This window comes from Plectrocnemia conspersa, unplaced genomic scaffold (genome assembly GCF_051122295.1).
Source record: "Plectrocnemia conspersa isolate PC_06_02 unplaced genomic scaffold, ASM5112229v1 ptg000008l, whole genome shotgun sequence".
NCBI lineage: Eukaryota > Metazoa > Arthropoda > Insecta > Trichoptera > Polycentropodidae > Plectrocnemia > Plectrocnemia conspersa.
Genome location: NW_028277172.1, coordinates 4,543,091 through 4,831,448, shown reverse-complemented (window position 1 = coordinate 4,831,448; position 288,358 = coordinate 4,543,091). Strand labels below are relative to the sequence as shown.

The 288,358-nt window shown below is 29.5% G+C and overlaps 20 protein-coding genes and 1 pseudogene across 32 annotated transcripts in view; 13 read left to right on the top strand and 8 right to left on the bottom strand.

Moving 5' to 3' along the window:
* The window catches only part of LOC148232783 (multiple PDZ domain protein-like), a 243,705-nt gene extending 232,399 nt beyond the window's left edge, over positions 1-11,306 (top strand). Inside the window, exons 27-34 of the mRNA XM_088191080.1 lie at positions 5,347-5,403; positions 6,021-6,122; positions 7,602-7,673; positions 7,746-8,007; positions 8,077-8,201; positions 9,077-9,235; positions 9,312-9,449; positions 11,053-11,306. Of these exons, the coding sequence (XP_088047206.1) occupies positions 5,347-5,403; positions 6,021-6,122; positions 7,602-7,673; positions 7,746-8,007; positions 8,077-8,201; positions 9,077-9,235; positions 9,312-9,449; positions 11,053-11,223 (1,086 nt within the window). The 3' untranslated portion in view covers positions 11,224-11,306. The remainder of the gene's footprint in view (positions 1-5,346; positions 5,404-6,020; positions 6,123-7,601; positions 7,674-7,745; positions 8,008-8,076; positions 8,202-9,076; positions 9,236-9,311; positions 9,450-11,052) is intronic.
* A 3,849-nt stretch (positions 11,307-15,155) lies between these two features.
* On the bottom strand, positions 15,156-35,941 carry LOC148232782 (uncharacterized). Of its 4 annotated transcripts, none has more exons than XM_088191081.1 (4): positions 35,703-35,941; positions 25,099-25,178; positions 17,185-17,416; positions 15,156-16,360 (listed from the first exon to the last, which is right to left on the bottom strand). In XM_088191081.1, exons 2-4 carry the CDS (start codon positions 25,116-25,118, stop codon positions 15,287-15,289), a joined length of 1,326 nt encoding a protein of 441 aa, XP_088047207.1. In that variant the 5' UTR covers positions 25,119-25,178; positions 35,703-35,941; the 3' UTR covers positions 15,156-15,286. The 4 variants fall into 4 exon arrangements, with proteins under 4 accessions (XP_088047207.1, XP_088047210.1, XP_088047209.1 ...); XM_088191084.1 differs by having other exon boundaries at positions 35,829-35,935; XM_088191083.1 differs by lacking the exon at positions 35,703-35,941 and adding an exon at positions 32,034-32,171.
* A 5,121-nt stretch (positions 35,942-41,062) lies between these two features.
* Positions 41,063-42,849, bottom strand: LOC148232781 (uncharacterized). The gene is made up of 3 exons (XM_088190360.1): positions 42,567-42,849; positions 41,786-41,938; positions 41,063-41,230 (listed from the first exon to the last, which is right to left on the bottom strand). The coding sequence occupies exons 1-3, from the start codon at positions 42,682-42,684 to the stop codon at positions 41,169-41,171; spliced, it is 333 nt and encodes a 110-aa protein (XP_088046486.1). The 5' UTR covers positions 42,685-42,849; the 3' UTR covers positions 41,063-41,168.
* Positions 42,850-48,400: 5,551 nt separating this feature from the next.
* On the bottom strand, positions 48,401-59,625 carry ago (F-box and WD-40 domain protein 7). Of its 3 annotated transcripts, none has more exons than XM_088190358.1 (3): positions 59,469-59,625; positions 51,853-51,948; positions 48,401-50,950 (listed from the first exon to the last, which is right to left on the bottom strand). In XM_088190358.1, exon 3 carries the CDS (start codon positions 50,938-50,940, stop codon positions 49,186-49,188), a length of 1,755 nt encoding a protein of 584 aa, XP_088046484.1. In that variant the 5' UTR covers positions 50,941-50,950; positions 51,853-51,948; positions 59,469-59,625; the 3' UTR covers positions 48,401-49,185. The 3 variants fall into 3 exon arrangements, with proteins under 3 accessions (XP_088046484.1, XP_088046485.1, XP_088046483.1); XM_088190359.1 differs by lacking the exon at positions 59,469-59,625 and adding an exon at positions 52,175-52,198; XM_088190357.1 differs by lacking the exon at positions 51,853-51,948 and having other exon boundaries at positions 59,469-59,623.
* Positions 59,626-64,123: 4,498 nt separating this feature from the next.
* Positions 64,124-70,817, bottom strand: Herp (Homocysteine-induced endoplasmic reticulum protein). The gene is made up of 5 exons (XM_088190007.1): positions 70,587-70,817; positions 66,232-66,749; positions 66,120-66,162; positions 64,754-64,995; positions 64,124-64,686 (listed from the first exon to the last, which is right to left on the bottom strand). Exons 1-5 carry the CDS (start codon positions 70,734-70,736, stop codon positions 64,428-64,430), a joined length of 1,212 nt encoding a protein of 403 aa, XP_088046133.1. The 5' UTR covers positions 70,737-70,817; the 3' UTR covers positions 64,124-64,427.
* Positions 70,818-71,851: 1,034 nt separating this feature from the next.
* MED20 (Mediator complex subunit 20) lies at positions 71,852-72,884 on the top strand. The gene is made up of 4 exons (XM_088189664.1): positions 71,852-71,956; positions 72,082-72,224; positions 72,286-72,545; positions 72,615-72,884. Exons 1-4 carry the CDS (start codon positions 71,943-71,945, stop codon positions 72,825-72,827), a joined length of 630 nt encoding a protein of 209 aa, XP_088045790.1. The 5' UTR covers positions 71,852-71,942; the 3' UTR covers positions 72,828-72,884.
* Positions 72,885-76,563: 3,679 nt separating this feature from the next.
* LOC148232777 (facilitated trehalose transporter Tret1-like) lies at positions 76,564-115,627 on the bottom strand. Its single transcript, XM_088189476.1, has 5 exons — positions 115,257-115,627; positions 85,458-86,564; positions 83,851-84,034; positions 81,575-81,762; positions 76,564-79,670 (listed from the first exon to the last, which is right to left on the bottom strand). The coding sequence occupies exons 2-5, from the start codon at positions 86,523-86,525 to the stop codon at positions 78,606-78,608; spliced, it is 2,505 nt and encodes an 834-aa protein (XP_088045602.1). The 5' UTR covers positions 86,526-86,564; positions 115,257-115,627; the 3' UTR covers positions 76,564-78,605.
* A 36,293-nt stretch (positions 115,628-151,920) lies between these two features.
* Positions 151,921-233,197, bottom strand: LOC148232775 (facilitated trehalose transporter Tret1-like). 7 transcript variants are annotated; one of them, XR_015810554.1, is made up of 7 exons: positions 232,658-232,779; positions 227,966-228,128; positions 226,452-226,698; positions 226,082-226,222; positions 223,433-223,567; positions 175,695-175,857; positions 172,288-172,424 (listed from the first exon to the last, which is right to left on the bottom strand). XR_015810554.1 is itself a non-coding variant. In XM_088191154.1 (6 exons), exons 3-6 carry the CDS (start codon positions 175,758-175,760, stop codon positions 152,546-152,548), a joined length of 1,449 nt encoding a protein of 482 aa, XP_088047280.1. In that variant the 5' UTR covers positions 175,761-175,857; positions 227,966-228,128; positions 233,086-233,197; the 3' UTR covers positions 151,921-152,545. The 7 variants fall into 7 exon arrangements, 6 of the variants coding, with proteins under 6 accessions (XP_088047280.1, XP_088047276.1, XP_088047278.1 ...); XM_088191154.1 differs by lacking the exons at positions 223,433-223,567; positions 226,082-226,222; positions 226,452-226,698; positions 232,658-232,779 and adding exons at positions 151,921-153,565; positions 153,631-153,818; positions 233,086-233,197 and having other exon boundaries at positions 172,250-172,424; XM_088191150.1 differs by lacking the exons at positions 223,433-223,567; positions 226,082-226,222; positions 226,452-226,698 and adding exons at positions 151,921-153,565; positions 153,631-153,818 and having other exon boundaries at positions 172,250-172,424; positions 232,760-232,804.
* On the top strand, positions 153,888-157,277 carry LOC148232776 (enkurin). The gene is made up of 3 exons (XM_088191156.1): positions 153,888-154,257; positions 154,325-154,820; positions 156,943-157,277. Exons 1-3 carry the CDS (start codon positions 154,172-154,174, stop codon positions 157,117-157,119), a joined length of 759 nt encoding a protein of 252 aa, XP_088047282.1. The 5' UTR covers positions 153,888-154,171; the 3' UTR covers positions 157,120-157,277.
* Positions 233,198-234,745: 1,548 nt separating the features above from the next.
* Positions 234,746-236,592, top strand: LOC148232774 (chymotrypsin-2-like). Its single transcript, XM_088190686.1, has 5 exons — positions 234,746-234,794; positions 234,860-235,013; positions 235,725-235,971; positions 236,213-236,350; positions 236,415-236,592. The coding sequence occupies exons 1-5, from the start codon at positions 234,746-234,748 to the stop codon at positions 236,553-236,555; spliced, it is 729 nt and encodes a 242-aa protein (XP_088046812.1). The 3' UTR covers positions 236,556-236,592.
* A 1,597-nt stretch (positions 236,593-238,189) lies between these two features.
* Positions 238,190-247,570, top strand: LOC148232773 (transmembrane protease serine 9-like). The gene is made up of 16 exons (XM_088190669.1): positions 238,190-238,288; positions 238,355-238,514; positions 239,683-239,929; positions 240,005-240,142; positions 240,210-240,347; positions 240,560-240,658; positions 242,600-242,639; positions 242,705-242,864; positions 244,017-244,263; positions 244,338-244,475; positions 244,543-244,649; positions 246,527-246,588; positions 246,670-246,832; positions 246,899-247,145; positions 247,214-247,351; positions 247,430-247,570. The coding sequence occupies exons 1-16, from the start codon at positions 238,240-238,242 to the stop codon at positions 247,568-247,570; spliced, it is 2,274 nt and encodes a 757-aa protein (XP_088046795.1). The 5' UTR covers positions 238,190-238,239.
* A 570-nt stretch (positions 247,571-248,140) lies between these two features.
* Positions 248,141-249,344, top strand: LOC148232772 (chymotrypsin-2-like). The gene is made up of 4 exons (XM_088191147.1): positions 248,141-248,229; positions 248,298-248,490; positions 248,555-248,807; positions 248,869-249,344. The coding sequence occupies exons 1-4, from the start codon at positions 248,163-248,165 to the stop codon at positions 249,025-249,027; spliced, it is 672 nt and encodes a 223-aa protein (XP_088047273.1). The 5' UTR covers positions 248,141-248,162; the 3' UTR covers positions 249,028-249,344.
* A 2,790-nt stretch (positions 249,345-252,134) lies between these two features.
* LOC148232763 (chymotrypsin-1-like) lies at positions 252,135-286,956 on the bottom strand. Its single transcript, XM_088191148.1, has 4 exons — positions 286,600-286,956; positions 252,831-253,086; positions 252,628-252,762; positions 252,135-252,554 (listed from the first exon to the last, which is right to left on the bottom strand). The coding sequence occupies exons 1-4, from the start codon at positions 286,611-286,613 to the stop codon at positions 252,399-252,401; spliced, it is 561 nt and encodes a 186-aa protein (XP_088047274.1). The 5' UTR covers positions 286,614-286,956; the 3' UTR covers positions 252,135-252,398.
* On the top strand, positions 256,053-263,466 carry LOC148232770 (uncharacterized; annotated as a pseudogene). The gene is made up of 11 exons (XR_015810501.1): positions 256,053-256,228; positions 256,302-256,497; positions 256,559-256,811; positions 256,886-257,041; positions 257,114-257,248; positions 257,479-257,509; positions 259,726-259,837; positions 259,898-260,147; positions 260,217-260,357; positions 260,421-260,550; positions 263,405-263,466. The product of XR_015810501.1 is annotated as an uncharacterized LOC148232770 (transcript).
* LOC148232771 (chymotrypsin-1-like) lies at positions 261,699-262,794 on the top strand. The gene is made up of 4 exons (XM_088190642.1): positions 261,699-261,907; positions 261,970-262,219; positions 262,280-262,408; positions 262,654-262,794. The coding sequence occupies exons 1-4, from the start codon at positions 261,699-261,701 to the stop codon at positions 262,792-262,794; spliced, it is 729 nt and encodes a 242-aa protein (XP_088046768.1).
* LOC148232769 (chymotrypsin-1-like) lies at positions 265,284-266,165 on the top strand. The gene is made up of 4 exons (XM_088190641.1): positions 265,284-265,402; positions 265,471-265,720; positions 265,800-265,940; positions 266,001-266,165. The coding sequence occupies exons 1-4, from the start codon at positions 265,284-265,286 to the stop codon at positions 266,163-266,165; spliced, it is 675 nt and encodes a 224-aa protein (XP_088046767.1).
* Positions 267,364-268,405, top strand: LOC148232768 (chymotrypsin-2-like). The gene is made up of 5 exons (XM_088190639.1): positions 267,364-267,418; positions 267,479-267,638; positions 267,711-267,960; positions 268,040-268,180; positions 268,241-268,405. Exons 1-5 carry the CDS (start codon positions 267,364-267,366, stop codon positions 268,403-268,405), a joined length of 771 nt encoding a protein of 256 aa, XP_088046765.1.
* On the top strand, positions 270,522-271,565 carry LOC148232767 (chymotrypsin-2-like). Its single transcript, XM_088190636.1, has 5 exons — positions 270,522-270,576; positions 270,636-270,795; positions 270,874-271,123; positions 271,203-271,343; positions 271,404-271,565. Exons 1-5 carry the CDS (start codon positions 270,522-270,524, stop codon positions 271,563-271,565), a joined length of 768 nt encoding a protein of 255 aa, XP_088046762.1.
* LOC148232766 (chymotrypsin-1-like) lies at positions 274,586-275,263 on the top strand. Its single transcript, XM_088190635.1, has 3 exons — positions 274,586-274,819; positions 274,898-275,038; positions 275,099-275,263. The coding sequence occupies exons 1-3, from the start codon at positions 274,586-274,588 to the stop codon at positions 275,261-275,263; spliced, it is 540 nt and encodes a 179-aa protein (XP_088046761.1).
* On the bottom strand, positions 276,673-278,811 carry LOC148232765 (chymotrypsin-1-like). Its single transcript, XM_088190634.1, has 6 exons — positions 278,790-278,811; positions 277,651-277,810; positions 277,249-277,349; positions 277,108-277,205; positions 276,892-277,032; positions 276,673-276,831 (listed from the first exon to the last, which is right to left on the bottom strand). Exons 1-6 carry the CDS (start codon positions 278,809-278,811, stop codon positions 276,673-276,675), a joined length of 681 nt encoding a protein of 226 aa, XP_088046760.1.
* Positions 280,011-284,453, top strand: LOC148232764 (uncharacterized). Its single transcript, XM_088189569.1, has 10 exons — positions 280,011-280,065; positions 280,251-280,419; positions 280,499-280,757; positions 280,820-280,966; positions 281,028-281,166; positions 283,205-283,294; positions 283,503-283,671; positions 283,744-283,999; positions 284,065-284,211; positions 284,288-284,453. The coding sequence occupies exons 1-10, from the start codon at positions 280,011-280,013 to the stop codon at positions 284,426-284,428; spliced, it is 1,572 nt and encodes a 523-aa protein (XP_088045695.1). The 3' UTR covers positions 284,429-284,453.
* Positions 286,957-288,358: the final 1,402 nt, after the last annotated feature.

Genomic DNA, 288,358 nt, shown 5'->3' with positions numbered 1-288,358 from the left:
CCGTAATAATAACATTTATCAGAAATTAGCACATCCAATCTAGTCTCTAAAGTAAAATACGTATTCATATGCATATGCTTGGGAACGAGTATTAAACGGGAGCACGTATCGTGCAATCAAATTTGCACCGGTCACGTTGAGGTCTAGAGCACTTTGCCAAAACCGCGAGTCTCTCATTTCGACGACCCTGGCCAGCTTTGGCGTTATCTCTTATCTAGTCGTAAAGTTTACCGTCTGCGGCGATATCGCCAAACAAATAGCAGCTTACACAACTACAACTCTGTCTAGGAATTAACCGAATTAAAGCGGCTTTTCATCTCAGTATATGGTCGGGATATTCTATTCCCACTCTCACTTTTACTTCCACTTAAGATTAGGTTTACCTAGATTTCCTAATCCTGAGGATATCGAGGTTGATTTACTGATTTCTAGCTAGGGCCCTATGATCTTTAACTTGCGAATTAATCTGTTTTTATAAAATACAACAATATTCAAGCGGATGAGATTTTCAATGGCAATGTTAAATAAATAATGTTTCCCTTATCTGATAATAAATTAAAATAATTTTTAAATCGACAATAAAATACTGGTTATATCTGAATTCCACTATTTATTTCTTACTTCAAACACGCGCTCAAATATTGCTATAAAAATACTTGAAAAATAGCACACACTTTTCAGAGTGTAATATGTATCAAAACATATTGTCTACTTACGTTAAAGCCTCTCTTGTTTATCTGATATTTTATATAATCGCTCCTTGAGTTAAGATTATGCAAATGTGTGTATAATGTTGACGTAAACACGCATACACAAATCTTATTGGACAGAGCTACAGTTCAATCACAAACTGTCACAAACAGGCGCCCAACAGAGTGAGCTAATTACTCAGCTAATCATGATTTGAATGTACGAGTTCGAATACTAAATAATAATAATAAAGCCTAGTCATGTTTTCAGACATATATTATATAAATAATAACTTAAATTGTTTTGCTATATTTCAATTATAGATTGATTTATTTTAACCCAATGTATGTGTATTACCTGTGTAACTATTTTTTCAGTGAAATTATATCCGAATAGATTTTTAACGCTAGAAAAAATATTATACCAGCGAAAATATAATTTAACTGATAGGCGCTAGTGAAAATATATACTGCTCTTAACTATCGTTGAAACTCAATTTGCTGTTTATATCCAAAACTAATAAATGTATTAACTAAAACATGTTCTAAAACTATAGTTAGTTTTAGAACATGTTTTTAAATAATGAATATTTTTTGAAGCTATTTAATTTTGATTAAAAAAATAAATATATATTTACACTATTAATTGAATAGTTTCTGCTATACATTTGATACTTTGCATTTCAATACAAGTCACTGCAAATTTATTTTTTTAGAGTTTGACTAATTCGTTTTGGTTAGGTTTTGGTTTTAACAGAAAATATATGTTTCAACAGATTTAAAGGTTGCAAACTATTAAATATTAAATTGAGTCAATCCGTTTTGATTTGCTTTGAGTTTGGTTCAACTAATTTTAAATATTGTAGTATTTTGTCGAAATATCTAAAGCTTCAATTCTGGAAATCTCTTGTGGGGTTGTTTATTTCTGTGAGCAAAATGATCATCCATCAACAATGGCCGTCTATTTAACTAGAATAAAATTATTTTCCTAAACAAATCAAGTGAAATTGCTTTGTAAGAGCACACAAGAATCAGCTCAAAAAAACCATTCTGCAGACTTTCTAAAGCCATCATTTATCATCATTTACCACAACATAACGCATTCTTTATAAGCTTCGAGACACGCATTAATTGTTGTATATATCCAAGGATGGCTATCTGGAAGTTACAGTTTCACTAATGAATGTATTGAAAGCGGAGCTAAATGATAATTTTATTGCTCCTAAATTGGTCTTCTCTCCCAATCAGCATACTAGCTGTGTGCACAAGGAAGCATGACTACTCTGACGTTGTTTAAAAGATATAAATTATACTCCGTCACGACTCCTATATTTAACCCTTACAAACCAATCTAATTTAATGATAAAAATATGTCGTTCGAGGGTTAATCCAGCAATACAAACATCACTAACGATCGATATCATTATTCAACTGGCATACATAGAGCATTAGTATTTGCGATGTTACGATGCAACAGCCTGAATAGAGCGGAAATGAAATTACATCAAAATTCAGCGCGCGTCCTCTATCTGCGGTTCATGTGAGAGAATCGCACAAAAGAGGAGAAAGACAGCCCCGAGGGGGTAGATGCCCAAAAGCGAACCTAACCGCGCACATCGTGTTAACCCGTTAAATTTAACGGGTTAACGTGTACATGACAAAATGGCGCACACGTGTGTTTGCGCAAGTGTTATTGTCGCCTGTGCGAAAATAAAATGTTTCGAATTGTTGAGCTGTGTTTGCGTTGAGTATACACATATATATTGTGCCAAAAAAGCAACTGATTAAGCCGTTTCAATGAGAAACGTGCAGATTTCTGAGAAGCGATAGTCAAGTTGCGGAGTTTATTTATTGTTGGTATCGTTAAACGCGTTCCAGTATATACGACATTCTAGTTTTTGACAGCAATAACTAGCATTACAGTAATTGCGCGATCGCGATCGTAAGTGTTTTGGGTTCTTCAATCATGATATTGCGACATAAAATTGCTTATAAAAGAAACAGTCAATTACTATTACTGCATTGCATAGGCAAGGTGAATTATTCTGCTCAAAGCAAAAACAAAAAAATTAAATGGGATTCTGGAAATAAACATATCGCCTTCAAATGATCATGATCGGTGCGTGTTCAATGCTTTGATTAGCAACCGCATTTTATTTCTCAGTTTTAGCGAAATGCAAGAGCTTCATTATAAAGCATTCTTGAGGGTTAGTTCGTGTTGTATTAATCCACCTTAATTCGGATGAAATGAGAGCTTTTTTCTCATCCGTAACATTCTCAATTAGTAAAATAAACATGCTATAACTAGCATCTCGCTCTCCTTCTTCAACTTGTCAAGTATAAAATCACTCATTGTAAAAAACATGTGTGTGTGTGTGTGTTTGGAAACATATTATTAAATTTATATAGAACACAAGCACAAGCTAAAATATAGCTAGTATAAGTCGGTAACTGTTACCAGAAAGACCTGGGTTCGAATCATATCATAGTTGATACATTTTTTACTAGCACGTTCTGTATGTTTTGTAGAAACTGTTTTATTTTTCTTATTTTTTTATTGACCAAACCCAGAAATGTCTTTGCCAAAGACCGTTATGGACCGGATAGCATCCATCCGTATTTAATTTTTTTAAGTTCTTAACTCTGCGGCTTAAGCTATAAATTATTTACATTACAAGAGCTAGAATTTTGGCAGTAAAAAATTGTACAATAAATTTATATTTGGGTATAGATACGTGATGGATCATTCGTGACAGAAACTCTTGATAAAAATATGTTTTATTGTCTCTAGACAAAAAGTGTGTGCTCGTACTAGGTCGTCCGTGTAAATTTTCTGTGAGCTTCGCTGGTGGCTTATAATAAAATCGAAAAATGATTCATTCATAATGGATCAAACTCAGAAACGTCTGAGCTAGAGACCGTTATGGGCCGAATAGCATACGTAGAGGCTGCGGCGTTCTTAATGTTTTCAAGTTCCAATCTGCAGCTTAAGTTATAAATTATTTACATTATAAATAAATAATAATAACAGAAACTCTTGATTAAAAATCTGTTTTTTTCTCCAGACAAAAATTGTGTGTACGTACTAGGTTGTCTGTATACATTTTCTGTGAACTCCACTGGTGGTGAGCACAGGGCTAAACTAAATATGTATTTTTAAATCAGAATTATTTTTTCTATGGCCGAACCAATAAAAATAATAGCGTTGGGCAAAACAGTGAACACCCCATGAATAACTCTCTGCAACATATCTACGTAAAAAAATGATTATATAAATTGACATTATTATTTATTTTACATAATTGGTTTAAAATATCTATTAAATATATAAATGATTTAATTCAGAATACTTAGACAAACATTGAACAGCGAGAGCATACTATTATTAGTTACATTGTTCCTAAATTATTTTGTGTGTACTGTAGCTGGAGTAACATTCAATACATTGCCTAGTTAATGTATGCATTTTTTAAATTAACACTTTGCCTGTTACATTATGTAGGTATATCTACGCATATTTTAGGCAAGTTCACTTGAAAGTAAAGATAACATGAATTATTGTTAACAGTTACTAAATAACACTTTGCATAGATAAAGCTGATAAACAATATTATATGTGCAAATAAACTGCTTGTTGTCACACTTATCACATGTGCCATTTTTATTTTATTTTTTCCGTAAGAGAGAAAGAAAAAGTACATTAATTTTCATATAAAATATTATTTTATATATTTTCCTTCTAAGTGCATAATTTTTTTATGGTGAAGTATTAATTGAATATGTTGTTTTTCATGTGATATGTCTGCCATCAACTATTTGTTAATATAGTGAGTGATATGAACATAAGAATATGACTTTATAATTTAAAATTAAAGCTTTGCATATATTGATGTTAAAGAAGTTGTAGATAACTTTAATATTAAATTAAGTATAATAGAAAGAAATAAAATAATCGATGATAATGATACAAACAGTATCTGTATCAGATAGTATTATATTAATAAAATAGATAAAATAAAATCGATTTTTTGCATCTATAAAATCTATAAAGAAAAAATATTAAAATATTTTGTAAATTTATTCGGATTAAAAGTTTAAAACCATAACTACCTGCCATGTTTATTATCCATGATTTTTCTTTCCAAAATGATCATTATTTTTTTTTAACACTTCCCGACTCACATTTATTCCCTAACAATATATTTTTAATCACTGAAACGTATCCATACTTTAAAAAAATGCTTTTATCCTCAAAGTACTGCACATAAACCGCGCAAAGGTATATCCTGGCACTAAAATCTCTCTTTACGACACATTTATCAACTTTATTACAATTTCATATTCTCCGAATGCGCATCAACCTTTACTATCGTGTTAATTTCACGTTTCTCCCCTAAAGCGTGCGAAGCGAAGGTTCATTTATATACATTCTAATTGTAACATCCACATTATTACTACTACATGGCTATCAGTATAAATTGGAAATGAAAGGTTTCTTCCTTTATTTCTATCTGATACTGCCGCTCGTTTGCCGCCATCTATCACTGAGACTAGTGGCCAATTTATTTTTATATTTAATAACAGTAACAACTGAAATTATAATTATAACTAATAATATTTTTATAATTATTAATATATGTCTATTTAATTTTTTCAGACTGACGAAAATCGGTATGCTTCGTACAAGAACGTTAAGAGCGTCACCATCAAAAAGGTAAATTATACAATTCCATATATACATATGAGTGTGTATTTTTTAAATTCGAACATAACACTCAAACGTACGGGCATGTCCAAATAAATTAACAAGGCGCGCCTTCCTCCGATATATAGAGTGAAGCAATTTAATTATAATTGCATCCGTTTCATCCACATTGTATTAAATTTTTGATGGACATCGGTATCATTTAATTAGATTATTGGGGTCAAAGTGGGGGGAGGGTTTTATATAATACATATAATTTAATGGGTCACAATAAACTTCGACCCCATTTTGTGATTAAAAGTGGATGACTATGAACCGTTTAATAAATTGGGTCAAGTATTAAGATATACATTTCCCCCCTAGTTCTTTTGGGGATTACTTGAAAGAATAAATGTTGGCATTTATGCTTTCGTTTAAATGTAGGAGTTTAAATAAACTCGTGCATGTGCCGCTTTGTTTAATTGCCGGTTGCTCGTAACCTACGGACGATTCATGCGCACGAAAATTTAGAGCAAAATGCCTCTCATATGCACGTAAATTTAAAGCATTTTAACGCAGCGCCGTAAACTCGCGCAATAACATAGTACTCATCCTAATATATAATTGAACGTTGGTATATTTTTCAGGGTTCCCAGAGCCTCGGGATTATGATAATAGAAGGTCGGCATGCAGAAGTTGGGCAGGGAATCTTTATATCCGACATCCAAGAGGGAAGCGCAGCTGAACAGGTGATTATAATTTACACTTAATGGCTTCATAGCCTAATGTAAAATGCATACATGGTTGTTAAAAAAGGCGTTAAGACCCGTGACTGATGCACGTTGGCCGTAAGCGCGCGCATCACGCTCAACTAATTAGAACGATTATGTTAAATTAGCAGTAATTACAAAGGTATATTTGTTGACTCTAATAAAAAAACAGCCGAAGAAGACTAAAAATGTATACTTACGTATTTATTATATTTATGGTCAAATTTTGGCCATAAATATAAAAGTGGAGAGTTTGCATTTTATTATTTAAGGAACAAATGCTTATATTTAGTAACACTTTAATAATTATTTTAAAGTATAAAATAAATGTAAAATATCATAAAATAACCTATACATATTAGCAAAAAATTAATGACAGAAATATTACTATTTATAAAATTACGTAGGTAATTCAAATGGAAATCTTAAAAGTGCGATATAAACATTTAGAACACTGCTCTACTAAATTGTTAATTTTTCAGTAGTGATACAAGTAGTTTAAAAGGTGATCGATGGGTGAAGAACTAGCTTATATGTCGGGATTTAGGGATTTTATCCGAGATTGTGTCTCTTCATACATAACATAACCAAACGGACCCTGTACATAATATTTATCCGAGGTCCCGCAAGAACCCCAGCCGGCCCTGAATGGGTAGTAGTACAGATCAGATTTGAACATAAAGGAAAATCAATACCTTAAAATAACCGCTGCACTTACAACATTGTAAATAAGGTAACAAGATTTTGAAGTCAAAAATTCACGTCAAAAGCAATAAAATAGTACCGGCGCCGTCGCAGTGGGAACGCTCGGTAACGAGCATTTTTTTACAATCAGTTGTAGGCACTGAAGGAAACTCGCCGAATTACAGTATATGAAATAGCCTCACTTATAGAGATAAATATGCAGATCTACCAAAGTTAGGTGGGTGCCACATATACCGACTTAAGAATTAAAACAATGACATATTGATGCCTGTCAGGCAGAAACAGGAAAGTTGTTACTGGTGATGAAATCTTCAATAAACCAATATCTCAATAAAACCATAAAAAATCCGCAAAATATTATACTGATCTTTTGTAATAAACGAAAGGTAACTTTAATGAACTATATACACATGGTGAACACGGTTGTCAGTAAGACATACGTAGATTTTCTCAAGAATATTTGACCTGCAATAAAATCACGAATTTCTAAGTTGTAGTATATTTTTTTTGTGATTGGAGAAAAGAGGTTTAGGTCTGATGAAAAGGTGCAACAGGCGGTGCACGAGCAGCTGCGCGCTCAAACTTTTTTTCACTTTATAATAACTGGAAAAATTATAATAATATACATAATTTTGTGAAAAATATATTTTTATAGTAGTTTTTATAAAAAAGGTTCACTTTCACTATAATTTTAATGAAAGTTGTAATACTTTAATTATTTGTTATATTTATAAATTAAATTTATATTTTCAGGCCGGCCTTGCCATCGGTGATATGATACTAGCTGTTAATAAAGATTCCCTCTTAGGATCCAACTATGATACCGTAAGCCTATTTAATCATCATAGAATATTATGAACTTCTAAATCATATTAACAATACATTGTATAATTTTAGGCCGCTTCCATGCTTAAAAAGACAGAAGGGGTAGTCGTTTTGATGGTGTGCAATCCGAACAAGAAAGACGAAAGCGGGGCATCGGTAGTGCTCGAAGAACCTCTTCCACCGGGCACGCCAGCGAGACCAACTTCTGCAACGTCTCTCAAACCAGGATCGACCACTCCGGCTAAGTCGGACTCCACCAACCTCAAAGGACCAGCTCATATATCTAGGCCTAATACACCGGCTGGCAAACTTTCACTGGCGTCACCGGCAAAATGTTAATATTAATTAACTAATGAGTTATTAATAATTATTTTTTTATATAATATGTCTGTTAATGTTCCAGGTGAACCACCTCCAGATCCTGCAACAGCTCCAATCATACCGGGAAGAGAAAGTCAAATTGATATAACCACTGATGGAAAACCACTCGGAATCAACGTCGTCGGAGGACAAGATACTCTATTACCTGTAAATATACAATATTATTAATAACAACTGTTTTTTCTTACATTTAATCATAAAAAAATGTAAATTTGTTAAGATAATACTAAAACCACTACTGAATTAAAACAAACTAAGCTCTACTGTTGAGCAAGTTCATAGATTCGCCTTATGGAATTTATATATTTAATAGAGTTTTTACCTATAATACAGAATCATTGCCTTAATCACATACATATGTATTCAATGCTTTTACAACTAATCGTGTTTCATTTCAGTTTTAATGAATCTATATTCCTTATCAGCATAATAGGGACAACAACCTTAGAGATTAGTTTGTGCTGTGTTAATTTTCATTAATTCTATAAATTATTAATTTAACTGGATATTTAGTTACTTTTACTTTGTACATTATATTGTCAATTAATTAAAAAGAGCATGCTACAACTGTCATCGTCTCTCGAACCGAGAAACTTTTTCTTAATAATTTTTTAAGTACTCGTCAGAAAACGCTCATCTTAGTACTTGAATAATTATTTAAATTATGTTCCGAAAAAAAATATTAAAATCAGGTGTGTTTGAAAAGCTTGTTATTTAATCTGTACTACTATAAGTAGCTACCTATATAATATTTTAAAAATAATTGCGTTACGCTAGAAATTAGCAACATAATATGCTGTGAAAATTTCATGCTACTAGAGTGCTTCATTTACGAATTCGACTGAGACAAATAAACAAAAGGACAAACTTTTTATATATAGTACAAAAAAAATATATTTTATTTATTTAAATTTTAAAACAGGTTACCCCAATGCGTCACGATGGTCGAAAAACAATATGTGTAATAATATATATATAGATATGGTTGTATTTTTTTAAACGACGATTAAATTGAATTACAGGGCGGAGTCGTGCTTCTTGAAGTGTACCCAGACGGAAAAGCTGCTAAAGATGGTCGCTTACAACCTGGAGATCAAATTTTAGATTGCAACGGGGTCAAAATCGCACGTGAAATGAAACATGAAAAGGCCTTATCTTTAATCAAACAAACCATTCCAAAGGTATTGCCATTTATAATTTATGTGTATTTGTATTATTGTATTTTAATAACGCCATTGCCTTTTGAATCCATTTCAGATGAAGATGACAGTTTTGAGGCCAGAGACGGTAACGTTTAACGAATTTGAAGTGGATCTGATGAAAAAGCCTGGCAAAGGTCTCGGACTAGCGGTTATGGCTAAAAAACCACCGCCTGGTGTATTCATTTCTGATTTAGTAAGTGAAATAAGTTTTCTTTTATAAATATTTTTTATTTTTTTTTTACATAATAAATTAGTTAATTAGTCAATAAAGGTGAATTAGGTAAATGTGACCTTTTTTGCTTAATGATTTTTTAAAATCCTTTAATTTTTTTTATAATTTGTAAATCATTGACATTATTTTTATTGCTATCAATTATATACTGGCAAAAATAAATTGATAAAATCGGAGCCGGAGTCGGTAAAATTTTAAACGACTCCACAGCTCTGTTTATAACTCAAATATATAAAAGCTTTAGAGACAGACATATCAAGATGATATTTATTAATAAACATATTAAGAGACATATTTATGCCTAATATCTAATAGCTTGGTGCATTACATCAAAAGTCTACTGATCAAAACTTGAAAATATATCTACATGCCGTACCAACAGTAGCAGTGTTTCTCCCAAACATGTAATGCTTCATAATTACAGCTCGTTAATCTGGGGTGGCCAAACGTCCTCCTTTGAGCAGAATTGTCCTTCTCAAAAATGTCCTCCTTGAACAAAAATTTCCTGAAAGACCTTTTTTGCGCCCCCACAGCAATTTCTTCTCCTCAAAAATATTTCGGGGGTGGCCTTTGAACAAAATTTTTGAATTGACCTTTTTTTCTTTAGCTATAAATATTTATATATCTACATAAGTATGTTTTAAGGTGTGCTTACAATAAGGTCTTTTTAAAGTGGAATTCCATGGATATTAGTGATATTACTCTGAGGGTCCCAAATAATAAGCAAAACTTTATATTTAAAACTGAAACTATAGATACAAATCTTTCATAAAGAGTTAAAAAATTATTGTATATATAAAAACGCCATTTTATCAATTTTTTGCAAGTATTTCAAAAACAAAATTAAAGATTAAAAACCATTACAAAATCTAAAAATCTGATCATCTGGAGCAAGGGATAACTGACCTCAACACTTCTGATAAATGCTAGTGTCTAATCCAGCCCCGGTTCCCGTAGAAAGTTTTACATTGCAAAGCAATGTAAAACTTTCTACAGCTCTTGAGTTCCTAAAGATATTTGAGCAACATGTAAAAGCTAACTATTCATGCCAGTTTCTACAAAGATATCCATAATTGTGAACTCGCTTATGAGAGTAACTACCCAGCTTCTTAATACGCTGTCACTGTACTATTTTTTTTTTTATTAATTAAATTTATGTTCTCGACCATTGTTAAGTCATAATAATTATATTTTAATATATTATTTTATTTTTTATTCCAAAGCTAGCATGTGTGGCACCCATCTAGCTTTTGTGTAGTTTCAAAACTTCATATGATGTGCTGATCCATAACTTAAATCATGCATTTAACTGCTAAAATAGCCAGTTCGAAAAGGATCTGTTTTAAAACTTCTCCTTTCCAAGTCCACTCGTACACTTGCAGGAGTAACAGACGTGCATTACCATTCTAAATATTATTACGCTGCTCCAATTGGTGTGCGTCAACTATTTTAAGCTACAGATGCACACAAAGACATACTAAAGCTCGTTTAGTGTTTCTGGATAGTATTAAGTATCCTTTTAAGTTTTGTATGACATTAATATTTAATTTTATCTGATCATTAGGTGCACGGTGGAATAGCTGAAGTAGATGGCAGGCTACAACGCGGTGACATTATTTTGTCAGTCAGTGGCCAACCGTTGAAAGATGCCACGTCCGAAGAAGCTGCAGCTGCTCTCAAATGTGCTCAGGCCAAAGTCACCATAAAAGTGGCCCGACACAAACTGGTTCGATAAGCGTAGCAAACCCCAAAGCAATTCAATCATTGTGCCAGACATTACTGATGTATTTATTAAATTAATATTTAAAAAAGAGAAAATGATGAATTAATATAATTATATTAGATAATTTTACATAAGCTAAGCTAAATATATACACATATATATGAAAGAGATTTGCATGAATTCGATTCAACATATGAAAAATATATAAATATATTATATACACACATATGTATACAACTTACTCGGTTACATAATTATGATATATATATATATATGAAAAATACCTTAAACACATTTTGATGTTGTTCGATGTGATGATTTTTATCGGTTTGTATGTAACATGTATTGTACATTAATCGGGGCTTGTATTGTCTTTTACTTTGCCATTTCATTTGAACGTTTGATGTGATTATTGTAAAAGTGTAAACATGTAATGTAAAACTAACAATTGTTTGTGATTATATGTGTTGAAATTATACATAATGTAGGTTACGGGACCTATGAAAAAATTGTACATAGATATATATAAAATATACAACACAAGACGTTTGTAATTTTATGATTTTACCGATCCCAGCGTTGTTTAGTATATTTTCGGTGTTCTAATGTGATAAAAACATATTTTCAAGCTTCAATTTATCCTAACCTATATAATACTGTATATAAAGAATGAATTTGATTCGAATCATTAGTAAAATATGCACGAATGCGTAGAATGTGTGTATGTAAATTATATCACAAGAATGTGCCAAAATTGTGATCCTTCTAAAGTAACTAAAGATTTTTTTTAAACTCACTAAGCCAAAATGTCTAGTGTTTAACTTTAATAGATCATAAACCAGTTGAATAAACAAAAAAGGAATTGTTTAATTGTAATTGCTTTGTAACTATCTTGTAACTTTGGTGTTGATAATAAAACTATATGTATTTATAAACTTAATGTCGAATTATCTAAAAATATGTAAACATACATGATTTAAATGCATATGAAGTGGCGCACTTAAAGTTAACTTTATGTATCAGATTTGTATTGAGTTTTAATTTATCTTGAAATAACCTTTACATTAGTATTTAACCCAAGTGCATTCTTTGACTTACAATTTTCAGGAATAAATAATACAATTCCTACCGCGGGTCATGTCAAATCGTTACAAATTCTTGCCTTATAGCATTTTCTTCAAATATTATCATGAGAAAATTTAAAAAATATTCTTAAACCATTATGTAACTTTTAGTTTTATTTCATAAATTTCTCACTACCAAAACCTGCCGAGCCAATTGAAGTTTCCTTTTATATTTTATATTACATCCATTTCTTATATAATTTTAAAATATCAGTTCCTATCTATATGTTCTTTATATTATTAATAATATATAACAATAAAAAAAATTAAGTGCGCCATCTCGTATAAATATAAAACATGTATTCGCAATTGTGATTAAAGATATGAACGTCTTGATATTTTATTGAATATATAGAAGTTTTCTAAACGTTTAATTTCTATCATTGTTTGCTCACACCTTTTATATATTCATATATAATATGATCGAGGTGAATTGTGAAATTCTAAAATATATATGGATATTTTATTAATTATATGGCGACGTTACTAAAAAATATACTATCAGAGAAAAATATAGACGAATAGCTAAAACGTAACCGTGTCTCTCTCATTGATTCGGATAAAAATACTTGCGTCCGTATACAAAAATGTCCAATACACACAATCGGTCAATTAAAATTATTCGTTATTATCATTGATTGACTTTGCTTATTGGTAAAGAAAAAGAGAAGCGCAATGAGACGAAAAACAATCTAAACGGGTTTAGCAAAATCTAATTTTTATCTAGTTTTCAAAAAGTTTTTACCTAGATGTAAATGTTTAAAGTTAAATTTATATATATATAAAATATTAATATTATTAGCGTAATGAAAATATATTTATTTATAGTAAAATTTAGCCTTCATTCACGTCATAGTTGTTTCACCCTTACTGATTATATAGTCGCATTATATATTTGATTACATACCGTATATTAATCGCCATAGTTTAACTATAATCATAAACAAGTACCAAAATTATTAATTTAAAAAACAGACACTTTGTAGCGATGACTGTTTTATTATTCACACAGTTTTATGTACAGTTATAGTTTGATAAAATAAAAATACAGACAGTGTTTTTTGCCACATAAGTTGTTATAATGAAAATAAAAATATTTTAATTCCAATTATTTCAAGACTTTTATTTTAGAATAATAAATTAATTCATCATATTGTGAAATATATATTGACCGCAATTTCAGTCCAAAATATTACACTGTACAGAGTGCCACAAGTATACAGTAACTTAATTGAGTATTTTTTAACTTTTGGATTAACGATACGTAGAAAAATCACTTTTAATTTTATTTCTATAATTTAATACATTACAATTACAGTAAAGAATGTAATATATAATAATACATATTTAATCGATAAAAAAAATTTTACGCTTCAGGTTTTAATTATCGATTTTTAAAGTAGAAAAAGTGAAATTCTTAGTATAAAAATCATTCCAAAAGTGCTCAGAATTTTTTGCAAAATTATCGTTTTTCTTATTGTAGCAATAATCTATCGTCTTAATCAGTTTTTTCTAGCATATGTAGATTAATTTTTATAGTCATTTTAATATTTTTTACGGCTACTTGTAACGTGTAGTTTTGTATATTATAACGCTAAGATACAATTCTTAACATTTTTTTCTACAAATATTTAATTAGCTTCCGTTATTTTTCGTTAAGAATGTATATTTATTCGCACCCTACTTGTAAAAATGATTAAATTGGCTATTAACACAAGAACTATACTTGTTAGAGAAAAACTAATGACATGGACCAAATGTCACTTACCTATTTAAATATCAAATTACTTTATTTATTTCAATTATTTTATTTACTTAATCTATACATGATATTAAACATAATAAGGAAATATATTTAATGTATACATGACAAATAATATATTAGTTAAGTGTTTATAAAACACCCGTTTCTATAACACTTCATAAATACGTGCAAAACCTGTCTCTTATCGCTCAATAATTTATCCACAAATTTTGCTCTTCAAGTCAAAAAGAGATCGAGCAGAATTGCGAAGCACTATTTTAACTACTTATACTCCAGTGACTTATTAGTGAGTCGCCTTTGATTAAGTATATATCTTTCTTATTTTTTTTATAAACAAAACTTGGTAAAACTCCGACAAATGTCACTAGTACAATATTATTTATTTTCTTTGAGAAAGCAGTGCGACTCACTGATGGAACACTGACATGTGGAGTGAATTAACAAGCGACTCACTAATGAATCACTGGAGTGTTAGTGGTAAAATATATCAAAAAAATACTTCTGGAGCCTCACGGCTCCGGTAGTATTTTTATCATAGAATCTACATTCTGTACTTCCTTCGGTATAGACAAGTGCACTCTCTTGAGATCAAGGGAATGAACTATAAGCATTTCCCAGATGAGTATGGCTTTCACTTTGTAGGAAATCCTTGCTCCTAGAAACGCCGAATCAAGTCAATTGCAATATCGCTACTTTTGAAGTAGAAATTCTTTGATCAAAAAGTGACAAAATAAAATTTAATTATCTTTACAGGCTATACCATCAGTAATTTGATAATTATATATTTCTTAAGCTTCTATTTCTATAATTTAAAATAAATGTAAAATCAATATAGACCTTTAATTTTAATTTAATTTTTAAATAGTAAAGTGACTTTTGGTCCATCCCCTAATATCACATGCTATAAAAAAACTAGATATAAAAACAAAACATTTGGGTCATTTTGTATAAAAAATTATTGAGTAGTTATTTTTGTAATATATAATATCTTATCTTTGTGGCAAATTATTTTTGTACATTGTAATCAATATCATTAAAATATAATACATTAGCAATTTATAATACTCTCAGGAACATGTCAATCATTTAATATCTTCATAATAAATTAATAATACTGTATTCATAAATATAATATAAATTAGGTTAGGTGCCTATTTTTGACTACCATAATTCAAGTAAAGTAAAACTATATCTGCGGGTGGTGCTTTGTCGAATCGTCATGCTTCTTTATAATCAATGGCTTTAATTTGCTGCCCAATTTGCTCAGTCTCTTGCTGACTTTATCACCGCTAGCTTCGTGCAAGTCGGGTAACGATTTACTATTGCTGGCTAGATCTTCCAAGTTGATTGTTGCAATCGTTTTTGCTCTTCCGTAATATCTTGGCATGCTATAATCAGACTCTTGGAACAATACTTTAGGAGTCAGTGAGTTGATTTCTGCTTTATATTCTCCTATAACAGGCGTTTCCGCAAAGAACTTAGGAAACTTGCCACCGATAATCACAGGAGTATCCGGCATCCTGCTTATCTGAGAATGCTCTTCTGTTCTTCTTAAATCGACCGATGAAGAAATCGTTTTTAATGTACCTTCTTTTTTATCTTTGTTCTCTTGCTCTTGCAACAAATCGGGTATGCACAAGAATGAAGCGCTCTTCTGAGGCACTCTTGCTAAAACATTCTTAAAATTCTTATTCTCTAGTGCCTTCATACTATCAACTCTCTTTAACAAATCTTGTTTTGAATTAACCCTCGTGAAACTCGCCGCACTATCCGTTCTTGGAAGACTTTTAATAACCGGTGATGCTCTTAAACTATTGGCTCTACATATACTCTTAGAACTTTCGGCTCTAATCAAATGTTTGCTCATCTCAAATGGTTTTTCAATAGGTTTATCTATCGCACTCGATATTGAAACTGTAGGTGTAATTGTATCTTCAGATTCTATCGCCGATTTCATCATGATGCCTGCGTCTGGTGATTTTGCCGAACCACTGTCCTCTTCCTCCTCCTCTTCAATCTTGAAAATCGCATGATCCATGTGATCTTTATACAATTCATCCTGGAACATGATCTCAAAATCTGAATACTTGTGTTCTTCATTCTCGTCTTCTTCTGATTCTTTTTCTTCCACAACTTTTTTTAACTGTTCGATCTTTCCGATGTGCCCGTTGTAAGTTATCTTGCTATGTATCTTCTCTTCGTTTTTGTTGTACTTTTGAACTTCTTCATCATCTTTGAATATCATTGACTTTGAGAACACCTGAAAATTTAATAATAAAATATTTAGTCTCAACCAAAACAAATATTTGTGGTGTTTATAAATAATATAAATTGCTGCTTGCTCTATAGATTATTTTTGCTCTTATCTAAGTAATAATAAATATATCTAGAGTGACATGATAAAGCATAAAGATTTACTTTATCTCCTGCATTGTAAAGAAATGATCATTATTTACTGATAATAATATGTGCGTCTATAATATATTATACTTTAACATGTGAAGAGAATCTCGTGATTGTTTTAATCTTGAGATTTAATAACATAACCTACTGGTATTGCGACATGAAATTAATAATGAGAAAAGCATTTACCTTTTAAGTTAATTCCTGTCATACAGCGAAGGTAAGCCAAATTTAATATTATAGCCGGTAAAAGCAAATAAGCAAATCTCCATGAATATATGTCAATTTGCCACAATAATATATAGTATGTTCAATGCCTTTACTAACCTTGGGGGTTAATTTCTAATGTTAACATATAAGACAAAAATGATTGATTGGCAATATTTCTGGATGAAACACAAGTCATTAATTGTGTTTGATTGAACAAAAATTGACACATTCATTTCAGTTTTGAGTTGGTATGCCACGTAGTAGTGTTTTAGAACCTATATTGCTTCTTTTAATACACTCAAGACTTATGAAAGGCAAAGAAACAGAAATGATTGCCGGTACTATTCAAGAGAAAAGTGCAGAGATATTTTTTTTATAACATACTTTTAATTACAAATGTCAACACATAAACTTCTTCAAATAAACATACTGCTCAGAATAAATGCAAAAGTGAAATGTAAATAATCAAACCTTATATATATCTGGAGCTAGAATTGGCAGCTCTGTCAACACAGCTCGGTTTGAATCCAATGGCAGATGGTTGTTATTGGTCGGTTGGTGAGTGATGGGCTCCACATTGTCGAAGTTGCCATTGTAGTTTGTGTAGCACTTCTTCTCCCACTCTTCATCGCCGTATCTGGCTATCGACTCATCGAAAAGGAAACGCTTCTCCACACAGTTCCAATAGAGGGACTCAAAACACCTGTAACAGAAATATGTAAATAAATAGATGCTGACGATACATGTTAACAATAAAATGTACATTATTGATAGCGCAAATAAATCAAAAATTAGACGAGCAACCATTGATTAATGCAACGTGCTTTAAATGAAGGTTGAGATGTGATTATATAATCAATTGTTTAAAATGAATCATTGTTACTATATTTGTAAAACATTTATAAATTCAGGTATGCTTGCTCTTAAATGCAAATGTCACTGATTAAATTCGTTTCTCATCTTTCTTCTATTGCTTCTTATTCGTATCGATGGTAAATTGATTCCAATTAAATTTAATATTCTGCATCTATATGATTCTCGCAGTATGATAAATGTTTAAATTGATTACTTATATGATGACAGCTATAATAAGGTCATCAAAGGATGAAAATTTTTGTTCAAATGTCTGAGGTGACCTTTTTTCCTACCAGCGCTTATCGCAACGGCCGGGATCAATGTGTGAAACCATGCCACATGGCCGGGACACCGGGACACAGAAACACCGAGACCAATGGTGTGAAACCGGGACGTTGTTAAGCCTATATTTTTCAAAGTAATTTCACCGTACTTTTTTTATATTCATTATATATAGACTAGTGCAACGTGATGTTTATTACGACAAACTATGAAATTGCTTATTGCGTGAAATGGGCAAAAAATTACCTAATTCATGAAAAGTGCAAGCCCTATGCTTTATTCTGGAATTAGACAATTTATCTGCAGAGTGTATGCGTTAAGCCAATGAGATAGCACTCGGATAGTGTTTTTTGGAAATAAGTCAAATGTCACGTTTATTAAAGGGTCCCATTGCTCATGTAAAGTGTATGAATAATAATGGCATTTTAAATAGTGGTCCATGTATTTAACTTTATCTGGTCGTATAACTGATGCCGGGAGATTGACAGATATATTGCAATTTAATGAAATATAAAAGATATTATCTATAACAAGTTTTTCATGTAACTGTTGGATAGGTTAGATCAGCGTTGGTCAGAACAGTGAATACCCCATGAATAACTCTGCAACGAATTATAGGGTGTTCACTGTTCTGACTAACGCTCGCTCGTGCCTAACCTGTCCAAAATAATTGTACGTCGTTTTATTTATAGTTCTAGACTTTTTTGGCATTCTGAATGAAGATGAACATCACTTTTCTCGTCTTTCAATGTTTTTGGTGCCTTTTAATATGGTGATTTTTTAAGGTCCTCCTCAAAAACATTGTTTTCTTTTTGTACTTCTTTGTCCCCGTCTTCCTTTTAAAAATGTCCCTTTTTTTAGGTCTCACAGGATCCCTGAATGAACAAAAGTCTTCGAAACAACTCTTTTAATATTTTTAAAATCTGAACCCCTTACTTTTATCAATAATATTACTATAAAAAGTTTGTTTCTGAAAGGGAACTTAAGTTAAGGTGAACATATTTCTAAACTCAATATGTATCAATGAAACCATTTGTTTTAGAATATGTTTAGTATCAATAACATATTTATAAACATCCTGTACATATGATTTTTTAAAAGAATATCAAAATTAACTAGTCACGCGTACGTGAGTACTAAAAGCAAATCCAACCTTATTCTAAAAAAAGTCATTTCAAATCTCAGATGATGATTTACGAAGACCTTGAGTGACACTTGTCATGCAAACAAACGTATTATAATACAACCAAAGGTATTCCTAATCTGGTGACAACGTTGTATTTTTTCCAGTCTGTGTGTCAAATCTACACTTGACCGTGGCTCGGTTTCATAATCGTTAAACAAACAGGCATGCATAAATCATTTGCGAAGGTATCCCAGGTGGAAGAACCGCGATTGAAGGTCTGCGACCGTGGTTTCCGGTGTCTGTACCAAAATTGGCTGGAATTTCACAAACTCACCTTCGTTTGCCATATTGTTGATATGATAATTGATATGCAGCGGCTGATACAATTGCATATCATTACCTGACTAAATAGAGGGACCGAAGGGTAAGCTGCGGATGGATTGTTGCTGATTAGACCTTTCATAATCATGTATTAGGTCGATTGCATAACATATGTATCAATGGTATAAGTCAGCGATTAATATCTGAGTTCTAATCCTTATGGACCATTTGGAATTCGTGATTACTATTTAATTATTATTTCGGTCGATCATCACAGGTTAAGTTTTCCTAGATTTTCCTAATCTTACGGATGAATAATTTAAATTATAATCGCATTTGATCATGACTAGCTACATATATTAGTAATTGTAAGCTGTAATAATTGCCTATAATTAATAAAATGGATCGCTGATTTACAGACTTTGATTTCAGTCTGGTGTTTCGCTACTTACTTAGTAGTTGTTGATGGGCTTTACCACATTGTAACACATGTTGCTACAAGAGATCTACAATAAATAGATAAATGTTTGTTATGCTGACAAAAATCTTAGTAAGAATATGATTAATATATATAAGTATATATTGGTTCCATTCTATTTAACAACTAATTTCTACGGAACTGTTATGGGTGATCCCGACAATATTACAACATCGCTTTATATCGATGTACCACACGCAAACCCGGCGATTTGATTTTCACTTTAAAAATATATTTTTTATTTTTTTTTAAATATTAAATCAAACATGTCAAAAATACCGCTTTATTGCTTATACTACAATGGCGACAATTGCATATTACGATTTCTAAAAAATACATCAAAACCAAAATTTGGACCAATACAAGAGCGCGAAAAACAACTATCACTTCTCAAAAGTTAAAAAAATTCCACGTCAAAAGCAATAAAAACGTGCCGTCACCGAAAGAAAACGTTCCCAAGACTAGACCCTAAAGAATCGCAGTATGAGGTACATCAGTGGATAGTCCAGCATCATCACAATATACAGCCGACACTCCAGAGACGTCATTTCAGATTTTTGATGTAGGGGACAAAAGTTGGCCAGCCCATGGTCGTTTTTTTTAATAATTCGATTTTAATAATAATAATGGTATTTCAATAAGTAACATGCATTTTTCTGGCCAAATTCTAGGGAAGGAAAATTCCCCCACCTGCCCCCAATTTATTCTGCATATCAAAATTGCATTGGAGTAATAAAAAAAATCAACCGATGGATAACAAGACTCGTATCAAAACGATTATAAATCACTGACAGTAAATATTAATATTTATATTGATAATAATATACTTGTACAACCGTCCCCCGAGTATGCCGTGTATATTTTAAGCAAATATTCCCATTTTTTTTTTTGCTTGAACGGATAATGTTTGAGGATGCCGAAACAAAATGTGTGATAAAACTTACATTGTGAAACAATTCGATAAATCGCGCGGGTAACCAGCTACCCGGGTCCCAGGTTTCTTATCGCCGGCCTTGACTACACGTATCAAAGTTGCCACGTATTACATTGCCCATCGATTATTCTCAATTACCATTGAATCGAATAATGCACTTTTAATATTTGCCTTCGATTCATCGTTACCATCTGTGTGTTGCGTTGTTTGCTTTTAAAATTCTGCGGGAAATGCTAATTAGAACGATAACCGCAGCTACGTCACTAGCGACTCGCCAATTGTGACAGTTTTCAGTATTTTTTTCAGCTTATTAAATATGTAAATAAAACTAATCAAGCGTCTTTATAAACAATTTTTCGGTCTAATACGGCGTTCGATGATGAAACGAAAATGGCACCTAATTTAGAGTTTATTTTTTGACAAATGTTTGTCATTGACTATGGTTAAAAAATCATAAATTATAATTCTTTCTAACATTACTTCGTTATGTACAGGTTGTTTTTAAAGTGACTATATCTGATGTTAAAATTGTACGGATTTGATAATATATACTATCAAAATTGATAATATTCTTATTGATACATAATTGGCAATATTTTTATTTAATTATGCACTCATTAAATGATTGGTCTGTATATAAATATATACTAAGTTCCTTAAAAATATTGCCATATTTATTTTTTAATTTAGAGCTAGTAGATTTTGAGTTGAGAAAAACATTGAGTTGCGGATCTTAAAAAAAATCAAAATAAACTTAACGAAGATAACAATATATTATATCTTCTGATATTAAGATAAAATACAAATATGTCTGTTACAAAGAACTTAATTAGTTTATTGCTAGATCAGATGGCCTAATTCTAGTGTAAAATAACTAATGTAAATGTTGCATCATAACTTATATGTAATCAAATTACCGCCTTTTTTAGAACATGGAACTTTAGACTCAATCACAAAGTCGTTAAAATATAATTAGCTATTAGACAGGTAATATATCACATAACTTAACCACACACAGAGAAATAATTAGACTAGTTTATAATATTTTATTTGATAAAAAAAATTAAAAACAGCACTACAGCAATTTTAATTTATGGTTTTTTAATTAAAAAAATATAAACATAGCTACTAGGATATAATAATAATAATAATAAAAACTATTGTATATAATAAATATATAAAATAAAATAAAATATTGAGTAATTGATGTTCAGATAAATCTTTTTATATATATTTATTATATATATATTTTTTTAAATATGTTATTACGTAGTTGTCACATTTAATATGAAACTAATATTTAAATTTAAATTAAATAAAATTCAAGATTCAAGGAAGCTCTGTGGAATTACAGGTAAAGACCTTTACGAACGATTGCATCGCTTCTTGAAAACACCTTCAAAATGTGTTCACGCCTTAAGAAAAAACACGGCCCAAATTACTATTTGGGCGATCGAAAACCAGGTAGCTCAAAGAATAAGAGTCGAACGTATTGTCTGGTGGGCGTCTTTTCATACAAAGGATAGTTTTTATTGACAGTGATATTATATGATTAGCGTCTCAAGACGAATTGTGCAATTAAGTGGTCTGTGTAATAAATCAGTTAAGGCTTTTCTTTTATGGTAAAAAGGTCTATCTCCTATTGTGTGATGTGTGATTGATATAGTGTTTAATATTTATTTTTTCGTTGTTCAAGTGGTCGTTATGGTGACTTTTAAATTGTGACCAATGGCGCAAATGGTTTTAATGTGTATACTAGACTCAAAAATGTTCAATCATAATTAGTACTAATTAGTTACATAACATAACAACTATTTAGTTTAAAGACTGGTTATAAAAAAATTATTGATAATACGCATTTTATCTCGAATGATTCGCCACGTGATTTCGAAATTTAATTATTACAATTTAGTTGTAAGCAGTTCTACATTTAGCGCTTGTCTAAATTAGTAAGTCTTGTTTAGGCCCCTTAAAAAACATATACAATACTTCAATTGGATATTTGGGTCATCGGAATAATTTTAGACACTGTCACAACCAAGATTTGAGCTATTATAACAAGCAACCATCTGACAATTAGCACAATATCATCTAGTTCTCATCCAATCACTAAACGATATCATCACGCAATTTTGACGTGCTTTCTAGATACACAATGATAATGCAGAAATGTATATACGTGATAATGTGACTTAGTTCAATTATTAACACGCTACAAAGATATCTACAAGTTTTAGATTATAAACGACACGTTTAAAAATTTAAAGTTTTAATTTTAGTCAAAAAGATCAGATAAAAATTAATTTATATAGGTTTGTAGAAAGTTTCTTGAGCTATATTTTAAATTGATACTATTTTTAAGGCAATTCTGAATCGAATAGTTCATCGTGTTCATCCTTGATATCGTGTTTCTTGTTGGATACAAACTTCTTTGAAGCGGAATACTGGTTTTTATTTCAAAAATCTTTGCTCATTTGCTTATTTTTCGATCTCTTGAAAAACTACGTAAATCAGGGGGGTAAATTAATTTTAAGTACGCATATCGCCGAAATTTACAATTATGTATCAAAAATGCTCGTTTTCGTTATGCGGAGCGCGTATGTATGAGACCCTAGGGGTGATTGGACCCGTAGCCAGTGAGACTCAATGTGGAATCTAGTAAGACTTTTTATCGCAATATTTATATGAGTGCCACGACGATTATCGGCGAGATGCTTCCTCCAAGCGGTGGTTAAGTTGACGCAGGTGGTGATGCCCGTGGATGATCCTTAGGGTTCTTGTGGGGTAGTTCTTCTTGCGGCGATGATCGTTCGGTAGTTCCAGGTCATGTCTTCGCATCTGTCGGTGGGGGCGCGTCTGCTGGTCTCTTCGGGTGACTGCTGGAGACTCTGACTGGGTGACTGTTTCATCCTCCGACGCTCTACCTCTTCTCATGAAGTCCGGGCTTAAATATCCAGGGCTATAAGGCTTACTGGCCAATCGCATATGTACAGCAATCTTCCAGCCAATCACTGCAGTTGCTTCGTAAAACAGCAAAATAAGTCTACGCCTTTAGAAAGCAACGTCGTATTGCATTTTCACAAATATCACCGTGGTGATTTATGATATCCGTGACCGTTTTGCCACAAAACGATTCTCTTAACGACGGAAAATATTTACTGTGAACTCGTGTTCTGTGTGGTCCAGCAAATCCTTTACGCTATTATGTTTATCTCCATTGTTAATAAATAATCGTTTTTGATTACAGTCATGAACGCGAGTTTAAGGTTTGAGACAATGACCCTTTTGAACGTAGTCATCTGTGTGTGATCGCTACATAAGCTAATATATATGTGTATGTGTATTATTTTATACAAAATTCTTTTTTTATATTTTACCAGAAATTATGTATTTAAGCAATAATTTTTATTACTGCATTTGTGATTTATCACTAAGCCCAATAATTCATTATGAAAAAAGTAATTCTTGACAGACCAATTCTACAGAGGCTTAATTAAAAAAAATAGAATTAAGTAATGAAACGAAAAATTAGAGCTGGAGTCCCACATAAAAGTGTTCTAGGGCCAACACTATCGATACACATGTGATTTACCACAATTTACAAATAGAGAAAGTCACGATTGCAACAATCGTAGATGATATAGCAGTTGAAGAAAAAATAGAGAATACTACTGAAAATGAGATCATTACATTGAAATAAACTAAAATCGGTTCATTGCAAATTCACTAATAAAAATAAAACTAATTAATCACAATTTGTTATAAATAGTCGCACCATCTTATATGCAAATTAGTGTGACTTTGGTATGAACCTGGGCACCAAAGAACTGAAAGGAAAATATAAAAAAGAAACACTTTAAATAAAATTTGTGAGAAAAAAAAGAAATCAAAATAAAGTGCTACTAAACGTTGTAAATAATCCGTTGTATGTCTGCAATAAAGACGTATGTCGAGATATAGGTGTCACATGAAACGTTTGACAGCACGTCAACATCAAGACAGTAATCTCTTTAATGTAGACAATTTTAAATCGTGCCTAAGAAAATCAATAGATTATCACTAAATATATTTGCCTATATATTCTTAATATTGCGGAGAAATATCGATATGAATAATTAAAATAAAATTAAGATATCACATGGATATTTATTGTAAGATAAATAAAAATATAGAATATAAGTCACTGATTTACAAGCGTTGATATCAGTCTGGTGTCTCACTTTAAACTTAGTAGTTATTAATCGTGAACTTTGCATTAATAACTTTGAATTGGTACTGTTCAATATTAATAAATATTATTTTTCATACCTCTGTCTATAACATGTTATTGTTAATGTTGAAATTTACCGATGAATGTAATAAATTTTAACAGAAATAACTTGTACTTACGATTGCAAACATCTGCACATTGTTCTTGTCGTTTTTGGCTTCTTCGGTCATGTCAAAACAGATTTTCGCCAGTTTACACCCTGAAAGTAAAATATTTCAGTATTTGATATTCGATTTAATACATTTGTAACTTAACATAATTAAACAAACACTCGTGACCTGTCATATTAGAAAATATAATACTAAGAATTAGGTGACACCATTATAATGTCTATTTAACACCTGTAAAATCTGTTTTGTGTTTACAATACTTTTAAGTGTACAATAAATTACTCTTGATTGAAAATGTTCACAATAATGAATCAATACGTATTCTAAAAATAGCTTATAGTTCAATACCGATTAGATTCAAAATATTGTAACTTCCATGAAAACCAAATCTGAGAAAATCGTTATGCAACAATGGGTACTGTTTGTGTTTTTCTAGTTATTTTTGCGGTTATGCACAGTGATTTTTTTAATCTACGTGATAACTTGCACGAAGATTCGTAAAGCATTCATATTAATCTTTGAGTTGTTATTTTTATGTAAAGTTACTTTAAAACATCAAAGAACGACCTTCACATTGACATATAAAACTCGGATATTAATGTTCAATATTATTATTAAAATGATAAAATTCTACGAAATAGCATGATGCAGTTAATCCGCTCCAGTGGCGCGCAACATTTTTTATGCTGTAAACAACTCGTTGCCTCCCTACATAATTTTTAATAAATTTAACCTTGCAAAAAAAACATAATCGCTAATGCAAATTATTTACGTATGTATGTATGTATCAGTGGCAGAAAAAAATCATACACAGATATGTAATGAACACGCACAATACAACACGTATGAACCTTTTAATTAAACACCTAAATAAGAAACAATCAAAATCTCTATATATATATTATAAAAATAACAATAACATTTATGTGAAATCAAAAGAGCGTCAATATATTGTATTATATTTTGTATAGCTTTTAAGCATTTAGGCAATGGATGGTAAATAGTATTAATATATTTTGCTTATTAATTATTCTTCAAGTTAACGTAACATATTATGCCTGCACTACACTCTCTGTAAGTTGTCCGAACCGAAGTTACAACTGAAGTCGGCCGAGACCTACGACTTCGAGTAAGCGACCACACTGTCGCAAATTTCATATGCCGTCCGGACGGCAGGCGTGAATGACGTCCGGACGGCGGCTTTTGTCACGTACAGCCGGCATATTTTTTGGATCGAAAAATGTGGCAAATAATCGCAATTTTTAAATTGTCATATTATTAAAATTACGCTACTGATAATTATAAAAGTTTGTGTGTGCAAATATTCAAGTTACGCAATATCTTTGTCGGTTTTTGCAAAATGCCATAAGGCATAAAAATGAACTTCAGAATACGAATACCACATCTGTGACTATCTTAGAATTTTCCGCCATCAATTCTAAATAAGAATTCGTTATGGTGTGACATTTATATAAACCGATCTAGGAAAATACATAAGGATATTCGAAACGATTTTTTTTAACAAAATCAAGTACCACTAATTATTTTTTAATTATTTAATTTTATATGAAAAAAATATAATAACGATATCTGTTAGAAGAATATACTATCAAAATTATAATTAATCCCTTTTGGTGCCCTAAAATATTTAAAGATGTTAGTAAGAGTCTTTTGAAGTCCCCGATAAGCTAGTGGTAATATAACTTGACCACGTGACTACGATGCAGCGCTCGACATGCGTGTTAACCATAAGACGCCTACGCGCATACTGAAATTGAACCGAGTTACTCGTTCTATCTCAGTTTGCGAAACAACATATTATCTCTCTCACTCTCGTCGCTTAACACGCGAAAGAGCGAAAGGGGAAGTATCTCACCGCTCGCGCTCGAAAGAGCAGCTCCGACTTCGGTCTTTTTGACTCCGGTCCTTTTGCCGACAATGTTCGGAAGTGCTCGAAGTTGGCCAAGTCGACTGAATTGCCCCTACTTTACCTCCCGTTCTCGGTAACTTCGGACAACTTCCGAGAGAGTGTAGTGCAAGCATTACATATTGACACTCAACCAAAAAGGACCAATACAAATGTTCACAAAGTATGAGCTTTGTTAAGAATTGTATAAGCTGTTTAAATATTAGTCCTAAACAAAAAAGCACTCTTATAAAAAAATAACAATTTTCTTTCCGCCTCTAAGTATCACATTGGCTAAATGATCAAGAGTAAGAAAGAGCAAAGCACCTCCCCTGAACTCTAAAATTGTATATAATCGCTTACATAGCGTATTCAATTCAGTTCCATCTAGAACTCTTACCAGGAACTTTATTTAACAAACACGACAAGCTTGTACCAGCTATGAATTTCATAATCCCAAGAGTGCAAACCAATCTTTGAAGACGATTTGAAGACTACGTGATGCTGAATAGACTACAAGAACAACACATTTTAAACAAATCAAACGTGATGACAAAACAATTGTGAAAATAATAGTTATTTATGAATTAAACATGCAATTGCAAGGTTCTTACAAAATAATATTTTTATTGGCTCACTCTCTCATATTGATGGCTTAAACTCCATATTCAACAACTTTACAGAAAAAAAAAAAAAAAAAATAGACAACTTGAAAATAGGAAAATAAAATAATATCTTGATATGAAATATTAGTATTTAATTGGAGATTTTGAAGATAGGCTATTTTGAGCATTTTTATTTCGATTAAATGTACAAGATGACATTGTTAAGTCATTTTTACAGAAAAGTGGAGCTTGCAGCATATATAAATTAGGCTTTACGCGAAATATATACCCTACTGTTGCGCTGGAGCAAGGTCCTTAGCTCGCATTTTTGCATAAGATAAGAGCAAAATATCTACGAAACGTAGATCTTATTTATTATAAAAAAATAAAATAATAACATTAAAATATTGTATGATAACTTATATTGTTTATATTTGCATTCACTGAATCATGGTGTTCTTAAATCGGTGCTCTATTTCAAAAGCAAACGAAACAAAGTTTTTTGCTTATAAACTAGCTTGTGGTTTGTAAAATAAATCCGTTGTATTTTTTATAAATTAAATAAAATAGTATCTTTAAATCTATAATTTAAAATTAACAGCAGATGAAGATCTTCCACGGGGTTTATTTTTAATTCATTCATTCTGAACCAACATCGTACAGTTCTCTGACTAACAGTACCCTTGCCAGATCCCAAATTGATATTTCTCGTGGCCTTCGCCACTTTCTATCTCAGTTTATCGTACAAAAAATAATACGTTAATCTTTTGTGTAAGTATATTATTATTGTTCCTACTTAATTTAAATATTTAAATATTACCCTATATGTCTAACAAAAAATATTAGTAATTAACATAAAATATTCTTAAATATAATCAAGGCAAGAAATAATCTAATCATATTCAGAGCTACACACTATTGTTGTTCATTATCAGTTTTTATCTACACTTTTTGAATACATCTAATAATTTGTGATTTAATGACGATACTAAGTGATCATATGTCATTATTAAAAATTACACATCACCGACAATAAATATGAATCCTAATCACTATAATCAAATTTGTCCTAGCTCCAATTTTCATATCGCAATTAAAAAAAACCATCGTCAGGAACCGTTTCATTCATAAATCACAACTCGATAATACGCTCCGGTGACTCACGCGTTCAACAACACCAAAATCACAAGTTGATTATTGCCTTCACGAGAGGTCACTGCCTATAGCAAGGCAAATCCTCGACCTTCACGTGTGACTCAGAAAAAAATATTAATCACATAAGACATACCACAATAAATGGAAGATTAGTAATACTGTATAAACTTATATTAATAGTATAGCAGCTCTTTAACTAATTTAATAAAAGTTGAAAATATTTTTAAAAATGAAAAATAATGTAAGAAAAAACCAACAACTTTACAAAGATTAATAAATGCAATCACTACATCAAAAATACACATATTAGTCGGTTTTCAGACTTAAATATAGTTGAAGAATATTTAAATGTAATGAGAAAAAAAATAGGCTGTTATTTTTAGTGTAGAAAACATAAATATCGAAGTGCTATTTTTTTTAAAAGCGCAGTGCAAAATATTAGATTTTTTTTATAATAAACAGATTTTCTTTAAATAAGCTTTTATTTACGTGGATATAGATATTTTAATTTTTTTATTTTAAAACATTTTTGCGCTCTTAACTTTTTGCTGTAAAATCTGTAAAATTTACAATTGCATTCAGGGCAGGTAGTTATAAAAGGGACAAGGATTTCTGATCAACACACCAAACAATTGTTTGCCAATATAAGTTATATGAATTGCGTTTATCAAATATTTCTTTTCAACGAAAAAAATAACAATGCAAGGATCAATAATTATATTATTAATATTTAACAAAAAATTGTTTACCGGCAAAATAAAATAATATGTACTGTTTTAATGTAAATCCTGTATTAAACATACGATAGGATGTTGGCATTTTTTGCAAAATGCTGATGCTGTTAAATATGCAGCAAATATTTTAGTCAGACTTACAATAATTTATCATAAATTAATGATGTAATATTTACGTACTCGTGTGCTTTTTTGTTGTAAAAAGATTTTATACAATAAAAAATAGATACTGTAATAATATAAATACAAATATTTTTTATTAAGATTCTCAAAAAATTTAGATTCATTTTTCATTCCTAGATAAATAGCAGTACATTTTACAATGTTCAAATTTTATTAATTTGAAATTATTGTACGATGTGAGTTAGATATGCAAAATAAAACAGTGAAATCTCAGTATAGCGAAGCTCACGGGTCCGAATAATAAATTAAGTTATACTGAAAATGTAATTGAATGTAAGGAAGATGATAATTTTTTTTTAATGACCATATTACTACAGCATAAAAATAACCTCTTTCAAGTTTGACAGTACGTTTTATGTCCATTTTTAATAATACTGTAATGAGCACAATAGAAATTGTTAAAAAAAATGTTTTATAAAAAAAGTTTGAGGGTCGGTGAAATACTTTGAATGTCGCTTGTGAACATACCCATCACACGCCAAGTCAAGGACTGACTGAATTCAGAGAAATATTGTGTTTAGTTGTAACGTAATTTTTTAATTCGGAGCAAAATATTTCGTTATACTGAGATCAGTCTTCGTTACAATGAAAATATTTTGTATGAAATTTTGAAATATCAAACAATAACTAGTTACATTGTTCATAAACTATTTTGTGTGTACTGTAACTGAAGTGATTTGGCAATGCATACATTGCCTAGTTAATGTATGTATTTTCTAAATTCACGTCATAGGTACATACGTATAATAAATCTGATATTTTGAATATTAATTAGATAATTATAAATAGTCATTTTCGGGAATAGATCTCTATTACATTCAATCAACAATCATATCCGTTCAATACAAAAAGCAGTCGATGGTACTGTTTTTTTTCAGTCGCGCCATTTAGATAATTAGTTTAAAAAAAGTGTGTCAAGGAAATATTCAGATATATTCCATAAAATGGACCAAAAACAAAACGAATGATCACTTGCATCTGTCATTGTTTACTAATTGAAATATTTAGGATGAAATACATTTTTTTTAAGATCGAAATTATTAATAATAATAACTATTAAAAAAAATATTTTAATCATCATCATAGATTATATTTTCTTATATATCCTGAAAAAACAGCTACATATATTGCATTTGCATTGCTAATAAAAAGTATAATCTACTATAAACTATCTTTAATATATATATCAAATCATGTTTTTCATTACATTTATTCCATCTACACTTATAGAATGATAACGTCACCGTCAAATTTCTAGATCTCGATATAATTTCATACAAATCAAACTTAAAACCGCAATATTTTTCAAGAACGTGGTTAGCGTGGGATTGCTTTAATGTATTATATATGTTTTTTTAACTAAAAAAAAAACTAATATAATTGCAGCCATTTTCTTTAGAATCAGAGCTAGGTCAATCTAAATAAAAAATAGACACACATTGGATCGATTCTGTATTTGTAACCTTATCATTTATGCTACTGTATGATTAAGATATAAAATTTTAATGAAGACAGTCTGGTATTGATTCGAAGTTTATGTTCACTCTGGGTTACTTTTACTAATAAAAAAAAACTTATCCTTATATTTATGAATGATAAAACCTTCGTTCAAATTGCGAATTTTATATGTTAAATATAACTTGGGTTTATTAGATATTATAATTAATGTTTCCTTATATTTTGAGCAAAGCACAATACGGAAAATACTTGCATTAGCGCAGGGAAATATTTAACGATTATCATGATATGGATGACTCAGGTAATTTTTGAGAACGCTCTTTCTCAATAATCCGCTTTACGTCATTATGATATCTAATGTAAGCGATGCAACGTTGTTATTATTTATGCAGTATATTCAGAATTGAGTTAAATTATATATCTAAACACAAAATCATAAGTATATAAATGCATAATGACATTGAATTCACTCGTCAGATTTATTCATTAGTCATATTCGAATGAAAGTTGATGAAGCTAATCATAAAAAATGAGACATTCCAAGGCTAAGATCTTTTGTTAAATAATTTAAAAAGAAACACATACAGAGAGATGTGTATATTAGAAGTAATCGATTGCGAGACGACGCTAGTGATAGAACCAAATTGCCAATTTTCTAACGATAACGACAATCGAAATTGATCGTTTGCTATACAACAAGATTGGAACATTGAGGCAATGACGTCATTAATAAATGTATCAAAAAAAAATGGGGAACGCAGAAAAATATATGTATTATACAAACATGCATCGGTATTTGCTTTTAGTATATTTTAAGTAACTATAGATATCATTTATATATAGATTAGGTAATGTATGTGATAAGGTTGCCTAGATAGAAGCAATGAAAGCATTTTTACTAACCTTACAAATATAAGGGGTGGTTTGAAATCGCAGGTAAAAATGACATCATCCTACACCAAACACCTTTACAGGTTTCATCTTGTCGGCATACGGGTGGTTAAAAACACTTTATCGCTCATCCGTTCTAGGTATTCATATTCAAACATATTTTTGTCATTGTCTTCTTCTATAAAATTAATATAATAAGATTAACAATTGTCACTTGATAACATATAGGAATCCATATAGGTACTATATTATCATACATACTCAAAGTTTATGAAACATTGTCAAAAACAGTCACATTTGCTCACTTTGTATATGCTTTTTTTAAATCTGTATAGTTGCATATTAGTACTAAAACTGACACATTTTATATTTTTCCGTTTGTTGGTTACTAAGGGTTTGTTTGTTAACAAGTGCATTTATTTTCGAATTGCTTTGTTTAAAAGAATTTTAAATTGTTGTTTAGTGCTTTTTTTTTATAATTTCGATGTTAATTGCTTTTCTATGCTTGTTTACAATTGGGTTCTCAATTCTGCCGTAAGTTTTAATTTATATGATGATTTTCATTAAAGGTATGGTTTGCCAAATTTTTCATCAAAGCGTTGTATCGCGTTTTTATGTTCAATCTTTTTTTGTGAAATCCTACGGTTTGTCTGACCAATGTAAATGTTGCCACAATTAATGAAAATTAATGCACTTGTTGTTCCCATGATAACAAACAAATAATGAAACACAATATCGAATCAAATACAACGCAGCTGCGACGGCTGATAAGGTCAAATTTACGCACAAGATGATGACCCCAACATCAATGGTCGAAACGTGATGCGAGTAAGAAAAGGCGCGGTACGAAAGCCCTCACATCTCAAAGCTAAGTAATATTTCGGGAATCTCGGGATTCATCGCGATTTTCACTTAGCCACGGTCACGAATTTCTTAGACAACGAGATGATAGTAGCATATTAGCAAAGTCTTGGCTTCCGGCTTTGCGAAAAAATCACATAAAATTGTCACCGGCCCAATTGTCTCATAATTACACAAACAAACTAGCACAGACACAAATGACGCGTTCCGGGCAAATGGACCAGAAAATCCGTGACCGTGGCTGAAGCATCACAGCCGAAATATAAAAATAAAGTAAGTGAAAATCGCGATGAATCCCGATATATATATATATATATATATATATATATATATATATATATATATATATATATATATATATATATATATATATATATATATACATATATATATATACCACATATACATATATATATATATATATATATATATATATATATATATATATATATATATATATATATATATATATGGTTAATATTTCTAGGAGTCGGATTACTCCGCGTACTTTTTTGATTCCGTGTGGAATCATGGTCCCTACGTTTCGGCCAGATTCGCCCAGCCATCCTCAGGGGAAAATTGAGAATATGAACATCCGGTGTGGGCAAAGCATGTGGTTGTTCAGATCTGAACAACCACATGCTGGGCTTTGCCCACACAAATTGCCAATTTTCTAACGATAACGACAATCGAAATTGATCGTTTGCTATACAACAAGATTGGAACATTGAGGCAATGACGTCATTAATAAATGTATCAAAAAAAAATGGGGAACGCAGAAAAATATATGTATTATACAAACATGCATCGGTATTTGCTTTTAGTATATTTTAAGTAACTATAGATATCATTTATATATAGATTAGGTAATGTATGAGATAAGGTTGCCTAGATAGAAGCAATGAAAGCATTTTTACTAACCTTACAAATATAAGGGGTGGTTTGAAATCGCAGGTAAAAATGAAATATAAAAATAAAGCAAGTGAAAATCGCGATGAATCCCGATATATATATATATATATATATATATATATATATATATATATATATATATACATATATATATATACCACATATACATATATATATATATAAATATATATATATATATATATATATATATATATATATATATATATATATATATATATACATATATATATATACCACATATACATATATATATATATAAATATATATATATATATATATATATATATATATATATATATATATATATATATATATATATATGGTTAATATTTCTAGGAGTCGGATTACTCCGCGTACTTTTTTGATTCCGTGTGGAATCATGGTCCCTACGTTTCGGCCAGATTCGCCCAGCCATCCTCAGGGGAAAATTGAGAATATGAACATCCGGTGTGGGCAAAGCATGTGGTTGTTCAGATCTGAACAACCACATGCTGGGCTTTGCCCACACCGGATGTTCATATTCTCAATTTTCCCCTGAGGATGGCTGGGCGAATCTGGCCGAAACGTAGGGACCATGATTCCACACGGAATCAAAAAAGTACACGGAGTAATCCGACTCCTAGAAATATTAACCAAATATTTCTCCGCGAAAACGCATTCAACCACATATATATATATATATATATATATATATATATATATATATATATATATATATATATATATATATATATATATATATATATATATATATATATATATATATATATATATATATATATATATATGGTTAATATTTCTAGGAGTCGGATTACTTTTATATATATATATATATATATATATATATATATATATATATATATATATATATATATATATATATATATATATATATATATATATATATATATATATATATGTACTATATATTCGTTTAATATTTATAAAATAATTACTAATTTCGATCTCCTAAGCACGATAGAAAAATTGAAAAATATGTAGGTTCATATTGGATTCGAACCCATGTCTTTCAGGTATTAGTCATCCACCTTTAACATACCATATTTTCACTCGTAATTTAAATCTAGTACAACATTTAAAGAAATAATCAAAATAATAGTATTTTAAGCATTTTTAAATGTAATACAGGTACGCCCGTTTTTGCATCTATTTTTAAAATAAACTTTTTTTGTGTATATTGATCATAGGTATTGAAATCGTAATATGTACGTCTCTAAGCTTTTAGAACAGATATTCATACACCTATGTACAATACATTAAAAAAATATACTGACATAGTACTTTTTATATATATAGAATCACCTAAGTTTTGCATATCAAAATCGAATCACACAAATTTTATTCCAACACATTTTTACTCTCGATCGCAATCATGATGCATTTACTGCAATGCTCATTATTGTCGCCAAAAATAAATACATTTTGATTATAGTATGTTTATGGAATTCGCTAAAGCATCTTTTTAGACTTGTGTCAACTAATTGAAGCTATGTGAAACGACTGAATGATTCATCATTTCTGACACTAAACTTTAGCGGAAATACTTTGTTTGCCAAAACTATAATTATGAAGAAAATGAGGTGAAGAACACTTTTTTAAAGTGTCACAGAAAGATCTGAATTAGTTAAAGAGTGCCTTAAAAATAATATTTAAAGAAAAACATAGGCTACACTAAATAGTCTTTAACATAAAAAATCCATTATTATTATTGTTATAACAATATTATATTCAATTACAAAGTCATTGCATGATCATACACAACGATAATAATCATAATCACACACGCGATACTTGATTTATATTTTATATACCGTTATTTTAAATCAAGACAATTAAATCATCCAATGTTAAATTATGCACAATTACCTCAATGTGTTATAAAAATACAATAATAATAAATTGAATGGCGGTCACTCGCGTTTTTATGAGCCACACGTTGATAATGATAATTAGAAATATCACTTTGATTAATTATATCACGTTTATAATCACATTTTTTCACTGATGTATGTATGTGGTTAAATATCAAAATGCGTCTGCGGTACTTTCGGAACGCACTGTATTAAAATAACGCGTCTACCTCGAACGGTGTGTGGAATATAACTGAGGAGTTTGTTACTGAATAACAGTCGCTTTCTATGCGCGTCTTTGGAGAAGCTCTAGATTTTTTCGATATGTGCCTATGTCTGGATTTATAATGCATATGTTACGTCTATGCGTACGTGACATTTTGATAAACGCGTGTTTTATATATTTGTGGTATCTTACCCTTTAAAAATTCAACGAAAAATGCTTCATTATTTTACTTTGTATCGTACGTGAAGATAAGGAAATTTCGTATTATGTGATTTTTTATGTTTATAATCCTCTTTCCAGGTATCTAACATATTAACTATAATTAGTTATAGAACTTTTATTAGTTTAGGTTTGGGTTTGAACAGCAAATGTACATTTCGCAACTGGCAAACTAAATTTTATGTACATTATAAAGCACCATATAATTTCACTAGCGCATATCAGTTACATAATATTTTTTCTAGTGAAAATATAATATATCTACTGCTGAAACTGTATTTGGATTTCACTAGTGAAAATATAACTTTATCGAAAAATAGATATTAATTGTAACAATGTAAATAAATAATGATAAGTATGTAAACATCGTATGGAAAAGTTGAAATCAAATCATTTTGCTAGCACCATCCAGATAAATTATATTTTCACTAGTAAAAATATATATCTGCCGGTGAAAATGTATTCCAATATAATTTTACTTAAACAATATTTTCGAGATAAATTCGAGACTGTTTTTTTTTATTTTATTTTATGCATAACCCGAGAATTTCTGATTAGGCCATTTCAAATTTTTTTAATATTTATATTTCATTAAGATTCATAATATTCGATTAAATGACATGCATTTTTCTGGCCTAATTTCCTTACCTGCTCCTATCAAGTGACGTCCCTGAAACAACAAATGATAACTTTGTAGCTGATAATTTTTAGTGGCCCGCGGATGATTTTATATATATCAAAACGGCCATTGGCGTAAAATAGATACCCCGCCCCTAACGTAGCGTCTACTCAATGAAGCACTTGAAATTTCTATGGAGCGATGTCGACAATCCGACTCTGCTCGGCGCCTTTCAGTTGCGAGATGTAGTGCCTTAGAGAGTCGCGATCGCGTCCTTTATTCTTGAACGCCGTGCACGAGCACGGCGTTCTAGCTTCTCAATGACATCACCAAACACAAGGATGTTTTCAACGATAACCTTTATTGTTTTATATATTTTATGATATAATTATTGTTTGTATAATGACCATCGTGGCGCATAAAGAAAACCTGTCATTATTGTCAGATTTGTAATAAAAAACAAATAAAACAATCATAATACTTAATGAGCTTGCTTTTAGTGCGTGTCTTTATTTATTAAAGGTTAAATAGCTCCTTGCGTTAAGTAATTCCTAATTTTACTTACACATTTATATTGACCTTTGACATTTCAATTAATTTTTAGCATTTTTATTGACTTACACATTTTATATAGATGTATATATTTAAAATATGTCTTGTGTATTTTTTTTACATCTTTCATATTAATATATCAAAAAAAATAAAGTTCACTTAATATTTAGAAGAAAAAAAAATTATATTTAGTAAATACTCAGTGATTTTTGTGTTTACATTTATGTTGTTTTAAATTAATCGTTGACTGATACCTGAATAACCTGGGTTCTAATCCTATATTGGCTTAAAGTGTAAAATTTCTAATTTTCAAAACTCCACTTTTGGGTGAAAAATTTGCTATCTTCAATATCAATAAATAAACACTAGAAATTCGCGATATTGTTTAATTTTCCTATTTTCAAGTTGTCTATTTAGTTTTTTCTCCTGTAAACTTTAAGCCATCAATATTATCCTTAGTGTTTTTAAATCATAATTAGTGACTATTATATAATTAAAATTCCGATCTATTGTCACAAATAAGACTTTCTTTGACTCTAAATCTCACAGATGAATATATAAACGTTGTGTATAGATACATTTAATGATTTTAAGCTGTAATAAAAGATATGTCAATGGTTTTAGTCCGGTATTTCACTGCTGACTTTTTGGTGTTGATTGTGTTTACCCCATCTCACCTTTAATGTTATTATTTTACATATTTTATATGTACTGTTTTTATGCATACTTCATTGAAATAAACCTGTTATTTCCTCCGCATATATTTAAATATATGTATATATGCCAAAACAATAACTCAATTTTGTATAAATTGATTTTTACTTTCTATCAAGTAAATATTTTCTAAACACTTAATCTATATAAATATATTTATTTTGCAACAATATATTTTATATCTATCGATTGTTTCAAATGCCATTTTAAAATCTAAAAACAGCAATATAATATACAAATAGAATTTCTAAAAATGTTGATAATAAAAATTGTATTAGTATTCTTAAAGCAGTTAACAAAAATAGTGCTTCTAAACACTTAACGATACACAAACATTTTGTTAATCAATTCTTGGTGATAATTATAAGTAGTTTAAAACCAGATATAATATGGATTTTACAATAAAAATACGATATGAAGCATTGAGGTGTATTACTGTCAGTAAATGGGTTGGATGCAAAACGATTTTTTTATCAAATATAATTTAATTATAACTGATCGTGGAACAATATTAAAAGATGGCCCTGTACAAACCTGTTTTATGTTTAGTTTTATTAAATTATAACGTTAAAATAAATATTTTTTACACGCTTGAACTTATTTATTTCAAATTAAACTAACTAATCAATAATTTAACATAGTTCTCTATTAAGTTTAATTTTGCAAATTCTCAATTTTCTTTTATTAAAATATACAGTTGTTTATATTAAATTGCTTGTTTATATTTTTCTTTATTTACTATTGTATATTATAGGATATTCTTTAATTTTGTATCAATATAAAATAGGTTATATTTGTTACAAAGAAACGTGAAATTCGATCAAATTAATTTAAAAAAATGTAATTCCTAATCGTAAACTATATAACAATGCAAAAAATATGGTATATAAATAAGAACAAATAATATTACAATAGTAAATAATATAATTAAAATAAATACAAAATTAAATATTGAGCTAAAAATAAGATTACGTTTTATAAATATCATATAATAATAACAAAGTACAGTAAAAATATAAAATAATCCAATTTAAATGATTAATCTATACGTATATAGAAGTCTCATGTTTGCTCTTTTTCTTAAATTTTCTATAACCTAATCTTACAGTAACCATTTTGTTAATCGCCCATGAAAAATAGTTTTCTTTGATGATAAATTCGTCAGTGACAACGGATGGCAATCATCTTCTATATTCTAATAAATTATTGGTCCAACTCTTGGAGATATAGGGTAACAGCTTGCCTGAACCAGATCAGACAAATGAAATAAAAGTGGCTGTTTCTATACTTCAAAATTGTCTGGTTCGATTCAGCGTAAGTTCTGATTCATGCTAAACTCTCGTACATACCAAGTCAGAAGCGAAGTGGTAGGTCCAATGGAAGATTTTGCCGGAACTGTAATTTATCTAATACACATAATAAATTTCGTCTTGAATTCTGGTATATTTTAAGTCAGAAGTGAAGTGAAAGTTCAGAAGTCAAATTCCAAATGAAAATTCTAGTAAAAATTAAGAAATATGGCAGCGATCTAGAAAAGAGAAAAGTCAAGTGTTTCTTCAAAACATGATTTTTTGATCAACCCATATGATTCTAGACGAAACTTTGCTTTTTTATCTAAAAAACGTTAAAGGTTCGTGCTGAACTCTAGTATGTATATTCCAAGTCGGAAGCGAAGTGAAAGTTCGAATGTTAACATTCAATGAAGAAGCATAGCAGTATTCAGGCATTGAAAAAATAGGGAAGCTCAAAATCCCCTAATACACTTAGATCCTATGACTAATGCAGGTGATTTAGGGGTGAACTAAAATGTTTGTTTCTGTCTAATACACATCCTAATTTGATTTCTCGTCTATTTGTAGCAGATAGATTTCGTTCGAGTTTGTTTTAATCAGGCAACAATTGTGACAATATCCGAGGCTGACCGTTTTATGTTATGTTTCAATTAAGCCATTTTAGGTGCACATTCTTTCATTATTTGCGTCAGCACTATTGATTTCGTTATTTGGCTGAAAAACAGAAAGTTGATAGGTATTTTTCATAGTTCTTTTAATAATTGAGTACATACAAACAAAAGTGGAACTTAATTATTATTCATAAAAAGAAAAAAAAAAAGATCATATACATATCATTCAATTATAAAAATATTCATCGTTTCACCGTTTTACTGTTCAATTTTAAAGCCGTGCGCTAACGGTTAATTCAGATAGATATACATAAATGATGACCATTTTGTATGCATCTACTTAATATGTCTTTAAAAAGGAGAATACAAATATTTCATTCCATACAGAAGTTTTGGTGATGAAATCTTAAAATAAGGTGTAATACAAAAGGATTAAGCATTAAAATAATGTGATTTTTAGATTATACCATTGATTATCAATTGTACATACAAAAATCCAGAAATTTTCTATACAATGTTACGATAGCACATTATATAAAAACTAGATATAAAAAAATAATATGTTGATATTAGGTACTAAATATTCTATGTTGGAATTTAGCAATTAGCTATAAAACTACACATATAAAAAATAAATAAATATTTAGCGAAGACTTAAACCAATTAAATAATAATCACATATAGTGTCACTACAATATTAAGAAAATGGGTTGAGTCTTGACTAATTTTTATTTTTAAATATAAAATAGTATATAAATATAATTGTATCTAATATAAACTATCGGATTAATTAAACGTAGGAGACTGGTTAGTAATATTTGTGTCGTTAAGATGAAGAAAAAGTTCCCATAAACTTATTTCAAACTTAACAATTAAGTATAAAAATCATAAAAATTACTAATTTCTTTAGTCTTCCCGTCAGAGATATAAGCGACTTTATTCACTATTTATGTTATCAACAAATAATTTATAAAACAGCAATACAATTGCTTTAACTCTCAAATGAAGATTTACTGTTTTATTATAAAGTTTGTACGTTACTTTTTATTATTACATAATTGATTATGTGAATTTTGAGATAGTGTTGCTACAAAATCTTTTACGTATTTATTAAATGACACAAAACAAGAATAATACTTTATGTACAAGAAAAATAAAACTTTAATTTTTATTTAATTAAATATTGTAGAAGATCATATGAAAATCTCGAATTTTATATAATAATATCAAATCATGCTTCATTAAATAATTACACTCGTACCACTTCTTGTCTCATGGCTTCGGTGTAAGATGGTGGAGGAGCAACAGTTACTGTAAAGCAAAAAGTAACATAAATAACAAAAATATTCTTATTAATTTATTTAATTTAAAACTAATGGGTTTTTAACATACTTTAAGTTTAGTTTTATATATTTATTAAACTTTAGTTTCATCTTTAATATACATTTTTTAGTTTTTGTTATAAGATAACTGCACTTAGCTCCATAACAATATTTTAATCATTGCGTTAAATAATTGGTATTTGAGCAATTTCTCAAATTAAAAAAAATATAGTTAATAAAAATAGCTAATTACGTAAATAAAATCGTGTCTTACACATATTCCTTCGGAAGTACTTTTTGCAAGAAACTACAGAACCAATAATCGAAATATATTTATAGCAAAAATATGTTATGCTTGCAGTTTAACATATTCTTGCTTTATAATTATATATTTGACTCCATGGAAAAGTAGTAGTTAGTTAGAATGTTCTACATCTCATATGAGTACTCATTTGAAAGATATTAAAAACTGATTTTCGAATAATTTGTCAGTTAATACGTTAATGCTTTGGAGTATTTATATATTATATTATACACTACCAACCTTTAGCAACATCGGTGTAAGGAGGGGGCAAAGGACCGATAGTCTCTTCATTTTCTGGCTGTGGTACGATTACAAAATCAGAATCTCTGACAACATTCCTTGTTCCATTTGCAGACGAAGAAACAACAAACACCCTCTGGACTTGTCTTGGTCCTAAAAGAACAAGAAGTTAAATCAAAGATCATTGTTGACAAATATTAGCAATTATATAAATATTTTATGGTTACCAAAGTAAAAAAGTTCACAATTTCATTATTTAACTTATTTTTATCTCTCCAGATAATACTGATAAAACGTTCAACTTAAGTGTCTATTTCCTATTTATAAATTATTTCCTTAAATACTTAAATGTGTAATTAATTCTATTCATGTTTTATGTTTATATTACCTGTATTTTGGTAGAAGAAAAGCTATCAATCAATATTTAAATTATGTTTTAGTTCAGTTCACATTAACAATATTTTAATTACGATCAAAGTTGCTAACTAAATAAATCTAAGACAGTAACCGTAGGTTTGCCATTAATAAAACACGTCAAAACATTTTTACTTTTTACCACAAAGATCCCATAGCTCAATTTAGATGTATATGTAAAATTCAACGCTGACTTAAATATATATAATATTCATCTTATAGATACTCTTAAATCGCTTATAATGTATTATGATACATAGTATATATTGCAATGTTTTAAAACTGAGCTTTGGGTACCGCGTCTTAACATTATTATTTTTTAATTAGAAAATGAAATGTATAAAAAACAGTTATGCCTAAAGCTTACGTGTTTGAATCTGTTGTGGAGTGTTGTTGTATTTCATATAGTTGGATGTTTGGATGCAACAAGCAACCATCATAAACAGAAACACGAAGAACACTATGATTACAAAAGAAGCCCACATTTTTTAAGAGCACTTTCAGCGGTCTTGCAAATCACATAATGACGTTATGCTATCGCCGGTTTCTAGATATTTATCCGCCTCCGTGATAAGATTACTATTGTATCGACTGTTTCGCTTGTTGTAATCACATAATCTATATGACGGATGATAGATTGCAAAAACCGTTCATCACATAGGAATGTATTACAAAAAGTATCGCTATTTAGACGAATCCAATATATCCCACGAATACGAATATAACTATACTTTTTTAAGCAATCACAATCAGTAGGCAGTATTCACAAAATACAAAAAATATTTACAAATATGCCTGTCATATACTTTTCAACTATTTCATTGACATATTTCTAAAAATGTGCATATTTGAAAATACAAGTTGACTTAGCAATGTATAGTTTTCAGATGTCATTTTTTTTAAAACAGATTGTATGGGTACTAATGAACCAGGTAGAAAAAACTAATTACAAATACGCATAGAAAGACTTTCCTAAATATGCGTTAAAAGCGTAATAAACCAAAATTATTTAATCTTTACGACTTGCCGACCAATGCTTTTTTGTTATGCTGACAAAGATTCCAAAGTATGAGCATCACTGAATAGACCTTAAACAACGGCCGTTCTGTGACTTCACACGAAATAAGAATATTATTTTGAAAAATGCCGACAGCCGGTGGAATGCAGAATGACAAATACACTGTTGCAAAATTTCCACCTGTTCAAAATTTAACAATTTGGCAAAAGAATATTCTTACAAGAAAGTCAGAAGAAAAATTAATCCAATTCCACCTCCAAATGGTCGCAATGTGCACGCGTCGATAGTGGGCCGAGTAAAATAGCTTACATTATTCACTTCCATTCGGAATTCACTTCTGACGGGAACATTTATCAAGAACTTTCCAAAATTACTCCTGATTCGGAACATTCTTTTGAACTCACACCAAGATGAGCTATGCCAAAGCATCGACCGAGGAAGCAGCTGCTTCCATTTACACAAACAAGGCTACAAAAACATCACTTATTTATAGCAATTACGCAAATTGTTCGTGATTCAAAAATTTTTGTACATTTAATAATACATATTCACTAATTAGCTTTGCCTTATGCACAAATAAACGCGTGACCGCGAGATTCAAATAGTATATATGCTTTAAACGTTATTTTTCACACCTTTATGATATAATAGTTTGTATAAAATTGGCATTGATTATTGTTTTTGAAACTTTATTATGCACACAAGGGACAACCGATGTCAAAACAAACAATAATGATACCGACGAAATCAGTAGAATGTGTCTAAAACAGGTACACAAATTACAAGAGCCCAGTAATAGCGTTGCCAAATCTCCAGCTGTTTCAGTTATGATCGTTACACAAAAGGGCATTATTATAAAAAAAGTAACAAATAATAAAATAGTTTATTTCGCCCCAAATCGTCACAACCCAAACGGTCGAATGTAGGAAAGAGTGAAGCACATTATTGATTGAAAATTTAAGATCGAGGATAAAACATTTAAGTTGCAAAAATACAAGTGAAATCAAATATATATATTTAGTCAGTTTTATGCTAATTGTGAGCCTTGTTGCTTTTCAATATTTAGCATTGTCAACAGGAGAACAATTTTTAGATATAGATAAAGCGTTTGATAGAGTTTACTACCATTGGATATTTTTTAAACTCGTTGAATTTTAATTTCCACGGGAAATAGTAAAAAATATATTTCTCTCTCGGAATCTGAAGATCAATTCTAATATCTTTTTTATTTGCTATTTTCCCAGCGATTTACAAAAAGATCAATATTATTATTTATATTAAAAATAATTTAAATTTGTATCAATTTTGAATCCTGTAGATTTTATGTAATTACTAATAAATTCGTAATACACTTATAGCTTTATCTGCGTCTTTTAAAATCCAGTCATCCCTGAAGATCATGTTAAATAACAGACATCGTAGCTGGACCACCATTGACATGAAGCGGCTGCTTCCTTGGTCCTTTAAAACTCGTCGATGCTTAGCTTATTTCAAGTTTGGATCAATTCGTGTAAGTAAATTAAAGTTATTAATGGAAGTTCTTGGCAGTTTCTGATGTATGTTATATACGCTTCTTGACGCGTGCACAAATTTATGGGGTGAAATTTTTTATTTTTTATTTTTTACGTAACAGCTGGAGATTCTAGAATACTGTAGTAGCACGTGTAATCCTGGGTAGCGCAAATTTTACTGACGTGTCAGCATTTTATGGGCACAGAACTAACTTTGTTTATGATTCGTTTAATTACATATTTACATAATCCGTTCGAATCTCCGATCGTCACGTACGTCAGAATAACAAAATGCACTACACTTTTAACACATATTTTAATATAAGTTTCACGGTTCATAACATGCATAATATGCTCCTACAAAATTTCTCACCGAACAGTATTACACCTTCCAAAATTGGGCTTGGAAAAACCTGTTAAGTCATAATGGTAATTTTTGATAAAAAACTGATTAGAATTAGTTGAGCAATACTTTCGTTAGGCGAAAAGCATTATGTTATTGCTTGTAATATCATATATAATATGTATTACAATGATTGAAATTTTCATAAAAAAACTATATACATACATACATATTTAAAATCAACGTCTAGTTTTACACGTAGATGTAATTATCTGATCTTTATTACAATAGAATATAAAACATGATTAGAGCTTACGTGTTTGTTGGTTGTTCATCCTCATTCTGTTGGCCCTTTGGACGAACCCAGCAATGAACATGAACAGAAAAATGAATATCAATACGATAACGAAAAAGGATATCATTTTTTCATCGAAGAGCACTTCCAACAGTTTCAACAAATCACATAATGATGTTACATTATCGCATATTTTCAAATATTTATATGTCTCTGCGATATGATTATCTCCGTACTATCAATTATTTTGCTAGTTGTAATCAAATAATCTATATTACGACTGTTGATAAGTTGAGAAAAATTCCCAAATCGTAAAAAAACCAAAGAGATTTTTCCAATATTTAAAACAATTATTAAAAAAAATAAATGGTACACGAAACAATAATTATTATGTGCTCATTAAAAGTAATTTAAAAATTAAAAAAATTAGTTTAATCAATTGTGTATTTCTTTCAGTTCCTAATATATTTAAATATTTTTAATGCTGGAAATTATACATTTATTTTTTTAAATGAGTTGTATTAAAACTTTGACTATGTATTTAAAGAATATATTTTCAAGAGGCATTATGAATATAAACATTTTTTTTTAAGTTTAAAGGATACAACGAAAGATACGCAAAGACATACTAGATCTACTTAAAAGAACAAAAATATATTTTAATCAGCTTTACCTGTTGTGCTCAAGTTGTGATGCTTATGATTATATTCTCCGTCGTACAAAGAACGACGATTGTTACATCCATTATGTTAGGATCGCATGCCGCATGAGGGGCCTTTTAAAATAAATTACAAATTTATTCTGGCTTCACCCGCTTAGTGGATGAAAACAACAAATATTGAACGACTCAGATTGGGATTACATATATAGGTACTATTCGAGATGCCCCTTACGATAACGACGAGCGTTGATTGTACAGAAGTTAAATATTATCAAAGTTCTGTTGCTTCTATGATTCTCCAGTGTTATCTTTTTCATAAAACACTAAAATTTTCCCAATATTTATTTTACTAGTAAGATTACGAGCGCGAAGCTTGAAAGTATCAACGCGATGCGCTAATGCGATGCGAATCTAGCAATATCGATACTCGGCGAAGTCTCGTTTGATGCAAGTTTTGCTGAATTCTCGTTTATTCCAAGTCGGAAACGAAGTGTTAGTTCTGGATAGTCCGTGAAGGAAGTGTTTTTATGGTTAAAATATACGTCTCTTCCAGTTTTTAATAGTCAAATATTATAATTTGGGCGAGGGGCATGTGAAGGCATGCCATTTAATGAAATACTATGAATCTTAACGAAATCGAAATATTAAAAAAATGACCACCGACACAAACTTTTGTCCCCTCCCCCTTCCTGGAAAAACCTAAAAAACGTCCCTGGAGTGGAAACAGACTTTTGTTATTGTCCGATAAAATGGTTAGAAAATGAGTAAGATCAGCAAGATATAATTCTATGGAATGCAAACCAAGAACATGTTCGGGGTGATAATTATGCACCGACCGTATCCTTTGTATTTGTCATCTACTTTTGCACTATGACAGTAGTCTTCTTCTTTTTTGCAAGTTCTTACCAGTTTAATGTATATCCGCTCAGATACGCAACATTTGTATTATATAACGCCGACTAGGAAAACATCGTTATTCGAGTCCAAAGTAATTAGTTTTATAAGCTTTTAGCAAGTCCTTGCGACTTACATTATCTCAACTGTCAAGGATAATACCAATAAGCAATTAAATAAAATAAAATTGATTAAAACTTTATCTACATACAAAACAAAAAAAAACAAGCACGTTCATCATAAAAATATATCTATTACTATTGTTCTTCTAAATAGTTGATCAAAAATACAGATCAATTTACGAATGTTATATATCATGAAACTACATCTATGTCAGTTCTGACAAATTCCTGAAATTTGTAACTATGTAAGATGCTATTCTTAAATAAATACAGTATTTTTAAAATCAAGAAATGATCTTGGAGATTAAATTTGTATGTGTTATTCCAATTTCTTTGCTACTGTATATAACTGATGAAAACATGAGTAGGATTGCAATAAAAAACTATACATGTACACTTCGTCAACAGGTCTTTATTATTATTATTATTTTGTCGGGTTCATTATAAAATCATCACATTATTATTATTATAATATATATGAATTAGTTAATTCATATTTTTTATATAATATATTCAATGGCAAAGGCAGTCGTATGACTGCGACTGGATTGAGTGATTGACGGTGAATCTTAACAAATTCGTATTGCACCCACAGCTAACTAAAAATAAAAGAACGCAGGGTACTTTTCGCTTAATAAACTACATTTTTACAAGGAATCCCAATCCTGAAAAATTATTACTCATCACGACGTCTCAAATGATAACATAAATAACCGAAGGTCGTAATAATTATCAGACATTACAAATAACATGGCAATAAAGACTTACATATTAAATTTTAAAAATATATAATTTCTAGTCATAAATCATTGACTTTGAAAAAATAGTACAAACAAGAAATTAAAAAATTAAAAAACAATTAATTTTTAACCATTCAACATTGAATAAAGAACCAAAAAAAATATGCTTATTATTCAATTAACAATTCGACGTTTTAAACACCACTGGTAATTATTAAAATCAAAAAATCATAGATCAACTAATTAGTTTTTTTTTCTTCGACACAATGATGATGATGATAATAATAATAATATAAATATGAAGATTCATCACATTTTATGTAAAATAATTGAACAAACCTAATACATGATAGATTTTAAAATATTTATAAAACAAATCAATTAATATACAGATATATATATATATATATATAAATATTTTTAACAATAGTTGGCAAACATTTTTTTTAAAGGCTTCCTTTAATACTAATTGTTCGAACGTCTAAATGATAATAAAATAATTTAATATGCAATGAATGAAATGACAATGATTGATATCTATACGTACTAAAAAATAAAAATAATAATAAAATACTAATAAAGGTTTTGAAATTCATATTTTAAATAATAACATCGTCCACTGATACTACATCGCGTATTTATTAAATTTAGAATATCAAGGAATTTTTTTAGGAACATAAGTCACATTGGATAAAAGATCAGTGGAGAAGATTGCTAGACGTACTTTATACAGAACTTAGTGTTTTAATTGACAAGAGTAATATTTAGCGTTACAATACTGATTGTAGAGTGACTCGTATCAAAACTGGACGACATAACAATTAAAGCAATCGTTAGTTAACCAAAGTGCGACAAATAAACATCTTAAAATATTCATATGACGAAACAAACTATAAGAATCAGTACCCATCAATGACGTTACACAAAGTGTAATAAATGCTTAACATAAATAAAACATACTAAGGAAATGTGCTTCGAACTAAAAAAAGTTTGGTTTCAATTGAGAATAAATCTAACACATCATCTAAAAAAGTTTTCTTGAATAGTGTTTTCGAATTATTTGTTATTTTCTGTTTTTTTTTAATATATATATATACATATACATTTAATAAAAACAAATAAAAAACATATTACCTAAGACTATACTTAATAAATCAGTCTTGACAATGCAGAAACGGTGCATATAAGCACGTATTTAATTGTTCACATTTACATATGACCTGAATATCAATTTTAAATAAAATGAAGAGAAATAAAAAATATAGGAAGACGATACATCATATCAGACGCATGCAAGAAAATAATAAAAATCGTAGACGTCTAACGATGACATGTCTGGGTGGCGTGTGAACACATTTCAGTAAAATTAGATCGGATTTTAAGGTCGTACATTTTTTTATAATTAATCTTCGCACTTTTGACAAGCGCCTGGCACGTCAAAGTCCAACACCATCAGTTTTGTTTCTTCGGTGCCGTTCCGGGACCCTACGGCGCAGACGAGCTTCGTCGCGGAAGCTCTGATCCGCCACACCACACCGCCGGATCCTCCGGAACTGAGCGTGACTAGGTTACGTATGAATTCACCAGTTTTCAAGTCCCACAATTTGACCGTTCCGTCGTCCGACGACGTGATCACAAAACGACTGTTGGATTGGAGCGATGTGACTGCCGACTGGTGCTTATCGAGACCGGCCAAAGTGTGCAGGCACTGACCCGTGTTTATGTCCCAAACTTTGACAGTGCTGTCTGCGTTCCCTGATACTAATATATTCGATCTCAACTCCATGCCGGATATCAACGAACGGTGGCCGCTCAACGTGTGCTTCAGCCCGCCCGTCTCCACATCCCAGACCTTGATGGAAGTGTCCAGAGAGCCGCTTATCACATGCACGCCGTCGAATTGTAAACTATATATCCTATTGGTGTGAGCGGTGAGCGTATGAATGCACTCCCCGGAGTTCGGATTCCATACTTTAACAAAATAGTCATAAGCTCCGCTTACCACTAATCGGCCGTCATATTGAACGCACCTCACGGCCGCTAAATGTCCCACTAAAACTTTTAAACAACGTCCTTCAGAGACGGACCACACACGGAGAGTAGCGTCTCTTGATCCCGACACCACTCTATCTTTGAACAGTCGCATGCATCGGACGGTGGACGTGTGTCCGGCGAGCGTTTTCAAACACAGTCCCGTGTGAGCGTCCCATACTCGGAGAGTTCTATCCGTTGATCCACTAATTATTATCCTGCCTACCATCTGCGACGACCACACGCCTCCCGTGTGCCCGACTAACGTTAACAAACATTTTCCAGTGTTAGCCGACCATACTTTCAGCGTGGTATCGTCGGATCCGCTCAAGATTTTATTGCCGTAAAATTGCAGACATGTTATTACGTGATCGTCGTGACCTTTAAGAAACTTGGCAAAGTCGACATTGTTCTTAAAGCGCCAGTTGTTATCTATCACTTTATGTCGCATATAAGCGGCTTTCCACGAACAAGATGTCTCCGGCATAGAAATGGGTCGCTTCCGCATCGGACCGATGCCCTTGCGCTTGCATTTTTCTTTCCACAGCAATTTGTCGTCGGTTAAAAATCTCCAATAGCGACAGGTTTGTGCGGCGCGGAAGAGGTCTCTCGGCTCCAAGTAGCGCAAGACCGTTAAAGCTAACTCCCTAGGCAACAACGATATGAAATCGCGCTGGAACAGCGGCTCGATGGCTTGCATCATGTGCCGCACTTCGTTGGGCGCGGACCGGTTTATAAGGCTACTGATGGCCTGTAAGCGCTCGGCTACAGACCAAGACGTGAAACGGTTCAGCCAAAGTCGCAATTCCGGCGGACTGTTTTGCTGCTGAATATTGCATCGGGCCAGATCCAAGCCGTTCTCGCAGAACGGCTTTTTGACAGTCGCATCGGCCGCAGACGGACTGTCGTCGATCTTGCGCTTCCTGACAAGTCTATCGGCCTTCTCGTTCTCGTCACCGGTGTCGATAGTGTCGTCGAACGAAATATCGCAGTTCGAACGACTAGATTCTGCGATTTCGACGTCTTCGTTCTGCTCTCCATCTTCGATAGTGACTTCGTTTTCGGACTCATGATTGGGTACACAAGTACAGACCGCTTCATCTTTCTCGTCGTCCAAAATCAGCATTCTCGCTTTTCTGAAAGTAAAAATACAAATAAGAATACATAAATTTCTAATTAATTCTAGAATATTGAAATAGCCAATATCATTATCAAGGTTTTTAACAGATTGTTTACCGTTTATCTACCATTATAAAATCACAAGTAACCTTTCTACTAATCACTAGTTTTATGCATTATTATTCCTCTTTAAATAATTAGCATGGCCTTGATATTGTTATTATAAATTAATAAAAATACATATGACTTTCACAAAATCAAACCAAACAAATTAGTTTTATCGTCAACTCGCTCAGTGAAAAATATTATTATATGAAAATAAATAATAGAAGATAAGAAAAATTATATTTACAGTGCACAAAAACTCAAACAGTATTTTTATGACTTCAATCAATATAAGATTAACAAAAAGAAAGCCTTTTCCATAGGTAAAAATTTAACATTCTTTTTATAGCATATTTTAGGGTCAGTAACGCTATTAAATAGCTATGTTTACTTCCAATACAGTATATACATTTACTCTTATTCAAAAGATAGAGCTATCAATTGTATGTGAAATAAATGATGCAACATTATTTTGAAATGTGATATTATTGGGTTGATGAAATTAGGGTCAGCGACAAACCATTATTGATAGAAATAATGCATGTGATAATCTAATTAACCGCGTAAATCAACTCGATAACTTATAACCATATTTTTATAATCAACATAAGCAACAACGGATTGCGAACTCGACATATACATTTTAATCACAACCGGATTTTTGTTATCTATTGTTGTTGGTCCACTTTTTAGTTCATCTTTGATATGGCCTCTCCACAACTGTATTAATCCTCAATTCTATAACTTAATTACACAAACATGGCACCTACTAAACCTAACAAGACAACAATGTTGACCCGACATCAAAACGTACCTTTCTATAGGGACCGACTGTCGATTTACATGATTTATAGAGGAGGACCTTCACGAATTTGAATGAGTCGCGGGAGCACTAGTCTGGTGCGACAATCTGAAAAATATAAACAGAACGACGATGATTCTAAGGTCAAGCATTCGAAAATCACTTCGTAAGCAATTGTCTGAAGGTGTTCTATGATCTAAGTGAACATCTCAAAGATGCACAACTAACTATGAATAACTAATGATGTTTGAGAATTAATTACTGAGTAAAATCACAAACGCAATGCGTGAAACTGAAGTATGGCAAATAACGTCTATTAGGAAAAAACCTCAACTTCAATCAAATCAACAAGGATGTTCTTTCGCCGATGCTATTTACCATACTGACAAAAACATCATAATAATAAAAATAAATAATTATTTAGATAAACAATATACAACAGGATTTTTGCAACAAGGATAAGATAACTTTATTTATATTTAAATTTACAAATTCAGTTTTATCAATAGTTTCATGGTACTTATTTATTATCACGGTTAAACAGTTGCGAAATGTCCATTTACTGTTCAAATCCAAACCTAATGTAAACAACTATTACTATATTCATTTAGATTAGGTTTGGGTTTGAACAGCAAACGGACGTTTCGCAACTGTAAAATTTGAACGTAGCGCCATGATAATTAACAAATACCGTATTTTTATATTTATTTAGGTATTCTAAAAGTGTGAAAAAATTGTAAATGAGTAATGATATTTTAATAAATAGACACAACACACACATAAAGGATGAGTATGACAAATAAATGAGCACTACTTCGACCAATGAAAAGATCTATACCGTTTTGAGTAAATTAAAACCATACTAAATTTTAGATGTGTGACAATATTTAATACAAAGATTATTCTGATATTTTTAAATATTTAACCAAAAAAGAAAATGTTATGTAATATTAAGTGTATTACATACATCCTACCAAATTATATAAATTTTTATTTGGGCTTATTAGACCTGATGAATAGAAAATACGAAGATCCCAGAACAACTCGGTTATACAACGTAGTATGCATGCTAGGTTAGACAGCAAAAATGAGCACTCAAAAATATACTCCAGTTCTTTGGACTCATTGCTAGGGAGGAAGTCAATTTATAACGATTTTTTAAAATCATATAATTAATTATAAGCTATTATATATTATATTTTACAAGGCAGCAAGGATTGGTTTTTAAACGATTCATCACTGTTCTTGATAACATTAAATAAATGTTAAGGACATTCATCGTTGATGTTATGATGGTCGAAAAGGAAAATGAGTTTGGGAACTTGTTACTTCGTTAATGTTTCAATGGCATGAAATATTGTTTCAATATATTTAATGAGATTGTTAAGTAGCATCAATTGATGATTTTTAAAAGCACCTTAACACCATAAATAATTTTAAATTATAAATAAAGAACTAGTACAACAACTTGTAGAAACGTCAAGGAATACACTGGAAGAGAAAGAACAAGATCGACTGACCAAATGTTCGCAACTTTACAGAAAAACAACAGACAAAAAATAGGGTAAATCGCAATTAGGATTACCAGGCGTACTATTTTTTATACACTTTTATTTTCATCTAGCACTGTTCGCTACTCAGCAGAGTGAACGACACTCAATGACTCGCGAGAATAATATATGAGGGTCAATCAAATGAAAACCTCACGAGAAAAATATATCTCGCAATTTACTGAACGAAAAATATACAATAATGATATAATTGATGACATGTCTAAATTGTAATGCTTTGTTCAAAAAATTTTGAAACGCCAAATAAGTGGATGAAGATATTGAGGCATCTCATAAGTATGTTAGCAAGTTAAAAAATATCGAAAAAGAAGAATAAAATGCATTTAATAAATAGCACACAATCTAATGTACCCAATAATAAAGTCATATTTGCAGAACCTTTTAATTGCACGGTGCACTAAACACAATCACAAAAATAAGTGTATTGACTAGCTAAAAGCTAACGTCTAAATTACATAAAGCATTTGGCATACGTAGCAAGAAGAAGTCGCCAACCAGAAAAATACAATGCCACACGAAAAATTTCAAACATACTTTGAATTAAATTGTTTTATGTTGGGTTATAACATTATATTTATTATATTTTATGTTAGATAATAAGAGAACGAGCTCAAGATTTATGTCATTTTGTAAACACATCAATCAGTGAAATGAAAATTTACTTTTTATTTAATATTTTCCTTAGCATTATGATTATTTTATAAACCTAGGATAATATTTTTCAATAAAAATACAAAAAAGTGGGCAAAAAAGCTTTTAAAAAAACCATACACATTGAAAATTCAAAGGGCACTACTTAATACCCAGCAATAATTGTTAGCTTTGACAAGTGGAGTTGAAGGGATTCGCGTTAGCTGTTCTAATGCCACAAGCCACATACGGGGCTCAGTTGTTGTATGACCATAATGCCAAGAGCCACATACGGGGCATTTACAGAATCTGCTACTTACGCTACAAAACAATATTACAAGACTATTTAGGTATATTTTATAATTATTACCCTTTGAATAGCTGTCTTAAAAATGGCTAAAATTAATGTTCTTCTTTTCAACGTCACCAGGGTGCGCCTTTGTAATATATGAAATGTAACTTTTAATAACAAATGATAATTGGTGTACAACTTGACTACAAATATTTTTGTTTATTAAAGATTCAGTTAGGAGTATCCCTTCTATGATACTTTTCGACCAAATTTAACGCGTTAGATGATGGGGTGACATGCAAAGAAATGCCAAAAATATTTTGTATTGTTGTTATATTGCTGGTTTATATTTTATACAAAATATGTATTTTTTACTTTGTATAAATATGTTGTTTGTGACAACCCTATAATTGTACATGTATAAATATTGTTTTGTTGTGACAACCCTAGCATTTCGATTTTTAGCGGCTGCAAATAGTTTTCAAATACACTGGAAATTGCACACAGAGGCTCCTTTTGGATTTTAATATTCCTTGACAGGTCTCACTTTAACATATATTTTTTTATTCCAAAAAAATATACCATGACACAAAAACGGTTAATAAAAGAATGCCACTACAAGCAGCAAGAGATAGGCGTTCTTCGAGCAGGTACCAAACCCCTAATTAAGCTTTCTATCAACAATAGTACTGTGGACTTTTGTCACAGTAAACAATTACGAAAATCGCATGTAGAAAAACTTTTGGCAGAGCTGTTGTAATATTGATTGACATAAAAGGATCAATAGCAAAACTTTCACCTTCCAGTGGATATTTTTTAAATAAACGCCTAGAATTTAGGCTTCAAGATTTGAGATGATCAGCCCTTTTCGATTCGGACCAGCACAAAAAGAATAAACCAAATATGCTTTGCTGATCCAGAAATAGCTTTCTAACGCTTATATAATTTTCTCTGGTATTCAATTTGTATACATATACACTACTGGTCAAAAGTTTAGGAACAAAACCTGTAACAATGTTCACAGGGACGTCATTTCAGGTTTTTACTGGGCGGGGAAAAAATTTGCCAGTCAGTGGTCGTTTTTTAATATTTCGATTTCAATAAGATTCGTAATATTTAGAATTCACGTCAAAAGCAATAAAATCGTGCCGTCGCCGTCACAGTGGAAACGCTCATTACCGAGCGTTCCCACTGCAACGGCGCCGACACGATTTTATTGCTTTTGACGTGAATATTTGACTTCAGAGAACTGATAATTGTTTTTGCGCTCTCATATTGACCAAAATTCGGTTTGAATATACTTGAAGCAATATTTTCATATCAAAAGTCAGTAGTAATATCAGTAAGAATAGCTATCATATTTTAAAAACATATTTCAATATCTAAGTACAGACTAACTATGGAGCAATTTGCAAGATGCGACATCTGTCTATGCTTCTTATAAATTACATTATATTTTCGCAAGTAGAAATGTATTTGGACTCGACAAGTGAAAATATAGCTTCATTGATAAATCATATATTCACTGTAACATTTATACATTGCATGAAAATAATATAAGATAATGATAAGAATGTAAATGTAAACTAATGTTTCTTCTCGAGAAAAATGCCAAATCCAGAATTCTAATTCCTTGAGAAATTTTATCAAGAAACATTTAAGCAAATCGGTCATTTAATTAGACAAGCATTATCTGATAGAGGACATAAACTACCCCAAAACCTCACAGATATTATGAAACTAATGATGGATTTTTACATTGATAAAAAACGAGAGGTTATTGACCTAAATTATAGTTTAGTGTCTCTATTCACGAATGGATAGGTACAAATAGTATATACATGGATGTCCAAATTTATTATTAAAAGAAGACCTTGGAATGATACCGATACAAGGAAGTTGCAGTGCAGAAAATATTTTAAAGTTAATGAGTGAAAAATTATCTTTGTTTGGAATTGGTATTAAAGATGATGTCATGGCTTTCATTAGTGATGTTAAAATTTGGTCCACTCTCCCAAACTTATCAACAACTATGCATAACCACAGGCTTAAAAAAATAGTATAAAAATCGATGAATGAGGGTTTCGATATAGATTCAGATGCGAACGAGTTTTAATAAATCACTAGCATAAAACTTACACCAACGAAGAAACGATAAATGGCATTAGAAACATTTTGAAGACATTTAAATATTCTCCAGTACGAAATTTTACAAAAGAATGTACAAAAAAGTTTAACATAATTTTAGATATGAAAACCAGATGGAACATAATGGAGGCGATGCTAGACCGCTTTTTACGAATTAGGCAACAAGTTAAAAATGCACTGAGTGACCTTAATTTTAGTGATCTGTGGAACGAAGAGTATTTAATTATTGCTAAAGGGATACTGAAGACTTTCCAGTCAATAAAAATCACTGTCGAGTAGTTTAGTAGAGAAGAGGTTACATTATTAACGGCTGAAGGGATCTTAAATTTTTTGTTTAAACAATTGGAAAGTATTAATTCTGAGCTAAGCTCGAAATTTCAACGGGCAATTAAAGAGAAATTAAATAATCGAAGAAACCAGACACTGATGTCATTAATTAAATATTTGCAAAATCCAGAATCTTTCACCAATCAAAAAACGAATGACTTATTCTTCAAATACCCCCCTTGAATTTGGCCAGAAAAATCGTAGATTTTGATTTCATTAAAATTCATAGTATTTCATTCACTGAAGCATTTTTCTGAGCAAATCCCCCCCCCCCCCCCGCCTTAAATGACGTCTCTGGAAGTTCATAGTTACGAATCCATCCAATTATTCAAAATATTGTTACCCAATTAAAAATAAAAATCCCTTGCTATAATGGGGAAGAAAAGAGTTGCAATTGTCACTATTCATCAGGACAACAGAACTCGGCGATATATTGCCTAAAAATTAAATATTTCAAAGACCACAATGCAGAAAGTTATTAAAATATTTAAAGATAAAGGACTAAATTGTGATAAACCTCAATCTGGAAGCCCTAAAATTACATCAAAACAACGGGATCAGCGAACAGTTTCAAATAAAAGAAAGTGACCGTTTACAGCAACGGAAATTTACTTCCAAGTAAAAAAAGAGCGGTGTTGAAAAAATATCAGTGTTAACCTATCAACGTCGATTAAGGGTAGCAAAAGTTGGGGACGCATTGTTGCCAAAAAGCCTTTTCTATGAGTAAATGAAAAGAAGATGTATGACTGAGATATAGAAATTGGATCGGTGCTAAGTTTTATGGTCTAAAGCAGGAGTGGCCTACCCAAATGACCTTGTGGGCCACATATAAAATTATATATTTGCATATTAAATTTAGATACACTATAAACATTTTTTGGAGTGAAAAATTATCTATAGTGTATTGGCCATTATAAAATAAATATATTTTGTAAAAGTGTGATGAATCTCGCGAGCCGGAAAAATGTTCAAGGCCGCGAGTTGGCTACCCCTGGTCTAACGAATCAAAATTTGAAACATTTTAATCAAATCGGAAAGTATTTGTTAGACAAAGAGTCAAGGAAAAAATGAATCCTCACTATATTGAATCAACTATAATGCAAAGTGAAGTTCTCAACAGTGGAAGTAAAAAACCTTATAAAAATACAGGATTTTCAATTACAAAAAAATTAAAACTATTTTAGAATAGCAAGTGCTACTATGGGCAGACGTATAAATAGAACAGACTTTATTTTCCAACAGGACAACGTTCCCACACAATTTTCTAAATTGTGTCAAGGGTATTAGATAAAAAAAGAAGAAAATATATTTGGCCACACAAATCGCCAGATTTATATCTAATTTAGCTTTTTGATATCAGAAAATTCGCCAGGAATCATTGGATTCCCAAAAAGCCTTATGGAAACGCCTACAGAACGAGTGGGCTAACATATTAACCACTAAACTAACCACTAAATTTAGTTATTAGAATGCTAAGAATAATTACAACCGTGTTATCCAATAAGGGTACATTTTTTTGATGAAAAAGCAATTAAATGACATTTTTATTTCAAAAATACTATTTAAAATTGTAATTTTAACCATTTTAGTGAGTTAATTTAAAACACATTTGTTAATTTTACGTATTTTTCCTTAATTGTCTGTTATTTATTTATACTATTTTATATTGCATTTCTAGTAAATAAAATTATATTTAAATGAATTAAATTATAGTAATAGTTTTATTGCTTTGATTTAATTGACTACTTTTTTGATATTATTTTCTATAAAAATAATTTATATTAAATCAAATTAAAAATACATTGATTTTTATTTATTATTTCTTCACTTATATCAAGGATATCGCAAAATAGTGAAATATACCGCTCAAATGTATCTATCATATGTTTTTTTATAACTTATATTAAGAATATTAACAAAAAATATTTTGGAACACTTTGTAAGTCCATCACTAACATTGTTTTTCAACTATTTTTTAGCATTTAAATGGACATTGTAAATATTTAAAATGGACACAAGCACTGCTCTAGGTTAGGACAATATCTGCAAGCTTTCGTACGTTAAGCTATGTTTTAGTACAGTACTTGTCGTCGTCAATAAAATACTGCAACGCTATGTGGTCCAGGTTAAAGCGAGTTGGAGAATAACCACACTGTATCGCTTCAATGATGATGACTTATTATTCACAAATTTTAAGAAACATTTTGATTGACAATATTTAAAAATCTGCTTTGACTTCAAACTAAAATGCTTCCTTTCTTAATTTCCTTTCCCAAACAAATTTGATGGTTTCCATTTGCATGTTTAAAAAAATAATTTTGATTGTATGTTTTTACGATATTTGATTGATCTTTGTGATATCCGAGGGACGAAACGTTCTATTTCATTTTCAACGTGTTCTTTATCCTTGACAAGTGACAAGCGTTAAATTATTTAATTGTTATTTATTCTATATCCATCTGCCAACGATTAAATCGAGCTGATCTGGTAACCCGAATTAATTATCGCAAAAGAGCCGCAATATCTGATCGACGATGCTGTTCGGAAACTTTTTCGGGAAGCGGACTCGGCTCGGCGGCCATTTGCAAACGAAGGTCGAAGGATGAAATTGAGGTTATGGCGAAGGGCGGAGGCGCCGAAGGTCATAGGCGAAGGCTCACCTAAGGCAGCAGCCGCCGTCGCAGGCCTGCCCGCAGGACGACACCGCGGTCCGCATCACCCCCGGCGCGACGCCCTACCAGCCCCAGCACGTCGCAGCGCTTCGGCCACGGCGAACACCTGCCCCGGCCATACCCAGGCAGGGTTATCAGCGGCAAAAACAATTAGCTAACAATCAGTGTGCGGCGACGTGCATGGCAACATCGCAGATTAATACCTATTATGCTACACATATTTCTCTGTACGTCAATTAAAATATTTTTAAAAACTTATTAAATTGCATTTTTAATTTCATTAAAAACATATTCCCTATAAATTGGCATACATTCCTATTTGACTGTATCAATTAAATTATTGGTTTTGAGGCTCAGACAGGTAAGTAATGCTTTGTAGTCAGTGATATAGTGCTAGGGCGCTATTTATTTTAATTGACTCTATAGGGACCTGTAAATTACGTACACTTAAATAAACAATACTGCAACGGCTCGATATGTGTCTAATTGCCAACTGTCAGCCAACTTCCCCCAGATTCACAAATATTCACTTTCAAACAATTCCAAAAAAACATAAAAATATTTTTAATATTTAATTCTTAAGGACTTTGCTGCACAATTTTTTTCTGAATATGATGATGGGTTGACTAATTTGGAAAGTATCAAAAGAGGACACTAAAAATAAAATGGTCATCTCGGATTTTTTGTTCGAGCAGGATAAATTGCTGCGGTGCTAAAAATATAATTTGTGTTCAATCAGGATAAAGAAGGACATATTGGTGCAGGAGCTGAAAAAAGGGAATTTTAGATTTTTTTATTTATTTAAGGATATCGCGGGAGTTAAAAAAAAGTAATCTCAAACATTTTTATTCAAGAAGGGCAAAATGAGGACTACGTTTTTCAAAAAGACAAGCCTCCTCAAAGGAAAAGAAGAACGGGAAATAGTTTTGTGCAATATTTTCATTCTGTTTTCGAGAAATCTTTTTCGTCTTCCACTCAGTCACTTTCTTCGTCTTGTTATTAATCTTCAGTACTGACCATCAAGGAAATTGAGTGCTCAGATCTTAAATACGGCTTTCAGAAGGTGAAGACTTCTTCTAGGCCTGATTTGATTTAATTTCAAGAAGTCATCATTTCCTGATTTTTTGAAATGTACAAAAGTCACCCCTATTCATAAAATTTGTGCATAAAGAACTATAGACCAGTTTCAGTGTTGTCAGCTCTTGCTAACTTGTTCGAAATAATTATCCATAGATTAGTCTTTAAGCACTTTCGAAAAGTTTTGTTGGACCAACAACATGGGTTTCGTCCCACCCGTTCCACTGTTACTAACCTTCTGTCTTTCACCAAAACGGTGAAAAAAATTCTTGATGCGGGAATTCAAGTAGACGTCGTATATACAGATTTTGAAAAGACCTTCAATTAGGCTTGTCATGGGTTATTATTTAACTCAGCTATTCTCGAGTTATTTGAGCAATTGTCGACAGTTTGTAGCCTATGGCGGCTGATTATCGAAAGAGTATTTCACTCCTTCGGGGGTTCCCTAAGGGTCCAACCTGGGCCCTCTGCTCTTTATGTTATTTATTAATGACATAAATACTTCAGTTAAAAATTCAAGATTTTGTCTGTATGTAGATGATTTAAAATGATATAAAGACATTTGATCTGTTGCGAACTCCTTTTCTTTACAGAGTGATTTAAATTCTCTATGAAGACGGGCATCCGTTAACCGTTTGCCTTTTAGTGTCGGAAAGTGCCATACTGTGTCATTTTCTCGATCCCGTTCCCTATCAGTTAATTCTTACGATATCGGTGGGAACATTTTGACTAGAGAAACTTCCACCAAAAATCTCGGAATCACTTTTGAGAGCAAGTAGAAGTTCTCTCTATACATACATACGTCGTCGATGATAAATTTCCCAACATGCTCGGCTTTGTTTCACTTTGACGATCTGTCAGTTATTCGCTTCCTCTATAACACCTTAGTTCGTAGAGTTGGGGCCTAGTTATATTTAAATATAGATTTTCATTATGGCCAAAACTTGGCGGCGCTATGGTAACACTGGCGTGACGGTTTTTCTCTCTACTGACAATCTTCGATGCGTTTATTTACTAACATGTAACAATTTCATATCGCAATAGATTACTATTGCAGCGGCCTAATCTGTATCTAATTGTCACCCATCTCGTCGCCAAAGTAGTATTCATGAATCTGGATCTATTTCGAAGATGACCTTTCTATTTTTAATAATGTCCTCTGTGGGGCCTATTTATATATAGATTTTATTATGGCCAAAATTTGGCGGCACTCTAGTAACACGGGCGTGACTGTTTTTCTCTTCTCTCGAGTGGCAACCTTGGTGGGACTCGCAACGGCCGGTTGGGGGTCCGGCCAGCTGATACACGCACCGTTTATATAAACATGGAAAAATCTTTAATCATCAATAAAAAAGATTATTGCAGTGGCTCAATCTGTGTTTATTTGCCACCCGTCACCAATTCCGTCCCAATCCTCCTTTGATATTTTCAAAATCTAGTAGTATTCGCGAATCGGGATCTATCCCGAGATGGCCTTTCTATTTATAATTATGTCCTTTGATATTTTCAAAATCTGGTCACCTTACTTATACGTTAGCGCTGTGAAGATGGTGGAGTCTATTACTTTCGACACTAGTCCACTTTGTGCGGTTGACATGCCTCGCTCCGCTGCTGTACAAAGACACCCCTCACTACTGTTTTGCAACGATAGATACGCCCACTGCAACCAATGATAGTTACAGCGTCATGAAAAAAGCGCAGACGCAAAAGCGTTCTGTTGGAACGCTGAAGGCATATTTGAGCGCTTCACCGTCTATTTCAAGCCTTTTTTTATCGCCTCTAGCGTTGAGCGATTCTCTTCGTCGTCGACGCTCATGTTCTTCTTTAATCTTCATTACACCATCCATACCACCCACGCTTCCGGGCTTCTAAGCATGGATGGGATCATGCGCTTTGGTGACACTTCAGATTCGTCACCGAGAGCTTCTTTTAGCACAGTCCTGTGCAGAGTCCTGAGAATTTTCTAATTTTTATAGTCTCGACTTCAGAGATTCACATTTTAAAAACCGGGACGATAACATATAAAAATGTTAAAAATGATTTTTTTAGCTTTCATCACCTTTTTTTAGTGTCCCTTGTTGATATTTTCAATATCTGAAAATTCCGGGATTCTACGAATTTTCATTCCCAACTCATGGAATTGAAAAAATCCTCAGAAACAGCACCCATTAATAAACAACTTACAAAAAGTTAAGCTTCTGTTTTCACGCGACAAGCGGGCTAAGATCACTCTTCGCGTGATGTGCGATCTCAATACAAGTAATGCACCGTGGTTAATCGTACATTTTAAAATATTTTTACTAGCTGTTTACATACGCTCTTTCTTTTTTTTTCTCAGTCAATATACTTTGAGAAAGCCATTGAAAAAGTATACCATAAGAAATTTATGAACATATTTAAATCCACCGAAATATTTATTGCGTGTTCGTATTAGCGACGAACACCTTTTTCTTTTTTTATTAAATATTGAAAATATGCATTTGTAATGAACATTTTATTTGGTAGAGCAAAAAAGCTGACAGAAGGTATGGACTTGAAAATTGTTATTCCCTATCTTATTAACGAATATTGAGAATTAAAAAAAGGTAACTTCATACATTCGGCAAATTTAATATTACATATGCGTAAAACATACTACAAAAACTAAACTATATAATCATTACAATAAATGTTCTTTTTAGTTTAAAAAAAATGTTTTAGAATCAAGTTTCAAGAAAAACATGTAGAAACGATATAACATAATAATTGTGAAGCAAAGAAATTATTGTCCCAAACCTGAGCTTTAACTATATAAATTGATCTTCATCACAGAAAATTAATTACCAGGAATAAAGCGTTGTTACCTAATTAAATCACAAAATAAAACGAGTAATTGTGATTTCAATTATATTTTGATATTATTATTTTACATTTATACAATAAATTTATAATTAAATAATATGTGTATATTTCTTTTCAAAGAAAAACTTTTTGAGATAGAATATCTGTTATAACTACTAAAACTCAAATAAATTTTATTAATTCTCTTACAAACAATCACTCGTAAGATTATTTATTACAATTTACATTTAGAATATTGATATTTAATATACGAAAGGATGTTTCGATAAATGCAAACGAGTGATAAATGAAACAAATTTTTAATGTACATTTATATCCATATAATAAAGCAAAAATCATATACAGCGACAATATATATATATATAAAGTAATAATAGTGTATAAATATTATTTTTGTACAAACAAAGCATATATGATAGGTATGCTACAAATTAAAAGACAGTTATTCATCAAAAAATTTATGTTTAAATACCTACTATATAAAAATATTTTTTTTGTGATTTAATCAACACTTTCTTTTATATACAAATATAAAATTTAGACGAATGGATTCTAATATGTACCTTTGTAGAAAAAGGAGACAATATCTAAAAAGGGAGATTTTTTGTTATATGCTGTATAGATTTCTTGGATATGGCTGTTTTTCTACAAAGATACAGCTATAGCAATAAATATAAAATGTTTCACGATATGCACAGTTAAAATAAAATTACTACAAACATGACTAGGCAATAATAATGTTTGATTTTATATTTGTTTTTACCTTTGCAGTGAAAATATATATAACTCGATCGTAAAACAAAATTCACCCATTCAAAACAGTAACTACCATAAAGATTTTCAATCGACAGTAATTCTCGAATATTAACAAACACCAGATAAATTTTAAATATCAAATAAAAGGGAACAAACTACAATCACAGCAGATCTAACAATATAGTGACGGATACTTCTCTTCCGTCTTATATAAAACAAAAATTGCCAATCAATTCCTATTGAGGTTATATGTATTTTTTTAAACGAAAATGATTAGTTTCTAGCGTTGGGAACTTCGGGGATAAGCGATGAAAAGAACGACGTGAACGCCGTCCACGTGATCGAAAGGTATGAATCTTCGTTATCCCCCTCGTTATTTGGTGTTCGATTTCCTCCTTCAGTTTCCTCTTCGTTAGCGTTCTCGCCCTCCGCTCTCACCGCCTGATCGTTGTTATTAGCCTGCGGCTGATAATTATTGTTGATGTTGTCTATGATGATGTTCCTACGTCTTTCATTGCGAGCTTCGTGAAAGCTAAAACATAAAATTAAGCTTTAGTTTGATTCATCTACAGGACCCTTTATATAGAAATCATACTGACAAGTATATAGTGGTGCCCAAGATTAAAACTGTGAAGAATCTAATCGGGTTGGAGTAGAAGTATAAGATCGAGAACATCAACAGCCACCGGCTAAAATTGTAAAACCAATCTAGCCAATCTTGGTGGTTGTTCTCGTCTTCCCCGTTGTCTGCGTTAGCGTTGACTGCTTCTTGACGGACCGGTTGAACGTTTTCTTGGACATTTTGGTTGTTTGCACTGTTATCCGGATTTGTGTTAGCGACCTGCAATTAAAATTTCATTCATTTCAACTATCGAATTGGGTTCTGAACAAATTTTAAATGTTCGATATGCCTGCACTTGTCACATGCGGGATAGCCGGATGCTCACAGGTAATAAATAACTAATAAAAATATATTTTTCAACTTCAGTTACCAGATTCGTTGGCAGTGGATTCCCAAGTTGGGACCATCCATAATTGTTGCACCGAAATTAGTTACGCAAAACCCGCTAAAAGGGTTTTAGAAATAATAGATTTGTGTCCTTTAAATTTATTAAGATCAGAGCGGTTTTCGGCTTTCAATGAAAACAACTTAGAGATTAATAGTGACGAAGCATAATGTGCATTATGCAAAAATGTCAGCCAAGGACATTAGAAGTTAGTGAATTAACTGTATTATTTACAATTTCAAATCAACCATTCCAATGGACCAAAAAAAATAAAGACGTCTAAGTAGGAATGCTGCACACTTCTATTTCCTAAGCTTCACATTAAGCAGAGCTACCCTGAATCGGTCAAGAGGACCCATAGAAACCAGAGAGCGTTATTCGGCAGCTGTTTTCACTTGGACTGTGATTCAAAAATAATTTATTAAAAAAACTGTAATTAAAAATAGGTGTACCATCCAGGTACTATACTATACTATTCCAAAATCTGGTTCAATAAATGCTTTTACAAAAATGTAATATCTCAATAGGAAACTAAGCATCGTAATTATTTTTGGACGTTTGACAAATTGAAAGTTTGTCAATCTGCCAACTCAATTATTCGAAATTGCGTACTGTTTCTCCAAAGTAGTGATATTAGAGTCAATAATATTCTTGATATTGTACGAGAGGTTTTAGGTTTGATTCTCTCTTCCCTAACAATTAAAACATTAATTACTGCCTGTATAAATATATGCGTATTATTTCAACTTCAATCAAATTTTTTTTTAGCCCTTTAAAGATGTTAATCCAATCTTATTTTAAAAGCAATTTTTATTTTTATTTTATTAGTAAGAGATCCATAGTTTGACGTTTACTGATTTTATAATTGCGAATACAAAAAAGTTGCGGAATTGAATGTGTTATAAATTAACGTAACTAACATAAGTACGTGGAAAAATAATATATGGTAATTATTTACCTGTTGATTCATCATAAAGCCTGCTGGTTGTGGAAAACCACTCCTGAAATAATACATGGATATGAATAAAATATTTAGAATATCGAGAACATTGTATTTCATAAATACTCACATATTGAAATATTGCTGCATTTGGTGCATCCAAGCCATTTGAGCGGCATACATCATAGGATCTATAGTAGGCGGCACTGGCGCATTGGCGAAAGTTGGATAATTCACAGCTCCTTGCGGGTGCGTGTTGTAAGCGGCCGATATCCATTGATTGTAGTGACTGCTCCACGCAGCCAACTGATCCTGGTTCATGTAATGTGGGTGGAAGCCGTACATATTGGGTTGAGGCACATTGTTATTGCTGACTGGGGGTGGGGCGCTAGGCGCCGTCGGTGGACTGACGTTTCTCTGTCTAAGTCCGTCGCCATTAGCGGTGGAGGTAGTTTCCGGTCTGGGTTGTTGAGCAGGCGGCGGAGTTGGTTTGGGGGGCGGCGAGCGTTGATACTTTGCATGAGGTGGCGTGCACACCAAGTGAACGGTGTGGGTGTCTTGGCCTTCGTATCTCCTCAACACGTCTTTTAGCACAATGTTGTCAGACAGTAAACGACCGGAATATATCAGCTTTTGCTCTTCATATTTCTGAAAAGAGAATTGTACATTGAGACGGAGTCAAATCAAGTTACAAAATTGAACTATAAAAGATCTTTAAATGATGCTCTATTATTTTATATGTTTTGTAACAGTTTCCATATAATTGTCCGTAGCACATAAGCATTCGAAAAAATGTAAAGGTCAAACTCTTGGACGTGAGCAATAGTATTTTATTTTTTATATATTTCAAACTAGTATTTATGCATATTTTTAAATAGTAAAATATATTGATAGAAAATATTATTAGCTATTAGAATTAAAAATTGTGAATATTTAAAAAAAGATAACAGTTTTCTATAATAGTTTCTTTGGAAAGTTAACGATGTCTATGTTTTTTTATATATTAATTTAGTATGTATTTTATTTTGAATTAATTTTTTTATAATTATTATTAAATTTACATATACAATATTTAGTGGTATATTCAATACTTTGATTTAATTTCATTTTTATTTATTATAATGTATGTTTACAAATTATTTTTCTGTACGATATCTTGAAATGTTTGGTCTGTTGTTTATTTATTTATTTATAAAGTTGAAAAAATTATCCTATTTATTTAGGTATAAATACAAATCAATCATTTACACAATTATTTTTCTTTATCTTTATCTTTAGTTGGTAACAGAAAAAGATAACATTGCATTATTTTCCACTGAATTTTTTTTTTTAAAAACATACACTTCAGGCAAATTTTTCAAATACGTTTTATATTTAATTATAATTATTAGGACTCATGTTATGCTAATATTTAACACCTGAGATTAGTGAAGCATATTCCGTGGACTATTTAGATAAAAATGTACAAAAAGTAGAAAGAATTTCGCCAGCCATCCCTATTATAAAAAATAATTTTGTCTATCATCCCTATCATGCAAGCCGTGGCGATGCAGTTATTTCTCTGTTACATAACAAAATTACTGGGAATTGCTAGGTACCATTAGACTTGCCTCAGATAAAGTAAATGTATAAATAGAATATAAACATTATTTTTTATCATCAAAAATGATGTTTATATTCTCATACTCATACTTCTATTTTATTTTTTAAGTAATAAATAATATATTTGCTTTTTATTTAATTTTTAGGAGACCCTCGGTATATTTCTCTACATTTTCACACAATGAAATTCTTGTTGATCAATAAAATTTAATATATATTATGCAGGTAAATTTTCCTCATGAAACATGGTAAAAAGTCCTCATGGTCACGTGGTGAGATGTACGCAGTGAAACGGATGTAGTACGAAGTCCGGACAGTAAGCGACAACAATGGTTTCGCTTATAAAGGGTCACCCAGAAACGTACTATTGTTTCATTAGAGGGGTTGTAAATTATCATAGCCTTTTTTGGTAAAAAATGAAATTTGTGCTAATATTTTTAAATGTTTTACAATGGTTGCATATTTTTATGCCGCTGCATAGGAAAGGGTGGGTCTGTGAAAGAAGTTTTTGAGTCATTTTAAAAAACTAATGTGACTGGAAAGTGGTAAAGCAGAAAGCATAGAGTAGAAAGTTTTAAAGAGCTAAATGATAATTTTGCAAAACAAATTAGATAAATGGCACTGAAAATATTGACAATGGTGCACAGAATTTTTGAGATACTGGTTGCCGCTAAAGTTGGATGGTTATCTACAAAAAAAAAATTGAAAATTGAATCATATTATTAACAAGAAAAATATTAAAAACTATGGAGGAAGTCAATTCCCAAATAACAGTTTGAATACTTACACTACATTTCAGAATGATCGCTTTTTAACAATTAAAAAGAACCAAATTGATGAGTGCCACAAAAATATTCATGGGAGTTACTGCTATTTGAGTAGTGAGCATGAATAAGTTGACAACTCCCTTTTTCGCGTTCTATGCTAAGAAGCTTTGTTCTGATTCACTAGTGAAATTTTGAAGGTATACTTTATAGCACACTGTGTATTATTTAAATAAAACTATTACAAAAGCTATAAATATATTTAATTTTTAAATAAAATGTTAAATTTTAAGACTGCTGCGCTTAAAAAGTTATATTTTCGACTTATCAACTTATTCACGCCAACCAGTTATTATTGTATAATTCAAGTATACTAATAAACATTATCGACAAAGATTTGTTTTCATAATTTTATTATGAATTGGCAATTCCATTGTGTAACTCAAGATAATGATATTATCTCAACATGCTTTCAACTAATTAATTTATCAGCTATAAAATAACACAAACACGTTTTAGAAGTTTCAATTCTTGATACGCTTTTAATGGGATATGAAACTATTGTAAAATAGTAATTGAAAAAAATATTCAGATAAAGTATATAGAATTGCTATGCTATCACATAATGCGAAATGTAATAAAATATATTTTTTTAACATAATTTTCTGCTTGAAAGGTAAGTTTTAATTAGGTGTTTTAAACTGAGAGTAACAATTTAATATTTGATTCTTGTCCATTACACTATATGCAGGTTGGTGTGACTCGGCGGCAAGCATTGGACAAAGCGAATCTAATATATAAGCTTTATTCATTTTCATCATAACATTTTCTGCAAGTGTTTAGATGGAGAGGGCAACAAGAGGTTCACCTCAGATCCACGAACGATCTCACAGTGCAGTAAAGAGCCGTGATCTTCGTAGGGGTCACTCGCCACAATCATAAGGCAATTCAGTGATTGGAGATGAGATGGACACAAAGTTTTCGGACATATCTACACTTTGTGGGAGTGCCCACTCTCAGGTAGCGACTGTGCGGAGCTTCAGAGTGGGCACTCGCACTTGGAGAGCAATTGAGCGTTTTTGTAAGATTCATGAATGTGAGGACGGTGTTCGCTCTTGTTTTGGTATATTTTTTCCAGGATTAGTTGATGAAATGATTCTCTTATGAAGAAAATAAAAAAAATGTACCTTTTTTACAGCATTGAAATCTATGGTAAATTTAGTTGATGGAACGTTTCGCGCGTTTCGTGGTGCAATACATTGTTTAGTGGTGACAAACAACTACATATATGAAATATGGCAACATTAATTATGTTTATGGTTTTCAAAAATCTGATAATGCTCAATGATAGTCTAATATGAAGGATGTATTCTTTGTTTAGATGACGCTTTCTACGGAAAAGTACATGGAATCTCTACAGATACAATGACGTACTGCATTTTGTATAAAATACAAATTATTATTATAATGACTTTTAAAACATTTTTTTTATACAAAATATACATTTAGGGTGATATTAATACTTTTTATCTTTGTAACAAATATAGTACGTTGAATTTTCAATGGATCTATAAATAAATAATAGATTTTTTAGTTGTGACAGTATTTGCCTTTCTACATTGTGTTTAATAATTTAGTATTAAGCGTGTGAATAAAAAGCAGAACATCATATGCGTGTGTTATGGCCTTAAGAAGAAGAAGAAGTAATTAGTAATTTATTGCATGAATTTAATATCACAAAATGGTGGTCAAATTACTGATTGATCATAACAAATCACTCATTGACCTTGAATTATAATAACACGAAATGTCACCTGATGTTATTAATATTAATGTCACAATTTTTTTAATGGATATTTTTTTAATAAAATAATGATGACATTAAAACCAAAATGGCGTCACTTTGACGTTTATCGTCTTATTTTATATCGCAATTGTAATATATTTTTTAACACATTAACAATGTGATAATATTGAACGTGGCGATTCTGTTTTTTGTGAGTCAAAATAATAATAATAATAAATACGCTAATTATGTTCACATGACATTCGACCACCGTGTTCACACACGATCCATCTATTATTTCACAAATCGATCTCTTAACGATGTAAATCTCACCGGTTTGCACGGATACACTTCCGAGAGGTGGCCTTTGAGCTTAGCTATGGTCCAAGAAGACTCCGCCCGAACGGTGTGATCGGCCACTTGCTGGTTGGGCGCCTTCACGATCAGCGTGATCGCCAAAGGGTCTGCGCCCTCCATTTCCATCGTCGGCTCTAGCCCCAATCGACTTTATTTACCTTCGTCTGCGACCTGAACTGTCGTCATCCGAACTCGCAACACCGAAACGACAATCTCTTTCTGCAACTCGATGTAACGAGGAATAACAATGACAGCTACGCGAACGAATCGATTTTAAAATTAAACAAAAGGCTAAAACATTACTCAAAATACAAATACACTAACAAAATTATTGTATATTGTGCTATGACGATTTTTTATTTTTTTTTCAATGATATTATTTTTTCATAACAATGACTCATAGAACATCACTAGTGTTTATCAATTATATGACTTTTGTGTGTGTGCATGCGTACGCATGAACGTTTGCATGTGTTGATTCGTAGTTGGCTCGCTGTGATTGGATGCCTGATAGTGGTGATAACACAAGTAAAAAATAATTTTAAAAAACTGTAAAATATAATACATTTATATATCTTATTTTTTTATATATAGCATTGCTCACTAACGACACTTCCATTTGGAATATACTTCTATCAATATCTTCCATCAGAAGACTTGAGCTCGCACTAAACGAATAGATCGAATACTAACTAAGCAGTGCTATAGCTACGGTAGTTTGCACCCGGAGGCGAAATTGCTATGTCGCGTCCCCTTCCCCTTATTTTAAAATATTTTTTTATCCAATTTTTGAATACGTCCATTAGGTGAAAAATACGCGGCAGCAAAATTATGGTTGAAAAATGAATATGCCGACGTACAAATCCATTCAATAAAATTTTTGGATAGGTTAGGTGCGAACAAACTGTAGCGAAAGAGCGTTAGTCAAAACAATGAACATCCAATGATTCGTTGTAGAGAGTTATTCATGGGGTGTTCAATATTCTGACACTAAAATAAAAATACAACATATGTTGTCTTCCTAAAGTTAATGCAAACTTTTGAAAATGATATTCGATAAAATATGGCGTTTGACTGTTTTTTTACATTATTTTTAATTTTAGATGATTATATAAAGAAAAAACTGAAGTTTTTTATTTTAAAATAATAGAATTATTTAAAATTTTAATTTTAATTTCTGTTGATAATAAATAAAATATTTTTTAAATTTTTATATAATATAATTTGTGCCAAACGTGAGCATGGTTATAAAGAACAGTGTTAAGACCAAATGATGCGTCGTCCTTTTGACGTTTGTGGTGTTTTTCTGTGCCGGTTTTAAAACCACTTAAAATGGGTGTTACAATGTGAGTTAACTAGTCAAATTTATGAACGTTATTTATAGATTTATTTTAAAGGGCCCCATACCAAAATTAACCAATAAATACAAGTACTTCATATTATTTCATGGTTATGTACTACTCAATTTCAGACTGCAACAATATCCCGTGGCCGAGAACAAAACTGGACCACAAATCATAGATCTGCTTACAAAACGCATCACTGCCTTAGGTGCCGTCCAGACGGGTCATTTTCTCGTAGACTGCGAGACTTTCATGTCTATTACTCCAATGGGTCAGTGATGATTAATTATAATAATATTTTTATGTAATTTAATTATTTTTTTTTACTATAGGACCTCATAAGACAGTGCATATACTACACAATTCTGAACAACCTGCTTCTGTATTTTCCATCATGGATGGTGGTAATAAAGCTATTAGTATAATTGCCGATGGGTTATTTGACGTATTGATGCTGAAACTGAACCACCATTACTCGTCTAAGAAGCAAACCAAGATGGAATCAAAAGGTCCGAGATTTGAATTAGGCGATTTTTGTATTAAACTCGGTTTGGTTGCGATGAATCAGACTTTCAAAGGTGTTTTGATTGAGGTATTGCTTAATTTAATGATAAAGTATTAATTATGTGTATAATGTGTTTAATAGAGAATATTATTTTAGGTCGAATATAGACCTTGCGTTATTCCGGGAGCTGTTTGGGATCTGATGAGGGAATTTATGCAGGGTTTTCTCGGTAGTTTGGCGCCACAACAACCTCCACAGTACCTACTGAATAGACAGAATGATATATATCAACCGATGGATACGATCAATCAGTATTTAGAACATTTCAGTGCCTATCGAAAAGCGACGATGACATTGCGGCCAAATTAATTTTTAATTCAGATTCATGTAAATATTGTAAATATAAATAAATAAGCATATTTTTCATCTATTTTTTTATTTATTATTCAGCACTCTCAGCGTTAAAATAAAATAACAATTTATATAATTGAGTTGTCTACGTTTTACATATTTGAAATTATTTATAAGTTAGTTTTAATAATACATAAACGAGTCCTTAAAGTTTGAGAATCATTTTATTTATAATTACTTGGATTATGATAAAAAAATTGTAAATGTGTCGATCATATAATAGATAGTTTGATCTACTTTAATAACTTTTATTTCATAGTTTGAAGAGAAGCATATAAATGAGTACAATTTGGGTATAAAAAAGTATAATTAAAATCATGTTTTTAAAGTAATCAATGAGAAGTAAGACTCGTTTTAAAATTATTACAAAACTCCCAATAGTACGATTATATACGAAACATACTTCAAGCAATCCAACTGTGTTTCTAATATCAAAATACAAATTTCTATAATTTATTTTACATTTAATTGAAGCTAGGTTTAAAGCTATGAATTTGGGTTTTTTATACAATTTAAAAATCATGTGATTTTTTCATATGTATATATATTAGTTTATCATAAAACGTTTTTCGTCATCAATAATGTAAAACAATATATTGAGCAATGGATAAATAATTACCTATTTTACTATTATCACAATATATACTTTAGGATCTTTAGTTGAATACATGAAATGATAATGTTTTCTAAATAGGAAATTATTTATCGTGTGCTTTACATTTTAAATAAGCTTTAAAACTATTTAATTTTATTTGGATTGTCTGAAGGATTGTGTTATATGTTGTTGATATCATATATACACAAACTATTAATCGCTTCTAATTCAATTTAAAAGGACGTAGGATATATTTTGATAATAATTTCGATATGTGTACAACTGATAGTTTGGACTGTGTTCACAAATATATTTTTTAATTGACACTATTTTAATATAAATATTATATGTATAAATAATAATAAAAATGGACAAAGGGTTTAATAATACATTTTATAATTTTTATTTCATTTCTTTTTGAACTCTGATATGGATAAATAGTCATAGGATTCTTATATAATTTAATAATATGCATAACAAAGGATTAGATATATAAAATGATATATGGAAGACTGAAGGACGTTTTTTATATAAAATATACACCATGAAGATAATTTACAGCTAGATGTGGAACCCAACAGTATGGAGTCTTAGTGCGCAAATTCCTTATACTTCAGATGTTTAGTGATAGTCGGTTTAGAAGAAGATCAATAGTAATTTTCGATATTATTTAAAACAACTATAAATAGTCTTTATTTTTTGTTAAAGGAAGTTGAAGCTTGTGAGTCTGTTTTGCCAGTATAATATGTAAAAGGATCACATGTTAGTTATGTTTTGACTGTTATATCCTAATAACTATCATAAAGCTTAATTGAGCATATACAATATAATCAGTGCTTTGTATTTTTACCTGGGCACTACACCATTGAAGATGGGTAGCAAAAATATATTTTATAACAGAAGTAGAAGCAGAAACATGAAAGTTATATGGTGCAGGAAATATTTCTTATATTTCTTTAGTGTATGACGTCACAAGATAGTTTATAACTGAATAGAGCGTATAACAGGGATGCACCAGCTCCAGTTTATTTTAGCTTTAAACTTTTCTCCATGATGTTTGTTGCAGCACAGCTGATATTTTGTCGGACTAGATTTCCAGTCCTAAATCTCTTTAAATTTTCATCACAGTTAAAATATACAATTTCAAGTATATATTTTTGTTTTGCTAATAATGGCAATACTCCATTCTAGCTTGTGGATAATTTATCTATTTTATAAATTATTGAACATTCAATGAAAAGAGATTTTATAGTGAACATATGCATGATGCTGAGTTCTACAATTAACTATAAAGTATCTCTCTCAAGTATCTAAAAAAATCCTTCCGTCTTTCTTTGTTCATTCTTTAAATGTGTGTTATATATGGTTCTTAATTGTGAAAATATTCACAACCATATAACCAGTAGTGGCTCTTAGGGGTGTGGCACAATAATTTTCTTAAAAATATCTAAATATAAAAGTTTATTTTGATGTAACTATGCTACACCCCTTTACAAATTGTCACTGTATATACTATTACATTTCACGCATTTAACTTATGTTTAAAGATTCGTATCTTGTATCTAATGCGTTATATTCAACATTTTTAATATAATATATAACATAATCAAAATCAACGTTATGATATATATTTGATAACATTAAATACGTTTATAATTGATAAATATACACCATCAAAAACTGAATTGTTTTAAATATAAATGACAAAAATTAAATAAGGCAGTTGCATCGCTTTCGTATTGTAAAACACATTTTTAATACAATTTATTGTTTTGCACATTCTAATATAATATAAATTCATAATAAAAATACAGCAGTCTACGTTATTTGCAAATCATAATTCTGTGTTTTAATACATATTTCATATACATAATTGACTAAATTACTGGGAATCTCGGTTCGTTAAGAACCGGCATAAGACATTGTCAAATAGTATTTTCCACAAAGAAAACACCGAAAGCCGTTAATCTAGTTTTATTCATAAATGTATATCGATCCTTACTTTAATATTCAATCATCTATAAAATCAATAACAGATTCACGCTATGATATAAAACAAACATTCAGTAGCAGATTATTTAATCTGCTAATTTTACAAACATCTCTATATATTTTTATACATATATAATTCTAATAAAATTCGTCATCTATTAATTCCGAACGGGGAATGCTATATTAAATTGGAAATCTGTTATTTATTACGTTCACAACCTATTTTTTATTTATATATATATTCAAGAGGCAGATAAATGTGTTTCTTTTAATACCCGTGACATAATTATGGCCCCTTAATCGAAATTGAATTTATAACGTTCGTCTATTAACCTTTTGAAAACCCAACTATCATATTTTTTAGCCAAACATTACTGTATATTCGTTGCTAATGTTAAATTATATCAATTCACCCCCCATTATAACATTCCTATACACTTCACCATAAACAAGTAATGACTATTAAATCTAATAAATAATAGACGTATGAATTTGATATAAAAAGGAGTTAAGTATCTATCACAGCTAAGTTTTGTAGGTAAAAATAATACAAGTGTTACATTTATATTTATATATACAATATATTTAGTATCTTAGAATAAAACTGCTTCACAGTGAATTAAAAGCATTTATGATTTATTGTCAATATCGGTTTATATTAGTATTGGGTTTATTAAATTAAAACCCTCTTTAGTATACTATCAAATTTTGATTTAGTTTAAATAAAATTGTAATGATGTTTATTATTAAAATGATTAAAATGTTTTTCTTTTAGTTAGGATATGTACATAAAGGTGGAATATAAACGTTATTATATTTTAACAGTAAACGTTATATAAATATTTAATTTGATCTTTGTAAATAAAATATCAAGTTTTTTTATAGTAGCAACAATATAAAATAGAATTTTAAACGTACAACAAAATTAAAATTTGTTAATTTTTCATGATAAATAAATAATTTCAGCGATTTTTACTCTCTTCAATAGATTTATATATTTAATTTAGATAAAATAAAGTTTTAGAAGATAGTATTATTTCTAAATATTTAGCATTGAAATAATTCTCTGATATTAATCATTTTTGATATATTATCTGATATTATATTTATAACATATATGTTTATTATATTATTCATTAGTTTAACCCATTCCATAATATACATACGCACAAACATTATACTCTATCATTGCTTTTTTCATATATTCAGTGATAAAAACTTGAAACATATTTTATTGATAAACAATTTAGAATACCAATCTTAATTTCGTTGAATGCCATTCGCTCGTACAATAAATTTATTTATTAAACATATGGAGATACGACAATATTGTGTGCTTCATCGTTTTAATTTTTATGTTTCACCCTGTCGCATAATCACAATAGTATATTATAATCGTTCATTAGTATTTATACAGTTATTTATTGTCAATTCAATCAAATTTTAATTTAATTATAATATCAAGCAAATCATTATGGAAATATAAATTAGAAGTGTTTCAACGTTGATATTTCATATACACTAACTGTAAATAATTAGTCCCAAGCTCTTACACGTATTAAGGCTACAAAAATTATTGTCGTTTTATGAACATAACCATAATATGTTAAAGAATGTTGTACGCCTTCAAATTAGAAGGCTTAATGAACTATAATTATCACTAGAATTACGGAAGTATATAGTATGTATACATATATTTAAAATTCTACAACTTCAGAAACACCATTAAAAAATATAAATATAAGCATATAAAAACAATTCTTAATTGGTAAAAATAATAATATTTTAGTAAGCCCTTGTATGAAATTTGCTTTTAAATAGTTTATATGTATTATATAATAGGTTAGCCCACGACCTCCATTGCCTAAATTTTCATGATTTTTCAACCAAGCAGTCATGATAAAAAGTTCAGTAAGATTTTTTTAGGTGATCATATTTATAAGTGTGAATAGAGCCGCATAGGAAAAGCATAGGGGCGCAATCTATGACCATGAAATTATGAGTATAGCCCCAATATATATATATATATTTTAATAATAATATAATTCTGTAATCTTTTAATAGATTTTTTTACAAATCACCTCAATTTCACTTCAACGGTTCTTCTTAATCCACATCCTTCTTTGTAAATGCACGTTCAATCGAATATATTACTCGGGATCTCACTATCGGTGCTTAGAGCAGTATATTTATAAAGAATGGCGTTATTAAGGATTTAAAAAACCTAAATTATATGTGGAAGGGCCCTTTTAAGCAAAAATTGAGTGTGGCAAATATTTTTTGTCTTCTGATCCAAACTATATATTTTTGTAACGTTTTAATGAATTCTAGAGATTTTTTGAATATTGGAAAACAATCAAAGCTTGAAAGTTTTCCCTCCTAGAAATCGTTTATTTTAATGATATTCTTAAAATTTTGGATTGTATATTCTCAGGCAAGCATATGTGCCACGACAAAGTAAATATACATAGCATCTTGAAACCAGACAAGAGCTGCCTTTTAAGAAAGAGAGAGAAAGAGAAAATTGGTGAGTAATTTATATTATAAAAAAGTGGTTCCGAAAAACACCTTCCCTCGACCAGATGCCAGAGATAACATGAATTTGAGTTACGGTCGGTGGTGATAGCTTATTCATCGCTGAGGTAAGATAGTTTTGGTTTAAAGAGCCACCGCAGCAGGCCAGCATAGAGCCGCAGGTGCTTCGTTCTTGTCTGTTTGGCTTTCTCACAAAAGACAATCCACATAGGGTCCGACGCCGGGGCTACGCCCTTGACTTAAAGAGCTAGCCAAGAACAAGCGACATTATGTCCTACTGAGGATTATTAAAAATTCATGATTTTTCATCGAAAAACAAAAAAAATGTATTTTTTATATCAAGTTAATCACGCATTCTTTGCAGAAAATTAAAATTTTGAAATGCATAGCAAGATTTTTTACTTAATAATTGCATTTTCTTAACAGATTGTCTATGAAAACTGCTTATCTCTGGAAAATTCTATTCCATTAAGCAGCATTGGATTACATTGTCCTATATATATATACTAAAACTTAGGCAAAAACAATCATTTAACATTATAATTTCATACAAGGATCATTTTAAACCCTTTCATTGGAATGTTCCGTAATTCTAGTGTTATATAATACTTTTTCTATCTCGTCGTAGTCAGATTTTGAACCGATTTGGGATCCATCTCGTCCAAATCCCTGCCTTTGGTTTCAGGAACGCAGCAAACTACAAAGCACAGACCACCTACCGATATGAAAGCATACAACCAGAACGCACCATGCAGACCGAACATTTGTTGAAAGTCGACAAAAGTCTTAACACCGACAAAAGCACAGAGATAACTAAAAGCCGTCGCCAGAGCGCTCCCCGTGCCCCTGAACTCCAAAGGGAACAACTCGCCTATAAGCAGCCACGATATGGGACTCATGCCCAAAGAAAATGCTATGGTAAACACTAAGACACACAGCAGCGGTATCCAGTCGTTTTGTCCTGCAGTGCCCAGCGACTGGCTGAGCACCACGTTCTGCAACCGCTGATTCCGGTGGACTTCTTCGTAATAAGCGTAACTTCCAAACCCTGCCAGAGCCATGGACATGAAAACAGAGCTGGCAATGAGCAAGGGCAGGCGCCCCACCGTATCGATCAGAAGGCCTGATAGGCACGACGCCAGCAACTGGACAAAACTAACGGCTATAGCACCTCCATGGGGGTTCATGCCGCCAAAAGTCTTTCTGAATATGGGCACTGCGTAAAAATTGAAGGCGTGCGCTCCAGAGAAGCGCTGGAACAGCATCAGACCACAGGTGATCAGTACAGGTCCTGCTATCCTAGCTGTTAGTAACGCGTTAATGGCATTACTGCCAGCCACTTGCAAGTTCTTATTGTTGAAACTCTTGGTAGCCACCACGTGAGCTCTTATCGTCTCTAGCTCTTGGATGATGTCAGAGCCAGGACCTCTAAGCCAGGTTAAAGACTTGTATGCTTCTTCTTCTTTGCCACACAGCACTAGATAACTAGGTGTTTCTGGAATGTAGATCATCATGCAGAACAGCATGACCGGCGCTATTGATATGAACATTGCCAGCTGCTGCCAATCTAGATAAGCACCTACGGTGAACGACATCAAGACACCCAAATGGCCGACGATCTTCAAAACGGCATTCAAACAACCGCGTATATCTGGCAAGGAGATCTCACTCACGTACACCTGAAATAAATATAAAAATATTTTTTAGTTGGAATTAAAAAAACGTAGTATATCATAGTAGTACTATATTCTATCCCTTTATCCATTACATGCACGTGCGAATAAACGCTCTATTTGAAATTGACCTGAATTTGCCGTGGTTTAAAAATTTTCCCTTAAAGTTGTCAATTTGTTGGCAGAGTCCCAGCAGCCACTACATAGGTGCTAAGAGTGGGTAAAATGGACCACGTTCGCCCGGAAAACGTGACGGATTGAGAACGTTATAACGCTAAGCGCCCCAAAGTTTCACTTTCAGAAGGGGTAATAAAATCAGGGACGGCATTTCGGCTTTTTACAGGGGGGGGGGGTACAAGTTAGCCAGTCAGTGGTCGTTTTTTTGAATAGTTTGATTTCATTAAGCTTCATAGTATTTCATTAAATGACATGCTTTTTTCTGGCCAAATTTAAGCGGGACCCTGTTTAGAGTTTACGTCAAAAGCAATAAAATAGTGTCATCGCCGTCGCAGTGAAAACGCTCGGTTATCTATCGTTCATATTAAAACTTTGTATATCAATATTATGACTTACAATGAGTGAGAATTGAATGAAGCATATCTAAACCGAATTTTGATTAATAGGAGGGCGCTAAAAACAATTATCCCTTCTCAGAAGTCAAAAATCCACGTCAAAAGCAATAAAATCAAAATTCGGTTTGAATATACTTTGACCAATACTCTTATATCAGAAGTCCGTAGGGATAACGGTAAGGATAGCTATCATATTTTAAAAACATATTGCAATATTAAAGTGCAGACTAACTACGGAGCAATATGCGAGATGCGACGTCTGTCTGTATTTGTTCTTCCGCTTCCCCCCCCCCTGAAAGTTGATTTGGCTTAGTTTGTATGTTGAACTTACCCTAATGAAAGTTGATATGGTTAATTAGTATATGTTTGGTTTGGGTTTCTACAGTAAATGTACGTTTCCCAACTGTCAAATTAAATTTAATAGCAGCATATAATTACAGATAAATTATATTTTCGCTAGTAAAAATATATATCTAATATTAAAAAAATTCGGGATAGATTTCAGATAGGGTTATCAATCGAATATTCGAATATTAGATTATTCGAATTATTTGTCCGATTTTAAACTTTATGAATATTTGAATAATTGATCAAATATTTGTATAATACTCGGTAATAAAAAAATATCAGAATGAAACAATTTGTATACTTCAGCAACACAGGTGTAATTGTTTTTTTTCTTCTCAATATACCCAGGTGACTAGTGCCGCTCCAAAATGTATGTTTTGGTGCGCCTTTATTTTGTTTCGAAATGCGAGGCAATGAGACACTTGAACACACCAACACGTGCGGGGGCGGACTCCTCAACATCCCCTTGCGGCACTCTTCATCATCGTCGTACTACACTTCGGTCAATTTTAATTTGGATTTTTAAAACAAAGGTTCGCAAGTGAAACATTTGTTTTATTTATATTGTTTCTGTATAACGTTTATATATTCCGGATGCACTTTATTTTTTTTACCAATGACGCTAAGTGGTTATACAAAGTTCACAATTCCTCGGAGCATCGAGAAGAAACGACTAAGACTAGAAATGACCTTCGTTGCCAATCAGACTCGCTCTTGATTTTTCTCAGATTTACGCGAAGGCGTCTCACGTACAAACTTCTTAATTAATTTTATCAAAGTTATTAAAAATAATTTGTTACATTAAGAAGCCACAAAACGCGCAGATTGTAATTAAAGCTCGGCTAGCATCCTTTGCGGCTTCTGGCTCTGAGCCGATTTTCATTATGGCCATAATTCAAACAACCGTGGGATTAGGGCGCAGACCGCCAAGTTTCCGAAAATCTACCGCATCTTTGTTTTAGTATTATGTAGTGTAGTTACGAGTCTCACCTGCGACACCATGGAGACCACGGAGCAGCAAAACCCGCCCATGAAGGACGTGAAGAACATCATCTCGACGGAGGTGGCGAAAACGGTCAAGATCCAGGATAGACTGAAAGGTAGTGACATCACTAGGAGAACTTTTCTGCGACCGTGTCTCATGGCCACACCTCCCATGACTCCACCGAACAAAGCTCCTGTAAATATAAGAAACAATGATAAAATAATTCAATTTACATGTAATTTATACTGTATGACCTATGATTTACAAATCTTTTAAATTATTTTAAAAAAATTTCACCAAATTTAATATCTCCTATGATTTGCAAAAATTGTTATAAGACAAAGTACTACAGTGAAGTACCAAATTCATCTCATTAAATTCTAAACACGGTAATGAAACGAAGAGGACGTTCAACATTGAAATCGCTAAGCATTTTTACTGTTGAGAATACACTTCACTACTAAAGGGTGCTGTCGACAATTAAGGAATTTTAGTGTTGTGTTCCAGAACGTTTTCGAGAATCACGAACGCGTCCTCTTTTGATAGCCGTTGGGACTAAGACGTCTGCACATGCCGACTTGCCTATGGCTGTCGCCGTCCGGCTCCTTAATACGTTGGCATTGCATATTACTCTGTTTAATGTCAGCTACGAGGAGCTGGTCCGGTTCATATCACATCATTTTAATATTTTTTTGTTTGCTTCTTTATATGCATTATTTTAATAATACATATTTTTGTGTATTGAAATAATACAATTATTGTTTTCGACCATCGTGCTGCATTGGAGTAACCTGTTAGGTAACAATGGTCTTAATTTAATTTAAATAATATAAATAAATAAATTCAATAATGAACTTTAATCGCCGTTTTTGGTCTTAAGAATTTTTGTCTGCGTTCCATTCAACTTTTTCCTCTTGAGTTATTCACTGGAAGATGTCAAAAGCTATTTTTGGCGAAACGTTACGAAGAAAAAATTTAACGCCGAGAAAAAATTGTAAATATAAAAATAATCATATACATATTAATATATATTTCATATTATTATAAAACGTATTGACATATTAAATGTTGATACAAGCACTGAATTTACTAAATAGTTTTTATTTTATGGATATGAAACTTTCTATAAAAATAGAATATAGTCGAAGCTCGTTGGCCTGCCTCGTTGATTTAATCGAGGTCTGGAAAGTTTATTGCCCGCAATTCGCCGCCAGCAATTATTCGCTAGCAGTTTATCGCCGCGTCAATTGATCGCATAAACAATTTATAGCCTAAAAATGATCGTTAACATATTTTATTGCCAGGCTATAAATATAATTTATATAAATTTATTGGTCATTTTAAATTGAAAATAAGGTTTTTCTATAGATATTCTTTGTAGAAGATATATGCTAGGTTTAAAATGAACCTATTGTTATATTGAGTTATTTAATACCTATTTATTTTGGAAATAATGAATTTTTATTATTTTTGTGATACATGTAACTATTAAAATACATAATCTGCATATTAAATTATTTATTTTTATTGATCATTTTTTTAAATTCCGTACTATTCCATCATGGTTCATGGAATTCCAAAAATATGCTTATCATGACTTTTTATGATTTAACCAAACACATACTTTTAGACGGTAAAATATGTTACCGATTATTTATAGGCTAAAAATTGTTTACGCTATCAATTGACGCGGCGGTAAATTGAACCGATTAATTGCTGGCGGTGAATTGCGGGCGATCTCGTTTCAAGATAGCGGCTATTCAAAACATTTAAAAAGTCATCTATCAATGGAAAAAACTAAAGGAAAGAATGTAGAGGTAATAAACGTTTAAAAATATAAATTAAAATCAAATATAGTATTTAAAAAAAAATGTTTTTTTTTTAATATTTTTTGCCAATTTATCTAGAATTAACAAAATGGTAGCTAATAAAATAAATAAACAATTGTAGCTCAGTAAAAAAAATATTAAAGAAAATGAAAGACTGAGAAACGTTTTAATATAGATTTTAATAATAAATATTCATTTTTGTAGAAATTGTTTTCAAATAAAATATTTTTTTTTCCTACATTTTTTTAACATTAATAAATATATACTTTGCAACCTTTGTTGCCTTTCCAGGCTTACTTTGATATAAACACAATGTAACGATTTACGAATTAAAAGACACGGTACAAGTGCATCTAAAGTTTTATGAGCGGTGTCTGCGGACCTAACAGCTATAGTGAAGTAAGTCCGCATTCTTATGAACCTGAACTTTAACAATAAATCATTTTACTTACCTAACAATGATAGACTAGCAACCCATGAAGCCTGTTGGTCTGATACTGCAATGTCCACAGGAGCACTTCCATTGAATGGTCTTCTTAACCTCAACTGCTGTAAAGATGCTATAGCTGGAGAGCTATATCCCTTACCCAAACCAGCAGCGAATGGAGCTAGAGACACAGCTAGGGCTGCCATTACCTGAAAATTTAATCGAAACTAATTTGAATACTCTCGGATTATGGTCATTTAATGATTATTGGCTCGTGAAACAGATAAAGACGTCACGTAAGAGCCGTCAATAACTCTCATAAATTTATGGCTGAAATAAAATTCGAAAGCCTGAGAGGATTCGTTTATATTGGCAATAAGGCTTTATGTCTTTTGTTATGGTTTAATGTAATGTTGAGTTTGGATTTTAATTTAAGTGACAGATACTACGTAATTTTTGTAGTCAATTTAATATTGAATATTTTTGTATCCTCTTTGTGTGAAACATGTATTAAATATATTTAGTTCTCATTAACATTAAGCACTGATTTGTTTTGAAAATCCCCTCAATGTTTTATTGTTCACTTGGATTCGCGTTATCAAATTTTAAAGATTACAATTTTTATAGAAAGCAATTTTAGTCACAATTTAGTGAAAGGACTGAAGAAAAAGTAGACGATGTAGAGGATTTTTTAAAAATAAAGAATTGGTAATAAAAGTACATTGATTCCTTATTTCTACAGATGTGGACATTGAATTCATATTGGATAACTTTAACCATGTACAAATATTAGACAGAAAAAACATATTTTAGAATTTTGGGAGGAAAATAAAAATACATATCCTCATTTATAAAAAATTACAATCATATTTTTAACTCCATCTGTCATAAGAGTTTTACATATAATTTGAGATCATATTCTAGCAAATGAAATATCGAGATACGAGATCTTACGCATCGAGGAAAATCAAGCCGCGTAGCACAATATGCTATCTTATTTACATACAATCCTAAATATTCATTATCCACACAGTGCTTAATAAACCGCGAATTAATATATTATTATGTGTTTTAAAAATATTTTTACTTTAGGTTTAGTCTTGTGCCTTTTTTAGTAATATTTGTTTAATATTTTTTTTTCTCAGTAGCCTAATTTTATTGGGCCTTCATTATATTAAATAAAAAATTAAAATGTTACGGGTAAAAAATAATATATTTTAAATTAAAAAGTTGGATTATTGTACATATGTATATATGTGGCACATACTCGCATATTTTGATGAAAAGCTCGAGAAAAGCTACGTACAATAAAGAAAAAAAAATATTAAAGAAAATTGAAAAAGCTCTTTTGATCAAACTGCGCTACATGTGTATTATAGATACACATGACCCAAAAGCATAATCGGAATTGCGGTACACATGTTTTCATAGCATATACGTTTACACATATACACAGTACATACTATAATTCAACGACCGGAAGATAGTTCCGCTTTCGCGCCGTAAAACTGATATGCGAGAAATTTTCCCGGCAGCAGATGAAAAAAAAAATTCAATCGGAACCGAGAACTTGTGCCGTTTTGTTGGCAGCGGACAAAACGCCAGCCGTATAAATTTATCAGCGGGTCTTACCTGCGACAGATACTTCCTCTTCACCAGCCCAGATATAAATCCTGGAGATTGACCTGGTTTCAGCGGCAATTTTCCGGACTGCTGTATACCGCTGGAACAGTGCCCGTTTGGAATCTTTATCTTTTCTACAGTCTGCTGCTGCTGCTGTTGTTGAGGCTGCTGTTGTTCCTGTTGCTGCTGCTTGTGTTGGTAGTCCTTAATCATATTGTATTTGTCCACTACTTGACTGAACGACACTTCTAGCTCTCTCACTTGCACGTTTTGTTTACCAGCGTAAGTACTACACCCCCTGACTTCCGAGAAAGTCACGTTTTTCTTCGTCTCGAATTCGCTCCTCCTCGCTGTGTTACCACCGCTAGAAATACCCGCATTGTCCTGGCTCACAATGCGTTGTTGTTTCGTACCTTTGTCTTCAGGATAAATAATCTCCTTTTGTGCGAACACCCTTTGTTCCGATTTCATTTTTCTCGCCCGCTTCATGTTTTCAATCTCCATGTACCAAGGCACGATCGTTCTGACGCATAGTTGTTTCTCGTCCTTGTACGACTTATATTGATCCACTCTATCTTCCAGATTATACTTGACGTGATCCGAGTGTCTCAACTCTCTGTGTCCACTCCTGGAGTGCTTATAATAATCATACGTGGGAGATAAAGATCGGTTGGTGGACGTCGTTTGCACGAAATGGCTCTTGTATGAGTTTCCAGATGAAATGCTCCAACTTTTGGGCAGCGTTGAATATTTATTATAGCCTAAGTGCGAGGGTAGTGTGAGGTACTCGGGCTTGATCGGTTTGTACGGCGAAGAATAATCATATTTAGGCCTGTAATCCCTTTTCGAATAGATGTCTTCGTATACGAAACCGTTCCTCCTGTTTCGCTCCGGATAATGCGTGCGTCTAGGTAATGAATCGTAATGATTTGAAACTTTATATCTGTGATTGTATCTATCTTCTGGGTAGTTTTGGAACGACCCTCGATCCGGAGACATCATCGGAGGGTCCCTGCGGGAGTAATAGTCGAGATAGTGCGAGGTCTGCGACATTTCAGTCTCCCTGTCATCCAACATCGACCAGATCCATTTGTCATCCCTAGCGGCGATTCAGTTCTGAAACAAAGAAAATTGAGTTAGAATAAGAATATATATAGGGGCGAAAGGGAAAAATTCCACGCGCCAAGTAACATGTTTACCAAAAGTGTGCCCGGACTAAATTGGGTCTCGTGCCCTTCGCCGTCTCTTTGGCCATTCCGGCGACGTGTTATTATCTCAAGAAAGAAGATAAAACTTACGACTCCGCCTTTCAAAACTACAAGATGGAGAAGTTTATATATATATATATATATATATATAAGAAAAAAGATAAACTTTGTCTGAGAGAAAAAATAACAAAATGCCACCATGGGACTCGCTTCCATCGCAACTGGAATGATATAATGGGTTTTGTGGTGGTTCAAAAGTGACGTTCAATTCAACGAACAAAGTAGAGCTGCACATTCTTTAACAAATAAACTCTAAATGCTTTAAATTTATCTTGGCGCAGTGAGAATGTTTATATTTTGTTATTATATGTTGGCATTTTGATTTATCTATTTTGATGAATGAAAAAACGTATCTAAAACAGTGAAGTATTGCAGATACATAATTACATATTATTTTTAAAATAACCCTTAAAAACACATGTCATATAAAGTAGAATCAAACATCCTCGTTCTTTTTTTGTTAAAAAAATTTGGCCGTGGAAAAATTCCTTTCGTTTTATGTTGATGTTGGTTTAATCGATAACAGGGCTTATTATTTGTTCTTCAATGGATTCTAATGATTTAATAGAGTCGCGAGGGTCCTTAGAATTCGTCGAGCCAATAATTTCTTTCCCCATTTTACATATTTCTGCTTTTGAAGAATAACTAAAGAAGTCATTATTTTTTTGACCAGCGAAAGATTCTGGATTTTGCAAATATTTAATTAATGACATCAATGTCTGGTTTCTTTAATTATATACATTCTCTTTAATTGCCCGTTTAAATTTCGAGCTTAACTCAGAATCAGTGGAATAGCTATGGTGGGGCGGAGGGGGCGGGCCGCCCCAGGCGGCACTTGCTTGGGGGCGGCATATTCGCGATGGGATCGTCTAGTGTGGTTCTTAACCCTGAATACACTAAAACATATATAAACTCACGAATAACAACAGCTTAGTAATAACCAATTTATTATTTTAATAAATGCTGATTTTATGACCCTGCAAAAAAATGTATGGGTGGGGGGCGGCAATTTTAAGGATCGCCCTGGGCGGCACATACCCTAGCTACAACACTGCTCAGAATTTATATTATCCAATTGTTTTAACAAAAGTTTTAAGGCCCCTTCAGCTGTTAATAATAAACGTGAGACTGTTGCTACTTTACAAAAACAAGATAAGTTTTTTTTTGATTTAAAAAAAAATAGCCTAAAATCATTTTGCATTTTGTCAATTCCGATGCGTAAATTATTCTTATCGGAACGGGTTCTTATATCACCAAAGCAAAGATAAAACCGCCGGCCGGTTAGAATAATAGAAAATTGCAGAAAAATATTGGTCATTTAGATACTTTCGGTTGTCCGAAAAAGTATGCATATTTTCAAACATCTGGCACGAACACTTTCGGAAAGGTTTTTTATTATTTAAGCAAAAATAAGGCGAGTTCGAGTGTTTTATACAATTTTTTGTCATCCTCAGATCCCTATTAAAACCTTCCAAGAAATGTGCATATTAGGCACGAACCCGCGTTTACTTATGCAGCGTTATAAAAAAGACAGTGGTTGTAAACATTTTAAAAAGATTTCTACAAATTGAATTGTATATAATAAAATACTTTATAAAATATTCTTAATCCTTGGTTGAATTTCTCGGAACTCTTTAATCATAAATTTAGGAGTATGTCTATATTATTTGGCTTAGTGGTTACCTAGACAATTAACCATCTGCTTTCACGATAAAAATATTTATTTATTTATTTCAATTAAATTAATATCATCGTTACCCATCAGGTTACTGCAATGCGCCACGACCGGGAAAAAATAAACAATACAATATGTTATTACTATACATAAATAAACATTAAAAAATAATGCATAGTAAAAGAGATGAAAAGACTCATAAAATGTTAAAATTGTATGATACAGCTAACATTAAATAGATCAATGTGTAATACCAGTGTATTAACCGTTTAAACGCCAGCGACTTTTAGTGAGTCACCTGTTATTTCTATTTATTGTCAGTGTCGCTTTCTAAATATAAATATAAAATACTTGGTTTACTGATAAATGAAGCTAGTACAATAATCTTTAAAAATTAAAAAAAATAATTTATAAATAAATCGTTAGCTTGTTAAGGAGCCGGATAGCGACAGTCATAGTGTAGACGTCCTGGCTCTAAAGGACCAGAAGAGGACGCGATCGTGATTCTCGAAGACGTTCCGGAACTTAAAACTATAATTTCTCGAAAATAGTAACGCTTCAGTAGTTTATAAAAAATGATTAGTGACATAAAACTTTCTGCGAATCATATACCAACGCTCAAAAAAAACAACATATAAATGTTGTTTTTTTAATTAAAAAATGTACGCTCTAAGTTACTATTTTGAAATGTTCCATAATGTTTTAAATTCCTTCTTCTCTTTTACTCGATTCGTATTCTATATGTATATATGAATCTTTACACAGAAATAATATAATAAATCACTGGTGGCAAATTACAACGCGATAAATATTATTTAAAAAAACAATAGAAAACCTTGAGATATTACAATTTTAATTATTCATCATCTATCATTTCGATTGTTGTACGACGCGCAATGGCCGGGAAAGCGCGCCCCTCGGCCAAATCCCTCAGTAGCGAACGAAAGACGCTATAAATTCGCGCGCGGCGCTAACAAAATAGTGCCGTCGTTGGTTATTACCGCCAAAATAAATAAATAAATATAAATCTTGTGCTCGATAAAATGGCGAGAGTATGAGAGGAGGTGGGGGGAGGGGGATTGTTGGCAAAATAGCGGTAAATATTCGCTTCGGCGAACGGAAAAACATTAATATTCATGAGGGGAAGGAAGCAAAGTAAATTGCTCGGAGTCGAGACGGTGGTGGGGGGAGCAGACCGCGGCACAAATAAGCGTTATCCAATTTTGAGCCGATGCGGTGTGGCAACACATGCCTGAGAGGAGACATATTGAGACGTTGCGCTCTAAGAGTTCGATCGGAACGCGTGCTCTTAGAGGGTAAACCCTTTTCACTCGGACCAGCGGCTTAGCTTTGACAGTCTACGACACATATCACAACAGCGGCTCATAAGGCTGTGCTTCAAGAAGTGTTACAATTTGATAAAATCATGTAAACGATATTTTCGGTGATAGCTAAGAGGAGCTGGAACAACTCATGTGGGATAGTGCATCTTTTAAAAGTGTGCCAGTTTAATTTTATTATTTATTTTATGAAGTAAGACTTTTTTTTTATGTTCTTACGACCTTTAGAAACTATCAATTGGGTGAATGAGTTTAAGCGTGTTCGTACATAATTCGGGAAGTCCACTTGTGGTGACTACGCCAGAAATGATCGACAAAATCCACAATATGATCTTGTGTGATCGGCAAGTCAAAGTGTGCGAACTTATTAAGGTCACAGGCATATCATATGGTTTACAATTTTACATGAAAAATTGAGTATAAAAAAAGGTATAGGCAAGATGAATGTCGCGTAAAAAGGCAATCGTATGGTCGCTTCAATGGCTAGTTTAGCCTTTTTCCGTCGCAATCATAACGAGTTTCTGCGTCGATACATAACCATTGATGAAAAATGAATGTACAACTACATTCTAGAGATAAACAGTTTCGAAGGCAAAAATGCATGAATTACGATTCGAATTACTGCCAAGTGTATCGAGTTAAAAGGAGACTATGTTCAGCAATAAAAATTATTCAATCCAAAATAATGTTTTGTAAGGACTTATTGATCTGCCCTTGAATTAATCATATTTTTAATCTGTCAATATAAAGACAATGACTAAATAAACATATAATAAAACAGTCATAAATTTCAATGGGCATTCAACAATTCCATAAGCTCTTTCATAGACCAAAATATTGAATCCTGAAATTGCGGTTTTCTTCTGGAAACAATGAAAAATAATCAAGAATATACAACTTGTGTCAAAAACTGATGTCACGTGTGTATGCTTATCAATGTATCACGTTTCTTAATTTAAGAATAATCGAATTAATCATAATTTTAATGTTACATTTCCACATATCATGGCCTTATGATTTTTAATTAAATCCACCAAAATTTAATCAAGTTAATTTCTAGCGGAAGACGTTAAGCCCGCCGCCGGGTTATGGCGATAATATAAAGCGGCGATACACGCTCGCAGGGATCGTAAAACTTTAAAGCGGCGAAGACGTGAGGAAAAAGAGATTGCCATGGACCCTGACCCCCCATCTCTTTTCCGCTGTCTCTGGGGCGGTTATGGCAACAGTCTCCCTGGAAAATTCCGCTTTTCAATTATTATCTTGTCGTGTTTTTTTCTTCCAAAATTTGATCCCGCAGTTGAAAATTGCTCTTCCAACGAATGGCGAAATTAAAAGAATGCGGACATTCGCGACGCTGTAAAAAAATCCATTCCAGGAATATCAAACTTTTATATTATTATTTATCGTCTTTTGATATGGAACGTAGTTACTACTTTGTGTTGATGTGTTCAAAATTTATTTTAATTATTAATAATATAGTATCAGAAGCAAAGTATTCTTCTAAGGCCAAAATTTTACATCGTGATTATTCCGTCATTAGTAAGCTGACGGTATGCTATTACTGTTGCCAGAATAAAATTATTTTTCTTAAAAACATTGCATAACAGTAAAAATTTAAATATATACAGTGACAATGTCAACATTTTCAGCCACCAGGTGTAATAAATTATATAGGAAGAAAACGCATGGCACATTGCTTTAGAGAAAAATAAAAATTATTTATATATGCCGATTGCTATATGGTTATGTTTTGATTACCGATATTTAAGTATAATAAATACTATATTATTGAGAGTTAATTTGTAATCTAACTAAAAAATTTCAGCAAATGCTTTAATTTCATTATGTATTGAAACATATTCTTTATTATATTTTGTGTATTATAAAAATATTATGTATTATTTTGACCATTGTTACGCGTTGGTATAACTTGTAACAATGATCTTAATTTAATTCCAATAAATAAATAAATGACAAGTGCAATGTTGCCAAATCTCTAGATGTTCCAACTATGATGGTCACGGACCGATTTTTATAAGAATAACAATAGAAATAAACTACTATGATTTAGCCCCCATTACATTATAATATTAGTATGTTTTAAAAAATATTATAAATATTCATTTCAGAAATAATCGTATACATTTCTATCACCGTATGTAATTTTGCAGAAATGTAACCTTAATATAACGGTAATTTTTCTTCTGCAGACTAGAGAGGATGGGGACCATAAATCTACTAATATGAGTACTCAAAATTACACATTGCTATTGCCATTTCTTGCCTATTATATATTTGATGGATTTTTTTAAACAAAACTGAGGATTGAAATAACTTGATAGTTAGTTTCACGAAATAAATAGCTCATTCGCGATTTTTGTATTAATTTTATTTTCGCATATAAACAGTCTTGAGATTCCATTCATATTGAACATATTATATAAGCCCAATTGAAAATCTAAAAGGAATATTAACATGTAATTCATTCCTTAGTGTGCTATTGTCGTGTAACACCTATCACTCCATAAAGAACTTTAAAATTTGCAGATGCTTGAATGTGTTAACCAAAGTCCAGCCGTTCCCATTTTTTCAGGGTCAGGGTCACCAGTTTGAGGTAAACCTGTTTCTCTTTGTTTGCCATGTCCTTACGATATTTTATCTGGTCATATGACAACGCCATAAAAGACCATTACCATACATAAATATACTCGCCGGTCGCTTTAGAGCCTCTAAAACTGTTCACGTTTGGATAGAATCGATAGAGAGCAATTAATGAAAACCATTGTGCAAATATTGCTTTCATTGCGTAGGCAATGGTTGTTTGCATCTGGCTTTCGTATCTAGCTCCTGTGCCCTTTAATTAATTGGTAAATATGCGGTAATTTCATGTTTGTTTTAGTTCGGTCAGTGGGATAAAAGTCTGCGTTCTATTTGAGATTTTTTATTTACTTTGTAAATAGTATTTATAAAAAATATTAAACATAAGTTTTTACTTATTTTTTATAATTTTCATTCCTGTATATTTTGATGTGGTCATAGTGTTTACATGATTTTTTATAAATGCTTTTTAAATAGTATTTCATCATAAAAAGGTGCTTGAAATAAGCTTTCATTTAATATTTTTAACAGTATTTTTATGTAGTAATAAGCGTTGTTTTGATATCGCAAAGATTAAATTTTTCTGATTTTAGTAAAATGCCATTATAATCTCAAAGTTAATATCAGTAGTCAAAGGATCATTAACTGTTAAAAAGAAATAAACATTTAATTTATTGAAAAAAAAACAAAAAAATATATATATATATATATATATATATATATATATATATATATATATATATATATATATATATATATATATATATATATATATATATATATATATTGTAAAATAGTGTCTTATTTATTTTATAAAAATACTTTATTATTATTATAATTGAAAAAACTTATTTATAATGTAGGAGCCTATCTATATGTATTTATTCAGGTTTATTATGGCCAAATTGGCGGCACTCTAATAACACTGGCGGGACGGAAAAATAAATAATTTAATGCCCATTTTTATTTATAAATGTTATAATATTTTTTTAGTCATAGGATCTTCCTCTAATTAAATTCTGATTTTAAATGATGATTCTATTTTTATCTTGACCATTTGATATTTATACTACTCCGATTAATATAATTATGACCAGGCAATTATTAAAATTCTGAGCGAGATTTGATTTTTATTCTAACCCAAAGTCTGACCATTTAATTTTTTGTCTTCTTTTTGTGAGATTAGAAAAATCTAGGAAAACCTAATTTGTGATGTTTAACACTAGGGTCCATGTGGGATTCAATCCCAGATATTTTTGCTATTAGTCACTGATCTATTGTGATTTTTGTATAATAAAATATATACTCAGATTGGTGTTGTTATAATACCTTCTTGTATATATTGATTGTAACCTCGTTCTTACATATAAAATAAGCTCCTGTCATGCTACAACGATAATAATTGAATCAAGTATAATATTAATAAAACCTAAAGATTCCACTGTACCTTCATCGTCTACAACAACAGGGGTCAGGGTATTTATTGTTAGGGTATTTATTCGAATCAGACCGACTGGCCGGTGATCCGTGCGTAACAGAACAATTCGAATCATTATGCCTCCCCGGGAGGCCGTAAAACCCTTGAACGACCGGCCATATCGACGGGGTCAATCCTACCGTATCAAGATCCTCGTATTTTTTCATCCGTCGACGGCCAAGATTGATCGGACGATGAGCGAAAAAACCCATCCAAAAACGTATTTTCGTCTTCGGGTCAGTCGAATATTGTTTTTGCATCGGACCGAATGCGAACCTGCGCCATCTTGCGACTGACGTAATAAACAAAATGGCGGAGTGTTTTTCTACTAGGGACTAATGAAAAATATGTTTTTCTTATTCGTTCATATAGTTGGGAATTTATTACATGGTGTATAATGTATGTGTAAACTATTTTTTCGAGTAGTGGTGAAACTACACGACAAAAACTCCACAACACTATGAGTTTATTTATTCAAATACTTGCTCAGAGTTTAATAGCCAGTGCAAAATGCACAGAAAATAAACAAAAACATATTTACATTAATTATATTATTGGCTAGATCACAAAGTGTCGAACAACTGCGAGTAGCTGGATGAAAGAAAATCAATACCAAGTACACCGGATTGCACATATTTATTATTAACTCGTGGGAAGCATATCCAAGCATATCTTGTGAGAATTTTGTGGGATATAAAAATGTTCAGGAATACGAAAATCCTTTTTGGTTTTTTTACTATAAGTGATTCACTTGAATTATTTTGCAATTTGATCAAAGAAGCATGCTCAATGGCACTGCGCAATAAATAATTATACAAGGTACAATGTGCCATCGAGCTCCTCAATTTATGGACGTTTTTAAGACAAATCCTAACATCTAAAGGTGTTTTTTATATATACCGATGTAATCTGTAGTCCGCCTAATATAGTACATCGAAATCGGTTACTACATACGACGAAAAACGTATGGCGTACCCAAACTCCTGTTATATATTCACATATTCATTTTATAGTTAAGGTCGAAAGATTTATAATAAAACGTCAAAATTTAAAATTCACATGAACTAACGCATTAAAGCAATTAAGAGAGGCATAAAGGTTAAAACAAATGCGCTAGCGTTTTGTCAAGCGCCGCAAAGTGTTGCCAGCATAAAAAAACTTTATTTTTATCGCGTCTAAATCGGGACGGTTTTTTTCAGTTTTTTTGCTCGTTTTCCATTTCAAATTTGAAATCGCATTGTCGGTCCGAAAGGAAACTTGAATAGAGCCTTGAAATTTATCACCCGTTATGAAGCACAATTTTAAATTACTTTCCCTCCCGGACTCACAATGAGGATTCGAGGGGAAAAGCAAAAGTTTTACGGTAGGTGAAAAATTCGGAATACAATGGATTTACGGGAGGATTCGTTCCTCCCTTTCTTTCTATCAGATATTTTGGTAAAGGGGATAAAAAAGGGTACACCTGAGGCAAGCGAACAATGATTGTTGACATATGTTTTTTTATTATTATTAATATATATACAATTTTCGCCCGATTTTAATATAACGAAATCATCTTCACAGTTTTGGACTTGTATAATATTAAATAATATTTACTTATTATAAATCTTCCGTTGCAAGATAACAAGCGTTAATCTAATGCGTTACAAGGGTAAATACAATCATCAACTACTAAGTAATGAAACATTGGACTGAAATCTAAAAAAATTAAATATATAAATGTCAAAGTATGACTTAGCTGAAATGTTTTAAATGATTTATAACAATATCCAACAGGTACTTTAGCAAGTGATTGCGATAAAACTATTTAAAATAGTGTAAAAAGAATATAATCGGGTTGACCTGCCTCAAGTTTACCCTTTACAATCTTTTTTTACAAACAGAACATCGTTCTATAGTTTATGACGTGCTTTTACCGATTAAATCCAGCGTAATTTTTATATTGAACTAACGAAATTTGGCGAATTCATTTGACTAATTGCCGCTTCACGAATATTAAATTGTTCCAGTGCTGCTCAATTAAAACTGTCATGCGAAAAACTGAAATCCGGAAAACTCAATTAGGACAGTCTCTTTTTTCCTCGACATTGGAATTACGTAAATGTCAAAATGTAACGATGACATGCGTTGATTAAAAATATTGCAAAAATGGGACAAATCCCTGGAAAAGATAATTTTTATTTATTATACTTTAAAGTTTTTTGTCATATCCGATTATAAGCTAATGATTTTTTTGTATTGAATTTGATTTTAGAAAAGCTTGTCAAGATACTAGCTCCGTTTCAGAACTTGCTACGCTATGTTAAAATGATTAACATACATCATTGTTCTGAACAGTCGATTTGATAAATTTTTTATTTTTATATTTCAACTTTGGAGCATTTTTTTGCATTGTGTATTATATTAGAGATAGTTTAAAAATAAATGGCTATATATTTTTTGTAGACAGACGTGTACTGAAATAAAAATTCGATATTTCTTATCTTTTTCAAGATAAGAGCAACGGAATTTGCTGACATGCGAATATACACATATTAGGAAATCGTATACTTATCATGTATGGGGATGAGTATTCCGTAGAGGATCTCAATTGGTATATTGATCTCCCCCAAGGAAGTCTTTGTCGGGTCATATCCGACCCCTGAGGTCCTTTCAGATCACCCCCTATTCACGAAACAACCGCACCATTTCCCTGTCTTATTAGAAAAACATTTTCCTATATAAATATATACATATACTATATATATAAATAAATAAATAAAATCCGCTTATCAGATACGACACGAATTTGCGACAGCGGAAAATATATAAATTAGTAACCGCTCGCGTTTTATCGTCGACGGCTCGTTAATGCTGTTTTTTTAGGTTGAAAATAATTACAACCGAGTTAAAATTAATTGAAGTTGGTTGAGGGGAAAATTAGGAAAAGAGTGTACAGAGCGATGATGGCCGAGTGCTTAAGGCCAACATGGCGGTCAAATTTTGTTTACCGCAAACACTTTCCCTTGCGTATCACATAATACTATGTTTGTATATTCGCAATTCATTCACCTTTGCTCGAAATTTATTATTTATAATATGCCTCTTGATAATTAGCTATAATCATTTTTAAAATGTTACATAACCTTGAAATATATCAATGAATTTAGATTTGACAGTTATATATTGTAGTTTCAAATATGGTTATAGTAAAAAAATGCTTGTTGATATTCGTATATTGTAGAAAGTTACTTTATATTTTCCGACTGACTAATTTCAATATTTTCATTTCACGTTCTTTATTAATATTTCATAAACGTCATTTTGACATTTAGATCTGTCATCCGCGAAAGCAGTGTTACTAAAGCAAACAAAAAAATGCGATCGATCATAACAAAAAAATATCCGTCCATGTACCTTTCGCGTAGTGTATGCGTAATAAATTACTATTAATCTTCATATCGATGGAATGTCAAAATTTCAACATTTACAATATTGTATCAACATTTAGGCGTTTGAAACGGTTGACCACCAAGCCACAACGTTGATGGATTATTTTCAATGCAGAGCAAGAGAAGCGCGAGAGTAGAAGAGATACAAAAGAGCAGTGCGGGAGATACGTAATTAATTCGGAATTAAGACGCCCGTCAAATTCTGAGCCTCGTATTACTTATATAATATTTATGAGAAATTATTAATTTATTAAGCGCATTATAATATTGTTATAAAAGAAAATAAATCGAAGTCTGTTATTGTTTACGCTGTAAATATTACAAATCGCGGCCGTTTCAATGTAACAAATTAGAATCATATTATTTAATGCGAAATTTTGAACGAGCCCAATTAATTGTTTGAGAATTTGAGCGATTAATCAAACGGCAAATTAAATTAATTTCGAGGCGATTCACGAATTTGCGCTCCATTTGATGGGGGTGAACAGAAATAATATTTTTTGTCTGTTTGCTTCCAATCTTTGTATTCTTCAAATATTATTTATTTAATTATTTTTTTAGCCATGTATATGTATATGATATCATAATCAACCGAACAATGATATTATTTTTTATAAGAAGGGACCGTGTTTGTGTAAAGTACTACTAGATTTTTTGTTTTAATTGTGTCAAAATGTACGCAAATTTGCGTTGTTATCGTTGCTCGCTCGTATAAATTTTCAATATCGGCCGAGGCTTTGCGAAATGTCCAAAACGTGATTGAAATACAAACATTGGGCTTTGCAGAAACAAAAAGAAACGGCACTGGGAGACATGTCCTCGGTGGCGGTAAACATTGAGAATACATCTCGGAAAACAATATTATGGCTGTAAATCAAACCTTATTCGCCTTGTTGGGGATATATTTGGCTCACGGGGATACTTTCTTGCCGCCGCGAAAAAATCGCAGAAGGGGGAAGACTAATATTCGCACGGACGCCGTTAAAAAAGATTTGTGTTCAATTAATCGGGGCAATGTGTCATTCGGAACGAGCTAAGGCACGTTTTTATATATTTTTTACTATTTAATGATAAATATATTTTAATCCGTATAAGGCGTAAAAAAGGTGCGTTATGGCCAAACCTGCCAACGAGAGCAAAAAAGCGCAAGAAAATAAATGCCGTGAATTGCTATGCTATAAAAAATATATTTATATTTACCTGGAGCTACAGAAATTTAAAATTAATTTATATAGTACTTTGATATACAAATATTAGCATTTTCATAATCCCCTTATTATACTGATTATTTTTTACCACATATATTAACTTCGTATGAGTTTTTTTTTTATTTTGATTGACGTATACATTATACACGTTTATTACGCTCCAATCGATTGCGTCCGGGAAAACATTCGAAACCATGAACAACAAAGGGCCGGTTAGGGGTTGTTCAGACAGGATATTTGGAGTGGGTAACTGAAAGAGGGGGAAGACAGATTTACTTTTCAAGTTTTCTCAAAAAAGGGTCCGATAAGCTAGTCCGTGATCCTTTTCCTTTTTTTCTTGGTAATCCTCAACCTTGAACTTTTTAGATTAGTTACCGCCGCCGTGGTGTTATTCACACTCTTTATATTTTGATTAATGATGTATAGAGAGTTTCTCACATGCGTTGGGTCGATTTTAATTTATTTTCCCCTTTTCAGCGTGGAGTTGTTAGGTTGGCATCGCTGAGATTGCGTTATATAATGAATTTACCATATTTTATTTTATAAATCCAGTTATTGTGTATGATTTGAAAATTGGTTACATCATAATATGTAAGTTATATATTATACGTGTATATCACGAGTGTGTGAGATATTGAGGGCTTGTAACTCGCGTTGGCTCTCTGCCAAACTTTCACCATTTAAAGGATGTATAGAGGAATGACATAAATCGTTGATGTGTGTATGTAATAAATAATATATATACATGCACAGATTATTTTATGTGCTCTAGTCAAATATTAATTTTGAGAATTTTTAGTATGGCAGTACTGATAAAAATTCAATCAATGTGAGTACTATTTCCCAGAGCGTGAAATTCACCCGAGCTGGAAGTTCGCTCAGTTCAGAAGCGATAGTTTCGAATTTTTCTGCCAACCCGAATTTATAACTCACCGTGAGGGGTAATGTCAAACATTTAAATCCGACCGCAAATTCGATTCGGCCCGAAAATTGTCCGCAGCTACGGAGCGCAACGAGTCCATGGTCGAAAATTTGCGCATTGTCGGCCACGTTCGTTTTGACACTTTTCGGCGGCGCTGCGGTCGTCTTTGACACGTGACCTAACCTCACTTATGTTGTACGTTGAATGGTTTGCATTCTAACGTAACTGTCACCAACAAAATATGTATTATACATACAACGTTTTAAATATTTGTTTAAATTATAATGTTAAATAAAATATATAAGTGCATATCAATAATAGCAGGGTTTCATACATAAGCTATTGTGGAAGTGCATACAAAAGCTATTGAAGCACCGCTTCCCCTATTTTATTTTTTAAATTTGTATATTGCTGCTCATTAAAAATAATCAAAATTAATTATGGTCCATTATAATATTTTAAATCTCAAATAATACCGAAAACAAGACTTTTTGGTACTGTCCCGGTATTAGGGGTCAAAAATTTAAGTTGTTTAAGTAGGTTCATTGCAGTGTTATTCGTGTGGTGCTTACTGTTCTGGTTCACTCACAACACTACTCATTTTTTATGTTTAAAAACACTGAATTTTTTAAAAGCTCATAAAAGCACATTAAATGTTACTACGTCACTAAAAACAATAATTTCGTAAAATAAGTATAGCTATTTTTATTTTAAAATCATAATTATATTTTATATAAAATACATGTGTGCCCAACATAATTAATAATAATAAAAATACGATAAAAACTGTTTTAAAATATTTTGTAAAGAGAAAAGTGGCAAAAGGCAAGATTTTATCATTAAAACAATATCGACAATACTTTTAAAAGATACAGGAAGATAATTTTACGTGAAAATTACTGTAGAATATTTAATCAAATTAAGGCTTATTTGAGAAAATAAATAAAGTGCACTAAAGTAACCGTTTTTTAAACTTAAAACAATAAAAATATAACATATTAAACTTGGAACGACTTTTACTGTCAACACTGCAATAAATTGTTTACTTAGAAACTAACTAACATAAAATTACACATGTGACAAAAATATTTCATTCTGAGAATTACGGCATTACAGCAAATGGATCACTCACAGGTCACGAGTTAGGATAGCACGAAATAATATAATTAGCTCTACTGGGTGAGGAAAAATTAAGGGAAAAAAATCATTCCAGCTAAATGTAATATAATAATTATACTGAGCGTACTGTGTGCGGCTTGTAATATATTCTTCGAACTACTATAATTTTCACAATCCACACGCCCCTTTCTGGAAAATTGATTTTAAAAACCTGGTATTCGATAATAAACCAATTTAACCATATTTACCTCTACAAACTGAACACTGTCGCTAGATTTCTATGAATTGATCAGTCTCCATTACAAGAATTATATTTTATTTCAACTCATATTAATATCTCTAAATAAATAAATTGAACCAACACCACCAAACGAGCTAATATGTATTTAATTATTTCGCCGCCACTGTGTTTCGCAATTAATCTGGGTCAGCGGCTGCAGATGCTGCTGCTGGGCAAAAATTAATAGCGATATTTGCATATTTGTATAATCGTTAATTTTCTCACTGTCCCTATCTACCTATATACGTACAAAAAAAAACAATGTACCAGAAAATTTATGGAGCTGGGGTGTATAGGAATAATGACTAATAAAATAAAAGTCAGTATATATAGACCATTTATAATGAATGTGTTCACTTTAAAATCGATTTTGGCCGACATAACTAATGATGCTGATTCATATTATTAAAATACTAACATAAAATACTAAATCATATAAGGTAAATGAAAATCAATAGCAATAATCCTTTTTCAGAATCAGTGAGCCTTATTACTATAACAATTTGTTTAGAAAGTCAGCGCCACGCTCAGAAACCAATGGTTATGAATTCTACAGTGTCACATTGCTGGTTTGGCCATAACGGCTATGAAAGCGGCCAGCAACTTTTGCTTTGTGAATTTATATAAGGTAAATTTTCGGATTTTTTTATGGAAAAGGAATCGTTGCAGAGAGTTATAAATCGTCTAGGACTAAAAAGGTTAAGTTACTTTTACATTTTTTTGGAAGGTCAGATTTTGTATTAGATAATTGTTCAAGGGGGGGGGGGCAAAGTTAGGGAACGCTCCGAGCGGAACCAACCCTGGGTACCAAACAATAATAATAAATGCGACTATTTATCTGAAATCCCATTTTAATAACAATAATAAATACATTTTGAAGGGTTAAAGGCAACTTTTAATAATTTAAACTTAAAATCTAATAGGCAAATAGTTTATAGTTGTTTCCCGTTTTAATTTAATTTTGAGTTATGAAGTAACTTAAAAATAAATGCTTTTTTCCACAGCAAAGGTAGTCCTTTGCAAACATACGGTTAAACAGAGTGTCCATTGTTAATCTTAAACTTGAGCCCCAAATTTCCGATCTGTGGGAATAATAGGCCATAAATTCTTAAAAGATGTTTTTCTAGGATATGTAGGTATATATAGAATAAAACTTACATTTTTATCTACACTTAATTCTAAAAATACAATTATTTTTAATTTAAAATGACTAACAAATCTATATAAATCATATGTATTGACTGGTGATAAAATATGCTAGCGATCATTTGTAGGCTATAACTTGTTTATGCAATCAATTGCTGTGGTGGTAAACTGCTAGCGATTAAGATTATTTCATGGCTAAGATATTTTTTTTAAATTGTTCAAAAAACCGCTTTTTTAGGTAAATAATAAATATAGAACAGAAAAAATAAAAATATTTTCTTAGAATTGTACTAAAAAAACTCGTTTTTTAGACTACAATTTAAATATACAATACATAAAATAATTGTTCAATAAAACAAATTGTTCGCGTATTACTTTTGGTTAGAACAGTAAACACCCCATGAATAACTCTCTACAACAAACTACTTTTCTTAGAAAAAAATCCAGATATTCACCTCACATAAATGCAAATGAAGTATTTATTTATATTCGCATATCGCAAAAAAAAAAATATTTCAATGCTCGCTTGGTTTATTATTATTTTAGTAGCTAACTTTTACCACCGAGAAAAATAGTAAGAAACCCTTTTTAATTTAAATATTACTTTTGACTTATTTAATACAATCTGTAAGATTGCATTATTTTTTTTACATATTAAATTGTATTTAAAAATCCGTATATTAAACATTTTTTGGTACATTAAATAATTTGTAACACATTACAGCCCCCCATTCACGCGTTTTCGCGTGATAGCGAAATTTTCCGAACAGCTTGTTTTTCGAAGGTTACAAATAATGGAACGTAATGAGATTTAAGCTTTTATCGAGAAATAATAAAAATGGTTTTATCATTCTGTATATTAATTTCACAGCTTATTTGCTGTATTATCGAAAAGAACTGGCAAAAGTATAGTTATTTTATTGAAATATTTTTTGAAAGTTGTTCAAAAAAAGTGCTATTTCTGTCTCTTTTTTAAAGAAAATAATAAATATAGAACAGAAAAATAAAATATTTTTTTAGAATATTTACTCGAAAAATCTCGTTGTTTTTAGAGTACAATTTAAATAAGCAATACATAAAATAATTGCTCTATAAAAAAAATGTAAAAAAAAGAAGAAAAAAAAATACCTTATGGGTTGTATGAAAATTACGTACATTTGCAACGCCAAGTGAAATCCCGTACATCTGCGGTACTTGTGCTTAGGTGGTTAATTGCTGGCGGTGAATTGTGCGCGATAAATTATCTGTATCTCAAAAAATATCTAATATAAATTTTATGAATTACATAAGATGCTTAAAAATGTACATAAAATAATATAAATTTATAGAATATGTTAAAATAATAGTATCGACATTATAATAATTACAAGTATTACATTACAAGTATTCTTAATTAATAAATAATTTTTTTTTTAAGGCAATTTTATCAATGAAATAGCAATTAAATAAATAATAAAAATACTTTTAAAGTAAATTATCATAATATAAGTATGTGAATTTTAATCAAATGGGGGAGGGATGATATTATTGGGTTGAATTTAATGTGTAAGGTAAATATTATTAACGTTAATTAAAGGTTTACCTTTTAATTCGATCACTTTCTTCAAATATCACGTTTACTTGTTGTAATATTGATTTATATTGTTTATTCTAAAAAAAACAAAATAATAAAAATAAACAATGATAATTTACTTGTTTTAATATGGATTTGAATTATTTAAGTTAAATAAAACATATTATTATATTAATACAAATAATTATTGATAATGAAAAATCATTAATAGTTCAATAATAAACATTAGAAATTGGCAGAGCACCCAGAATTTTACAATAGCTACTCAACTATAAAACAGAGTAGAAACCCAACTTTTGTCGGATTCAAAAGTTTAACCGCCCAATGAGTCAAGAAGATTAAAAACGGTCTAAAAGTTTTTAGTAAAATTTACAGGCATGAGAATCTAAATTTTAATAAAGCATAAAAATTGGCGAAAAAGCGTATTTTGGTATGTAATATAAGATAAAAAGGGTTTCTTTTTTAAAATATGATATCACCGTGAGAAAATATTTATGCAAATTAAATCAAAGTACCAGTAATGTATCAGAAAAAAATAAAAGTATCCGTCGCAAACGCTTTGAAGCACATTTAAAAAACTATCTAATGGCCACTTTTTTGTAATTGGCCGTCCCACCGAAATGGTTAAAAAAAATCTTCTATACGGAAATGTGGGCAACCAACGATCACTTCTTCAAAGACTTTCTCTGACATTTCTACTAACACACATATTTCTATATGGTTTATAAAATATTTTTTGCTTTTTCTAAAGCATCTAAAGTACTTATAATCAATATTAATTTTGGTGCTACATTTATTTCTGTTCAGCAATATAATTTATAAAATATTTTTAATGTTTTTTCACACTTATCGTGTTAGTTGCTGTTTGGATTCTTAATCTGCGATAAATAAATATCTAGTAGTTTTTTAGGACTGTTCTGACAATTTTTACATATATTTATGCATGGCCGAATAAAAGTGTGTTTTGGCCATGCGTGGGTTTTCTGTGTGAAAATTACCTAAAGGCGCTTCGGCTGTCACGGCGTGTGATCGTGCATCAGCAAGGATTCTGAGGATGTAAACTCTGATAATAAAGCATTTCAATAGTTCGAGGCGTTTAATTCCGTCGAGAGACGATGGTCCTTCGAGAAGAAAAGACGGCCATCTCCAAAGGGGAGAGGTCGCAACAAGAACACTTGCCTAAAAACCTTACTAGTTATTTAATATTTTGATAATTTCCAGCTTCCAAATATATAAATTACATTACCTATGTAATAATAGAACAAAAGCGTATACACAGCACAGAGAAGCTGTTCTGCAGAATTAATTGTGAGTCCTTAGGAGTTCGCGCCGCTCTCGAAACACAACAATAACTCATCTGGTCCGCCATCTTATCTGCACACGGTGTAACAACCGCACCTTGTCTAACTTTCAGCCGTATATCTTCTTATACCCCACTCCCGCCGCTACACCTTTCTACCGCGAGAAGAGCTTTCGTTTTTCGAGTCTCCTTTTCAAAATTAAAACCCCTTCCGCATTTTCACGGAATCGAATTCGCCATTGCGAGAGCATCCGCCGGAAGTCCGTCCCGAATGCCGTTTGTGTGCTTATTTTTTCATTCATTCATATATATTTTTTCCCACCACCACCCAATCCCACACCTACTCTCGTTCAATTTTCATAAATTTGTTTCTGCGTCGGGTTTTTTCTTAAACGCTTTTACCTTTACAAGTCTTTACAATCATGAATATGTATCAGAATAGTAAGAGACACGGTCCATTAAAAAATATCATAACATGACAGGACATAATACTCATCCTACCGTTCTTAGATAAAAGGCACATGGATACTAAGACGAAAATGGGAAATACTGAATTACAGCGTTGTGATTTTGCATTGCCTGTGTTATTAGATTGAAAATATATACATATACATGTTGGTAAATGATTTTATAATAGCAATTATATCGCACTTTTGCTTTGAATTGTTTTTGGTTTAACGTTTGACAAAGAGTCACAGATTGTAAAATAAAATACTTTAGAACGATCTGGGAATTACGGCGGAATTTATTAAGCGACCGATTTAAAGTCGTTTTCGGATACAATAGAGCGCGAATATCTTTCGCTTTCATCTTTCCGAAACACCTTTTGACTGTTGGCAACGTCTAGAAAGGTGTAATTTGAAGGAAACCTTTATTACAGCAGACACGGAGACGTTATTGAATAAGACCACAGCGGAATGGGATCCATTTGCCTAATGAGACCTGACGTCGCCGGAAAAACTCATTTTCGGAACGCGAAAGACAAGCACGCGGCCAAATTATTTTCAGTAATAGACTTTCTCTGCATTTGCCAACTCGTTTGCTAAATTCTTGGTTATTCTTCCGTTAAAAGAAGAATTTTCAACAACAACTAAGCATTTTCGCGATTTTCTGCTGTGGTAAATGGACACAAGAAAGAAATTACTATATCGCTGATAAAAATATTATTTTGTAAGCTAATTTTTTCTGCATCAAAAGTGGCATTTGAACATAATTCCACAGACGAACTAATTTTCTGCTATGATAAATAGCAACAGAAGGAAGTCTTATATATAATTGTTCTAAGCCGTCGCTTCCGGAGGCGCATAACTCTAAATGAAACATTTGTAAATCGTATCGCTTTGTATAAACGGTGTATAGTAATACACGTAAACGAAAGAAATATATTTAATTATAATAATAAATAATAATAAAAAAAAATTTGAATTTGTTTCGTTGCTTTCTGAGGCACCGGTAATGCGTTCTGTTGTTTCGACCAATGAAAAATAAGCATTCAAATATAAAACAAGATGGCCGACAATGCCGTGACAACAGTTTTAAATAATTATTATTTAATAACAAAATTTTGCTACGCGACAATAATTTTCATTAATTCGTCATTTGACTGAATATAAATAATCGGATTGCAAATTAACTAGGTGTGTTATAACCATGAAAATTAAATATATAGATAATGTGTTGAGGATTAGAAGAATACATTGATTAAACTAGATAAACAATCATAATCAATCTTCGTATTGAAATCTTCAAATTTTGAATTCCCAGCGACGGGCTCCGAGGCCGAAAAGTGAGTTTTATCTTTTATAAATAATCGGATTGCAAATTAACTAGATGTGTTTTAACTATAAATATAATAATCGGATTGCAAATTAAATAGATGTGTTTTAACTATATAATGTGTTTAGCATAAGAAGAATACATTGATTAAATCAGATAAACAATCACAAAGGAATCTTCGTAATGAAATCGTCAAATTTTGAATTCCCGTCGCCGGGCTCCGAGGCCGAAAAGTGAGTTTTTTCTTTTATATTACATAAACATTATCATTGCTTCTGATTTAATGCATATAAACGTTAGATTTTAAGAATTGCAAATAAACCAGGTATGTTTTAAAAGCGAACGTGTAATATATTCTTAGTATGTATGAGGATTGAAAGTTAATGTCGATCAAATCGGCGCTGTCGCAAAAGGAACGATATATATATCAGCTAACGGACAGTTTTTATATGTGTAGTTTTTTTTAAAGTTATCTAATAAACGACATTTTACAATGATTATAAATATGTTATTGCATACTTGAAATAATCAATAGCCAAAATATCTATGAGTGGCTTATTTTTAATTACGATGTGGCAAAATATGTATACGTCATGGTTTTTATTCAATTTTTGTTCTGTGCCATCATTCCTCTTTGGGAATATCTAAATTCAAGATATTCAGTTACATCAAACTTATGTAGTATGTTCTTTATAAAAAGATAATACTTGCTGACAGTATCTTCAACATGAGAAGTGACTTTGTTATATTATACGTTGTAGCCATATAGATCATCAAATTGTTCCACCATTATTTTTGAAAAAATAATTAAAAACAATAAGATTTTTATCAAGAGCAGACATTGAACACATTATTACTACTAATATAATCCATAAATTAAATTTAAACGACAATCAAAGAACAAAATTGACGGAGTTACTGTAGAGGATTAAACACGTAGATTGACATCTCTTCATCTTCTTCAAAATTGTCGCAATATGTCATATATTAATTGTTTGCCATACGTTAATGTTATTAGATCTATGATTGCTTTTGAAAATTAACAGTAAACGATACTATATAGTGGGTAAAATGTAACTTTTTGTTTACACAAACACAAGATTTTTATTATTACTAGCACTGTAATACGTTTAATTAACTTTGGTATGTATACCTTTAATTGCCAAATCACCGCTGTTTGTCTTTTAATATTAGATCCTGGAAAGTCGATAGTAATTTTGTTAGAATAATCGTGATATATTATTCATATAACCTAACACTTACTGGCAGTCATAATTTATAATTTTAATTATATTGTCTATAATTCTAAATCCTACATCCCTTTAAATCATCTTCAATTGACACTTTGTAAGAAAAACGCCGTGATTATAACATATTTCACTGTTTATTTAATTGCACAAAAATGGGCGCAGCGAGCGCATGCCAGATGACAGAAGAACTGTAACATGTAAGCAAATTTGAAAGGGAAATCCCGGTTTTGGGCGCGCTTGAGAACGAACTACGAAATTGATTTTACCGATTTAAATTGTAAAACACTTATGTATAAAAAACATCAAATTCTAAAAAATAATTTTTTAAATAAAACATATTTTTTTTTAAATAAAGTATAAAATATCTTAGCAGGTAGAATTAATTATTCTATTATTTTTAATGTGTATTAACACAAGACAATGAGCAAACACTTTTATAGAGAAAAACTGACAAAAATACTGATCTTTTTTCTAAATATTAATTTTATGGCATATATGCTATATTCTGCAATGATTGGTCATTACTTCTGCATAGAAAAGGCCATTTAAACAAAATTCTAAAGACTAAATAATTTTCTGCCATAGTAAATAGCTGTAAGAAAAAAATCATTAGGGTAATTAAAAAAAAAAAAAACACCTTTAAATATTTACATACAAACTATCATTATAGAAGATAATTTGCTACCTCATTTGCTTATTCCTGATTTTTTAAAATGTAATCTGCAATAAAAGTAATAATTATTAAAAAAATATATAATTACCTTAACTAATTTAAAATATTATTTTAGTAGCTCGCTTGGTTTATTATTATTTTAGTAGCTAACTCTCACCACAAAAAAAGGAAAAAATCCATTTTTAATTCAAATATTAATAAAAACAATTTACTGCATATTATTGTATTATTATTATATAAGCACGATAGACCAGTGGTATTATTTGTTGACTAATATCTGAAAGAACTGAGCTCAAATCCCATATTGACCTTAGTATTTTTCAATTCCCATCGGGTTCGAAAGATCAGCATAAATGATTATTATATAATTATAATTCCGATCGATCATCACAGATAAGATTTTCTTAGATTTTCCAAAGCTCACAGATGATTAATTAAAATAAACTAAAAAATAGTTTGACATATCTATTGATTGTAAGCTGTAATAATAGTTTATAATTTAATAATATAATATAATAATTAACAAGGCAAAATTTATTTATTGTATTAATAAGGCTGATGTTGAATATTATTTATTAACTTAATTTGCCATGTTTTATGCTTTTCTGATGAGTGGCGAATAACTTTTATACTTGTAATGTCATATATAATATTTACCTTTTAAGAAAATAGCAACATTCTACTTTAAATATTTATTTCTATGGCACATTTCTCTTTACTTGACATGATTGTATCTTATATTGTGTATCGAAAAAAGCAATTTGTATTATTTGTTCAGACTCTTATAAAATTCTCCTTCGACAACTCGTTTACTAATTTTAGCTTTATTTTTTTTTTCAAACGTTATTTAAACACATTTAAATATTTTCCCAATTTTCTTCTTTAGTAAACGAGCATAAGAAAAAACACGTCGGCGAAACCCTCTGGCTGTCTGTCGAGTCATTCCTACCATGATTGATGGAAGTCTCGCAGTGAGCCTATATTGAAATTCTTCGAAATTTTCAATCCACGATTTTAATTCTTGCAAATTGTGTGCGTGCTGGAAAATACGTTTCATGTGTTATCCTAGGTTTCAGCCGTAATTATAAACGTAATCATTCCGACTGAAAAACTTTCCCCATCTAACTTTGACAATTATCAACGTCCGACAATAAATTAGTTTGACTGTTTTACATGTGTAATATTATTATAATTTAACAAATGTATATACCCTACGGAAACGGGTCCTAAAGTTGTGGGTTGCAAAGTTTTAAAATACATATTAGATAATTATAATCAAATATATTTGGTAAAGCCAAATTGATTTACTTTATTTCACTTATAATATTTTATTATATTGTAACATTTTTTTAAATATTTAATTACGCGACTTTTATTTGATGATATTTCTGTAGCTCTAAAATAGAGTCCTATAATTACAACAACGATATGAAATTAACGCTAAATACAGCTGCTCAACAAAATTATCTTTAATTATTGAATTACTGACTAATTTTTTTTGTAACCAATTGATATATGAGACATGATTAATACTATCATTATTTATACTTCGATATCACATTTTCTAATTATTTTAATGGAAGCCAGGTGAATTTTACAATTTAAACATAGCTTATTTTGTACGGTAGTTTTGCGGTCGATTTTTTTCATTACACTTGCTCTATCTGTTCCGCTGCTACAATATCTCTTTTAAAACTTAGTTCGCATTCATTGAAACGAGTTTCAACATTTTTGTTAATTTCGGAAGCACCACATTCTTCCGAAATGAAAGCAACTAGGTAGTACATAAATAACAATAAAAATATTAGGTGTACCGAAAAATAGTTTTCAGAGAAAAAAATACTATTCAATGCCTTTTTTATGATGTTCAGGTTGCTTCTAATGAAAATAAAATACTTTCTTAATTTATTAATATCTTGTTGTTGCGAAACATATAACCATGGACGGGGATGAATAAGTGTTTTGTACAGCAAATAATCGAAAGCTATACTTGGAGATTATTAAAACGTGGTCGCCAACGTCTGGAATCGGACATGTCCGATAATTACAAAGGATAATTTAATCAATGAAAATAAAAGGGTTTCAGGAGTCTTTCTAGTAATTGCTTAAGATTGAAAGCTTGAGAAATACTGTGTGACTATTGTGCATTTCTGGTTGTTCTGTCAATTTTTAATATCTGTTAAGCAAGTCGATTGTCGTTTATAAATTTCTTACGGGTATTGTTTAAGCCCCTATAGATATTTTTTGTTTTATTCTAAGTAATCCTGGGACAGAATTTCAGTATATATATATGTATATCAAAAATATATTTTTTGTTATTATACATATATATTTTTTGCTTTAACAATTTTATCCTATTTAACTATTCATCCACGTGTTCTACTCTAAGCATAACCTATTTCACTAAGAGGTTAATAATATTCATGCTTTATGTTCCAAAGCGAATTATCATTTTGGACACGTATTACTACATAATGCGCATCCTATTTTGGGGTGCGACCCAGATTTTGACAATCCCTGCTATGTAAATTATCGCCGTTAACCGCTTTGCAGCATCTAGAAACACGGAGCGGCTAATTAGGTCTTGCAGAGCTCATAGGGTTGCATTTAACTGCGTAGTCTGGGCCCGGAAAACCCAGAAGGAAATGGAAAACGTGTCCGGTCCGATAGCGAAAGCCTCTAATCCGGCACAGCCACCTGCCGCCGCTGGAATCCAGGCGCAAAAATTAAATCATACATAATCCAAAGACGCCAAATAGCTACGTTAGTTATATAGGGCCAAAGAATCTCCTGTTCCTTGAACATATAAGAAAGGGACAATATTTATTTTTATATAAACGCCTATATATAACCATTTTCAGGTTTCCAAGGGAGAATAAAAATATAAAATATACTAATAATATAATAATAAAAAATATATTAAAAATTAAAGAAACAGTAAAAAAATAATTATTTAAATTATTAAGCTTAGACTTTTACGTTTATATTTAAATTTTAATTTGTTCTTGTCGTAGTCACCATTTCTGGATATAATTGCGCTATTATGGTTTCGCGTAATATTTTTAAAGTACGTTCTCTACATGCTGGTATTATAAATATACTACGTTTTTAAGATGTTATAATATTTCTTTCGCTTTATTTTGAATGACAATTCAGAAAAAAATATTTGTGTTACTCCATTCCGAGCAAGCGTATGTTGTTAGCAGTTTAAATTGTTGTTTATATAGAATTTTTCTTAGTTAATGTGTTTCTTTGTTAAATATAGATTTTAGAGCCGTAATAGCAGTAAGCCCTTTGAAACATACAGATGTAGGCTTGTATTATAGTTATTTATATGATGTCTCTCTTTAATGCCGTTTTTTATTTGCTGCCTTCCTTCATTTATACTAATCCGATTATGGCTGTTATTACCTATTTAATTTATTTTTAACGTGAACAGTCTTATAAAATAAATATTATAATTGTACACATTTTTTTCCGTTACTTATTTTTATTAGACTCAGAATTACCAGCAGTCTTTGTTAAGAGTTCGATTTGCTAATAAAACACCTCCTTTAATTCCACCAGCGTTCCAAATTTCCAAAACTTTAATTTCCCAACCCTCTCCGAACGGCAACACTCTCCGAATCGAAGTTCGGGTCACGCCTCAAAAATCCACCAAATTGCCTCTTTCCAGTGCCTCCGTCGCTTCGGATCGGAAACTTAGTCCTCAGTCCTCCTCCGCAATGATGTTAACGAATTTTCCAACTCGTAAAATATTTATTATCCCGTCAAGCAGCAGCAGCAGTAACAGCAGCAACAGCAGGAGAACTTTCATTGCAAACTTTCATTGTCCGCTAGGTGTAGGCGCGTCTTTAATTAAAAACACGGCGACCCTAACAAATTTATACATGTGAATCCCCTTTCCTCAGACGCAGGGGTGTCATCAGAAGAAAACCCACCCCTAGAGACGGGGGAGGAAATCGGATCTCAGCTCTAACCTTGGCCAGGACTCGTTAATTACGCGGGGATATTGCGCCTAGTGGATATTTTTAGTTTCCCGGCGTCTCGAAAGTCTCGAAAGTGCTCCCAGAGGGTTTAACGGGAGATGTTAGTTTTATTTAATCAATTTCGTGCTAGAGCCGAGGCTCGAATCAATTGGATTGATAAGATAAAGGTTGTTTCCAAATTATGTAGGACGTGCAATCTTATTTTATTTTTGTCGCAAATAGCTCATCTTGATTAGTTCAAATTCACATCCACATTGGTGCCAAAATATAATTATTATTATTAAATGTAAATGGTCGTTTAAATATTATTTAGATTTTAATTAAGTAAATAATATATTTTTAGGTATAAATTGATGTAAAATCTGCTCTCACTACATTCTATATGACGCTATATTGTACGTTCAAATAATGCTCTACATAAAAGCGCTCTTAAGTGCTTGATGTGGCATATCCTTAAATTTTTTTTACTGAGATACTTTTATTGCTAAGTTATCAATGATCTTAATGATCCGAAGCTCGAATCAATTGGATTGATAAAATAAAGGTTGTTTCCAAATTATGTAGGACGTGCAATCTTATTTTATTTTTGTCGCAAATAGCTCATCTTGATTAGTTCAAATTCACATCCACATTGGTGCCAAAATATAATTATTGTTATTAAATGTAAATGGTCGTTTAAGTATTATTTAAATTTTAATTAAGTAAATAATATATTTTTAGGTTTAAATTGATGTAAAATCTGCTCTCACTACATTCTATATGGCGCTATATTGTACGTTCAAATAATGCTCTACATAAAAGCGCTTTTAAGTGCTTGATGTGGCATATCCTTAATATTTTTTTACTGAGATACTTTTATTGCTAAGTTATCAATGAGCTTAAAGCGATCTGGAAAATCATTACCACTAAACGCGCTGCTCAGACATTGGTCTTTAGTATTGACAATCAAAGAAACTGCGCTCTGAGATTTTAAATAAGGCTTTGAAAAGTTAAGAACACATTCTCCTGAGCCTGATTTGGTTTCTGATTTAATTTTGAAGGGTTGCAAAGTCTAAAACTCTAAAATATTCCACAGAGACTGCATTACAAGTAGGGTTCTCAATTATTCGAATATTAAATAAAAAATGGATGAAGTATTTGAATATACTAATATATTCATATTACATTTTTTCTAGGTTTTACCGATATTCATTTATATATATATATATATATAATCATTTAGATTCCATATGGAGATGGTTTTCTGTCAATCGTCTGTTACTGTGCCAGAAATTATCATCTTGTGTCATTTTCTCGTTCTTGTTTGCCATCAGATTATTCTTGAGAAATCTTATTGAGAACTTTATAGCTAGAGAGACTTCCACTAAAAATCACTTTTGAAAGCAAGTGGAGGTTTTCTCTGCACGTAAACTACGCTTGTAAAAACATTTCCAAGATCCTCGGCTTTGTTATGAATTTTTTATTAAACTATTAAAGGGTTCTGCTGATAATTAAACTATATTTTTGCGAAATTTCCCGTTTGTGTTTCAGAGCGTTTTTGATTTCGCCTTTTTTTCATGCCCGTTAGAGCGAGAACGTCTGCATAGCCGACTCACTTATGGCTGTCGCCATCCGGATCCTTAATACGCTGGCATTGCACATTGTTTGTGTATTTTTTGTTCAAAAGAATCATAGATGAATAAATATAGCTTTTATCAACTTATAAAACATCAAGCGAAAGCGTTCTCATTTTCGTTTCCATGAATCCACCCCTGTTTTTTTTATTCTAAAAGTGTGTGTTGCCATTTGAAAAAATACATTCTTTTGTAACACGTTTCTTTTGGGGCCGCTGTCGCCGACAGACATCCCTTTAATGTGGCATTTGAAAAATTACCTTCTCTCATTAGTCGCGTCTGCGTATGATGGTGCCCACAGTGGTACACTATTACGCAGCATCCAACGAAATACCTGAGATTATCTCTAAGCACACACATAGGTACGAACTTCTGTCTCCCTCTACCCCTATACAAACTGAACGTCAGTTTTCGCATACCACATTCAGAGCACACATTTGAATTTGGCATGGAACCACAAAGGGCAGCGTAACTTAAATCTAAGGTAATCGACCGTGAGTCAAGTGTTCTCACTCTCTCTATATTTCTATCTCTCTCAGTGAGGGATTGAAATTAGTATATTTGGATAATGTATTATACTTTTTTAGTATAAATTATTCTATGCTTGCTTATTTTAATTAAACACACAATTAATCATTAGCGCTACTCTTTCATTAAAATATAATATAATAGTACTTGAGCAGACTGAAAGGTCGATGCATAATACAATGGAATTCGTGGCATATATCCGCTACAGATATCAACTAGTTATTATATTACATAATATTTAAAAAATATGGATCTTACCAATTTTCAATTTAATGGAAGCTTAGCTAGTTAGCTATGTTACAATCCGGACTCGCTCTTGTAGCGATATATATGATTTTTTTAAATTCTATTTAACAACAAGAAGCACTATTTCTGCTTGAAACACTTTCTCCTGAATGACTGATTGTCGATCGAATCTAGTATTTTTATAGTATAGATAACGAATCCGCATTTGTGCAAATACTCCAAAACACTTTTAGGTCGTTAGTATATGTATATATATATATAATACATATTTAAATTTTAAGAACAGAGGACGCAAATTGGATCCCTGTGGTACTCCACCATGAGCAAAATTGACATTATAAGTATTTAAGTTTTGCAATGAATTAAACTATAAATAAAAGGTTATTTACTTACTTGATTAAACTCTTCTGAATCCAGTCATATCTTTGCACATTTTACTTTACACTTTGTTTTATCTATTATATTTATTTATTTAATTTCGTACGTTTCCATTGTGTTTTTTATTTGTATAAATATTATATTTTGTACAAACACACGTCATAAGAGACATCTTTTGGGAAATGGATACCCTGTCGGCGACCAACTCAAATTTTTATTCTGAAAGCATTTCAGACCTTCGTCAGACCTCGGACAATCGAAAACACAATCGCTCCTGAACGGTTTGTGTGAATGTGTATATGTGTGTCAAAGTGCTTTTCACTATATATTTTCTGTAAAAAAGGTTTATTTTGTCAATAAGGTATTGACGTGACGTAATAGTAATGCGCAAAATTTTAATAAACCTATTAAAATAATTATTTTTTAGAATATATGTGTACATGATTCGCTTAATATTTGATAAAATTAATACATCTTTAATACACATACATTAATTAGGAATACTTTTACAATCTTGTGATATATTACAACCAGATGTGTGTTATTCAATTTTACTTTAGTTAAATCGATTGAAGTGGTAAATACATATTTAAAGGAATGAAATAATAGTAGAACGAAATCTCAACATCATAATACAGAAAAAGTTTCGCCCATGTCTCCCGCTTTTAACCGATAAACGTCACATAAAAAGGTCATCCGGTGTAAACCGAAAGCAATTTGTTTTTTAAATATTCTCAGAAAAATATTTTTTTTTAAATATATTAATATAAATAAATATTATTTAGTATAAACGTACAAACATTTTCAGAAATGTTAAAAAAGCTTAGAAAAAAGTCATAAATAAATAATATTATATAATATCATAAATAGTGTACTATTAACAAAATAATAAGATATAATATTATATTCTTAAAATATTAAACCTAATAATAAGATATAATATTAAAATATATATATGTATAGATATAATATTTAAAAATATTATTTTGTAAAAAAATATAAATAATATGTTTGATGCAGTTTTTATATAAAAAAGTAGTATTTTATATCTTTTATCACAAAAATAAAATTAAAAATAAAATTTCCCATAACAAAAATCTATTTATGTCAGAATAAAACAATAATAATCAGTTATTATTTGTATCAATCGGTAAAAAGTATACCGTCAGTGAAATGAACATATTATATAGTAATACACAATTAATATTATATAATATTACGTAATTAATTGATGCAGCTTTTTCAGAAAATATAACATTTTCTACCTATTATCGCTAAAATTAAAACCAAAATTTTTGCTGACAAAAATTTATGGATTTCAGAATAAAACTAGTAATAAATTTACCATAAGACTCGTTTTTTATTAAAAAAAATAATTAAAATTTTTCAGAAAATATAACATTTTCTACCTATTATCGCTAAAATTAAAACCAAAATTTTTGCTGACAAAAATTTATGGATTTCAGAATAAAACTAGTAATAAATTTACCATAAGACTCGTTTTTTATTAAAAAAAATAATTAAATTTTTTTAATATAAATATTTTGTCAAAATCATTTAAATCGAGTTATTTTATCTTTCATTGTTAAAATCTATATGCTACTTTTATATATATATATATATATATATATATATATATATATATATATATATATATATATATATATATATATATATATATATATATATATATATATATATATATATATATATATATATATATATATATATATATATATATATATATATATATATATATATATATATATATATATATATATATATATATATATATATATATATATATATATATATATATATATATATATATATATATATATATATATATATATATATATATATATATATATATATATATATATATATATATATATATATATATATATATATATATATATATATATATATATATATATATATATATATATATATATATATATATATATATATATATATATATATATATATATATATATATATATATATATATATATATATATATATATATATATATATATATATATATATATATATATATATATATATATATATATATATATATATATATATTATTTTATTTAGATTACACTTTATAATATTTTTTTAGCACAAATATATTCTATCATTATTTTTTGTTAACAAGGATTAAATAAAAGTTTTTTTTTAAAACATAAAATTAATACACCTAATTAAAAAAATACACGTTTCAGAAAAAAAAGTAATATAGTATATTTTCAATAAAGTCAGATACTTTTGAATAACATTCTGTATACACTTATTCTAAGTTGAAGCTACATGCTTTCTGGAATGGAATGCATTTTTCCGACTCTGAAAAATTCACATTCATTCTTTCCGAATTCCATTAAGGCAAGACCGATAGCATAGCTTGCGCTTCTCAAACTGTAATATTTAAAAAAAATCTTAACATTACACACACCAATTTAATACCATGATCGCGTGACAATGTATCTTTCGCTGCATATACCGTTTTATTTCCAGAATACGACCCATTTCGTTATTTTTCTCCTCTTCCCGGCGTCTATCATTCGCGGATCTAAATGATTGACTGTTACTTTTTATTTGCGCCCCCTTCTTATCAATCTAAATGGCGACATTAAGGAACAGGGGAAACATTCCTGAAATGCCTGAAAGGACCCCTCCAGCCTCTAATCTCTCGGAATTACATCGAGGACTTTGCCCGCGGGCCTAGTTTGTGATTTCCCAAAGTCGTAAACAATATTTATTGAACGGCTGGGGCCGAGAAATGCCATAATTGAAAACATGGATTCTTGTTAATGGCGAAATTGTGCTTAAATGTTTGAGAAATACACGCAGAATCCTGGCCTAAACTTTGCCCACGAGCAGTTGGTAAATGATTAAAATCATTAATTTTGAACCATTCGAGGTCTTTCGAAATGAACTTGTAGTGAAATACAGATTTTCAATATTATAGTATAAGTCTCGATATATTTGTTGTGTTGAGATGCTATACATTATAGCTGCATAATTACTTGGTTTCCAATATCATAGACACTACTGTTTTTTTAACACTGACGGTTTGAGAAAATAAGTAAATTATATTTTTAAGCTTGAGAAAAATGACTATTGATATTTTTTATCCCTTTGTTAACGATCGCCGAAAGTGGCTAAATTTCACTTTTAAGGCGTAAACATATTTTGTGAGTGTATCTAAAAAGCGATGCAATTATTGCTCTACCAACATCCTCATCTCTGATTCGCCAGAGCTGCTTCGAAATTTTAGTTGCGCGACGCTTATCGGTTAAAAGCGGGAGACAAGGATAAACCTTTTTTTGTACTGCGATATTGGAATTTCGAAATCTGTTTTATTAAATATCAATAGCAAAAATGTATTTTACCGATTTTTATTAACTAGTTTTTTAATCAGATTTTTTTATTATTTTAAGATCATAAAAATATAATATTAATATTAAGGACAAACTCAGCATATAACGCGTTATCTTGATAGTCAGTACAAAATACCAGTGATGTAGTCGGTGACTAATACTTGATAGACATGGGTTTAAATTTCATATAAATTTTGATTGTATCTCGGAGATAAAAATTATAGATTATTAAATAATTATAATTTTGATAGAATATCACAGATTAGGTTTTCATATATTTTCTTAATCTTACAATTTAATATCGTGAATAATAATTAAAATAAAATCAAGCTAGGTAATGCATATTGACATATATTAATTGTAGGCTGTAATAATAGTTTAAATTAATTAAATATACGTCACAAATTTAGACTGATTCTAGTGTCTCATTACTCACCTGTAGGTGCTAATTGAGTTAACGCATTGGGCTAACGCCTGTAATGTTACAATGGAATATTCATAATAAATAAAACGCTATTTGAATGTTATTAGTTCGTCCTTAATATATGTACTTTACTGCTTAAATAAGTTAATATGCGGTTATCTCTATACATGATTTTGTTGAGTTCGTCGTTAATATTCTAAATGCTTTATGTCTCCAAAATATAAGACAATAAAAATATTTTTGAGCATAAATTAAAAAAAAATACTCATGATGACTGGAATATTTTTCTTTTAAATAACATAATGATTGGTTATAATTTAGAACTTATAACCAATCATCAGTTCAAATAATTTAAAAATGGGTGTAATAAATTTGGTTAAGGGTCAAAATTACTACCATTGGTGAAGATCGAACGATACTACAAAGGCATTTGCTTGGTAGGCGTAAAATTGCGGCGGATATTACTAGTGCGTATTAGTAAAACATTTGATAAATATATAAATTTTGATAACCCTTAGACATGGTTTAGGGGTGGGGTTTTATGCAATCGTATACCTATCAAAGACCGTTATTAACTGAATAAATGCGTATAACTGTTTTGGATTTATAAAGAGTGTCGCACTCTGATGATAGTGAAATAAATTAATATAGATAATATGGGATTCAATATATTTGCCGTTATGTTGGTGAAAGATATAGCGAAGAATATATTTAGGCAATTGTGTGAAATCGATAGAGCCAATTGATTTGGGGGTGCTGCTTATATTCCGGAATGGAAGATATTCACTTAATCGACAGTGGAATATGAAACTGTCCTGGAATTTTTTGCACTACTCTATTTTACAATTTTAGTTAAGTTTCTTAAACTATGTTTGAATCTATCTTTCAAGTTATATCAATTATATACAATTTCGTTCAGAGAAGATTAGTTTTTAAAGTTTTTCACTGACTGTATTATTCCAATAACAGAATATATATGGTGACTAAATAATACTGAAAGAAACTGACTATTAATAAAATGGCATATTGAATGTGCATTTTTTTTACGTTAGTCTAATATTTTTTTTTAAGGACTGTTTTGTATATTAATCAGACTTTTTATTCACAATGGTTATGTTAAACACGTTACATTTAAAAATTTACGGTACGTCATATGACAATCGTGAAAATTCCAATAAACAAGTACATGTACATGTATACATTTGTATAATACATGCACGATAGTAACGAGGTAAACCTTAACGCGAGAGGAAATAAGATGACACGATCACGTTGCATCACACGATTTACACTCACGCACACATTTTTTTTCACTTCGCATCAATCTCCTCAACATCCATCTGTGAATCTCTCTGACAGTGTATTGAGTGGGTATTATGCAAAATTTCAATATGAAAAAAATCCCCAAAAAATATATCACTGTTTACAGTCGCCGCCGCTCGGAGCGCGCGACGGGACGTCCGACCCGCACTGAGTCCCGACTCAGACTGAAGTACGAGTGCGAATAAAGTTGTCTCCGTCTCGCTCGCTCTCGGCGGCGCAGGTAAGTTTTGTCTCTGTCTCGCATGCCGCATACCCCGTGCCCATCCTCGGGCGCGCTTGGCCCTCTTTCAGCCTCCGACTCACCCCCGGCGAGCCTATGTGGGGCTGGGGATGGGTGCGGGTGTCGGTTATTGCACAGGGACGGATTCATTACATAGTGCCGTTGCCACTTTGGGCGTTTAAAAAAAGAGGACGGACAAATTTCGGCGGAGGTGGTATCATGCATCCGATATCTTGATTTATGAAAGCGATTTTTAATAACCTGGCGGGGGGCACATATGTAGGGTTGCACATGAATCTGATTATAATCTTAAAAACTTTACCTAATCATTCTTCTTTTAACCATTTTGTGATATTTTATTTTATGCCTCAAAGACGCATTACCATCGTCGTATCAGCATCACCATCATTATTATAATGTTGTAGTAACCATTTGTCATCCATTTGGCAACGCAAAGGTAATAACAATGTTTCTCTGAACCACATTAAATAAAGAAATCGTGAGACTTTTAAAAAAATATAGTAATCGTGTCTGAATGCTCCTGAACTGCTCTCTTTACTAGGTAGTTGAATTTTGGTCGTCGACGAGAGAAGAGAGAACAACGAACTCTTTTTTCAACCAAAGTGGTTGCCGTTCAACAATCTTCCTTCATTGATAATTTCACCGAAAAACGAGTTTAAGCATAGGCACAAAATTCTATAGCACATATTGCTTTGAGAGCTAAAGAAAACATTTTAGACACATAAAGGTAGAAATAGCGTAGATCGTTAGAATACAAGATATCCTTTAAAATTATTTTTAAGTTTAATTTATTTTACACAAAAATCAGCATCTTTATTAATTTTTAATTGTAAATTTATTTGATTTGAAATTGTTTTTTTTATTTTTATCAATATCTTTTTTATTTTGTGATGTTAATACAGTAAAATATTTTTGAAATAACGAAATTCCCAGTATAACGAATCTTTAATTTGTCCCCGAAAAACTTTCATACAAAATGTTTTCATTGTATCGAAGACTGATCTTAGTATAACGAAATATTTTGATCTGGATTTAAGAATGACGTTACAACTTGATACTTTATTTTCCGAATCAGTTCGTCCTTGACTTGGCGTGTGCCAGATGTGTTCACAAGCGATATTGAAAGTGTTTCTCAAACTTTTTTATAAAGTATTTTTATTGTTCATTACAGTATCCTTAAAAATGGACAAAAATGATCTGTCAATCTTGTAAGAGTTTATTTTAATGCTGTAGTAATATGGCAGTTATAAATTAAATAAAAATATATGATCTTCCTTACATTCAATATAAGGAATTTTCAGTATAACGAATATTTTCTTTGGTCCCGTGACATTCGCTGTACTAATATTTCATTGTATCAGGTATCAGAGAGTTGACTTTACATTAAAGCGTCTAGATACATTCTGGATTAAAAGGTCGGAGTAGCGTAATCCGTGAAGTTTAGACTGGTAACACAGAAGCTACGGGTTCGAGCTACAGCAGCATACACAAATTTTTATTAATAAAAATATATTGATTTAAAATTACATCACTGATTCTCATACTTTCAGTCAGGTGACTATAACTTACTTGTAGGTATTTATTATATTTGATTTACACCTGTTAGCTTACAACGGAAGATTAAAAATAAATATTTTTTCCAGATTTTAATTTTTATTAAAAAGTAGCTGCTATCAAAATTTTAATCTTGAAAATGATTTTAAGCAAAATACATGTATTGTATATAATTAAAATTATTATCGCATTAATATGTATTTAAATGTACAGAATTTTCCTTGGAAAAATCAAACATAATTGGCGTCTTAGGTGATGGGAAAAGGAGGTAGGCGAAGCTATTTTTTCTTTGCACCAGATATTTGCATCAGACATTTATTTTCTTAGTATCATTCAGTAGATATTTCAGTGAAGAATTTCTGATTTTATCACCTTGCTACTATTCGACATAGAACTACTGAACGGATGGTCGAGGAAATAAATTAATCAATATTGCTACTGCTCCAAATATGCCACTACTTTTAACAATACACGCTTTCAATGTTCATCATGTAATATTATATTAGAAAAATATTGTGTTTTATTATAAAAAAAATTTGTATAAATTTAACAAGAAAACCCATATACTCTATAAATTCAATTGTTTATTATATCCCATTACGGCCCTGATGCCACAATCACAATTTCGATTCACATACTCACAATGCGATGCTATGAAATTTGTACATACATATGTATATTTATAAATCCAACGGCACACGAGCAAGAAATTTGATTAAGCAAATAGCTCGACATTAACAAAACATTTAATGTCTTTTTGCGCCCGCCGGCAATTATACGATCCGGCCCTGTTAGAATTTGCAATATTTCAATTGAACCGTTCGATATCGACGAAATGTTTCGGAAAAATATAGTACGACAGTGTATGAACCGAAATCAAAATAAAGCGCGGGCATGGAGATGACCCAAATTATGACCGATGGTACATCAACTCACCGAAAGGGATTTTCCGAGCGGTGCTGCAATTTTCCGGATCGAACAGATTTTCGCCAGTTTTCAATCCATTAGTTGCACGTCAGAAGCACAAATTTTATTTTTCATCATTAGCTAACTTTTTTGCAACATTGCATGCTTCAAAACACATCAAATTCGTGGTAAAGAATTTTCTCTATTATATATATATATATATATATATATATATATATAGTATAGATGATTTTGAAAATAAATTTCATGCATTTTATTTGTAAAATTAAAAGTATGGTTATATGCTTAGGTTTATATATGTGACACGGCACACGCGCGTCTGGAGTCCCGCAAACTATGTTCACGGACCCAGCAGCTATCGAGAAGCACGTAAGTATACGGTTTACGTGCAGGGTAATGTATATAATGCAATAAAAAACAGATTGAACACACTAGACTTTATTACTACGGACTCAGGCTTCGCCTCCTGTTTGAATGTATTTTCCAGGACATGCGCTAAAGAATCAGTACTAACGACTTTAAAAAAGACCTACTGGCGCAACCGAAGGCTATGTTCGCTGCATAGTTATTTAAATAAAATGGCAGAATAACATAACCTTTTTTTCACAATTTTTAATTAACATTATAAATATAGTATTCAGTACCGTACGGTCCATCAAGACACTGATAATATCAATCTTTACCTGAATGACAGTTAGCTTATAACTATAACAATTATTCATTAGTAAATTTGATAGCTTAATCTGGAAAAAAAAACAAACGTTAACTAATTACCAGTTTTTTAGGAACAGATCGCCTATCTCTATCTACCAGTATACAGGAAGTGATAACTAGTGTCGCATAAATTAAAATATGCAGCGTGGTACAGCATGATATAAGCGATCTGTACCTATCTTCCACAATTTTTTACAGTAAGAAGAGCATTGGACCCAGTTTAGATCCCTGTGGTACTCCAGAGTGAGTGAGAAAATCGTCGGAGCGACAATGCTAGTAGTGATACAGCGGTAGATTTACAATATTAAATAAATAAAATAAAACTTACCCAAAGGTGAAAAACTAGAGAATATTGCCTTTGCTCATACACCGCCAAAATATGGTATCTGTGTGTTGAACACGTGAGACGCAATAGAGGGAGGATAAGAGGGAGGATAGGGATAGGGACGGATCTTCCGCTCCCGTGTGTAGTTATTAAATTCTCAAAAAAATAAACATGCAAAACTTTTAGAGCTTTCAAACTTTTGCGAAACGGATCGATGAAACGCTTTGAAAGTATATGTTAAGGGAGGAGTGTTTATATGCAACATTTCGGAGCGTGTTGAGCCACGCTACATTTGTTCTTTGAAAGTTTCTATACTCTTAAACTTAACCTTGAAATGAATAGATTCTGCGACATAATTTTTAGCTTTAAAGAGCTTATGTTTTCACAACAAACAACAATATTTTTAAGCAGAGAAAAAATATTTATATTTAAATTATTGATTTATATTAGTTAAATACTATTATTTTAAAATCGATGTATGCAGGACAAGGATGCAAGAAATGGGTGCAAGGCCCCCTCAAAAAAAAGTGTAAAAAATAGTACATGATGATTTATATTTGTGTGATTTTTTTATTTAATTTTATAATTAAATAGCGGTTTTTTCAATATTGTATATTTTGTGCAACTCAGAATTATACTATTTATTTTATGAAAAATAGTATATGAAAAACTGAAACTAAAAATATGTTTTAAAGATTGAGATTATCAAGTATATTAAATAAAATAAAACAATTAATAAATATATAATTATGTTTTATTTAATTGCAAAAAGTGGCATTTTAGTTTTAGTAAATAACATACTTTGGGAAATGAGAATAAAAATGACACATTTTAAATTTATTTTATACGTCGTTATTATATGCAATCGATACATTTAAAAAAAAAAGTTTTTATAGATTTTGTTTTTTCTGGAAAATTCCCGGCATGTAGTGTACGGCCGTATTAATAGTTTGCGGCGTTTAAAAGGTTAAAACGCGGAGCCCAAGGCGGTTGCCTCACTCGCCTTACGCTGGACTCGGATGTATGTAACATAAAGAGAGACTGCCAAATCGTTTAATATTCAAGGCACCCAAAAGTGGCTAGTTTGTGCACACACAAGGACACTATCAATAGTAATTAGCTTGGAAATGGCTTACTCTTGCAGGCTTACCAACCCCCTTCTCGGAGCTTAATGAAAACCCTAATTTTACCCCTCGACCATGTGCGCCACTTATCGCCACATTTCCGTAGTAAAATTTGACTTTTCACCCTTTATCAAAACAAATGTTTGGAATTGGAAGCTCGCCGACCGGAAATTAAATCCTAGACGATCACTGCATATATCGTATACATTTATATGATACAAACGCACAAAACGTATCTCAAATAGCTAATATATATATTTTTTTAAATTGAACTCTCTTCACTTTTTATCTCGACATAAGCGCGCCGTCTTAATCGTGCAGCGACAAATGCGCGCCGACATAATCGCGCGGTGGCATTTACGCGAATTAATAAAAGATAAACAGAAGTTGTATAAAAATAAATATAAAATTGAGTATACTAATGGTAGAGATATCGAACGAATCTAAACTATATATTTTTTATTAATTCGTTTTAAAATTTTAATAAATATTGTTAAATCAGACAACTATTTCAATACTTATTTATATTATAAATGATTTTGGTTAGTTAATAAAAAATATTTTGAGATTTTCTAATTATTTCAACATAAATCGACTAATTTATTTAAAATAAAAATATTTTAAATTAACATTATGGAATTACTAACATGTTTTTATTATAAAGTCACTTATAGTGTCATAAAAAAATTAACATGTAAAAAACTTGAATTTATGTTTTAAGGTATACAATTTAATGTATATATTATAACATATTATTATAAATAGAAAGCTTTTTATATTTTATAATAATACATTTTAAAAATATGATTTTAAATATCGAAAATGCGCTACAACACAATCAATGACTAATAATTGATAACATTAAAACAAATATACAAAAGGTCAGTCAAATAAAATTAAATATGTTTTAGTGTTATATTTCTAAAGGGATGTGTACAGATACTATTTATTATTATTATTTAGGCTTGGATGCTTACGTTCCTAGTATATGTTGGTAAGTGGTTAACCAAAAGTGATTTTTTGTAATTTTTAAATACCTAAATTATATTTAAGTAATTGTATAATATAAAAAATTGATACATTTCGAAAAAAATTCGCCAGCGGCGCTATATACATTTTGGTAAATAAAAAAGTTAAATTCAATAAAAAATGTAGGGATACCTAAAGATTTTAAAAACTAATAAAATTATTTATAACTTTAAAAAGCATTAAGTTGTATGCTCATTTTAATTTATGTAAGTGAATTTTCGACATTCGAAAGAAGTGTAATTTATTCCAAATGTGTTAAAAATTACATTTTGGAAAGTTTCTGAATTTAAAAATAGTTTTTATTTGCGGTGCTGCTTCAGGGTAGTTCTTACAATAATAATTTATTATTAATAAAAAATAAGAAAAAATGCACTTGAATTATCTAGAATAAAATATTTCAGTGTTAAATTTCAGAAGCACTAAACCGGTTGTTAAAAATTTACCAACCCACCAAAATGTTAAGGGTCTGTTACTCGTGCACTAGCTGCGGTACCTCACGACAGTGAGAAACCGACAGTTAGTTTAATATTAAATTATTATCTGTATTTTCACGTAAATAAATTCGACTATACCTAATTGTTGTCAACTATATAAAATAAGATATTTTATTGATTAACTAAATTAACGAATATTGGCTACATAGTGTAGCCAACTTGTATAACTAGATCGTATTGAAGTTCCCATAGGGAGGTCTCTGATTAATATTCACAGCATAATTTTGCAGATAATTAAACCGAAATATGGAATTGATTCAATTCCGCAGTAGCGTACGTGACGAATAATAAATAATTCGATTATATATCTATGATAGACTGAATGAGTTTTCCCCCAGAGTTGCCAGTATTTCCTACCCCAATTGCCAAGCACGCGAGTGCGCCAATATGCATTCGAAATAAAGCGCTAATTTTAGCGCCAGAGTTGCCGATTGTGCGGCGATTGTTAGCGTCGGAGTTAAATTACACCCGGAACAATATTTTGCATACAAGATGGCTTTTGGCGCTACGTGAAGTTGTTACAAATGAGTCAAGTCTGTGAACTTTTAATTATATCATTTGAACGTATGAGTGGAAAATGAGCATAAGTGCAGAATTTTGCAATTAAATAAGTATGTTTATTGCTATAAAACAGTGCTTTAAAAATGTCAATTTAAGAAAATAAAAATGACCGCAAGAATGAGGTAGATATTTTGTGTGTTAACTGATATATATTAAGTAAATGATTAGGCTGTTAACGAACTTGACCGAGATAACTATAAATGCAAATAATGAAGAAGGTTTCTTTGCTTTTCTTGGCGCAAGCACCAATTGCGTCGATTTAAGGGGAAAAGAGTATTAGATTTGTTAATTTAATCGTTTTCCTTATATTTGAACAAGTGGAGATTTTGCAACACTGTTATGACACATATTACTTTGCTTAATCGAACGGTCATTGTTAATTCATTTGAAGATCGCAGATCTTCACGTTCACATTTATTTGCTGGCTGTTAATTACAATATTTATATTTCTGTTTTAATGCGTAATTGCTTTCTCATGTTCGATGCGTATTTATAGAAAGTGCCCAATGGCCATGAGTGATATTTACAATAAGATATGACCTAATAGTGAAATTAGTAAAATCTTCAGGTCTTACGGCAAAAAAGAGAACTTTTTGCGCAGATTAGCTTTGATTTTACAATTAATAAGTCGCAATATCATGAAAAATGGATGCTTATCTTATTGAAAATCACATACCTCAATGTAATAAAATATCTAAAAACATATAGATGCAAATATTTAAATAAATAACAATGTCAAATGTTAGAAGTTTATAATATATATATACTTTTTTTAAATCTATCTTTGTAACCTGATACGCGTAAGCCCAATAAGTTACAACGGAATACATCTTCATCAGCTGGGTAAGTCAATAAGATATAAGCAATATCTAAAATTAAATAATAAACCACCAGACTAAAAGTCTGGGAGTGCAAAAATACAAGTGTGAAATTACGAGTGCAAATCGTGTGAATATGTGCGCGAAATATAAAAAAATGCCATGAGGTTTTAATGCGGTGCGTTCAATAGCGTACACCAACTATGTATATTTATTGCTCTTGTTAGATTATATCTCATTTCATAAAACTCCCTCGGTTATGCAATATGGAAACCGCACAAGTCTTAGCGTTAAATATTTTCACGCTCCACTGACCCTCGGATTGGGAACGTTACCATAATAACACGAGTAGGTACACCCCCACAAAACAGATTTAATAATTCCACAAACAACACATACACACACGCTAACGGGGATGAGTTTCAACCGCAAAAATTACGGCTTCCCAAACTAACCTCTATATCTACGAAGAGGTATTTTCGGGGAGTCTGAACTTTGAACGGGAAAAACAAGCTTCCGATTAATAACGTGATCCGCCTCTCTGGGTTAATTACGGAAATCATTGACCCGGATATAAAAATTTAATGAGATTGTAACAGATCTCGGCCGGGAGCGTCGGATTCTTTAAATTGTTCGCTAATTCTTTAAGCGAGTGATGAAAATTTTTGCCAGCGAGCGGAAAAGGTCAGAAGAGGAGTCTGGGGAATTTTTGTGATTCATTCACATTAATGTCCCTGAGGGGAGCCAGATCTTTCAGGATATTCATTTACGATTATTTATTGGAAAGCGCTAGTTGTGCTGTGATTATTGATCGATCGAGGGGAGATTCTCAGCTTTGAATATATGAATTAAAGGGCAGTATAAATTAAATTATATAATTGAGAGCGATTTATAATTCGTGCACCTACACGACACATGCGTGTATCCGTGGTCCGAGTAACCATGGATATCGCTCGAGACTTTCCAATACTACCAACGCACGTAGTGAGGATTTGGCGGCCCCAAAAAACTATATATATATGTACGCAATATAATCGACTTTACTACTCTATTCTTTGCAACACCTCTAAGACCATAAATATCAATGACACCTACCGACTCAACTAAACCTGTACTCTTTAAATTCAACACTAGTATATATTAACAAACGCCTAAAATGCGTCATCCCACATATTTTTCCCAGTACCTTGTGACATAAGCTATTAAAGTGTTTCTCACGGTGGTGTCATATTTAAATAAATAAACCATTTTTATTAAATATTTAGAACAATTTATCACAAGTCAAACTGAATGAGTAGAGGATTGCTTCAATAGATGAACTTAAAAAAAAAATAAGAAACATATTACGCATTCCAAAACAAACACAGGTTCCTTCACCACTTTAATAGACAAATAATGTCACTCCAAAAATGTTGATGATGTTGTGGAGCCTGCGCCTCTTACCCCTAGCTACGCTAGTGTATCAGAGAGATTCATCATAATACACACTCACGAATTTCGAGAGACACCAACCATAACTCTATTTTTTATAGTTATATATAAAAAATATGTCTAGAATCACTGTCAGCAGGATTTAGCGAACCAACAACACGGTTTTTTACTGTGTCCTTTTGCTGTTACTTAACTCATATACCTTTAAAATAAGGAACAGAGGACCCAAATTAAATCCCTGTGGTATTATAGAAGGAGAGAAATACTATAGCTTACATACTGACGGAGGCAATTTAAGTAAATCAAGTAAAAGCTAGCAAGACCGTTCTAAAAACCAGTTCCTTATTTTTTTAATTATAAAATTATGACAAGCTATTCGAATTATTTTTAATAATCTGTATAGTCGTCAATCTATATTTTAATACCGAAAGATTTTGTGCAATCCTCGTGAAGCATTAAATATTGGTTACCGTGGAACGATTCAGACGAAAACCGCGTTGCAGGTCCATTAAAATCTGCTGACAAATATTGGAATGAAAATCTATTTTGTAGCAAAAAGTATACAATTGTTTTACAGTATAAAGAAATTTTATCATAAAAGTATACACGTCTTTGAATTCATTCCCACTCCAGTTATTGTAGACATTTTTTCGTCTTTTTATTATCCAAATTAGCATGAAAAACATTTTTCCAAAATAAACGCACGCACATATGGGACAATTTCACATAGGCATAAAATGTCGGATGTCCATTTAGAAATGACGTCTTGTAAGCGCTAGGGTCCATTTTTTCCTGAAATTTATTTGCTACACGGAGTCCGGCATACTTGATTATAAAAAAAAAGGTTGACAGCGATAAATAACATCGTCCTCCACTGAGGTCAATGCGACACCACGCTGTATATATTATTATATGGTACGTTCTGGACCCATATTTGAACCCTATGCTTTCTATGGAAATGCATGATTACCGACACGTTCTAGATAAACTGCAAAAAAATTGAGCTCATGTTAAAATATGTAATTGAGAATATTAATCAAAAGTAATAATTAAATTTGCATAGTATTTTATAATTATAAGGTTTAGTGTACAATCCAAACAATAAACTAACAACTGGTTTAACTCAACTGTGTCGGTATGCTTCGTGTCAGCGTTTGTCATAAATAATAGTTGCATATTTCATCGGGTATCCGAGCTAATAATTATTATACTACTTGTACAAGTGAAATAGTTTCTAAACTAGGTAAGGAAATGGCATAGTGATTCATAACCATAACCAACCCACTTCTTGGTAGCGTGGTTCACATCCGCACACTAAAAACGAAACCTTTAAATTCGTAAAAATTGCTCTTGGATCATTACGCATTGTTTCCTGTTACGATTTGCATACGCTCTGTGTTACAGTGCGTGATAATCATACAAATAGGACTGTTTGAATGGGTGGTGAAAATATATTTAAATTTTAATAAATCAAAATATACCACATTGGCAACAAGTTTGGTCAGTCCATATATTTGGAAGTGAATAAGGCAGTGTTATTCATGTATGCTTTTACGAATTTTTTATTTAGATTTCTATTATTAATTATGACAGAATATGATCCATAGTGTAAATTGCATTGATTCAAATATGAGTATTAGTGTGAATTAATTATTTTATTTTTTATTTTGGTTAAAATAAATTATTAAATCAAAAGTTTTCAAGTGGCAATTTTAATATAACCTTAAATAAAAATATACATAAAAAATATTATAAAAGTACGTATGAAAAAGGAAAAAAAATATTTTCCTTGTTATTCTAGCTAGAATAAAAATACCAGTTTAATAGAAATTGTCATTAACTTATTTTAAAAATAATGGAAGGAATAAAATATTATTTAATTATTTTAAATAAAAATACTTTTTAAAGTTAACAATTTTATACAGCAATCAATACTGTTGCGAATTACAATTACTGCATTCATATTTTAATAAATACGTTATAATTATACATAAAAGAATTATAATATTTTAAAATTTAATATATTTCTCATTGCTTTTCCAAAGTTTTATTAAATTTATTCAAAAAAGTAATAGAGGCTTAAGATTAATGATTAAATCTGTATAGATATAAGGATGAGATTATAGCTTGTGAGAAAAAAAAATGTTTTTATCGATAAGAAATATTTAAAATATAACGATGTCTATACCAGTGGTGTCAAACTCATACACAAATTTATTTTAAGAGAAACAAGAAAACCTGCAAATTGTGGACGGGTCTACCGTCGCGAAATGCTGTTGATGGTCTCCAGCATCACTAACCGTTGGAGAGGGGAAATGTATTTATATTAATACACGTAAACAAAGGAAATATATTCAATTATAATAATAAAAATAAAAACTGAATTTCGAACCGCCGGTAATGCGTTCCGTTGTTTCGACCAATGAAAAATAAGCATTCAAATATAAAACAAGATGGCCGACAATACCGTGACAACAGTTTTAAATAATTATTATTTAATAATAAAATTTTGTTTCGCGACAATAATTTTCATTAATTCGTCATTTGACTGAATATAAATAATCAGATACAAATTAACCAGGTGTGTTATAAATAAAATCATAAAACTATCTTCGTAATGAAATCTTCAAATTTTGAATTACCGGCGACGAGCTCCGAGGCCGAAAAGTGAGTTTTTCCTTTTATAAATAATCGGATTGCGAATTAACTAGGTGTGTTATATAGGTGTGAAAATTAAATATATACATAATGTGCTTAGGATAAGAAGAATACATTGATTATATTAGATAAACAATCATAAAACAATTTCCGTAATAAAATCTTCAAATTTAAAATTCCCGTCGCCGGGCTCCGAGGCCGAAAAGTGAGTTTTACCTTTTATATTACATAAACATTATTATTGCTCTCGATTTAATGCACATATACGTTAGATTTTAAGAATTGCAAATAAACCAGGTATGTTTTAAAAGTGAACGTGTAATATATTCTTAGTATGTATGAGGATTGAATGTTAATGTCGATCAAATCGGCGCTGTCGCAAAGGGAACGCTATATATATCAGCTAACGGACAGTTTTTATATGTGTAGTTTTTTTAATGTTATCTAATAAACGACATTTTACAATGATTATAAATATGTAATTGCATACCTGGAATAATTGTTAGCCAAAATATCTAAGAGTGGGTTATTTTTAATTCCGATGTGGCAAAATATGTATACGTCAAGGTTTTTATTCAATTTTTGCTCTGTGCCATCATTCCTCTTTAGGAATATCTAAATTCAAGATATTCAGTTACATCAAACTTATGTATTATAGTATGTTCTTTATAAAAAGATAATACTTGCTGACAGTGTCTTCAACATGGAAAGATTCACTCTTTGTTATATTATACGTTGTAGCCATATAAGTCATCCAATTGTTCCACCATTACTTTTGAAAAATAATTAAAAACAATAAGATTTTTATCAAGAGTAAACATTGAACACATTATTACTACTAATATAATCCATAAATTAAAACGACAACCAAAGAACAAAATTGACGGAAGTTACTGTAGCGCATTAAACACGTAGATTGGCATCTCTTCATCTTCTTCAAAATTGTCGCAATATGTCCTATATTAATTGTTTGTCATACGTAAATGTTATTTAGATCTATCATTGATTCTGAAAATTAACTGTAAACGATACTATATAGTGGGTAAAATGTAACTTTTTGTTTACACTTATACGAGATTTTTCATTATTACTAGCATTGTAATATGTTTAATTAACTTTGGTATGTATACTTTTAATGGCCAAATCACCGCTGTTTGTCTTTTAATATTAGATCCTGGAAAGTCAATCATAATTTTGTCAGAATAACCGTGATATATTATTCATATAACCAAACACTTACTGGCACACTCATAATTTATAGTTTTGATTATATTGTCTATAATTCCAATGCTACATCACTTTGAATAATCTTCGATTGAGACTTTGTAAGAAAAACGCTGTGATTAAAACAGTTTTCACTGTTTATTTGCACAGAAACGCGCGCAGCGAGCGCTTGCCAGATGACAGAAGAACTGTCACATGTAAGAAAATTTGAAAGGGAAATCCCGGTTTTGGGCGCGCTTGAGAACGAACTACGAAATTGATTTAATCGATTTTGATTGTAAAACACTTATCAAAATATGTATAAAAATCATGAAATTTAAAAAAAAATATTTTTTAAAATTGGTTTAGTTTATACTGGGTTTAAAATATATTATAAATAATGTGTATTTATATTAGCTTCTCTATACAGAAAAAATATGTACTTAAATTTTGGCAAAGTTATAATTTTTAGAGAATTTTTAAAATTTCGCTTGAAAAAACATTTTCAATAAAAAGGGGCATTGTCTCAAAATAAGTACTATTCATTACCAACCAACTACTAAACACATAGTGTTGCAAAAATCCCTCCTACTAACGTCTTTGAAAGGAAACTGCACAAAATTATATAACAAAAATTTAAATATTTTTTAAATTATAAAGTATATTTTATGAAGTTAATACAGTGAAATCTCTTTGTAACGAATACCGGAATAACAAAATTCCTAGTGTAATGAATCTTCAATTTGTCCCCGAAAAACGTTCATACAAAATGTTTTCATTGTAACAAAGACTGATCTCAGTATAACGAAATATTTTGATCCGAATTTAAGAACGTTACAACTTAACACAATATTTCTCCGAACTCAGTTCGACCTTAACATGGCGTGTGCCAGATGTGTTCAAAAGCGACATTACAGGTGTTCGCTGACCCTCACACTTTTTTATAAAACATTATATTCACAAATTTTATATTGTTTCATACAGTATCCTTAAAAATGGACAAAAAACGATCTGTCAATCTTATAAGAGGTTATTTTTATACTGTAGTAATATGGTAATGAAAAATAAAATAAAAATATATCATCTTCTTTACGTTCAATATAACGAATTTTCAGTATACCTAAATTTATTCATTGGTTCCGCGAGCTTCATTATATTGAGATTTCACTGTACAGTGTTTAATTTATTACTATCTAGCTAAGTTTTAAACCTATTCATAAATGATATACAATATTTAGATTTATCATTAAATATATTAGTTTCAAATCTAATGTTTAATAAAATTAAAATGTTTTCTTATGGAAATATTTAGTCAAGCTGTAAGCCTATTTTCAAATGAATTGAAAATATTAAGTAGTTTTTTATAGATTGAACCATTTTGACTATCATTGAAAATCTTTAATAATAATGTCTAATTTGAACCATTAAATTTAAAAAATCAGAATGAAGCAAAAATAATATTTAAAACCCAAAAAGTTTAGGGTCCGATATCCGCACATTCGTTAGCTTACCGACAGCTAGCATATAGTATATGTTACAGTAAATGTATATATTACCAGTAAAAATATATTTTTACTGGCATTATAGTAAAATTATATTGGAATACATTTAGATATTTACTTTTATTGTACAAGTAAAAATATAATAATCTAAGAGTTGTTAGTGTAATTATATGCTTCTCTAATTTATAATTTGACAGGGGTAAAATGTGTATAAAAAATGCCTTTAGTGGTGGTTTTAAACTAAAAGTTTTGAACGCCACTTAGTAAATCCTGTACCCCACCAAAACCATTACTTAATTTATTTTGTTACCAATATTATTTACTACATTTTAGTATTTATGTACATGAATTTATGAATTGAACTAATATTTAAAAATATTTAGTATGAATTTTATTAATTCAGCGATAGGAAAAGTAATTCAAAATATTATATACTTGCGAAGGTTCAATTAAAAACACACGAGCGCGGTAGAAGCAAATTCAATTAACCAAAACCAAATCCGCTTTGCTAATTCGCAAAACTTTCAATGCAAATATTATTTTAGACCGAATGGTTTTGGTCGATGAACTATGAAATTTTCAATATGCTAATCGCGAGTTAAAATCGGAGATTATCGAACGACGTGTTTGCTTTCATAGAGACTCTCACCATTAGTATGTGTAATTTCGGTTCTAAATATAGAAAGACCCTTCAAGGGTCATCCGCCAAGTTACAACAATACCAAGTCAAACGTGCGCGGACGTGGTCTAATTTTCCGAACCTAAAAAGGACAATGGGCTAAAGTAAAAAGGTCGCCGAGGATCGGTTAACCGGAACGAAAATAGAGATTTAGCATTAGTGTCTGTCGGAGAAGTTTGGGTGTGTGTACGTAGTAGAAAGATACAGGACCAACATATACAATAGTTTAGCGTGAGTGAAAATGAGGTTTGGAATGCATAATTTTTTGGTGAATATTAAAAATTGTAAACATATAATACATGTATCAGAAATTCATATTTTATTTTGAAAAAAGTTTCACTGACATGATTAAATCATCTACTCAATAGGAATACAAGCGGCCCTCGACTTTCGCACATAATTGGTTCCTGAAAATGTGTGCGAATGTTGAATGTACGAAAGTCGAGGGAAGTAAAAAAAATTTAAATTGTGTGTATTTTAAAATATTTATTTATCAAGTAAATATAAGATGTTTAAGAGGCGTTTAAGAGAGGTTAAGGTTTGCGGGTGCTTCCTTTGAAAATTTATCAAGAGTTAACTGTTTTCCACTATTTTTTTTCTTTTCTTCATATAGTATTTTATAACATGCTGTGTCTTTATTGATTGCGCTACGCACTTGAGATATGCGTTCTCCATTGGGATCACAATCTTCCATAATATTTATAAATTTGTCAAGGTGCGTGAAGGCTTCATTCATATTTTTCATTGTTAAAGAGTTTTCAAAAATAAACCTGTCTCATCTACATTAAATATTTGGCTAGAGGAATATTCTCCATCTTCAATAATTTTGGATAATTAGGAAATAAATTCTTTTGCAGCATCTTTATCCGCATCAGCCGATTCTCCAGTAAATTTAATATTATGAAAAGAATACCTCATTTTAAAATTGTAAAATCAACCGTTACTTGCTTGAAAAACCGTGTTAAAATATTTTTTTAATCTATCCTTCCAATCTTTGTGCAAACTAAGAGCTTTTGCTTTAATAATTAAAATATCAGAGGGACATCTTTTTGATGTTGGTCATCGATCCACGATGACAAAGATTTTCCATTTCATCCATGTTTTTTTTTGCTGTATTTTTTTGGAAACATATCTGTAAAGATTGCGGAAATATATCTTTATTCTTCACAATTTGAAACATATTTCTTAATTATATTTTTATTTTGCAAAATTGAACATATCGTAGACCTGTTTGTATCATACGAACGTCCGATTGAAGCAAAAGATTCACCGCTATCAGAACGTCTAATGATTTCCATCTTTGTCTTGAATCGTGTGAAGTTTATGAGTCCTTGATTTATTTTTGTTCGTATTAACACAAGTTTTTCCGTTTCTCACTCGTATTTATATTTTATTTTATTTTTTTCAAAAAAAAAAAAAAAAAAATGTTTTTTTTTTAAATGTGCGAAATAGCGAATTGTGCGAAAGTCGAGGGCTGCCTGTAATTAATTTTGGTATCACGATATGCCATCGATTGTAACAATCATATAAATTTGTGCAATAAACTGTTGTTTAGTTATAAATAAGTTATTTCAAAGTTCGAGTTCATTCTATTACACTAAATCTAACGATCGAAGTAAAAAAGCTTTTCTCTGAGCCGTCGAAAAGTCTGGGCTAGTACTGGGTCATCTGTGTCTATTTAGCGTGAGTTTCACGGGTGTCAGGTTCAGGGCTCAACTCTCGTGTATTTTTAAATTGGAAGTAATTATGTAGGGAAGGTATATATAGTAACAAACAGAATAAAAAAAAAGTTTTTAACTATACAAACTTTACTTTTAGTATGATTGTTATATCTGTCGGGACCACCCATAATCGTTGCGGCTAAATTAGTTGGTAAATATATGTTTAAAGGATCATAAAACGAATTGATTTGTGTGTACTCGTAGCTTTTGCCATCGCAACAAACAAATAGTTAAGCGAATCAAAGCGAATGACTATTAACGATATTTATATAATACTTGCATAAAAAACTTTTGGACCCTACATTAACAAAAAACAAGGATTCGTGCTGAAGATATGTACCACCACAGAAACAGCATCCCTAAATGCTATATTCTAGACCAGTGGTGCGCAAACTATTGATCCCTCTCGGGGGCTGGAAGAAATATTATTCAACAGTAATAAACCGTTTATATATTAATAATACAATTATTTTTAATAATAAACATATTATAAAATGCTTTCTGATGATATCTACAATATTTTTTTATCCATATGAAAGAATTTCATGTCATATGACTTTTTTAATTTGAAAAAAATATCTCGGGCCACATATTCTCATTGCAAGCGCACGCCATAGGAGCGTTTGAGTCGCAAGATTAAAAAGGCCGGAATGCCAACGGTTCCAGATAGGCAGGTGACCTTATTCCGGGAGACCAGGAAATAACCAACAAATCCCATTCCGTTTCCGACGTTTATTAGGCTGCATTTTTTCGACCAATTATTTTTCATTTTGCAGCGGCGCCACAATAATGGGCGCGCATGTAGGCCGCATGCGAGATTAGAGCACAATGGCCACCGATGCAAATGATGCACCTAACATAATGGCCAGCGGTTCAGAGACGGCGGCACGCGGGCCGCATACAAATTACATAACCCTTACCCCTTCACCGACAGTGAACGGCAAATTAGCGGATGGCTGCGAGGATCTCATGAATAGTTATGGTGACACCTGTCAATTCGTCACTGTTGAAAACACGTGTAAGGATGTGTTTGACAGACAGATTTAAGGAGCGTCCACACGTTGAATGATAATCTGTATGCTTAGACATCTGATTCTAAACACATATTAATGTACATCTCGAATCACAATACAAGATAATTGGGACAATCATTTCTTATGTTATGCTTGCGTATTATTCAAGTATAAGGAGACACCTTTACACAAACAGGATTATATAAAACACAATGATTTCAAAAAATGTAAGAATAATGACATGGAACGCTAATGGTTTAGTGAATAGAAAAGAAGAACTACAAGTTTTTGTAGCTATTTAAAAAATTGATATATGTCTCATTTTCGAGACACACTTTACAAATCAATCTTACCTAAAAGTGAGAGGCTACAAAATATAGCATAAGTTTCACACATAAAATAAAGCAAGAGGAGGTAGCGCTATCATAATTAAAAAAAGTGTTGACCAATATGAAGAACAGGAAATATATTCAGATGAAATTCAATAAACAATGGTAGGAATTATATCAAATAGATAAAATATACCATTTTTGAATAGCAATGGGTGCCTAAAACATAATATATGAAATATAGAGTAAAATTAATTGTTGGTCATAAAGATCAGTTTTAATGTTTGAAGTAATTAATAAATGATTATCTAGAATAGAAGATGGCAACACAAAAATTATGACGCACTTGGAAATGAGATGATTTAAAAAAATGCAAGAAATGCGACATGGAACGCTAATGGCTTACTGAACCGAAGGGAAGAACTACAAGTTTTATTCGATATTTAAAATATACATATATGTTTCATTTCCGAGACATATTTTACAATTTAATCTTATAGGCTATAAAATACATCATTCATCACACCTGTAAAATAAAGCAAAAGAAGTTAGCACTATCATAAAGACCAGTTTTAATGTTTAAAAAAATATAATTTATTTTATTCATCATATTACAAAACTTGGCTAAATACAATATTTTTAGTCCATTGTCTTACGTATTGCAGTAGCACATAATCGGTCGCCAGCACGTCGTTGTTCAACTCAACTTTAAATTTAAAAGTTGAAAAAATACAATGGACCTAAAAATGGCAGCTAGAATGAAATGTGCAAATGTCTATATATAACGCTTCAGTCAAATATATAAAGCTTTCTAAAGTGATTTAATTTTTTTTATTTATTAATATGATAAATAAAATCTTATTTCCAATATGATATATTGATTTAAGTCCTGAACAGATTTAAATAAATCAAGACATGTGTTATAAAATGCCCTCTAAAAGTAAGTTCTATTAGGAAATTAATTTATATGTATATATATATATATATTTATATTTTAATTTTTGGTGTATCAGTTCTTAAAATATCAACCATTTTTAAATCACTAATATTAAGCAAGTGCTTATATCATTTTTATTATGTTAAATTATTAATAATATATAATAAGCGTTCTCAGTTACTGTATATCTCGTTAAAGTTTGACAATTCAAAGGCCATTCCAGTTACCGCAAGATATCACCTGGCGTGTCACAGGGTAGTGTTTTAGGACATTCTTCTCCCACACTCTTACACTCTGACACGAAGTTTAAAACTTTTTCATGCGATACAATGTCGTCTCCGTGCACGAATTTTATGTTATAGGGGTGAAATTTCATATGGGTTTAAAGCAATTTTATAGCTCTTTGTGCTCGGGAACGTATCCCTATTCGTCACGTTTTCCAGGTGAAAGTGGTCCATTTTTGCCATATATGTACCATGTAGTGGCTGTTGGTACTCTGCCAACAAATTGACAACTCTTAAACCATAGTATTATAAATTCAGGCCATTTTAAACTAGAACGCTTGTCTGTATAAGTATGTAGATGAGAGTGACGTAAGAGGCTTAGGGTGATAAGTATTTTTACACAATGAAAAAATATGATTTGATAATAGAATTAAAAGCAAATAAAGCAATGTTTACTTACTGGTAAGACATGTTATTATAATATAGAAAAAATCAAACCATTATCTTATTACTATGTTTATTTTATGGTATAGTAGAAATAAAATATTTAATAAAATAAATAAAACCTTAGGTTTATAACTATCTATATTGGATATTTTAGTATTATATTACATATACGATATTTTAAAAAAAAAGAGCATAATATAGTGGACAAAACCTATATTGAAAACATATGTACAGAGTCTGGAAATATGTTTATTTTGCTTATCGATACCATTATGTGCTGTTGACATAGTATTCACATTACCCGGTAATGTTCGAGACAAATTGGCTTACATAATACATTATACTACCTATAGTATTAATGTATAATATATATTACAAATATAATATGGATTAATTTATTTTTTAAGACCTTATTACTTGATAATCCTAATAAATTAAAAATTCAGTTTTCAAGCTTAATTCCAGCTTACACGACCTACACACGGTCCCGATTGAAGATTAATTACTGTACATGCACTCGATTGAGTCACACTCTGCAAATTCGATCAATTGGAAAATTACCAATTGCTAAATTCCATACGTTTAATTGAAAATTAAATTAATTTTAAATTAAAATTCTCAGCTCAGGGATTATCGACGTTCGTGAGTGGTCTCGTGCCATTTTCGGGTCCCTTTTCAGGATTTGCCCTAACGAGGGCAAACTTTCGGCGAGATTGATGAACGCAACTGTAGTGACGTCAATTTATAACCCTCGAGATTGTTATGAAGCCGGGGTATAAGTTTGTCGAATTATTTAACGAACGTGTGTCGTTAATGAAATAATTGATTGGTACGTTGTAATTGTTAGAGTTAATCGCGTTAAAGTGTCAAGTGTTTTAAAGAGAAGCGATAGCAATTAATGACAATGGCATGTATTAAAAATAGATAAATAGTTGGACAATAATCTGCTATATTAATAATAGAACATTAAATTAAACATGTTTACTCACAGTAGTACGTTGTACCCAAAACACTGATTTTTTATCAATGAAAATCAGGAGTTCATTTAATGTATTGGTTATTATGTCAAGATATTCATTTTTGTCATTGATATTTTTATCACTTGTATTTTTAAGTGCAATTTCCATTTTTTTAATCCAAATACACAATGTTTTTAATACTTTTAATATTTTTTGTAATATTGTTAGGCTGAAAATATATTCAAACATATTTTCGTAAATAATTTAACTGTGTGTAAGATATTTCTTATAAAATGATACATAATCCATAGTTTTGGTTATAACATATTAAATATATAAAATAATTAAATTCAATGTCTTTCATATAAAACCTAATTTTATACCAAAATAAATTAGTGTTTATTTAATTTTATTGGTCCATTAACTAGACAACAGGTCTAAAAGCTTTAATTAAAATTGACACGCTAAGCGTAAGAAACAAAATATTTTAAGCGTTAAAAGCGTCATAAATCCACATACTAGTTCATAAGAGATTCAATTCGTGCGCGAAGGCTTGTGCATCTCGAAGCTGACGGAGAATATCTCTGGATCCTCGTCGAGACGAAATGAACTTCAATCGTTATATGCGTGTTATATTTTCCGCCGAATCAATTAAAAGACGTCACTGCTGCATTTTTTCGTATGATTCAGTCGGAATCTGAATATTTTTTTAAGAAAAAATGTATCATCTTGGGTGATTTTAATTTACCTACGAACATTAGTGCCAATATTGAATTAAGTTTAATAAGTAATATTTTTAATTTAAATCAAATAAATTGTGTAAATAATAATTTTGGTGACAAATTAGATCTAATTTATACAAATGTAAATAATTGCATAGTAATTAAGAGCGAATTCGTATTGGTGTCGGAAGATAATTATCACCCGGCGCTAATGATAAAATTAAATATAAATAAAAATGGCATAACTACGAATGAGTTGGAATGCGTGAGCGATCGGAATGATTTCGGATGGTCGTTTGGAAATTGTGTAGATTTTGGTTTATTAAATAATTTACTTTTAGGTATGGACTGGAGCCGAGTTGGCGGGTGCGTTGATGTTAAATCTTCCCTGGCGGCCTTCTTCTGCACGCAGATGATTTAAAATTATATAAATGCATTCGATCTGTTGCGGACTCCTTCTCTCTACAAAGTGATTTAAACTCTCTGTGGAGATGGGCTTCCGTTAACCGTCTGCCCTTTAGTGTCGTAAAGTGCCATACTGTGTCATTTTCTCGATCCCGTTCGCCATCAGCTTATTTCTACCATCTCGGTGGTAACATTTTGACTAGAGAAACTTCCATTAAAGATCTCGGAATCACTTTCGAGAGCAAATGGAGGTTCTCTCTACACATACACGACGTCTGTGATAAATCTTCCAAGATGCTCGGCTTTGTTATGAGGAATGCCTTTCACTTTGACGATCCGTCAGTTATTCGCATCCTCTATGACACCTTAGTTCGTAGCATTCTTGAATCGGGATCTATAATTTGGAATCCCCGAATAGCCAAATATTCCCTTTTAGTAGAAAAAATTCAAAAAAGGTATTTAAGATACCTTTACAAAAGGACATTTGGTTATTATCCGTTCTTATATCCCAGCGCCTTTCTTTTAGGAGCGTTGGGATATGATTCGCTGAATTCTCGCAGAAAGCTGTATGTCGCTAAGCATTTTTTCAAACTACTAAAAGGTGCTGTCGACAATCCAGCTATTCTCGAGGAATTCCAGTTTTGGGTTCCGGAACATTTTCGAGAATCACGATCGAGACCTCTTTTGATGGCAGTTAGGGCTAGGACATCCGCACTTGCCGACTCGCCTATAGCTGTGGCCATACGGCTCCTTAATACGCTGGCATTGAAAATTGATTTATTTAATGTTAGCTACGAGGATCTGATCCGGTTTATATCTTTTAATTTTAATATTTTATAATTTTTTTTGTTATGTTTAAGCATTGTTATATTTATTTATATATATACGTTTTTTTTATGTTTTATAAATTTATAATTTGCTTTCGACCATCGTGGCGCATTGGGGTAACCTGTTAGGCCACGATGGTCTTAATTTAATCGAAAAAATAAAAAATAAAAATAACAAAATGTTCACAAAAAATTGCGCAACAGTCATGAAACGGACAAAAATACATTTATTTACACTCTTAGATCGTAGCAATAATAAGTGGGCGAGCACTAAATCTCCTTCGGGTTGTATATGTGTATAATATTTTTTTTTAATAAAACTTCCGACAACATTATCATTTTTTTACTTACGGACTCAAGCCAAGTGAAGCTGCTAATTAACATCAGGCAAATAATATAAAAGCAGCCGCTTCTCTCTTCACTTGACGTTCTAAATCCACAGTTCAACGCGCTTCCGCGCTTCAAGACGGCTGGATCTTTTAGACGTAAACACTGTCACTAAAGGTTATGCTTATATAATTAAACTGAATATACTACTCAAATTGTTTGTTTTTATTAAATATACATTTTTATTGCTAATCATACATTCACTTTTAAACACAGCATCTGCCCAAAAAAGCCAAGCCCTTCGCAGAGGGTCTTTAATGGGTCCTCAAAAATAGGTCCCGCATACGCACGCAACGTTTACCGTTCGCACTCGCATGCTAATTTGGGTCAGCTGATTTCCAGCAGCTAGGGACAAGGGAGAATAAAGTCGGTGCAAGGGCCGACCGATCGATGCCACCCTGTTTCCACCCTTGCTTTTCCACCCTTTCCGCCCGTCGTAATCCCTACTTTCCCGGATGGGTCCTCGCTCTTTCGCGGGGGCATCGAGAAAGGTTTACAAAGTGTTTAGGTTTTAATTGTCGCCCTTGTGAGTTAGAAGGGCATGTAACTAAAAGTTGATTTGGTTAAAAAGTTAAATAAATGTTTTGTATCACGCGCTGTTTTTAATTTAATAAATTAAGCAATAAATTTCTAAAAATATTTTTAATAAATAATAAATTTATTTAATTTGTGTTAATGTTCTAAGTTAAAAATTATTAAACTAAGGATGTACAAAAATTAAGCTAAAATTTTAAGTATAGATTAGTATTAATAAGGCAAAGTATCTCTGATATTGTTTTCTATGACAAAGTTAAGTACATTGATTTTCTATATTAGTGTTTTGCCCAGCCGGGTATCAGTCCCGAGCAAAATTTTGCTCATTAATTTATATAAATATTTAGATCAACGTATTAAATTAATAAAAAAATCACAATAAAATATAAAATGGAAATATATGCTACTACTATTATATAATATAATTTAATTCGCCATATAAGTCTTTTATAGAATCCCACTTGCGATTCGATAAAATCCAATCGTACCGAATCCAGTGCTAATTCCCCTAATGGCTGCGCCACAGAGACCCTCGTTCACAATGGCTACACCGCATTCGATAAATTAAAACTAATTTATTTTCAAGGATGGAAATAAATTATTTTTCAGCCGACGTCAGGTATTTTTTTGCTATAGTAAAACTCTCTTCGCGCTATTTAGTCGGATCCCACGGGACGTCTGGAAACTCGTCCCATCAATAAGGTCAAGGCCTTGAGAAATTTTCCTCTCGCATCTCAAATATAAGGCTCTATATAATAATATTAATATAACGCCCATGAAACTGTTTTTTTTTTATAAATAAAAATAATAAAAATTATCATCATCTTAATTGCGAAACTGAAATCTTTTTTTCAATTATTTATAAGCTTCTTCTATTATTTTTACGTTCCGGCTTCGCTTTTTTGCGAACGAATATTTTTTAAAGCTGATTAGCAAATTTAATTATGTTTTTTTAATTTAATACCAGGTAAATATGACTATTTTACAAACAAATATTATCAGCAAAACCATTAAAAATTTAATCTTCCAATATATAATACATGTGGTCTGATAAATATAACATATCCTAATATACCATACAAATATAAATTCAAACTTATAACAAATATATACTAACCAAATAACAATAATGTTTGATTCATACACGAATTTATTTATAGCTATATGCAATTTAAAAAAAATTGTAATGATCCTTCGAGGAAATTAGTACGAAATAGAAATAAAGAAAATGCGAATCAAATTGCATTGTGGTTTAACTCTACCTCCAAATCATCCATTTGGAAACATTTATATTATGCCTTGTGTTGGGTGACGGTCCAATAATTACGAATGATATTTTCAACAATGTTTATTCGATGTAATGCCATAAGTGTTTTTAGATGAATTTTGAATCTTGTAAAAAAATATTTTAAAAGCACATGAAAGGTTTTTAAAAAAAACATATTTAATGGCTCTGTCTGCGTTTTTTCTGCAGATTTTTACTGTTCAGTTAAAACCAAACTACTGTCATTTGATGATTTCTAATACTACTGATTAGCACAAAGACAATGAATTAAAAAAATTGCCAGTCTAAGATAAATTTACAATAATATTAGAGGCATAAAACCATAAAAACAAGAAAAATTATTATTTTTTTCTTGGGTAACGTTGTATTTAAAATAAGAGCAGTATTTTATGGGCATACATTTTACAATAGTAACAGTTATTTATTTGTAGTTAAATACATATTGCCTGACATCGCTTTCAAAATTTTATAGTGATTTAAATACAGTATCACACAAAAGCTCTTATAGGAAAAAAGAGATAAGAGGTGACTCATCAATTGAAATTCCTTATCAATAATTTATCATGAAATCTCAAAAAATAATAACAAAAAATACAGAACGGAAAACATAAAATTTATATTAACTGCTTAGTATGGTCCTTTGAGTAAGCTAACATGAATTGAAAATGAATCAAATTTAATATAATATATTAAATTTGTATAACTCCACCTCCAAATTATTCCCTTTGTGAAAAATTAAATTATGCAATATGTTGGGCGACCGTCCAATAATTACAAAGGATATATCAAACAATGCATATTCGATGTAATGACATTAGATTTTTTTAGATGCGTTAGCTTATGATGAAAATAAATTAAAAATATTATGAAAGCTTTCCGCAATATCCGATTTTTTTGTTAAATCAAAACATTGCCTTTTCATGATTTTTATGGCATTGTTTAATATAAAAGTAATGAGTTAAATAAGCTATAAAAAATGATAAATTGTTGAGAAATGTAACAAAAATAAATTCACAAGACTATTAGTAATTACTAGTAGACAAAAAGACTATTCATTTTTAACATATAAAAAAATGTATATATATATATAAAAAAAAAATTTACCTAAATAATTTATAATAATAATATGTTGCTCAAAATACTATACTAAGCATTTATAGTATTACAATAATAAATAGTTTTGAGTATTTTGTTAAAGAATATTGGCAATATCTAAAACTATATATTTTTAATTTTTATTTTATGAAAAAAATTATCTTTGTGGAAATAATGTTGTTTTTTAGCAATTTTTCTGTATCGATCGATTTATAATAACTTTAATCATTTTTTTGACATTTAAGTGGTGATTGAAGTTAATCACTTCCATTTTTACTTTAAGCACTTGACACTTTAACGCGATTATCTTCAACCACATATTTATTAATTATTTCATTAACGATACAAGTTAAATAAACAGCTTTCACACAACCCACAAGGTTATAAATTGACGTCACTAAAGATGCGATTATCAATTTCACCGAATCTGAGTCGATCAAATCTCATGAGATATACTTACTTGGATATTCGCCTAAAAATAACTACATTATTTTTGAGGTTTTATTTAAATTCTCATTGAAAATAAATGCCATGACATTTGTATAATTTTCTCTTTTAAAAATAATTAATAAGAGTATCAAATTATTGTAATTACCAAGTCAGATAATTACCTTGGTAATAAAGTACTATTTTATTTAGTTATATACATTTATATATAACACATGTATAATATGTTTTTTTTTAAACTAGTACATTAAACCACTTTGGGCTTTCCATTATACATAATACATAAATACTTTACACTCACTCTCATAGAGTTGTTATTATAAAATCGAATTCGCCCTGCCAAGCAAATGTTAAGTTGAAGAGTGTTTCGACGCGCAAGTTTCAATTCGCTTTCCCGGGAGCTTTTAGCCCGAGTTCTTGCTTGAGGAGGTCCAAGTAGAAAGCCAGATGGAGGTGGAGATCCTCAGACCCCTGACAGCCTCCCTGACCGTTCAGCTTTTTGCGAAAAATGGCGAAAATCCGCGAAAATAAAATATTTGGAAAAATTGCATGTAAAAAATACAGTAGATGTTTTCTTTACTTAATAAAATAAATATCAAGGATATTAAATCTATTATAACAAAAACAGTAACACTCTTTAGCTCTGTTTTATTTCGTATTTTTTGTTACAAAAATAAATCAAAAAATGAAATTATCTGGATTTTTTCCTAATAAGCACTATAATATTTAACATTAATGAATAATTTATTTACATATGTTTTTGACTCAATAATGTATGTCAAAACAATTTTTTTTGCTGCTATAAAATTTGTAATATCTTAAATAAAAAATATTAATCTCATGCATATTTTAATTTATGACACTACAGATTTATGTTTTTTGTAATTTTTTACATTAAAAGTTCAGTGACTGTATTACAAAATCACAATTAATGTCAAAATTATTCATATTCTCATTTCCGCTAGAAAAACACGTTTTTTCTACAAATATTAAATTATCTGTTTTATATGCAAATTTATTCGCTGAAATCCGTTTTTTAAGCACCTTTAGTTTGTTTTTGTAAATAGCGATTTTATTAAATAAACAAAGCGTCATATAAATAATAAAATATGCGTATAATTGTATTACATATAATATATAAATCATTATTGAATTTATATGTAAATTATTTGTAATTTAATTTAATCTTAGCAAAATAATTTATTTTAGCTGTAAATTTAAAAAATTGACTTAATATACATATGACAGCAATAAAAAGACAAAAAAACCATTAACAACACACACAAAAAAAAAAAATATTATACCATTTAGCAGATTAGTCATCATTTTACTAAAATTTTGTTGCGATAAGTGAGTTCTCATGACTTCAGCTTCACTGCAGTAAAATAATATGTGACTTACCAATAATGATACTTTTTTCCTTTTTGTCGTGAGAATCTCGGTTCAGTTTTTTGAATTTATTTATTCTTCCTAAGAAGACATTAATTTTTAATCATGATTTGGCACGCTTTAATTAGTTGGTGTACAAAAGATCAATTCGTTATGAGAAACTATATTGTAAGATTACACTAATATCATATTTTATGACTCGAGTGCTTGTCAATCGTTGGTCTACATAAGATAATTATCAGAATAAAACAAATATTCCAGTTCTTCTTCAAATCATTCATTGATCTCCTCCCTTTTCTCTTATTGTAAATAAACCTTAGTTTTGCCTCAGAAAAATATTTGCCAATAATAATTTGAACTTCATATCCGACTGTAATGCTTAAACTAAATCAATACAGCCACTTTTACTTCGATATTCAGCTCTGGCCTAACGAAGTAGTAACCGTGATTATTATTTTTTACACTATTTAAAATAATTATTTATACATTTTTTAATTACCATAAGCTTTCATATTGTTTTTAGACTCTGCAAATATTATAATACATAATAAAAAATAATCTCATCACACGAGGAAATTTGTGTGTAATATTCACTTTTATTGTTCAATTAATTCTATTTACGGCCAGCCAGATACGTGTGGTCTCAAAAACGACACAAGTCTTCCGAGAGAGGAACAAGACCCTCGACGTTCATTTAAGTGCAGATAACGGTTCCGTCCTTATCACCCGCATACATTTCTCTTCTGAAAGCGGCCCTTTTGCCACGGCCAGACCACGTTCGATAAACTATCGCACGACTCGTAAACTATAAATACAGGAAAGACAGATAACTCACCACTATCTTGGTGTGTATGCGAGTTAATTAAAAATACGTTCAAGTGGATATATATCGAGAATATAAATCGAGAATTCGCAAATGCAATTTGCGACGCTGATCCAATTTAAGAGTCGATAATGTCGAGTCAAGGGGGCAGATAGTGTTTGCTATGCATGATGGCAAATTGGACGTTAATGGGTTTGTAATTGATATAAGAACTTTCAGGAGATAGTAAGAGTATCGAGCGTTGAATGGACCGGAAAGTAATCAATTATAAACGAATGGTAGTTCATCACTATTAAATTGAATCTAGAAAATATGGAATATAAATTATAATATTTTGAAAGGAAAAATGCAGATAAGTTATTACCTTTACTCTTACTTTTTGATTTATACTTTATAATAACACTATTAGCGGCATCCGTAAATGCAAAGCTCAGTACGACGCGAGCAGGTACTAAGCAACCCCTGATTACACATTCCATAGAATGAAGACGTCGCGAATTTTATCTATTTCAAAATTTTTTTGGGATAATTTTCTTTTTGGAAATTTATTCAAATATATTATATTTTAATTAGCATTGTGTAATCACAAACACGTTTTTATTATAAAGTCACCCTTAGTGCGACTGTTATAACAAAAACTTGAATTTATGATTAATCTATGTTTAAAAGTATTTATTTTTATTTATATCTTATATCATTTATATAACATAACAATATTTTTATTTTATTACATTTTAAAAATATGCTTTTAAGAAAGCGGGTAATAAATCATCTAAACTGCGCTACAACACAATCAATGACTAATAATTGATCACATTGAAAAAAATATCAGATCAGATAAGATAACATATTTTTAGTGTAGTATTTCTAAGAGGATGTTGCAAATAAATCAAATAATGTTTTAACTATGCTTCAATGTCATAGAATAATTTTAATATTATTTAGCTAAGATGCAAACCTATTTTAAAATAACTAATAACATATTACGTGATTTATCCACATATATCGTCAAATATAATAACTCCTTTTCAGAACGATATAAGACCCCTACTGGAGTACCTCAAGGATCCAATTTGGGTCCATTGTTGTTTTTATTGTTCATTAATGACAGATTTTTTATTATATGCAGATGACTTGAAAATTTACAAGAAAATGCATTCGATTTCTGATTCCCTCGACCTACAGGAGGATCTCAACTCTATATGGAAATGGGCTTGCTTTAACCAATTGCCTTTCAGTGTAAAGAAATGTCACACAATTTCATTTTCAAGGTCATTAACAAAATATTCATACCATCTAGGCGGATATTTCTGGAAAGGTTTTCTTCAACTAAGGATTTAGGAGTGACTTTCGAAGAACGTTGGAAATTTAGCCAGCACATTGCAGAGACTCATAGCAAATCCTTAAAAATGCTCGGTTTTATCATGAGAAATGCGCGTTACTTCAGGAATACTTTAGTATTGCGCACTCTTTATGATACTCTAGTCCGCAGCATACTAGAAACTAGCTCCATCATTTGGATCCCAGGCGTAATGAATCAATGTAATGAATTGAAGCTGGAAAAAGTACAACGTAAATTTCTTCGACATTTATACTTGAAAGAATACGGGTATTATCCGTTCTTGTTTCCCAGTGCTTTTATTTTGGGAGCCCTGGGATACGTTTCTTTGTCGACTCGCAGAAGTGTTTATGTAATGTAACACTTCTGGAAATTGCTCAAGGGCATCGTAGACAATCCTTCAGTGCTCGAGCAGCTTCAAATGTGGGCTCCTGAAGGTGGTTATTGTTCTCGGTCGCGTCCACTATTCTTGCCTGTTAAGTCTAGAACTGGAGCACTTGCCAACTCTTCTCTGGCCAAGGCTATTTATCTGCTGCATTCTGTCCATAGTAATATTGACATTTTCTCTTGCACATATGGAGCTTTGGTTCAGTTCGTATGGGACAATGCACACCTGTTGAGGTGATTTGTGTCTGTTGTTTTGTCTTGTTTATATATATATGTATTATGATGTATTAGTACTTTTGACTATCGTGACGCATTGGGTTGGCCTGTCAGGTCACAATGGTTATAATTTTAATAAATAATAAATAATAAAAATATATAATTGAATTATTCAGTAGTTAAAAAAAACTAGATTAGTCGTATCCGCAGTGTGCAAAATCACACAGTAACGCGGGAACGGTCGAAAATGTACTTAGCATGTACGAAATTTAACCAGTAAAAGAGAAATTAAAATGGCTTAAACCACCATTTTATTTTAATGTTTTAAAATTAATCCAATCAGTCAATAAAAATTAACTTTTACATTTAATTTATCTCTTCATTTAAATATAGCACACAGCTACACAATGGTTTTAATATCAGAATTTAACAAATAAATACTAAAACTATATTTTTTTAAATCAGAACTGTAATATAAACTATTTATTACTCAAAAATTTTAGGGTCCGGTATTCGTACACTCGACAGCTGCGGTACCTCACGATAGTGAAGAACTGACAGCTTTATTAAATATTATTAAAATTATGTATTTTTTTTAATCAGTATTTTTAAGTTTTTGTGTTAAAAACAATGAATATGAATGATTTAAAAAAATAATTATGTCAAGGTATTTTATCTTTGTAGTAAAAGTTAAATTTTACCATACAATTCTTGTTATTAATTAAATAGTTACAGACTACATTTAAATGCGCACTCATCTTAATATATAAAATTATGCAGGTAAATAAAATCAATTGCAGTCTATTCCTTATATTTTTTATTTAAATATCATTCTTTTCTCATCATTCAAAGAAATAAATAGATTCATCTCTTCTTCATCGTCATATATAATACATAATATAAAAAATACACGTAAAAATTAAGTAGCTTCATCAACATTACAATTAAACAATTAAGTAAATATAATCTATGTTAAAGCCAATATAGATTCATATAAATGCATTTAAAGTCAAACATTGATTTACAACTACATATGTAAAAACACAGAAACAGGCATTGTACAAAATGCATTTTCTATAAAAATCGATATATACAATTCTTGATAAGATCTCCATTAGCACCATAAAAGAACACTCAGTAAAAATAAATATACAATGATTTTTACGTACATACATATAATATATATAACAATATATAGAAAAAATATCATAACTCGCAAAAATCAATATAAGAATAGTCTTCTATTCAGTCGAATATACCTTAGTATAATAAAAGACTTTAAATTGCACAATTTGAGTCAATATAATGTAAATATAGCTATTTATGTACATATTTAATAAATATCGTTTTCATTCATAATATCACATTTTTAACTTGTTCGTTCAGTTTCGTTCCAAAAAATATTGTTACAAAAAAATAGATTAATTATCTGTTTATACACACAGATTCTATATATTTAGGATTCATTTCGTCCATGCTCCTGCCTCTAGTTTCAGGTACACAAAATATTACAAAGAGCAATCCGACTAAAGATATGCCTGAGTATAGCCAAAATGTGCCATGCATTCCCAGCTGCTCTTGAAAGTCTACAAAAGTCTTAACGTTCAAAAAGGCACATAAGTAACTAAAAGTGGACGCTAAAGAACTGCCAGTGCTTCTATATTCCAGAGGAAACAGCTCACCGATGAGCAGCCAAGATATGGGACTAATACCCAAAGAAAATGCTACAGTGAAGATCAACACACACAGTAATGGCACCCAATCGTATTCTCCCGTATCTATATTGGAAGACTTTAAATAATAACTATAAGATCCGAATCCAGCTAACGCTAAAGACATTAAAATACCGCTGACTTTCAAAAGAGGCAGTCTCCCAATCTTATCTATCAAAAGACCAGATAAACAAGAAGCTAAAGTCTGCACTAAACTCATGATTATAGCACCGAAATGTGGATTCATAGCACCCAAAGATTTTTTAAAGATCGATACGGCGTAAAAATTAAAAGCATAAGCTCCTGTGAACCTTTGAAAGAGCATCAATCCACAAGTGATCAACACTGGTTTTACAAGACGACCGTGAACTGATAATTTGGCACATATACTATCACTAACAGGGTTGGTCTTCATCTGCGTCACATGGAAGATGTTGCCTCGGATGGTGGCCAATTCTTGTTGAATGTCTGTCTCTGGACCTCGCAACCATTGCAAAGATTCTTTAGCTTTATCGTCTTTTCGATTGAGTAGTAAATAGCTTGGGGTTTCAGGCAGTTTTAGTACGCAGCACAGTAGAATAAGAGGCACACAAGCTATTATAGCAGCGTGCACTTGCCAGTTCACCAAAGCCCCGATTAAGAAACTCAAAAGTACTCCAAACTGATTAAAGATCTTGGATACAGAAGATAGGCGACCTCTGGCACTAGACACTGTACTCTCACTGATGTATACCTGGTCAAAAAATAAATAAAATATGAATCATGTGATGATGTAATGGATAGATTGATGAATAGTACCTGTGTCACCATCGTGACTATGGCTGTAAAAAATCCGGCTGATATGGAAGTGGCGTATAGTAAAGCGACGGAACTTGCGAAAGCAGTAAATAGCCAGCTCATTCCGAATGGTATGGAAATGTATACTAAGACTCTCTGTCTGCCCATCTTCATAAATGCTCCGCCAAAAATTCCGCCTAGGAGAGCCCCTGTGAACAAAAAAGATTGTTGTAAAAAAAATATAAAAAACACATAAATTAATTATGCCAGAATCCATTAGTCTGACGTCATCGACGTCACATCTTAGCTCTTTCCGATTCCCAATAAAATAATAATAAATTCTAGTACTTTAATAAAACAGGAAAATATTATTTTTTATTATATTTAAATTAAATTATTAAATATTAAATATATTTTTGAAGTAACTATTGATTTGAAACAATTGAAAAGAAAACATTGTTACCAAGCGTCACGTTGCTATGTAAACAGTTAGATCGAAATTCGCCCCTTATAATAAAGCTCATTCAAAAAGAGTCGTAGAAACGTTCAGAATACAGCAATCATGCCTACTGCCAAATCCTCCAACATTGAAGAATGCATAGCTGACATTCTCTACAAAGAACCACCGCCACCTCCAAAGCCGAAGAGGTACATACTATTCCAATAAATTTATTTTTAAATGCATATACTTGGGTGACCTTTCATTTATATTTAGATACATATCCGTACACCATGATCGAGTAAAATCCGAACGAGTCAGCAGATCAGCGGCCACGATGGGTCCAGCGGAATTGAAGCTGGAAGAGCCCGATAGATTCTTGAAGAAAGGAGAAGGTATCCATAAGCCTTCAGCTGAGCCTCAAATAAGATGTCTGTCTACTTCCAGACTTCCAAAATTACCCAGAGGCACGAAAGACTCTAAGAAGGAAGGGCAGTTGAATTTTGTCAGGGATAATATTAGGTCTGCTAAAGAGTTGAAGACCAGGACTCCGGGGAAGTATATCAACGATTCTCCAGGCGGTCACAAATATCCCGTGGAGGATACTAATCTGAAGTACGTCTATGGAAAAAAGTTTGGAGTTGTGCCACGGTATATCGTAAAAAGGAAAGAAGAGATGAAAAAGATGGAGGAAAATTACAAGAAGAGCTTGGAGGAGAAAGAGCCACTTTGTAAGATGATTAATGAAGAGGAAAGGGAGAGGTTGCTTGAGGTGAGTGTTGTATTGTATTCGTATTTTAGACTATAATAAGATATAAATCAAATTCATTAAAATATCATGTGACACTAATATATTTTAACGGAGTTCTTATTCGATTATTCTACTATATATTATCAGGCTACTTTTAAAGGCTCAATCTTAAGTTATAATTAGCGTATTGATTGAAAATATTTATGTTATTAGAGGTAATTTTATAATATTCTATTTGGTTTATTGAAAAAAAATAATGATTGTAAGATTTTTTTGTACAAAGCAAATTGAAGATATTATAATTATTTATATATTAAGTAAATCAATAAAATTCAAGACAAGTTCTAAATAGCTATAATGATCTATATATAATATAATCTTCATTATGATCATATAAAAGTTCAGGCTAAAGTAACTTCACTTTTCGCTACTATAATTAATTAGGTTTGTATTGAATAGTTGATTAAATATGTATTTTCTTTGATTAAATAAGCCAGTTATTATGAAAGTGGAATAAGTCATTTACTATATTTTGTTTTAATATTATTGGATGTTGGTGTAGAATTATTAAAATATACTTCTTTACTATATAATATAATATCACATAAATATATTAAATATTATTCAGAGGTCTTAAGAATTATACCGAGAAATTTTCATTGAATTTGCTGTAAAAATATATGAAAACATACAGTATTATACTATGTTAAATTTATTTAAAAATTTAACATGTTATTTTCGCACTATATAATTGCTATTTTCTGATATTTTAAAAGTTTTATAATAAATATGGAAAATATGTTGATATAAAGAAGTAAATTTATCATAGCTTTATACATTTCACTTGATGGTGGTTTAATATTTGCATCTTATTTTATTGATTTCTAGCCTCTTTATGCAATAGATTTTAGAACATATTATTTTTTATAATTTACTAAAGCCTTTTATTATACATAAGGTGCATCTTAAAAATATTCTAAGTTGTATTGTTAAATTATATACGGGTTCTCCATAAGTATTTAATTTTTTTGGCAACCCCTTAGTAACAGCATGGAACTGAAATAATTCTGTTCTTCCTAGAACCACTTTAAAAGTGACCAATCAATTCAGATAAAGAAGCAGAGATGTTTTTATTTTATTTATTCCTTTTCGATATATATTTTTTTTGTAAACAATATCGTTAAAAGATATATAACAGCAATTTATTTTTTTAACACTTATTTCTTATTTTCTTATCAACTAAGTTTGCCAAAAATAAAACGTCTAGATGTTAGGATATACAATAGTTATCAAAAGACTCTATGTCAATGACAATTAAATATTTAATTCTATCTTTAAAATGACATACTGTTAGCTATCACATGTTAAGTTGTAACAAATTTAATATATAAACATATATTAAAAAAATATATTTGATTGGTAATAAAATAAGTGACTTGTTCCACTTTCAAAATTAACGAATTATATGCTTTAATACTATTATTTAAATCTTATGAACTATATATATTAATAATTTTCACAAAATAGTTTTGTATAATATGATTATCTAATTTTATCTAGATTTCTGACTTATCCCACTTTCATAATAAACGTCAAAACATTTTTATACTATTTTTATTTATTTATAAATATTTTTTAATGAAATATATTTTATAAATACAACCATTATATTCGCCACAATTAATTATCATCAATCACATGCTTGCCACAAAGATAAGATTAAAATAAATCAGGCCTATCCCAAGTATATTTTAAATTGACGATGATTAAACCTATTAATTTTAATTTTGTATTTTGCACGTTACTTTAAGTAACCACTATATTTTTCGTTCAAATGAGAACTTTTTTAATATTAATGATTTTGATACTCAGTACTTTTTTGGGATTCATATTTTAATTAATCTCAATTTTTGTTTATAAATCTTAGATTAAATTTTAATGTTTTTATACATTTTTAAGATACATTTTTAATAAAGTAGAGAATTTTTTCATAAAATAGTTTTAATAGAGTTTATAAAAAATAATATAAATAGTTATTAGTTTCCTAAGAAATTTTCAATGTTTAATAATATTTAAAATTAAATTTATTTTGTACGGTTATATGTAGTTTATAAAATATTTTAATTCAACTAATATATTTCAGGGCTTAAGATTAAACTGGAACCACGCTCAAAGAAACTTACTATGTTTACCTCTCATGATCGACACAATCAACAAGATAAATAAAAAGAAGAAAATAGAAGAGACTTTGAAAGAACTAGAGAAGAGCATAAGCATGGTGGAAAACCATCCGTATATTTATATTTATGATGAATATTAATTAATACGTTTTTTTCAATTAAATATTTAATATCTAAATTAAAAATTATTCTAAACGTATTATTTTACAAAAAAGATCACAAAATAGTAGTATTCAATGGGTAGTTAACATTCACATGTATTTTTGTAGCAATATATTAATAAATATTATTCCACCCACTTATATTATATTTGTAAGTTTTTATATTATTTTATATAGCATAAGTTATTCAGGACGTGTCACAAAGATAATGTCGAAGATAAATTGTCACGTAAAAAATCTGTACGTTAGCCATCGAACGTTTTCGGAATAATTACCGAATTCTCGGTATGTTTCATTTTTTTATTTCATTCAACATATCCCGAATGCTGTCACGCGAACAATTCTAGGAATATTTGTATCAAACGTGTGAACGTACTACGGTGTTAGAAATTACGTTTTTCCGACTGAATTATGTTCATTCAAATCAAACGAAAAAAACTTTATATTCCTAAAGAAGGCGAGATGAAATGAAAAAATAGAGAAGATTCTGCGACACCCACGTAGACGTGTCACGAAAGATTATTTAATCTTGCTCTTTTTGAAAATACGTGTACGTGAATATTTTTACGAAAAGGAAACACGTGATGGATTTTCTTAATAAAACTTAATCATATTTCTGAAAAAATATTGATGAAATGCAGGTATGTTAATTGAGATTTACGATTAAAATAATGGTCGGACTATTAAATTCGGTAAAATGAATTCGATTGATAATTTAGGTATTTGGCAGTGATTCATGATGAGACTAAATATCAAATATTGTAATATTGTCCTTTGAGTAAGCTTAGATGAATAACAGATCAGGTAAATTAAGAAATAGTTTAATTTTTAGCTTTACCTTTAAATCATTATCATTAGTAAAAGTTGATTTTAATGCTACGTCTGATAAATACATAGGGTGATTTGAATGATGTTAATTTAATGCGAGGCTATTAATTTAAAAAAAGAGTTTCGAAGCTCATTAAAATTGGTAATTGATGAGATTCGAAATCCTGTGGTGGTTATTGTGCAATATTTGGTGTCCAGCCGATCTTTAATGCTTGTTATTGTAAGCCAAACTATTTTTGTTTAGTTAAAATAGAAAAACGATTCAACTAAAAAATATTCGTTTCATTTGAAATTTTTACTTCCAAATTAATAAATTTTTATTTTTATTAAAATTAAATTTAAAAATTTTTTACAACTTTGTTTTAAAATTAAATAAAATTAAATTTTAAAATAAATTAAAATTAAATTTTAAAATAAATTAAAATTAAATTTTAAAATAAATTAAAATTAAATTTTAAAATTAATTAAAATTATAATTAAAAAAATATTAATGTATGAATAAAGGAAACGATGGACTTATTTTAAATGAGCTTATAAATGTTATTTATTTAATTCTGATAATATATTATTCCTGATTTTAAAATGCAATTTAAATATATACTTAATTTTTATGGAGTTTAAGTTAAAAATATGTTTCTTGCCAGATTTTTATTTGTGTATATAAATATAATAATACATACATATATGTTAAGTACAATATCTTATGTGGCATAGTTGTATTTTATTTATACATTATTTAATTATAATTTATTTATATTTAAAACCATTACTTTAAAATATACATATTACGTATTTATGTGTATAAAAAATCAGAAAAAATAATCATAATTAGAAATGTCGAAAGCGAGTTTTAAGAGTTATAATATTAAGCAATATTTGGATTAAAATGTTAAAGATATTTTAAATACTTTTAAATACGCCTTGTAAAATAACATATTATTTAATATTGCTTTAAATTAAAAATATACTAATTAAATTTTTGCATTAATTGCGTTATTTTTAGTTTAAATATTCATAAATCAGAGTTGTATTATCGAACATTAAAAGATTCATTAAATATTGCCTATCTTTGGTGTTTGTTGTTAAATCAGAAAATATGTTTTAGTAATAATTGAAATCAAAAAAAAATTTCATACAAAATGTTTTCATTGTAACGAAGACTGATCTCAGTATAACGAAATATTTTTATCCGAATTTAAGAATGACGTTACAACTTGACACAATATTTCTCCAAATTCAGTTCGTTCTTGACTTAGCGTGTGCCGGATGTATTTACAAGCGACAGTCAATGTGTTTCGCCGACCCTTAAACTATTTTTAACAAATTTTATTGTGTTCATTACAGTAATTATGTAAGTAAGAGGTTATTTTAATGCTGTAGTAATATGGTAATTAAAAATAAAATAAAAATATATTGCCTTCCTTACATGCAATATAACAAATTTTCAGTATAACGAAATTTTTTTTCGGTCCCGTGAACTTCGCTATACTGAGATTTTACTGTATTTTTAAATCTAGTAATAATTTAAAATATAATTTTTATTCTTAACTAATATTTTAATTAATTTTTTTTAAATATATTGAGCTATTTTAATATTATTTAATTGATACTGTTAATATGTGATTATTAAAGGCTACTTTTAGATGCGCCATGCGAGTTTTTTTATAAAATAAAAAATATTTTCTAAAACGTTTATTTGAATATAGTAACAGATCTTGTAATTATTATAAGTCACCCATTATTAAAATATATAATAATATAGTAATTTTTCTGGAAATATGTAATATTATATTATATATATTATACATATTTTCGATTTAAAATATTTAATTTATTCATTCATAAAGAGAAAAAGATTAAAATCATATAAAGTTTTACCGGATTTACATTTATACGATTTTACACATGGCTAAAAAGCCACTCGCTTATGAGAACTTAAAACGGAAGCTTTAAGCTCAAACGGGAAAGCTTCGGCGGCTTTCTTTGATGATTCAAGATTAATTTGGCACATTTTTTATTAGGTTAAATGAGAAGAACAGATGCAAGTTCTCTGAGCGAATTTCTTAAAAGTCCAAATAAATACTTGCATATAGTCAGAAGACAACGCTTTTGATGTTTTCTTGTATGAAAGCTCTCTTTGTCATGAATTTATTTTGGAACAGTTCGAATTAGATTTTTTAGATCCTGCGTGAATAATTACCCAGGATTTTTATACAGACAGATTTAACTGGAACGGATTTAACTTTAACTGAAGCACGCGCGGGCGGAATAACTCATTGCGTGTTGCGTGTCACGGAAATTAAACTAGAATTTATTCTAGGGATGCTAAGAAATGGTATTTCTGAGACTTCTAATTGTATCAATATACTTATATAATAAACGATAATTGTAATTTATAGTAAAAATTATCGAAACATTACTGTATCGCGTGTGATTAATCTTTAGTTGGTATATTGTATAATAAATTTAAATATCATTCTATTTTTTTTTCCTTTTAGCGATAAAAGTTTATCTTTTAAAACACGTTATCGATATATAGTTACTCAAAATATATAATGCAAGTGATAGATGTGTAACATTAAAATTCTAAAGTCAAAGATTTATTTACACAAGTTTACTTTTAAAATTATGATTAATATTTGCGCTTCATAATATGACCTTTAGAGTAATCGCGTGTTTAAAAATCGATGAAATATTATACATTTTTATTGTTATTATATTATAAAAGCGTGTAGAAATTTTTCGTTGATGGGAAAATTCGGTTAAAATGTCAAAAGTGTATAATGGAAATGCAGTGCGTGACTTGCGGAAAATGTATTATTGGTATTATGGAAAAGTAAATGATAAAGCAAAATCGGACGTAATAAATTAATGTTTTTGAAAGAAGTCTGTTCATATAGCACAAAAATAGGTTATCGTGAGAGCAATAGAATAAATGCAGTAGATAATGAGCTTTTTATTTATCTTTATAAAAAATAAATTATATTTTTGATTAGGAAAATGATGACGAATTTTCGTAATATGTCTATTATTGTTTCATGTTATATTATGCAAATAATATAATCCATGTTTTATATAAATTAGACCACCAAAACGCAAACCACAAATTAACCATAATGAATATTTGTTGATTGATTTATAAATAAAGTTACACAATCGTTTTATATATATTTATTTATAAACATTGTGGTTTGACGTACAAATATAATATTTCAGTTAAACCCATCATACAATTTAGCGATGTTCTTCGACATAACATGGCGAAAACTTTTCAGAACCACTGGAAACACGACCAGTACAGTCTAAGGTCACAACAGCTGTTGTGGCTGAAAGACTCTCGGTAATAATTTACCAAAACGCCTATTCAAATCGCAACACAGCAACTGGCTCCACGCTGGCTGCTTATAAAGTCCCACATCACACATAAAGCTCCCGATGCTCGCATCTAAATTATTTTAATATCTTAAAAATAAACATTTGGCATGTCACCGTTCAACTTATGTATTTTTAGGGAAATATTTTTTTGAGCGCCCTTTGTTTATTTTAGGGTCTTTATATGTGTGTGCTCTGTAGGTATAAATCATGGTAAGACGGATTTAGAAACGACATGTGCAATGAAGTGTAAAAAATGCCACAAACATGCACTTGAGTGTCAAAAAAAAATATGTACCAAATATGCTGTGTGGTAGGTAGTCATTTCCTCTATGGTACAGTCGAGCTATTATTTAGCTATTGAATTATTTTTAGTTACACGATTAGTGTTTGTTATGAGTGCAGCTGCTTGTATGTTATTTTTGTATACGTGTGTAGTATGTATGTAAAAATATTTTAAATAAAATATTGCTATTAAAATTAAATATATGTGTCAATAAAATAAATAATATCAATGCGGCACAAAGTTAATAAATGATGATAGAAGTGTGTTTGTACAATGAAAGTTATTATAGATTTCTAAAACATTTCACTACTCATAAAAATGAATTATCTAATAAACGTCAAAAAATCAATAGTAGAGAGTAGCTTCTATGTAATAATTTAGAATTATTGTCATCTTTATGGTGGAACCGTAGTTTTTAATTTTCGGTGAGCACACCTACAGTTTTAGATCAACAAAATAAAAAATCAGTCATTAATCAAACACAAGCCGGAAAAGATACTCCCACGTGGCTTTTTAACCATCGACCGGTACAACTACTTCTCATGTTACACGCATTTCAAATTTGGAATCAAAACGTCGTGGGAACACGAAACAAGACATCTCAATGTGTGATGCGGCCTGCATGCACGTTTTTTTTTGTTTGGCTCATAACCAATGGCCTTCGATGGATAAAGACACACAGCTCATCCCAAAGACTCGATTGAGTTATTTCAAACGAATATACTATATAAAAATATTTTTCAAAAAAGTTTGAAAAGCTTTGTCGATGCAGAAGAGTATCCATCAAGTCGACACGTCTCGCTTTTATCTGACGCCATTCGGAAAATCGTAGAAAATCGGTCGCCGATGCTGAAGGCGACAAATTGGAAAAAATGTTGTCAATCGCTTCTTTCTCCTTTTTAAATCGCGACAAGGAAGAATGCGATACATCCGCACGTTCGAATCCGAAATTTCGATCATAAAATAACATCAGCGCACAAAAGCGAACTTTTGTTGATGCCAGACTGAATTTTGTATACATTTGGAGAGTTTCGATTGGACAATAGCATGTTGTTGGGTAAAAAGTTAATTATAGTGAACAATAGTATAAAAATAAATTTCGTTGTGATTTGTACCTTTCTATATTTAAAAGAGATATGTAGACAATATACCTAAATAATTTTATAAAATTATTTAGGTATAATGTCTACAATGGTTATAAAAAAGTAAACTCTTGCATATCTTATTTAAATATTTCAGTGAAATTGAACCCAAACCAATCTCTCAAATTGCGTAGATATAATATATGACGATTTCTTTTACTGTACTGATGTGTTGGTTTGTTTGTATTTTTGCCCTTGAAGATATTAAAGATTTTTTATCATGATGTTCCGCAGGACTTTAATATTCGTAATTCTATCCATTCAGAATATTTTTAGCATAAGTCTATAAGGCCACATATCTCTACCTTTCAGATTTAATTACATTTTAAGATGAACGCCTCCTTATCATACAGTAGAATGGCAAAAATATAACAATGAACCATACGAATTCCTGCTGAATATTTATATTATGGTTAAAAAATAGAGATCATACTTCTTGAGATGTAACTGCATTGTACTAATTTATTAAATAATAAAATAAAGTCATTTATCGATCGTAAATTAATAAAGTCGTTTATAAATATTGCAGCTATATTTTAATTTATCAGACTTTCAGTGAAAACAGTTGCTAGAAGTATTGAGCACATTGTGAGTAACATCAATAGACAATTTAATAGCGAAGCAAATGGGTTAAAAATATTTTTATTGCTACACCCAGTGGTTCAAAAAACATTTTCGTCTCTTAATGTCCTTATTAAATTCAGTATTTCTCAAAGCGCGCTTTGTCAAAATATATTAACCCCTTCCCGGTCCCGAGTTGACTTAGCAATTTGTATTTTGTGAATTCTCATTTCAAACATCAGCAAATTTCTTGGGAATTACGAATGTTATTAATTGTTTTACAACAGCTGCATTTTTTTATACCACTGCATAGGAAAGGGCGAGTCCGTGCCAGATATTTTTTTTTTAATGCTGTGACCGGCAAATGGTTTTAAATAGTAAAAATAGTAAATAGCAATTTGTAAAAGGTTATGCAAAATGTCAATTACTGGTTCGCACAGAATTAAATTGAACATGGAAATTATATACTTTGTAAGAAAGCCGCGAATATTTTAGGAATCACTGGCTTTCCAGATACTTAGTTGCTGCTGTATTTGAAGCGACTTAATAATTATTTTCTATGAATGGTCTGCATGGAACAATTACAAACAAAACTATTTTTAATGAAGTTGAGAAAACGTTAACAATGTACAATCTAAAGGAAAAGATGGTTGTAAAAATATGTGCAGAACAGCTTATAAAAATTCAAGGTGTTTGAAGCATCTTAATATATATTGTATTATTCACCAGCAGGTACCCTGTGGGAAATATCTTGATATATGTTAATGATACAGTTATGTTTTTTTTTTATCAGAAATGAAAGCATAATATTCCATACAGTAGTTTAATGTCTAATTTAGATTTACTGAACTCTGTGGGGGGTCTAACCAGCATGTAAACCACAATTTTAAACTTATGAAAGGGAAAAAATAAACTTATAATATAAATATTATTACTCATGCTAAACAATTGCATAATAATTAAATGATTTCACGGACCACCCGGGCTTGCGCATCCTTCCCGTTCACTACGAGTAAGCGCCGGAAAAACTACATAAACAATGCGTCTAACCTGCGTAAGAACCGCTGCGTATTAATAATTTTAGAAAGTTTCACCTTGAGTTGGATTATTAATCGATGCAATTGCCACACCAACATCCGCATCTGTGAGTCGCCAGAGACGTCTTAAATTAGGAATATTAAGTATATGACACTTTGTTATATCAGCGGATGATTTGAAACAAGAGTATTAAAACGAGAGAAATGAGCGGATCGTTCACACGAAATCACTACAACAAACCCAGCTTCTCCACCAGCACACAGTATAATAAATACAACTCGACACTATTTTTATTTGCTATTAAATACAAAATGTTCTGTGAAATATTAAAATCGTTTAATTGTTAAATTATTCTTGCATCACATATTCAATTCAAGTCAGCATATTAATTGATCTTATTTTATTTATAGATATAATAGTAGCAATTTGAAAATTATTAGGTGGTGCTTTATTTACTAAATAATGTTATTTTAGTCGGTAACATCTTTTTTTTTTATGAGGTACATTGATGTTGAACATTGTGTTTATATTATATTAATAAACTAAAATAAATATTTAAGATATGTTTAATAAATTATATTTTCAATGGGTTTCATATATATAAAACATTTGCTTAATCTGCACTATTTCACAAAAGTAGTTTTTATTACAAAAAAATCAGACTCACCTCACCAAATATATAGTAACGACCACTGCAACCACAATGGCGAGATAAGCACAAAAGACTACGAGTCGATATCGTGGAAAGCAATTTCCTCAACCAGCGTTCATTTTCCGTTTAAATATGAGCGAAAAATAAAAAATATACATTATCACGTGATCGGGATTAATTACTAAAGATTTTTCAAATATCTGTTAATATGTTTTTTCCCATCTTTGTATGGTGAGGTCACGTGTGACACAAAACTAACACGTGCATGTAGTCATCGGTGACAAAAGACCGCGTTAAACGTGCCTAAGCAACGTTATTAGGTGTGCATTATCGTTTGGTGTTTTATTTTTATTTTTTGAACAAGGTTTGTAGGCGTTCAACTAAATGTCGGTAGGTGTAAGTCGCACGAGCAACGGTTATTCTAATGTGCGATGAGTTATGGTGCATTAAATGTTTGGCGATTAATATTCAATTGACATGTTAATTTGGTATAACAATGTGAATTGTCGTGTTGTGAGGTGAAATTTGTGCGTGAAAAGGTTGCGCAGCCCTGTGTAAAATCGTGCGCATATTGTGTTTATGTATAATATATTCTGTTCAAAATAGTGTTACAGAGGCACGAAAATTGCATCGTAATATCTATACTTAATAAAAATGTATATTTATCGATCAATGTGATGCTTGATAATCAGAAGCATGAAATAAGCATGGTAGTGGTCCGCAAGATGCAACATTTTGAATCTAGTGGTCCGTGAGGTGCGAAAGATTGGCAATCACTGTGCTAGAATATCTATATCTGTAACTCTTAGAGTTGAATCTTCGTCTGCCTCTCTATCTTTACATGCTCGTTGCATATTTGATATTGCTTAATATAAAATCTCAGATGAGGATGTTGGTAGTTCAATTGCATCGCTTCTTGGACACACCTACGAAATATATTTTCACCTTGAAAGTAAAACTGTAAGATAGCCATTTGTACAGATCAAAAAAGTGGTGAAAATAACAATAATACTTATGTATATGGTAGAATGAATTGTCTATCGCTCATTTCTATTATAAAAAATGTAGGTTTTCCGTTATTTATAAGATATTAACAATTAAAATAAACTCGTGTATCATGTCTTAGCGTATATAAACGCATACACACGTCACAGAAATTCGGACTTGAGACACACGATTGTTTATCTAAACTCGCACCCAGCTGACTTAATGATCTCTACATTGTTATGATTCGTCGGAGAGCTTCCAAATCAACGATACATAAGGTCGTTGTTCAAGAAACGATCAGCCAGAGCAGATATCTGCATAGCGGCCCACGAGAAACGCTTAGACGATCAATAACGTCATTTTTCCGACAGCTCCTCCACCAGTGCTCGGAGAAAAGTTTGTTGCAATATATGTTATACTAAATCTAACGTCTATATTTAGCTGTGGAGTCACTCTTAGGGCTAGAAAATTTAAAGAGAAAATAAACAGCTGCTTCCCTCTTCACATCAATCGCATGATGCAGACAAGGCTACAAAAACATTTAATCTAAGCATAGCTTCAGCAACGACTAACATATAATATCTAATATTACATTTTAAAACATGTGTGAATTAATTAATAAACATATATTAGGAACAAATATTTTTACAACTTTAACTTAGAAGCTTATAAAAAGTTCCATTGTTGTTTTTCGACTAGTTTATGTTAAATTGTGAACGTAAACTTTACGAAACAAACTAAGCGATACGATATCAATAGTAAATATTTTATTTATTTTTATATCTTTACACACAATATTTATTAGTGGCGCATTGGGAATAATCTATTAATAATTATTAGTATGATTTTGAACGTTTATATATGAAATAATCTCTTAGTTAAAAATATAAGATTTTTAATGGAATTTTAAAGAAACACAATTTAAGTTCATTGACTTTTTACCATACATATGTATATATATATATATATATATATATATATATATATATATATATATATATATATATATATATATATATATATATATATATATATATATATATATATATATATATATATATATATATATATATATATATATATATATATATATATATATATATATATATATATATATATATATATATATATATATATATATATATATATATATATATATATATATATATATATATATATATATATATATATGTGGTTGAATGCGTTTTCGCGGAGAAATATTTGGTTAATATTTCTAGGAGTCGGATTACTCCGCGTACTTTTTTGATTCCGTGTGGAATCATGGTCCCTACGTTTCGGCCAGATTCGCCCGGCCATCCTCAGGGGAAAATTGAGAATATGAACATCCGGTGTGGGCAAAGCCCAGCATGTGGTCTCCCAGCAGATCTGAACAACCACATGCTGGGCTTTGCCCACACCGGATGTTCATATTCTCAATTTTCCCCTGAGGATGGCCGGGCGAATCTGGCCGAAACGTAGGGACCATGATTCCACACGGAATCAAAAAAGTACGCGGAGTAATCCGACTCCTAGAAATATATATATATATATATATATATATATATATATATATATATATATATATATATATATATATATATATATATATATATATATATATGTATATATATATTGTATTTTAATATTCCATTAGAGCTTAATGTAACAACGTTCGATATTTGATTAAAATTTCTTCTTGACCGGAATGTATGTATTGTGTTGAACAAAATCAGCGAAGCCCAACATTTTCTGCTCGCCTTATTTTGTAATATTAAATAAATATGAAATTGAATCAAATCCTTTAGTGAATTCGAAACCCAGTATTTGGTAGATAAGAGCGACCGGAATCTAATCTCTCTGAATCAAATGGCTCAGTTTGAATCTATTGAAATCATACAAATTATATCAACGAAGACTAGAACACAGGGCCGGCTCAGGGGAAATTAACCAACAACAGATGGTTATCGAAATTTTGACGACTCCAAACATTCCCACTGAAAATATTTTATGCAATGACGTATAAAATATTATTAATCATAGTTTTAAAGTAAGCAAAAATGTTTATGACCTCTGTAGCCTTGCCTTTAATTACAATATCAATTTGCAGTATGGACTTTTCATCATTGAACCTCTTAACGAGAAGTCAAGTCTCGGTCCGATTGAAGATACACAAACCGGTATTGCCTCTTAAGTTTAAGCAAACACCAGTTAATCATGTTAAAACAACTAGAAAGTTTAACACGTGAACCACATGTTAAAACTTCGCAAATACATCAATCAACAGCCGAAAGGGGTACTTGTCAATTGTGACGACTCGAGCTTTTCTCTTAAGCCAACATTTTGATTTTTCTATATAATAATACAATAATCATATACTTAATATTTATATAAAAAAAGCCCGTTAAAGATTGATTTTATATTCCAGAATTTAAATGCAGATAATTTTATCTATATGTATATAAAATCTGACGTCTGGTCGAATTCCAAGCATTTCATTACAGCAACCTCATTCATTGAAATATGCAAATGATTCGCATTTATAATTTATACCAAAACACCCATCATGATACCACACTAGAAAACATAAATATACACATTTGCGACGTCACTGACGTATCAACCCACAAATCCCGTCGAGAGCTTCGCATGCGTCAGACACTCGTGTGTTCCATATTAAAGTAATACCATACCTAGCTTTGAGAATATGTACATACCGCGTTTTGCATAATAACTTTTCTTGGCATACATGTCAATTCCGTTATGACGTCACGTGTTTTTCGACTCCAAAACTCCAAAGTTTGCCCAGTTTCGGCAAACTTATATTAAATTTTCGATTAGTCTTTGAAAAGTTTATTTATTTACCTCTCATTTTATGCCAATCATTTTTATCAGTGTCTTATTATTGTATTGAACTCAATAAAGGATAAGTTAAGAAGATATCTGAGAGTTCAAAGACATAGAAAATGCGAATTTCGCAGTTCTAATGGGGACAAAACTCGAATTTTATTAATTTGATTAACAACAAATTTAAAATTGATGTCCGATTAGAAAGTTCTACAACTTTCGATATCTCTCTATCTTTAAAGATAGCTGTCAGAAATCAAAGTGACTTTTATAAAATCGAATTTAATAATTTATAACGCAAATACTATAATAAATTATTATATATACAGAAAGAAATAATACGTAATATAGTATCATTTAATAAAAATAAATAGATTGAAAATTGATGTCGAAATACAAAACTCGCAAACTCCATATAATAAATAAATAATTTTGCCCTAAGAGTATGATCTTATTTGAGATATTTACAATAGCTTTTCAGAAGTTTAATATTGATATGATAAATATTTTTTTTAATTAAATTTTTATTTTTTTTCACTTAAACCAAGTTAAGATTTTCTAGTTTTTTTAAAATAAGCATTCAAAATTTTTATTTAAAAACAAGAAAAAAACAATTTTCAAGATCTATTTTTATGTCGTTCTGATAAAAACCACAACACATTTCTTAATAAATTATTATATTTATATGCTTTCTATACAAAAACACCAAATTTTATCTAAAATATTTTCGGGATTCAAACCCTATGGGGTGTGACTTCGCAGCCAGTAAGAGAATTTTATTAGATTATATTACATATTGCGACAGATTATAATGAGCGAGATCGTTATTCTCCGAGCGGTGGTGGAGAAGCTGGCGCAGGGATGATGTCCGTGGAAGATCTTTATGCCTGCACTACACTCTCTGGAAGTTGTCTAAGTAACTGAAGTCGGCCGAGATCTACGACTTCGATTAAGCGACCACACTGTCGCAAATTTCATATGCTGTCCAGATGGCTTCTGTCACGTACAGCCGGCATATTTGCGCGCGATCGAAAAATATGCTAAATAATCGCAATTTTTAAATTGTTATTTTATTAAAATTACGCTACTGATAATTATAAAAGTTTGTGTTGCCACTCTCCAATACAATATCAGTGAAAACTTTTCGGTCGTAAATATTAAATTTACGCAAAATCTTTGTCGGCTTTTGCAAAATGCCATAAGGCATAAATATGTTACTTCAGAATACGAACACCACATCTGTGACTATCCTAGAATTTGTCGCTATCGATTCTAAGTAATAATTCATTATGGTGTGACATTTATATAAACCGATCTAGGAAAATACATAAGGATATTTGAAACGATTTTTTGTAACATAATGAAGTACCACTAATTATTTAATTTTATATAAAAAAAATATAATAACGATATCTGTTAGAAGAATATACTATCAAAAATATAATTAATCCCTTTTCGTGCCCTAAAATATTCAAAGATGCCAGTAAGAGTCTGTTGTCCCCGATAAGCATGTGGTATTATAAATTGACCACGTGACCACGATGCAGCGCTCGACATGCGTGTTAACCATAGGACGCCTACGCGCATACTGAGATTGAACCGAGTTACTCGTTTTATCTCAGTTTACAAAAAACCATATCATTATATCTCTCACTCTCGTCACTTAACACGCGAGAGAGCAAAAGGGGAAGTATCTCACCGCTCGCGCTCGAAAGAGCAGCTCCGACTTCGGTCCCTTTGACTCGGAAAATAATGCCGACAATGTTCAGAAGCGCTCGAAGCTGGCCAAGTCGACTGAATTACCTCCACTTCACCTCCCGTTCTCGGTAACCTTGGACAACTTCCGAGAGATTTTAGAGCGGGCAGAACCGAATTCGACCGAAGTAGCCCACTATATTCTCCGTTCTTGGCTAACCTTGGCCAACTTCCAGAGAGTGTAGTGCAGGCATTACAATTTTGGTTGCTGTGGAAGCGACGGTATTGCGGAGGGGTATCCCTCTCTGTGGCTTCCCGGAACTAGTTAGTGTAAGGCCCATGATTGCTAATCTATATTTTGCATTTTTGTATCACAAAATGTACTTATTATTCACCCTAAAATATAAATACTTTTTGCCTAGGAACTATAATATTTTTTGTGTGAAAACAGTTTTAGATTTGTACGTACGTGAGTATAATAAAGTTAAAGTGAGTGTGGCGCTATCGCGAAACGGTGCTGTACAAATTTATTCGAGACGCGGGCCGCATATCAAGCACGTTGGCCGCAAAATTGATACCGAATAGGATCACATGTTTATAAGCTGCACAAACTTCGATAAACACATATTCTGTTACATAACGCGTATAATAGTATTTTGATTTAGTTACACTTGAAATTGGTTTGACTTATACTATTAAGTTTAGATTAAATCAGTCATGGTAAACAAATCAAGTAGCAAGTTTGATTTCAACTGCGGAAGTTTGTACATAAGTATGTACATGTTTGTAATTCATATATGATCAATTAGCTCTTTCTGAAAGCTTTGGTATTTATATATATTATCTATACACTATTTTCAACACCTAATTCGCACATATATGAGAGGTAGAAGTTATGTTTTTATTAATGAGCACTCGATACTAGATACGTAAAATAACAACTGGAGCTCCTCAAGGAAGATTTCTCAGACCGTTTCTTTTCCTTGTATAGCAATGTATATTTACGTTATGTAGAGAAGCTTTTCCACCATCTCTTAAAAGTGGACAAGGTAAAAAAAGTAGTGGCATATAAGTCGGATTAATACTCGAAAGATCTGACCCTTTTGTTATAAACATAATTTCAATCGACAATTAGATTTTCCTTATCTTACAGGTGAATTTCGTGATAAACAATATAAATAAAATCCTGCATCAAATTTTAAGGGTCCAATTTTTTTACTTTTGTAAATTGTATGAATAGTATTGTCATTAAAAATAATATAAGCAAATGATTCATAAATAGTTATGCCCGATATTTATGTTCGAATATTTTGATTTGAGTCTCTAGCTCGAACACTAGCAGCAGATTTACTAGCTTTAATTTATAAAACTCACTTATACTCCATTGCTCTTATTTATAAAACTCACTTATACTCCGTTAAAGCATTATGTAGTAATATGCTTCAAAAACATAACATTACTGACATTTAACGTGACTTAAAAAAGTCATCCTAAATCCACACGTTTCAGCGACAATGGCTGCTATTAGAATCCATTAATCATAGGCAATCAAGCGTTGTTGTACAAGACAAAGATCTTCACTCTTCATTCACAAGAGGCTCACACAATAGACGGTTGATTTATTCAGCTAGGTGCACGACTAAATCGCGACGAGGCCATGATTAACGACGGGATGTTAATTAAATTAATCGGACAGGCACTCACCGAGCAAACTAAGGCTGGCTACCCAAGAAGCCTCCTGGTCGGTGACAGTGAAGGGCTGGCCTGACACGCCTGAAGAGTTGGTGACAGCTTGGAGTGAAGCTATAGCAGGCGAGCTGTAGCCCTTTCCCATGCCTCCGGCCAACGTGCCGATGGAGACGGCCAGAGCCGCTAAAATCTGAGAAAAAATTAACATTTAATCATAAAAAATAAATTATTTTTTAATGCATTTAATTTTAACAGATGAAATACCTTTACACAATGAGTTCTATTATATTTTTTTAAACTCATGTTTTATGATATCCTGTATTTTTTTTATCTATAACTAGGCTTTTTCAATTATGCATTATTTTTTTCATCACAACACAAAGCTTTTAAAATAAATTTCCAACTTTTGTTTCGCATTTAAAACAAGTTGAAAACACTTGAACTCACATTTGAAAAACGGCATATTAATTAAAATAAAGTTACTGAAAACAATACTTCAATTAATTTTTATATGTGTGTACGTAATATCTGCCTAAAAAGTCATTGTCATATAAAAGTCAGTTTATTACCGTAATTAATTAAGATATTTTAAAAAAATTTATGTTTCAAATAATCTCTCAAATATTTTTTTTAACGAAGAGTTTACATTACGCGAAAATCACTCGACATCATAAAGAATTAATAGTTTAATATAGTTTAAGTGAGTTTCATAAATAATAACAATGTATATTTGTTCGTCAAATAAAATTTTTGTTTTTTCACGCGTAAACCATTGGCGTTCCATGATAATATTTTTAGTCGATCGCGATTTGTGTCAAAACACTAACTTCCTATTATTTATATTTTCAGCAAAAAAATATTTGTTATAAAGTTGATTTTAAGTTATATATGCGCTAATTTTAATATAAAGAGCTTTTATTGCTAGATATAAAAAAAGCTTTCGACACGGTATGGAATGACAGTTAAATTCACATACTATATAAATATAAGATTTTAGACTATATGCTACACTTAATACGCTTATATCTAAGAACCAGAAGCCATGTTGATTCACTAAATAATGAATACTTAATACCGCGTTTGCTCGCGCTCTTTATTTTTATCTTGTATTCAAAAGATATCGCAAAATAAATAATATGCGTTTAAGTAACGTTTTAAAAAGTGCTTACAATATTAAATCAATCGCAAATAAATCTTAGCAATAATATTTCAGAAACATTCCCTCTTAAACATAGAATGGAAATCTGCCATTGTGGCTCTCAGATCGATATTAAATAAAAATACGCTAAGTACAAAAACAATTAATCAGACCTATTTTAACAAATGCTTGCTAGGTGCGGAGTAACATAAGTTATTGTATTTTTTTTCTGAATTGAAAGTTATCCAAAATAAAGATATAGAAATAATATATGATACACTTTTTTTATATTAATCTAAAAAAAATCATAATAGTCTACAAATACCAACAATCAAAAAACATTGTCATTTTTATATCAAAAAATACTGTAAAAAGAAGACTACGATAGAAACAAGCCTAACCCCTGAGCAAATGCTTCCACCAAGCTTTCCTCCCCCCCCCCTCAATGATGTCCTTATCAATATCTTAAAATAAATTGTTCCAAGTCTTGAATTCTTGGATTTTTCGCAAAATGCTTTGAATGAATTGACACTATTTTTTCGGTAATTTCTATTACTAATTAATAAAAAAAAACAATAATAATGGCAATACATATAATATCTGTTTTCTCTCGGTAATACCGGTATTGAAAATCGGTCAAAATTCGTAATTCCTAAGCTTTGTAAGAATAAATAAAGTGCAAATCTGCACGATTACGATAAAAATATAATTTAATACATCTTACAATATTCTTTAACACTTTGAATGTCATGCGTACATTGATTGCACGAAAATCTGGAGGTCAAAATTATATTAACATGGTAATTTATTATTTTATAAAAATTTTGAATACAAGATTAGATATATAATATTTTATTTAATAAATATATAGTTGTCTAAATAAAAATATTTGTATGAATATAGGCCGTCGTTTTGCTTTACAGAAACAATATGCAAGAACAGAAAACGCATTCCAAAAGAGGTGGTAAACAAAAATCTCACTAAAAATAAAATAACATACTTTTGTGTAATTAAATAAATAAAAATAAAACCGTTCTGCACTATTTTATTGCTTTATTTTTTACTACTGAAAATAAACATTTCAATATATAAATGGCCATTATACGACGTCAGCTATCGTATTCTGCTTCAAAAACATTCTCACTAGGCCAACACTATAATACAAATAAATATAGAGCCATGATAATTTTTATTTGTTCAAACTAAAAAGTCATTTTACGACGACCGCATTAATTCAGAACGGCGACGACAACCGGCGCGTCGTATGGCAATCAAAGTGTTAAATATGAATAAGTTAAGACGTCACTAGCTGCGTATTTAAATTTGAAGCATTTGAATAGTATAAGAGGCATTTAAGAGTAGGCAGAAAGAATATTGATAATATAAAAGTAAAATACTTGTTGTATCAAAAACAATATTTTTTAGTATATTTAAAAAAAAATTTAAATATATAAATTTTATTACATTTTTTTTATTAAATTTAAATAATTAATAATATTTAAAAATAACAATAGTATTCTATATATTTAATATATCTAAAAAAATTATAAATATATAAAAAAATAGATTTTTTTTAATAAATTTAATTTATAATTTACTTTTAAAAAAATCATTTTTAATAATTTCAAACTCATATTTATTTATTTAAATATTTTAAGAATCAGCTCTTATTTAATGGAGTTAATGGAGATTTAATGGAGAGTTTTAAAATAACGAATGCCATATTTAGCGAAGTTTACAAAGTGCATTAAGAAATTCTTTCAAAAAAATAATCATCACGTCAAGCCATCCGTTTCCAGAATTAGCCATGATATAAAGTTAAGCTAAAAAATCACATTTGGCACTGAGATTTTTTTTCGCGTTGACACGACTATTGAAAACGCATACTTTATGCGTAGATATTTTTAGCCAACATCTTTTAAAACACCAAATAATAAAATTGATTTAATATATTTATGAGCAAACAACGTTAGCAAGAATGAAAGTAAAGGTTTTGTTCTTTATTTTATATTTTTCATGTTTGCTTATATATATAATTAATGTCATCACTAAAGCATCCTAAAATTGGAAATTAAATCGCTCGTTGATCTTATTGCTGACGTTCGCTCTGAAGAATTTATTTTTCAGCTGTGAATTATCGAAATGTCAACGGATACTCTCGCAGCAGAGAGATCCCTGAGATGTTGAACTTGGTCCAGAAATACATCTCCGAAACAAAGAGAGTGTTGATGAAAGCAAACACGCGTCGTTTGTTACCAAACGCGAAACGGCATTAAAGATGCCACTGAAATCGCAACCAATAAAACAAAATAATCAACAAACCTGATTTCTGTACGCCTTCTTCCCGTCGACCGTCCGAATCATCATGGCAGTCGTTTCCGGAGTCATCCTGTCAAATTTCTATCCAAAAATGATTCAAGTCTTCACGATTCCGCGTCATGCCTTACTCTCCAAAAGTAGGCAATACGCCATCCAGTCGATGAAACTGTAACAAAAGAACTGATTTGAATAATCTTCTCAAGTATAAAATAATCCCGCATTATAAGTAGTACTCAGAAATTAATGATTCACTTCGGTAAAGTATTGTTTATATAGCTGGAGGCGTCATTGTCGCAGTGCAATGGCCAATTCATGAATTGTGTCATTTGGTGAGTGACAGATGCGAGAGTTTTGGAAAAAATGGGGAAAACAAATGAATGACATCATCGGCTTGTTTGAATAATTTTTTCAATGCCTATTTACATAACAGTGGGTAATTGTATAATGAGCCAGCAAGGCAAACATTTAAGCCTAAAGGGGAAATAAATACTACTAATTATTATAATGATTCATTTATAAACTATATACACTGATGTATTTGAACTGTTTTATTTTACAAAATGGAGAATCTCTTCAAACGATGCGTAATTTAGTGTTTGACGTCACTTTATGATCAGACATAAACTCGTTGATACTATTATAAATTGGCGGATATCGATAATGAATCTTATTGCTGTGAATATTTCGAAAAGGATTGAAATCTGATTGCATTCTCAGGAACTCATGTTCTATATTTATTAATAAGCATATTGATAAAATATAAAAATAAAATCATAATTTTAAGAACAACCATTGACACAAAAATATTTTTTTACAGAAGAGAGTAAAAATTAAATTTCTACTTTAATTACAATGAAATACTTTATTTAATACGTTTTTATTATAAACATTAAATAATAAAATTTATTAAATTTATATTAGAAATGAAATAAAACACACAAAATAAATATAAATAATAAAAAGCAATTTGGACATTGGTCGTGTTCCGGTAATTTTTTTACATTGGATGTAAACATTTCTTCTAATGTAATAATAGTAATGTAATAAATTAGTATCCCTACGACATTTTATTAAAAACGAATTTTTGTTAATGTAAAAGAAACATAATATGCATACACAGACTAATGATGCGTTTGCTCTTGTGTTTTTGCGGCGTTTTTGTAATATAAGCTGCTCAATCCTGCTGTGTGAAAAATGGTCACTAAGACACGACAGTTTTAGAGTTATACATACAAATATCATCACATTTTATTTTCTGCTTGATTTCACTTATATGTCTGTGATTAACTCGAATTTAAAAAAACGAGGAATATAAAACTTTTATAGGAAATTATTAATATTAATACAAAATATAAGACGAAATATTTTATTGATTATTTCAACCTTTTTTAATCTTAAGGAAGGAGACACATAAATTATTATTCGAAGTATAAAACATATACATACGTTGTTTAGTCAGTTTAAAGCACCACGAATATTATTTATAGTATTGTCAAAATTTACTATCAATAATACACTAAAAAATTTGTACCAGTTTTGCGTATTCCATAAGTAATTGCTAATGCATTATTTTTAAAAGAGCAACCACACAAGTCTCATTACAACACAACATTTGAGTTAGGCAGAACACACCGTATTGCACAATAGCCGCGCAGACTTTTGAAGGCCAATAATTAACATATACTTTTATTCATAAGCTTCGATATTTGTCTAAAAAAACATCTATTGTCTTGCATCGAATAAGCATTGTTTAAATTATCTTTTGTAATTATTAAAAACAGCTTTCACTTTTAGAAGTGATTTTGAGGTTGAGTTGAAAACTAATGCAATTAATCATTATTTTTGCCTGTCACTTATTAGACTAACTATATATTATATATGCAACTAAAGTTTAGCAATCCGCATTTTAGTATCAAATTAAAATAAGTTCGTCAACCTATGGATGTAAAAAGCCTGACTTTTACAAAAAAACTTTTTTTATACTAGCGAAGGATTTAAATAAATATATGCGTTGCTGTCCACATTTAACTATTTTTAAGGACCACTTTTATATTTGTTATAGCATATATTACAAAACTATTTTTATCATTAACAGGAAACCGCCGTTAAATACAATTTTTATCTCAACCATTCATTAATTAATTGTAAACATTATTTATATTCACGCGCAACCACAGATAATTTCTACCGCAAATATTTATGTTGTAAAGGCACACCAAATGCGGTCGTTATTTAATTTTCTTTTCTGGCAACATTTTTCGGCCGAGGTTCGCGATTAATTTGGAACGCTTCCAGAATCCTCTCCTGTATTATTATTTTGCAACGTTCGCGTATTTAAATTTGATTCGCACGAATAAAAATTAGTGGCGCGTGTGCGTGCGAAAAAACAGGAGAGAAGGGAGAGTGACGGTCGTTGAGGCGTTATGGCCAACGGCGATGACGGACAGTGTTGCCAACCGGGCGAATTTTCAATGATACAATCGAGCGATAATTATTAAATAATCGGTTTCAAACATCAGTTACTTTCAAGTAGAATATTTATTTATCTAAATTAAATTACCACAATGCGTGACAATGGTTGAAAATTTATTATGTTTGGAAATAATGGTTGTATTATTTCCATACATAATAAAATATAAACATAGGAAGAAACAATATAAATAAATCATAAATTATTAAAATTAAATGATACGAACCCGAATATATGTATTTTAATATTATATAAAAGTATTGGGAATATTGTCAAATTTATATTCATAGTCACAATCAACTGTTAAAATATTAAAATCACTTATTACAAAACACATTTACTATGATAAGTTTGAAAAACAAAACAAAATAAAAATTCATAATTATCAACTAAAATTCAGTTTAAAATACATAAATGTGTACTGTATATGTAATATATTAAATGCTATTTAATTATAAAATCGTAGTTAAAAACGATTAAAGAATATTTTGTTAAATAAAAGTGTATAAAAAATCTATAATATACAAAAATTGTAGCTAGGGGAGCGCTCCTGGTGGCGCTTGCTTGGGGGTGGCATTTTTGCGATGGTAGGACCGTTTGTGTTGTAATGTGCTTCTTAATTTTAATGCGCTGAATATATATATATATATATATATATATATATATATATATATATATATATATATATATATATATATATATATATATATATATATATATATATATATATATATATATATATATATATATATATATATATATATATATATATATATATATATATATCCGTGAATAACTAAGAGCTAAGTTGAATATGTAAAAACAATAAATAAAAGTTTAGCAAATGCTGATTTTATGACCCGGTCGGTCATAAAATTCCACCTCAAAAATATTTTTGACTGGGCCGAAAATTTGGCAAGTTTACCAGTTGATATTGTTTGTTCAAGTTGAGTACGTGCTAAGATAATGAAATGCTTGATTATCATTAACATATTTCATCAAACTTAAAAATTGTTTTGCACGTTTTTTTATATACATATAATATTTGAAGGGATAATTGTACGGGAGGAGGGGGGGGTGGCAAAGTTAAGGATCGTCTCGGGCGGCACAAATCCTAGTTTCTCCATTGCTTATGATACTTATGATACATAATATTATGGTGTAGCGGTCTATTCAAAGTTTACGCTTTAGGTCGGTCGACGAGAAGATTAATCTCTTGTCGACCGACTAGTTGTAAATTCAAAAGTCAAGTGTAGCTCGCAGTACGTGAGTTGAATAAAAAGTTAATTTTACAGTTCTAGTGGCCTAGACGTCCTCCTTGAAAAAATCCGAGTTGTTTTTTCTTAATATCCGAACAAAAATGTATGAGATGCCCTTTTTTATTGTGCTCCTTTTATTTTCAGTGACGAAAATGAGTGAGAGATAAGTCACTTAACACGCGAGCGAGCGAAAGGGGATGTATCTCACCGTACGCGCCTGATAAGTATACGAGAAATATAGCTTGAGATGTTCTACAATAAATATAAAATTTGTATTTATTAAAATAAGATATAAATAAATCACATAATTCTGTTTAAAAAAAAAAAATTTCGCATTTTAAGCAACAGATTTACAATTTTCTACGCACTCCTTTATTATTAGGTTCATTTGCAAAATCGTGACTGACAAAATATAATGAGTAATATAGGAATATATTTCAATGAAATAAATTGGCGAATGGTGCTCTGGCACTGATTCAAAAATTAAGCAGATACCACGAAACGATCGATCAATGACAATGACTTTCTAGTCATTGTTCTAAAACAAGAATGATTTGACGCCCGTATTTTCAAAAATAGTTTTTCTGAAAATATATGAAGAAATAAATAGAACAAAATTTTTGTACATTGATTTTTATTACGTAGACAATACAATAAAAAAAGCAGAGTATAAAGTATTTTAAGAAGTACCTGAATGTAAGGAAGATTGTTTAGAAGCTTTAAATTGTTTGAAACACATATGCATAAACAGAAAAACGGATAAATGATGAAAAATTAGATCGAAATTTAACCTGCTTGTTTATTATATTTCCAAAAATTAATACAGTGAAATCTCAGTATAGCAAAGCTTTCAGGACCGAAAAATCGTTATATTGATTGTAAGGAAGATGATATTTTTTTTTTATTTTATCAAAATAACCTCTTACAAGATTGCCAGATCGTTTTTTGTACATTTTTAATAATACTGTAATGAACACAATAACATTTGTTAAAAGAATGTTTTATAAAAAAAGTTTGAGGGTCAGCTAAACACCTTGAATGTCGCTTGTGAATACATCTGACATACACCAAGTCAAGGATGAACTAAATTCGGAGAAATATTATGGCAAGTTGTAACGTCATTCTTAAATTCGTATTAAAATATTTCGTTATACTGAGATCAGTCTTCGTTACAATGAAAACATTTTCTGTGAAAGTTTTTCGTGGACAAATTGAAGATTCGTTATATTGGGAATTTTGTTATTTCGATATTCGTTACAAAGAGATTTCACTGTAATATAAAAACGACAATAGTTACTACATCTTCATTCAATATATTTTAGAAAATAAATAAATATTCTTTTTTCGATCTTTCTTATTACCAATTAATAAAATAAATAAATTGTCAATACCGTTTATACCGGTATTATTTCAATGCTTACATATAATACAGATAAGCAATCAGAAATTATCAGCATATTAAAATACATGGACTATAGGTTAAAAAATACACGCAGAAGATTAAGAACTTAAGTTGAGCAATCTTAAATTTGTATTTATGTTGTTTTGCGTAACACGAGATTTCGTGTTAGGAAAATGTGATTCTTTTAATCGAATGATGCAAAAGCTTTAGAAGTAAATAAACCAAAGACTAAAGATTTAATATCTTTAGCTTCTATAGATTTTAGATCATGATTTGAATAAAACTAAGTAGCAACAAGCACAGTATAGTAAAAGTAGTATATTTCTTACCATTGCAAGGATCTTGTACACAATATCTCAAACCTTTACATTCCAGTAATAGTTCAATGAGACAGTTACCATATTTTATCTGGTTCAAGTCTTACATTGGACATATTGAAGTATATAAGAGACACGAACATCCATTTATACTTGCGATACTATAAACGGTACAAAATGGTACTCGGGCAGATCGCTCGGAATTAAAATATTCCAAAACCTGTTGATTTGGGGTCGAAGTTGAACGAAATAATATATAATGAAGTTATTTACGGACCGCCGACGCCTTTCGGAATGTCCGGCGATAAATTTAGAATTATTCAAATTCAAGAAGTAGTACTTGCGGAGACCAGACCAGAAGTGAGCGCGCACCAAGAGGACGTTGCCCTTGAAGGGTCTTGATGAACCTCCTCAATGGACGAGCACATGTGATTAATTGACTCGCATTGTAATCGCTTTTGTTAGTCAGCGATTGTCAGCTGTTTTGGTAAGAGATTAGAAAAAAATGGAAAAAAGACACTTTCACCCGAATAGAGTTGGGACAGATGTGGAATTAGCATTATAGCTTAGAAAGTTGCATAAGTAATGAGATGTGTTTGGTTATTGTTATAAAAGGTTTAGCACCTCTGGTCGCATTGGATTTGACGGTATCAAGATCGGTGATATGAGCTTTTGAGCTATATGTCCAAATCCGAGGATTTTTATTCTACTTCCGACGTTGGAAATTGACAGGAGCGCTTTATAAATGTTTGATAATATAATCCCATAGGAGTTCTGAGTCGTTTCGTGTGACGTTATCGGTTTTATTGCTTTGTGGAGATAACATTCCAATATGATTTTATTTACTTTTTATTATAGCTTTGAGCAAAGCCAAAGCAAATAAACATATTTTTAATACATTATTTACTAACGGATAGCTAACGTAATTGATAATAAACCACCTAAGCTAATAATAATATAAGTTTGATAAACACTAAGCAATGATGTGTTGATCGTTTACGATTGAACTAAACTATATTTAAAATTTCATGTTCTGATCACGCGTTTAATTTTTAATTTTTATTAAATGCAAAAATACTTGAATCACGTAAAATTTGTGTCATACTATAAGAATAGATATGCTTCTCGTAAGTGGATTATAATTGATGTAAAGAGGGAAGCAGCTGCTTTGTTGGCCTTTAAAGTATCAGTCGATGCTTCGGTCGCAAGTCGTGAGTAGCTAGTAAAAATTATTGATGATGGTTATTGTTAAAAGTCGGCTATATATACATGCTAGTCGAGATGAATGAGGTTCTTTTTCACATTGCAACGATTTGTGGGTGGAATTAGGTTTTAAATTTCGTATAAGAATCGAATGCGTTAAGATTTGGCAACACTATATTTGTCATCTCGCATTCCACGAGCTGTCGGCATTTTTTGTTACAATTGTCTTATTTTGTTTCGTTGGGAGCGATGTGTTTGACCACAAACTGGACTAATTTTATGATATTTCTGATTGCATTGTTTAAAATAAAGATCGACTTTTCCTATTTTTGTGGTAAAAAAATGTCAAATTTTTAAATACATATAAATCTATTTTTTTATAAGGAAAATTGTGATATTGTTTTAAAAAAAAATTATATATTATTTTATCATTTATAAATATTTTGCTAATATTTTACACATAAATCAAATATAAATCATATTTGTTATATTATTAAAAAAAAAAATATTTTCTAAATTTGCTCGTTTTATTTTATTTTTATAGAGAAATCTCTTTGTAACGAATATCGAAATAATGAAATTCTCAGTATAACGAATTTTAATTTGTCCCCGAAAAACTTTCATACAAAATTTCATTTTAACGAAAACTGATCTCAGTATAACGAAATAATTTGATCCGAATTTAAGAATGACGTTACAACTTGACACAATATTTTACCGAATTTAGTTCGTCTTTGACTCGGCGTGCACCCGGTGTATTCACAAGCGACATTCAAAGTGTTTCGCTGACCCTCAAACTTTTTTTTATAAAACATTTTTTTAGAAAATTTGATTGTGTTCATTACAGTATTCTTAAAAATGGACAAAATATATTGTAAGAGGTTATTTTGATGCTGTAGTAATATTAAAAATAAAATAAAAATATATCATCTTTCTTACATTCAACATAATAAATTTTCAGTATAACGAATTTTATTTTCGGTTCCGTGAGCTTCGCTATACTGAGATTTCATTGTACATAGAAATCACTCAATTATATTTTTGGATCTAAAATATAAAATCTTTAGTCAAAAACTAAAAAAAATATGCATACAAATAATTATTGTATAGCTTTAAAATCTTTTTTTATTTAATTCGATCAAGATTTTTTTGCTGATATAGACTTTTTGCTGGAAATATAAACATAGTATTTTTTTATTTTTATAAAATTGACATCGATACATATTAAAATTATTTAAAAACATTTGTTGCGTCTAAAATATATATAATACGTTTTAAGTCAAAACTAATATCTAAATTGGAAATATGAATTTTTAAAGTAAAAAACCATTTTTTTTTTTATAAATATAACTATAGTCCGTCCAAGATGTTAACGCTCATCATCATGGAAACAAGGGTGCGTGTACGTATGCATGCATACATATACAGTTTTCCGCGAATTTGTTAACACCGATTGGAGAATCTTACTAGTACTAAATCAGGGCTGTTTTAAGGGTAGTGTGACCATACGTTGGAAATTGAATTAAAAATTATAATATTTATTTTATTTTATTTTTATTTTTTATTTTATTTTTTAGATTAAATTAAGACCATCGTGGCCTAACAGGTTACCCCAATGCGCCACGATGGTCCAACACAAATTTTAAATTTATAAAACATAAAAAAACGTATATATACATAAATATAACAATACTTAAACATAACAAAAAAATATAAAATAATAAAATTAAATGATATAAGCTGGATCAGATCGTCGTAGCTGACATTAAATAAGTCAATATGTAATGCCAGCGTATTAAGGAGTCGGATGGTCACAGCTATAGGCGAGTCGGCAAGTGCGGATGTCCTAGCCCTAACGTTTTGTTTTTATTTTAAATTATTGTTATGTTGTGTTATTTTGTAATCAATAGAACAATTCCTGTAATATTCTATTGGTATTTTTTTTAAATATTATATTAAAGAGATATTCAACCTGGAGAGTGATTCCGAAACTGCTATCATGTTTTTGAGTTAAATATGTATTATATAGAGATAAATAAAATAAGTATAAAAGTGATATTTTACATTATTTTCAACAAATTAAATTAAAATAGGAAAAATTAATTGAACTTTAAATTTCATATGTTCACCCTATTATATTCTCTCACCAATACTGTAGCAATGAGCGTTCATATCTTGAACGGACTATACATATCAATTGTTTTATAGTTTAATAAAAAAAAATATAATGATGACTTTTGCTCTAATTATAAATATATATATATATATATATATATATATATATATATATATATATATATATATATATATATATATATATATATATATATATATATATATATATATATATATATATATATATATATATATATATATATAAAATATACATTATATATATATATATATAAAATATACGTATTGGTGATAACGACTATAGAAAACAACTATACGAAGTAAAAAAAATTAAACATTAAAAACAACAAAGTGCGTCGTCAAAATGAGATTGTCAAACACAAACTACGCGTCTATTAATGACTAACAATTGACATTCATAACACAGACAGTGATAGCAACGTGAGAAAAATACTGTATTATACTTATAATATTATTCTATCATAGATGCTGAGTAGCCAAAATGCAATGAAGTCAGTCTGGTTTTATTGTACATAAAATTGGCTGGCATCCAGCTTCCTTGCTTATGAATGGATAATAAAGTTGATGCATTGTAGCCTAATTCTACTTTGATACTCGAATGACGGAAATGCAATGTATTAGATAAAGTTGATAAATGTAGACAAAACTATTTTTACGTCTGCGTGGTCCGCCATTCGCCAGATTTTATGTATCTTAAATTAATCCGATCAATCTAAGCATGTAAATAACGGTTGAAATTCTCAAAACACACTAAAAATATCTGAGAACAACATTCAATCTATCTTAATTATAGATCTGAACGAATCGTCCTTTTCAGAGACACGTTCGTTCACAACCAAAAACAATTCGTTCCTCAGCCACAAAGGCCAAACAAATAAAACTAACGGTGTCTTCCAAAATCCGATATTCTAATTCGGTTTTAATTGGCGTTCTGGAACGCACGTCTCCAGACGAGGAAGTTCAAATGACATTCCCTGCACTGGACCAGTTAATTGGACCAAACTCTCGATGGAGATAAATCAACTCGTGTGACTCGTTTGTCGCTAATTAAGCCGAGGGTCTTCGTGGGGTCCATTAGAGTCAAAGGAGACGTCGATGGAGTAATCCATCATGGAAATCCCATCACCGTTGAAAAAATTAATGATAAATAAATTTAATAAAGCGCAGATTGAGAGGCGCTGGAAATGATCATCGCAGAAGCGCCTGTAGGCGATTTTGTCGCAATGGACTAATTGAATGCAGATTGCCATGCGCTCGCGGCTTTGATATTTTTTATATTGAACGAGATATGCATTTACAGTAGTTATCAACTCAAAATATTTAATTCTGACATATTTATTAAAAATCTTAAGTTTATTTTATATAATTTAATAGTGGATTAAATTTAAAAAGTACTGATCCAAAACTTGTATTCGATAAAAATAGTCCTGTTGTTGTATTTATTAATATAGATAAAATTAAATATTTTTATGTATGTATTATGACCACAAATTTTAATTTATTAATTTTACTCCATATTTTTAATACATTTGGTTGTTGATTAAATTTTATACGCTCTTAGTAAAAATATTTGCCCGAGAACCTGTCTACAAAATTATTATTTGTTGTAAAAAATAATATGTACGATAATATGTACGAAACACGACGACCGACGTCTAATATTTATCTTATAAATTAATTTAAAAAGCAGAAACTTTAATAATTACTATTTGACTACTACTTATTTAAGTTACCATTTAATTAAATTAATTAACAAAAATAAACAAAATTCTTGGCTTAATAAATAACAGCTTTTATAGACATCATAATTTTATTTAAGTAAACTTATTTTGTCAAAATACTTTTTTATCATTAGTGAAATATTGTATATAAAACATAAAATTCATATAAAGAATTATAGATATATAAAGTAAAAATCACTACAAAAAATATTTTTGTAGAGTACGCTCGGGATAAGGTTTCCAGTTTGTTATTGTGTGCGTGAACTGTGTGGCTCAAAACAATTTCACTCAGAATATTTATTTTTTTTATTTTAAAAGAAAATATATGTTTATTTAACATACATACATCTGAGCTAAGTTGGAAATTTCAACAGACAATTAAAAATATAATATATAATCGAAGAAACCAGACATTGATGTCATTAATTAAATATTTGCAAAATTCAAAATCTTTCACTAGTCAAAAAAATAATGAAGTCTTTAGCTATTCTTCAAAAGCAAAAAGATATAAAATGGAGAAAGAAATTATTCGCAGATTGTTTAATGGCTCGACAACTCTATTAAATCATTATAATCCATTGAATAAATTAAAAAATTATCATTGGCGCAACGATAAGAATAATAACTTTTTTAAGCCTTACAGAAAATAGTGTAAAAAAACCAACAACGTACGGATTAATAGAAAAATAATTAAAATATATTAATTCACGAGTAAGAGAACGAATAACTTACAGTGTATATTTGAAGCCTTGATATCAATTAACCCAGATATGCCCAAGGAATTTTGTTCTCTTAAAATTTCATTTATAAATAAAAAACAGTGGCACGAGCTTAGTGACCTACCCATGGGACAGTGGGCATATCTGGGTTAAACCAATATCAACACAAAATTATTTAAAATAAATTACTAGAGAAGATCGAACTTCTGTGCCACACTGCACTTTAATGACGAATACCAGCGTTGACGAATCAGCGACTGTCCTTAAAAGAGAAAGCGAGACAACGAAGTACACGCTACATCGATTCTCCCTCTCATGTAATATCATACGATAACAAACCGACATCCTTATCCCGAGCGTATTCTAACATAATGTATTTGTTTAATACAATTAGCTTCTTGATAAAATAAATTGTTTTTTTATATTGTCAAGTCTTTTTGAGATTCTCTCGTAAATTAATACATTTTTATTTACTAATATCTAACTGTTTTTTTTAATCAATTAAAATATTAATAAAAAATGCTAGAACCAATGGATAAAATGAGTCGTATCAAATATTTTAATTACTATGCATTGAATTACTATACGATAATTAACTATGCCTTTTTTAAAGTAATTTCAGTGCACATTTAAAATATAAATACAAATTGTTAGAACCACTGTATAAAAAATATGTATATATTAAATATTGTAGTTATGATACATTGCATTGAATTACTATATGATATGGCATTTTAATTAGCTGCTTAATTCATTATTATGTATTTGTTCATATATGGACATCATAATGAAACATAAGCTATGTTTTATATTAAATAAAAATGTTATAATATAGCAGATCCAGCGCCATTTTTATTTTATATTAAAATAATTTTAATATTCAAAGTTTGAGAACGCCAGGACAAAGGACTTCCCAATGCATTTAGTTCGAAACATACAGGTCCATAAATCATCGTTTACACTTCATAAAGCTTGTGCGTAAACATACTTTTTCATTGTTACATAATTCAATAACGGATTTTCTCAACGTTCAATTAAAACGCACAAGAATAATTTACGACTTCCAGAGCTTCCCAAAAAAATAAATATTAGATTCGATGTTATGTTATAAACTCGATGTACACTATTATGTGGAGAAAATGAGATTTTGATCTCGACCGGAAAGTTCTCAACGGGTGGGATGAAAGAAGAAGAATAAAAGTTTTTCAAAGTGAGTTTCCCGAGTTACTTTAACTATTATCTCCGCCAGACTTACGCAGCGTCTCTCGAATTCTAATCCAAAAGATAACGAATCGAAAAGTTTTCCTTTGAATATGGAATCCATAAGAGCATTGTCGTTATAATAAAACTTTTACAAATTAAACATATCACATAAGAGTCGTTTATTTTTTAAAGCAATTTCTCATTTAAATGTTAAGGTTAAAACACTGTTATAATTTTCAATAACCATAACAAGTAATTTTAAAATAAATACCTTCAGAAACCTGTATTCAGTCAGGGGCAATTTTAATTATACTCAACTGTATAAACATTGCAACTGCAATTGCTTTAAAAAATTGTTATTAAAGTGTTATTAGCTAATATTTTTTAATATACAAATAGAACGATATTTTTTAAGTAAATTATTTATCATATTTACTATAAAACAAGTACAAGCATGTTTTAACATTTAGTTTTTTATATGTAATTCAAATTATCTTGTGGCAAACTAATATTTGCAGTGTTATCAAAATTTATATTATGACACTGAATAAACTATGTATGTTTTAAACTGAATTTGGATAATTTAATATATATTTTGATTATTGTAAATATACCAAGTGTGTATAACAATACTTTTTTTATTATTTTTAATTAATTATAGTACTCCATTTAAACTAAAAATCACTTCAAAGCAAATATAATACGGTATAAGAAATATGTATATTTGTATATTTTTAAATGCTACAAAAATACACTAATAGATTTATGAGTTAATAGATATATTTTGCTCCGTGAGTCCTGAATAAATAAAATGTATAATATAACACATATTTTTTTTTTAAATATACATTTTATATAAAATCTCAATACTATGAATGATAATAATTTTGATATTTTTAGTTTTAAAATATTGTATAAAAATCATGTATGTGCTTCAAAAATCGTTACGTAAAATTAAAATAACTTTTACAAACTTTTTTTTGTCGGCGTAAGTAAACGATATTGCGTCTCAGAACGGACATTTAATGAGAATAGAATTTTTGCCTAAATATCTCCGCCAAAAAGGTGCATTAAAAGATCAAGCGCGAAGCAATTCTTTGCGAACAGCTGCGAGCAGAACCAAGCATCCCCGGATTACACATATCAAAAAATATCAACGCTGCTTTTTTACTTATTTCAAAACTACTGTTACACATATGCACGTTAACGAGTCTAATTATATATTTATTAGGCAATAACAAAGAGTTTGGTTCCACCCAGAATCGTAAAAAACAGCTGATCTGATTAGATATCTATAAGTTTAGAATATATTTTATACTTTTTAGCTATTCATTATTAAATTTTTATTTAACTATTTTATAAAGTATTTGTTTATATATATTATAAAATATTTTAATTTTTAAAAGTAGCAAAAACTGATTTTAAAAATACAGTTGTATTATTTTTATTAGCCTTTGTGTATAACAAAAATGCCTAATATATGTTTTTCAGGCAATTGAAATCGGCGCATTGACTGTGAGAAAAAAACTTGTCGCAATACGCGTTAAATGCGCAATAAACATAATGCTATAAATCTTTACGACCCGCCGATGAGTAATACATGTGTTTTTATGCCCAAAAGTATTTTTTATTTATTTTCTGTTTGTGTTGCCATATATTATATGCATGTTTAGTGTAAAAATTAGCTATATTAAGCTAAGTAAATTAATAAAATAATAATTATATATTTAAATATTCTATTTCCAATTTTATCCAATTTTTTCAAGTCTGAACACATCTGTATTTACACTTCATTCAGAACTACCACTTCGCTTCCAACTTGGAATTTTAGCTGAAAGATGGTGACGGGTAATTGTACAGTAAAAGTTTATTAAATGATATATAAATTAGTTACATGTTGAAAATTACATGACGGACGAGGCGCTCTCGTCGAAGTCCATTAATTAATGTGTTGCCCTACGCCACCGTCACATATGTGATACCAGAGTGCTGCTTAGTTATTCGCCATAGCAAATAAATCGACCTCAACAGAGAAAAGCAACCGCTTTTCACTTCGATAGCTAAATTTAGCCAACTAGATCTTTGATATGAGTACGTGATAAAGTTATATTATACAAAAAAAAACAGACAATAATATACATATATTCATTATTGAACATATTTGACGGCCCATTTCATAATATCATAATAATGTATAGTGAAAAAAATAATAAACATTGATAGCGTTTCTTGAATTATTGTTATCAATACGGTTGCACAGGTTAAGAACCGCTGACCTCATCCCACGACATTCGGTGTACACAACGATCATTAATACAAGTACATGGCCTATATGAAAATTGGCATCTTGTCAAAATAAACAATCGATCAAAAAAATTAATTTGTACTAGATATGACAATCACAATTGAATCACAACATCATACAGTACGGTCTAGCATTGATGTGGTGGCTTATTTTGAATAAATTATTTCGATTAACATAACTGGATTACGCATGAGGATAATGGATGATGGAGCTCATTTTTTCACGATAGTATATTATATATAAATATATAGAAAAAGACGATTAGTCAACATTTCGTACGCCCACTTCACAAGTTCTGGGAATATCACAAAATGTATTCTCGTAAAATTTGCCATGAGTTACTATGAACAGTTAGCGAAGCACTACATGAATTTACAATTGAATTGCGTCAAAAAGTGAATGACAAACGACATGTCATGGAATGACAGCTGATAGGAGGATGGACGTTTTCAGAGTTCGTGCACTTAAACGGTTTAATATAATAATGCATGTTCACGTATCGCATATTTTGACGTTAAAAAATTTTAGTGAATTTTATTCACTTATATGTAATTTATTATTAGAGATATCACAAAAACTTTAACGTATTGAATACACTAATATATGAATAGATTTTTGTATTTTTTCTGGCAGTGATAACTTGTATAACTTAATAGGTATGTACATACATACATATAATGTATACCTATACATATGTATACTCAAGTGCTTGAAGAGAAACATTTATTTAGATAAGAATATATTTTCAAGTGCTTGTGGCATAGCTTGTTTACTTTATGATCATATTTTTGATAATTATAAAATGTTATATTTTTCAGTACAATCTGATTAAATATATATATATATATATATATATATATATATATATATATATATATATATATATATATATATATATATATATATATATATATATATATATATATATATTATTTTTTTAAAATAGCACTTAAATACTATATTTAAAATAATATAAAAGTATTTTATATTATGAGTAAAAAGTCATGTGTCATAAATATTTAATTTATACTATGATTATTACTGCACAATGATAAGAGTACATACTATTTTTAAACGCTCAAGCTTTATGCATAGATAATATTGTACTATATTAAATAATCTTAACCATTTTAAGTATTTTATCCACACGCATTGGATATATGTTTTTTTACTGGCAGCTCATTCATAAGTTATTTATATTATTAAAATTACAAATAAAATAAAAAAAAACATATTTATGCGATAACGCTCGTTACCAAGCGTTCCCACTGCAACGGCGCCGACACGATGTATTGCTTTTGACGTGAATTTTTGACTTCTGAGAAGTGATAATTAAGAGACCGTAATTCGATTTAAATATACTTTAATAAGCAATGCTCTCCAATCAGCAGTTCATTATAATACATATTGGTAAAAATAGCTATCATATTTTTTAAATACAGATAAACTATAAATCAACATGTGAGATGTAACGCTTGTCTATATTCTTCCTCCGCTAATTTCCCCTGAGAGAAATATCTTGGGCTTAACCTAATGAAAGATTAGGTTTGGGTGATGTTTCGCAACTGTCATATACATTTAAGAGCAGAATATAATTTCACTAGAACCCATCAGTTAAATTATATTTTCGCTACTGGTAAAAATGTATTTAGACTTTACAAGTGTAAATATAATTTCACTAAAAAAATACACATTCACTGAAATGCCTGCACTACACTTTCTGGAAGCTGGCCAAGGTTGACCAAGGACGGAGAATATAGTGGGTTACTTCGGTCGAGTTTGGTTCTGCCCGTTCTAAAATCTCTCGGAAGTTGTCCGAGGTTACCGAGAACGGGAGTTAAAGTGGAGGTAATTCAGTCTATTTAGCCAGCTTAGAGCACTTCCGAACATTATCGGCAAACGGACCGAAGTCGAAGCTGCTCTTTCGAGCGCGAGCGGTGAGATACTTCCCCTTTCGCTCTCTCGCGTGTTAAGTGACGAGAGTGAGAGAGATAATGATATGGTGCTTTGCAAACTGAGATAGAACGAGTTACTCGGTTCAATTTCAATATGTGCGTAGGCGTCCTATGGTCAACACGCATGACTAGCGCTGCATCGTGGTCACGTGTCCACATGCTTATCGAGGACTTCAACAGACTCTTACTGAGATCTTTGAATCTTTTAAGGCAGCAAAAGGGATTAATTATATTTTTAATAGTATATTCTTCTAACAAATATCGTTATTATATATTTTTTTTCATATAAAATTAAATAATTAAAAAATATTTAGAGGTACTTGATTTTGTTAAAAAAAATCGTTTCGAATATCCTTATGTATTTTCCTAGATCGGCTTATATAAATGTCACACCATAATAATTTATTATTTAGAATCGATGGCGACAAATTCTAGGATAGTCACAGATGTGGTGTTCGTATTCTGAAGTATCATTTTTATGCCTTATGGAATGTTGCAAAGGCCGACAAAGATTTTGCGTAAATTTAATATTTACGACCGAAAAATTTTCACTGATATTGTATTTGTGAGTGCCCACACAAACTTTTATAATTATCAGTAGCGTAATTTTAATAATATGACAATTTAAAAATTGAGATTATTTGGCACATTTTTCGATCGCGCGCAAATATGCCAGCTGTACGTGACAGTAGCCGCCGTGCGGACGTCATTAAAAATGTATTCCGATTTAATTTCACTTGAATGACATATTTTATAAAATATTTTCGGAGTAGATTTTTTTTGTATATGACCTTAAAATTTATATTATAGAATCAGAGACGTCATTTCATATTTTCCAAGGGGGAAAAAAATTTAGATTTAATTAAGATTCATAGTATTTCATTAAATTAATTTATGTCTATTTATGTCTTAATTTATTGTAAATTAATTTATGTATTATGTAATTCATTGTCAAATTAATCAATTTCTTAATTTATTGTAAATATTCCGTTGAAATAAGTAGTAAGACAGCAAATTGAAATCAAAGTCTGTAAATCAGAAACTATTAAAACAACATACAGTCAATAAATGCCAATTATATTTAAATTATCCATCACGATAAAAATTCGTAAGATTAGGGAAATCCATGAAAACCTAATCTATTATGATCGATTGAAATAAATTTTAAATAATAATCACTAAATTCAAACTCTCAGATACAACAGAAATTTAAAAACGCTAGAGTACATATGGGATTCAAACCTTGGGGCTTTTATGTATCAGTCTATCTTACTGCTATGGATAATGTCCTTGGACGAAATATCAGTTTTACAAAATTAAGTTGAAGGAAATGGGAGGAGAACTTTCAAGCAGTTTCAGTTAGCTCAATATATTTTGCTTTGATTTGTTTTTAAAAAAATAATTTAATATGGCGTTTGATGCAACAAATAAATTTCGGGTCCATCCAGTTACTATCTGTGGATCTTGTGTCTTCCCTTGGAAAGTAAAACTCGAAATAGTCAATTAGCTTAGTCAAGTGTTGATGATGACCTTTCGTAGAGATAAAGTATCATGCGCTTCAATTGCATCAATGATAGATGCTGCTGAGTTGTGAAACATATCGTAATAATCTCCTGATATACGACTCTTCCGTACTTCTAGCTTTCGCTTATGACCATTGATCTTGCCAGCAATTGTTATGAATAAAGCCATCTTTTTGTACAAGGATGTATTTATTAGTATAATAATAATTAAATATAATATATTCATAGAATACTGCCATAAAAAATAAAACGCATTACGTTTTATAACCTATCTACTGTTGTTATTTTATATGGTTTTATACGCCGTTGATAAGATTCAATGAATCATTCTATAACCAAAACGATTTCGCTCATGTCAAATGTAAATATATTGCCAACTTCCTTTCATATCTAATAATAACACCCAAACTCGAATTTAAAATAAAGTGTAATACAAAGTCAGTGACCAGATGATCCAAAATTAATATTATTTCTGCGGAAAAAAGCAATCCTGCACAGGACATCCTGCCATCTTTAACATGCAATAAATCTGATTTCACAATTCTAAAATATGTATAATATAAATCAAAGTTGTGATATCTGAACAAACATAATTTAAATAAATATTATATTTTAGACACTCTGTATAAATACTATTTTAATGGAATTGCACTTGAAAGTTCGACGACTGTTGATTTTATGATTTGTCGATTATGATACTTATAAGTACATACATTTCTGTATAATACTGGCATTCTCAAATATTAATATATAGTATAATAATACTATGTATCTTTCACGACATTGACTTAAAATATACATGATAATATTTACACAATAACTTGGTAATATAATAAAAATAAGGAATATTTAGTGATTAGTTCAATGTTATTTAAAAGGTCAGTTTTGCAGAGATTGATGTACAAATATTTATCTTGTACAATTTTATATGTTATAAAAAGTTTCTATTCAAGCTAAGTGATTAAAATCAAATGTGTTCAAAAATACCATTACGTCAATGTGAGCTCATCTTTTTTATGAGAAGGCGTTTTAAAGATCAATGTATTAGAATTAACACTTAAGTTATTTTGATTAAAATCAGGTTATAAAAACACTTAAGTTATTTTGATTAAAATCAGTTTCGATGCGTCACAATAGAAAAAAAGTGTTGTTATGATGTTTTTAATATTTATGTTAATCATTTTAATATGTAAAAAATAAAACATAGAAAATATCCTACATCAATATGTTTACTGTTTAAAGAATTGGTCCATAATTTGTAAATATGACATTAAACTGAATTATAAATATATGTTAGATAATAATATGAAAATAGTCTTAGATAAGTATATAATAAAAATAAATAATATAAATGATAATAAATAGCAAATTATAAAAAAATAGCATAGTAAAATTGTCTCATTATCAATTTTTGCACAAAAATATTACATATGCCTAATAAATTAGATTAAACGAAAAATAGATTTACTAATAGTAGAAGTACAAATTTAAAGATAAATGTTTTAGTATTTTTCTTTAAGCTAAAAAATATTATATTAGTATTTAATAAGAAATAATACTTAAAACTTGAACTGATTTTAGTTTTTAAAGAATCTTCAGTTTATTACCGCTGATTCTGATAAAAACAGTTAATAGATAATGAAATTTAGGTTTCAGGTGTTTTTAAAATAATTTTATATTCATATATAATTATTTTTAAATGTTGATAAAATATTTGTATATTAAATCGTGCTCCATAATAAAACCTTCGAGCTATGCTCATTTTATCTCATATCTTATCACTAGCACGTTTTAAGCATTCATCCACATTTATTAAAATACATACAATTCTATTTCATATTTACTCACATTTTATAATATAATAAGAAAACAGCAAAAAAATGTATGCAAATATATAATAATAATAATATAGCAATAACAACAAATATATTTGAATGACGTCAAAGATTTATTAAAACGACTTTTTATAATTTAGATAGTACTAAATCAGATACTTAAATAAATAATCAAGAAAATACAATTGAGTATTTTATTAATATGACGTTGACAATCAAAGAAGAATAAAAAAACAACTAATAAACCACCAGAATATTTATTTGGTAAAATAGAATAAATTAATTTTAGATTTTGCAACTAACCGGAGAGCATAGTCAAAATCTCTGCTCAAAATTAAGCCAACATCAACGGAAAGCGAGAAATTATTCTTCAGCAGAAATATACATCACAAAAAATAGAAATAGATTAACTGTTATAAAAATAAAATATGTATTCTATTATATTATTATAATATAATTATTGTTATATTATAATATAATTTTACAATTGCTGTTTTGTATATACATTTATATAATTAAAAATTACGTTTTTTATAGTTGTTATAGATAATAAATATATATTACAAAAAATGTCGTTTATACATAAGACAAATATTTATCAAAAATATTTAGCTATTATTTTACCGATAAGCAAATAAAAGCGCGATTTTTGAAAATTCCCAGTTTGACTTTTTTTATTGACGCTTCCCGGTATTTCGAAAAATCAGAGATTTCAGACAAACTAGTGAGGACACTTACTAGTTTAAGGCACATGGCAAATAATTAGTTTTTTTAATGGTTTTAAATAATAAATTACTATAACTGAAAAATATGCCTTTTATAAATGACTAGCTTACAATTTTCAAAAAACTTCTGACCCATGAATGTTTTTTTTTCTTTGTACAATTCACAGTACAATCAAATTCTTATTTTAAATTTTGCTAAAAATGATCCATAATCGTCGATAATATCATAAATAGTGCCTAAGCAAATAATCTGATTAGAAAGTGTAGTAAACACAGTTCCAATTTCAATTACCTTTAATTTACTAGAACCAATAACTTTTTTCAATGAAAAAAATGTAATTTTAGCAATATCTTGAAAACTATTCTACTTTCTCAATTTTTTAATTTATTTTCAGATTTAGTGCGCTATTTTACATAAGAAGTTACTGTCATATTTTATTTTATTTTAAAATTAGGCAGTATTAAGGTGACGTACACACAAAGAGACATTGGCACGTAAACGGTTAAGCTGAAATTGCTTTACTGACGTGATTTAATAATGGTGTGATGCAACAACCCTAACACTTTAATTTTTAACTGCCTCAAATGGTGTCCAAGTGACTGAAAATGGAACACAATGGATTATAAAAGCCTTTAACAAGAATTTAACACTTGACATATATTTTTTTATTCTTAAAATATGTTTCATTAAAATGACGGTCAAACCGAATTTTTTTTACTGACTTTGTTGCGATAACTCTAGCAATTTAATTTTTACCTTCCGCAAATGATACTTAAATAACCGAAAACTACACCTAGTGGCTCTTTTTAGGCTATAAAAACCATTGACATGAATTTAACACATGTCATATATATTTTTTATTCTAAAAATAGGTGTCATTAAGGTGACGTACTACGTATAGAGACTCTGGCACATAAATGGTTAATCCTAAATTGCTTTAATGATCGTGATACAATAATGGTTTGTTGTGACAACCCTAGCATTTTAATTTTTAACTACGGTAAATGGTGTTTAAATGGCAGAAAACGGCATACAGTGGCTCTTTTAGGGGTATAAAAGTCATTGACAAGAATTTAACACTTGACATATATTTTTTTTATTTTAAAAATATGTGGCATTAATGTGACGTACTACGCAAAGAGACAATGGCACATTAGCGGTTAAGTCAAAATTGTTTTAATGGCCGTTTTTTATAAAGTTACCGACTAAAAATTTGATATTAAAAATAAACACCGGTAATAATTTAAAATGTATTTGTTATATATTATACTTTGGTTGTATTTTATAATATTTTATGTTTTAAATCAATAAAATACAAATATGAGATAAATATTTGTCACGCAAAATTTTGCAATAAAATACAAATTAAAGATACATATTATTTTCACCTAAATTATGAAATTAATTTTTATTTATAAATCAATTTTCTAACGAAGTTAATTAAAAAAATAATATTCTGAAATCTGACACGAAGATTTATTTAAATTGGATGTCTAGTGACAAATTGTGATGGGTGGGGGGGGGGGGGGAGTAACACATAGGTGACAAAGTTGTAGATATTTAAAAATATATATTTTTTTTTTATTTCTACTTTAACACATTTTTTTATGTGTAACACTAAACATATTTCAGGGGTTCTAAGACTAAATTTAATTGTAAATTGATGAATTAAAGATAAATAATTTTATGCTACATTATTATATTGAACAGATAATAATATTAAATGTATCTTTATTGATTTTTTATTATTTAAAATAACAAAGAGCTTACAGTGTAACGCAATTAGAGCCAAAAAAAAATTAAGCAAAATTGCTATTACCATAATTCGTAAATTCCTCAAAAAAAACTACGATTATACGCTACGTTACTATTATTATGCGTAACCGATAATAATATGAAATCTTTATTTATTCAAGTTTTTTTTGTTACTATGACACATAACTGCTCGTAAGGTGATGAAAAAATGTATTTTTTTACTCAGTTGCAACTCTATTGACAAAAAAAAACAGCATCCAAAAAAATAACTCACATGCTATTTTGTTTTCTGTCACTTCATTTCACACATGCACAATGTTTATCAACATGGCCACGTGGTTAAAATACTGCTTGATCCTTTTGGCGATTATCCGTTGCTGATTCGGTAATCGATCACGACCGACTTAGTCACCACTTGATCTATTGTCAATTTTCGATTTGTTTCGTAAGTTATCCAATCGGTCACTGTCACTGTCTCACTGTCAATGATATTCGTTGGTAACGCGACACGACCGACCGACTCGAGACCGCAGTCAGTTCTGGTTGCAGTGTGTTAAACATACGGACTCTAAAATCTCGCTGCACGCTTTTAGCGCGTGGGGGGATAAAGAGTGCGTGAAGCTGTACGATAAAAACTATGGACCAGCTTCTTCCGCGAAGTTGCAAACGTAAGAAGAATTGAGTTGTCAAGTGAAAATAAATCTATAAATAAAATCTGGCAAGTATACATAGAATTTGATTGCATAATATTGATGTAAGTACAACTCAGAAGAATCAAAAATGAAATACTCTTTTATAATATTCAGGAAACTGGCATATCACATTGCGTATTCCATTCGATTCGCATTGCGCAATCGTTCTTCTTTTATTCTCATTTATCAACAGATAACTATCAAGATATAACGTAAATGTTCAGATTTATCTCTGCTTACTGAGATTTCATGATTTAATCTCGTATTTTCCCTTTTGTGGCTTCCGGATTTGCTATTTATAAATATATAAAATTCACTTTAAGCACCTAATCGAAAATTTATATAATATAATATATGTATTACTAATCACAAACTTTCATAATAAATCAATGTTATGTGTAAGCTCGGATTATTAATAAAAATTACGTTTTTTTACAATAGCACTAAACATCAACTTAACATTTTTTATTGCTATATTAATGTAAAATCTTTGTTATTTGTGATGTCTAGTATCAAAACTTGACATATGTAGTAATATATACATTTACATTTTCATCACTATTTATTTATATGCTATGTATAAATAAAAAATATTTTGAGTAAAGTTATATTTTTAGGCATATATTTTTTTAATTCTAAAAATAGCTTGCATTGGGTTCGTGTACTATGAAATATACCGTAGCATGAAAACGGTTTTGATAAGCACTAGTAAAATTATATACCGCTCATAAATGTCTATGAAACTTAATTTGACAGTTGCGAAACGTACATTTACTGTTCTAACGCAAACCTAACCTAATGAAAATTTTAAAACTAATTATATTTTTATAACTTTCATTAAGTCAAGTCCAAAATACAAACTAAATCAACTCATCTCTCGGACGAAATAAGCTGAAGAAGTATAGAAAGGCACTTCAATATTACACTTTTTTTAAATATGATGGACTTCTGATATAAAAGGGCTGATTAAAGTACAATCGACCAGTAAAGTAGCGTAGAGATTGGGATTTCGTTATAGGAATACTACGTTATAGGGGGGTCTAGGCACCCATACAAAATACAAAATTTGAGGTTAGGTTCTTTTAACTGTATTTTGTGAATTTAACAAAATCAGAAAATCAAACTTTTTTCCTATTTTTATGTCCTTGTATTTAATTTGTAAATATGAAATTTTGCGAGTACCAGGGGAGTCAAACGCAACAGTTTTTAGAGATATTTTAAGATTAAAATATACTACCTATACAATTTGTTACAATTTAGGGATCATTCTAAAGACCATTCCACCAAATAAAAAAATATCAACTCAAACACGAAATGAGAAATTAATAATTGAAAAAATTGTATGGACCGCTTAATAGCATTAGTGACGTTAATAAACTTTGTTAGAAAAGACACGCGCTAGACATTATATTCTACCCTACGCACATTACTATTGTTCTTTGAACTGTTGGTTATCGATCGCCAGCGAAACCATCCGAACCATTTCTATTAAAGCGTGAAGAAATTTATGGAGGAGGGAGGTGTTTAAGGAGCCATGCCATTGACTCGCAAAAGTCAGTTATATCGAACCAGTCACATCGGAGTGAGATGCCATGGAGTCACAACAGCAGATACGAACAAGAGATATTAGCGGATCGTCAAAACGCATCACATTCTCTGCTAACATCACGGCCGACAAAAATACAACTCGACACACCAGCGAATTTTCTCTGACTTCGTCGTATTGCAAATCACACCCTAAAAACTAAAGCAAAATATGTCATTTTTACATCGCATTCACATATTCTTAAAGAAATGTTTTTAATTCTGTGTGTTTATTTTAAAATAATTTTAGCTTATAAATATGATTTTATTATAATAGTAAAGGAAGGCAAAAATTTGAGAATAAATTATCTGCTTCCGATATTTTAATTAAATTATTATTGTTTTGTACAATTAGTAGTAAGAAAAATATACCAAAAAAACAATCTTCATGACTAACGGTTCCTAGGGTAAAGCTTATGCCTAACGCTTATGAAAGTTTTAAATTAATTATCAAATGGAAAAAATCTTTTTATTTTTAATTTTAATTTTATATAATGTACAGTCTACGAGTCTAAAAATAATGATTTGTTTTTAGAGTTCAAACAAAAACTACGCGTCTATATGACTGACAAATAACATCCAAATCACATATGAATGTACCAAAATTTTTATTGTTTTTAATACACCTTGTATTACACTATGTATTATATATAACACATTCGACTTGTTAGGTACGAGGAATATTCTAATGCTTCATCTACACTCTCTGGAAGTTACCGAACCAAAGGTCTACCGAATATGGTCGAGGTCGCCGAGACATTAGAGCGGGCAGACCCGAGCTCGACCGAAGTAGCCCCGAATTAACACATTATAGTTTCCGTCCTTGCCCAACCATGGCCTACTTCCAAAGAGTGTGGAGGAAGCATTTAAGAATTATAATCTGCTTGTTGATCGATTAGAGATATCGGTCGTTTAGCAGGCTCGTCATTTTATAAATACACTTCTAAAAAGTTGAGATAATTTTGAAGCCATGACAGCCGGAAAAAGTGTATCAATGATTCACAGATCATTTAGCGTTTGTGTTAAGTCAATTAAAAATCGGTACAATGAATATATTATAAGCTTTTAAATATAATTAAATCTTGCACTAAGCATTGGTGTAATATATATTATTTTTTATTAAAAACAGTATTTTTAACCACTCGGTATTTGGTTCCGCCTGCATCAATTGCAGACGAAACTCGGCATGGGCATTCAGATTTATTCATACGTGATGTCCCTTGCGTGCTCACGCAAAGGGACCGCATATAGTACCACAACCATTGATACCAGCCATAGCTCTCTATTGTGTGGCACACTTCGGAAAGGGCAATTTGTACGAATAATTCCCTTTTTATTGCCTCGCTCCGTGTGCTCGACACAATGAAAGAGAGAGTTACCTCGAAATTCCCCAAAAATAGGAAATCGCACGCGTCAATTTTTTGTCATTGACATCTGCACGATAATTTACAAAACAGTCTTTTGACATATAAACGAGATCCGTATAATATATAAAATATAATTCTACTTCTTAAAGCAATAATAATACATGAGTGGGTACTTAGATAAGTATTTAAAATACAACACTTAAAAATAATATGTGCATTGTTAATTTAGTATATTTAATAATATTACATTAAAAAATATTTAATATTCTATAAGAAAAAAAAAATATTGTTTATTTTGCACAACGACATTTTCTGAACACACTGTGACGCAAACATCCGCGTAAGTGCTTCCTAATTAGGGTTGCCAAATACTTGTATTTTCATAATAACATATGTGAATTTGACAATAAGGGGAAATTGAAATATCAGTTTCGGCATCTATTGTGTTTATTTAATGTATTGGATTAATTGAACTTCCGGAGTTTACCTGAAATATGATAACTAGTTATGATTGACTATATACATAAAAAATAATAATGCAACTATAACTATAATAAATATCTGCAGCCGGTGTCACATTGCCAGCATCAATCATTTGAAATAAAAAAAAACTATCACAAAATCTGCATTTATTTTCTTTAAAAACTAAATATAACATTAATACATAAAATGCAACCAAATTATTGAATTAATACTAATATTAAAAAAGAAACAAGATTTTTTTTTAAATCTATTAAATAGTATTTAAGACTTTTTTAAACAAAATTGAATTTTTATTTTTGTATGTACCATTTCAAAATACTTTTTAAGTGCGTCTATTTTACATTTTTAATCCTTTGACCATAGATGACACCTACAGATGTCATCAAAAAAATCGCCAGTATGCATTGGGCACCTAAAAATATGTCATGAACCTTTGAACTCTATTTTTTGTATACTTTAAGGTTGAAATACATTTTCAATCATTGAAATAATATTTAAATAACTCATGGTATAAATTGGTGCTCCCCCAAAACATTACCAAAATGAAAATTAACGTTCAAAAATGCTAACTGCGGTCAAAGGGCTAACGAAGTTACGATTTTCTATTTTTTTATTAGTTGCTTTTTTAAAAGAATACTTTTAATTTTTACAAAATATTTTTGAAACAAGTTTTATGTAGATACATATAATTAAAACTACGGCAGTTTTGACCTCAAAACCTAAATAAAGAAGCAAGAAAAAATAAAAAATAAATGTTTTTTATCTCTTTACTGTTTGATGAATTTTATTTATTTTATTAACCACCATTTTGAAACAGAATAACGGATAGGGATGGAAATTTGTGAAAAAATAATTTCTTATTTGAATTTTTATTTATTTTATTATTTATTTAAAAAAATCATGCCCTTCTTAATTTTTTTAGTGAGTTTTTTTGAACAAAGCTACAAATATCCTATTTTTAATTAAAAGAAAAAAAAAATGAATTAGTATTTTTAAATGTTCTTTACCTAAATATTTTTTTAACAGAGTAACATTTTTAATATTTTAAATAGCAGCATGTTTGAAAAAATATGACATATTAGTTAACAAATTTAGCCGAAATAGTTACAATATTTTTAAAACAAGTTTAATGGCAAAATATGCAAAACTACGGTAGTTACTGTTTCCTCAAAAACCTGCATTAATAAGCAAAAAAATTTATACTACTTTACTCAAGCTTTTTTTTATAGGAGCTACGATTTTTAAATAGCTGCCATTTAAATACAAAATGGCAGATTAATCTGACTATAGAACTTAGCTGAGATTTTTACAAGAAAAAAAATTATATCGTTATGACCGAAATTATGGCAATTTTCGAGTACTCAAATGTTGTTATATTCCACATAAATGACAAAAAGTATTCTACAAATTTAATTTTATATGTCAATAAAAAAAATAGTAACTCAAACTTAAAAATATCTCTTTTACTAATAATTTTCATGATTTTTGATTAAATATAGTTGATTATTACATTACGAAAATTATTATAGAATTATCAGATTCTGGATGTTGTCATCATAACACGTTATATATGTACACGTGTAATGCATTAATCGAATTATATGTAATAATCATTTTCTACATACATATGTAGCACGTTATATACACGTGTAACGCATTAATCGTGTCATTACATTTTAACTATAAAAATACAGAATCAGCCCCAATCAATCGTTGGAACTACAGGATCATACAATCGCATTATTCACGGAGCATCCTTACTCCCTTCACTGTTTCAAAACATTCGCCCACTAAAGACTCGGCACTACAATATAAATATAACTACTATTATCGTGTCTCAAAAACCTACTAAAATTACCGAAAAATGTAAAAAAACTATTTTTTTTTAAATTTTATTTATATTTTTAATTTTGGAATTTATTATTTTTTTTAAATAGCCGCAAATTTGAAACAAGATGGCGAATCAAGTGTAATATCGATTTTATAAAAATAATAAATATTTGTTCAATAAAATAAATTTAATTAACAAAAAAAATAATCATTAAAAAAAAAATTTATATACAATTTTTATCGTTTTATTGTTTTTTTTTTATTACTTTACTCTTTTTTCTAATATTTTTTTATGTGTTGATTAACCGCCATTTTATAAAAAAAAATGACGGTTCAAACTTAGTCATAATATTTACAAGATTATTTTATGAATATGTTTCATTACGGTATTACTAAAACTAAGGGAGTTATCGTGTAGGCAAAAATCTCATAAATAATAAAATAATGTAAAAAACGATTTTCGAATTTTTAATTATAATTTAAAAAATAATTATCCTCTACTTTTTTAAATAAAGTTACGATTTTTTTTGAACAGCTGCCATTTTGAAACAAGATTGTTTGAATTTTTCTCTTTTTTACCAAAGCTACCTGAATATTACACTACATTTATTTTTACACTGTAAATCATTATATATTTTTGTACATAAAACTCTTCAATAAATTACGAGAAACTCAAGGGTTTCGTGGAACACTTGTTAAAAATCTATACTCTTAATCCAGGACTTATTTATGACACTTAAAATATCAATAAATTAAACGCCACGTTATACAAAGTTTGTAAATATGGTTAAGCTTAACATAGTCTATAAATACTATATGAAATTAAAACAAATATAAAACCTTATATAGACACTTGATACTACTTAAAAATGCATGGTTTTATGAGAAGTTAAGATCCTTAAAATATTTCTTAGTAATTTTTAACACATTCAGTAATTATTGAAAGGTATGTTTACTACTGATTAGTAATTTAATGACTAAATTTTTATATTTTAACAAAGAACGATACTGTGTGTTAGTAGATATTAAAAAATAAATATAAAATATGTTTATACAAAGAACGTTTGATATAAAAATTGTATTAATAATATTACTGACTTTTTTATTGATTGTTATAAATTATTTAATTAATTTAAATTTATAAAAAAACGATAATTCCAGTTCTAGTTGAGATAAAGATACCGAAGCAAATTATATTTTAATTTGAAAACTCCACATTAAAATTCTCCTAATTGAGATAACTTTTTCTGAGTATTGTTGTATTATTAAAACGGAATTTCCATTAAAAATATTTACTGATAAATAGTTCTGTACTCTTGGTAATTAAATAAATATGAAATAATTCAACAATCGATAGACACTAATAATTATATCCTCATTTATTTATCCTTCAACACGAGTCCTGGTAATAAAATTATACAATCGCCCGAGGCGACAGGCTTAGTATTCTCTTCGCAGCGGTTATAAAGATGTTCCTGTCATTATAAACGAATTAATACCCGAACAGGTTTGTCCGAAAGGATAAACGTGACGTTTAACGATAACCAGATGTGGTGAACATCTCAATAATTACTGTTGTGCATTCGTTAACTGATAACCATATCTGAGCTGATCCAGTTCACGCGAAAACGATTATGTTGATTAATTATTTTAGTTATAATTATATGGTTGATGATTAAAGACAGCATAACAGATTCTATAATTAATTATTAATTCTGAAATATTTGTGATCTGCAAAAGTATGAGATAAAAAGGTAAAAAATTAAAAATGCATTTTTGAGATACTTTTAAAAAATATTTTAGTAAAGCTGTTAACTAATTATTATTGTATTTTTTTTTTATATTAATATAATGTAACTCGTGTTTATTGATATTAATGTTTATTTTGTGAATCTATCACGTTTATGATTCATTAAGATTTTATTTCAGATAAAAAGAAGATACGGTTATATTTTAAACTGATAGTCAAATAAATTTTACCATCATCAAAAAAAAAACTCGTTAATTTTTCAAAATTACACATTTACGAACATTAACATCGCGCTTAATTAATTTTTAGCTCCTCGTTCCGCTTTGGAACGACCCCTAGCGCCATTTTGTGCGCGAACAACAAAAAAAAAATCAACAAAATGGCCGCCTTTTCGACTCGTTAACTTCATGAAAATTGTTCAACAAAAGCAAAATGTAAATAATTTCAACGCCGCGAAACCCTTATTTAAAAGCCCATCAGAGATTCATTAGCATAATTGATGGGCACAGAATCTCTCAGATCTCCGTTCCTTTCTTTATGGAATTTCTCTTTAAATTTGTAGCGGTTAAAAACGTGGTTATTGGCCGATTGCCTGATATTTTCTAGAAGATTAATCTGGTCTTTATGACGGATCGAATCCGGGACGTTTGCCAAACACACGGTGCAGATCACATCTGCTGTGATGATATCATCAATGGATTAGATGTCTATCAACGAGGCTGGATCATTTCCCCTAGCTTTGTACGTTTGCAATTTGTATTTGATAGCGATTGCAGAAACAGAGGGGTGAGAACAGTATCAAAATTTTTGCAAACAATTTATACGATCATTCATTTTATATTTATCTAGTGATGTTGGGACAAAATGGTAAGGATATCAAGATTAGCACTTATATAATTTTTATGGCAGGATAAAATACAAAAGACATATTTTTAAACATTAAATATTAAATTTACTTTAAGCTAAGCTTTCGGTTCTACATTAAAATTATGATTTTTTATGTGATTTATATTAGAAAGAATGATTTTTTGAGATCTTGGCAAATAGATTTGTATCAATAAGTTCATAATATTGCAGGTTAGTGAATATTACAACCTAAAAAGATCATATTTTCCGCATAGTTTGTGTATGAGAGCCAAGAATTCACAATGCACGATTTATTGATTTTAATTTTGAAATGCCAGAACATATTTTAGATTAATCATTGCTTTGAAAATATAATAAAATAAAGTGAAGTACTGTAGATTTTCATCATATTTTAACAACTATACTATGACGAATCAAATGTTTATAAAAGATAAAAACGTCTTCAGATGCAGTAAAGTCGTGTAAGATAACAAGGTCGATGCTTAACCTTGCACATCAACCATTTATACAAAGATAAAAAATAAGAACATAGAGTTCTTAACACTTTAAACGCCAGTGACTTTTTAGAGAGTCACCTATTATTTCTCTTCACGCGTCAGTATCTTTTTCTAAAAATAAATATAAAATTATTGGCTTACTGACTAATTAATATAGTGTAATCTTTAATTTAAAAAAATGTAAATAGTTCGTTGACTTGCTTAAAAAAAATAATTTGCTAAAAAAAATAATAAACAAGTGACTCACCGGTGAGTCATTGGCGTTTAAGTGGTTAAAAATAGGAAATTGATATATCAGACGAAAGTCTAAAATTTACTTTAAAATCAGTCTTAAAAATAAATTGTTAAGCAATTGTAAAATTAAGTCGCTCACAATCCAAAGTTGTTTCAATGACAAGTGACAAATCAAATGAAATAAGCTCAATGCGTTACAACAATTATAAATAAATATATTATATGTGATATAATTTATAAACAATATATGGCACTTTGTAGCAGGGGCATTTTTAAAAACAGCGGATTTTTATAATTAAAAATTCGAGTCTGCTGCAGTGTCTCGAACCCGCTGCCTTTCTGTTACCAGTCTTACAGACTACGCTATTCCGAATAGTGTTATTTAATTAGAAATATCATTGAAAACCAATATTGATATCGGAACAGTAAATAAAATGTGTTAAATCAATTATTTAGATTTTAAATTAGCATTGAAATACAAAAATTAGAATTAAAAATTTACAAAAATATTTTGCTATTTTTTGAAAAATCACTAGTATGTGTATTTTTTAAATTTTTATAACAAATATTTATAGACTACTTTAATTTATTATAATTGACAAAATAAATTTTAGCAATAACATAAGAACGTGAACAATTATCTAAAATATTTATAAGTTATTCTCGATCTTTTCTCTATTGATTTTTTGGCATTTTAAGAATTTTCCTTCATTAATCATAATTTTTGTAATTGTATTATTACAGAGAATTTATTAATATAATTCAAATTATTGTACAAATATAAATAAGACGATGAGGCAGGAGGGGCTATTTATTTTTATAGCGCAACATTCTTTGTTGAACCTCGACGGAAAAACGACGACCGGCGGCGCCTCGTCCGCCGATCTCTTATAGCATTTAATTTTCAACAACATGTAACTAGTTAATTTATCATTTAATAAAATACTACAGCGCCCCAATCTTATATATTTTATTAGTTAAGAATTGAAGAATTAACCAAAAACTGTAAATACGCAATTTTCATAAATAGTTTGTATAAGACTTTTTTTAATTTTATTTTGATGCAGTTTTTATTTCTATATATTTAAAAAAACTGTATAATTTTTTTCAATTAAGTTATGATTTTTTTGATTTGTCACTGATACGTTATAACCAGCTGAGCAAGAAAAACTATATTTATACTAGTGAAAATATAACTTCACTGGTAATACACATTCACTGTAACATATTTAATTTACAAGTGAGCTATGTAGGAAGTGACAAAAAACCTTTGAGCGGTATCGCCGTACATGTACGGCGATCAATTTTTCACTGTTTTGAGGCACCCCAGATAGTTATTGATTTACCTAAATAAATCCGAAATAAATAACATTATATTTATATATTATTTTTTAAATTTTATTTAATGTAACTGATTTTGATTTAAAATAATACTAGCAATTAATTAAAGAGTACGAAATAAATAAACTTATATTTTATAAAAAAATATTGAGAACCTCTGGATTGATATATAAAAAATCACAAAAAAAAATATAAAATACATAAGTTAACGAGTTTTAATAATATAAATTATTAAAATATGTTAACACAAAAAAAGTAGTAGAAATAAATCAAAGCAATAAATCGTTGAGAATCTTTTTATATAATTTATATTAAGATTTGTTTTATATAATTTAGTTCACACCCATATTTTTACTACCAAATTAACAAATGTATATAAATGAACTCACTACTCAAGGGTTAAAATACGTATTTACTGTAACATATTTACTTATCTCTTAAGTTAAAGATATCACTAATTCATATTAACTAAAATAGTATATAAAAATGTTTAAAAACATATTTTGAGTATGTTTTGAATTACATACATCCCATCACTAATCCCTAACTTATCTTAAATATCTGACGCTAATATTTGGCACTGAAATGGCCTAGACCTGTTTAAAATAAATCAGTTACGGTTATTAGTAATTTTCGACTTATCGGTTTAATTTTTGTAGCATGAGCAATACAAATGCAGTTAAAAATTGTACTTTAAAATAATACATTTAAAACTAGCGTATACATATAAATAAATTATCTTATCTTCATGTGAAAAATATTGTATTACAACATTAGTTGTCAAAGTGAGATTTCAATGAGATGGTGAAAACTAAAAAAACTTTACTTATATACATCATATGAATACAAGATAAACATTTATTGCTCTCTAAGGTTTCATTTTTTACGCTAAAGGCTTAACATAAATACAATCACACGTTTATATTTCTATGGTTGTCAATCTATGCAATGTCTCGATTTATGGCAATCGATTGTTCTGCACATCTGCGTTTGAAAAGGTTCTGAGACAATACACCCAAATATGTAAACAAATATCCATAAGAGCCGTAACTGACATTTTGCCTCGGTGGTTATTATTATATTATACCATCTTTTAGTTAAGATTATTCCCCAAATGGTATTAATAATTTACTGTTAGTCAATCAGCTTCATTGAAATTTATTTGAGTAACAAAACCTTGTATTTAACATCCACCAAATTAATGTAAGTAAAATAAGAATAACACTCGGTCAATGTCGCGTCATACGCGAGGTGAAGATTACACAGAATTGAACCTTGATCTTAATATTTTCTCTGAGCGTATATATTAAATCTTATAAATATATAAAAAGAAAACATACTAAAAATACTATGCCAAGCAAGTCGTATCTAACTACTGACTAATAAATTTCAATAAGGCGGTCAGAAAGCAATAGTAATCTGGAAATAACCTTTCGATAGTGATTTACAATTATTATTTCAAGTGGCCCTCGAAATTAAACTGACTGTTCGCAATTGAAATCTGTAAATAGTCAGTTCATCGACCCTACTGTACATTTGTTATTATTAGTTTCGACCTTAATTTTTTTGGGGTTAAATCGATCAAATTTACATATGAACGTCGTTAATCAAAGAGCAACAATGATCATTGTTAACCTATAAAAAATATATATATATATGCACTCACCAAACCATGACCCAGCGAATGGTAATTTAGTTAGGGCTTGATTTTATTATGTGATGCACATTAGGGGTGAATTGTGATTATTTACAAAAGGGATGATACGGGACGTTGATTGCCAGTGTGTTTCGAATATCAAACATTGTAAAAATATATTTTAAATTTATTTGCTATATTTTTAAATGAGCAAACGCGTGAACACTGCCGTAAATAGACAGGTGCAACAGCTGCAGAAGCACAGGGTCTAGGACAAAGGGGGTTATAAAATGGAACAAAAAATTATAATATTGCTCTATTTGTACCTTGACATTAAATTGTAATAATGTTATTATGCTGTATCAAATGTTAAAAAATCTGTACTCTTTATGTTCGAAATTAAATTCCACAATGCAAAGAATACATTGCAACAAAAATATCTGCGATAGATCTTAAAACAAATTTAATATATGGTACTTTAAAATGACTACGAAAAACACGTTTCAGACAAAATTTCTCAGAAGCAAAATAATTCATAAAGAGATTAAATTTCCTATTAAACGGAAGAGAAGAGCTTACAAAATGGAAACAACATCATATAAAGGAGTTTTTATTACATGTTATATTTACAGCGTTTTTATTTCATTAAAACAAGACTAACAGTAATTTATAAATATGGTATTTCATAGAAGTGCTTGTTATTGATTAAAAATATCGAACTTCAATATGAACGATATAATTTATATGCATAATTGAGAAAACGATATAATATAAACAGGTAAAATTTATTTTAGATTGATGTTTAATTTCAACCTCGAGCAAATATTTAGTTTAATATTTGATATATTTATTATCTGCTTGAAATAGACCTTTAAATACATCACAAGCAAAAATAGTTCAAAGTTAACCACTCAAGTTTTTTTAGTTACATTGCCAATTAGTATATTTTTACTTTAATGTGTTTAAACTGACAGATATTTTTTGCGAAGGTATTTTATAATAATTTCTAACCTATATTTATTAAGTAAATTAAAACCAGATCTATCATCTCATCCAGACTTCATACTAAATTTATTATAGAGGATGAAAAAAATGTTCTTAGTCCTTTACAGTTCATTTTTAATCTTTCTCTGCAGAATTTGTATTCCAATATATTTATAAATCCACAAAAAACTTACATACATATAGTTATATTATCAGCACTGACTAACTTATTTGGAAAAATTATACGTAGATATATTTTCAATTACTGTAACGACTTTTTCATTGCTCAAAAACACGGATTTTATATTGATATTCAAGAAAATAGTGATAAAATAAACTAAATAAATACTCAAATAGATGCAATAGATACAAACTTCAAGAAGGATTTTGATTAAGAATTTAATGAAATTATTTTGTAACAACTTGGAAAATCGTTGACAATTTATTGTATAGCTATTTAAAATGCTTTGGAGTGCCGCAAGGATCACATCTTGGTCCATTGCGTTTTATTTTATTCAAAAATGACTTCTTATTTTCAATATTGAAAACGTAAGACCAGAACTTTTTATATTATTGAAGCATTGTTTATTAGCCATTGGTTCTCGCCAAATCCTTGACTGAGTTTTTATTGATTATTAAGCTTGTTTTTAGGAAATTAAATAAATTTGGTTTCTCTGGCGGTTTTGTCAGCTATTATCGAGTTACATAAGTCCAGGGCTTTAGTGGAAAGTATGCGGGATTAAACACCGTATACCCTCTGCTATATTTGTAGAAATAGCGTATACCTTGTGGTTAAATCAAAATATTTCCCCATCAGTCAAAAAATAATATGTATTTTGGAAAATAATTTTGTAAGCACATTGTAGATGTCTCTTTTGGCTTTCGGTCCAAGTAACCAGCATTCAATAATAGTAAAAATATATGTTAATTTGGCTGTAAATATGAATGTAAATATAGAACATATGTATACGATATTATACAAGAAATGCCTTCCCTTGTACTCTTTCCCAATTTTACGACTATAGCACTAGGGTTTTGAGTTCGAAAATCTGTCAAAAATGCTAAGTATGTCTATACTTCTTAATGTTTTTATTTTTTTATTTTTCTTTAAAGCAGGTCCTAAATTCAAAATTTTAAACTTCAAAAAACTATCAAAAAAACTAAAAATTTGTGTATTTTTTTTCAATTTTTCTTTAAAGTAGACCGTAAATTTTGAGGTTCAAGCTAAATAATCTATCAAAAAGGCTAGAAATTATAAAATTTTATTTTTTTCTAAAAATCAAACGCAAATTAAGGGTTTTGGGCGTAAAAATGTATGGACTAGTAAACAGACTCCAAATTGAGGATTTTGATTTCATATATCTATACTTTTGCGATTTGTGGAATTCATGAGTGTGAGCTCAAAAATCTTCTAAAAGGTTGAAAATTTGTAAAGTTGTAAATTTTATTTATATATATATTTAAATTTTATTTATATATTTATATATATATATATATATATATATATATATATATATATATATATATATATATATATATATATATATATAAAACAACTAACTCGATAGATAACTAAAAATCTATTAAAAAGACTGAAAAATATTTGACTTCTAAAAGTTTTGTTTTTCCATTTTTTTTATTTTTTCTTTAAAGCAAGCAAAGAAAATTTAGGATTTTCTGCTCAAAAATATATCAAAAAAACTGAAAATCTGTGAATTATTTTTTCAAAATTGATTCTGAATTTAGGTTTTCACACTAAAAAATCTATCAAAAAGGATGAAAATTTTTAGTTGCAAATTTTTTTTATTGTTATTTTTCTTCAAAACAAACCTCAAATTTAGGAAATTGTGGTAAAAAGACTAAAAATTTGTAAATGTGTTTATTTTTCGTTTTTAAATCAGGCTCTAAATTGAGGGTTTTAACTCTAAAAATATATTTAAGAGACAAAAAAATTGTGGACTTTTAACAGGCCCCAAATTTAGGGTTTTCTGCTCAAAAATCTATTAAAAAGACTGAAAATTTATAAGAACTTATCGCTGTTTTTAAAACAGGCTCTAAATTAAGGGTTTTGATTCAAACAGATTATCATAAAAGCCTAAAATTTGTAAACTTTCTGCAATTTAGGAATTTGAGCTCGAAAATAAATCAAAACATTTTTTTCTGATTTTTCTTTAAAACATGCTATAGATTCAGAAATTTTGGGCTTAAAAATCTTTCAGAAAGACTGAAAATTTGTGAAGTTGTATATTTTTTTTTTTTTATAAAGTAAATCCCAAAATATTTTTTTTGACTCGTGCTCATAAATCTAATAAAATACTAAAAAATTGAATACTTTAAAAATTTTTTTTTTTTTAATTTTTTCAAAACACGCCCCAAATTTATTCTAGCATAAAGACTAAAAATTTGTAGATCCGTAATTTCTTTGTTTTTAAAACAAGCTCTAAAGTTACAGTTTTGACTTCAAAAACCTATTAAAAAGACTTTAAAAAAATGTGTTTTTTTAGTTATTTTTGTGTGAACCCTAAATTCATAGTTTTGTGATCAAAAATCTATCAAAAAAAATTTGATAATTTTATTGTTTTGTTGTCTTTAAAATTGGCTCTAAATTATGTGTTTAGACTCATAAAGGGTGAAAATTTGTGGACTATAAATAAAAGTTTTAGAATATTCGCACAAATTTAAATTCACCCTCCTAAAAAAGTTCTGGAGTCGGTGTGGAGGTAGGCGATCGAAAACCAACTACATATCAGCATCACCAAGCAGTATTCTTCTACAGCTTAGGCGGAAGTGTTAATCAGAAATACTATGCACATCGCCAAAGTTTGCGACGTGGCGTCGATGATGCTCGGATTCGTTTTGCGGAGCGCGTGTCACTTTAATAATTTATTAGCGATTTGCACTCTGTACGATATGCTAGTTCGTAGCGTAGAGAAACGAAATACTACTAGTTGTTGGAGGTAATTAAAAAATATTTTAAAGATATCATTACAAGAAGGAATAGGGTTGACGACTTTCGGTTCCGAGCTTTAGAGTGCTCTACAGAGTCGCGATCTCATCCCTTATTCTTACATGTCGTGGCCGGGACGCTAGCGTTTGAGAATACTCTTCTTACACGAGACATGCAGCTTCTCAACTAGCTGATTTCGGCGAGAGCTATTTTTAGTATGCATCATTTGCGTATTTAACAAGTGTATAGCATACCAGTTTTATCGATAAGTGCTTCAATAATCTCTGTAAGAGCAATTCAATATCTTCGTTAAGTGTTACTTAGATTTTATAGCAAATAATTACAGTGATTTATATTGTCAGCTATCTTGTTTTACTAAACAGTCCAATTACATGTAATCATCCAAATAATTAAATAACGGTTAATGGAAATTAATTATATGAAATTCCAACATAATACTAAAATGGTTATAACTTATAATACATTAAAGACTTGACAAGTGACTGTAACGCCACGGCGACACGCTATAGTAAGTTGTTCATAATTTTATGATTTTCTTATGATATATTGCTACATTGAATCTCCTGCCATTTTAATAATTGAGTCCTATTGAACTTAACTGATCGAATACATAATCCTTACACTTGATTTGCTTGAATTTACCCTTCAGGATATTGCATACGGATATTTGCCAATCTGATCAGCGGTCAGATTGGAAGCCAAGTGGGCGGCGATGTGTGACTGAAGTAATTACCTTCGACGGCAATCTTATAAAACTGCAGACCGGTTTTTAATCGTTAAAAAGATGACTTCGATGAAAGACGTGACACCTTATCGAAAAACAGGGTGTTGCGATCTGATGTGCGGTGGCAGATGTGCGCAATTGTGTGGTTTCGTGTGATGACAAGTGTAAGAACATCGCTAAGGTTTGCGTAAAAGCACTGTAGCTTCCGTCGAAGCTGCGGAAGCGTCGCTTTTTTATTTATTGCTATAAATTCGCCACTGTATCATAAGACATGTTTATTAAAAGTACTTGTTGTCTTATTCGCAATCTTTCGTTGAAGCCCCTCGGCAGCAACGCAACACATCATTCGCTAGGTTATTGTCCTTGGCCGGACTTCCCCATCGATAGATGGGGTCGGCTCGCAGTTCATCAACAGAACGCACCTGTTATTTTTAACTGATACCCGGTTATTTGTTAATAGTTATGTAACAAACAATATTTTTAGCCACCGTTGTACAGAATCAATCAATATTCTCTTCACACATCAGATGCATTATTTTATTTTTTGCTCACAAAGATAAGTTGTTTGGAATGGCAGCTCTTTCACTCAATTACGAATATTCCTCATCACCTATTTTGTTCCAAAAAACATCCAATGATTCATTCTCAAATATTTTGTTTAAGTTAAATTGCATGATAATTGCATTAATGCATTTTCCCGAGTGACTATTTTCAAAACAATCGAAGTGAATAAAAGGATCTACCACCCACAATATCCTATACGTGGATCGTTTTCAGAAGGAAAATATTTATTAAAATTATTAAAAAGCCTGTTTAATCAGAATGAATAAGATTAAGAACATAATTTTTTTAAATGCCCCAATCTTTTCTGCTACACTAAAATAATTAATCAATGGACCTTTAAGCTGTAAATTCAATTTATTCACCTCATTTAATATGTCAACCATAAATGCCAACTTCAAGGTCCATTCCACGTTACTCAAAAAATATCCCTAATAAAATACCGATAGTAAAAACATCGGTAAAGATTACAATTTAAAAGAATGTTATTTATTTATTTTGTAATAAAATTCTATAATAAAACCTTACAATAAACCATTAAACCGTGCTTATTACAGTTACTTTCGCAAATAGCAAATACTTGTTCCCATTCGAAACACGTTGATAGCCAATAAATGAGAATCTGTACCGAAACAGCATCCCAAATAGAAATTTCGGTCTCTGGAACGTCCTTTGTACCTATTTTAATATTGATTCCTTTAAACATGTACGAAGTGTCTTGAACATGTAGTGCGGCATTGTAATGCTAAATATAAATGAGAAAGGGTCAGCACGTTTGACAGGAAATGTCTCGGTATGCAGAAAATCCTTTGCTAAATATATCTGCTTAATACTGACTGAGACGTATCGAATTTGAGAGTGGCAAAAGGAACAATATATCGTCTGGTCTCTCTGATTTAATACAGGAATTTCATTCGTCTCTCTAATTTAATATATTGGTACATATATTTTTATTTTTAAATAAAAAAAATATATTCAATACTATTGCATTGATAATATTATTTAAAATTAAGCAATTATCAATAGATGTCGTTTATTATTGCATTTATTGATATTTAATATCTTATCTGTATGTACATATGTACATGTATATTTATATATACACCAGTGGCGTACGGATATTGATTCTTTTCATTGTAGAAAATGATCTTTCTACAGAAGCACTTGTCGTCGGTATGGTAAAAATAATTTCATAATATCACTTCAATAATATCTTTTAATTCAATTTCAATAATCACATTATTAATGCAATTTATATATTCTAAATATAATTCTGGTGCCGAATATATATAAATAAGTTCACTTTTCAACCTCATAAAATAAAAAAAAGTTCCATACAAGCGTTGAAGTGATATTAAAAGCGGTTCTGGAAAATCCTTTTCGTATTCCTTAAATTTAGAACACGATCGTCGGGATGTACAGTGTATGAGATATTTCACAATTGACCGGCTATTGGTATAAGAAGCCGGCAGCTCCCACTGCGAGACATGAAGGCCAAAAGGCCAGAGAAATAAACAGATTCAAAACGTCAACCGCATACACGGTTGATGACAAGTGACTGTAAACACAAGCATGTGTAACGACTGAAGTTCTAGTGCGCATGCGCGACTGCGATTCAAGCAATTCATGGCGCAAGCGTATCGACTGCGTAAGACAGCTGACCAGCCACCCCGCCCGCGCTGCAGTTGGCTTTTGCCGCTCCCTTGGTATGGTTGTATAGCCGATTTTCTGAGAAATTACATTTTTAAATACCGTAAATTAAAAAAATATTGAATTTTTAGAATCGTATTACAATATCAATAGACCGCACGCCACTGATATACACCTATAATACTCGATATATTAAGTTCTAAAGAGTTGCATAGTTGAGTATAGTCTTTAGAAGAAAACTCTTAGCTTGGTTAAAATATGATAATATATATTTTACCATATCAAGCAGTTCTGATTTTATTATGTACTTTATTTTGTTTGTATTTCATGTATTACATTTTATGTATGGCTCAGATAATAAAATATTTTCAATATACATACAGCCTTCACTACACACTTTTATATAAGCACACCCTAAATATTTCTCATAAAAAAAGAATATCTATTGAATAAATTCTGTTAACTCATATTCTTCATCATATTGACAAATATATATATATATATATATATATATATATATATATATATATATATATATATATATATATATATATATATATATATATATATATATATATATTATTTGAATTTCTACATATATTATTTTAATCTATATATTTTTGAAACTTTTAACTTTTTTATAAAGCCATTTAAAAACGCATTTTAATTTTAATTCCTATTAGAGTACGCTCGGGATAAGGATTCCGGTTTGTTATTGTGTGCGTGAGCTGTGTGGCTCAAAATAATTTCGCTCAGAATATTTAACATACATACATCTAAGCTAAGTTGGAAATTTCAACGGACAATTAAAAACATATTATTTAATCGAAGAAACCAGACATTGACGTCATTAATTAAATATTTGCAAAATTCAAAATCTTTCACTAGTCAAAAAAATAAAAAAGTATTTAGCTATTCTTCAAAAGCAAAAAGATATAAAATGGGGAAAGAAATTATTCGCAGATTGTTTAATGGCTCGACGACTTTATTAAATCATTATAATCCATTGAATAAATTTAAAAAATATCATTGGCGCAACGATAAGAATAATAACTTTTTTAAGCCTTACAGAGAATAGTGTAAAAAAACCAACAACGTACGGATTAATGGAAAAATAATTAAAATATTTTAATCCACGGGTAAGAGAACGAATAACTTACAGTGTATATTTGAAGCCTTGATATCAATTAACCCAGATATGCCCAAGGAATTTTGTCCTCTTAAAATTTCATTTATAAATAAGAAACAGTGGCACGAGCTTAGTGACCTACCCATGGGACAGTGGGCATATCTGGATTAAACCAACATCAACACAAAATTATTTAAAATAAATCACTAGAGAAGATCGAACTTCTGTGCCACACTGCACTTTAATGCCGAATACCAGCGTTGATGAATCAGCGACTGTCCTTAAAAGAAAAAGCGAGACAACGAAGTACACGCTACATCGCTTCTCCCTCTCATATACATGTACACGCACACAATAACAAACCGGCATCCTTATCCCGAGCGTACTCTAACAGCTTAACGCCCGAAGACTCGTATACGAGTCTTGAAAGAACATTGTATAGTGGCCGTGAACTCAAGCATGAGTCCTGCGTCATGCATTTTCTTTTATTAAAAAAATACTGGGATACCATCAAGTTTGCTTTTATATGATAATCAGAGATGATAGTATACTATTTCTACGTACTATCAAATGAAAAATAAATTGTATATATTGTACTTAATTTTTTTGTAAAAAGAGTCGTTTTATCGACGCAATGCAATGAGACGTCACCTTTTTGGGGCACGTGAATTTTTTTATGAAATGTATGCACCATAATTATTTATTTCATAGAAAAAAAATATTTTATGTTACACTACTTGAACTAAAATAAATTTCAGGGTCAAACTGTCTGGCTAGATAAACATAAAACCAATCCAATCAAAAGAAATCGAAACATTATGGTTGATAGTACATCATTTAACAAAGTTTTTCAAGCTAAAATTCTGTATGGTATTGCAAAATTGTTATGCTATATATAGATAAATTAGATAACACAGTAATCAGAGAACTTCTCAAAAATATCATCCATTAAGTTACAAACATTTTTCCTGGTGTTTGTTATATTGAAAATTCCTCACTATTTGGAAAACCGCAATGATTCACAGATTAAGACACAAAGAGAAAAAAGCTACAATTTGGATAAATTATCGCCGTATTGCAAAATAATTTAAAAAAAATATTATCGCGCTTAAAAGAATCTTTGAGAAATAAAATCATGAACGAATAAATATGTATTTTTTATTTCTAATATTTTGTGTAAATTAAAATGATTGCAATGGTTACAAACCAGTTATTTATAATTTAATAATATGTATGTTTAAATGATTCTATAAATTTTTGTATGAACGATTTATAAAAAATATCCATTTATAATTTAATATAATTTGCACTCACCAAATTTTTCGGCGTCCTTTTTCTGCTTACAACTGTCACTGACACTTTAATTTTTATCACTACACTTAAACCACACTATATCACTATTTATATTAATTTTTATTATATACACTTTTTTTATCTATTTTAATATTTTTTGATACGTATAAAAACATTCGTTAATATGAAAAGGAATTTCACAACTTCTGCACATATATGGTGTATCTTTATTAATTCCATGCGCAGAACAAACACTACATTTTCTTCTCACATATTTCTCCGCACTTTTTGCTGATGACTTATCAGCTTATCCGAAAGCCTTTCTGGGTGATCGACACACAGGCACGGCAAGATGTAGTAGAAACTGGTGAAACGTCTTCAGAACCGATAGATTTCACTGAATTCTGCATCCATTCTTTAGACTTACTCAAAAAAAATATATTAATTTAATTTTGCCGTTACGATTCAAATTTTGATAGACACTGAACGGATAAAACAATGCGCATTAAAATAAATAAACAACAACCTCTTTTGTTTTTTCCATTGTTTTTCGAAATATTATGTAACTAGGTATTGATCGTTGCTATCAACAGCTTTCAAAAATGTATTACAGTCATACATTGAGGCTTATATATTGTAAGGTTGGTCGTTATTGTTCTTCTCCCGTGTCTATCATCTGGCTGTTATGAAAAGTAAATATCATTCTGAAATTAATTTTTTTATTTGTTTTCCAAATTTGGATAAGCGTTTTACCTTTTCTGCCATGTTTCATCTGTAGGGGCCTATATTTTATATTTTTAAATTTTGGCAGACTATTTTTCCGGAATGTTCCACAAAGTTCTGTTTTCCATAAAAATAAATATTTTGCGAGTAACGTTATCTTAAAAAGTATCACCATAAACACGGTGTCACTTGTTCAGATATGGGTTAAGTACTTTCATCGCCGTGTTTACTAATCTTCCTGCATTTACGATGTATAATTTGTAATTACAAATATAACTGATATCTGATTCGCAAACAATTCTATTCGACATTCCATATGTGATTAAGGACTGAATACCTGAAAAATCTAACCATGGAATCATTCCCTCATTCAGGGAAAGGTTTTGCTTTGACTTGTAAACATTTAATTTGCCTAAAAAAAATCAAGAATTGGTTTCACTTTCGCCAGCTATTTGTACTATTTAAAATAGTTGCGTTTTTACCAAAATGCAAAAATGTTAAAATTTATCTAAATCTATTTCTTGACATAGTTTTTCGAAATATCGGCGTTTCGATTATGGGGTTTGTTAAACTTATGAACTATACTCATTATAATAAGTAAACTAAACCACTTTTTCAGTTCACTTGCGATCATATCGTTCCATTGTGCGGATTTTTTTCTATATTTTTGTATTTGTGAGATGTTTGCCGATGATATAAATTTGTTTCCAAAATTATATTTCCGAACAAATCATCGCCAATAAATAAATTGGCCACTTTTTGACGATTTCCCAATAATAATTGGGAAAAACTTATTCACCTGGAATATCTTCGAAATCTTGATTATCGATTGTTGGATCAGATTCATTCCAATCTTCTGGGATAATATCACTGCCACACTCACTATCATTGGATGAAAGTAAATTTATCACACGCGGTTTATGTTCATATACTTGAATTAGATTAATTAAAAAAATTCCAAAAAAGTTTCATCTCGTTCATCCATTTTGGGGTGAACGAAAATATTTTTTTTAAATTAAAATCACAATCACAAAATATCACTGGGAGAAGAACAATTTTCGCGATACGTTTCGGTCGATAGTTGAGAAGAGACTAAATACTGCATTCCTTCGATTTTAAAATGCATTTTTTATCTGTGTGGAATTCTCAAATTCGGGATGCGTCATATACTCTTCAAAAGGTATGTCTCAATATTTTTATGCGAAAAATCATAAGGAAGCTACATATTAAATTTCCATAAAATATCTTAATTGATTTATAAGTTAAAGGGATTTTTTTAAAAAAGATAATTGTTTGCCATTATTCTGCGAAACCATCCGTCCACCAAACAAAGTTCGGTAAAAACCCCTGGGTAAGCATCATAAGATTCCCTATCGAGCTCGACGGTTTACCGTTACATTCTAATTAGAATCCACTATTATTTGCCTCTCAGCCATACACCGTGGGGGTGTTACCCTGCGCTTCTAAAGAAATGTTCACCATTTTATTTTTATTATATAATAATGCCCTTTTCTTATAATAAATACAAATATTTTATTGCTTTTGGAAGCAACAATAGTAGGAACACATTTAATAATGACTATAATAATTATATTTATATAAAAGATCGTTGAAATTCTACGCGAAATTAAAAAAAAAACAGATACACAAGTAGTAAAATTATGGAATGAAGTTAGTAGTATTGTAGGTTAATCAAATTTATTTATTTAACAATCCAGAACTGACGCCGATCCCTTAGAAATAAAAGTGGGAGGGGTATCGCACGCAACGAAGAAAGAGATAAAGCATGCTATTTCGTGTAACGGTACTTCGTCCAGACGACATGGGAATCTTATGAAGCGGGCGGTAAGCTGTTAATAAAATTTTGAATTAATTTTAAATAGACGCTTTTGGAAGTCTAAAAAGGAACGCTAAAAGTCACTCAAACGACATTTTCATATTTATGAAAAGGGAATACCAACTCATTTTGACAAAAGGTCTAATAACAATAAAATAATATTCAATACAATATTTTTTTAATTGCTTAAACCATTTTGGAAAAATTTGCTGAATCAGACTGATTAACACACATATGAGATATTTAGAAGATTTATTTTTAAAATAACTTATTTGTCGATATGATTTAAACTAAAACGATGATCTTGAAATTCGTTATATCTAACAAAAATAAAAAAATAATGTTTTTAATTATTTTAATTTGTATTGTAGAACGTTTTTTATCTCTTTATTTTACTGAGTAACTCTGCAATAAATATAAAATAAAAATATATATATCTAAAATGAGTGATAAAATCATTTCGATTGTAAATAAATATGTACATGTATTGGTCGTGATTATATTTATAAAAAAAATGCTTACAAATTATATTTGATAGAACCTTGTATTTCTGGGGCAACCAAACAGCGCAATATTCTACGCCATTTATTACATTTCTATATCCAAACCTTAACTCAAATATGGCGTGTGTGTTCCGAAACTTATTATGCAGCATTAATCTATTGATACGCACACAATAACCTCCAGAGTGTCGCAGTGTAATATCGACCAGAGCTTCCCAAACTACCCAGCACGTCGACAACAAGGGCACTCCAAACACAATAATTTATCCGGGAATTCGCTCTCGTGTGTGTATGTGTGTACTTAATGGGATTTTCCCGTTTACCGTGACAGTTGCAAATCGTTCGGGAATTCCGGGAAAACGGGCGTAATTGCCGAATTGCTAGAATTACTCCGACGTGGAACGACACACGTGTTTCCCACATGTGTTGTTATTATGTGCTAAGCATGGGGGAGCTCTTATGTCGTCTTAAAAACGTCCATGGGGATTTAGGGGATCGTTAAAAAAAAGTGTGAAATTGCTGGAAAGATTGTTTATTTAACTGTGTTTAACCAAATCCACCATGCGAAGCCAGAAGTTCTTGTGAATATGTCAGGATAACCCTTTGCGCATGGAACGCCCCAAGATAATATGCCTATTTGCATTCCATTTGATACTAGAGGTCCTCCAAAATCCCCCTGTAAATAAACAATAAAATAAATCAATATTTTGAATATGTACATATAAAGTGTAAACCTTATATACCATAATAGAATATATATATATTTATTAGAATATTAAAAAATATAATTTTGCAAAATTTTTAGTAATGCTGAGAACATCCATGATTTGTTGGTCTACCTAAATAATAATTAAGCAAGAGCATAAAATTATTTTTTAAAGTCCAAAAAATGCACTTAGCCCTTAGGCATATTGAAATTATATAATGCGTGATATATGACAATGCACCCAGAGGTATAATCTTGATCATCGATCTTAAATATTTTTGATAGCATTGTGATTACATATGTTGATATAATATATTGATGATAAAATGTTTCATATACTATTTTTATTTGATAATAATTTTTTTATTATTATTGCAGAGCACATTTTTAAGTACTTAAACAGTCGCTTTATATAAACGATATACTTTAAAATGTACTAATTATTTTAATAACCAAAATTTATCATCTTTGAAATGAAAAATATCGATTAGATTCTTATTTATGCTCTCATTATTCATAAAATTATTCTTTGGAATATATCCATATTATTATATTATATAGAAAATCTTTTAATGTAGCCTTTTAATTATAAATGAATTATTTTGTAGAGAAATCTGCCATGAAAACATTAAAATGTATGTGATAAAAATTGGTTATTGATAGTAGCTGATGGCTTTTAGAAGTCTGTGTGGCTATTGTGCAAATCTAGGTTTTTAGCCAATTTAATTTTTATCATTGAAATTTTTACACAACATTTTTTAGCAATTTATTTTTATAGAAACAAATTTTTGCGATTAGGTTTTTCAATCTAAAACCAGTTGAGCCAAACATATAATTCCAGAGCTACAAATTATTAAATGGTTTAAGAGAACGACTTTCTTCTTTTAAATTATTTAATTAGAAAAGAGTAAATCGTTTAGAAACCTTTTACTATTGTATATTTACAAAATCCCAAGATTATTTTAAAATAAATCTTGTGTAATGATATTCTTACGTTTTTTATAAAATTATTTTTAGAAATATATCTATATTATTATATAGAAAACTTTAAAAGAATCTTTTTAATTATAAATTAATTAGTTTGTAGATAAAACTGTCATGAAAAGAGTTTTTGTGGTAATTGTTGGTTATTAATTGTATCTGATGGCTTTTAAAAGTATGTGTGGCTATTGTGCAAGTCTATGTGTCATTATTATTATGAATAAAAGCAATTTGAAAATTCTAATTATTATTTTTGAAACTTTTACATTAAAATAAAATTTTTGAATAATGTTTTTTAGCGATAATTCATAGAACCTGATTTTTGGGATCACATTTTTGAGTTGAGCTAAAAATATAATTTTTCCTTTAAATCCGTAGTTCTAATTTATTAAATGACTTAAGAAAACGATTTTCTTCTTCTAAATTGTTTTATTAAACAAGAGATAATCGTTCAGACACCTTTTACTATATTTAAAAAAATCCTTAATTATTTTAACAAATTAATCCTGTGTAATAATATTCTTACAATATTTATAAAATTATTTTTAGGAATTTATCTATATAATTATATATAAAATCTTTGAAAGAAGCCTTGTTATTTTAAATATTTAAATTTGTTGAGAAAATTGCCTAAAACTTAGTTGTGTGTCTATTGTGCAAATCTAGGTGTTCATCCGATCTTTATCGTTTATCGTTATGAGCCAAACTATTTAGAGATATATTATTGTTACTGTTAAAACTTAAACACATAACATTAAAAAAATAGATTAATGTTTTCTATCGATAATTTATAAAACCCGTTTTTTTATCATTCTTTGCTTCTGAAACCAGACTAACTAAAAATATTATTTTGAGTTTAAATTTGTAGTCATAAATTATTAAATCATTTTAAAAAACGAATTTAAGAAATTTTGTTGTATTTACAAAATCCTCAATTTATTTTAACAAAGAAATCTTGTATTTTATTATTATTACATTATTTATAACTAAGAATAATTATATATAAAATACTATTGCTTAGAATATATTTATTTTAATACACAAAAAATCTTTGAAAAAAGCCATAGATTTTTTAATTAATTGGTTCATTGAGGAACTTTAGAATTTTGTTATGAATTTCTATTTATTTACTGGTACAAATTCTAAAAACTGTTTTAGTATAAATACTATATACCTATAATGTTTAAATGTTTAAAGCTATTTCTTATTCATAAATATTACAATAATTCTGAATAATCTTTTAATAAATTTATATATTTTAAATAAAAGTATATGTAATATTATGTTTCAAGTTAAAAATATGTTTCTTAACAGATTCACATTTTTGGTAAAATATTTTGTGTCAAGTTGTTTTTAATTATAATTTATTAATATTTAGACTTGTTACTTTTAAATGTATATATTTTTATACCGTATTTGTGTGTAAGTAAAATCAGAAAAATAAGTAATTTATAATCATTATAGTTTTTTTTATAAAAAATAAAATCAAAATTATTGACTTACACTACAAGCTCCTTGCCCACTCCCATTCAAAGTGCATATTTGGTTATAGTACAAAAGCTTTTCAGTCAATATCTTGCAGTCTTCATTTGTAATCGATTTCAACTCAATCATTTGCAGATTATCTGGCAACTTCCCTGGATACTGTAATTTCACAACAAACATCATCATATAACACAGAATACCGGCTTTGAGCCCAACACGAATTTGAGATTAGAAATAAATGTCAAATCCCAAAGTTCCGCGTTTCGCGTGAGACTGATGCGTTTTCTTAGTAGACTTGATTGTAGAGATAAGAAGCAAAAGTTCTCAAACGTTTTTATTTTATATTACAAACATTTCAAATAACTTGTGTGTTGTAACAAATACTTACAGAAGTTGTTCCCCAACCTGTCAGAGTGAGCCACACCCCAGCATCAATAAAGTTGTTTGTAATCTTGATCGGTTGCACCCTAGGACTGAATTTGATCCTCTCAGTCACGATGACTATGCCAATGTCGTTGGTGAAGAGAATAGGATCAAATAATCTGTGCAGTTTAAGCTTTTTCACTCGGTAAGATTCTCCGCCTTGCTTTAAAGAGTTGGTGCCAACTACTACAACAAAATCTGCTTTGTCTATTCTGTAAACATGTATCAATATGTTCCTAAATGTTGCTAAAAATCGTTTGAATTAAATATAACTTTAAATAAAATTAAAAAAAAAAAATATTCTATATAAAAATGTAATTTTATTATATTTAAAACTGTTATCTTTAAATTTTATTAGTCTACAAAATACATGCTATTTAAATAACCGATATATAAATGAAATCACAACACTATGGTAAAAAAAAGTTGGAAAATAGATTTCTACTTTAATGTAGAAATCTACTTTACAACTCACAATTTTGAATTGATTTTTATATTTTTTTTGATTAATATAACTTTTCAAATTATTTTACGACAGGAAGTAAATAAATTAAAAATAATTAAGGCAAATTCTGAATCGAATTATTCAATAAATAAATAAGATATTGATTTGATTTTTGTTTTGAAATTTTAGAACTATTAATTATTTTTTATCGTTTTTTTTAGCTGTCCACAAAATGATGAAATACTGTCTTATTTTATAAACTACAACAATATTATTCTCATGCATCGATTATGTAGATTTCATATGATACATAAATATTCTGTTAGTTCCAGAGCTTTTAAATGTAAATATGTATAAATACTAGACGATATTAAGCATTAATTATATAAAGAAAACTTTTATGTATTACTCGTTGATTTATCATCAATTATTATACTAGTGATTAATATGCAATAAGGTATTTTTATATATATATATATATATATATATATATATATATATATATATATATATATATATATATATATATATATATATATATATATATATATATATATATATATATATATATATATATATATATATATATATATATATATATATATATATATATATATATATTTAATGCACCTTTATGTGTACACAAATAATTATTAAACTACATTTACATATTAGAAACACTTTGAGAGCCACAAAGCCATAAAACACATTAGTCAATTTCACAAATATAAATCAAACATTAAGTTTCACTTATTCTTTGTGTGTCAACTCAAGAGATTGTCTCTTAAAACGTGACTTTTATCATTTTTTTCCTATTCCATCAGTAAATTACTTTAAAGGGGCCATTTTTTTCCTGCCACCAATCAACTACAAAACAAAAAAGGGGTCGATCATTAAGCTTTGACCTATCTGCCAATCCCGATTGCCAACGACATTGATCGATGACACCTTACACCAAATTGTCATTATAGATTTTTAACAACACACTTATGCCTATGAAAGAATACTTATGTATTAAATCAGAGAAACAATACCTATGTATGCAGTGAGCAGCTGTCAAAATAGTCTTGGGTGTGAGAATAGAACCTCCACAAAAATGTTGATTATTGGTAAACCTCAGTGAAACTTGATAAGGATATGATCCGTTTCTGACTGTGTCTCCACCGACGATTCTATTCGAGTCTGGTATAGATAGTCCTGTAATTAATTAAATTTAGTATGTGAATATCTATAAATATTATTTTACTTATTACCATAACTTAAAGCTGTAAGTTTTAACAATGTTAGAATTATGGCGTTGAGCATGATTTTTTTTATAAATGAAGATAAATTAATGATAAGTCATTATATCAAACTCACTATTTATAGTAATGAAAATGGTCTAAATATTATATGTTTCGTAAGATTTAATCATTTTTATTGATTATAGACGGTCCTTGAAATTTTATAGAACAGATTTTTGATAAAACGCTTCGATTGAAAATCGTAAAATATATGTATATGTATATTTATCGAAATTTTTATTAATAATTATTATCTATTTATTTGACAGTCAGCTTTTATAATAGAAATGTTTTTAAAAATTAAATTGAAAAATCATCGAAAATTTAGTTTAGGTAAAAATCGATATTATTGTGTATTCGTAAATTAGGTTATCGATAAGATATTAGTCTTTCGATTATAAACAATCATCAGTTCAAAGACCTATACCTAAGTTGGTGTAATGTATTAATGTAAGGTTAAAATAACTACCCTTTGTAAAGATCGAGTGATATAAATCTGGACAAGTCTTATTATATGTGACTTAACTCGCATTAAATGGGACAATCGATACAAAGATGGACTGTTTTGTATTGAGAAAGAATGATGCTCTCTGATTATAATAAAATAAATTAATATGTTTTTTATTTTTTCGGCAAAATCCATAGTCATATGCTCTGAGGGTGCTCCTTATATTCCGGAATGGAAGGTATCCATGATTTGGATTATAAAATACATGTCTTTCGAATGTTTTCTTCACCTTTTAACTTATTAAACTGTTTGTAATTATATACCATGAATATATGAACATATGCTAAATTTGCTTTCCAGTTAATTCCAGTGCTTAAATAAATCTTGAAGCACGTTAACAGATTGCCTTGTAGTTAATTTACGTCCAGAGTAACGAGCTGCAAGATTGTCCTAAACAGCTAAACTCTAAACACATAATTATTTAGCACATGCTATTTGAACAGCTTCCAACAAAGTTGCAGTTTTATGGTCGCAGATTTATAATAGGAATGCATGTACTATATAGTATTAAATAGGACCACCCTGACTGCAGCTCGACGTTCGTAAACTTCTCGTTTTAATGCCGGATCATTTATCACCGGCGTATTGAATGTCAACATTTTTAAAATATCCCATTATTAACACGGACCAGACAACATGCTTGGACCCCTGGCGATGTCCGTGGTCACTAAATCAATCAATTTGCCATTCGTTGAAAATCAAGATCGTTTCAAAGTCAGCAATGAAAACGCTCGTTTCAGCAGACAATGAAAACGCAAATTACATATTCTTGGTGACGGCTTAGTCAATAAAATGACCCTTGGTTTGTTCGAATAATAATTTGCAATTGAAATAAACTAATTATAGAATCAAGTGTCGTTATTTCTGCAATGTGTTAAAAATATAGCATAGTATGATTTATGCATACATTTTTTTTAAATTAATAGCAAACGTTACTTTGAAAATTGTTGTTTGTTAGCACTTTGTATGCGGTAGATAATAATCTTCGTTTCGCGGCGCTTATTAGTTAAAAGCGGGCGACAAAGACAAAACATTTTTTTTGTTCATCTACGATAATTCTTAAAAAAATACTATTTAAAGTAGAAATTTATCAAAAGCAAATAACATACATCTGGTAATTTATTATTTTAATTATTTATATATATAGTTTTTTTTTTATTATTATTATTTGCTATAAATGCAATAATAAATAATAATAAATAAATAAAAATTTAAAAATAATGTTATGATTATAATGGTATTAAAAATCTTTATATGATTTTTTAAAGATAAGTTTAAAAATATGTTTTTATAAAATTTATATGGCAATAATTTAAATAACTTTTAATTTAGACAAACGTGTATTAGTGGTGTTACTAGAAATTAGCCTAATTAATATATTTTTTAAATATGCTATTTCTTCCGTGAAATATCGATCTTGGGGCTGCAATGGTGGCAAATCATTTAGACATACATATGTAGCTCTATAATATATTTTTTTAATATGCAAAAGCAAACAAAATAATTTAAATTTTATGCAACTTTGCTATTATTGAGTTATTACTGAGATAATAATTGTTTATTTTTTATTAAGATTACTTATGTTTATTTTTGATTAGCTTAAGACGGTAGGCAATTTTTAAGAAGACCGTGTCATTTATACAATTAACCAAATACTAACCGTGGATGTATTAAAACGAAAGACTGTATAAAAATATATATTAAAAGGAAAGTGCACTAATTTCCCCATCGACGTATATATCCGCGCGTTAAAAAATATTCAGAAAAGACCCGTTAATCAATTAATTGATCTCAATAACGATGCTTAATACCCATATTTTTGCTGGAAACACGTGAATTTTGCTTTTAGCCCTTTGTAGTAACATATGTTTTTTATTATTTAATTTAATTTTTATAAAATAATAATATTTTAAATATTTTAATTTTATTCCCTAATGTATATTTATACTAAAAAGTTATATTAATTAGCGAAACATCATCATCCCAACCTGTATTGTATGAACGTATTATTTGAAGAGGATAATAATGGGTTTTGTATTATATAATATTAAACCAAATCGAACGCTTTTTCAATATCGAGCATCAATAATCCGATTAAAAATTTTGTATTGAGTGTTTGTGTTTGATTATTATAAAATTACTTGAAATTTATATATTTGTTGTGTTATATTAAAACAAACCAAACAACTTTTAATAATAATTAATTTATATATATATACATTTATTTGTAGCTATCTTGATATTGATATATAATTATTTCTATCTAATTTTATTTTATTAGTATATTATGAATTTTTATCTTGTACAATAAATTTACTTGATTGAACAAATATTTTAAGACATAATTATTAAATCAAATTTGTTTTATTCATTATGAAAAACAATATTATTAAAAATAATTATTTTCTTGCTAATTTTTATGTTTTAATTATATTATATTTTTCCATATTTTATCATATATTTGTATTAAAGATGTTATTTCTATTTTTGACGAATGATATTAAAAATTGATTTATCAATGACTGATTATATTCCTGTTACTTACAGTTTTTATTATATTTAGTTTTGAAGTTTGATTATAAAAGTTTGTAATCATCGATATACATAATTTCTAATAAAAATAAACATTATAAATATAAAAAAATGATTAAACAATCACAATTCAATTCAACGGAGGTGCATATTACAAAATTTTACGAGCGCCTTTTTTGCTGCGATCAACTACGCTTTAAATTCTCTGCAAGACACAGAAGCGCTTCTGGGTAGCCCTCTTAGGTGGTTGGAGCTCAGATGACAGCTTTCTATGCGAGGTCATCCAGCTAAGGGCAAAGCCCCAGCGTCGGACCCAAAAGCATTGACCCTATATGTTGTGCGCAGTTACGTTCTTTCTCTGGGTGATCTGATAATGATAATCGAACATAACTTGATCCGATAAAAATACTTGTAACTTTCAATTAAATGTCTGAATTTAATTAAATTAAATAAATAAATTACTCATTAAAATATCCATTGCATAGTCATGATTTTTTGAGAAACATTTCTTTATCCCGTTCTGAGAAACAGTTTAGCGTTACATCTGATGATCATAAATAAAATATTTTTTTTTTATAAATAAATATTTATTAAAATATTATTTTATTATCGTGGTTTAAATCGAATTTCCAAAAAAAATATATCGAAAAATAAATAATGAAAAAATCGTAGCTTTGCTTAGAAATCTGATGAGATTTATAAAATTTTATAACATTTAATTTAAAAATAAAAAACGCTTGGTTTAATTAAAAAAAATATTATTTAATATTGAATATTAAGACTTTGAACTACCCTATACAATTTATTCTGAACGACTCTCATATTCATAAGGCAAAAAAATGACACAGGAAATCGCACTCATTTGTCTAAAATACGCATGCGGTGCAACTGCACTATCTACGTCACAGATCAGCAACCTTTTCCGTACACACGAATCAAATTAACATTTCCACATAAATACATAACTGTAAAAAATCATTGAGCAACGCTTCAGTCTGGTCTAAATGTCAATTAGCGTGATAACATTTCCAGATATCAAATACTTGTTCTACATCGATCACTATCTTATAAATAATATAAACTTTACCATTGCCCAAATATCACATTTATATAAAATAAATATAATACATGAAACGCAATTTCACACTTAAAACGATCTGTCATAAATTTGACAGAGGATCGTTTAATCTTTACAAATAATAATAAAAAAGATTAAGAATCGCTGCTCGCATTGTTTTTTCGACGGTATAGCCCGAAGGCGCACAGATTACGACTTAATCGCCGGTTCTCAAATATAAACACTACGCTGCCGCAATAAATTAAATACATGTGTAATATTTCAACAAAAAAAGGATTCCATAAATTATCGAAGGGATGGGTTACAAGATGAATACAAAACTTAATTTTTAAAATATAATTTCGGGATACTTTGGGAACGCTTAACATTCACGTCGCGATGGTCACGAATTATGCGATGATGGCCAAATAAAACCGTAAAAAATTACGAGCAAATGCCAATCATGAATTCGTCTGGACACTGACAAAAGAACTATACTTTTTTAAATTGCAAATTGAAGCGTGAAATGAATTTTAAGTATGTTTGAGTGTTGCCATGTTATGATATTATTATTATGTAACTCATTTGTTATAAAATATGAAATATTACTTATATATTTAAAATAAAATAAAAATTACAATTTTATAAAAGTTCAAGATCTTTATTTGCTCGACAAACAATCTACGTCCGACTTTTGAGGTTATGAACATCTCTATTTCAGTCGAAATTGAAAATTCGTGTTATTGGAAAACTTCTCGCTAAGACAAAGCTTACCCTCGTTTCCTGGAAAGAGCTTTTTCACAAACGCCGCCAGCTATTTCCACATTTATTGCGTTTTCACTACTGACGTTTGAAGTCGATACTGCTGCAAACTGCAATATAGCTGCCACACGATAAATCCATCGGCATGAAAGCATGCAAAAGCGCGTTTTTGGAAAGTGGGTTTTATTGCGTCTGGCACGAGTTCTATTTCGAGTTTTTCAAGAATTTCAGGTACGATTGGCCATCGTCTGCGCGAATAAATTCTCCGGATGCTGATCCTTAAAATATCCTGTGACGGGAAAGAACTTGACGCTTTGTTCACGGCCGTTTGAAAAAGGATATATGCACATATTTACGATTCTCGCTATGCGCATTAAATTTATATAAAAAGTAGACGAGCAAAATAAAAAAAGATGCTTTGCACGAATGAAAATTCTTGGAGTAAAAATAAGGATTCCGCATTTAAATCGTTTCACACGCATGACTTGATATATTTTCTATTTCTATTTACTAAATTTATTTCAGAAGTATTGATTATTGTTTTTATATAAACGTTTTGAATGAAAGATGACTATATACGATGCGATTGTTTACATCAGTGTTAGTTCGATGCTTACATTTCGGCAGAAATTTTCTTCCGTTTTTTAGTCGGCATGAACAGATGGTACGTTTGTGAAACATTCTTTATTTTGATTATGAATATCAGTTATTTAGTTGTGATATTTTTAAATTATTTAAAAAAGAATGATGAATTAGCAAAGTACGAATATCTCACAAATTATTTACCGTTCTTATGCATTTTTTGTAAATGTTTTTGAATTGTCCATTATAATATTTATGTCAACTCTGAAATAAATAATGCTAATGGTATTTGAGTGTTGCGACCGTTTGTTCAATTCATAATTTATTTAAATAGATTATCGCTCATCTAAGCACATTTATTGTAGATCTCTAATGAGAAATACTATTAATTTACAACTACCATTTTTTTAAATTTAATTTTAAAAAAACACTAAGGTCATTCATATGACAAATTCGAATTTATAAAAAAGGAAATAACAACTCGTTTTGACAAAAAAAATAGTTGTTAATATAAAATATTTAGGAGTAATTGTATTATTATTTATAATAATAATATTACATATGAAAAAGTATAATTAAAATTTTGATCGGAAATTTCTTATACAAGATTATTAATTTTTGATAATAATTTAACAAATAAAATATTTTTTCCTTAAAAATAAATTTTAAATATATGTAAATGCGTCTTTTGCATACTTTTATAATGAAAAATTTTCATTCTCAAAATAGTGTTCTTTTATTATTAAGAAATACGATAGTATGGTGACTAAATTTCGGTCATAGAATAACGCTTTTCAGTTATATATTTCAATTGATATGATATAAATAAATTTTAAATTAAGAGCGACAAAGAAAACATCTATTTCTAGGATTTCATTTTACTCTTAAGGAATAAAACCCTAGACATTGATTAAATAAAAAATACTATTTTTAGCAATCAATTTTGATTTATAAAAGATAATTTTACAATACGAATAATTGCTATAAGATAACTGTATCCATAGACTGCAAAGATATGCTTGCAAATTATAGTATAAATAGTTTTACAAAAATCTGTTGTGAGTTGTATTTTTTTATCAAACGTGACAACATGTACAAGTTATTATTTTTGTTCTTAGGATTTGTGGGCTTTGCCTTGGGTATATTTAAAATTTAAAACCCTATAATCATATGACTTATTGATATTTAATATACAAAATTCTAGGAGCCCCTGGACCAAAAGTAATTGGTGGAGAAACTGCCGAAGAAGGAGCATATCCTTATCAAGCATCTCTTAGATCCACATCTAATTTTCTCTTCTGTGGAGGTACCATTATCAGTCGGAGGACTATTTTGACAGCAGCTCATTGTATATATGGGTAAGATTTTCCTTATTATATTTAAATACTATATAACATCTTTTTCATCTGAATATCAATATGCATAATTAAAAACCATTTAATTCACTTTTTGGTTTTACAGAATATAATAGACTATATAAAATTATCTTATGACTAAATTTATTCACAAATAATTTTATAAAATAGTAATTAAAATATTTATATAAATATATATTTTTATATTATTTTTAATTATTCTTCTTTATTTATATTTTCATATTTTATTAAATAATAGACTCTTAAATATTGTTAATTAACAAAAAATAATATTTTCTAAATTCTAAAAATTATTTAATTTCAATCAATCTAGAGACACCTTTTGTCGACTGTTAAATCTAATATTTTATGATTTTATTTTAGATAGTACAACTTTTATTGAAATAAACGCAATATTTTACAAACATGTGATAAAAGAGCGAATTAATTTGGTTTTTATTTTTTAATTAAGGTACAAAAATTATATCATATTTTAAAATTACCATCAGACAATAATACAAAAATTTTAGTTCTCTTTTTATATTTTATATTTCTATTAATATTAAACACCTGTCTTTAACTAGTATTTTATGGTTTTCAAGTGATGAGAATTATTCAGAAGCTCTATTTTTCAGCAGTGGTCTTATTAGGGAGTTACTGTTACTTTTTGAATGGTCTTTGATAACCCAATCTAACGATTATTAACCTTACCAGACGTACAGCAGCCAGCACCATTGTCTACGTAGGTACCAATAAACTGAACTCTGGTGGAATCAGATACCAAGCAGCCGAATTAAAATCCCATGAGCAGTTCAGTTCAATATTGCTATTCAACGACGTTGGCTTAGTGATTGTAAGCATTGACATCAATTTTGACGACAAGGTTCAGCCAATTCCAATTGGATATGAAAAAGTTGCTGGAGACGTTCCTGTGACACTTACCGGATGGGGAACCACTTCTGTAAGAACTTAACATACTTATCTCTTGATTTACGCGGTTAGGAATATATTTTTTTTTTAAATATTATTAAACATATTTTGATACAAGTTTAATTACACTTGCACGACCTACATCTGGAGCGTCTCTCACTGCCCATGAGTGCACGCGTTATGCGGTTTTAATTTACTCGATATTTTTTGGAACGTACCTACCGTGTATTTTCCTAAAAAAATATATATAAAAATATTGTTACATATTTCAGTACCCTGGAGAAGTTCCCAACGATTTACAAGTGATTCAATTAAAGACAACTACATATGAAACATGCGTCCAAGTGCACCCATCAGCCATAGAAAGTACAATCTGCACCTTCACTAAGTCCGGAGAAGGATCGTGTCATGTGAGTTAATTTGTTTATAATAAACAGTGTTAATATAATGAAAATCTCTTATTTTTTATTTCAGGGGGATTCTGGAAGTCCATTGGTGGCCAATGGAAGTGTTGTAGGAATTGTGTCTTGGGGAACTCCTTGTGCCATAGGAAGACCTGACGTATACACGAGAGTCAGCTCATTTTCAAAATGGATCGATGATAACAAAAATTAAATATTACTCTATATAAATAAAGATTTTTTTAATATTTAATTTTTATTTTTATTTCTCCTATTCTTGCAATATTTATTTTTAATATGCATAAGCTAATATGCAGCAGTTTAGGAACTTAAAATTAGTTGATATTTCAAAAAGGTTTTCGACCGTTTTAAAAAATATTCACTCGAGCAGGTAGCGAAACCTACAAATATAACGTTGTATATTTTACGCATATGAACACCTGCATAAAAATAAAACTATAAGATTATAAATAGGAAACAAATAATTGCTTTTACCGGTAAATACGGCTCAAACCCTTAGTAAATTAGAAAATTATATTTATTTTATTGTTTAAGAAAATATTTCATAAGGAAATATATAATTAGCATTTATATAGTGTTCTATGATAAGATAAACTTTTAAGGTGATAAAAGTATTAATTTGACAAATTGACACATAACATTTTCTTATCAAAATTAATTATTAAATTATGTTTTTCATGCAGATAATTATTAAATCTTACATAAGTACGTAGATGCATAATCTTGAGAATAAATTTTTATATCTTTATAAAATATAATATAATTATAAAATATTTATCTAGTTTTTTCTTGATAAAGAGGTTTCTTCTAAAAAAACGATCGTTTGAGAAATAATATAATAGTATACAAATCAAAAACTCAAATCTAAATTATTATTTACATGATTCTATTTTATTATATACTTGAAAATACAAATCAATATATATAAAAAAATAATATTTAAAACTGCGCCGAATTGTGAAGACGGAGATAGACTGGTTGTCTCATGTTATCGAGATGGATCATTAGTTAAGCTCCGAGCTGGTTTGTCACTAGTCAAGTAATTTACTTTGAATATCAAATTGAGCGTATTCGAAACTTTACAATTAATTCATATGACTTTTACTAAGTATTATTCAGAAAAATAAAGTAATATCTACCTTAGTTATTAATTACCTTAATTACAGAAATGACAAACAGATCGTCTCGGTCGATATATACCTCTTCTAGAGGTAAAAAAGGTCAGTTCCTTTTCTACCTCTTCGAAAGCGAAGAAGCTAAAAAGTTTTCATCGGTGAAAATTGTTGATTTACTTTATTAATTTATTTAGTTAAAGGTAATTGTTTATACACTAACCAAATATCATCAAAACATACTTCGTTATTATAATTTATTTTTCAGTAAAAGTCTTAGGAATAACATACAAATTCCCACCTACGTACAATATTCCCCTGGCCGTACTCATTTTCTAATTCCTATCTATCCTTAAATTATCTTTATTTCTAGTATTGAATCTATGTACATTTTTATTTGTTATAAAATGCTTTGATAACATATTATTTTATAATTTATATAAAAAGACTAAAATATATATTTTCTATATTTCTTAAATATCGAATTCCAATGTCTTAATCGAACTTCTACAATTCATAAATCTATTTTTATTTAAAACTATTTTCATTGCCCTATTTTGTAATTTTTGCATCATTGTTTTATCTAATTGTTGCACATTGTAATGAACTGACTGTTATATCAAAAAAATGACATATATGTATTTCCAGAAGATGAATTGATATTTGATAAGCAAATGTGATTGCAAAGATATGATTGCTAAACTTATTTTATAAGTCGGATCACAGACAATCTGCTATTGTGAGTTTTTTATTCGACGTGGCAAGATGTATAAGTCATTAATTTTGTTCTTAGGACTCGCGGGCCTTGCCCTAGGTATATTTATATTTAAAAACTTGAACACTTTATTACTTTATGATATTAAATATTTAAAAAAATTAGGAGCCCCTGGATGGGACCCAAAAGTTGTTGGCGGTGAAGCTGCCCAAGAAGGAGCCTACCCTTATCAAGCGTCCCTTAGATCCACATCTAACTCTCACTTCTGCGGAGGTATTATCATCAGCAAAAGGACTATTTTGACGGCTGCTCATTGTCTAGCTGGGTAAGAATCCATTTTTATATTGTAAAAATAACAACTGTCTAAATCTATCCTTTTGGTATATGATCTCTTATTTACATATGGATGGATAATTTGCTAGATTTTTTATATATTTATTTACCCCTTAGTGTTTAAAAATTATTTTAGACCAACAATGATTTTCATTTAATTAAAATAGTTATGAAAAATTTTAATTTTACTTTTTAGGAAATAATAAATTCCTAATTATAACATTTTTTAATGAATTTTATGATTTTATTTTTTATTATTTATCAAACATGCTAGTGACACCTATGTAAATTCATATTTTTTTATATACATATTTATGATAAATATTAGTATATAATTTCAAAAGCTATTCACTATAATTTAATTATGCATTGCCTAAATTTTAAATTATATTTAATATTTTATTAATAAAAAAACTCTAAGAGTGCAATGGAATATTAATAATAAATATTATTTGCAACACTATTTTTAAATATATGTACTGAAAAAAGTTGAAATTTAATTGACAAAAATATCTATTATTTATTTATCAATAAGATATGAACAATTTTTATGAAGTTATATTAATATTAAATACTTGTGTTTAAGTAATAATTTATTTATAATAATATTTAATTTTTATTATCGTATTACAGTAAAAATTTACAGTCCTATTTAAAGAGTAAAAATCTATTGATTACAATTTAAACTGGCTTTAATCTTATTATTTATTTAAGAATCGCAAAAACTTATTTATATAAGAATTTAATTAAGAATCGTTTATTTTTTAAAAATTAATTTTTTGTTCTACAATTATTTAAAGAGAAATTTTCAATCACAAAATATATATTAGTAGTTTATTATTCCTTTCTTAGCACACGCTTTTTTATTGTAGTTTTTGGCTTTTGTTATTAAGCGTATTACTATCACGTCGAGGTCACCACTTTAGGGATTTTGCGATACAGTCAAAATTTTAAAGGTGTTCTAAGAAATATATTTTTTCATTATACATATACTTTTTACCTTAATAATTTTAATTTTTATATAATAAAAAATATGATCATATGAAAATCAATCAAAATTATGATAATATAACCAGGTTTCATATGAGATTTGAACCCAACTCTTCTCAGATCTCTTATTTATTTGACAAACCAACTAATCTAATGATTAAATTTACCAGACGTTCATCGACCAGCACTATCGTTTATGTAGGCACCAATAAACTGAACACCGATGGTGTTAGATACCAAGCGGCCGATTTGAAATACCACGATGAGTACAACCCAATTTTGATCATCAACGACGTCGGATTAGTAATTGTGACAATTAACATAAACTTCGACGATAGGGTTCAACCGATTCCCATGGAATACGGAGATGTTGGTGGAAATGTAGATGTGATTCTCACTGGATGGGGAACCACTTCTGTAAGAACATATAATAAGATATTTGCGTAGCTCTAAAAGAACAAAAAAAAATACAAAATACTTCTTAAAATCTAGTTCCCTGGTCCAACTCCCAACGATTTGCAACAGATTAAATTGAAAACAATCACAGTTGAAGAATGCAAAAAGGTGCACTCCAAAGTCATCGAAAGTGAAATCTGCACATTGACTAAGGCTGGAGAAGGAGCGTGTCATGTGAGTATACCTATATTTCTTATGAATTAATAGTTTTATTTTAATTTATGTATTTTTTTTAATTTAGGGTGATTCTGGAGGTCCATTAGTAGCTGATGGAAAAGTTGTTGGAATCGTATCCTGGGGATCTCCTTGTGCCAGAGGAAAACCTGACGTATTCACAAGAGTCAGCTCGTTCACGAAATGGATCGATATTAACAAGAAATAAGTTTTTTTATATGCATTAATAAAGATTTTTTAAAGTTACATAATTGTGTTTATTTACCACATATGAAACATGCGTCCAAATACACCCTACAGCCATAGAAAGTACAATCTGCACCTTCACTAAGTCTGGAGAAGGATCGTGTCATGAGAGTTAATTTGCTTATAATAAACAGTATTAATATAATGAAAATATCTTATTTCTTATTTCAGGGGGATTCTGGAAGTCCATTGCTGGCCGATGGAAGAGTTGTAGGAATTGTGTCTTGGGGAACTCCTTGTGCCATAGGAAGACCTGACGTATACACGAGGGTCAGTTCATTTTCGAAATGGATCGACGATAACAAAAATTAAATAATATTCTATATAAATAAAGATCTTTTGAATATTTTATTTTTATTTTTATTTTACATATATAAAATATACACAAAAGCTCATATGTAGCAGTTTAGCAACTTAAAATTAGTTGACATTTCAAAAAGGTTTTCGACCGTTTTACAAAACCATTTTCTCGAGCAGGTAGCGAAACCTACAAATATGGCGTTATATATTTTACGCATATGAACACCTGCATAAAAATAAAACTATAAGAATATAAATAAGGAACGCATAACCACCTTTTGGTAATCCTATATTAAATTACCGGTAAATACGGCTCAAACCCATTACTGAATTTCCGGATTCTTAGTAAATTCGACAATTATATTGTTTAAGAACAATATTTCATAAGGATATATATAATTTTTCATATTTTATATATCATATATATTATATTATAATATTATAATATATATATATATATATATATATATATATATATATATATATATATATATATATATATATATATATATATATATATATATATATATATATATATATATATATATATATATATATATATATATATATATATATATATATATATATATATATATATATATATATATATATATATATATATATATATATATATATATATATATATTTTATATATAATTTATATAGTGTTCAATGATAAGATAAACTTTTAATGTGATAAAAGTATTAATTTGACACATTGACACATTACATTTTTTTATCAAAATTAATTATTAAATTATGTTTTTCATACAGATAATTAATAAATCTTACATAATCTTAAGAATAAAAAAATATTTTTTATGTGTTTCAGTACATTTGAATATCTTTATAAAATATAATATAATTATAACATACTTATCTATTTTTTTTTCTTGATAAAGAGATTTCTACTAAAAAACGATCGTTTAAAAAATAATAGAATACAAATTAAAAACTCAAATCTAAATTAATATTTATAGGATTTTATATATACCTGAAAATACAAATCAATCTTTACAAAAATAAAATACGATTTAAAACCGCGCCGAATTGTGAAGACGGAGATGGACTGGTTGTCTCATGTGATCGAGATGGACCATTAGTTAAGCTCCGAGCTGGTTCGTCACTAGTCAAGTCATTTACTTTAAATATCAAGTTGAGCGTAATCGAAACTCTAGAATTGAATCATATGACTTTTACTAAGTATTATTCAGAAAAATAAAGTAATATCTACCTTAGTTATTAATTAACATAATTTCAGTAATGAAAAACAGGTCGTCTCGGTCGATATTCGGGGTAACTTGAAATTCTTGATTTATTTTATAAATTTATTTAGTTCATAATGGTAATTGTTTATACAGTAAACAAATATAATCAAAACATACTCCATTATTATAATTTATTTTTCAGTAAAGTTCTTAAGAATAATATACAAATTCCCACCTACGTACAATATTCCCCTGGCCGTACTCGTTTTATAATTCCTTTCTATCCTTAAATTATCTCTATTTCTAGTACATTTTTATTTGTTATGAAATGCTCTGACAACATATTATTTTATAATTTATATAAAAAGACTAAAATATATATTTTCAATATTTCTTGAATATCCAAATCCAATGTCTTAATCGCACTTCTACAATTCATAAATCTATTTTTATTTAAAACTATTTTTATTGCCCTATTTTGTAATTTTTGCATCATCGTTTTATCTAACTGTTGCACATTGTAATGAACTGACTTTTATATAATATATAAAAAAAAATGACATACATGTATTTTGAGAAGATGAATTTATATTTGATAAGCAAATTTGATTGCAAAGATATGATTGCGAAACTTATTTTATAAGTCGGATCACAGACAATCTGCTATTGTGTGTCTTTTATTCGACGTGGCAATATGTACAAGTCATTAATTTTGTTCTTAGGACTCGTGGACCTTGCCCTAGGTATATTTATATTAAAAATCTTAAACACTTTATTACTTTATGATATTTAATATTTAAAAAATTAGGAGCCCCTGGATGGGACCCAAAAGTTGTTGGCGGTGAAGCTGCCCAAGAAGGAGCCTACCCTTATCAAGCGTCCCTTAGATCCATATCTAACTCTCACTTCTGCGGAGGTATTATCATCAGCAAAAGGACTATTTTGACGGCTGCTCATTGTCTAGCTGGGTAAGAATACATTTTTATATTGTAAAAATAAGAACTGTCTTAAGTTTATCCTTTTGGTATATGATCTCTTATTACATATGAATGGATAATTTGCTAGATTTTTTATATATTTATTTACCCCTTAGTGTTTAAAAATTATTTTATATAACAATGATTTTTAGTTAATTAAAATAGTAATGAAAATTTTTAATTTTACTTTTTAGGAAATAATAAATTCTTAATTATAACATTTTTTATTTATTATTTATCAAACATGCTAGTGACACCTATGTAAATTCATATTTTTTTATATACATATTTATGATAAATATTATTTTATAATTTCAAAAACTACTCATTATAATTTAATTATGCATTGCCTAAATTTAAATTATATTTAATATTTTATTAATAAAAAAATTCTAAAAGTGCATTAGAATATTAATAATAAATATTAAATACAACACTATTTTTAAATATATGTACTGAAAATAGTTAAAATTTTATCCCTGACCAAAATATCTATTATTTATTTATCAATAAGATATGAACAGTTTTTTTATGAAGTTATATTAATATTAAATACTTGTGTTTAATTTATTATTTTTTTTAAATAATATTTAATATTTATTATAGTTATTACAATAAAGATTGACAGTCCTATTTAAAGAGTAAAAATCTATTGATTACAATTTAAACTGGCTTTAATCTTATTATTTATTTAAGAATCGCAAAAACTTATTTATTTAAGAATTTAATCAAGAATCGTTTATTTTTTATAAAATTACTTTTTTGTTCTACAATTATTTAAAGAGAAATTTTCAATCACAAAATATATATTAGTAGTTTTTTATTCCTTTCTTAGCACACGCTTTTTTATTGTAGTTTTTGGCTTTTGTTATTAAGCGTATTACTATCACGTCGAGGTCACCACTTTAGGGATTTTGCGATACAGTCAAAATTTTAAAGGTGTTCTAAGAAATATATTTTTTCATTATACATATACTTTTTACCTTAATAATTTTAATTTTTATATAATAAAAAATATGATCATATGATAATCAATCAAAATTATGATAATATAACCAGGTCTCATATGAGATTTGAACCCAACTCTTCTCAGATCTCTTATTTATTTGACAAACCAACTAATCTAATGATTAAATTTACCAGACGTTCATCGACCAGCACTATCGTTTATGTAGGCACCAATAAACTGAACACCGATGGTGTAAGATACCAAGCGGCCGATTTGAAATACCACGATGAGTACAACCCAATTTTGATCACCAACGACGTCGGATTAGTAATTGTGACAATTAACATGAACTTCGACGATAGGGTTCAACCGATTGCCATGGAATACGGAGATGTTGGTGGAAACGTAGATGTGATACTCACTGGATGGGGAACCACTTCTGTAAGAAAATATAATAAAATATTTGCGTAACTCTAAAAAAACAAAAAAAATACAAAATACTTCTTAAAATCTAGTTCCCTGGTCCAACTCCCAACGATTTGCAACAGATTAAATTGAAGACAATCACATTTGAAGAATGCAAAAAGGTGCACTCCAAAGTCATCGAAAGTGAAATCTGTACATTGACTAAGGCTGGAGAAGGAGCGTGTCATGTGAGTATACCTATATTTCTTATGAATTAATAGTTTTATTTTAATTTATGTATTTTTTTTAATTTAGGGTGATTCTGGAGGTCCATTAGTAGCTGATGGAAGAGTTGTTGGAATCGTATCCTGGGGATCTCCTTGTGCCAGAGGAAAACCTGACGTATTCACAAGAGTCAGCTCGTTCACGAAATGGATCGATATTAACAAGAAATAAGTTTTTTTATATGCATTAATAAAGATTTTTTAAAGTTACATAATTGTATTTATTTTTTATGTAAAACTTTATATATGTATCACTACAGCTTATGCTATAAGTTTTGATATTATACAAAACCAAAACCTAAAACAAGTTTATTCGTCACTCTGAAGTTATACAAACGCACGTGACGATCGGAGTTTTGAAAGGATTAGGACTCTTTCAGGTGTGCCTTTTAAATAAACCTTGAAAAAGGATGGTTGCTGTTTATATAAACACAAAAGGAGAAATACAAATGGCAAAAAGTCGATAGAATATGACTAGCATTCACGCAAATCCCAAGTGCCTAGTGACAACATTTTCAAATCTCCAGCTATTTAAATTATGACCATTACGCATAAGGCTATTCTCCTGAAAAAGTATGTTTCCGCCCCAAATCGCAGCATTGTGCCAATTGGATTTTATATGGGGTAGTTTTAAGTCCAGTTTCAAAATACGACGCAATTTTGATATTGGTATCGCTATAGCAGCAGAACGCTTGCGAGTCGACAAGCCCAGATCTTCTCGTACAGACTCGTTAACTGGCACAACATTATTTTCGTTTCTTATTAAACTTCCTGACAATTGAAGAAAACTTGACCCATACAAATACTACACAGACACAACGTATCTATACTATTGCACAAATTGTACATTATTTTATAACTATAATTTTTTTAGTTTGTACCCGGTGGAATTCCGAGAGCAGTAAAAAAATAAAAACTTGATAAACAGTTAAAAAATAAAACGCTGATCTTTACAGCGTGCTTGTTGGCCGTTAACCTATTTTCTTGGCCTTAACTGTCATACTTAGTACTTAACAACTAATTTAATGACTTTTATTGCTGCATACTTAATCCTACATTTATAATATTAATAACTTGTGTTCTATTCTGTTGACCCGTTTTAAGACAAGTTTTGATGGTATTTAATTTTTGTGCAACATTTGAGATCATTACGCAGCTTGTATATTATTGTTAGTTATTTGCAAAACTACTCGAGAGTCTGTTTGTATGCTTCGAATTTCAAACGTCTGGACCTGGAAAAGCGAAGAGAGAAGCACCAGCTTATGCGATCTTTGATGATCTGAAGTTGGTTTGGTCTTATTTTAGTTAAGGTTCATGCGATCGTCTAACTTAAAAATCACTTCCGTGTTCCATGTTCCGATGCTTTGAACTAAGTGGATGTTCAAGTGAAAATCTCAAAGAAAGTATTTATACATATGGTCCCCTCCATAGAGAATTATATTTCCCACCCCTTTCGGTAGAACGGCCATTTACAAATTGGTGACTGTTGAATTTTTTATGAGATTTCCGTTGGCCATTAGCGCTAATTAAAAATGGCTGAATGGTTTATGCATTTTTAAGAAAATATTGGAGGTCCGAAGAATCCTTTGAACAATGCCACTAATTTGGGGCGGAAGCAGATTCTGTGTTTTTGTCAAATTCAGATATTTTTTTTAATTTGGCAAGTGTGACTATAGATTTAAAATCAATATATTTGGCAACATAACTATTTAGTTTTAATGTGCGGTATGATTATTTTTAAAGCAGAAAATTATTACGTGATAATTTACTTTAATTTGTTTAAATAATTTTATTTGTGCTTAATAGCAACTCTGCACATTAAATTATTTTAAATCTAAATAATATCAAATATAAACATATGGATATTAAAAACTATTTACAAATAAATTATATGATAACATAAGTAAATGTAATCTATAATTTATAGTAATCAATTAAATACTATCTAGATCCATTGTTTTTGATTGATGAACTAATGGATTATCACACAATCATTTTAAATCCAAACTCACAAGAAACACAATGTTGTCAAAATCCGCTTGTTTCTTAATCTTTGCAATCTTGGATTTTTCCACAGGTGAGCATGATGCAACAATTAATAATATATAATATTAACCTATATTAAATAACTAATTATTCTACGAACCACGCTTTTTAGGATATACTTTTAGAGATTCAAAGATAGTTGGAGGTAAAGATGCGCCTGATGGAGCATATCCTTATCAAGTCTCTATAAAAAATGCTAAAACTGGAAATCATTTTTGTGGAGGCTCGATCATAACACCAAAAACTATATTGACTGCTGGACATTGCATCAAATTGTAAGTGGTTAAAATTTATATTGAATTCTTAAGATATAATTTATTAACTAATATATCGTATTGTAGAAAAGATCCAGAAGAACTATTGGTTTACGTTGGATCAAACAAGCTCAGTTCAGATGGATTGACATACCAGACCATCGAATTGATTTTGCATCCCAAATACCAACATTTTATATTCACTAATGACATTGGTCTTGTGATCTTAGCTTCAGAATTGACATTCAATGAAAGAATTCAACCAATTGCTTTAGATTATGAAGAAGTAGACGGAGGAAAGGCTGTCACTTTAACAGGATGGGGAAAAACTTCAGTAAGTATTTTATTTTTAATTATGCAAGTAATGAATTTATTGATTAATAAATTATTTTAATGTTTCAGTATCCTGGTACTTCGCCAGAAAACTTACAAGTCATTGACTTGAAAACTCTCAGTATTAAAACTTGCAAAAGAAAAATGTCCGATACGAACCCAGATCAACTATGCACATATACAAAAAAAGGCGAAGGAGCTTGTACTGTAAGTTACTTTTTAAATACATACAAATATCTTTAGAATATCACTTTATATTTACAAATATATGTTTCAAAATTTTAGGGTGATTCTGGAGGTCCTTTGACTATGAATGGAAAAGTTGTGGGTATTGTATCTATGGGAGTCCCTTGCGCTAAAGGAAAACCAGATATATTCACAAGAATAAGTTCTTTTGTATCATGGATTGATGAGAATAAAGTTTAAATAAAATTATAAATACTTTTAATTAATTTATGTTGTTTAACTTCTAACCTCTAAGAAAAGTAGACTTTTTTTGCATTTGAAAGGCCGTCTCATCTTGCTTCGAAGGACCAACGAAACATTAAGATAATTGTTTTGAAATTTTTATTCCGTCTTTAACTACTGATTTTATAAGCACGGTTAAAGGGTTTGCCACGTAATATATATTGTCTTAAGAAATTAATAAAAAAAAATCTAAATTTGTGAGTTATTAATTTTATAACATAATTTATTTTAAAAATTCGTGTTTCATAGCAATTTTTACCACAATTATTATTGTTTATATCTGCATTTTTTAAGGGTTTTGTAAACGTCATTTGCTTACATTTTAAAAAATCTAGTTATGATTTATAATTAGGAATATTTTGATAAGAATTTTGATTAGAACACATAATACTAAAATTATTAAAAAATGTAGCACTAAATAAACACAATACATTTTTCTTAGTATGTGAGGTATTGTACGTTAATACACTTAAATGCATATGCATCATTGTTCTTCAATATTACGTATAAATATAAGGTCGACACATTTTATCGTAGAAGTGTTAATCGAATGGTAGAAAAAATGTACAAATTAATTTCATCATCGTTGCTAATTTTCCATCTGCTACTACCATTACGTATGAATCCTAAAAAAATACTACGTATAGTATATAAATCATGCATTTAATATATGTTATTTATACAGAGTCATCTCCAATAGTGGATGTATATAAAGATGTATGGATTCGAATTCAAAATGGAAGCACTGTCATTTTTAAAAGCTCTCCAGCCGAAGAAGGAAGATATCCATATATGGCAGCTATTAAATTCGGAGATCATATTTGTGGAGGCTCAATTATAGCTAACAGAACCATCTTAACTGCAGCACATTGCCAAGAGTTGTACTATATTACTTAATTTTATTTTTATTTTAATATATAATTAATCGCTTTGAATTTACAGTGAAAGTAAGGAAGTTACAGTTACAATTGGAACTCATACATTAGACAGTGGTGGAATGAATTTTAGCGTTGAAAATAAATTGTTACATCCAAAATATAACGAATCGAACCACATGAATGGATATAACATTGCTTTATTGTACCTTGACAAAAATATTGAGTTCAACGAAAGTATTCAACCGATTAAATATGGAGGACATTATGTTAAGGGAGGCGTACCTTTGATTGTTACTGGATGGGGAGTAAATCGAACTGTAATTAACAAATTTAATATCTGTGTATTCAATGAATAGTGATATTTCAATTAACACATAGGATTTAAAAGAAGAAGAGAGTAATTTGGCCTATCTAAATGAACTTCAAGAGCTTCACACAGTGTCATTGTCAGCTGATGATTGCTATAAGAATGTAGCAAATACACTTTTATGCACAAGAAATCCAAAGGGCAAAGGCGTCTGTCTTGTAAGAATATGAAGTGATTAATATTTTTAAGTATTTATTTATTTTAAATAATAAATGTATCACGTTACAGGGAGATTTGGGTGGACCGTTAGTATCCAATGGTTATGTAGTGGGAATATCCTGCTATTTAAACAAGTGGTGTGCTGGTATACAACCAGATATATACACAAGGGTTAGTAACTTTGTGGACTGGATAAGTGAAAATAAGAAATAATGGAGATGGTAAAATATCAATTAACTTAAAATATTTTTTTTAATCAAATTTTTATTTTAGTATTGTTTTTATAAAATGCCATTTAATAGTAAATATAGATGTGAGGTCAACTTATTTTATTTTTAAAAGATGTATAATTGATTTTTTTTATTGTTAATTTTATAATAAATTTAATAATTCTTTATCTTATTTTTTTTACACAAAAAGAGATTAGCATTTATTTATAAAAGCTTAAATACTCACACAAATCATAATTTTAATATGACACTTGTGAAAAATTCTATAGCTTTAATAAATATTTTAATTTTACCACATTATGAAAAGTTGAATAACAAATTTATTAATAATTTTAATTAACTTTGCATTGCCACACTTTAAAATCTAAGACAGTAAAGAATTTCACGTTAAAGTTAAATGTAAGAGGTAAGCAAATTTATTTTACAAAATAATCTCTATCGACAGATACAACCATTTCCATCAATCAGACAAAAATGCAAAAGTTTGTAAAAACTAGCTGGCTGTGAGTTAAAATATTCAGAAAGAAATGCTTATGCTTCACTAACACCTTACATTTTCTTATCATCTAAATTATCTTTTAGAGACTAAAATAAATGATAATCTGTATCAGAAGAATATGGAAGGTGAGTAACGTTGAGACAGGCGCGTCGCCTTGTTCTCGTCGCTTATTGCGTGTGGTACTTACATGATTTATTTCCACGTCTTCTCAATATTTGTTAAACTTCTTTGAATATATGTCTTATATATTAACTCCTGAATCAACATCTCTGGATTGGTTTCAATTTCTGCAGCTATGCGGATATCATTGATGATTTTTGGTGTTCATGTTCAAGGCTTGTCTTCCTAACAAAAATTTTCAAATTTATATATCTTAAACCATTTTTTAAATTGACGAACCAGTAAAGCTATAACCATATACGGCACAAATGCTGCCGAATTTTTTGTGAAATTCTTATGACTCGAACGACAAATAAGTGACAACTGACGTTATTCAGTAAAAACGTAATGTCAAGTGTTTATTTTTTAACTATTTGAATTTGCTTCGTTGCTTTTCGAGGCACCGGTAATGCGTTCTGTTGTTTCGACCAATGAAAAATAAGCATTCAAATATAAAACAAGATGGCCGACAGTACCGTGACAACAGTTTCAAATAATTATTATTTAATAACAAAATTTTGCTACGCGACAATAATTTTCATTAATTCGTCATTTGACTGAATTTAAATAATCGGATTGCAAATTAAGTAGCTGTGTTATAACAATGAAAATTAAATATATACATAATATGTAGAAGATTAGAAGAATATATTGATTAAATTAGATAAACAATCATAAAACAATCTTCGTAATGAAATCTTCAAATTTTGAATTCCGAGGCCGAAAAGTGAGTTTTTCCTTTTATATTACATAAACATTATCATTGCTTCCGATTTAATGTACATATAAGTAAGATTTAACTGAACGTTTAAAACGTACCAAGGTACGTTTAAAATTTCAAGATTTATTCAAAATATTTTTTTCAACCTCAAAAATGTTTTTTTTTATTTTATAATGGATTTTAAATATTTTTAATTTATTTTAGATTTTAAATCTGTTTAGTTTATTACTAATTTTAAATTAAGTGAAAACTTTTTGCACTTATTAATTATTAAAATATATAATGCTGCGCAGAAAAAACATTTATGCACTAGAAGTCCGATAGGTCAAGGCATTTGCTTTGTAAGAATATAATGTAAAAAATTTAAGTTATACGTAAATATTTTTTTAAAATAATAAATGTTTTACAATATAGGGAGATTCAGGAAGTCCCTATGTATTCAATGGTTTTGTTGTGGGAATATCCTCAGTTTTGGTTGGGAATTGTGCTAACGGATTAACAGATATAATCACAAGAGTTAGTGAATTTTTCGAGTGGGTACGAGAAAACAAGAAGTAATGCCTGTAATTAAATTATTTTTATATAAATAAAAAAAATATTTTACAAATATATATGTGTTTTTAAGCTATTTGTAAAATAATAAAATTATAAAATAAACCCAATTTTGTTTACAAATATTGTAAAAATATTTTCCTTGAATATAATTTTTTACGAATTATTTTTGTATTACAGTATTGCTCATTGTTATTTATTATTTAAAATCTATTAGGGGCTTCAAATCATTTTTGCTTCATTTCTTTTTCGTTTTTATTTAAAATATAATTCCTTCTTTCCAAGATGCTATAATTCTACTTTAAACCTTTCAAAGTAAAATTAGATTTGGGGAGGTAAAAATAATAAAAAAATATTTAGCAACTTTCAGACTTACAATTTTGAGCCTCTTGCAAATTTAGAGAAGTCATACTTCAAAGTCAAAACCCAATCAATATCGGGTAAACCATTCATAACCGTTTTGATTGCAGATTACAACAATAAAATCATAATTCAATATATATTGAATATTAATATTCAACGTAACGGTTTAAAAAAATTAGCTTGGAATGCAAACGGTCTTCTATATAGACAAAATGAACCTTAGAATTTTTTTATAGATGAAGACAATTATATTACTACAGTATCTAAAATGCATTTAGAAGCATCGACAAAACCAATTTTGCTTATCAAAAATCATATTGAAATCATCGAATTATTGGAGCTTGAGGTTAAACCTTGATTTAGTAAAATCAAATATTCACAATGAAACCACTCAAAAACATAAACTTAGAAGTAACAACGATAAAAATGCGAATTAATGCTTAGGGCTTGATTATAATTATTCCATATATACTCGCCTTAAACCTAACTACCCAACTAGACATTTTGATTTCTCGATGATTTTAGTTTCTCAAGAATTCTCGAAAAATTTTTATAAATGAAAAAATGTATGAAATACAGTAAAGTATTGCTGATACATTATTACATATTATTCTTAAAATAATCTGTAAAACACATGCATTTTAAAGTAGAATAAAACATCCTTTTTATTGTTTAAAAAAATTCGGATGTGAAAAAATTCCTCTCGCTTTGTGTTGGTGTCTGTTTAAGCGACAATAAGGCTTATAATAAACTCCAAAACATATTATATACCATAAAATTATATTGATTATTTGTATTATTTTTTATTGAATATAATGATAAATATTTTTTTTATTAATAATTGACAAATTTATAAAATTATTTTTCATTTTCTTTGATCCAGTCTACAAGACTGCTAACTCTTGTGTAGACATCTGGGTATCCTGAAGCACAATCGTTTGGTAATACATCAATAGTATATGAGGCTATTCCAACTACGTGATTATCGTAAACTAACGGACCTCCTGAATCACCCTGTAACAAACATAAATTTAAAATGAACAACCTGATCGATTATAAAAATAAAATTATGATTTATTTTTCTTACATTACATACACCTTGACCTTCAGGATTATCAACGCATAGTTGAATTTCGGTAGTATCATTTAAAATCTCCTGGCATTTTTTAACTGACAACGATTTTGTATGTAGCTCGTAAAGATTTTCATTTACGTCTCCTTCCTGAAGAATAAATATAATTAACGCAACAGAAAACTCTAATGAATAGTAAACTTACACATTTAACTTACACGGTGATCCTTTCCCCATCCTGTTATTATTAAGGGAACCTCGCCATCAATAAACTGATTTCCGTATTTTATCGGTTGAACTTTTTCATTGAACTCAATATCCCTGTCTAAGTAAAACAGAGAAATATCATGGCCGTTTTGATAATGTTCATTATCATATTTTGGATGTACAAGAGTGTCTTCTACTTGATATTCTGTGCCATCAGAATGCAGTTGATTAGTTCCGACAATAATTGAGTATGCTTTGGCTGGATATCTATATAATTAAATAATATTAGGGTAAATTAAAAATATTTAATTTTCTATAATATTAAAGATTACAATGCACAATGTGCTGCACATAAAATAGTTCGTTTAGTTATAATTGATCCTCCACAAGTAAAAGTCCCTGCCAATTGAACAATCGCCATATATGGATATTTTCCATCTTTGGCAATCGTTCCTCCGACTATAAAATCACTTGTGGCTGTAAAAATACACATTTGCAATAACTACATCATTTATTTAACATATATATTGTATTGAATATTATTTACCTAAAGACGAAGTCAATATATTGAGAGTAATCAATGCTGCTAAAATCATTGTGCTTCAGAGACCGATTTTTAGAAATGCTATATGAATTATAAAATTTAAATTTACTGTGGTATTTATATTTTTTTTAAGTAGGTTAATATAACGATGCATTTAGTTATATATTTATCGCATTAGTATTTACCATTATTGATTAATTTTATGATTTTTTTAAGTATGTATATTGTGCGGCTATAGTTCTTCCATAAAAAGTATCTGTATTATGTACAGCTTTATAACAAATAAGTATTAGATTGTTACATTTGAAGTGGCAGATTTATTTGTAAAATCTTGTATAAAATACTATATATATAGTATATTATACACTCAAATTTAATTAATCAAAATAAGCGTTTGCTAACCATTTAACAAGGAATGAATCCATTGTTTATAAAAATCTTGATTTTCAGTGGTCTATATAATATCACTTTGATTATTGAATTTTTATTTCGAAGAAATAAGTCTGAACCCATTTGCTTCTTTTTTACCGCATGTACCGTTACATTCTAATTAGAAACCATTACTATTTGGCTCTCAGCCATACACCGTGCTGGTTTTACCCTGCGCTTCTAAAGAAATATTTATTATATAATAATGCTCTTTTCTTATAATAAAAACAACTATTTTACTGCTTTTGTAAAAAACAATTCAATAATTCTATTTATTTATAAAATCATTGAAATTATGCGCAAAATTAAAAAATCAAATACTAAGTAGCAAAATTATGGAATGAAGTAAGTGGTATTGTAGGTTAATAAAATTCATTCATTTAACAATCTAGAACTGATCCCTGAGAGAGAAGTTTGAGGGGTGTTGCGTGGAACGAAGAAAGAGATAAAGCATGCTATTTCGTGTAACGGTATTTGGTCCAGACGACACGAAAATCTTATAAAGAAAACGGTTGCGAGAAAAACTTTAGTCTGCTGCAAGTATCAAAAAAATTCTGTGGATTCGTTTCAAAGTGTTTTTTTATCAACAGTATGTGTTTATTTCAGTTTATAAGTTAAAATTTCTCGTTATTTTTTTGTGCAATAGCTATTAACATCAAGTATAATTTGTATATGTCAGTGATACCTAAAGTTTTTGTATGTGTGTCCGTAGGCTTCTAGCGTCTCTGATCCGGATTCAAGCTGAACCATGGGGCGCGAAGGGAGAAGCGGCGGTTTCTGGAATTTTTGATGGTCCAAAGTTAAATCAGCATATTTTTATTTATAATTTAAGCAAGCTTAGTGAGTCCAAATTTAAGAGGTAATATTTTTATTTTATATTATTTTTAAATTTGACCATTATAACTTGACACTTTTCAGTAATGCGTTATGATGCCCATTAAAATAACAAAAAAAATATTAATTAAAAATTAAAATGAAAATCCCATATATCGTCCCATATATTTTTCCAGCTCCTCATAGCTATCGCCGAAAATATCATTGTGTTTGAAAAACGCTAAGAATCTGAATAGATAGTGTGAGAGTTTCTGGCCACAACAGGCAAGAATAAGGGACGCTTTTAAAGTCGTCAAATATAGAAGGTTTGTCGACACCACTCTTTAGCAACTTTAAAAAGTTATTAATTGAGTAGACGCTACGCTGAGAATGCAGTGAATTATATCACAACGCCAAAGTGATATTTAGTTACTTCAATCAAAAAAAAAAATTTATGCCCCTTTGGGTGGGACGGCCAATTCCAAAAGGGTGGCCATTGGCCGTCGGCTGCTAAAGCGGATATCAAACGGCCGTTTAGGATGATACACATTTTCGTGTTATCCATTTTCAAAACATATTCGACCAATAGTTTTATTATTTTCGAATTTATGGCTGCTTCTTTTGAATATGCAAAAAGATTTTCTCACGGTGGTGTCCCATTTTAACAAGGAATTTTTTTTTTTTAATTTATGTGGGGCGTTTTCGATAATTTATGTTTAAGTTCCTTACTTTACAGGAAGGCAATTGTTAATAAAACGTTAGAAATAAAATTAAGTACTACAATACAAATAGCAATATCATGATAATTGTTAAAATATATTATTTATTTTATATACAATCTTTTAGCAAGATTAAAAATAAATGTTTGTAACCAATAATATTGTTATTTGAATTTCATAGTGGTTTTTATCTCGGGTTAAAATGAAGAATACTATTGCTAACAGGTGTCAGACCTTATTTAAAAATGAATAAGTCAAAATATTCTTTCATATATATTTTTAATTGATATGGGAATATATGCGCCATATGCTTGTGCGTGTGGGACATACTCGCGTTTGCGCCATATGGCGACTATGGCAGCCAAACGGTTGAAACCCAAAAAGTTGAGGGTCCCGTAACTGCACACTCGCTAGCTTCGGTACCTCATGATAGTGAAGTACCGACAGCTAGGAAATATAATTGTAAATACTGTGAATTACTTATAAGTCTATTCAGAATATTTTTCGACGACTCGCTGAAATTGCTATGAACTATTCTTAAAAACAGATTCTAACTTTTAAATATAATAATTCTAACTTTAAAATAAATTTTAATTGTGTACAGTGTAGATAAGAAAACGTTTACTATGACAAATAAATAATTCATGCAGTATATACATAAATCATTGGAAGTTATTCATGGAATATTAACTACAAATAAATAATAAATACGTTCGTATGTGTAGCATTGTTTTCGATAAAACACCTTATTGCATATGCATTATTGTTCTTCAATATCAAGTATAAATAAACAGTCGATATATTTTATTTTTATATTCTTGTGGAAGTGTTTTTTGAATGGAAACAAAAATGTTAAAATTAGTTTTATCCTTGTTGCTAATTTCCAATATTTTGTCAACATTAGGTATGAATCATAATATTGTATCATATATTATACATATATATAAATTACGCACTTGATTTTTTTAATTATACAGAATCATCTCCAATAGTAGATTTATATAAAGAAATATGGATTCGAGTTAAAAATGAGAAAATTTTTATTTTTAAAAGCTCTCCAGCCGAAGAAGGAAAATACCCATACATCGCGTCTCTCAAATTTGGAGATTTTATTTGCGGGGGCGCAATTATAGCAAAGAGAACCATCTTAACCGCAGCACATTGTCAAGAGTTGTACTCTATTACCTAGTTTAAGTTTTATATTAAAATATAATTAAGTATTTTGAATTTACAGTGAAGGTAAGGAATATATAGTTACTCTTGGCACTAACAGATTAGACAGCGGTGGCACAAAATTTAATGTTGAAGATAAATTAATACACCCAAAATATAACGAATCGAGCCTCATAGATGGATATGATATTGCTTTGCTGTACCTTGACAAAGATATCGAATTTAACGAAAATATTCAACCGATAAAATATGGAAAACAATATATTGAAGGAGATGTACCTTTGACTGCTGCTGGATGGGGAGTAAATCGTACCGTAAGAAATTTGCTAATTATTTTTTTAATATCTGTGTGTATATAGTAAATGTAAATATGGTTATTAACATATAGGATTTGAAGAAAGAAGAGCGTAATGACCATTATTTAAATGAACTTCAAGAATTTCACACAATGTCATTGTCAGTTGATGATTGTCATAATGAAATACGACAAACACATGATAAACATTTATGCACTAGAAGTCCGATAGGTCAAGGCAGTTGCTTTGTAAGGATATACTATCAAAACAATGTTTTAATCTAAAATGCTCTTTTAAATAATATAGGTGTCAAATTATAGGGAGATTCGGGAACTCCGTTTGTATCAAATGGTTTTGTTGTGGGAATATCCTCATTGTTATTTATAAATTGCGCTAATGGATTAGCAGATATAAACACAAGAGTTAGTTTATTTGTGGATTGGATAAGAGAAAATGTGAAATAAAATATATATTTTAAAGATTATTAAAATGCTTTAAAAGTATTTGTGGAATAATAAAAATTAAAAATTCACCAAAATTAAAACTAAAAATATATTTTGAAATTTAATTCTTTCTACAAATTATGTTTTAACTTTGTATATTTTAGAATTGTTTTCTGTCAAAATATACATATATTAGAGGTTCGAAAAAAAATTGTTTTATTAACCATTAACTATTGTTCAAGACCTTCCTTTCCAATATTGTCAACTCTAAAGGTGAATTCCAAATGTAATTTATTATTATAATAATAATACAGTAAGTTTTACAAATTTAATAGCAATGAAATGTGTTAATTTTTTTTAAATATATTTAGAATATTAATTCTAAATATATTTTTAAAAAATTAACACATTCCATTGCTATTAAATTTGTAAAAAATTTTTATTTGCTTGTACTTGGATGCAGGTTCTTTTTAGTCTCCAATCTAATTAGTTGCTTTGATTTCATTTGCAACGATCTTATTATTATATTAACCCAGAAAATGCTTATCGGAGAAAAATAAAAGTAAAGTACTATAATAAAATGGTTAATAATGCTAATAATAAGCAATTTAAAATATGAAAAAATATTAAAATAATTATCAAAAATACTCCAGAAAATAAAAATTAGAAAAATGTTACTCTAAATAATAATGAAGATTTAATTACAAAGCCACCTGGCATTTAATATACAATGACTAGTTTTAAAAATAATTTCTTGTTAAAATGGGACACCGCCATGAGAAAACTGTTTTGCATATTCAAAAGAAGCAGATAACAGCTCTAGTTTTAGTTTTTAAATTATATCCTTTTTGTAAATATCTTGACAAATTTTATTATTCAGTTTGATCCGCCATTTCGATTAAAAATGGCAACTATTCAAAACATGAAAATCATTATTCTGTAACTTTAAACAAAAATCTAAGGAATAAATAACATTCCAAATATAATTTTAATTAAAATAAAACTATTTTTTTCAGTTAATAGTGAAAATATTTTAACAATATTATTTATACAAATATTTAAACGAAAAGCATTAAAAAATTATTACTTTTAAGAAATTTAAAGTTAAAAGTCTATTGAAATAAAAACTGAAAAAAATATTTTTTATACATATTTTGTATTTTTTTGTACACACTCTTAAACTCTTTTAATTTTAATTATTAGTATAACACTATCTTATGATTAATCTTGACTTTGATTTTCAGTGTTAAAACACAGGAATTTGATTTGAGGAGAAAATCTGAACTTTATTGATTTTAATATTTTTTATTACAAATCTGACTATGATGAATGGCTCGTGCAATAGGAGCGTTCTCATGCGCAACAAGTAAGAATAAAGGACGCGATCACGATTCTCTAGGGTAATTCAATACTTTTATTTTAAAAAGTGCTTCATTGAATAGTCGCAACGCCGAAATGAATGTATCGCATATTTAGGATCAAAGCATTATCCTTCACTAATGCATCATATGGTTTTTGTGGCAATGCTTTGAAGAATAATTTAAGATCCCGGATCGATTTAGAACAGAGCTACTACAATTAATATGGCAATCGTTGCAATCTCTAGTTAAAACTACCGAATATCCAAGTCCAAACATAGCATCGAGATCGCAACGTATCAACTTTATCAACGTAGCAACTCTATCTCGTTTAATTTATATTGCGATTAAAATTATTTATAGGTTATAAGTGTTAATTTTATTTATTTCACCATTCATGAATATAAGTCACACGTGCAATTTTTTAATTTAAGAAAAATAAAATAAATGCTTCATTTAACATTTTTTGTAATTTATTTAAGACATAAAAAAATTATTAACACAGCTAAAAATCAACCACGTCATTTAAATCACATGTATAATCAAATGCTATGTGCGAGTAAGTAGTTAAAAAGCGACAGAAAACGATTTTTTAAGTCCAAACATAGCATCAAGATCGCAGCGTATCAGCTCGTTTCCATGATAATTAAATACCGCGAAAAAAATAAGTCAATTAATGCAATATTGCCATTTATAAATATATTTTGCTACTGTGTTATATATAGTATGTATAATATGTTAATTTCTATATAAAATCTTAGATTTGTTTATTTGATTTATTTGCTTAAAGCTATTAAAAGTATTACGGGTTAATGCTTCTTTACTATCATTTTCAATGTACACGTTACTAAGTTAATAATATTACTATGAGGTTTAGCAAATAATAAATTGATAAACGACTTTAACAAATATCCAATTGATTGTCCTGCAAATATTATTTTACAAAAATTATATAAATCAAGATATGGATTCTTTAACCTCAGTATTTCATCAACCATGGCTCGAAAGCTTACAATAATTTTTGCTCTCACTCTTTTCAACATATGTATTGGTAAATATAATTCCATATTAAATTAAATAATAATGTATTATAAACATTTTAAACTCATAACTTAAATGATGGTATCACAGCTATAAATGAGAAATATCCTTACGCGGTTATAATTAAATCTAAAGACATTCAATGTGGAGGTTCAATTTTAACTGCCAGGACCATAATATCAGCAGCTCATTGTGGATTAAAGTAAATAAAGATGCATTATTTTAAATCTGTGCAAAAATTTAATGTATTAATGTTTTATAGTTGGCATTGTAAGAATCTCAGAATTATCGCTGGAACTAATAGTCAGAATTCTAATGGCGTAACTTATAATGTAATGGCAGTTTTATTGCATCCAAAGTTTAACGAATTCAAAAAATTAGATAACGACATATCTCTTATGTATGTAGAAAGAGATATTAAATTTACAAAATATATTCAGCCGATTAAATTGGGTTTCTTTGAAGTAGGCAGAGGTTTAACTTTGACCTTCACTGGCTGGGGAGGGAGATCTGTAAGTTTTGTGTTTAATTTATTTTTGCGATGTATGTTTTAATAATAATTATATTTAAATGCTTATTAGGTATCAAGTGATCTAACTTACAAAAAGCTACGAGTATTAGAAGTAAAATCATTGTCGAAGGAGCTTTGTAAAATATATAACAGAGGAAGTAACGAAGGGCAAATTTGTACATTTAAAGATTTTGGTCAAGGAACTTGCAGTGTAAGAGTATGAAAAATAATTGTTTGGAAATATTGGATGTAAATATTATATTTTAATTTTTAGGGAGACTCTGGAGGACCTTTAGTGTTTAAAGGACTGTTGGTGGGAATCGCATCTTATGTGTTGTATAATTGTGGATCAGGATATCCAGACGTTTTTACACGGATTAGTCATTATTTAAATTGGATTGAGAATAATAAAGTATAATTTTTTAAATGATTCTGTTTTAATTAATATTTTATATTTTAAGATTCGTAGATTTACAATAATATGTAGTGAATCTATTTTTTCGGGAGTCGTTTTTTAAATTGAAACGCTTCAATATATTGAAAACTTCGGTATAATATGCTATATTTTATTATAAATTCTTGAAATCACTAAGAAATATGTAAACTAAGAATTAATTTTCCTAGTAACAGCAAAAATTTAATTACAGTCCCAAATAAATGTATAATATTAATAAATTGCGAAAGCTTAAAATTGTAATTTTAATATTTAACTAATCTTAAATAATATCCTTTTTATGACGAGCTATGCTTTAAAATTATATAATTTTAACTGACCTAATAATGATACAAATGTCATTTAAAAAATAAGGATGCTAGTGCCTTAATATACAAATACTAGTCTCATATTTGAGCTTGAAAGATCTCACGAATTATTGCACTTTCAGGTTTAAGTTTTGCATAAGATATTTTTAATTAAAATCGCATTAAAAAATTGGATAAAGCTTTTCCTCAAATTATTAAAAGATTTTTAGGTTTATGTTTTTCTTAGTGTTTCTTATCCAAGAAAAAAGGCTGTTTTTATTATTAAATAAATTTGTAAAATATAAATCATAATAGATATTTTTAAAGTATCATTAAAACACAGCTTTTAAAAACACCAAAGTTTTTTATCAAAGGTATTTTATTAACAAGTTTTCATATTATTTTTTTATTAGTTTTATCCTATGTTTTTTTAATAATATTATTTGGCAAATGTTTGGTTTTATTTATAAGATTACAGTTATAAAAATATATTCCTTAAAATCACGTTATTCCTTTATAAATATAAAAATCTTATTTCGCAGTATTTTTATCGATCACAAATAATATTTTTTAAGGGTTTTAGTAAAATAATAAGGGTTTTGTCTTATCACAAAATCAAATTGTTATATATATAATAAAACAAAAAATGCAATAAACCGATGGTTTATTAAATAATAAAACTGTATTTATTGCATCAATATAAATACGTTCGATTTACATGAAATATAAATTATAAATAAAAAATGAGTCCCTACACTATCATATTTATCATATTCTACTTAACTAAACTCACATTGGGTAATACATAAACATGTATATTTACAATAAAAATTATTTTAATATCTTATTTCCCATAGAAACACCTGTGAGTGATTCAAGTGGATTTGTAGTTGGAGGTTCAATAGCCGAAGATGGTAAATATCCTTACACAGTATCCATCAAAAGATATGGGAATCACATATGTGGTGGTTCAATTCTGACAAAAAGGACTATCATAACAGCTGCACATTGCATTAAAGGGTGAAACATAATAATTAAAAATGTTTATGTTCAATATTATTTATTTTTTATATTTATTTTAGATTTAATTTGACACATATACAGATTTTCGCTGGAGCTAACAAATTGAATTCTAATGGTATTTTATACAATATTGAGTCTGCAATAGTGCATCAAAATTGGAACATAAATGGTGCTCATAAGAATGATGTTGCTTTAATCATTGTAAATGCAGATATCAAATTTAATGCTAAAGTACAACCAATCCAATTGGGATATGAAGTTATAGGCGATGGTGTGGTCGCAACATTAACTGGATGGGGTCTTTTAATGGTATTTATTATTACTTAAACAATTTTACTTGAATTTATATTAACCTAAATTATAACATAGGATGGTGGCAATGTACCAAACAATCTTCAAGTCATACAGTTGAAGACAGTATCGGATGAGACTTGTCATGATCCACCTTTTAATTCTACTTTATGTACTTTAAACCAAATTGGAGAAGGAGCATGCAATGTAAGTTAATCAATAATAATAATATAAAAAATAATTATTTAATATATTAAAATAAATAAATAATATAAGACAATCGATGATTTCATTTGGAATAACTTTTCAACAATAATTAACATGTTTATATTTAAATAGAGGTTAAAAATTGATTTAAATTAACTTATAATAGGAACATAATGTATATATTTCTTTAAGTTACTGTTTATTATTATTTTAATATAATTTTCATTTTACTATTATTTTTATAGGGAGATTCTGGTGGTCCATTGGTAGTTGAAGATAAGCTAGTTGGAATTGTTTCACGAGGTGTACCATGTGCTCTAGGAGAACCAGATGTATTCACTAGAATTAGTTATTTTATAGATTGGATTAATAAATATACAATTTAATTTTATATTATCCGATTATTATCTAAATAAAATATATTTGATTTGAGCTTTTTTTTTCACTATGATTGCTGAAATTCCATGCGCAAAAATACAGACTGTTTGTACCTAAATAAATATGCAAATAACATATTTATAGATAGAAAAAAAAACTGTACTGATAATAATATAAACTTTAAGGTAAATTAAGACAATGTCACAATATTTCATTTATGTGGACCAGTGATTTTTCTTAAAACGAATGTTTAATTTATCCCCGGAAAACTTTCATACAAAATGTTTTCATTGTAACGAAGACTGATCTCAGTATAACGAAATATTTTGATCCGAATTCAAAAATGACTTTGCAACTTGACACAATATTTCTCCGAATTCAGTTCGTCCTTGACTTGGCGTGTGCCATATGTGTTCAAAAGCGACATTACTGGTGTTTCGCTGACCCTCAAATTTTTTTTATAATTTTTTTTTTACAAATTTTATTGTGTTTCATACAGTATTCTTATAAATGAACAAAAAACGATCCGTCAATGTTATAAGATGGTATTTTAATGCTGTAGTAATATGATAATTAAAATTAAATAAAAATATATCATCTTTTTAATTTTTAGTATACCGAAATTTATTCATTAGTTCCGTGAAGTTCGCTTTATTGAGATTTCACTGTACAATGTTTAATTTATTATTATCTAGCTAAGTTTTAAACCTATTCATAATAATATACAATATTTAGATGTATTATTAAATATTTAAGTTTCAAATCTAACGTTAAATAATAAAAAATGTTTTCTTCTGGAAATATTTAGTCAAGCTGTAAACCTATTTTAAAATGAATTGAAAAGGTTGTGGTTTCTTATGGATTTAACCAATTTGACTATCATTGAAAATCTTTAATAATAATGTCTTATTTAAAGCATTAAATTTTAAAATATATTATAAAAAATCAGAACGATGCAAAAGTAATATTTAAAACCCAAAACGTTGAGGGTCCGGTATCCGTACACTCGCTAGCTTTGGTACCTCACGATAGTGAGGTACCGACAGCTAGTTTTCTTATATTATAGTAAATTAATTAAAAATTAATATGAAAATAATGATTCAAGATACGAAATATTTCATGATGTGCGTATCTAATCTCTTCTTAGAATACAATAAAGCAATAACAATTAATATTCGTCATTCGAAATCAATCCTTTATTCCCGAACTGTGAACCTCCACAATTGGTCAATTGGCAAGTAAATTATTTATTGCCAACCGACTCAAAAGAACAGACACAATTCAATATTTTAGCTGCAGTTGAGTTTTAATATAGATGCAGACAGCTTCGCTACTACTTCTACATTAAATTTGTGGTCAAAATAAAGCATTATATATTATAATAAAAAAAAATTAAAATCTGTGTTGAATAAGATACCATCGACTTTGCCCTTGAGTATGAAGAAATATAAAGAGAATATGAGTAATGGGTTATTCTTCCCATTTTCTAATGTATTCCGTAAATACTGCTTTCAAAAACACGCAGTGCATTTCCCAAATGCATATTTCAAAATATTATTACAATAGCAAAAAACAAAAACAGAACACATATTTTATTCGATTAAAGTTTGGAGTGAAATATATAGTAATGACTTTCACCATTTTTGTAAGATAAGATAAGCTTACCATAGATAAGATTAGCTTATATTTAATGTATAATAACTGCTTGGGTCTTATTAGAACCTAATTAACAAGTAACTAATTTCTTTTTAAATGCTCATTATTTTTAAAATATAAATATACAATTTTAAATAAAAAATTTGGTTTTAGTAGTTTTTATAAGTGATAATTAAATATATATATATGATATTTAGATACGTTTTAATAAAGTAATATTATTGCTATTTACACACATATAATATATACGTACAAATATTTATCAAAAATATGCTTTCGCAATGATTCCCGAATATTATAACAAAAAAATTAAAAGAGACGTTTCAAGCAAAAAAATTTTACCTAACAATAAATTACCTTTCAATTTTAAAATTAATTGTTATTATATTATACATAATTAGTTACACATCTATATATGATGTATCATTGTAAAGCCTGCTATCTAATATTTTGCGAACTTTTCTGCATAAACAGATAAGCTTTTATTACCTATAATTTTTAAATTGTCATCAAAATTTCATTGCACTATAAGCAGATAATAATTAAAAATATCTAGGTGAAATTTTATTAAAAAATGTTGATAAACTTATTAAATGCATTTTTAACATTCTAGTAATTTGCTATAAAATTTGCAAAAAATATCATTTTTATTCAGTTGGACTATTACAAAAAAAAACTTTGAAAAATGTGGAAACTTGTATATTTTTCATGTGCTTTGCTTCTTCTTCAATTTTCACATGGTACGATCCAGTGTTCACAATAAAAAAAATATAAAATTTGAAGGTTTGTTATTTTTTAAGGTTTACCCGCGACGAAGTTAGATGATTTTATACTTGGAGGAATGTTGGCAGAAGATGGAAAGTATCCATATATGGCTATTCTACGAATGAGTGGCATATTCTTCTGCGGAGGTTCAATTATATCTAAACGAACCATTTTAACGGCAGCTCATTGTGCAAAGTACAATTGTTTGATATATTGATGAAATATTATTAATTATAATAATAAAAATATGTAAATATTTTTAGGCATGATATCGATGACATGACAGTAACCGTCGGAAGTAACAAACAAACTTCCGGAGGAACAGACTATAAAGTAATTTCAAAAAAAGTACATCCAGAACACAACCAGAATGGTTTAAAAGAAAATGACATTGCCCTTTTATTCTTTGATAGAGACATTGAATTTAATTCAAAGGTTCAACCGATTCAATTAAATCAAATGGATATTGGAGAAAATGAAACTTTGACTTTTACGGGTTGGGGAAGGATATCAGTAAATGTTTTTAATTTACTTTTTTCATTTTAAATCTGCTAATTAAGCTATACGTATTTATGTATTTTGTTTATTCTAGAATAATAATTATGATACATCAAACGATCTTCTAGCAATTCAACTTAGATCTATTACAGACGATGAATGTCGTCAAAAAATTGATCACACGTCTGCTAAGCAAATATGCACATTTAACAAAATCGGCGAAGGTGCATGTAAAGTAAGACTATTTTAAACATGTTATTAAAACAAGTGTTTCTAACTTTTTAAAACGTTCTAGGGTGACTCTGGAAGCCCATTGGTGTATCAAGACAAAGTAGCTGGAATCGCATCTTTTATTAAAACAAATAGTGACGTTGAACCACTACAATGTGCCAGTGGAAATCCCGATGTTTTTACTAGAGTTAGCAGTTATATAAATTGGATCGAAGGAACAATGAAGTAAAATTTTTCAGATTTAAAAAACATTTATATGTTTATTGGTTTATTAATAATTACAAAAATTAAATTATGGCAATAAAAATTGTAGTTTTATATCATATACAGCAACCACAACAATATTTTAAACGTTTTTTTTTACGGCTTCATTGCTCCAAGTTTTTTATAAATATAAAATAAATTTTAAAAAACCTCAGATTCATTATAGAAAGACGTCGTATAAAAGGTATTCGTATCATCGTATTATTCGTATAATTCGTATCATCTTATAAAAAGACATCGTATAAAGGATGTTCAGTATAAAAAATCTGTGCCAGAGAAAAGGCACAGGGTGCTATGTGCAGATTAGTGTGACTCAGCGGCAAGCACTAAGTCTAGGCCTTGGGGCAAGGTGAATATAAAATGTGTTATATGTTCTTAGCTAAGTGAACCGTACGTTAAAAGATTTCCCTTAAATTCAGCTTTTGATATTGCACACCGACACTCTTAAGCTCATTGTACTAGCGTATAATATAGCTCTAGTTTCCTCAGTGAGAAATCTTCCATTTTCTAGTAATGGAACAGCAATCCCTCAACTTTGTTGAAGTCTCTCATCTTCAGTTGAAGTAAGTTGGAGATCAGTAGTTTTATCTACAAGACTGTTTGGCACAAGAAAAGATATGAAGTGGTTCAGATTTAATTCTTAGACTATGGATATTAAACATTAATTTTTAGACTAAGGATAGATAGCATTTATGTATGGATAGCAATTGTTGATGATTTTTAGAAGCAAGATTTATCTCTATTCGTAAGAATAATAACTACCTCTTGCGACTCCTACGCTATTTTTTTGCTAATATTTTATCCTTATCCGTCTACCTAAATAGGTTATTGATGCTAAAGTTCATTAATAGTTTTGCGATAGTTGATTACTTGCTGTTACTTGCGACAACCTAAGTAGGAGGTCGGATTATATTTTATATAAATACACTAAAGCTAGCTGCCCAGAGTACTGTTTTAGTATATATTTAAATGAAATAAGCGTATATAAGCGGAATTTCAAGACTAATTAAAATATCTGAATTTCTGCCAAGGTTAAATTTTATTATAAGAATGTTGATAAAATTTTTATTGCATTTGTAACATTCTAATAATTTGCTATAAAATTTGCAACAAATATAATTTTTACTCAGTTACATTATTATTAGAGAAAAAAACTTTGCAAAATGTGGAAACTTGCATTTTTTTTGTGTGCTTTGCTTCTTCCTCAATTTTCACATGGTACGATTAAATGCTTACAATAAAAAAATATTAAATTTAAGCGCTTTGTTATTTTTGAAGGTTTACCCGCGACGAATTCAAATGATCTTATACTTGGAGGAACGTTGGCAGAAGATGGAAAGTATCCATATATGGCTATTCTAAAAAGGAATGGCAGATTCTTCTGCGGAGGTTCAATTATATCTAAACGAACCATTTTAACAGCGGCTCATTGTGCAAAGTACAATTGTTTGATATATTGATGAAATAATAATATTATTAATAATAAAATCATGTCACAAATATTTTTTAGTCTAGACATCGATGACATGAATGTAACCGTCGGAACTAACAAACAAACATCCGGAGGAACAGACTATAAAGTAACTTCAAAGAAAGTACATCCAGAATACAACCAGAATGGTTTATTAGAAAATGACATTGGCCTTTTATTCGTTGATAGAGACATTGAATTTAATTCAAAGGTTCAACCGATTCAATTAAATCAAATGGATATTGGAGGAAATGAAACTTTGACTTTAACGGGTTGGGGAAGGATATCAGTAAATGTTTTTATTTTACTTTTTTCATTTTTAACCTGCTAATTAAGCTAAACGTATTTATGTATTTTGTTTATTCTAGAATAATAATTGGGATACAGCAAATGATCTTCTAGTAATTAAACTTAGATCTATTAAAGTCGATGAATGTCATCAAAAAATTAATCAAACGTCTGCTAAGCAAATATGCACATTTAACAAGATCGGCGAAGGTGTATGTTCTGTAAGACTATGCCAAACATGTTATTAAAATTAGAGTTTCTAACTTTTTAAAACGTTCTAGGGTGACTCTGGAAGCGCATTGGTGTATCAAGACAAAGTAGCTGGAATCGCATCTTTTATTATAACAACTAGTGACGTTGAACCACTACCATGTGCCATTGGAAATCCCGATGTTTTTACTAGAGTTAGCAGTTATATAAATTGGATTGAAGAAACAATGAAGTAAAACTGATCAGTTTTAAAACACATTTGTATGTTTATTGGCTTATTAGTAATTCCATAATTAAATTATGGCAATAAAAAATTGTATTATTGAAAGTATAGTTTAATATCAACTAGAGCAACCACAAAAATATATAAAACGTTGCATTTTTTATGGCTTCATTGCTCCAAGTTTTTTATAAATACAAAATAAATTTTAAAAAACCTCAGTTTTTTAATAAAAAGACATCTTAAAAAGGGTATTCGTATCATCGTATCATTCGTATCATTTGTATCATTCGTATAATCGTATAATCGTATCGTTTTATATAAAATGCATCGTATAAAGGATATTCAGAAAAAAAAATGCGCAATGCCAGAGAAAAGGCACAGGGTGCTATGTGCAGATTAGTGTGACTTAGCGGCAAGCACTAAGTCTAGGCTTTGGGGCAAGGCAAATATAAAATGTGTTATATGTTCTTAGTTAAGCGAACAGTACGCTAAAAGATTTGCCTTAAATTCAGCTTCTGATATTGCAGCCCGACATTCTTAAGTTCATTGTACTAACGTATAATATAGCTCCAGTTTTCACAGTGAGCAATCTTCCATTTTCTAGTAATGGAAAGTTTCAAACCTAATCCAAAATTATATACAATATTAAGTTTTACAAAGTTTCAAATCTAACTTAAAATAACACAAAATGTTTTCTTCTGGAAATATTTAGTTAAGTTGTAAAACTATTTTCAAATGAATTGAAATTTTTTTTTAGTTTTTTATAGATTGAACCATTTTAATTATCATTTAAAATCCTAAATAATAATGTGCAATTTTAACCATTAAATTTAAAAATAGATTAAAAAAAATCAGAGTAAAGAAAAAATAATATTTAAAACCCAAAAAGTTGAGGTATCGGTATTCGCACACTCGCTAGCTTCGGTACCTCACGACAGTGAGATACCGACAGCTAGTTATATTTGAGGACCGAAAAGTAATCAAAATTTCTTAAAACATTTTTTTCAAATCTTTTTATTTCAATACGCGGCTTAGTAATCATATAAGTTTTTATGATTTTAATAAAATAAGCACCGTAAATTTATGGTTTCTTTTAAAAAAAATTTTACCTTTAAGTAGAGGGATGTCGTATAAGCCAAGAATTTTGCATCATGACAACACGAGGCCTCATTCTGCAAAATTGACTAAAAATAAAATAAGGGAAGTTGAGTTGAAAGTATCCCATCCTACACATTTACCAGATTTCGCACTGTTTGATAATCATCTATTTAGGGCAATTGAACATTCGTTACGAAAAAAAAAAATTTAAATGTTAGCGAAATAAAAAAAAATTTAGAAAAGTTTTTTATTTAACCAAAAGAGTTTTGCAAAAAAAGAATTGAAAATTTGCCTACTCGTTGTCAAAATGTCTTTTATAATGATGTTTTTTTTAAAATTAGTATTTAATATTATCTTTTAAATAAATATTTTCTTCGAGCAAACAAAAATTATGATTACTTTTCGGTCCATCTATACATACATAATTAGTTATACATCTATATTTTTTATATGTCAATGTAAATACTACTATCTTATACTTTACGAATTCTTTTGCATAAACATAGATAAACTTTTACTACTTATAATTTTATATTGTAACTAAAATTTCATTGCACTATAAGCAGATAATAATTAAAATATCTGAATTAATGCCAAGATTAAATTGTATGTAAAGAACGTTAAAAATCTTTTTAAATGCATTTATAGCATTCTAATAAGTTGCTAAAAAATTTTCAAAAAATTACATTTTTAAACAGTTGGATTAGCAAAGAAAAAAACTTTTTTTGTGTGCTTTGCTTCTTCCTCGTTTTCACATGGTACGACCTAGTGTTTACAATAACTGCTATCTAATACTTTGCGAATTTTTCTGCATAAACATAGTTAAGCTTTTATTACCGATAATTTTTATATTGCTATCAAAATTTCATTATACTATAAGCAAATGATAATTAAAATATCTAGGTGAAATTTTATTAAAAAATGATAATAAGCTTATTAACTGCATTTTTAGCATTCTAGTAATTTGCTATAAAATTTGCAACAAATTTAATTTTTATTCAGTTGGATTATTAGAAAAAAAACTTTGCATAATGTGGAAACTTGTATTTTTTTTATGTGGTTTGCTTCTTCTTCAATTTTCACATGGTACGACTTAGTGCTTACAATAAAAAAATATTAAATTTGAAGGTTTGCTATTTTTGAAGGTTTACCCGCGACAAAGTTAGATGATTTTATACTTGGAGGAACGATGGCAGAAGATGGAAAGTATCCATATATGGCTATTCTAAAAAAGAGTGGCAGATTCTTCTGCGGAGGTTCAATTATATCTAAACGAACCATTTTAACGGCGGCTCATTGTGCAAGGTGCAATTGTTTGATATATTGATGAAATAATAATAATAATAATATTAATAATAAAATCATGTTACAATTATTTTTTAGTTTAGATATCGATGACATGAATGTAACCGTCGGAACTAACAAACAAACATCCGGAGGAACAGACTATAAAGTAACTTCAAAGAAAGTACATCCAGAATACAACCAGAATGGTTTAATAGAAAATGACATTGGCCTTTTATTCGTTGATAGAGACATTGAATTTAACTCAAAGGTTCAACCGATTCAATTAAATCAAATGGATATTGAAGGAAATGAAACTTTGACTTTTACGGGTTGGGGAAGGACATCAGTAAATGTTTTTATTTTAATCTATCCATTTTGAACCTGCTAATTAAGCTATACGAATTTATGCATTTTGTTTATTCTAGAATAATAATTATGATACATCAAACGATCTTCTAGTAATTAAACTTAGATCTATTTCAGTCGATGAATGTCATCAAAAAATTTATCAAACGTCTGCTAAGCAAATGTGCACATTTAACAAGATCGGCGAAGGTTCATGTTCTGTAAGACTATGTCATGCATATAATTCAAACTAAGGTTTCTAAATTTTTAAAACGTTCTAGGGTGACTCTGGAGGCCCATTGGTATATCAAGACAAAGTAGCTGGAATCGATTCATATGGTGTAAAAACTACTGGCGTACCACGACTATGTGCCGCTGGAAGTCCCGATGTTTCTACTAGAGTTAGCAGTTATATAAATTGGATCGAAGGAACAATGAAGTAAAATTGTTCAAATTTAAAACACATTTGTTTTTTATTGGTTTATTAGTAATTACAAAAATTCAATTATGTCAATAAAGATTTTATTATTAAAATTGTAGTTTTATATTAGCAATTACAAAAAATATAAGAAACGTTGCATTTTTTACGACTTCATTGCTCCAAGTTTTTTATAAATACAGAATTAATTTTAAGAAACTTCAGATTTAATATAAAAAGACATCGTATAAAGGAAGTGATATTCAGTATGAATCACGGGGTGCTATGTGCAGATTTGTGTGACTCAGCGGCAAACACTAAGTCTAGGCTTTAGGGCAAAGCGAATATGAAATGTGTTATATGTTCTTAGTTAAGCGAACAGTACGTTAAAAGATTTGCCTTAAATTCAGCTTCTGTCATTGCAGACTGACACTCTTAAGCTCATTATACTAACATATAATATAGCTCCAGTTTTCACAGTGAGCAATCTTTCATTTTCTAGTAATGGAAAGTTTTAAGCCTAATCCTCAATTATATACAATATTAAGTTTAATAAAGTTTGAAATCTCACTGTAAATAACACAAAATGTTTTCTTATGGAAATATTTAGTTAAGTTGTAAAACTATTTTCAAATGAATTGAAAAGTTTATGTTGTTTTTTATTGATTTAACCATTTGAACTATCATTTAAAATACTAAATAATAATGTCTAGTTTTAAACATTAAATTTAAAAATAGATTTAAAAAAATCAGAGTGAAGCAAAAATAATATTTATTATAAAACCCAAAAACTTGAGGTATCGGTATTCGCACACTCGCTAGCTTCGGTACCTCACGACAGTGAGATACCGACAGCTAGTTATATTGGAGGACCGAAAAGTAATCAAAATCTTTTAAAACGTTTTTTTCAAATCTGTTTATTTCAATACGCGGTCTAGTAATCATATAAGTTTTTATCAATATATTAAAGTAAACACTGTAAATTTATGGTTTCTTTGAAAACAATTTTTTACCCCTAAGTAGAGGGACGTCGTATAAGCCAAGAATTTTGCATCATGACTAGGGATTCCAATCCCGGGCCAAAATTTTGATCCCGGGATTTCGGTATTGCAATTAGTCGATCCCGGGATCCCGGGACCAGTCCCGGGATAATTTTCATGTTATTTTATCGATAAAAATAATTTAAAATGAATAATACAATATATTTTTATATCTGTTTTTTATAACGGACAATGTATAAAGTACGTATAATTTAGTCTTGGACTTTAAATAGAAAATAATATAATAAAAATAAAAAAGGAAAGGTCTTATATATTTATTTGAGAAGAAAAAAATGAACTTTTGACAATGTATGTACATACCTATGTACATTCATAGACACAATTAATTGAAAACATTATTTTGAATAAAACTCACGAAGTAACATCAAAGCATCAAGTGTTTTATCATTTAGCCTTGATCTGATTTTGGTTCCTAAGCAGCCTGCTGCTGAAAAAGCACGTTCAGACTCACAGCCTCAAAGATTCACAGATGACACGTGCAACTCGCGCAAGTTTGTACACGAAATTGAACGATGTTGTCAATAATAATTCGATTGTGCTTGATAAATCAACCAATCAGAAAAATTCGGGATTATGTTTTATAATCCCGGGACTCATCGGGTATTGAAAATCGTTCGGGATCCCGGGATTGGAATCCCAAATCATGACAACTCATTCTGCAAAATTGACTCAAAATAAAATAAGGGAAGTTGAGTTGAAAGTTTTACCCCATCCTCCACATTTACCAGATTTCGCACTATCTGATAATCATTTATTTTGGTCAATAGAACATTAGTTACGAAAAAAAAAATTTAAATATTAGCGAAATAAAAAAACTTTTAGAAAAGTGTTTTATTTAAAAACCAAAAGAGTTTTGCAAAAAAAGAATTGAAAAATTTGCCTACACGTTGTCAGAAGGTCAATAATAATGAAATATATTTTTTTTAATTAGTATTTAATATTATCTTCTAAATAAATGTTTTCTTCAAGCAAACAAAAATTATGATTACTTTTCGGTCCACCTATACATAATTAGTTACACGTCTATATTTTTTATATGTCATTGTAAATACTACTATCTAATACTTTGTAAATTCTTTTGCATAAACATAGATAAACTTTTATTACTTATAATTTTAATATCGTTACTAAAATTTCATTGCACTGTAAGCAGATAATAATTAAAATATCTGAATTAATGCTAAGATTAAAGTGTATGTAAAAAACGTTAAAATTTTTTTAAATGCATTTATAGCATTATAATAAGTTGCTATAAATTTTTTAAAAAATTACATTTTTAAACAGTTGGATTATCAGAGAAAAAAACTTTTTTTGTGTGCTTTGCTTCTTCCTCAATTTTCACATGGTACGACTTAGTGTTTACAATAACTGCTATCTAATACTTTGCGAATTTTTCTGCATAAACATAGTTAAGCTTTTATTACCGATAATTTTTATATTGCTATCAAAATTTCATTATACTATAAGCAGATAATAATTAAAATATCTAGGTGAAATTTTATTAAAAAATGTTAATAAGCTTATTAACTGCATTTTTAGCATTCTAGTAATTTGCTATAAAATTTGCAACAAATTTAATTTTTATTCAGTTGGATTATTAGAAAAAAAACTTTGCAAAATGTGGAAACTTGTATTTTTTTTATGTGGTTTGCTTCTTCTTCAATTTTCACATGGTACGACTTAGTGTTTACAAAAAAAATATTAAATTTAAAGGTTTGTTATTTTTGAAGGTTTACCCGCGACAAAGTTAGATGATTTTATACTTGGAGGAACGTTGGCAGAAGATGGAAAGTATCCATATATGGCTATTCTAAAAAACAGTGGCAGATTTTTCTGCGGAGGTGCAATTATATCTAAACGAACCATTTTAACGGCGGCTCATTGTGCAATGTACAATTGTTTGATATATTTATGAAATAATAATAATAATAATATTAATAATAAAGTCATGTTACAATTACTTTTTAGTCTAGATATTGATGACATGAATGTAACCGTCGGAACTAACAAACAAACTTCCGGAGGAACAGACTATAAAGTAACTTCAAAGAAAGTACATTCAGAATACAACCAGAATGGTTTAATAGAAAATGACATTGGCCTTTTATTCGTTGATAGAGACATTGAATTCAATTCAAAAGTTCAACCGATTCAATTAAATCAAATGGATATTGGAGGAAATGAAACTTTGACTTTAACGGGCTGGGGAAGGACATCAGTAAATGTTTTATTTTACTCTATCCATTTTGAACCTGCTAATTAAGCTATACGTATTTATGTATTTCGTTTATTCTAGAATAATAATTATGATTCATCAAACGATCTTCTAGTAATTAAACTTAGATCTATTACAGTTGATGAATGTCATCAAAAAATTAATAAAACGTCTGCTAAGCAAATATGCACATTTAACAAGATCGGCGAAGGTGCATGTAATGTAAGACTATGTCATGCATATTATTAAAACTAAGGTTTCTAACTTTTTAAAACGTTCTAGGGTGACTCTGGAAGCCCATTGGTGTATCAAGACAAAGTAGCTGGAATCAATTCATATAGTGTAAAACCTATTGGCGTTAAACCACCACAATGTGCCACTAGAAATCCCGATGTTTTTACTAGAGTTAGCAGTTATATAAATTGGATCGAAGGAACAATGAAGTAAAACTGTTCAGATTTAAAACACATTTGTATGTTTATTGATTTATTAGTAATTACAAAAATTAAATAATGTAAATAAAGATTGTATTATTGTAATTGTAGTTTTATATTAGCAATTACAAAAAATATAAGAAACGTTGCATTTTTTACGGCTTCATTGCTCCAAGTTTCTTATAAATACAAAATAAATTTTAAGAAACCTCAAATTTATTATAAAAAGACATCGTATAAAGGAAGTGATATTCAGTATGAATCACAGGGTGCTATGTGCAGATTTGTGTGACTCAGCGGCAAGCACTAAGTCTAGGCTTTGGGGCAAGGCAAATATGAAATGTGTTTTATGTTATTAGTTAAGTGAACAGTACGTTAAAAGATTAGCCTCAAATTCAGCTTCTGACATTGCAGATTATGAAATTCAGAATAAATCTTGAGCCGTTTGAAGGGAGGGATAATGTTTGCATTTTGATTAATATGCCTTTTTTTAAAGTTGGTATGAACAACAATTGTTGCTGATTTTTACAAGAAAGATTTTTTGCTTTTTTATCTTTAATAGCTTTTATCCGTCTATCTAAATAGGTTATTGATGCTAAAGATCATCAATAGTTCTGCGCTGGCTGATCTTACCGCGAAAGTCACTTACGACAGCCTAGGTTTAAAATTTTAGCTGTGTGGAATAGAATTTTTTATTTGCGCAAAAATCTTGTCACCATTTCATACAGCCGATGAATAAATTTTAGGTAAAGACTAATAATATAATTTTTGTAATTTTCGGTTGCCCAAAAGCAAATATTCAAAGAAGTTGAAAGAAAATGTTTGCTATTCGTAATTCCTAGAGTCGGTCATAAAATTTATGTATATAATGAAACAGTGTTTTCGGAATATAAAACAAAAATTTATTCCCTTTTTGTACTACCTGCTCTGAATTCAGCAGTTAATTTGGTGGATTAAATCTAATACTTAATATTCGTATAAATTTATTTTTTACAAAAAATGCCAGCCAACTCGCCCGCGCTACAGTCAGCTTTAGCCGCTCCTTCGGTATGGTTGTCTGTAGCCAATTTTTTGAGCGATTGCGTTTCATAATTACGTAAATAAAAAAAATGAATTAATGATAAAAATACGAGATGAAATTTTTTAAGAAACCTAAACACTCATTGTCAAAAGAAAGCACTACATGTGTCCCCATTATCTGAAGTTCCCCCCGATCTAAAGAGACGATTTGAAAAACAAGTATCTATACTTAAGTATGAAAAATTTAGATTTAGTATCATTTTTTTAGGTTCAATACGCGTAATAGATTTTAGCGCATCACAACAAAATGTTATTTTTTTTATTCAATTCTCTATTCTTTATTGCTTTTTTAGATAATAAACACAAATCAATTGTACAAGTGCGCTTAACATTATCTTGGGTTTACTTCATTTTTTCTTCAATCCATTTTATGTAACTGCTAACTCTAGTGTTAACATCAGGTTTTCCATTAGCACATTTTAAAAAGCCAGGTTTAGAAATAGAATAGGACACAATACCGGCTAACATATCTTTATATACCAACCCGCTTCCAGAGTCACCCTAGAATTTTTATAAAAGTTAAAAATCTATGTTAATACAACATGATAAAAATAATCTTACGTGACATGCGCCTTCGTTAATTTTGTTGAAAGTACATATTTGTTTATCACTTGTTATGGGAATTTCTTTAAAACATTCCTCTACTGAAAGCGATTTAATTGTAATTTCTCGAAGTTCGTTTGAACCATTCGGGTCATCATTCTGTAATACATTTCATCATGAATCAGTAGAACATATGAAGCTGTCGAGTGTATAATAACAATAATACTTATTTACAGATGTCCTTCCCCAACCGGCCAAAGTCAAAGTTTCACTACCACCAACGTCATTTTTCTCTAATTGAATAGGCTGAACCTTTGAATTGAATTCAATGTCTTTATCAACGAATAAAAGACCAATGTCGTTTTCACTACGAACAGTCTGGTTGTATTCTGGATGTATTCTGGATGAAATCACTGTAACCTCCGGAATTTATTGTGTTGGTTCCGACGGTAACACTCATGGTATTGATATCTTTTCTAAAAATAAAAACAATATCACAATTAAGTTTTTATTATTTAATATATATATATATATATATATATATATATATATATATATATATATATATATATATATATATATATATATATATATATATATATATATATATATATATATATATATATATATATATATATATATATATATATATATATATATATATATATATATATATATATATATATATATATATATATATATATATATATATATATATATATATATATATATATATATATATATATATATATATATATATATATGTTGAAAACGCACATTGCACAGTGAGCCGCCGTTAAAATGGTTTGTTTCGATATAATTGAACCTCCACAAAAAAATGATCCGTTTAATCTTAGAATTGCGGTATATGGATACTTTCCATCTTCCGCTACCGTTCCTCCAATTATAAAATCATCTAAATCTTGTATTGGTGAGCCTTAAAAAATATTTATATGAATTAATTAAATATTATTTCAAGGTTCAGATTAGTCTTACCTTGAGAAAATGGAGAAAGAATCAAAATAAATATAATTTTCCACATTTTAAAGATTTTTACTCTAATAAATCAAGTAAATAAAATTAGATTTTCCGCACATTTTATAGTAACTTAATAAAATGCTGCAAAGGCATAAAAAATATTTACTGCATTCTTTAAATGAAATTAAAGCTCAATTTTTTTATGTAACTGCTCAATAGTAATAAAAATAATAATAAAGTTTATCTACATATATTTATGTGAAATAAAGAAACATTAGGCAGTTTTTATTTATATGGAACGTATGACTTAGTAGTGAAATTCATAGTAAACTATAATGTCAGAATTGAAGGATCAATAAGGAGAACATTGACTTTCAATAGTTTGCTTAACTGGATAAAGCTTTACACATATTTTAATTACTGGATTTATACGATAGTATGAGGTAATTCAGGACTCCATAATCTAACTTTGAAGCAAAATTGCAAAAAAATCAGGGCTTTTTTTAAAAATCGTAGCTCTTTGAAGTAAACACATTTATAAAATAAAAATCTACTAATTCTTGCGGATTTTTCTAGACCAATTTTTTTTATTTTTGCAATAACAAAACCCACGAAACAAATTTGGTTAAAGTACATGATTAAAAAGGTACATCGCATAATACATATTTACGAGAAGCTATCTATTTTATAGTTATTTAATAATAAACTAAAATTTTCTTATAATTCTAGCACTTTTACTTTAAATTAAATTAAATTACGTAACCTTAAAAATGCTACAAGTTTAAGTAGTAATAAAGTAGAAGTTACTATTCTATAAAAAAAAAATATTGTAATTTATTAAAATATATTTATAGACCTCAAAAAATAGCTTAACATTATAACACTTAATAGCAATAATTTTACAGTAAAAATGTATCCCGCTTAGGGATGGAAATAACCTTGCATAAATTTGTACCACATTTCGAGCTTTTGAGCTATATGGCCGTACATATACGGCGGTCAATCTTTCACAATTTGGAGATACCCCAGATAGTTACATATTAAATTAATAACATAATATTAATATCATGTTTTTTTATTTGATTTTTTCTCAATATTTTTTATAAAATTAATAATGAACATATTAATTTTATAAAAAATATTGAGAGCCTCTGAATTGATAATATCCACAAAAGCCAAAAAATATATTAAAAATATGTAAGAAAGCAGATTTTTGGGAGGGCTTAAGAGTCTTATGTGGTTATGTTTCAGATCTTGACTAATGTATGGATGAAAATCCAACAGTATCGAGCTTTTGATCAATGCAGATGATTCAGGGTAGTACCAGACTCTTCGTTTTTGTCTAATTCATATATTATCAAAAACTTTGACGTGTAAAACAGCATAACGATAGATGTTAAATGATGTATATTCTTTGAAAATGCAATTCAGAGATGATGTGCTTAGTATCTGCTCAACGGCAATTTTTTTCACAAATATTTTGACGAAAATAATTACATACTCTACGTACTAAGTAATTTACGTACTCTTTAATTTATTTGTATTATTATCTATAAAAATCATTTGCATTTAATCCAATAAAAAAACATTATATTAATATAATGATATTCATTTATTATGTAACTATCTCAAAACAGTGAAAGATCGACCGCCGTATATGTACGGCCTCTCGAAATATGGTACAAAGAAACCCAATTAAAATTCAAGTATTTTTGCAAGGTTTACATTTCCATCCCTAAGCGAGAAACATTTTGACAAGTTTGTAACTAATTTGGATGCAACGATTATGTATGATCTCGTCAATTCCTTCGCATATGCAAAATTAAACCTATTCCAAGAAACACATTTACCTGTTCACAATTAAAATAATCGTAAATCTTATCCAGTAATTCGATTTCTTAATAATATATATGTACAATTTAAAATATAGATTAATATATTGTAGACTGATATCAATTTTTAATTTTTTAATCCTATTACTGGAAATCTTTCTAATCTGAATTTAAAACACAAGCAATTTTCCAAGTAAAACACTTAAAACAATGCTCGACTTAGTAAGCAATTTGTTTTTAATAATGATTAGATACTTTAATAATATAAGATAACCATAGATATTAAATAATATAAATAGTTGCAAAGTCAAGCCAAAGATAGATAAAATGGCATCAAAACTGATTGTATTGTTAATATTGGCGGCTTTGAGCACGTCTTTTGGTAAGTAAAGAACACTGCTTCGTTATTTTGCTATAATATACATAAAGCACTTATTCTCAAATTAAACATCACGTAAGAAAAGTGAAACTTATGTAAAAGAACATCTTTATACAGAAAATTTTACTCTTAATACTATATATATATAAATCAAAAATCCATAACAATATTCTATTACGATTTTTAAGGACTTCCCGTCGATGATTCGCGCATCATTGGTGGTTCTGTTGCAAAAGATGGCGCCTACCCATACATGGCTTATTTGCTGATAAATCTTAGCAATGGCGGTACCGGATTTTGTGGCGGAGCCATAATTACCAAAAGAACAATTTTAACAGCTGCTCATTGCTTTGACGCGTAAGTCATGTTACCCTTCTGAAATCGGAAACAAGTTTTAGTTCAAAGTTTCAAATTTGTATTTTATATAATTTTTCAGGTGTACTGCTTGTAATACTCAAGTAGTGGTAGGAACAAATCGTGCGGATCAAGGTGGCACAGCGTACACAGCTAGTTCTATCGTCATACACGAGAAGTATCAATACAATGTCCCTAACAAACCTAAACCCTTTGACATTGCATTAGTCATTGTGAATAAGGATATCGTATTTGGTGATAAAGTAAAAGCAATTTCTATGAGCTCGAGCAATATTGCTGGTGGAGTTGATGTTCTTTTGACAGGATGGGGAAAGACTAAGGTTTGAATTTTTTTTTTTTAATTGTATTAATAAATTATAGTTAATATTATTTTATATTTCAGTACCCTGGAGATATAACTGACATTCTTCAAGAAATTAAATTGAAATCCATCACTAACAAGCAATGCCAAGATACTTCTAAAATTGACGCCAAAGTCTTAGACTCAAATCTTTGCACATTCACTAAGAGCGGACAAGGAGCTTGTCATGTTAGTTTTTATTTATATTTAAATTATAATAATATATTTATAACAATATGAATGTTTTTAGGGAGATTCTGGCGGCCCATTGGTATCTGGAGGGAATATAGTTGGTATCGTCTCAGGCGGCGAACCTTGTGCTGTAGGTTTTCCTGACTTCTTCACAAGAGCTAGCACATTTGTTCCCTGGGTTAATGAGCACAAGAAATAAATATTTAAATTGTATTTAAATAAAATATAAATAATATCAGTATTATGCCTTATAATTTTTTAACATATTTGATAATGAAAGATTTTATGAAATTTCATTATGGGCTAAGCCGCGCAGAAATAAAATTGTATAAATAAATTACGCAGTGTTTGAACAAATCAAAAGATGTTTTCAGAGAAAAACATTTTTTAATTTTTATATTATAAGGTAAAAAAAAATGTTTTTATGTCTAGTTAAGTATATTTAGTGAAAAAGCTAGCTGTCGGTCTCTCACTGTCGTGAGGTACCGCAGCTAGTGAGTGTGTGGATACTGGTCCGGTTTTAAATATTATTTTTGATTCGTTCAGATATTTTTAATCTATTTTAAAATTTATTAGTTCAAATTAAATATTAAAACCATTGTGAACTCTAATGGGATTAGACCGCACGTTCTTGTCCTAGAGATATATGGTTGCTCCTAGTGTTTTTTGCGAACTACATACATTTTTTAACTATTAATTTTAAAAGTTCCATCAATGGTTAATTACCTAGCATTTAAAAAATAGGTTTACAACTTAGCTAAATATTTAGAAAAGAAAACATTTTATATTATTTAAAGTTATATTTGAAACTTGGATATTTAATAATAAAAAATAATAATAAAAATATTTTAATATATTTTTAATATATCCGATCAGTAATATTACCGATGATAAAAAATATTTTGATATATCTTACTGACGCTACAACACAATCAATGTGAGCAATTATATGTAATTTATTATGTTTTAGCGTATTTTAACTGATTGAGTGACTGTATTTTTTTATTTAAAAAATAGTTTCTACATTACTATGTGACATAAATTACATTAAACTTTACACCTTTTATCATAATTTCAAATTTTATTAATAAGAATATTTTGTGACACTTTAAGTTACTCCATAATTTTTAAAAAATGTATGTTTTATGTGTAAATGTGAAAGCCAGTTTTTAATTACATTTACTAATTAGAAAGAAACAATAAACTGAAAATATCGTCCACACAATATGAATATTTTTATAAAAAAATATTTTTATTTATATTTTTTTAGTAAATATTTTTTCTACGTAGCATAATATATTTCAATATTTTTTTAAATAAAATAGGTTTAAAAAATTTTCATTATATTTTAAATTTATAATAAACTTAAAATATTTAAAATATATAATAAACTAAAAATATTCGAAATCCATAATAAGCTAAAAGTCTTTAAATTTTATTGTAAAACTTTTAAATTTTTAGGTTTTACAATTTTGTGTAGTGTTCTTTCCATCGAGTCAGTAAACGGGATTTCCGCGTCACTTTGGGTTTGTTATATTAGAAGTTGTTAATGACAGCACTTTGATTGCAATTATACCGGTTTTATCCATAGAGAAATCAGACAATACCGGTATTACCGTACAAAGTTATCTCTTTTTCACTTTTGAAAAATGTCGAAATTAATAGACCTCAAAATGACTCTGTTAAAAGAAACGTATTATAGATACAGCAAATGTATTTATTTTATATTGTCATGTCGCGCATATCGTAAAAAACATCGATTTAAAATTTTAAAAAATAATTTCGGTACTACCGGTATATCATTTTGTAATACCAGTAGTACTAAAAGTTAATTTTTGCCCTGATACCGGTATTTCCGGTATTTTTTTAATAAAAAAAAATATAAAAAAATAACTTAAAATTGTCTTAAATTGACAATGTTTGCCAAAATTGAATTATATATTTTTTTCTGTATGAAAAAGCTTATACAAATTCACATTCTTTATATTATATTTAAAATCTTATATAATTTTTAAGTATATAAAAAAAACGTCTAAACTTTTGCATCAACCCATGTATATATTTTTAAATATTGATAAATATATTATACTTTAAGATTTCTACTTTATAATCTTTAAAATCTTAATAAAATTTTCCAAGAAAAATACTCAAAACAATACTCAACTCCGTAAACAAATTGTCTTTAATAATGATTAGATACTTTAATAATGATTAGATAATAAATAATATAAATAGTTAAGAACGCCAAAGCCAAGCCAAAGATCGACAAAATGGCATCAAAACTAATTGCATTGTTCATATTAGCAACTTTGGGAACGTCTTTTGGTAAATAAAAAACACCTGATATGTATTACGATATTACTATAATATTATATTGTACATTCATGTTGATATTTCTGACATTATTTCTTAAGTTTCAAAGTAAACACAAGAAAAACTCAAATAAAACAGATTTTTTATACAGAAATTTGTACTCTTGATACTATATATAAATAAAAAAAATCTATAACTATACACTATTACGATTTTCAAGGACTTCCCGTCGATGATTCGCGCATTGTTGGTGGTTCTCTTGCAAAAGATGGCGCTTACCCATACATGGTTTACTTGCTGACAGAACTTAGCAACGGGAAAACCGGCTTTTGTGGCGGAGCCATTATTACCAATAGAACAATTCTAACAGCTGCTCATTGTTTTGACGAGTAAGTAATATATGTATTATATGTTACTCTTCTAAGATAGGAAACAAATTTATATTTTATATATTTTTTCAGGTGCAATGCTTGTCATAGTCAAGTAGTGGCAGGAACAAATCGTGTGGATCAAGGTGGAACATTTTATAAATCTAGTTCTGTCCTCCCACACATTAAGTATAACAATGTTTTGGATAAACCTAAGCCCTTTGACATTGCGTTGGTCATTGTGAATATGGATATCGTATTTGATGACAAAGTAAAATCAATTCCTATCAGCTCGAGCAATATTTCTGGTGGAGTGGACGTTCTATTGACAGGATGGGGAAAGACTCAGGTTGGAATATATTTCAGTTTTAAATTTGAATTATAGCTAATAGTTAATATTATTTTATAATTTAGTTCCCTGGAAGTCTAACTAACTTTCTTCAAGAAATTAAACTAAAATCTATCACTAACAAGGAATGCCAAGAAACTTCTAAAAGTGACGCCAATGTCTTAAACACTACTCTCTGCACTTCCACTAAGAGCGGACAAGGAGCTTGTCATGTTAGTTTTTATTTATACTTAAATGATATTAATATATTTCCAACAATATGTATGTTATTTTTATGAATGTTTTTAGGGAGATTCTGGCGGACCATTGGTATCTGGAGGGAATATAGTTGGTATTGTCTCAGGCGGAGAACCTTGTGCCATAGGTTATCCGGACTTCTTCACAAGAGTTAGCACATATGTTACCTGGATTAATGAGAACAAGAAATAAATATTTATATAATATAAAAATTGTATTTAAATAAAATGTTAATAATATCAGTATTATGCCTTATAACTTTTTAAGATTTTATGAAATTTCAATGTGGGCTAAGCCGCGCAGAAATAAACTTATATAAATAAATTACTCAGCGTTTGAACGAAGCAAAAGATGTTTTCGGAGAAAAATATCTTTTATTTTTTATATTAGAAGGTAAAAAAAAATATATTTATGTCTACTTATGTATATTTAGTGAATAAGCTAGCTGTCGGTCCCTCACTGTCGCGAGGTACCGAAGCTAGTGAGTGTGTGGATACCGTACTGGTTTTAAATATTATTTTTGATTCTATTTTAAGACTTATTAGTTCAAATTAAACATTAAAACCATTGTGTGGCTGTATGTTATACAATAAAAATGAGATGAGATCGCACGTGCTTCTCCGAGAGAAATGTGGTTGCTCCTAGTGCTTTTTTTAATGTTACCGCATTACTGCGTTTTTTGTGCACTACATAAATTTTGTAACTATTAATTTAAAAAGTTCCATTTATGGTTAATTATCAAGCATTTTAAAAATAGGTTCACAACTTCGCTAAATGTTTAGAAAAAAAAACATGTTATATTATTCAAAGTTAGGTTTGAAAAAAAATCTTCTACATTATTATGTGATATAAATTACATTAAACTTCACACATTTTATCATAAATTCAAATTTTAGTAATAAGAATATTTTGTGACACTATATAGTTGCGTCATAAGTTACTTCATAATTTAAAAAAATATATGTTTTATCTATAAATATAAAAACTAGTTTTTAATTACATCTACTAATTAGAAAGAAACAATAAGCTAAACATATCGACCGCACAATCCGTTGCTTAACACTTTACCGACCGGCAGTCGCGAATTTTACCTTTTTTATTTAAATTTATGTATCTTTTGATACGGTTAGAATATTTCGTTGAATTTTTCTAGACATTTAATCAATGTATCAATGCATCAATTAAAGTTATTATTAGTTGGTTCTCAACATGTGGTTCGCCGGAAATAAAAATGAATTAACACATTTCCATATTATTATATTTCTAAAATGATTATCTTGATTTTAAAATTATAAAAACGAATAACCTAGGAATTTAAATGGAAATAATTTAAATTGAGTCTACCAGCGATTCTCAAACTTTTTAAAATTTGTAAAAACTTAAAATGAAAATTATATTAAAAAAATTGTAGAATTTACAATTTTAAAAAGGGACCATATATAAACTTGTTTTAGAAACAATATTTTTATTAGCTTACAAATAATAATAATAATAAACTATTATGCTAATCTCTCTTAGTAAATTGATAAGTGTTTTTATAAATCGATATATTATTTTATAGTTTCGGGTCTCTGGGTATCTGAACAGTAAACGGATCTCTCGGTGCAGAGGTATTATATTAGGTTAACAATATTTACTTGGCGCACCATACCAATTAATTGTCATAATATTTAAGATTATTTGCATCAAATATTGGCATAATCCATCTTGTTTTAAGTGGTTAGTAATAACATTTTTATATGAATAATTTGTAAAAATAAATCAATATATGTATTTATAAATAATTAAAATACAGATTACTAATTCTATTAGTAACTTACTAGCTCGAAAAGACTAATATTATTATTTGAGTTGCCGATTTGAATAGTGCGAGCGAAATAGCGAGCTCTGCTTGCATCTCGCTCTTTTTTCCGTCATACTAAAATCTTTTTATTTCATAACAGACACACGATATTAAGTAAGAATTATGCACAATTAGAACATATAATCCCGTTTCATCCCATATCATAAAAATATAGATACCGTTTGAAGGAAAAAATCAGTTTAAGAGTAATTATATACGACGGCGTTTTGCGGTCTTAACATCGCGACGTCCGGCCATGTTCCGATGAAAAATTTTACAATAAACTTACACTCATAAATTGAAGATTATTGAGTTATTTGCAACAGTTGAAAATTGAATATAACTAAAATGTGTTTACCACAAGTTTTTTTACGAAGTATAAATTGAAATTGGCAAAATTAGCACGAACACAAAGCCAATAAATGCATTGAAAGTTTTGTCGACGCACGAGTGCAACGCTGTCGACCAATTGTCGAGTTACTAGCACAAAGGGTTACACAGAAAATTAGAAAGACACTACCTTGTCAACAACATGATGCCTAGAATTGTAAATATCCTCGCAGACCTCGCGCTTTCGGCGTCAATCCCGCGCCGCTGCCGTCGCCGCCGCCGCCGCCGCCGAGGCCCGCGGGGGTAGGGACGCGTCGGTGCATGCCGTGGCCTTGCATAGTAACAATATATAACAACACTCTGTTAAACACTAATTTGAATTATACACTGCTTAATTGTAACACATACACTGAATTACACTATCACTTTATAATTAAAAACATCGAAACGGATATTACTATAAAAAAATATGAACGAGAACACTTATTCGAGAAAAATGTAACAAAAGAATTTATTCGGCCGTTTACGACCACGGTCGCATAGCTACTGGTGTTTTTTTTTTAATATTTCTAGATGCATCCAGACAATTCAAGGTTATGCTTCATTAAAAATAGCAAATGTCATTCACCTCTTTGTCTATTTTTAAAATATTTATCTCTAATTCGAATTATTTTAATGCAAGTTGTTTGTTTATTTTAATGCGAGAGTGACACGAAGGTCACCTTTGCTGTTGTTGTTGTTGTTGATTTCAACTTTATTTATATGAAAAATATTATTATTACCTACGATTTTTTAAATGCAAATTTTGAGTGTAGTTGTATGCGTGCGTACGGCTCGGCGCGGCGTCGGTGCTGCCCCCAAGTGTCAATCGAGTGCGTTGTCGTTTGCTTGTAACGGTCGTTTACAACATTTTCCTAAATATTTTAACTACGTAGAGGTTGACACTGAAACTTTTCGCTGTAATATAAAGACGAACGAGAAAGCGGAGCACTGGATAAAAGAATACAGTGCGTAATCCAGAACAAGTTGGAATTGCAAGAGTATGAAAAAAAAACCACACGATATATTTCACAGTAAGTACTCTAATTAAACTAATAATCTTATATATAATTATTGTTTATAACTTTACCCTTCGAAAAGAACGCATGGTTATAATAGTTCTAGATGCATCCAGACAATTCAAGGTTATGCTTCATTAAAAATAACAAATGTCATTCACCTCTTTGTCTATTTTTAAAATATTTATCTCTAATTTGAATTATTTTAATGCAAGTTGTTTGTTTATTTTAATGCGAGAGTGACACGAAGGTCACCTCTGCTGGTTGTTGACCTACTTAAAGTATTATATAATGTCAACGATTTCAAGTTTATTTATATGAAAAATATTATTAAAATCTAATTATAGTTAAAACATTAATTAATCATATTATATAATTATCAAAAAGGAAGTTACCTACGATTTCTTAAATACTAAAATTAAAATTAAAATTATTTTTACGATATTAAAACTTAAAGTAGTTATTGGTTAATCTTTATGATTCTTTTATTAGTCTGATATTTAGTTTTAATGTGTTATTACTAGAGACCTAAATTTTTCGCGATTACGATTCAACTATTTTTTTGTGAATTTCGTGTTCCTTTCGGAACCAATTAAAAGTTCCAAAAATTTCTTAAATCGAAGGAACCCAAAAACCAACCGCGATGCTGTGAAAATTTAATATTATATTTTATTTATCTGCCCTATAACTGTACGCATTTATTGCTAGTCGAATAGACAATTATTTGTCAATTTAATGAAACATTACAGAACAAATGTAATGATAAATTCAAAATCAGCGTTTCATTTTAATAAAAATATATGTATATCATACGTATGGGGATGGGGATGGAGAGCCATACTTTCGTATGTATGTAATAATTAATAATTATTCATTGACTAATCATTTTAA

Coding starts and splice junctions, on each gene's coding strand:
- LOC148232782 (XM_088191081.1), bottom strand. CDS start 25,118: ATGTGCAGATGTTTGCAATC. Junction 17,417..25,098: donor ATGTGCAGATGTTTGCAATC/GTAAGTACAAGT, acceptor TTTCTGTTACAG/GTGTTTTGAGTCCCTCTATT. Junction 16,361..17,184: donor TAGCTCCAGATATATATAAG/GTTTGATTATTT, acceptor TTAAATTTTCAG/GTGTTCTCAAAGTCAATGAT.
- LOC148232781 (XM_088190360.1), bottom strand. CDS start 42,684: ATGTGGGCTTCTTTTGTAATCATAGTGTTCTTCGTGTTTCTGTTTATG. Junction 41,939..42,566: donor TCCACAACAGATTCAAACAC/GTAAGCTTTAGG, acceptor TTGTTCTTTTAG/GACCAAGACAAGTCCAGAGG. Junction 41,231..41,785: donor TTACACCGATGTTGCTAAAG/GTTGGTAGTGTA, acceptor TTTGCTTTACAG/TAACTGTTGCTCCTCCACCA.
- ago (XM_088190357.1), bottom strand. CDS start 59,524: ATGCGGACCGCGGTGTCGTCCTGCGGGCAGGCCTGCGACGGCGGCTGC. Junction 50,951..59,468: donor GACGGCGGCTGCTGCCTTAG/GTGAGCCTTCGC, acceptor TTTTACTTTCAG/AAAAGCGAGAATGCTGATTT.
- Herp (XM_088190007.1), bottom strand. CDS start 70,736: ATGGAAATGGAGGGCGCAGACCCTTTGGCGATCACGCTGATCGTGAAG. Junction 66,163..66,231: donor ATGCAGCAATATTTCAATAT/GTGAGTATTTAT, acceptor GTATTATTTCAG/GAGTGGTTTTCCACAACCAG. Junction 64,687..64,753: donor TTGGGCACCACTATATACTT/GTCAGTATGATT, acceptor TTTATGTTTTAG/CTTTCACGAAGCTCGCAATG.
- MED20 (XM_088189664.1), top strand. Junction 72,225..72,285: donor CATGTCTATTACTCCAATGG/GTCAGTGATGAT, acceptor TTTTTACTATAG/GACCTCATAAGACAGTGCAT. Junction 72,546..72,614: donor TCAAAGGTGTTTTGATTGAG/GTATTGCTTAAT, acceptor ATATTATTTTAG/GTCGAATATAGACCTTGCGT.
- LOC148232777 (XM_088189476.1), bottom strand. CDS start 86,525: ATGTTGGATGACAGGGAGACTGAAATGTCGCAGACCTCGCACTATCTC. Junction 84,035..85,457: donor AGAGGAAGTATCTGTCGCAG/GTAAGACCCGCT, acceptor TTAAATTTTCAG/GTAATGGCAGCCCTAGCTGT. Junction 79,671..81,574: donor TGGTCTCCATGGTGTCGCAG/GTGAGACTCGTA, acceptor TATTTATTTCAG/GTGTACGTGAGTGAGATCTC.
- LOC148232776 (XM_088191156.1), top strand. CDS start 154,172: ATGCCTACTGCCAAATCCTCCAACATTGAAGAATGCATAGCTGACATT. Junction 154,258..154,324: donor CCACCTCCAAAGCCGAAGAG/GTACATACTATT, acceptor ATTTATATTTAG/ATACATATCCGTACACCATG. Junction 154,821..156,942: donor AAAGGGAGAGGTTGCTTGAG/GTGAGTGTTGTA, acceptor AATATATTTCAG/GGCTTAAGATTAAACTGGAA.
- LOC148232775 (XM_088191154.1), bottom strand. CDS start 175,760: ATGACTCCGGAAACGACTGCCATGATGATTCGGACGGTCGACGGGAAG. Junction 172,425..175,694: donor AGAAGGCGTACAGAAATCAG/GTTTGTTGATTA, acceptor ATTTTTTCTCAG/ATTTTAGCGGCTCTGGCCGT. Junction 153,819..172,249: donor AGCCAGCCTTAGTTTGCTCG/GTGAGTGCCTGT, acceptor TTTTGTTCACAG/GGGCTCTCCTAGGCGGAATT.
- LOC148232774 (XM_088190686.1), top strand. CDS start 234,746: ATGTACAAGTTATTATTTTTGTTCTTAGGATTTGTGGGCTTTGCCTTG. Junction 235,014..235,724: donor GCAGCTCATTGTATATATGG/GTAAGATTTTCC, acceptor TAACCTTACCAG/ACGTACAGCAGCCAGCACCA. Junction 235,972..236,212: donor CCGGATGGGGAACCACTTCT/GTAAGAACTTAA, acceptor TACATATTTCAG/TACCCTGGAGAAGTTCCCAA.
- LOC148232773 (XM_088190669.1), top strand. CDS start 238,240: ATGTATAAGTCATTAATTTTGTTCTTAGGACTCGCGGGCCTTGCCCTA. Junction 240,143..240,209: donor CTGGAGAAGGAGCGTGTCAT/GTGAGTATACCT, acceptor TTTTTAATTTAG/GGTGATTCTGGAGGTCCATT. Junction 244,264..244,337: donor CTGGATGGGGAACCACTTCT/GTAAGAAAATAT, acceptor CTTAAAATCTAG/TTCCCTGGTCCAACTCCCAA.
- LOC148232772 (XM_088191147.1), top strand. CDS start 248,163: ATGGTAGAAAAAATGTACAAATTAATTTCATCATCGTTGCTAATTTTC. Junction 248,230..248,297: donor CCATCTGCTACTACCATTAC/GTATGAATCCTA, acceptor TTATTTATACAG/AGTCATCTCCAATAGTGGAT. Junction 248,491..248,554: donor ACTGCAGCACATTGCCAAGA/GTTGTACTATAT, acceptor TTGAATTTACAG/TGAAAGTAAGGAAGTTACAG.
- LOC148232771 (XM_088190642.1), top strand. CDS start 261,699: ATGTATATTTACAATAAAAATTATTTTAATATCTTATTTCCCATAGAA. Junction 261,908..261,969: donor GCTGCACATTGCATTAAAGG/GTGAAACATAAT, acceptor TATTTATTTTAG/ATTTAATTTGACACATATAC. Junction 262,409..262,653: donor TTGGAGAAGGAGCATGCAAT/GTAAGTTAATCA, acceptor TTATTTTTATAG/GGAGATTCTGGTGGTCCATT.
- LOC148232769 (XM_088190641.1), top strand. CDS start 265,284: ATGTTGGCAGAAGATGGAAAGTATCCATATATGGCTATTCTACGAATG. Junction 265,403..265,470: donor ACGGCAGCTCATTGTGCAAA/GTACAATTGTTT, acceptor AAATATTTTTAG/GCATGATATCGATGACATGA. Junction 265,941..266,000: donor TCGGCGAAGGTGCATGTAAA/GTAAGACTATTT, acceptor AAAACGTTCTAG/GGTGACTCTGGAAGCCCATT.
- LOC148232768 (XM_088190639.1), top strand. CDS start 267,364: ATGTGGAAACTTGCATTTTTTTTGTGTGCTTTGCTTCTTCCTCAATTT. Junction 267,419..267,478: donor TCTTCCTCAATTTTCACATG/GTACGATTAAAT, acceptor TTATTTTTGAAG/GTTTACCCGCGACGAATTCA. Junction 267,639..267,710: donor ACAGCGGCTCATTGTGCAAA/GTACAATTGTTT, acceptor AATATTTTTTAG/TCTAGACATCGATGACATGA.
- LOC148232767 (XM_088190636.1), top strand. CDS start 270,522: ATGTGGAAACTTGTATTTTTTTTATGTGGTTTGCTTCTTCTTCAATTT. Junction 270,577..270,635: donor TCTTCTTCAATTTTCACATG/GTACGACTTAGT, acceptor CTATTTTTGAAG/GTTTACCCGCGACAAAGTTA. Junction 270,796..270,873: donor ACGGCGGCTCATTGTGCAAG/GTGCAATTGTTT, acceptor ATTATTTTTTAG/TTTAGATATCGATGACATGA.
- LOC148232766 (XM_088190635.1), top strand. CDS start 274,586: ATGAATGTAACCGTCGGAACTAACAAACAAACTTCCGGAGGAACAGAC. Junction 274,820..274,897: donor CGGGCTGGGGAAGGACATCA/GTAAATGTTTTA, acceptor CGTTTATTCTAG/AATAATAATTATGATTCATC. Junction 275,039..275,098: donor TCGGCGAAGGTGCATGTAAT/GTAAGACTATGT, acceptor AAAACGTTCTAG/GGTGACTCTGGAAGCCCATT.
- LOC148232765 (XM_088190634.1), bottom strand. CDS start 278,811: ATGTGGTACAAATTTATGCAAG. Junction 277,206..277,248: donor ATCCAGAATACAACCAGACT/GTTCGTAGTGAA, acceptor TCGTTGATAAAG/ACATTGAATTCAATTCAAAG. Junction 276,832..276,891: donor TTAACGAAGGCGCATGTCAC/GTAAGATTATTT, acceptor TAAAAATTCTAG/GGTGACTCTGGAAGCGGGTT.
- LOC148232764 (XM_088189569.1), top strand. CDS start 280,011: ATGGCATCAAAACTGATTGTATTGTTAATATTGGCGGCTTTGAGCACG. Junction 280,066..280,250: donor GGCTTTGAGCACGTCTTTTG/GTAAGTAAAGAA, acceptor ACGATTTTTAAG/GACTTCCCGTCGATGATTCG. Junction 284,212..284,287: donor GCGGACAAGGAGCTTGTCAT/GTTAGTTTTTAT, acceptor GAATGTTTTTAG/GGAGATTCTGGCGGACCATT.
- LOC148232763 (XM_088191148.1), bottom strand. Junction 252,763..252,830: donor GATGGGGAAAGGATCACCGT/GTAAGTTAAATG, acceptor TTTATTCTTCAG/GAAGGAGACGTAAATGAAAA. Junction 252,555..252,627: donor AAGGTCAAGGTGTATGTAAT/GTAAGAAAAATA, acceptor TGTTTGTTACAG/GGTGATTCAGGAGGTCCGTT.